Source organism: Schistocerca serialis, chromosome 1, assembly GCF_023864345.2.
Source record: "Schistocerca serialis cubense isolate TAMUIC-IGC-003099 chromosome 1, iqSchSeri2.2, whole genome shotgun sequence".
NCBI lineage: Eukaryota > Metazoa > Arthropoda > Insecta > Orthoptera > Acrididae > Schistocerca > Schistocerca serialis.
The window spans coordinates 917,932,343-918,176,135 of record NC_064638.1 but is presented as its reverse complement, the minus strand read 5'-3'; the positions used below and the strand labels follow the sequence as shown (position 1 = coordinate 918,176,135).

Below are 243,793 nucleotides of genomic sequence, written 5' to 3'. Positions count from 1 at the left end.
AAACTGTGAAAATTTCGAAATATCAATTGTATCATTTGCAATAACTGATACAAGATTAGCAGCATCAATTTCCTTTCTTACTCAATCATGATAAACCTCCAGCATACAGGAAACCTCCAGCATACAGGAAAGTAAACAATTTTGTGTACCCCAACTGGCTGTGTTTTGTGTTATCCCATCTGAAAGTATGAGAACATGTTTGAAATGTCTGTGAATTAAGTAACTGAAGCAGGAAATGGGTATGAGTCTGGCGTTCACCTAGCAGGATGCGAGAAACTGAAGGCATTCATAAACAATACCTTCAGTTTCCATCTTGCTAGGTGAATGCTGGACTCGTACCCATAGGTGAATGCTGGACTCGTACCCACTTCCTGCCTCATTTATCAATTCACATACACTTCAAACATATTCTCATACTTTCAGATGGGATAACATAAAACACAGCCAGATGGGATACACAAGTTCCACCCCAGGAAGCAAGAGGTGGTGACAGGAAGGACACTAGGCCACCCTCTAGCACTAATGTGGCCAAATCCAGATTAACTTGTCAATTCCATGAAGATTAAGGCCTGTAAAAAAAGAAAGACACATACAAGCACCTTTAAGAACAGTAACATTCAAAAAGTGATACTATGGGAACCTTAAGTTAAGCAGTGAAATTTGAAGAGTCATTACATTTGTCATGTCTATGAAGTGGAATCCACAATTTTAGGAAGAACACAACAATTTTAGCAAATTTGATCATTGTGTCTTTAATTAATTGTCTAAAAGTGCTATCTAGTTGTTGAATAGCATGCTTTCTTGAAAGACTATGCTCTAGCTCTGCAGTAATATGTGATTTGGACCACTCTTTATCTTCTGTGATAAATGTCTGAAATCATCAATGCATCTTAGCATCCAAATTATTTCACACCCAGCATTTTCTTTTGCTATCAACAAACATGGAAAATGGAAACACTTGTTAATGCTATCAAACTACAAATCCAGTCTATTTTCCCACAAATGCCAATTCTTAAAATTCTCTATCTGAAATTTCTCTATTTTTATTTTTAGTTTTCTTAAGTACTTGATTTCCTATATCTGTTTCCCTAGATTCTTGATACTGGGAAGAAAGAGTAGTTTCTCTACGTCTCTGGGCTAAAATAGCACACTGTCTTCAAACTCACACCCAAATATTAAATCCTCTGGCATAATATATAGAGTAAAATCTGGTCACAGTATTTGTAACTAAACTGTATCACATTTGGAATGTAACTTAACTGTAACACTAAAAATTCTTGGCCATCACCGCTTACTAGGCTCTTGTGGTTATTTCAGTTTCAAAAATGTAGCTGCTCACAGGGATCAGTAACCCAATAGATATTATAAGTTCAGGAATATTATAGATATGAACTGGATTCAAAATCCAGTATTTATGTATAATGTCGAGGAGGAAGGGGACTACTCTTTGGAGGGAATCAACAGCTGGAGCAAAAATGGAGGCTACAGTGGATACACACAAAAAGCTGGAGCAATGGTGCAATCACAATTGCCCATACTTGGCCACACTCCAATGCTCAGAATATGAGAAAGCTCCTGCTCCCACTCCCTTCTCCACCCCTGTCTATGAAATGATCACCAACAATATGGTTTCTGGCACTGCAGAACTAAACTGTGCGCACAGGATGGGCCAAGAACAGAAGAACTGGCAGCCAGGTTTAAACACAAGTGCAGGTGTCAGTGGGATGATTTGTATTGATTACAAAATAATTAACTGTTACAGAAGCATGAGATTGGATGAGTTTTAGTTTAAAATCTTTATGCATTGTAAAATTCTCTCAGACACAAATATTTCTATGGGAGTTCATTGCTGCCACTGCCTTTATTATGCCTCAGCCTGTTGGCCCATTTCAAAAATTGTTCAAACCTGCTGTTCTCACTTTCTGAACATCATGTTATTGCTATGTTTCAATTTCTGAAGTGTGTTTATATTTGGAGAGTCAGACAAGGATCGAGGAATGTGTTTTGGGGGAGGGATTTTGGGGGAGGGGGGTAACAGCTCCTTACTTCCTCCTTCCCTCCCCCAAATATAACTTGATGTAAGTTTCACTTTTAACATACCACAGACCACAGGTGCATAGTATTTAATAAGAACCATAAAATACAGTATAAAACTTGGAATGTAACAACTTGCTTACTTGGTGCTGTCACTGGTGAGTTGTGAATATAAGGAAGTCATCATCATCATTAGCTTTCTGCTATATTAGCAGGTCCTTTGCCTCTCCATTTTCTGTAATCCAATACTTCCTTCTTAAGACTGCTGTATGTTGTACCATCCATCACGTCATCCAGTATCTGAAATCTCTTCCCTTCTAAAAACTGTTTTTATCAGTCCGCCATTCTTTCTTAATATATGCCCAATTCAATTTCTTTTTCTTCTTTTTATTACATCTCGTAACTGTCTTTTCTCTATCACTCTTCTCAGTACCTCTTCATTTTTTACTCTGTCCACCCAACTTATTCTTTCCATTCTCTGCCATGTCCACATCTCAAAAGCCTCCAGCTTTTCTCTGTCTTTCTTCCTCAGAGTCCATGTTTTAGTGCCATACAGAAAAACACTCCATACAAAATATTTTAGGAGCCTTTTCCTCAGTTCTCTGTCCAGACTGCTACAGAAAATTCTTCTTTTCTTATAAAATGCCTTTTTTGCTATTGCTATCCTTGTTTTAATTTCTGTGCTGCACTTCCAGTCGGTGTCTATCCTTCTTCCAAGATACTTAAAATTTTACACCTGTTCTAATATTTCTCCATCCAGCATAATTCTTATTTCATTATTTCCTCTTAGTGTCAATACTTTTGTTTTCTTTGTGTTAATTTTCATTCCACAAGGAAGTACAAGACTGATAATTTGCAAAAGTGTTTATTGGCTTAGTAATATGACAGCAATATTACATAAGTGCACAGACACAAGTATTTAGTACAATGATGTACAGAATTACTGATCTTCCACATCCTCTCCACTCTGGTTGACTTTCAGTGGGATGATCAGCCAGACTGGCCTGGTAACATCCCTTCTATATGGGATAAGGGAGATGACAGTTCGAGGTAGTCATCTCAACCTGTTCATAGTTCTTTTACTCTTACCCTCTTCCAAAGTGTGGCAGAGAGGGACATCTTCATGTAGAAGAACAGTATCTCCTATCTGGACCTTCAGTGATTGCCCATGTTCTTGACTTGATGGATAGTCCACAGGAGCAATAAGTACTCTTTGTTCCACTGCCTCCAAAACTACTCGGATATCTTCTACTGAAGCTTAAATGGCCTTACCAAGTCTCTCATTTTTGGTGACTCAGGGTGGTAAGACTACCTACAATGAGAAAGTGAACTGGGGTAAGCACTTTGTCCTCAGTTTGTGAGATAGGTCTTAAATTATGGGTGGCATCTATGTTTGTGGGTGTTGTTTGTAGGCCTTCCTCATCCATGCTGCAGCACCCCAGCACTTTATGGAGGCATCATTTAGTCAAGTCAACCATCTGTTTCCACCATCCTCCCACACCAAGCTCCTTGTGGTGCTATAAATTTCTGTGTGATACCCTGTTGTGTGACAAACTGATGTGGTTCACATTTTGTTGTCTTTCGCTTAGCTGCATGAATACTTGAGCATTATCACTGTAAATAGTGTGTGGAATACCATGTGAACCTATAAACCTTTGAAGGCCTAATAAGAATCAGTCCATTGTTGAGTAGATGGTTACTCCAAAGCGGACACCTCTAGATACAGCACAGTTGATTACTAGATTGTCACACTTATTTACAGCAATGCCCGTTTTTCATTATAGGGCCCCAGTGAAATCAATTCCAGAAACTTTAAACAGCTTGTGAGGTTTCACTCTATCAGTTGGTAATGGTTTGTTGGCCAGCAATGGTGTGTGCAATTTTACAGGGTAGACATCTACTTAGCACTGTTTTTATCACACAGCGGGTGTGCAGCATCCAAAAGGACTCTTTTAGTTGTAAAAGAACCACTTGTACGTCAAGATAGTGTAGACTGATACATGTGTACATGATCAGAAGTTTGGTGATGTGATGGTTTCCTTCTGGAATAAGGGTATGCAGTTCTTCGTTAGATGTCTCAGCGCATTGCAAGTAACCTACTAAACATAATAGACCACCATCTAAATATGGACTGAAGCATTTTACCTCCAATGCATTAAGAAGTGGTAAACCTCTGTTTAAGGCAATGCTGCTATCTCTTCTGCAGTTATTTATCACATTTGCTTGCTTTATGAAGGAGTTCCATTTTGAAGCAGAGAAAATAAGTGGCAGTTTGCAACAGTTTCCAGTAAGAGTTGAATCTATCTGTGTCTATTAATGGTTGTAGAACCTGAATGAGAGAAGTCTGAGGAGATCCACCTAACTTCCTAGCTTCCAATAAAGTTTTACATGCAATACATGTGTGATGATTGCTCAGCCATAAATTAGAATGTAGTAGTAGCCATGCTGGTTCATTCCACCAGGTGTCCAGTATTCACAATGTCTAAGGTGTAGATACTCCTCTTGATACTAAATCCACTGGATTGTCTTTGCCTGGATGGTTTCTGCACTGAGATTGTGTGTTGGTTGTTTGTATTTCTGTAGCCTTGTCGCACACAAGCATTTTACAAGTGGTGGGATCACCCTTTATCACTCCAAGGGTTACGACAGAATCAGTCCAGAGTGTTGCTCTACCAGGATCAGAGGATGTGACCTTGCAATCGTACAGTAATGGTACGGATCCTATTAAAGTTACTAACAGTTCAATCTGAGTAACTTTTATTCTCTTCATGGGCACTAATTTGACCTTACTACACATTAATTTGGGAATGTCATTGGTAGAAGTGATATATAAGACAGCACCATATGCTCTCTCAGATGCATCACAGAAAACATGAATATAGATGCTCTCATTCTCTGAAATGGAACCCACCTTGCAACAGTAATACTAGATAGATCAGGAAGGTCTGACATCCAGGTGCACCAGCTAACAGACTATGTGGCAGAGACTCAAACAGTATTTTTCCTATAACGGATACTTGTTTTACTAATCCCAGAGGATCATAAAGATCTGCTGCTGGTCACAGTAAATTTCACTTCGGTGTAATGTCTGTCGAAATTTTTCGGTGACTGTTGCTGACTCACTGAGAATGTATCTTCTTTGGAATTCCATATCATAATTGGAATAGTGATTTTCTTTTGAATATCTCTTTTCCTCCACCTGCCAAATTATGAATAATTGTTGCATCTACAGGGTGGCGCACAAAATGTGTTACCAATTGTTTCTTTCACAATTTACGACGCACATTAGATATCCCGCTGGGATCTCTACAGCAGTACCAGCAGAGCTTGTAAAAACAAATGAGTTACGAAATGACGTGTAATTCACGATACTGCCGCTAGGAGACTAGTAAGCAGCAATGGCTGACAATGGAAGACTGACGACACAGCAACGATTGGCAACTGTGTTACTTTTTCATGAATGAAATGAAAATCCTTGTTGTGACTCAGAGGCGTTTTCGACAACAGTTTAACACACACCATCCACAGGTTGTACAATAAATTTGTACAGGAAGGAACGGTATTGGAAGCAAAGCAACCTCGGCCTAAGCCTGTTTGCTCACAGGAGAATATTGAAACAGTACGAGTTGATGTATAGAGAAGTCCCGGGAAATCGTGTAGAAAGGCAGCAGTGCAACTGTGAATATCCAGACGCTCCGTTCAACGCATTCTTAAAAGTGACCTCCATATGTATCCATATAAGATGACCTGTGCACAGAAGCTCACTGAAGAACACAAGCAGCAGACACTACTCCTTGCTCAGTGCGCGGAGGAAAGGGAAGAAACTCTCAACAACGTTTGGTTTTCAGATGAGGCACATTTTCATTTAGAGGGTGTGGCTAACAAACAAAATGTATGCTTTTGGGCCACTGAAAACCCACAAGCACTTCATGAACGACAACATTATGCTCTGAGGATTACAGCGTGGGCAGCAATTTCCAGTCACAGACTTATTGGACCCTTTTTCTTTGAAGAAACTGTGAATAGCGAGCGTTATTTGAGCATGCTTCGCAATAGCTTCATTCCATAGCTTCTTGCTACTGCCTTGCCCTTCAACATGTAGTGGTTCATGCAAGATGGAGCAAGGCCACATACTGCAAACCCTGTGTTGGAGTTTTTAGACAAGCATTTCGACATGCTGATCATTTCACTCAGGTTTCCAGGTCGCTTCAATGATGGACAAAATTGGCTCCCCAATAGTCCAGACCTCAATCTATGTGACTTTTTTCTTTGGAGGTACCTAAAGGAAAAAAATTTTCTGAAACATCCACGTGATTTAATGGAGCTCAGAAGACTTGTTCTTCAAGCTTACAGTGAAATTACAGAAGACATGTGCCATAGGGTAATAACTAACTTCAGTGTTTATTTGAAGGAAGTTAGGAAACAAAATGGTGGACATACTGAGCATGTGCTGAGCTAGAACAAATCTCCATGGACGGCTCTTCATTGTAGTATATTTTCCTTTCAAATTGTATTGACAATAAAGTTTATATTCAAAAACAAAATGGTAACACATTTCGTGTGCCACCCTGTACTTCAACAATGGCAATTTTATTTGCTTCATTAGCAAAGCCAACTCATAATATAGTGAGACTAGGCTGTCTTCTGATTCAGTTCCTGAAGCAAAGTCACCCATGTACATGTTCTGATGCTGTGAGGCAGCAACTGTAGGAAACTGGAACTGACGTGTCTGCTAGTTCACAGATGGTCACTGAAAGCAGGAATGGGCTGCATCACAGGCCGAAAGGAAGATGTGTGAATCAATAAATTGTTCTTTGTCTTGCATTAATGTGTTCTTCAACATTATTAGTGTTGATCTTGTACCACAACAATCTAGTAATATCTCAATCACCAGGGTGTTGAGAGAGCTGCAGAAAGTCTCCAATAATGTCACCAATGACTTGCAAAGCATTGCAGAAGGAAACTCAAAATGATCTTGATCACTTCATGCAACAAGTTAGGCCCAGTTTCCAAAGTGATCATATGCCCCTCCAAATCTGCATCCAGTGATGCCTAATGGCTGAGGATGACACAGCAGTTGGTCGGTACCGTTGGGCCTTCTGAGGCCTGTTCGGAGTTTAGTTTAGTTTTAATTGTGTGGGGATTGATCAAAGACTATTCGCCATTTTGTGCTCTCCTGATTCTCTTGTGCAACCAAGTGATGAGGCAAATAAAATGAATTTGCAGATTGTTCTGCAGGAGCCAAATCTACATTGTCGTCCTTAACATATTCCAAAATTAACTTATCAAAACTTGTCCTAGGTCATCATTTCTGCCTAGACTTTTTGTAAGGCAGCAAAATGCCTCTTGGCATTATGAAAGTTGTTGGGTAGCATGACAGTGGACTTTCGAGGTAGGCAAACTTCTCACCACTGGTCTGCTAGCATATATGTTGCACAAAACTCTTTCAAATATTACTGACTGTTTGCCACTCATTAATCATTGTTGATCGGTGCTGATTCCAGCTGACTCTAAGTTCCAAAAGCTACTTATAGTGTCATCATTTGGTTCTCCAACACCGAGATTAATGAGATTAACAGTTGAGTATTTAGTAAAAACATCTGAGCTGCATCCACCTACAGTCCCTGAATTTAGAGGGCAACAATGCTAGAAATGGAGAAATGTGTACTGGCACTGCATCGTCTACTATTTTCCAACAGTGATACACTCCAGAAACTAGTTCTATAGTAATATCACCTTCCACTCCCATGGGGTCCACCAACCACAAGTGTTTGACATTTTGATTTATCTTGACATTCTTGGGTGCAATCAGATGTTATGTGAAGCTATGTATGAAGGCTTTGAGCCTAAAATGAAAGTTCTTGCATGCACTACTTAACTTGAAATGCACAAATCTGTGAGGGATGGATGTCAAAGAAGATTCAAATGCATCAGCTGACAAAGGTCAAGAATCAATAACCTGTAGGTTGCAGAGGTTTAAAGAAGGCCATTTCTCTCTATTGGACAATCACAGTGAGTGATGTGTGAATAAGGAGATCACTGACTTTTTGGACCTGGCTCCACAATTAATTGGGACCATTACTGTTTGTCATTGGACGAGTTGCAATGTGCCATCAAGACTCACACCAGCTTAAGGTTCAGCTCATCAGAGTACACCATGACAATGCCAAACCCCATACAGCCCTAATGATGCAGGAGAAAATCAGAAAAATGGGTAAGAAAATAGTTCCTCATCCTCCCTATAGTCTGGACTCGGCTCCGTCTGATTTTTCCTCTTTGGTCGTCTGAAGGCCCACCTGCACAGTAAAACATTTGATAGTGAGAAAGACCTTACTTCTTGTGTCAAGCGATGGTGTGAAAGTCAATCCCCAGAATTTTACCACAGTGCATTTACATCATGGAAAGAACGATGGGCCAGACGCATCACAGCTGATGGAGGCTACACTGAATGGGCTCAGGGTAGAGCTAAATATTCCAAATATGTTCACAAAACATTTCATTCTCCTCCCGCAAAAAATAAAAAAATTAGAGACAACTGTGCAAAACTTTTTGAACGCCCTTTATATTAATGGGGATGCTGAGAGAATTAGATGATTAGTGGAATGGCTTAGATTGATTCACATTATCACAAATTGATCAATACTTACTGCATTTGCTGTAAGAGCAGGTGGCTCTTTCTTTCTTCGAACAGTCTCTGACAGTGCACCCTTGACTGAGACAAATAAAATATTGATTTCTTAATGGCACTCTCGAATATCCTTTACTATCCTGTAGTATTGTGCCCAGTGCTCACCATGTTCACAAGATAGTTTCCCACTCTTGACACAGATTACCCAGCACTGACAAATGTCTGCAGGGAAAGCACACAAAATTTTCGATGTCAGAATCTTGTCATAGGCTTTTACATCCTCACCCATGGATTTCAGAGGTTGACGTGTCTATCACATTCTACACTACTGGCCATTAAAATTGCTACACCACAAAGATGACGTGCTACAGATGCGAAATTTAACCGACAGGAAGATGGCGCTGTGATATGCAAATGATTAGCTTTTCAGAGCATTCACGCAAGGTTGGCACCGGTGGCGACACCTACAAGGTGCTGACATGAGGAAAGTTTCCAATCGATTTCTCATACACAAACAGCAGTTGACTGGCATTGCCTGGTGAAATGTTGTGATGCCTCGTGTAAGGAGGAGAAATGCGTACCATCATGTTTCCAACTTTGATAAAGGCCGGATTATAGCCTATTGCGATTGCGGTTTATGGCATCATGACATTGCTGCTCGTGTTGGTCGAGATCCAATGACTGTTAGCAGAATATGGAACCAGTGGGTTCAGGAGGGTAACACGAAATGCCATGCTGGATCCTAACGGCCTTGTATCACTAGCAGTCGAGATGACAGGCATCTTATCCGCATGACTGTAATGGATCGTGCAGCCACGTCTCGATCCCTGAGTCAACAGCTGGGGACGTTTGCAAGACAACAACCATCTGCACAAATAGTTCGAGGACGTTTGCAGCATCATGGACTATCAGTCGGAGACCATGGCTGTGGTTACCCTTGACACTGCATCACAGACAGGAGCGCCTGTGATGGTGTACTCAACGATGAACCTGGGTGCACGGATGGCAAACTGTCACTTTTTCAGATGAATCCAGGTTCTGTTTACAGCATCATGATGGTCACATCCGTGTTTGGCAACATGGCAGTGAATGCACATTGGAAGCGTATATTTGTCATCGCCACACTGTCGTATCACACGGCGTGATGGTATGTGGTGCCATTGGTTACACGTCTCGGTCACCTGTTGTTCGCATTGACGGCACTTTGAATGGTGGATGTTACATTTCAGATGTGTTACGACCCGTGGCTCTACCCTTCATTTGATCCCTGTGAAACCCTACATTTCAGCAGGATAATGCACGACCGCATGTTTCAGGTCCTGTATGGGCCTTTCTGGGTACAGAAAATGTTCGGCTGCTGTCCTAGCCAGCACATTCTCCAAATCTCTCACCAACTGAAAACGTCTGGTCAATGGCGGCCAAGCAACTGGCTCGTCACAATACGCCAGTCACTACTCTTGATGAACTGTGGTATCGTGTTGAAGCTGCACGGGCAGCTGTACCTGTACACGCCATCCAAGCTCTGTTTGACTCAATGCCCAGGCGTATCAAGGCCGTTATTACGGCCAAAGGTGGTTGTTCTGGGTACTGATTTCTCAGGATCTATGCACCCAAATTGTGTGAAAATGTAATCACATGTCAGTTCTAGTGTAATATATTTGTCCAATGAATACCCATTTATCATCTGCATTTCTTCTTGGTGTAGCAGTTTTAATGGCCAGTAGTGTAAAATTAATGTATTAATAATTTCAAGACATTCAACTTGAACGGATCACAGTTCTTCTAAGTTGTCTACGTAAGCCTTTATTACATGGTTGGAATCTTTCCTGGAGAATTCGTTTAGTGTCTTCATAAGCTGAAGCAATCACTGCAATGCCACCAACCAGCTGTTTGGACTTGCCTTAGAGATACCCTCTTAAGAGCACTTTTTTATTAATAGTAGACACAGAAGCATGGAACCATTACTATTGGTACAGCTTTCAAATGGTTTCCAAAATCTGGGCCAGCTCTCAGTGTCTCCAGAGAAGGGTTTGAGCTTAACACACAGCAGCTTGATTGTCATAGGAATCTGAACCACAGACAAGACTCGATCACTAAAACAAAAGAAAATGATGTATGGTGTCGCTGATCTTCCACAAATGCTTAGTACATCACTTTAGCATAACTTACAATAATAATTTATGTGATATAAATCAAAGTGTCTAAAATTGTGAACAGAGGTCAGCAGACTATGGTTATGTGATGAATGCTGCTCCCCCCTCCAATCACTACTGCATCCGGTCACGAAAATCAGTATTTCTGTTACACTTTCTCTTGTTAGAGGACCTTTCCCTTTGTCTTGCTATTCTCAACTTCTTGTAGTCTGACAGTTCCATCTATAGACTCACAAACCATGTCATGTTTGTTGTTGGCAGCAGCCACAGTCATCCTGTCAGTGGGTGGCTTTATCTGACTGCAATGTTCATTCTCTTCAGTCAGGTCATAAGCCCATCCATGTGAACTAGTTCTCTAATGAATTTCTAAAAAGTGTCCTGAGTTAAAATAGCTTGTAATTTTATAAAATTTCATGCCATTTTAGACTATTTTCATCCTATTTTATTTTCTGAAGATTATCAAAGAAACTTGGAAATTGATGAACGTTAAAATATAAACACTTCTAGCCAAATGCTCATTGACAGTGAGACTGGCGAGGTCCTGAATCTCATGGCAACCTGCCAACTTCTGGATCTGCACCTGTGGAGAGTATGCCATTTTATACTTATTCTCCTCCACCTTTGCAACATGAAACCATCAATTATAAATACTGTGTATCTACAATGAACAATTGATATCCATAGCCAAAGTGCAGTACCAGGTCAGTAATCAAAGTAATGTTGCTACCAAGCATGTTTCATACTAAGGATAGATTGCTACTCATCATATAGAGTTGAGTTGCAGACAGGCACAACAAAAATGCATGTTTAGCAGTCGTTTTGTTGTGCCTGTTTGTGACTCAACATCTCTTCTATATGGTGGGTAGCAACTTAGCCTTTCCATAATACTGCCATTATTCCATCCTAAATTTTCCAATGTTTGATGTTTCACACTAATTTAGATCAAAATTGAACCCCATTCATTCAATCTACATTTAGCATTACACAACACAGAGAATTTATGAACTAGGTTCAGTTTCTTAACTAAGGTGAAAATCGATCTACACTCAACAAAGTTCACACGGTACAATCGGTCCCAAAAGTATAAAAAATTTAGTGCCAGTCACTTGATCTTTATTGCCTATTGGTCTGCAAGATTCCATGAGGGAAGCACAAAAGAGACAGAGCTGAAGATGTATTTTTCAAAAGGCCCTCAGTGGCAAAACTGTGTCATTGACAACAGAAATCATGGAAAAGTAAAGAACAAACTCTAACAATTTCTTACATCACATGACAAATTGAAAGAGATGTATTAAAAGATGTGGAATGACATGGCATAATATGCTGATGATCTGGAATATTTTATCCAAAATGAAGAATTTGTATTCCCTATATTCACTATAAAAATCTACTTAGTTTCATCCATATTGCATATGTTAGTTCCAGAAAGCATACACATATTCAACATATGAAAAAATTTGTTCATTGCATATATGTGAGTAGCCCATTCACTTAAGTAAGTGAGTTGTGTCAGAGAACAAAAATTTTAATTATTCGACATAATACAATAATCTCTGTAAGTTTACTGAATCTCAAGGAATTGAGCATGTTACTGAAATAAGATTCTAATGACCCCTGCTTCAAGAAAAAGTCTGCCTTTAAGAAAAAAAATTTTAAACAATTCAGAAACTGAAACCCAACTACGATGAAATTTGTAATAGGTTTGAGAGTTTGCGTATGTTTGATTCATTTTCAACCGAGTCACATTAAACTGCTGACACAGAAGAGCCAATAACCCACAATCAATTCTTGTCACCGATAGGTAGGTCATAGTTTTGGTCAATAATTTCAGTCTCTCTCCCAGCAAGATAGCTGATAAACTGATGGTCTTCAGTCAACCAATGTCATCGATTACAGTTACATTTCTATAATCATTAGTATAAGAAGTCTTTCTACTTTTAGCTTATTTTTGCACTTAAACTATGCGTCTGTCTTCATATGACTAATGTCTCATGTTGAGAAGAAAATTTGCATTGAAGATAGTGAGCCAATAAGAATGCAGGCAATGAAGTACCAATTTCTGCACATAGCTCAGATGATCTGGCATAAGAGGCAACATTGCCATCAGATTTAAGTGCACAATTTCATCATATTTTATTGTGTACCAAAATGCTAGATTCTACAGTTTCATAGTTTTGTGAATTTTATGAATAGCAAAAGAAGGTTGTTTCAGTTCCAGCAGAAGTTTTGACTAGGGAGAATACTCATGCTTCATTAATTAAATGGGCCCACACACTTTCAGTCTAAAAGAGCAGCTGTGTGTTCAAATCAAAATCTGTGCAGTTATCTGTTGTGAAGGTGTGAAGGCCACATTCAGTTTTCTCATCAACAGGTTGTGGTTCAGATGACTGGTGATGACAAAACTGTGCAAACTGTATGTTTACCAGATAGAACTATATAGTTTATTGTCTTAAAAGTTGTGAGATTTAAGACTTTCCTGGTGTACATATTGTTCCACAAAATTTTGGGCATCTTAAAAGTTGATTCTCTCACAGAGGTCTGCTCCAACTGTGCAGTTACCTCTGATAATCATACAGAAATGAAGTTCAGTGTGATAAATTACACAGTTAAACTGAAGGTGTCTAAGCCCCTTAAGAACTTAGAAACCATCACCATAAAATGGTTTCATGAAATGAAAAATGGAAACATTTCTATAAGTGGAAATGTATTGCAAGAGAAGATCCAAGAAAGTGTTCCGAAGCTCAGGAGTGAAGATTTCAGTGCACTGAATGGCTGGATGGATTGCCTAAAACAGAAAACAAGACACACTCTCTCTTATCAATGCTTAAATGTAGAAAACAAGACAGTGGATATGGAAAGGGTTGAGCATTGAAAGAAGAATGTTTTGCCATGCTTGACAACAAATACAAGCCCAGAAACACATTCAGTGCTTGCGAGACAGGGGTCTTACAATTTACTTTCCTCAAAAATGTATTCTGGTCAGAAGAAAAATGTCACCCAAGCATATAAAGCAAAGAGAGAACAACAGCCCTACTGTGTGTTAATAGTGAGGGAAATGAAAAGCCTGCACAGTTATTAACTGAATAATATAGAACTCACAGGTGCTTTAAACAAATTAAACCCAATCAAACAACGGAAAATCCAGGTTGGTATGTAACAATATTGTGAAAAGGAAAGTTGCCACTATCCATATAGCAGAGATTCTAAGTCGCAGATAGACACAGTCTTATTGTTAAGCCCAACCATGAACATATGATTTAAAAAGCAATGAAAATGATTGCAGAAATTTGTACAAAGATTCTTAAGAGTTTATAAGTCCAGATGAGTGCAGCAAGATAAAAATCATTCTTATTATTGACAGATGCACTCCACACAATAACATAATAACAGTATCAGGAATACTGATGTTTCACTTTTTACTGCTAACCGCACAGATCACATGCTGCCGCTAGACATGGGCATAATTCATTATGTGAAAGTAAATACAAAATGGGTATTGTACAGAAGTTGATTTCATTCCTCAAAAGAAATTATGCAATCAAATAAACATTTTGGAGGCTATGTTCATGTTTGTTGCTGCCTGGAATGTTGTAACCCAATAAACTCTGTTGACCAATGTAACAAATGCTGGCCATTGATCAGTACGGTATCAGTTGCTATAGAAGAAGAAGATGATTTCTTTGAATGTTGTCAGAAATACTCCAGCAAGTGGAAAATGTCACGACTTTATTGTCGTGATGACAATATGATTTCTGCAAACCTGGTACATGTAAGTGAACTATGATACTTTTGTAAAGAACCAAGCAGAGTTGGATGATGATGATGATGATGATGAAGGATGATTCCCCTGCATCATGCTTTGCTGCAATTGTTGAAGGACTTAACACAGTTAGAAGCAATTTTTTCTCCTCCATTGTATATGAGTCAGTTCTTGCCAATATCAAGCAGCTAAAGTGACATGGTTAAAAGTTTCAAAACTAACAGCAGTAGAAGACAACCACAGAAAGCTTCTTTATGGGGATATGAGCTATCTGTAATACAAAGCTGCAAAACAAATTTATGTAAGTAAGAATCTGCACAAGTGTGAAAACTACTACATTGTATGCCTAATTCATTTGAAGGTAATATGCTGAAAGATATGATTACGCTGATCCAGTCTACGGTTTATAGAGAACATCTCCTATCTGCAAAAGATCTCAAATCTCATCTGGTTCAGGTTCAGCATCAGTACCCCAGAGCAACACATACTACCCTTTTTCCTCCATAGCTTCAACCCCTTCTCTGACATACACTTAACCTGGACCTCCTCTGCTCAGTATGCCACTTTCTTGGAAAATTACTTCCACTTCTTAGATGGCTTCATCAAGCCCATTAACTGTCAACAGTACTGGAAAGTCGTAGTGGAATATAAGTAATTTAAAAAATAAAAGCAACATTTCCCAAACAGTAGAGGTGCCGAGTTGTTGAACGACACATTAACTAGACTGAGAAGAATGCTAGCTTTCACATGAATCCTATTTCAGAGTTATAGAATGTTTGTGTGTGTACACCTCTGTTTTTGATACCTGTCACCTCTTACATGCTGAAAAGTCTTTCCAACGCTGCCTGACCACATGTGGATCGTGCAACTGCAGTGACGAGCAGTCCTCTGCCCAATATTTTGAAAATACACACAGGCATTGCACTCCAAACCCAGTTTGCAAACAGATCTCCTGTGGGATATTCATACATGCCATGGGATTAGCCAAGCGGTCTAAGGCGCTGCAGTCACGGCCTGTGCGGCTGGTCCCAGCGGAGGTTTGAGTCCTTCCTCGGGCTTGGGTGTGTGTGTTTGTCCTTAGGATAATTTAGATTAAGTAGTATGTAAGCTTAGGGACTGATGACCTTGGCAGTTAAGTCTCATAAAGATTTCACACACATAAAAAAAAAATTTCAAGGAACCTCCCTCCTCCCATTTCCCTTATTATCTAATACCATCCCAGACTTGAACAACTTGCCAGGACTTTGGCTACTTATCATTGTGCCACCCTTCCCTCAAGAGGTGTTCCACACGAAGTGACATACTGCACATGAGCCAGCGCACTGCTGCCACTTTCTAGTCCTGTGCACTTGCTGCCTCTCCGTCCCAGCTATCAGCCACCCTATCCCTCCACCTCCCAGCTCCATTCTTCTCTACATATCACACAACTTCCCATCCCAGTTGAGCTACAGTGATGATACAAAGTAGTCAGGAAAATGTAGCCAGATGGATGTGTATGCATATATTAATATATGTGTATTACCTACTAGTTACCTCTGAAAATCATCTGAAAGCTGCCTTTTTTGCAGACTTGTCACAAGCCTTTCATGAACTCAGGGCTTCAACAACATGATAAATTCTTATCTATATTTGTTATGTAGGTGTAAGCATTTTTTTGTGGGAAAGGAAGAGAGGAAATAAGCTATGAGATGGTAACATAAACACTGGAGTAAACAGGAAGGTGCTAAACAATTGTATAAATAATTTTTATTCAAACAAATAATGTACAACTATATATAATTGTAAAATTGCACAGGTTACATGCAAATTTCTAGCGGAAAAGTGCTTAGTAAAATTATACAGCTCAGCTGATAAGTTCTGTCAATCGAGACTAATAAAACTTCCTTATACAATATGTGTGCCCATTTTATTTCAATTAAACATTTCAAGTACACAAACAAATGAAAATGTCAGACAGACATTCGAAAAAGTGGGTTGTTTAATCACGAGGATAACTCAACAAGCAATTAAGTATCACTTTAGTATAAGCTATTTCAACAAACAAACAACCAAACTGAAACACTTTCCTCAACAATAAAAATTATAAAGCAATAATTATCATTCTGTTTCCCACTAACAAACACATTACAATTATATTTAGCAGTCCCTTTTCATAGAATTACTGCCTATGGGAAACAAATGAATTCCAGTAATAAATGCAAAGAAAAGATAACAACACAATAACAACAAGAACAATAACAACATCTGCTTCTCTTCATACATATGTCTGGTATAATGTCTTATAAATTACCTGGATTCTTGACTGTCTATTGTATATTAAAACTGAGTGTCAAACTGGAACACTATTCTAGAATTTGCCTTCCATAGACAGCATTCTAGCAGCTGAACTCTCCAAGCATACATAATGAACTGGTGCAAAGCTTCTATCTGTCTGTACCTCTCTCCAATAATTTCTGACTCCATGTTGGTTTTCATCTGATGGTGCAGCAGGGCATATGCTCCAGGCAATATTGATGGCTTCTAGAACTATCTAGCATAGGCTTAAAATTGGGGCCCTGATGAAATTTCCCAATTAGTGCTGTGTACCAAAAGTAACAGTTTTTCCTGACAGATTTAAAGTGTATGGTGCACTTGGGATTGCAATTGGATCTTTGAATGTTTGGTAACTTTCAGCAAAATGAGCTCATCTCAAAAACTGCAGTGATGCTTCAGTGTAACGCATTCACATCTCTGTGTTCCAAATTATGCTAAAAACTTTTTTTCATTTCTTTTCACCTGTTTCCTCCATTGCTTCACATTCACTGTACTTATCTGGCAGCACTAAGTATTCTCATTCTCTCTTTGTTCCCTAACTTATAAAATATATGTATATTTATAACAGGAGCCTTTCACATTTATATTAAAAAGTTTAGGTTTCCATTTTTTGTTGCAGTAACCTGGCTTTAGCAATAAAGAGAAAAAAAGAAGAAGTGGAATTTTTCTTCTCTCTCTCTCTCTCTCTCTCTCTCTCTCTCTCTCTCTCTCTCCCTCCCCCCCCCCCCCCCCTCTCTCTCCCCCCTCTATCCCCCTCCCTTTATTAAATGAAAATGTTATATTTGACCATTACTGTTGTTTCTGTTGTAGTAAAGGGTATGAAATACAGAAAAATTATTAACATATTGGTTATCTTATCCTCGATACCAGAGACAGTTCTGAATGAAAGTTTCACTCTGCAGTCATGTGTGTACCTGTAACTAAAGAAATAAGTACAGATAGCTGCTGACTCTGTTATGGAGGCTTACACAGAGTGGTGGATATACTTATAAACAAAATCTTGTATGTATTAGCTCAGCTGAGAAACTTGTATTCACTCTCAGACTACATGCATACATGTATGGGAAAACCTAACTACATTGCCCCAATCTTGCTGCCTAACAGGTGTAAGGTATTGCCTTTAGTGGTGTGGGAGAAGCGAACATGAGTCAAGAGGAAATGGAGGGCAATGTCTAGGAGAAGGAGAAGGAATATTTCACCAGAGAAAGCTTGTCTCAATACATTCTGGTAATGACATGCGGTACACAGGAACAGATAGCTTGAGAAATCTTGAGGGAAGATAGAACACAGGGAAACTGCTGACATGACATGTTGACAAGTTTTCTACACTCATTACACTGCTCATATTCCACCCTATATTTCCAATGTTGTTATTTATATTCCTCACAGATTACAACTGCTATCAAGTCAGGACTTGAACACTAAACTTTTCCTTTCACTGGCAATGTTCTACCAAAAGAGTTCCCTTAACATGCCCCATGGCATTACCTAAAGCCTCAATATGGTAGCACTCCTTTCCTACCAAACTGTGCAGAGGTTCTTTCGCAAAGCTTACTGACATAGAGTTTGTGGGAGACAGGATGTAGAGAAGTACAATAAAGCCACGGCCTACATAATTGTTTCAAACATTACACATTCACTCTCCAATAAGTAAGTATGGGTCTGCATTCAAGTATTGTTTAGTCAAAAACTTTTAATCTGTTGTGAAGTTCCATTACATACAGTGTTTCCAACATTCATGTTAGGTCCACTAAACATAAGTTACACTTCTGACTTTGATACTTCGTATGCATTTACAAAATATGTCTTTAGAATAATGCAGTACAGTTTGAGTGTGATATTGCTGCTACAGATGATTCATTGCTTTCCAGTAGCAAACATGAAAGATACATTTCTGATAAGGGTGTATCAAAGCACTGGATAAAATAGCAGTGTCGTTTGACTACATTTTTAACATTTCTTTTAGAGTGTTAAAAAGGAAACCTTTCAACTATTTTATTATCTTTAGCACATTATTACAAAAAGTAAATGGCTTAATGCTTTTTATATTTTTCTCTAACTTTGCATCATAATGAAGGTCAATGTACAGAATTGAAAGAATGCAACACAAAGAAAACAATCAAGGGAAAAGTGATCTTCCGCTACAAAAAGACAGAGTGTTGTGTTTATGTATTACTGTAGCAACTGTAAATATTACATTAATCTAATAAAAAAAAGATTGCTCAATTATTAAAAGAGACAGTGGCTTTCTGACATAAAATACTGAACAAAGCCTTGCCATTCTCCCTTCCTCAAAACTTTTCCACTCTTCTAGCAGAAGAAGCCCCTCGGTCTAAAAGGTTGCAAATTATGTTTTTCTACATTTTTCCAACCGTCATTTGGAAGTAGATTCCCTCCACCCATATTATAAACATCACTATTTTGTCTGTCACATGAGGATCCATTTGCAACCTTCTCAGCATGTTCCTACTAAAATAACTTCTGTATTTGCCAGCTGTGTGCAACAGTGCACAACTTTCTCAAAAAAGTACAATGTCATCCTGAGAGCAGACTCCCTGTCTCATATAGATCCCCATAATCTCACAAATGGTTGACTTCACAAGGTTTATCAGGGAACATCAGTTACAAATATCAGGTACAGTAAATTATCACATAGCACCAAACTTAACACAATAAAAAAAAAGAGATAAGCTATTTTAGTATTTTACATTCCTGTCAATATGACAGACTAGAGAGAAACTTTTATGTAAAAGACGCTCAAAAACATTAGCTACATAATAGTTTTAACACGTTAGTTCACTTCTAAGAAGCCTTGAAATATCAGACAAAAAAATATCTCGCTTCTGTGACTGCAGCAACAATCTGAAAGAATGCTGCCGTTCTGTAGGAAGCATTTTAGCTATCAGTAAATATCTCAGTGCACCTAGTCGAATGCACGTCATCAATTCTGGTTGTCCGCATTGTGCAGCTTGCAAATACACTGATGCAACAGAGCTGGGCGACAAGAATCTCTGCAGTACCATTGTACACAGCTTGTCTGCACCATCGAAAAGAAATCTGCAATGTGTAAAAGTAGTTCAAAACTAAGGTACTTAAAAAAAACTTCTAATAATAATAATTATACTATACATCAAATCACTCAAAGCCCAATTTCAAACTAAACTGCAAGTTCATCTTTAGAAAGTGCCTGGTGAAATTGCGAAGAACATATTATAAATTGAAAAAGGAGCAAGTATAAAAAGATGCATTACCAGTACCTCAAAGACTTTCCACTCTACAAGTGAGGAAGTCAAAACCAGAGTGTGTAAAAATAAATTAACTGCTCAAGGTTCCAATTTCAGTTGAAAAGAAAATTTCTGAGATAGGTTCAGGTGCCAGTTATGGCCAGCCCACTATACCTTAGAACAGTAAAGAAATGTTCATCGAGCTGCAGAAGCAATGGAAGAATATCTACAAATATCTACTAAAGTTTACAAGAAAGATTAGCACCCTTAAATGTATGAATGTTAATTTAGTCCAGAAATTTACATTATTTGCTTCAAGCCATGAAGTCTAATCAGTTTCTCAGCCACAGAAATGAATGAGACAAGCTGGTGTACCAAAAAAATTGATAAATTTAATAAAATTCAACACTTGAAACTCAGAATATAAATGGGAGTCAGACATCCCTCTGAAGATTATGGAATCAAAACCAGAATCAAACAAGAGGATTCAGTCTTTCCATTTCTGTTTATTACTATAACCAAGTAAAATTATCACAAAATGAAGTGCAAACAAAGATCAAAATTAATATAGTCTCATACACTGATGACACTGCTCTATTATCTGGCTATGAAACTTAATTAATAGTTCTTACATCACAATTAATAAATGCTATAAATGGGTCAAGTTGACTATAGATAAAATAATGAGGTTCATCTTCTCTCACCATATATTAAATGACAATGGAATGTATATTATTAACACAGCTTTTACAAAGGCTAATAAATTTAATTATCTCAGCACTCTGCTAACCTCTGGCAAAACAGTAAAAGTTAAACAGATGTTACTAAGGTCTTTTAACAGATTTTGAAAGCAATTTACTTTCCAAAATGTCATAACTGCACACTCAAATATTATTAATTGAACCAGTTTCAACTTATGCATATGAAAACTGAAATGCCACAAAAATGGAAACAAATTTAAGGTATTTGGACATTATGTCTTCAGAAAAACATTTATTTCTATATGAGACGGCAATAATAATAATGATTGTAGGATATTAAATGACCCCTGTCAGATTCTATAGAGAACTTGGATTTGAATTAGCCTCTCTATTAACATCTACATCTATATCAACATCTATATCTACACTCCTCAACCCACTGTCCAGTGCATGGTGGAGGGTATGTTCCACTGTTAGCACTTATTAGTGTTATCTCCCATTCCATTCACACATGAAGCATGGGAAGAATAATTGTGAAAATGCTTCCTTGCATGCTATGATTTATCCATTTTTGTCCTCACCATCCCTAAGGGAACATACATATGGCTTTCTTGAGATGGTTTACTTCTATCTTCAAGATTCTACCAGTTCAGTTTCTTCAGCATCTCTGTGACACTCTCTCTCAGATCAAAGGTACCTGTGACCATTTATGCTGCTCTTCTCTTTACATGTTCAATACCCCCTGTCAGTCATACTTGGTATGGGTCCAATGCCCTTGAGCAATATTCAAGGATGGATCACACAAGTGATTTGGAAGCAATCTTCTTTGTAGAATGATTGTACTTACACAGAATTCTACCAATAACGCAAAGTTTACCACTTGCTTTATCCACAGTTGAGATCTATATGCTCATCCTATTGCATATCCCAACAAAATGTTACATCCACCTATTTTTACACTGAAGTGCCAAAGAAACTGGTATAGGCATGCATATTCAAATACAGAGATATGTAATCAGGCAGAAAAATGGCACTGCAGTCAGCAATGCCTATATAAGACAACAAGTGTATGGCGCAGCTGTTAGATCAGTTACTGCTGCTACAATGACAGGTCATCAAGATTTAAGTGAGTTTGAATGAGGTGTTACAGTTGGTGCATAAGCAATGGGACACAGCATCTCTGAAGTGGTGATGAAGTGGGGATTTTCCTGTATGACCATTTCGTGAATGTACTGTGACTATCAGGAATCTGGTAAAACATCAAATCTCCGACATTGCTGCGGCCAGAAAAGATCCTCAAGAACAGAACCAATGACAACTGAAGGGATTTGTGCAACCCTTCTGCAAATTGCTGCAGATTTCAATGTTGAGTCATCAAAAAGTGTCAGCTTGCAAACCATTCAATGAAACTCCATCGATACAGGCTTTTGGAGCCGAAGGTCCATTCATGTACACTTGATGACTGCATGACACAAAACTTTATGCCTAACCTGGGCCTGTCAATGCCGATATTGGACTGTTGCCTGGTCAGATGAGTCTCATTTCAAATTGTATTGAGCGGATGCACATGTACGGATATGGTGACAACATCATGAATCCATGGATGCTGCATATCAGCAGAGAACTTTTGAAGCTGGTGGAGGCTCTGTATTGGAGTGGGGCATGTGCAGTTGAAGAGATATGGGACTCCTGATACATCTAGATACAACTCTGACAGGTGACATGAACATAAGAATCCTGTCTGATCACCTGCATCCGTTCAGGTCCACTGTGCATTCCAATGGACTTGGGCAATTCCAGCAGGGCAATGCGACACCCCACGCTTCCAGAATTGCTAGAGAGTGGCTCCAGAAACACTCTTTTGAGTTTAAGCACTTCTGCTGGCCACCAAACTCCCCTGACATAAACATTATATATCTGGGATACCTTACAACGTGCTGTTCAGAAGAGATCTCCACCCCCTAGTACTCTAACGGATTCATGGTGTCAGTTCCCTCCAGCACTACTTCAGACATTAGTTGAGTCCATGTCACATCGTGCTGTGGCACTTCTGCATGCTTGTGAGGGTCCTACACAATATTAGGCAGATGTACCAGTTTCTCTAGCTCTTCAATGTATGAGTTGACTGATTATTAGTGTGGTTCATAGATATTACAGTTACAGGATATTATTATTATTTCTTTCTTTTCTCAGACGTTATGTCTGGCCAAAAATGGAAAGTGACGCGGACCTTGATCAAGCGTGACTTCCTTTTAACTGTACGGTATATGTTATATTGCATTTCGGAACTTTCGGGTAATTGAACATGTATCAATAATTATGGATTTCTATAGTTGTATATATAAGTTTGGATGTAGCTGTATTGCATTGATGTACTGGTGGATATTGTGTGGTATGACTCCTGTAGTTGATAGTATAATTGGTATAATGTTAACTTTATCCTGATGCCACATGTCCTTGACTTCCTCAGCCAATTGGATGTATTTTTCAATTTTTTCTCCTGTTTTCTTTTGTATATTTGTTGTATTGGGTATGGATATTTCGATTAATTGTGTTAATTTCTTCTTTTTATTGGTGAGTATGATGTCAGGTTTGTTATGTGGTGTTGTTTTATGTGTTATAATGGTTCTGTTCCAGTATAATTTGTATTCATCATTCTCCAGTACATTTTGTGGTGCTTACTTGTATGTGGGAACATGTTGTTTTATAAGTTTATGTTGTAAGGCAAGCTGTTGATGTGTTATTTTTGCTACAGTGTCATGTCTTCTGAGGTATTCTGTATTTGCTAGTATTGTACATCCGCTTGTGATGTGATCTACTGTTTCTATTTGTTGTTTTCAAAGTCTGCACTTATCTGTTGTGGTATTGGGATCTTTAATAATATGCTTGCTGTAATATCTGGTGTTTATTGTTTGATCCTGTATTGCAATCATAAATCCTTCCGTCTCACTGTATACATTGCCTTTTCTTAGCCATGTGTTGGATGCGTCTTGATCGATGTGTGGCTGTGTTAGATGATACGGGTGCTTGCCATGTAGTGTTTTCTTTTTCCAATTTACTTTCTTCGTATCTGTTGATGTTCTGTGATCTAAAGGGTTGTAGAAGTGGTTATGAAATTGCAGTGGTGTAGCCGATGTATTTATATGAGTGATTGCTTTGTGTATTTTGCTAGTTTCTGCTCATTCTACAAAGAATTTTCTTAAATTGTCTACCTGTCCATAATGTAGGTGTTTTATATCGATAAATCCCCTTCCTCCTTCCTTACTGCTTAATGTGAATCTTTCTGTTGCTGAATGTATGTGATGTATTCTATATTTGTGGCATTGTGATCGTGTAAGTGTACTGAGTGCTTGTAGGTCTGTGTTACTCCATTTCACTACTCCAAATGAATAGGTCAATATTGGTATAGCATAAGAATTTATAGCTTTTGTCTTGTTTCTTGCTGTCAATTCTGTTTTCAGTATTTTTGTTAGTCTTTGTCTATATTTTTCTTTTAGTTCTTCTTTAATATTCCTTCTTTAATATTCTTCTTTAATATTCCTATTTTTTGTCTGTATCCTAGATATTTATAGGCATCTGTTTTTTCCATCGCTTCTATGCAGTCGCTGTGGTTATCCAATATGTAATCTTCTTGTTTAGTGTGTTTTCCCTTGACTATGCTATTTTTCTTACATTTATGTGTTCCAAAAGCCATATTTATATCATTGCTGAATACTTCTGTTATCTTTAGTAATTGGTTGAGTTGTTGATTTGTTGCTGCCAGTAGTTTTAGATCATCCATGTATAGCAAATGTGTGATTTTGTGTGGGTATGTTCCAGTAATATTGTATCCATAATTTGTATTATTTAGCATGTTGGATAGTGGGTTCAGAGCAAGGCAGAACCAGAAAGGACTTAATGAGTCTCCTTGGTATATTCCACGCTTAATCTGTATTGGCTGTGATGTGATATTATTTGAATTTGTTTGGATATTAAGTGTGGTTTTCCAATTTTTTATTACTATGTTTAGGAACTGTATCAATTTAGGATCTACTTTGTATATTTCCAATATTTGTAGTAACCATGAGTAGGGTACACTATCAAAAGCTTTTTGGTAATCAATGTATGCGTTGTGTAGCGACCTTTGTTTAGTTTTAGCTTGATATGTCACCTCTGCATCTATTATCAGTTGCTCTTTACATCCTCGTGCTCCTTTGCAACAGCCTTTTTGTTCTTCATTTATAATTTTGTTCTGTGTTGTATGTGTCATTAATTTCTGTGTAATGACTGAAGTTTATATTCTGTATATTGTTGGTAGGCATGTTATGGGGCGATATTTAGCTGGGTTTTTCTGTGTCTGCTTGATCTTTAGGTTTCAGATAAGTTATTCCATGTGTAAGTGTATCAGGGAATGTGTATGGGTCTGCAATGTAACTGTTAAATAATTTATATCTAAAAACAAAGATGATGAGACTTACCAAACAAAAGTGCTGGCAGGTCGATAGACACACAAACAAACACAAACATACACACAAAATTCAAGCTTTCGCAACCAACGGTTGCTTCGTCAGGAAAGAGGGAAGGAGAGGGAAAGACGAAAGGATGTGGGTTTTAAGGGAGAGGGTAAGGAGTCATTCCAATCCCGGGAGCGGAAAGACTTACCTTAGGGGGGGAAAAGGACGGGTATACACTCGCACACACACACATATCCATCCACACATATACAGACACAAGCAGACATATTCAAAGGCAAAGAGTTTGGGCAGAGATGTATCATCTTGTATGTGTCTGTTTTTGCTTGTATCCATCGTGCACGCCTGTTATGTTGTACCGGGTTTGACCACATGTTGCTCCAGAAGTGTCATCTCTGCCCAAACTCTTTGCCTTTGAATATGTCTGCTTGTGTCTGTATATGTGTGGATGGATATGTGTGTGTGCGCGAGTGTATACCCGTCCTTTTTTCCCCTAAGGTAAGTCTTTCCGCTCCCAGGATTGGAATGACTCTTTACCCTCTCCCTTAAAACCTACATCCTTTCGTCTTTCCCTCTCCTTCCCTCTTTCCTGACGAAGCAACCGTTGGTTGCGAAAGCTTGAATTTTGTGCGTATGTTTGTGTGTCTATCGACCTGCCAGCGCTTTCGTTTGGTAAGTCACATCATCTTTGTTTTTAGATATATTTTTCCCATGCGGAATGTTTCCCTGTATTATATTCATGTTAAATAATTTATATATAAAAACAAAGATGAGGTGACTTACCGAACAAAAGCGCTGGCAGGTCGATAGACACACAAACAAACACAAACATACACACAAAATTCAAGCTTTCGCAACAAACTGTTGCCTCATCAGGAAAGAGGGAAGGAGAGGGGAAGACGAAAGGAAGTGGGTTTTAAGGGAGAGGGTAAGGAGTCATTCCAATCCCGGGAGCGGAAAGACTTACCTTAGGGGGTACTGGCAAAAACAGAAAGAGGAAAATAAGACGACAGAAAAGATTTCTAAATGCAACAGTGACAATAACAAACGTAATGTTTTTATATATAATGTTTTTATATATAATTTTTCCCACGTGGAATGTTTCCTTCCATTATATTGTTAAATAATTTAGTTAGATGTGAATGTGTTGAGGTGAACTTCTTTAGCCAGAAATTTGCTATTTTATCTTTTCCAGGGGCTTTCCAATTGTGAGTAGAATTAATTGCTTGGGTGACTTCATTTTGCAAAATTATCACTTCAAGCATTTGTGGTATCATCTTGTATGTGTCTGTTTCTGTTTGTTTCCACCGTGCATGCCTGTTATGTTGCGCCGGGTTTGATCATATGTTGCTCCAGAAGTGTTCCATGTCTGTTATGTTTGGTGGATTGTCTATTTTAATGTGTGTGTTATCTATTGTCTGGTAAAATTTCTTTTGGTTTGTGTTGAATGTTTGGTTTTGTTTCCTTCTATTTTCACTTTTTTTGTATCTTCTAAGTCATTTGACCAATGCTTGTAATTTCTGCTTCTTTTCATCTAATTGCTCTATCGCTTCTTGTTGTGAGATTTTACCTAACCTTTTTCGTTTTTTTTTTTTTTTTCTGACATTTCATTTCTTATAAATTGTGTTAGCTGTCCGATGTCTTTTCTCAGTTTTTCTATTCTGATCTGTAGCCTGTGTTGCCATGCTGGTTTTGTGGGTTTCTTCTGTGTGTTGGTTGGTTCTGATCTCTGCCCAGTGTGTATATTTAGTGTAGTGAGTGCTCCAATATAAACCAATAGTTGTAACTCTTCCATAGTTGTGTTTTCATTTATTTTGTTGTGTATGATTGTGTTGATAGTTTTTATTGTTGTTTCGACTTGTGGGTTATTTGGCGGTCTATGCAAGAATGGTCTAATGTCTGTATTTGTGTCTCTTCTTCTATATCTAACATGTGTGTCACTTCGTGTTTTATTTGTGCTTGTTCTGTTGGCTGTCTTAAGATTTCGTTTTCCTCTGATTGTTTAATTGATGTGTGTTGTTCTTTGTTTGTTGCCCTGGGATGTTTGAGTCCATTACTGTATTTTCTTCTTCTTCTGATTGCACATTATTTTGTTCCAGTATTTGTTGTACTTGTTGTTTGATGTTTTCTAATTCTGACTGGGGTATCCTGTTATTTTTGATTATTACACGGATCTGATCAGCTAGTCGCTGTTCTGTTAAAAATTTTAATTCTGGGTATCTGGTAATAAATGTTGTGTATACTTGTGATCTGTATCCAGTTGTGTTGGTTCCTAGGTTTGTTGCTTGGTAATAACAGAACACGAGGTGTCGATTAACTTCATCTGACCATCTCATCCTCTGTCTTTGTTTTCCTTCTAGGGTGGTTGCAGGAAGCATATGCTGCAAAACACCTCTATTTGGATTTAAATCATTTTCCAGTTGGCTAGCAGTGTCGTTACCATTGTGGGCGGGCATAGGGTTCAATCGTCATCCCCGACCATGACGGCGCTTGTCCGAGGCTTCTTTAGTTCTGTCCTGAACCAACTAATCACACTAAAAGGGGGGGGGGGGGGGGGTTAGCCCTATTAGTGGTTTGTTCTTTTCGTCACCTTTTACGACTGGCAGAACATACCGGAGGCCTATTCTTTTCCCGGGCCTCCACGGGGTTTATTATTATCTGACATTACTATCTGTCCCTAAGGTCATTAATATGCAACATGAACAGCAAGGGTCCCAACACACTTCTGTGTGGGACACCCTAAAATCCTTCTACATTTGTCAATGATTTTCCCTCTGAGATAACTTGCTGTGTCCTCCCTACCAAAAAATCCTCAATCCAGTCACCAACTTTGCTTGTTATCCCATATGGTTGTACTTTTGACAATAAGTGCAGATGTGATACTGAGTCAAATGCTTTTTGGAAAACAATAAATAGTGCGCCTACCTGACAGCCTTGAGTATGCCACATAAGAAAAGGGTGATTTCAGTTTCACACAATCAGTGTTTTTGGAATCCATATTAGCTGGCATGGAGGAGGACATTGTGTTCATTATGTTTGAGCCCAGAATGTGTTTCAAGAATCTACAACAAATGGATGTCAAGGATATTAAATGGTAGTTTTGTGGATCACTTCTACCACTCTTCCTGTAACTGGGTGTGACCTGTGCAGTCTTCTACTGGACATGGCTTTTTGTTCATAGGATTTACAATAGATTATAGATAAAAGAGGGTCTAACTCAGCAACAAATTCAGTACAGAATACAGGTGCAAATTCAGTATAGAATACAGGTGGGATTCCACTGGGACCTGGAGCTTTGTTCAATTTTAACAATTTCACCTGTTTTTCAACACCACCGACACTAACACTTGCTTCACTCATCTTTTCAGTGGTACGGGGATTAATATGGGGCAATTCTTCTGGGTTTTCCTTTGCAAAGGAACATTTGAAAACAGAATGTCAAATCAAATACCTTTCAGCATTTCTGCTTTTACTTTGCTAACCTCAATTTCAGTTCCTGTCTCACCCACAAGTGATAGGACACTAACTTTTGTGCCACTAAAAGCCTTTTCAAATGACCAGAACTTCTTGACAAAATTCTGAAGTCATTGAAAGCTTCACGCATTGCTCTCTTGAGAGCCAAATGCCTTAAGTTCTGCATATCTCTGTTTACAGCTTAATGCTTTGTTTTACACCTACTACACAATAGTCTGTTTCTTTAGAAGTCTCTTTACAGTGGCTGTATAACACAGAGTTACTGGATACATACCTATCCAGTGCATGGTCAACTATTCTTTAAACTTGAGCCATAGCACCTCTAAACGTTCCTGACCTGTGCTATAAGTTTGAAGTTTCTGACTGAAATGTGACATTACTACTTTTTAATCTAGTTTACTAAACTTACATATCTTTCTGCTTGTTTTAGTTGTTCTTTGTACTTCGGTAATCATGCTGCCACAAATTTGTCATAGTCAATGACACCAGTTTTGATGTTGACATCCTCAAAGAGGTCAGGTCTATTTGTTGCCAATAGGTCTAATTTATTTCCATCATGAATGGGTGAGTGTCATGGCTAATTGAAGGATCCTACTACAATTTTATGCCCACCCCTGATACTGAGTCTTGCCCAAACAATCTCACATGCAGCTTTAATTTCCATCTTGATAGACTCTCTTGTCTACTGTGACAAATTCCCCACCATTATTTCCCATTAGCCTGTCCTTTTGATATGCACTTAAATTTTCCCCAAAAATCTAACTGTCCATCAATTCCAGGTTTTAACCAGTTTTTTGTACCTAGTATTCTGTGAGCTTCACTGCTTTTTGGGAGTGCTTCAAATTTTGGCATTCTGTTGCAAATACTTCAGCAGTTAACTACTAGGATTTTAATACTCTTGCTTGTGTCGTGCAGGTCATTACTTTGGAACTTACATTAATATTTTTTGGTCTCCTACAGCTGTTGTCATCTGGACTGGATGGAGAATAGCCTAATCTAAAAAACACATGTGTGCTCCCCAGACATAGTCAGCTATCTGAGTAGCAGTCTCTTATGTATAGTGTACACCTAACCCTTTTAGGGGGACCTTACAGTTTGCCATGTTGATCACAGCAATAACAGCAAAGACACAGAGGTACTGTGCCATTTTTTTTTAATGTAAAAAGAAAAAATATGAAAAACTTTTGAAATGTACAGCCTTCATGATGAACCAATTAGAGAAAGAATTTCAGTTTGGATAGACGGTGTAATTGCGATTACAACAAACTTCTGATTATTGCAACATTTGATTACTAGGATTACTGTGAAAAGTGTAAATAAATATTTTGTTGGCGCAGTATTACAATTAAATTACACTGTCAGAAAACGTTTGTTTCATAAACCGGTACCCGGTCTTACTGGAAGTTTGAGGAATGTTTAATGAGAAGAAATATTTTGTATAATTTAAAAAAGTGAAGCATGTAACAAACAATAAAATCTCTGGCTGATACTACAGCAAACACAGATTAACAATATTCTAAGGCTGTTATCTTATGTTGACAAAATGAAAATACTATCTGGATACTACATGTAAAATATTCCCAAAAAGAACTAGTGGAGAACGTGCTATAATACTGATATACAACATTTCTATAATCACATATATAGAAGGATTCTTATGTTCTTGGTGTGCCAGCACAAGTCATATAAATGAAAGAGTACTATGGCAATAGGTTGAAGGAGAGGAATGGTGCCAGCAAAATTTGGAGCTATGGGGGTTACAGGAAGAAACAATATGTCACAGGGAGAGGTCCCACTTGCACAACTCAGAAAAGCTGGTGTTGCTGGGAAAAATTCACATGGCACTGACTGTGAAGCAATCATTAAAGCGAAGTACATCATGTTGGGCAGCTTGTTCAGCAACTGGGTTCTCCTGCTGTCTCTCAGCAACAATATGGCAGTGGCCATTCGTGCCAACAGCTATTTACTTGTTATGCAACACAGAATGAGCCACAATGGTTGGAGTGTGGTTGGCAGATTACATAGCTGCTTTCCCTGGTGGCCTTGCCTTTGATGGGGAAGGAGATGCCTGAGACAGAACTGGAACAGAAAGCTCTGAGACATTTAGTCATGGAATGTATATCGTAAATAGAGATAAGGTGCCATAGGAGGGGAGTATTCATTGCAAGTGAGAAAGAATTGTCTCTACTGAGAACAAATTTGAGTGTGACAGCGATGTCATCTGGTCACTTATAAAAGGTGAAATCAAGTAATTCCTGCATGTATTCACCAGCAACCCAATTCTGCTCTGGCAGTTTTAGAGTCATTCAATGTAAGTCTATGGTTAGTAGGATGGAAACATCCACACCATGCAACATTAGTTGGAGCCAATTTTAACATACCAAGTGAATATTGGGACATCTGTGGATTCATTGCAGGGGGAGCAGACTGAAGGTCTTGCAAAGTACTTTTGAACAAGTTTTCTGAAAACTTGTATTGACCACCTAGTTCAACAGCCCACATGCAATGGAAATATTTTAGAGCAATGGAAATATTTTAAGACATTGTAACTACAAACAGGCCTGACCTTATTGACAGTGTCAGTATAGAGACACGGATTAGCGACCGTGATGTCATCACAGTGGCTAGGTCACTAAAGTTAATAAATAAATCAATTAATCAATCATGAAGGCAATGACAGTATTTCTGCCAGAAAGAGCAGATAAGATGTTGCAAGCATCCCACTTCCACAAAGAATAAACATTATTTATTCCAGTACGATGGATGTAGAGGAATTATGGATGAAGGTTGCGTGGATCGTAAATCGTGCTTGGAGAAGTATGGGCTGAGTAAGTGGATTAAGGACAGAAAATACCCATCTTGGTTTAACAACTAAATTCAAAAATTTCTGAAGACACAAAGGCAGTTACACTTCGGTTCAAAAGATAACACGCAATTTAGGACAGGTAAAAGTTAGTACAGATTCATGCGTCTGTAGAAAGATCAATCGGCAAAACACTGTCATACCTTAGCAAAAGATCTTGTTGAGAACCCGAGAAAATTCTGATCCTGCATAAAATTGTTAAGCAGGTCTAAGGTTTCTATCCAGTCACTCAGCTGGTCTTGCGTGGCAGCAGAAGACAGTACAAGGAAAGCCAAAGTTTTAAATTTCACGTTTAAGAAATTGTCTATACAGGAGAATTGTACAAACATACTGTTTTTTGGCCATCACACAGACTCCCGTTTGGAGGACATAGCAACAGGCATCCTTGGCATACAGAAACGAGAGAAAGAGTTGAAGACAAAATAGGTCACCAGGTCCGGATAGAATCCCAATTCGGTTCTACAAAGAGTGCTCTATGGCACTGATCCCTTACTTCGCTTGAATTTATCATGAATCTCTTGCCTTGTGTACAGTCCCAAGCAACTGGAAAAAAGTGCAGGTGACTCATGTATTTAAGAAGGGTAAAAGAACAGAACTGCAAAATCAAAATTGGTTTGCTGCAGAATTCTTGAATATATTTTCAGTTCAAATGTAATAAGTTTCCTTGATACAGAAATGCTTCTGTCCACAAATCAGCATTGTTTTAGAAAGCATCACTCATGTGAGCTTACCCTTTGTTCACATGATATGCTATAGATGAAAGCCAACGGCAGATTCACTATTCCTAGATTTCTGAAAAGCATCTGACACAGTGCCCCACTGCAGACTGTTAATGCAGGTAGAGGCATATGGAATAGGTTTTCAGATAAGTGAGTGGCTCAAAGACTTCTTAAGTAACAGAATGCTGTATTTCACTCTCAACAGCGATTGTTCATCACAGACAAGAATATCATCAGGAGTGCTCCTGTAAGTGTGACATGACAACTGTTATTTCTTACATACATAAATGATCTGGCAGACAGGGTGGACAGCAATCTGTGGCTGTTTGCTGATGATACTGTGGTATACAAGAAAGTGTTGTTATTGAGTGACCTTCACCAGATCAGACTGAAGGAAGAAATCAAATACTGATGCAGGCTGTCAGATTTCTTTCCCACAGGCTTGAACTACAAACAAATACTATGAAAATGCTTCGGGAACTCAAATAGGAATCCCTGGAGGGAAGGCAAAATTCTTTTCAAGGAACACTGTTGATAAAATTTAGGGAATTGTCATTTTAAACTGACTGCAGAACAATTCTTCTGCCGCCAAATACATTTCACGTGAAGAAGATGAAGATAAGAGAAATTAGGGCTCATACAGAGGCATATAGCCAGTCGTTTTTCCCTTGCTCTATTTACTAGTGTATAGGAAAGATTGTGACTGGCAGTGGTACAGGGTACCCTCCGCCGCACACCATACAGTGGCTTGTGAGGTACAGATGTACATGCAGATCTAGAGTAGTCGTAGTGGAAGGATGTATGGTCTTGGTTACTGCAGGCATATGAACCATGAAGCAAGGAACTGAGCAGGAGCAGACAAGCTTGGGTGGGTGGCAAAATACTATTATGGGAGGGATGGGGAGGGTCATGAGTATGAGGGGATCGATATGTCATAGGTAGTAGGTGACTGGAGGGATGAGGCACGGGAAATCTGTTTCTGTACATGGTCAGGAGGGTAATTTCAGTCTATAAAGGTCTCAGTGAGGCCCTTGTTGTATTTGAAGAGGGACTGCTTGTCACTACAGATGTAATGATATGGATGGCTAGACAGTATAGAAGGGACTTCTTGGTATGGAATTGGTGGCAGCTATCAAAGTGGAAGTATTGCTGGTGGTTGGTAGGTTTGATATGGATGGAAGTACTGAAGCAGCATCCTTGAGGTGGAGGTCAACATCAAAGAAGGTGGCTTGTTGGCTTGAGAAGCAAAAGATGCAGCAAATGGGGGAGACAGCGTCGAGGTACTGGAGAATTGTGAATAGTCCATCCTCACCCTCTGTCCATATCACAAAAATGTTATCGATGAATCTGAATCAAGTGAGAGATTTGGGATTCTGATTGGTTAAGAAGGATTCCTCCAGACAACTCACAACTAGGTTAGCACAGGATAGTGCCTTGCCACTGTTCATTGCTGTACCATGGATTTATTTACGGATGATACTTTCAATGAATAAGTAACTGTAAGTAAGGATACAGTTGGTCATGGTGATCAGGAAGGAGACTGAAGATATGGAGTCAGTCGGGGGTATGAAAAGGTAGTGTTCAACAGTGGCAAGGCCATGGACATTGAGGATATTCGTGTCAAGGGAGATGTAAACAACTGTGACAAGCAAGGCAGTAGGTGTAAAGTAACAGGAACTGTAGGAAGTCAGTGGAAGAAATACATAGTGTCTTTTATATAGGAGGGTAGGATTCAGGTAATAGGCTGAAGGTGGTGGTCCCCAAGAACGGTGATTCTACATGTAGTGGTACAGTAACCAGACATAGTGTGACATTCTGGGTGGTTGGGTTTATGCATTTCAGGAAGCACACAGAAAGTGGAAGTGCAGGAAGTGGTAGGGATGAGGAGATAGACAGACTGAGAGGAGGGGTTCAGGGATTGACCTAAGGATTTCAGTAGGGATTGGAGATCTTGCTAGATTTCTGGAATGGAGTCACTGCAGTATCTCTTATAGATGGATGTATCTGGCAGCTGGCGGAGTCCCTCCATCGCGAAATCTATGCAGTTCATACCCAGAGGGTGGAGCCTTTGTTGGGAGGTATGATTATAACATCAGGATCAATTACAAGGAGGTGGATTACAGTTCTTTCTGTAGATGTGAGGTTGCTTTCCATGTTGAGGTAGTTGGGTATGATGGTGAGACAAAGTTTGAGGTTAGGAAACTCTGAGAAGGTAACAGTGGATGATCAGTGGGCAGTGGGGATGAATTATGGTTATATGGAGGTGTCAACTGAGTAAGGATGGATTCAGTATTGAGTTTGGATTGAGTCTGATTGGTAGGATTAGTGGCAAAAAAGAGTTTCCATCTTGATTATTCCATCAAATCCAGCTTTTCTGAAGAACTTATGTTGGAACTTTCCTTGTATCACAACCTTCATGCCCATGGCAGCCTAGCATCTTCCTCCACCTCCACTCTTCTATCACCACCGCTCCCTGCTCCATGTATCTTCCCACCCACATTACCCACACCAGCTTGATTGCTGCTCTCCTGAGACGATGCATTCACAGTTGGGCTTTCCTGGATACAATAGTGCAATAGTGGTTTTTTTTTGTGTGTGTGTGTGTGTGTGTGTGTGTGTGTGTGTGTGTGTGTGTGTGTGTGTGTGTGTGTCTGTGTGTGTTAGCATTCTTTCTCAATGTGCATGTGTGCAACTCTGTACCACAGTTTCTTTATTGCAGCCCGTATCTAACAACTTGCTCCCCCCTCCCTCCCCCCAATCTTCCCTTTATTCAAGCACAAGCATACGTCATACTGATCTCACCTAATCCAATCAGACCTGCTCCATATCCACCATCCACCTGCACCCCACACTCTTATCACCTTTTTATTTCTTTTATTTTTTTTTTTTTTTTTTTCACTTTGATCTCACCTTGTTTTCATGTCTTTGTTTCTCACTATTAGTCTTAATTACTCAGGTTTCATCTTTCTTCAATATACTATACCCACAGGGAGAATCTCTGCTCTTGTGGATCAAAACCCTCAACCTATTACCCATGATCTACCCTCCCATATAAAAGACACCAACCATTTCCTCCACCAATTCTCCACAGTTCCTGTTCTTTTACATTCGGCATCCAGCTCGTAACTGTTGTTATCACCTCCCTTGACCCTATCATCCACAATGCCCATGGCCTCGTTGCTATTGAACATCATTTTCTTGATTGCCTGATTGACTCCAAACCTACAACCTTCTTCCTGGTTACAATGACCAGCTATATTCTCACCCACAATTACTTTTCCTTTGAAGACGTCTACAAAAAAATTTCTGGTACAGCAATGAGCATCTGAATGCCACCATCCTATGCCAACCTATTCATGGGCCATCTAGAGGAATCCTTCCTAACCACTTAAAGTCTCAAACCCTCAACTGGTTCAGATCATTGATGACTTCTTCGTGATCCGGACCAAAGGTGAGGCCACTCTACACACATTCCTACAAACTCTCAACACATTCACCCCCATTTTCTTGACCTGGTTGTTCTCAACTCAACATGCCACCTTCCTCAATTCTGACCTCCACTTAAGGATGGTTATATCAGTATCTGCATGAACATCAAACCTACCAACCAACAGCAATATCTCCGCTTCAACAACTGCCACTAATTTCACAACAAGAAGTCCCATCCATTCTGCTTAGCCACACCAGATTGTCACATGTGTAATGATTAGAGTCATCCTCTAAATATGCCAGGACCTCATTGCAGCCTTCATACACTGAAATTACCCTCCAAACCTTGTCCAGAAACAGATCTCCCTTGCTTTGTCTCCCCAGTCACCTTCCACCCACCCACATAACCACTATCTGATGACAAAGGAGCACTCCTTTTGTGACAGTGTTCCAACCAGGACTGGAGTAGCTGAATCACATTCTCTACCAGGGTTTTGACTATCTCTCACCATACCCTGAAATGAGAAATATCCTCCCCACCCCTCCAACAGTGGTAGTCCGACACTCACCCAACTTACAAAATATTGGAACATCTGAGAACTGTATTTCGAAAAAATGGGTACTAAGAGTGGCAGATTCAACGTGCTCTCCGCCCAACCACTGCAGCACAACCTGTTGAGATGGATGAAGTCATGAGGGAGGAGGTAGGCACTGCATTTATTCCATACACAGGCACACTCTCAGGGAAAATCGCCCGCATTCTGAAGAAACACCGGGTCGGAACAGTGTTTTGTCCTCCAAATAAAACTCGTGCACTGGTGGGGAGCGCCAAAGATGACCTCGGTTTGAGGAAGGCCGGCATGTACCAGATTCCGTGTCAATGTGGCAAGTCGTATATTGGTCAGACGATGCGTACCGTCGAAGATTGATGCTGTGAACACCAGGGGCACACTCGACTGATGTATCCAAGCAAGTCGGCGGTCGCTGAACATTGTTTGTCGGAAAATCACGCCATGGAGTATGAACGCACGAGGATTCTGGTACAGACGTCGAGATACTGGGACAGCGTTGTTAGAGAGGCCATCGAAATTCGCACCAATGACGACCTCATAAACCGTGACTGTGGCTATAATCTTAGCAAGGCTTGGGAACCAGCGATTGGGTTAATCAAGAGTAAATCGAGCAAACGTATAGTTGTGACGACCACGGCGGACAGAGCCGTCACAACGACGTCATCTCAGACGCCGTCGCAATCTGTTCCACCGCGCGACCGTGGCGCGGGGCGCGGACGGCGAAGGGAGCGCGCCGCGGGCGGAGGGTATTTAAATCGGCCGCCACCGCGACCGAATCCAGTTCCCTCTGAGCAGCCATAGCGTATGGATCTCCGTGCCGGCACGTTCACAGGAGCTCAGTCCGTCAGTTCACCTGATGATGGCGACATGTATGATCGCTACCTGCTTCAGTGATATCACAGATGCCACTTAATACATAACAGACAGGGCCATCTGGGAAAGTAGCCATGTGATCTATCAATTTCCCTGCAACCACTGAGGTTCATTCTACGTAGGCATGATAAACTGTCTTTCTGCATGAGACAGCTGGACCATCCAGCTGCTAAGCATGCTTCCGAACACAATGTCCTTCAATTTAATGTCTGCTTCACTGCCTGTGCCATCTGGACTCTTCTCATCAACACCAGACTTTGTGAATAGTACAGGTGAGAATTCACCCTGCAATATATTCTTTGTTCCTGTCATCCTCCTGGCCTCAATCTTTGCTAGTTCCTGTACTCTACTTGTCTATCCCCTTCCCTGCTTCTGCTCCACACTCCAGTACCACACATACCTCCCATCCGATAAGCACACCTACATAGTCTGTAACATTAAGTGATTGCCTTATCATTTTAAATCATTCACTAATTGAGCAGTCGCTCGACAACAGCTACAGTTAGCAAATAATGTTGCGAGAATGTAAAAGGTTAACGACCTGAGACGTAACTTGTTTATTGTCGAAGCGCCGTCAGAGATGCAGTGAGTTATTGACTTTGAAAACCGCGGCGCGAAAAACGGACAGAAGAAGAACACTTTTACACATTTTTTTGATGTACGAGATATTCTTGATGAACAGTTACTCATTCTTCTCTTGTCTCTTGTAACTTGTGTCGGACGTGCATGTCTTGCCACCGTATTATTATCGTTAAAAATAATATTATTTTAGTGTAAAATAAAAGTGCAATACTAAAAGTGCAATACTGCATAGCAGTAGATTTATTGTGCGACGTGTATGTGAAAACGTCAAAGGAATTATTTTTATTACGAGAAGAGAAGTGCCAGTCAAAACGGCATCCATGTTAAATCTTTCATTGCAGTGTAAGTTCATCTATTAATTGCCATAAATTCAGATTTAAATGGAATTGGTGTATGGACTATTTATTTAATATAGAATCTATGTCTCAGTCCTTCATGAAGTTATTTAATTTTCTTTATGTTTCTGCCAAATAGAGAGTTCACAGTCACGAATTCATTCGTCGAAATCGGACGGAAGTTGTATGCGGCGAAATATTTTCTCCGCACCATATTCTACTGGTAAATGCATGATAAACTACGGTCCCTTAGCAAATTCACGTTGAGCTATCCAAAAATAATTATATTTTGAATAGGCATTTACTCTCCTCTGCAATGCAGCTTCCGACTGATCAGACAATCCAACAAGAAACAGCCACACACAGTCGGCATTCGCAAATATATTTCCACCGCTGATTATAGCTATATGTCACAGCACAAAAGTAAACATATTGTTATAATCAGCAACTACGAACAGGGACATTTATAACTGTATGTTTATGTATACACATTACGTAAGCATATCGTTATAAGTCCTCTCCCTGTCTCCACCATGTCCAAGCTCAAACACACAGGCAGCTCTAGCAATTTCCCACTCCTCTACCCTACTTTACCTCTCTCTTCATGTCCCATGCCTCTTCATTACCACCACAGCCCACCCCAACTGGACTGCTGTTCACCTCAGATACATTCACTGATGGGGCTTAGTGCACAGAGATTACTGTGGCCACATGTGTCTGAGCTGTGTTTGTGAGAACATGTGTGAACTTTCTACTTCTGATGAAGGACTTAGTCCAAAAGCTGAATACTTCTAGCATTCGTCTTCATTGCACCTCTATGTGGTAAACAGCAGTCTACCTTTCCAAATTGTTGTCGAGAGATTTTTCTGTCACTAGAAATCTGAAAGTATGCTCCATATTATAACATTTGTTTTGATGAAAAACTGAGTTGCAAAGTTTTCGGAAAAAAGGAGACAATGGATGTCAGTCGAAGCCAATATCACGCACAATCAATTCATTCAAAATCTCTGAAAATGATTTCCAGTTGATGCCTGGGACTAATTAGTGATGGCACACGGGTTTATGGTGAAATGTTTTGACATTGGAATTCCAAGAGCCCTTCGGCATATTCAGTCCAAACAACAGCAATATCTCTTGAGTTAAAAATAGTTTCCAAACACTGAAAACTGTAAAAATTGTGGAGCATAATTATGAAAATGTAACAACCATAGACTCATAAGCTGATATGGACACAAAGTATTAGTAAATGTAACATGAAGCATTACAATGTAATGTCCAATAAAGGTAGATATTATAACAGATGCTAATAACAGGTACTTTAGTCATCAATAATATACTCTCCTTTACTATTTACAACAGTCTACCAATGCTGGTACAACTTTCTGATTCTGTGAATGAAGAAATCACATGGTTTTCCAGCGATTAACTTGTCAAGCCATGTTCGGAGCACATTTTCATCATGAAACGAAGTTCCTTGAACAGTTTTCAATAGAGAGAGGAAAGATGAAAATCTCAGGGTGCAAGACCAGATGAATAAGGTGGTGCAGAATGAGTTCCCAAACCAACTTCTGTATAGTGTTTGTTGTCAGTCTAGGAGAATGCGGGCAGACATCATCGTGTAGTAGTATCACTTCACGCAGTCTTCCCGATCATCGTTCTTGGATTGTGTCTGCAAGATGTTTCAGTTGTTGACACAGCAGTGATGGTCATACATCAAGGAAGCAATTCACAGTATGCCACAGTTTTGCAGTTCCACCAGATGCATAATGTTATCTTTTGTGGATGCGTTCAGGCCTTTGTACAGGGAGTTGCTCTGTTTGGACTCAGCTTTTCCTTTCTTTTCTTTGTTGTTGTTGTTGTTGTGGTCTTCAGTCCTGAGACTGGTTTGATGCAGCTCTCCATGCTCCTCTATCCTGTGCAAGCTTTTTCATCTCCCAGTACCTACTGCAACCTACATCCTTCTGAATCTGCTTAGTGTATTCATCTCTTGGTCTCCCTCTACGATTTTTACCCTCCACGCTGCCCTCCAATACTAAATTGGTGATCCCTTGATGCCTCAGAACATGTCCTACCAACCGATCCCTTCTTCTGGTCAAGTTGTGCCACAAACTTCTCTTCTCCCCAATCCTATTCAATACTTCCTCATTAGTTATGTGATCTACCCATCTAATCTTCAGCATTCTTCTGTAGCACCACATTTCGAAAGCTTCTATTCTCTTCTTGTCCAAACTATTTATCGTCCATGTTTCACTTCCATACATGGCTACACTCCATACGAATACTTTCAGAAATGACTTCCTGACACTTAAATCAATACTGGATGTTAACAAATTTCTCTTCTTCAGAAACGCTTTCCTTGCCATTGCCAGCCTATATTTTATATCCTCTCTACTTCGACCATCATCAGTTATTTTGCTCCCCAAATAGCAAAACTCCTTTACTACTTTAAGTGCCTCATTTCCGAATCTAATTCCCTCAGCATCACCTGACTTAATTAGACTACATTCCATTATCCTTGTTTTGCTTTTGTTGATGTTCATCTTATATCCTCCTTTCAAGACACTGTCCATTCCATTCAACTGCTCTTCCAAGTCCTTTGCTGTCTCTGACAGAATTACAATGTCATCGCCGAACCTCAAAGTTTTTATTTCTTCTCCATGAATTTTAATACCTACTCCAAATTTTTCTTTTGTTTCCTTTACTGCTTGCTCAATATACAGATTGAACAACATCGGGGAGAGGCTACAACCCTGTCTTACTCCCTTCCCAACCACTGCTTCCCTTCCATGTCCCTCGACTCTTATAACTGCCATCTGGTTTCTGTACAAATTGTAAATAGCCTTTCGCTCCCTGTATTTTACCCCTGCCACCTTTAGAATTTGAAAGCGAGTATTCCAGTCAACATTGTCAAAAGCTTTCTCTAAGTCTACAAATGCTAGAAACGTAGGTTTGCCTTTCCTTAATCTTTCTTCTAAGATAAGTCGTAAGGTCAGTACTGCCTCACGTGTTCCAGTGTTTCTACGGAATCCAAACTGATCTTCCCCGAGGTTGGCTTCTACTAGTTTTTCCATTCGTCTGTAAAGAATTCGTGTTAGTATTTTGCAGCTGTGACTTATTAAGCTGATAGTTCGGTAATTTTCACATCTGTCAACACCTGCTTTCTTTGGGATTGAAATTATTATATTCTTCTTGAAGTCTGAGGGTATTTCGCCTGTTTCATACATCTTGCTCACCAGATGGTAGAGTTTTGTCAGGACTGGCTCTCCCACGGCCGTCAGTAGTTCCAATGGAATATTGTCTACTCCGGGGGCCTTGTTTCGACTCAGGTCATTCAGTGCTCTGTCAAACTCTTCACGCAGTATCATATCTCCCATTTCATCTTCATCTACATCCCCTTCCATTTCCATAATATTGTCCTCAAGTACATCGCCCTTGTATAGACCCTCTATATACTCCTTCCACCTTTCTGCTTTCCCTTCTTTGCTTAGAACTGGATTTCCATCTGAGCTCTTGATATTCATATAAGTCGTTCTCTTATCTCCAAAGGTCTCTTTAATTTTCCTGTAGGCGGTATCTATCTTACCCCTAGTGAGATAGGCCTCTACATCCTTACATTTGTCCTCTAGCCATACCTGCTTAGCCATTTTGCACTTCCTGTCGATCTCATTTTTGAGACGTTTGTATTCCTTTTTGCCTGTTTCACTTACTGCATTTTTATATTTTCTCCTTTCATCAATTAAATTCAATATTTCTTCTGTTACCCAAGGATTTCTACTAGCCCTCGTCTTTTTACCTACTTGATCCTCTGCTGCCTTCACTACTTCATCCCTCAAAGCTACCCATTCTTCTTCTACTGTATTTATTTTCCCCATTCCTGTCAATTGCTCCCTTATGCTCTCCCTGAATCTCTGTACAACCTCTGGTTCTTTTAGTTTATCCAGGTCCCATCTCCTTAAATTCCCACCTTTTTGCAGTTTCTTCAGTTTTAATCTACAGGTCATAACCAATAGATTGTGGTCAGAGTCCACATCTGCCCCTGGAAATGTCTTACAATTTAAAACCTGGTTCCTAAATCTCTGTCTTACCATTATATAATCTATCTGATACCTTTTAGTATCTCCAGGGTTCTTCCACGTATACAACCTTCTTTCATGATTCTTAAACCAAGTGTTAGTTATGATTATGTTGTGCTCTGTGCAAAATTCGACCAGGCGGCTTCCTCTTTCATTTCTGTCCCCCAATCCATATTCACCTACTATGTTTCCTTCTCTCCCTTTTCCTACACTCGAATTCCAGTCACCCATGACTATTAAATTTTCGTCTCCCTTCACAATCTGAATAATTTCTTTTATTTCATCATACATTTCTTCAATTTCTTCGTCATCTGCAGAGCTAGTTGGCATATAAACTTGTACTACTGTAGTAGGCGTGGGCTTCGTATCTATCTTGGCCACAATAATGCGTTCACTATGCTGTTTGTAGTAGCTTACCCGCGTTCCTATTTTCCTATTCATTATTAAACCTACTCCTGCATTACCCCTATTTGATTTTGTGTTTATAACCCTGTAGTCACCTGACCAGAAGTCTTGTTCCTCCTGCCACCGAACTTCACTAATTCCCACTATATCTAACTTCAACCTATCCATTTCCCTTTTTAAATTTTCTAACCTACCTGGCCGATTAAGGGATCTGACATTCCACGCTCCGATCCGTAGAACGGATTTTATGTTAACATAAAGACACCATTTCAAATCACCATTAATCATACTGGATAGGAATGGTCGATGTTGTTTACAAGCCAACTGATGACGATTAAGCAGAGATGCACATATGACCGGCGACTGCTTTTTGGCTTAAGAGCATGCATTACCCATGTACACAATTTTTTTAAACTTCTCCATTACATGCAAATGTCGCACAATGGTGGAATAATCACAGCTCATCACATTGCCACTTCTCAAGAACTCAGACATGGATCACTGTGGTTAATGCTTTTAAATGATCTCCATCAAACAAAGAACGTCAAAATGATCCTCCTCAATACAAGAAAACCATATGCAACATTCAAATGTTGGTGACAGAAAGCCCTAAGGCATCCCTGCCAAACAACACACAAAATAAATTAATTAATTACATTTTCAGCTATCAGTTAAGATAATCTACCTTTCCCTCTCTTTTTAAGGTTTAGATTGTGTCGTGCGTTTCACCATGACCCACTAGCAGTAACTAGCACAGCTCTGATGAGAGACCGACCCAAAGCCAACAACAAACAGGAAAATTCCCGGTTAACTCACCTTGTCACTCTGTTCATCCAACTTTGATTATGTGGCTGCAGAATCTCGACAAAGCTCATATTTGTGTAAGAGCCAGCTACACCAATTTTATCCAGATAACTCTTGATATTCTATATTCATAGCCAGACACTTGCTGCTTTCCCAATATCATTGCCAGATCCATTTTATTCAAATCTCTAACTAGTATCTCCGTTCTCACTGACTTGCTAAGAAGAAGAACCTCAATGTCCTCTATTGTCTAACTAAAATAAATACTAGGGATTACAATGCTTGTGACCTCGTACCTCTGTTTAGCTTTTTCCTGCAACTGTTCTCGTACACCTCTCCCATGACTGCTACCTACCAGCAAGATCTTTCTACACTCCTGGAAATGGAAAAAAGAACACATTGACACCGGTGTGTCAGACCCACCATACTTGCTCCGGACACTGCGAGAGGGCTGTACAAGCAATGATCACACGCACGGCACAGCGGACACACCAGGAACCGCGGTGTTGGCCGTCGAATGGCGCTAGCTGCGCAGCATTTGTGCACCGCCGCCGTCAGTGTCAGCCAGTTTGCCGTGGCATACGGAGCTCCATCGCAGTCTTTAACACTGGTAGCATGCCGCGACAGTGTGGACGTGAACCGTATGTGCAGTTGACGGACTTTAAGCGAGGGCGTATAGTGGGCATGCGGGAGGCCGGGTGGACGTACCGCCGAATTGCTCAACACGTGGGGCGTGAGGTCTCCACAGTACATCGATGTTGTCGCCAGTGGTTGGCGGAAGGTGCACGTGCCCGTCGACCTGGGACCGGACCGCAGCGACGCACGCATGCACGCCAAGACCGTAGGATCCTACGCAGTGCCGTAGGGGACCGCACCGCCACTTCCCAGCAAATTAGGGACACTGTTGCTCCTGGGGTATCGGCGAGGACCATTCGCAACCGTCTCCATGAAGCTGGGCTACGGTCCCGCACACTATTAGGCTGTCTTCCGCTCACGCCCCAACATCGTGCAGCCCGCCTCCAGTGGTGTCGCGACAGGCGTGAATGGAGGGACGAATGGAGACGTGTCGTCTTCAGCGATGAGAGTCGCTTCTGCCTTGGTGCCAATGATGGTCGTATGCGTGTTTGGCGCCGTGCAGGTGAGCGCCACAATCAGGACTGCATACAACCGAGGCACACAGGGCCAACACCCGGCATCATGGTGTGGGGAGCGATCTCCTACACTGGCCGTACTCCACTGGTGATCGTCGAGGGGACACTGAATAGTGCACGGTACATCCAAACCGTCATCGAACCCATCGTTCTACCATTCCTAGACCGGCAAGGGAACTTGCTGTTCCAACAGGACAATGCACGTCTGCATGTATCCCGTGCCACCCAACGTGCTCTAGAAGGTGTAAGTCAACTACCCTGGCCAGCAAGATCTCCGGATCTGTCCCCCATTGAGCATGTTTGGGACTGGATGAAGCGTCGTCTCACGCGGTCTGCACGTCCAGCACGAACGCTGGTCCAACTGAGGCGCCAGGTGGAAATGGCATGGCAAGCCGTTCCACAGGACTACATCCAGCATCTCTACGATCGTCTCCATGGGAGAATAGCAGCCTGCATTGCTGCGAAAGGTGGATATACACTGTACTAGTGCCGACATTGTGCATGCTCTGTTGCCTGTGTCTATGTGCCTGTGGTTCTGTCAGTGTGATCATGTGATGTATCTGACCCCAGGAATGTGTCAATAAAGTTTCCCCTTCCTGGGACAATGAATTCACGGTGTTCTTATTTCAATTTCCAGGAGTGTATTTCTATCGTATTCAGGTGCCACACAATTTCTTAGATTCTTATTAATGATGTGCTGCACCCTACTTTATTCTGAAGGTGAATGAAGCCCCTCCCCTTCATTAGTTAACAGACTACATCTATTACTGAACTCAACGGCAACAGAGAAAAGCCAGCAGCTGAATAGTATACATGGAGGAATAGCTTTTTCTAAGTAATTACGATAGTTCTCAGTTTGCATATAATAGTGCTAGTTATAATTTATTGTTAGTATACTTACCAAAGTAGCCAGTAGTGGTTGCTTCTGCCTGTTATGTATAACTTGATTCATTCCACACTCCTAAAAGCACTCTTTCATATTGGTCTTTACACTGATAGCTTGCACTATGCTGGTGACACTTTTCAGAGGCATCTGAAAATCTGTGGAGGAATGGCAGCCCATTCTGCCTCACAAACCGAAACCACAGAAGATAGTAATGTTGGACGCTGGGGTCTGGAATGAAGTTGATGTTCTAGCTCATTCCAAAGGTGTTCCATTGAGTTCATGAGGGACTCTGAGCAGGCCAATCCATACTGTCCACAAACCACTGCCTCACAGATGCTGCTTTATGACAGGTTACACAACCAATTCCCATCTCCAAACTGTTCCTCTACTGTACACAGGACATAATGCAGTAAAATGTGTACATGTAATTCTGTATTTCTTAAGCACAATAAGGGGACACACCCTAACCTTGAGAAGCAACAACAATCCACAATACCACACTCTCTGTACTTCACTGTTGAAAGTACACATGACGACAGGTAATGTTCTCCAGGACTTCATCAAACCCCAACTCTTCCATTGGGGTGTGTATCCCCTCGTTACATATCTGGTCTTTTTTTAAATTAAAATTTATTTGAACTGGCCATGAAAAATTCCTATATTTCATATAAAATCATGAATTCCCATTTTAAGATAGAGAAAATTAAATAATAAAGAGCTAATGGAATAGAGTATTATATGCAAAGTAGCAAGGGGCTTTATTCAGAGAGTTTCTAAGGAATGTCCCTTTTGTTTCACAACTACTATGTAAACTCAGTGCATGTATTGTTTATGTGTTTAGCATCTGGCAGTTAGCAACTGGGAGTCTTTGTGTTCAAGGTTTTACTGTCTGAGCTTCTAGCGTTTGAGTCCTGAGTATTCACGTAGTCTTTGGATTCGAGATTTTAGTGTCTGAGCTTTTAGTGTTTGAGTCCTGAGTATTTGTATCTCTTAAGCTCTTGTGCCACAGCATGAACTAGTTAATTTTGTTGGAAGCTGGGCTAATTAAAAGTAAATTTCTGTTCGTTTAATTTATTGTCAAAGGTACAAAAACTGACAGGACTGAGATAACACAGCGAACACCTCAATCTACAAAAGATCGGTATCATTAATTTCATTTTAAGAACTTCAGTTGTTGCCAAAGCTACTACTCAAACATTGTGTTGCAACTTGGCTTTCGATTTTGTATCTTGTTTGGACATTTATTATCGGGATAAAGTGTGACCATTCACAGTAGAGAATCGTATCAAAGAACCAGTGTTAATAAAAACTGAGTTAAGGAAAAATTATAGTGTCCTATTATTTCAAACAGATTATCATGAGAAGTGAACCATGTAGTGGATTATCTCTGAACAACAACAATAATAATAATTTTTTTTATTATTATCATTATAGTTCATTACATATTAATATTAAAGGGAAGAGTTTTCAACAAACAAACATCATGCTGTGTCAAATGAACCAGGTGTCTTTTGAAGGAACTAACTCCGTGTACACGCGCTACACAAATCAAAGATATCAATTTATTTTGTAACACACCTAGTAACTGCTAATGAGCACTTATTAACAAGAGAGTCTGACTCATATTAGTGCAAAGAGTGCAACAAGTATTGACTGCAATAACAGGTAGTGTTGTGTCACCTCGCTTTCATGTATCTTGGTTAGGTGAAGCGTTCCGGCTGGGTGTAGAAAAAGGACATTACACTTTTGCTGATCGTGGAAGTGCCAGTAGACATCAATCATCCCAAATCCTCAAGTGTCGTTTAGCAGTGACTACAAAAATGTGAGTGCTAGTTGCTGGTAACACCTTGGAATACACAAGTGATTCTTTCCACTAATTTCATGCAGTTTTTAGAAATCACTATCCTCAATGCTCAATGGCCCTGTCTGTCATATATGAGGTCTGCCAGGTCTTGATTTAGCTGTATTTGTTCTTTCATATTTACACTTCACAATTACATCAGCAATAGCCATCTTAGTGAGCTTTAGAAGAGTTGAAATTACCCTAATGGATCTGTTAGTCAGATGACATCCAGTTAGTAGTCCACGTTCAAAGACAATGAGCTCTCCTGACTGACCCATTTTGCTGTTACTGCTTCTTTTTTGACAACACAATACTCCCTGCCTGTTTGTCACTGGTGAGCCCACCTCTCACATCATCTAGCTGTTGATTCTACATTACACAGGGGTGTTTGGATACATTTGATCCGACTGTATATAGAACTTGATGTGTGAACGAATGAATGAAATTCAACCTACTCCCCTTTCTTGTTACTTTTTCCCACAATTCAAACTGCACTAATTTAATTTTTGCAGTCTTAGCCTCTGCCTGAAGGGCACCACTCTTCACCTCTTTTTCTGCTACTTTTCTATTTTTTAAACATAACCTACATACAGAAGTGAGAGCCTCCTTGGAAATCCTACTTCTGACCCATTGCAGTTGCCTAAGTGAAATCACAGTTCACAAACCCAAACAGTTAACTAATCTGTGGCAGCCACAATGAGTGTCATTCAAAGTGTAAAGAATGTACATACTTCACAGTAAACTAAAATTTAAGATTTGAAAAGATAGAAGCCACAACATAAAAAGGTACATTTTAAAAAAATGAAAGTAGTTTAGACAGAGAAGAGACTGAGCACACCGCAAAATTTTTTAAAAAGTCACTGAACTAACCTGTCAAGCAAAGCAATGGTATTAAGAACATCTGTAAGACCAGCTTTCTTGTAGAGGCTTTCTGTTGGATGGCCATGGACAGCTATTGAGAGTAGAAGCCTTAATGGTGTGGCAGCTACATCATGCAATGTTATCTCCTTTTTTCCTGTTTCACTCCAACTGCTTGTTTCTGACATCATTGCAGAGAAAAATGGAGAGCTCCTACACAATATATCTCGGTCTGCAGTTATCCTTGTTCCACAGTCTAATAGGATGGTCACATATTTGTCGCCTGTTGTCTCCTGTGTGCACAAATGGACCATTAATAAATATTTGCTGTAAATTTATTACCTTAATATTGCTGAAACTGGCAAACAAAATAAGATTTTGGATTCTTTAGCCTACTATGGAACATATCTCAATACAAACTGGTGTGCATATAGTGCACCCGAATTATTTCAATCACAAATAGGAAATGGGAAGAAAATGTGTCAGTCCTACTGATTGTAAAATTCCTCTAATTTTACCACTGTGGTCATTATATGAGAGAAAGTAATGTTTCTTAACTCATGCTGGAATATGACATTCTGAATTTTGAGATTAAGGCTCCCTGCAGTGCTGATTATTATTCTTGTAATGTATCCCAATGGGATCTGCTGAGCATTTTTTTAATGCACTTGCACTGACTAACAAATCAATTACAAATCATGCTGCTCCGCTGTGAATTTTCTCCCTCTCATCCATTAATCCAAGTTGGTAAGGGGTCCCATGAATCACTCAAACAAGATTTTTTAAGCAACCATTATCTTACATGAATATAAAGGACAAATGTGAGGGTTTGGAAGCATAATTCATCATGGGAAAGATAGCTACTGCCTACAAGAAAATTAAAGAAGTCTTTGGAGAAGCTGCATGAATATCAAGAGCTCAGATGAAAATCGGTCCTAACCAAAGAAGGAGAAGCTGAAAGGTGGAAGGAGTATATAGCGGGTACATACAAGGAAGACAAACTTGAAAGCAATATTATAGAAAGGGGAAAGGATGTAGATGAGGATGAGATAGGAGATACGATACTGCAAGAAGAATGTGACAGAGCACTGAAAAACTTAAGTCAAAGCAAGGCCCTGGGAACAGACAACATACCCTCAGAACTACTGATATCCTCGGGAAAGGAGCCACCACAAAATTATTCAATCTACTGTGCAAGATGTATGAGAATAGCAAAATACTCTCGGACTTCATGAAGAACGTAATAATTACAATTCCAATGAAAGCAGGCACTGAAAGGAGTGAAAATTACCAAAGTAACAATTTAATAAATCATGGTTGCAAAATACTAATACCAATTCTTTATAGAAGAATGGAAAAACTGGTAGAAGCCAGCCTTGCGGAACATCAGTTTGGATTTCCGAGAAATATACACTCCTGGAAATTGAAATAAGAACACCGTGAATTCATTGTCCCAGGAAGGGGAAGCTTTATTGACACATTCCTGGGGTCAGATACATCACATGATCACACTGACAGAACCACAGGCACATAGACACAGGCAACAGAGCATGCACAATGTCGGCACTAGTACAGTGTATATCCACCTTTCGCAGCAATGCAGGCTGCTATTCTCCCATGGAGACGATCGTAGAGATGCTGGATGTAGTCCTGTGGAACGGCTTGCCATGCCATTTCCACCTGGCGTCTCAGTTGGACCAGCGTTCGTGCTGGACGTGCAGACCGCGTGAGACGACGCTTCATCCAGTCCCAAACATGCTCAATGGGGGACAGATCCGAAGATCTTGCTGGCCAGGGTAGTTGACGTACACCTTCTAGAGCACGTTGGGTGGCACGGGAAACATGCGGACGTGCATTGTCCTGTTGGAACAGCAAGTTCCCTTGCCGGTCTAGGAATGGTAGAACGATGGGTTCGATGACGGTTTGGATGTACCGTGCACTATTCAGTGTCCCCTCGACGATCACCAGTGGTGTACGGCCAGTGTAGGAGATCGCTCCCCACACCATGATGCCGGGTGTTGGCCCTGTGTGTCTCGGTTGTATGCAGTCCTGATTGTGGCGCTCACCTGCACGGCGCCAAACACGCATATGACCATCATTGGCACCAAGGCAGAAGCGACTCTCATCGCTGAAGACGACACGCCTCCATTCGTCCCTCCAATCACGCCTGTCGCGACACCACTGGAGGCGGGCTGCACGATGTTGGGGCGTGAGCGGAAGACGGCCTAACGGTGTGCGAGACCGTAGCCCAGCTTCATGGAGACGGTTGCGAATGGTCCTCGCCGATACCCCAGGAGCAACAGTGTCCCTAATTTGCTGGGAAGTGGCGGTGCGGTCCCCTACGGCACTGCGTAGGATCCTATGGTCTTGGCGTGCATCCGTGCGTCACTGCGGTCCGGTCCCAGGTCGACGGGCACGTGCACCTTCCGCCGACCACTGGCGACAACATCGATGTACTGTGGAGACCTCACGCCCCACGTGTTGAGCAATTCGGCGGTACGTCCACCCGGCCTCCCGCATGCCCACTATACGCCCTCGCTTAAAGTACGTCAACTGCACATACGGTTCACGTCCACGCTGTTGCGGCATGCTACCAGTGTTAAAGACTGCGATGGAGCTCCATATGCCACGGCAAACTGGCTGACACTGACGGCGGCGGTGCACAAATGCTGCGCAGTTAGCGCCATTCGACGGCCAACACCGCGGTTCCTGGTGTGTCCGCTGTGCCGTGCGTGTGATCATTGCTTGTACAGCCCTCTCGCAGTGTCCGGAGCAAGTATGGTGGGTCTGACACACCGGTGTCAATGTGTTCTTTTTTCCATTTCCAGGAGTGTAGTAACACAGAGAGCAATACTTGCCCTACAACTGCAATCACAAGATAGGTTAATAAGGAAAGGCAAATGTACGTTTATAGCATTCGTAGACTTAGAGAAAGCTTTTGACAATGTCTGGATCACTCTCTTTGAAATTCTGAAGGTAGAAAGGATAAAATACAGGAAGCAAAAGGCTACTTACAACTTGTACAGAAACCAGATGGCAATCATAAGAGTCAGATGGCAATCATAAGAGTTGAGGGGCATGAAAGGGAAACAGTGGTTCAGTAGGGTATGAGATAGGGTTGTAGCCTATCCCTGATGTTATTCAATCTGTAGACGGAGACAGCAATAAAGGAAACCAAAGAAAAATTTAGAGTAGGAATTGAAGTTCAGGAAGGAGAAATAAAAAAATTGAGGTTTGCCAATGACTATGCAACTATATCAGAGACAGCAAAGGACTTGCAAGAGCAGTTAAATGGAATGGACAGTGTCTTGAAAGAAGGATAAAAGGTGAACATCAACAAAAGCAAGACAAGGATAATGGAATGTAGCCAAATTAAATCAGGTGATGCTGAGGCAATCAGATTAGGAAATGAGAGATTTAAAATAGTAGATAAATTTTTCTATTTGGGCAGCAAAATAACTAATGCTGGCTGAAGTACACAGGATATAAAATGTAGACTGGCAATGGCAAGAAAAACATTTCTGAAGAAGAGAAGTCTGTTAACACTGAATATAGACTTAAGTGTTAGCAGGTCTTTTCTGAATGTATTTGTCTGGAGTGCAGCCATGTACGGAAGTGAAATGTGCACCATAAACTGTTTAAACAAGAAGAGAATAGAAGCTTTTGAAATGCAGCACTACAGAAGAATGCTTAAGATTAAATGAGTAGATCACATAACCAATGAGGAGGTACTGAATAGAATTGATGACAAAAGAAATTCGTGACACAATCTGACTAGGAGGAGGGATTGGTTGATAGGACATATTCTGAGACATCAAGGGATCACGAATTTAACATTGGATGGATGTATGGTAGGTACAAATCATTGAGGGAGATCAAGAGATGAATACAGTAAGCAGATTCAGAAGGATGTCAGTTGCAGAAGTTACCTGCAGATGAGGAGGATTGCACAGGATACAGTAGCATCAAGAGCTGCATCAAGCTAGTCTTCAGACAGAAGACCACAACAACATAAATCTTACTCTAGCATATGCCTTCCCCATGGCTAGAATTATATTGTCATTTGACATTAAACCAGTCCAGAGAGATAATCCTAATTACTCAATGCATGTCACTGATTGTACACCCAAATTATATTGGTGCTCTCTTCTGTGTCTATTTACACACACTGCATCACATTTATTAATGTTATGACAATACAGCACTCTGAACACTGAGCAAAACCACGTACACAGGTGCAGCTGCCACTATGAGATTTGACTATACCCATCAAGGAGGATGATTTGAAACTCCACTCATAATGACACGTACAAGATGGACTATAGTTAGATAAGAGATATGCATATCAAATTGAAGCTTTCTTCAAAAGAAAACAAATGAGCCAATCAGCCAACACTATTGTTGTAGCAGATATAGAGCGATAAAAATTAATCTCTTACCACAAATTTATTGTATTAACCTCACAACAAAGCTGAGTGATGTGGAGTTAAGAAACTGTTTCCCAGAAAAATCAGAGAAAGTCATAGAGGGGAACAACAAAATGATCCATGAAATGAAAGATAATTCAGAAGCAGGTTAAGGGAAAGTTGATGTCGGTATAGACATTATATCAGCTTCAGAGGGAGGTTGACTTATGTAAACTGCACAATAGTGCTCAAGAAACCTCAACTGATGAGACTCTGGAAACAAAACACACTTTACATAGTGTAATAGATAGCAAGGCTGATGGATTACATAAACAAAGAGACTTTGAAAATAAAAGCTCCAATGGCAAGCTAAGTTAAGTGCCCTTCATGCTAATGCTTATATTTCATGTATGCCTAATATAAATGAGGCAATACCAGCCAAATCACCAAATTTACCAAAATGAGTTCAAGCTATCAATTTAGAGAAGCAGTATATACTTAACAGGTGAAACAAGAATATAAGTCAAAATTGGTTATGTCGCTGAGTTACAGAGCACTGAATTCTTGGTCATGCAAGAGAAAGGACTATGTCTTGCAGGTAACGTGTCAAGGAGGAAACAACAATCTTCATGTCAAAGCATTTTTGTTTGGAATCTTGTGTTGTTAGATTATGCAACATTGTGACCATACCTGCAGGTTCCTTATACTGTATATTGTTTGAAGTCACAACGGCAACAACAATCTTTTGTACTAATTTCCATATTTGCGGGCTTCTTACCGTAACTGGCACAAAAGTAATCCTATTTCCTGTGAACTTGTATTCTGTTATTATTGTTTAGTGCAATATGTATATTGCAGCAATGGTTCACATAAAATGCCTGATCCCATAATCTAAATGAGAGCAAACTGGAGACTTAAAACAACATTATTTAGCATGCGTGCACAGTGTCTACCACAATGATTCTATTAATATGCTTGATTATTTACTGATCATTTTCTTTTTATTATGTTCAAGATTGAAGCAAACCACAAACTTTTAGTGAAAGAAATCCTACATTGTATTCTCCTCAGTTTTCTGATGTTCTTCTTGCTATATTATTATCCAGTTAATACTGAAATAATGTTTCACTGCTGTCAATAAAAGTAATTACAATGTAACTTTATTTTCATTTAATTGCTATTTTCACAAGATTCTGGAATTTAAAAAGAGTCCAATTTTATAATAAAAAAGAGTTAAATCATATAAAATTGCGTTAAAAATGCCAAGTACAACTTGGGGATGTAATTATGAAAGAAAAATGTTTGTGACCATCATTTCTTTGTCTCTGGAGGTTTTCATCCATACTGAAAAATATGCCATCAGTGAGTTGGCCGATTCTGATACGAGACACTTCAAATGTCAAGAGTTTTTTCTGGTGATAAAAAGATATCATGCTGTGGATTTGTTGGGATCTTTTTGTGATAATTTTGTGGTTGGAATGAGCAATGAGTGGTGTTTCTTTTATTTTAAGTTTGTAAAATGGGAGAATCAGCATCAAACTGATTTCACAAATTATGAAATATATGAACAGCTGTTTTTGCAGAATTATTAGAGCAAGGCAAAGCAAGTCCAGCTATTACAGAATGAGATTTTAAATGGTCTAGTATACAGGACAGGCAGGCAAACTACGAGGGAGTTTTGTGATGAGGAACTGAGAAACTTGAATCATTTTAAACAGGCCAACAAGGACACTGTCAGCGATTTGTACTCTTAAAGAGACAACTGCGAGAATAACTCCATTGGGAACTGGTTAACAGTCCAACTTATTCTGTGTAAAGTTTTTTGGATTATGAAGAGAGGCTGGAGCAGACATTGATACAAAGACCCACACGGGTAAAAGATCAATCGAAACAGAAGTCAGGCTCAGGGTAAATGTAACTGCGTGCATAATAATTGGTGGGGAAGACAAGCTAGAGGGGTAGCAATAATCATGATCAGAAAAATGACTACCGCAGAAGTGATAAAAATGAAATTGGAATGATTCAAACGAATGATAAAGCTGACAGAAGGAAGAAATGCAGACATACTCAAGAAAACTGGGGTTTGCCTCAGCTGTAGCTTGAGATGGGACAAGAAACAAGGCAAAGGACAGGACAAAGAGTAGGAATTACATAAGGGACAGTGGTAGCAGAAGTGATGTAGTGTATGTCATATTGATGCAGTGTTAAGTAGTAAAAACAGTATGGAAACAACAGATTGCTACCAGTCACGTAGAGGAGGCATAGAGTTATGGAAAGACACAATGAAAAAGAATGCTCAAAATAAAGCTGAAATTGGTTATAATGAAGTTGAAGGGCTGATGGTTTACAGTCATTACAGCCGACAGTTGCACAAACTGGGTTTCTGCTTTGTTTTTCTGTTGTTGTTGTTGTGGTCTTCAGTCCTGAGACTGGTTTGATGCAGCTCTCCATGCTACTCTATCCTGTGCAAGCTTTTTCATCTCCCAGTACCTACTGCAACCTACATCCTTCTGAATCTGCTTAGTGTATTCATCTCTTGGTCTCCCTCTACGATTTTTACCCTCCACGCTGCCCTCCAATACTAAATTGGTGATCCCTTGATGCCTCAGAACATGTCCTACCAACCGATCCCTTCTTCTGGACAAGTTGTGCCACAAACTTCTCTTCTCCCCAATCCTATTCAATACTTCCTCATTAGTTATGTGATCTACCCATCTAATCTTCAGCATTCTTCTGTAGCACCACATTTCGAAAGCTTCTATTCTCTTCTTGTCCAAACTATTTATCGTCCATGTTTCACTTCCATACATGGCTACACTCCATACGAATACTTTCAGAAATGACTTCCTGACACTTAAATCAATACTGGATGTTAACAAATTTCTCTTCTTCAGAAACGCTTTCCTTGCCATTGCCAGCCTACATTTTATAGCCTCTCTACTTCGACCATCATCAGTTATTTTGCTCCCCAAATAGCAAAACTCCTTTACTACTTTAAGTGCCTCATTTCCTAATCTAATTCCCTCAGCATCACCCGACTTAATTAGACTACATTCCATTATCCTTGTTTTGCTTTTGTTGATGTTCATCTTATATCCTCCTTTCAAGACACTGTCCATTCCATTCAACTGCTCTTCCAAGTCCTTTGCTGTCTCTGACAGAATTACAATGTCATCGCCGAACCTCAAAGTTTTTATTTCTTCTCCATGAATTTTAATACCTACTCCAAATTTTTCTTTTGTTTCCTTTACTGCTTGCTCAATATACAGATTGAACAACATCGGGGAGAGGCTACAACCCTGTCTTACTCCCTTCCCAACCACTGCTTCCCTTTCATGTCCCTCGACTCTTATAACTGCCATCTGGTTTCTGTACAAATTGTAAATAGCCTTTCGCTCCCTGTATTTTACCCCTGCCACCTTTAGAATTTGAAAGAGAGTATTCCAGTCAACATTGTCAAAAGCTTTCTCTAAGTCTACAAATGCTAGAAACGTAGGTTTGCCTTTCCTTAATCTTTCTTCTAAGATAAGTCGTAAGGTCAGTATTGCCTCACGTGTTCCAGTGTTTCTACGGAATCCAAACTGATCTTCCCCGAGGTTGGCTTCTACTAGTTTTTCCATTCGTCTGTAAAGAATTCGTGTTAGTATTTTGCAGCTGTGACTTATTAAGCTGATAGTTCGGTAATTTTCACATCTGTCAACACCTGCTTTCTTTGGGATTGGAATTATTATATTCTTCTTGAAGTCTGAGGGTATTTCGCCTGTTTCATACATCTTGCTCACCAGATGGTAGAGTTTTGTCAGGACTGGCTCTCCCACGGCCGTCAGTAGTTCCAATGGAATATTGTCTACTCCGGGGGCCTTGTTTCGACTCAGGTCTTTCAGTGCTCTGTCAAACTCTTCACGCAGTATCATATCTCCCATTTCATCTTCATCTACATCCTCTTCCATTTCCATAATATTGTCCTCAAGTACATCGCCCTTGTATAGACCCTCTATATACTCCTTCCACCTTTCTGCTTTTCCTTCTTTGCTTAGAACTGGGTTTCCATCTGAGCTCTTGATATTCATACAAGTCGTTCTCTTATCTCCAAAGGTCTCTTTAATTTTCCTGTAGGCGGTATCTATCTTACCCCTAGTGAGATAGGCCTCTACATCCTTACATTTGTCCTCTAGCCATCCCTGCTTAGCCATTTTGCACTTCCTGTCGATCTCATTTTTGAGCCGTTTGTATTCCTTTTTGCCTGTTTCACTTACTGCATTTTTATATTTTCTCCTTTCATCAATTAAATTCAATATTTCTTCTGTTACCCAAGGATTTCTACTAGCCCTCGTCTTTTTACCTACTTGATCCTCTGCTGCCTTCACTACTTCATCCCTCAAAGCTACCCATTCTTCTTCTACTGTATTTATTTCCCCCATTCCTGTCAATTGCTCCCTTATGCTCTCCCTGAATCTCTGTACAACCTCTGGTTCTTTTAGTTTATCCAGGTCCCATCTCCTTAAATTCCCACCTTTTTGCAGTTTCTTCAGTTTTAATCTACAGGTCATAACCAATAGATTGTGGTCAGAGTCCACATCTGCCCCTGGAAATGTCTTACAATTTAAAACCTGGTTCCTAAATCTCTGTCTTACCATTATATAATCTATCTGATACCTTTTAGTATCTCCAGGGTTCTTCCATGTATACAACCTTCTTTCATGATTCTTAAAGCAAGTGTTAGCTATGATTATGTTGTGCTCTGTGCAAAATTCTACCAGGCGGCTTCCTCTTTCATTTCTGTCCCCCAATCCCAATTCTATAAAAATTTGTACCTTGTAAATTTTAAGTTGCCACAGAGTTAAAACTTCAAAATGAAGCAGAAATACAGTACACCTACACTATTTACAATGCAGTATTTGTAGAGAGGGGCTGAAAAGGAATTTTTCTCATATTTATGCATACATACCACAATAACATGCCAGCAAAATGTGAAAATCTTTAATAAGTGAAGAACACAGTAGCAACAATATAAACTGTTCAATAATGTCAAACACAGTTTTAAATAATGAATGAGATGAAATGTTGACCATGTTTAAAACTGACAGTAAGTGCTGTTTAGCATAACAGTCATGAATGACAAAACTTTGTTCCAGTTACTGTCTTAAAAAAATTAATCAATAGTAACAAAATGAAAAGACAGTATTGTGTACATAAATTACATGAAGGCATACACTTTTTCCTATGTTTCACTTTAAAATGTACAAACATTACATGCTGTACTTAATACATTGAAAATATCCAACAACCATAACCACAAAAAGCAATAATGAACACACTATTATTCTACTTCTTTACTTAAAAAACTCATATCGGAAATTAATTTCCTAGTTTTCTACAATCACAGCAAAGAGATGGTTGTTTGAGTTTTTAATTTTTATTTGCTTTTTGGAGTTTGGATTTTGCATTTGACAAAACATTCATATTAATGCCTCTTAATAGTCAATTTCGAGACTGTATTTTCTCTCTGTCCTCCCAAGTTGTAGAAATCATAGAAATCATTGAGTGTGAGACACTCAGTTTCCTACTTCTCATATAATGTGTGACATTTCTTCAACATTAAATACTTTTTTTGTTGCTGTTAGTAATCCCCAATTATATAACAATCAAAAATGAACATTGGATGTTACAGCCAAAATATTTATCTGAAAATGAAATAAAAAATATATTGTTATATACGATAACACATAAGTGATTTTTTAAATGTACCGTTTACATAGGATTTAGATGGGACCATCAGATTTCGCCCTTACAGCCAATATGTTGTTAAAAGTGGTGTCACTATAAACGGTATGTACTGTATTCAGCTCTCAGACTAAGTCCTTCACGAGTAGTTGGGTAGAAGTTTTGTACTTCTGATGAAGAACTTAATCCAAAAACTGAATATTTCTACCATTCTTTTTCATTATACCTGTCTGTGGTTCAACACTACCTCTATGTGGTGGGCACCAATCTATCTTTCCCATATTTTTTTTTTATTCTGCCCAGACATTCAAGTGTTAAATAATAATAACTGACATGGACAGATCAGGTTTCATTCTACTACATCTACATCTACATCTACATCGATACTCCGCAAGCCACCCAACGGTGTGTGGCGGAGGGCACTTTACGTGCCACTGTCATTACCTCCCTTTCCTGTTCCAGTCGCGTATGGTTCGCGGGAAGAACGACTGTCTGAAAGCCTCCGTGCACGCTCTAATCTCTCTAATTTTACATTCGTGATCTCCTCGGGAGGTATAAGTAGGGGGAAGCAATATATTCGATACCTCATCCAGAAACGCACCCTCTCGAAACCTGGCGAGCAAGCTACACCGCGATGCAGAGCGCCTCTCTTGCAGAGTCTGCCACTTGAGTTTATTAAACATCTCCGTAACGCTATCACGGTTACGAAATAACCCTGTGACGAAACGCGCCGCTCTTCTTTGGATCTTCTCTATCTCCTCCGTCAGACCGATCTGGTACGGATCCCACACTGATGAGCAATACTCAAGTATATGTCGAACAAGTGTTTTTTAAGCCACCTCCTTTGTTGATGGACTACATTTTCTAAGGACTCTCCCAATGAATCTCAACCTGGTACCCGCTTTACCAACAATTAATTTTATATGATCATTCCACTTCAAATCGTTCCGCACGCATACTCCCAGATATTTTACAGAAGTAACTGCTACCAGTGTTTGTTCCGCTATCATATAATCATACAATAAAGGATCCTTCTTTCTATGTATTCGCAATACATTACATTTGTCTATGTTAAGGGTCAGTTGCCACTCCATGCACCAAGTGTCTATCCGCTGCCCATCTTCCTGCATTTCGCTACAATTTTCTAATGCTGCAACTTCTCTGTATACTACAGTATCATCCGCGAAAAGCCGCATGGAACTTCCGACACTATCTACTAGGTCATTTATATATATTGTGAAAAGCAATGGTCCCATAACACTCCCCTGTGGCACGCCAGAGGTTACTTTAACGTCTGTAGACGTCTCTCCATTGATAACAACATGCTGTGTTCTGTTTGCTAAAAACTCTTCAATCCAGCCACACAGCTAGTCTGATATTCCATAGGCTCTTACTTAGTTTATCAGGCGACAGTGCGGAACTGTATCGAACGCCTTCCGGAAGTCAAGAAAAATAGCATCTACCTGGGAGCCTGTATCTAATATTTTCTGGGTCTCATGAACAAATAAAGCGAGTTGGGTCTCACACGATCGCTGTTTCCGGAATCCATGTTGATTCCTACATAGTAGATTCTGGGTTTCCAGAAATGACATGATACGCGAGCAAAAAACATGTTCTAAAATTCTACAAGAGATCGACATCAGAGATATAGGTCTATAGTTTTGCGCATCTGCTCGACGACCCTTCTTGAAGACTGGGACTATCTGTGCTCTTTTCCAATCATTTGGAACCCTCCGTTCCTCTAGAGACTTGCGGTACACGGCTGTTAGAAGGGGGGCAAGTTCTTTCGCGTACTCTGTGTAGAATCGAATTGGTATCCCGTCAGGTCCAGTGGACTTTCCTCTATTGAGTGATTCCAGTTGCTTTTCTATTCCTTGGACACTTATTTCGATGTCAGCCATTTTTTCGTTTGTGCGAGGATTTAGAGAAGGAACTGCAGTGCGGTCTTCCTCTGTGAAACAGCTTTGGAAAAAGGTGTTTAGTATTTCAGCTTTACGTGTGTCATCCTCTGTTTCAATGCCATCATCATCCCGTAGTGTCTGGATATGCTGTTTCGAGCCACTTACTGATTTAACGTAAGACCAGAACTTCCTAGGATTTTCTGTCAAGTCGGTACATAGAATTTTACTTTCGAATTCAATGAACGCTTCACGCATAGCCCTCCTTACGCTAACTTTGACATCGTTTAGCTTCTGTTTGTCTGAGAGGTTTTGGCTGCGTTTAAACTTGGAGTGAAGCTCTCTTTGATTTCGCAGTAGTTTCCTAACTTTGTTGTTGTACCACGGTGGGTTTTTCCCGTCCCTCACAGTTTTACTCGGCACGTACCTGTCTAAAACGCATTTTACGATTGCCTTGAACTTTTTCCATAAACACTCAACATTGTCAGTGTCGGAACAGAAATTTTCGTTTTGATCTGTTAGGTAGTCTGAAATCTGCCTTCTGTTACTCTTGCTAAACAGATAAACCTTCCTCCCTTTTTTTATATTCCTACTAACTTCCATATTCAGGGACGCTGCAACGGCCTTATGATCACTGATTCCCTGTTCTGTACATACAGAGTCGAAAAGATCGGGTCTGTTTGTTATCAGTAGGTCCAAGATGTTATCTCCACGAGTCGGTTCTCTGTTTAATTGCTCGAGGTAATTTTCGGATAGTGCACTCAGTGTAATGTCACTCGATGCTCTGTCCCTACCACCCGTCCTAAACATCTGAGTGTCCCAGTCTATATCTGGTAAATTGAAATTTCCACCTAAGACTATAACATGCTGAGAAAATTTATGTGAAATGTATTCCAAATTTTCTCTCAGTTGTTCTGCCACTAATGCTGCTGAGTCGGGAGGTCGGTAAAAGGAGCCAATTATTAACCTAGTTCGGTTGTTTAGTGTAACCTCCACCCATAATAATTCACAGGAACTATCCACTTCTACTTCACTACAGGATAAACTACTACTAACAGCGACGAACACTCCACCACCGGTTGCATGCAATCTATCCTTTCTAAACACCGTCTGTACCTTTGTAAAAATTTCGGCAGAATTTATCTCTGGCTTAAGCCAGCTTTCTGTACCTATAACGATTTCAGCTTCGGTGCTTTCTATCAGCGCTTGAAGTTCCGGTACTTTACCAACGCAGCTTCGACAGTTGACAATTACAATACCGATTGCTGCTTGGTATCCGCATGTCCTGACTTTGCCCCGCACCCGTTGAGGCTGTTGCCCTTTCTGTACTTGCCCAACGCCATCTAACCTAAACAACCGCCCAGCCCACACCACACAACCCCTGCTACCCGTGTAGCCGCTTGTTGCGTGTAGTGGACTCCTGACCTATTCAGCGGAACCCGACACCCCACCACCCTATGGCGCAAGTCGAGGAATCTGCAGCCCACACGGTCGCAGAACCGTCTCAGCCTCTGATTCAGACCCTCCACTCGGCTCTGTACCAAAGGTCCGCAGTCAGTCCTGTCGACGATGCTGCAGATGGTGAGCTCTGCTTTCATCCCGCTAGCGAGACTGGCAGTCTTCACCAAATCAGATAGCCGCCGGAAGCCAGAGAGGATTTCCTCCGATCCATAGCGACACACATCATTGGTGCCGACATGAGCGACCACCTGCAGATGGGTGCACCTTGTACCCTTCATGGCATCCGGAAGGACCCTTTCCACATCTGGAATGACTCCCCCCGGTATGCACACGGAGTGCACATTGGTTTTATTCCCCTCTCTTGCTGCCATTTCCCTAAGGGGCCCCATTACACGCCTGACGTTGGAGCTCCCAACTACCAGTAAGCCCACCCTCTGCAACTGCCCGGATCTTGCAGACTGAGGGGCAACCTCTGGAACAGGACAAGCAGCCATGTCAGGCCAAAGATCAGTATCAGCCTGAGACAGAGCCTGAAACCGGTTCGTCAGACAAACTGGAGAGGCCTTCCGTTCAGCCCTCCGGAATGTCTTTCGCCCCCTGCCACACCTTGAGACGACCTCCCACTCTACCACAGGTGAGGGATCAGCCTCAATGCGGGCAGTATCCCGGGCAACCACAGTCGTAGTCCGATCAGGGGATGCGTGGGACGAGCTGGCCGTCCCCGACAAACCCCCATCCGGACCCCCACAGTGATGCCCATTGGCAACAGCCTCAAGCTGTGTGACCGAAGCCAACACTGCCTGAAGCTGGGAGCGAAGGGATGCCAACTCAGCCTGCATCCGAACACAGCAGTTGCAGTCCCTATCCATGCTAAAAACTGTTTTGCAAAGAACGTCTGAACTAATCTACAGAGAGCGCAAACAAATCGACAAAATTTAAACGGTTATTAAAATACAAGATTGCCTAGTAAATGCAGTAATGCTGCTACTTGCGCACTGCTGACACTGCTCGGCGGCGGAAGGAGACTAAGCGAAATTACACTATTCAGATACTAAAACGCGATGCTACACTCTCAAATACTATAATACGCCCGAAATTTATGAATTAAACAATGCAAGTACCAAAAACACGCAAAGAAATTAAGAATTAAACTATGTAACAAATGAGTGAGCTAGGAGTATACGACTTGGTGCTGCAGCTGCTTATCCAACGGCTGCAGGGAGCACACTGACTGACCAACTGACACTGGCCGTTCAAAACAAAAACAGAAGACAAACGACTACGCGAATTTACACTATTCAGGTACTAAAACGCGATGCTACAACTCTCAAATACTATAATACGCCCGAAATTTATGAATTCGGGCGTATTATAGTTTTCGGATGGGGGTAGTATTTGAGATAACTATGCTAAAAAAGGAGGTACAGCTATGAGTATTCTAGTAAGACTATTAAGAAATTTGGAAGTTAAGGTTAATAAAAATGTGAATACCAATTGAGGGTTGTAGGAGTTAACAGTGTTGTTGATAATGAAGTAATTGCTACAGTGAGAGGGTTATTTAACAAAAATAATGCGGGACTTGACAATGTCGATTTGAGCAATAGACAGACGTGAATGAGGCAGAATTTGAAAATAATGTAGTGGTTGGGTTACTGACTGAAGTTAATAATGAAGAAGGTGCCAATAGTAATGTTAATGTGGATGAGAGTGATGAGGCAAAGGTACATTTGTTTGTGGATGGAGAGATACTCTAATCAAACCTGTCATGAAGGAGGTAGCATGAGATGTAAGCAAGGGGTGGAGAAACTGTTATCCAACCCTTTTTAGTGACTGACCAACACAACTGTGGGAACAGATTTTCTGTACAAGTACACAGGACATGGAAGAAAAACAATACAATTTAAAAATATGATAGATGGTGAAAACAAGATAGCGTATCTACAACAGAAAATATAGGAAGAGGATCAACAAGTTAATAAAAGGCAACAGGAAAAAAGCAATGTTTAGATTTATGCTTAGATTAATAATGTTTTGTTTGGTGCTTCATGTCTATCTAGCTATACTATTATTTTTATGTGGCTTCAATGCATTATCTGTTTACCTACAACGTAGTATGATGTGTGGAAGTGGAAAACAACCAACCAATGGAACAGCCACATTAATGTTTCGTTTCCTTGATTGTTATTATTTAACAGTGCAGTTCACATGTGTAAAATAGTAAATGCAGATAAATAAGTACATCTTCCTTTGAATGTATATAACTGCTATAACCCTGTACATAATATCCGGACCCATCTCATGGCAGCAGGCTGCCGGTGCACTACACTTTTAATATTCTTCCAACGGTATCTGCGCACCTGGTAACCAGAGGCAGTCTGTGGTAAGCTAAATGACTTGTGCACACAGCACAGCATCTGCTGCACTGTCTACTGGAGTCATCCTCTTTATAGGATCAGTGCAGCAAGCACTCACACTCATATTGTGTTCACACTTGTCATCAGCTACTGCTTGTACCAGTACCTGGATGGTTTCTATGTTTGCGTCTATGTTCTCAACTGTTATTTAACTGTGTGTGTGGAAGAAGAAAAAATTTCAGTTCACTGTGGGATATGCTGTTGCTTGTGTCTTACAGTACGATAAAACTGGTGATGAGTGTGATGTTCCCTTCTGTGAGCTCAGACTCTTTGGTTGGTCCTTTGGTTATTCTGTCCATGGAGGCAGTGCTCAAATCTCTCCTTGAGCAGCAGCCGGCTCTTACGGGTGCTATCAGGAACTTGCAGGCCACACTGTCTATGCAGCCCTTCACCGTAAATGCAAGCATGTCATTGCAGTACATGTAGAGTTCCATCATTATCATAAACAATTCCTCCAGTATTAACAGGCTTGGACGGCCAAACTCCACGACCTCAGTCGCAAATGTCACTTTGTTACAAATGTTCATCATGATTTCTGTGCTGATTCTATAGTCTGTGGCGCCAGCATTAGGTTGGCTCCTGTAGGTGCCTCAACTCATACTACAGTGCAAGAATTCATGCACTACAGAGGAAGAATCCATCTTTGACTGGAGTGTTACATACTGCTCAATCTTTTGAGGTATCTTGTGCTGCTGGTGATCAGATTGAGGCTTGGTGTGACATCACCTGGTGGTTCCTGATCCTGGTTGTTGGGCTGTCAGTCAGTTCTCGGGGTAAGGACAACATGGCAGCCATACCAACACAACCCACATGTTGCATTAGACAGCACTATGTCAAATAACAAAACAACCACAGCAATGGCTGCACTCTGCACTCCCATCTTATGCATAATGTTTTGTGCAACATGAGAGGGATGTGTACCCTAAGTGCTAGGTGACTTGTAACATCAGTAGGAAAAAAGAACATATAATGGCTGTGCGTCATTCCCAGACCTTTCCTGCAGATATGGACATGGATATTAATTGTGTGTCTAAGCACACGGAAGTGAACATCACACTCATCGCCAGTTTTATCGTACTGTAAGACACAAGCAACAGCATAACCACAGTGAACTGAAATTTATTCTTCTTCCACACACACATTGAAATAACAGTTGAGAACCTAGACACAAACATAAAAACTATCCATGTACTGGTACAAGCAGTAGCTGATGAGAAGTGTGAACACAATATGAGGGTGAGTGCATGCTGCACTAATCCTATAAAGAGGATAGCTCCACTAGACAGTGTTTATGTTGATCTGAGATCTCTGGCATTGTCTCCAGTTACTCGACATTTCGTGATTTACAAGAAGCAGTATATTCCATTCTTGGGCAATTTATGGCTCCCACTATGTATAAATCTATGGTTCATTTGTTGGTGGATGAATCTGGAACCACAAATTTGTTCAGTCTGTATGCTTTCAATGCTCTTGGTTTTTCCATCTCAAATACAGTGCACACTGTTTCTGACCAGGTTCCTTACCAGCAGTTAGATTCTCTGTATTCTGAGTTCTGGTCTCTTTTCTCAGATGGGTTACATTGTGCCACTAATTTTGCAGCCCACATTATTCTGAAACATACAGTGCAGCCCCGTTTTTCCCATGCGTTCCCTATTCCTGAGGATTTGAGTTCTTAAGTGAAATCACAATTGGAGAGGCTGCATTGTTGGGGGGTCATACAGCCTACCCCTCTCATCACTGTTAAAAAACCAACTGAGTAGCTTCACGTTTGTGGTGACGTTAATCTATCATTGACACCTACCCTTTGCCCCATTCCAATAGTTATTGGCTAAACTTGCCAGGGGCCAGTTTTTCTTCAAAATTGATTTACCTGGCGCCTATTTATAGGTTCCATTGGATCAGGATTCTAAATAAGTCCTTGTGGTTAACATGCCCTTTGGGTTGTACCAATATCAAAGCCTCGAATTCGGTATGGCTAGCACTCCATTCTGGGGCATATCAACTATCTCAATGACATGATCATGATGGGTTCATCTGCAGAAGAGCATTTACATAACTTACACACCTTTTTCACAGTCTCACATACTGAAGAGTTGAAATATAACATACCTAAGTCACACTTTTTTCAGTCATCCATTATGTATTTGCCATTTGAGATTTCAAGGGATGGTGTTAACCCTTTATATCGTCATGTTGCCTTGGTCACAGCTCTACCTTCTCATACAAATCTCAATCAATGTATGTCGTGTGACTAGGGCCTCCCATCGGGTAGACCGTTCGCCGGGTGCAAGTCTTTCGATTTGATGCCACTTCAGCGACTTGCGCATCGATGGGGATGAAATGATGGTGATTAGGACAACACAACACCCAGTCCCTGAGCGGAGAAAATCTCCGACACAGCCGGGAATTGTACCCAGACCCTTAGGATTGACATTCTGTCACGCTGACCACTCAGCTACCGGGGGCAGACTTTTTAGGTAAAATTGCTTGCTATTACAGATTTATTCCATGTGTGGTCATGTTGACCCATCCCCTCCATGACATGCTCCACAAGAAGGACACCAGCAGCCATTTTCACCCATCAGTGTGAGGATTGTTCCACAAGTCCGATAGCTTATGTATCAAAAACTCTCAACTCCACTCAGCAACATCACTCCTAAGTTGAAAAGGAAGCACTTGCTATTATCTACAACCCCAAAAAAGTTACATGTGCTCTTATACAGGTCTAAGTTCCAACTCATTATTGACCACAAGCCCTTGGTTTCGTTGCTTAATCCTTCTGCTTGTTTGCTCAACAAAGCAGCATATCACCTGCAGCATTGGGCCTTGCTTCTGTCTTGCTACAACTATGAAATATATTTTCGGCCTACCACACAGTGTGTCAATGCTGATGCGCTGTCTTGGCTTCTGATGGGGCCACATCCTACTTTTGATCAGGATGAATTCCTTTGTTTTCACTTAGATGTTGAAGAACAACATACAGTGGAAGGTTTTCCTATTACAGGCTTACAGATTGCAACTGCTGTTATTTTCAATCTGGTTTTGCATCATTTTGTTCACCTCATTCAGCATGCTTGGCTGGATAGGCCTCCGGGCAGTGCTTTCGATCCTTTGTGTAACTATTTTGCCCTCTATCACCACCTTTCGGTTTTTGATGGTGTTGTTCTCTTAACTGTGAATGGGCTGTCACCTATGATTGTGATCCAGGTCGCCAAACAATGGGATGTGCTTTGGCTCTTACATCTGAGACACTGGAGGTCCTCGTGTACCATGTTATTGGGCTGTTGGCATGTGTTTTGGCCTGGCACTGACAGTGATGTTGTACATCTTGTCGTAGCCTGCTCTCAGTGTGCTACCCAACAAATCGTGCCCGCAGCGTTTGTAAGAATGTGTCCATGTTGAGTTTGTCGGACCCTTTCTAGATTGTTATCCACTGTACTTTGACATCAGCTGTGTCTATGATTCAGGCCCTCTCCAAATTTTTTTCTACTGAAGGACTGCTTTATACACATTCATGGATAATGGTCCACAGTTGGTGTCTCGGGCCTTCCATGATTTCTCCAACCATCAGTGCATTCACATATTACTGCTCCTCCTATTCACCCTACCACAAAATCTAATGGTGAAGTGGAACATCTCATCAACACATTCAAGGTTCAAATGAAGAAGTATGTTGCAGACTCTTCCACAGGCAATGCCTTGACACACTTTTTAAGTTCTTAAGTTCCAACAGGTTTACACCAGTGGGGGTCAGAGTGATGCTCAATGGCCACCAGCCATGCACCCTCCTACATTTGCTCATGCTACCCCACCAAGGTTGTTGGTACAGCCTTTGTCACATTTCAGTCATGGCTCTGCTGTTTGGGATCGGCGGTTTGGCAGCCAATCAAAGTGGATTCCAGTCACGGTCCACAATTCCAAGGCAGCTGCCTCCGTATAAGTGCACACCAATGATGGACTGACAGTGCACTACCATGACCAGCTGCAATCTTGTGCCACCACAAGAGCCACTGGTCTACCACTGCTTCCTCCTCCCTTAGCACCTGTCCCGGCCTTGCAAGGAGTCCCTGCTGTGGGGATGACCCCCCTTGTGGATATAGCCGACTCCTTCGTCTCCTCTGCAGTCCAGTGACCTCGCACAAGCTGCTGGGTCTTCTTGTGATGCTTCGTTGCCACTGGCAATTCTTCCACTGGCTGGGCTGGTGCCGTCAGGTCCTTCAACACCTGCATTCCCAGTGTCCCCTAATGAGCAGCAGGTGCAGTCCCATCACATAAAGGGACTGTATGTCAAGATGTTATCGGTGCCCTTGTTACCAGTCCTGTCTTTTGGTACTCTGTGGGGGAGTGGCTGTCATGCTTGTCCATGGCCACATCACTTCTGCCCCTACATACTAGTTTCAGCCAGAATCTCCTTCCAATGCTGCCATCATCACTCGCAATGTTCGCTGCTGAGGTCATGGATGTTTGAACAGTTGCCCCAGAGCCTGCATCAGTGGAGCATCCTTTCCCCAATGAGGCAGGGACACTATAGCCTTGTAAATAACACTTGGATATGTGCTATGGCACCAGGCCACTGACGTGCTATGCCTTAAATATTCTGCCAACAGCACAGCATCTCTCCTCTTTATATATGCAGTGCAGCAGGCACTCATCCCCAAATAGTGTTCGCACTTATTGTCAGCAGCTGCTTGCATCAGTACCTGGATTGTTTCTATGACAAGTCTTATGTTCTCAACTGTTGTTGGAAGAAGAATAAACTTTTGTTCCTTGTGTCTGTGTTGTTGTGACTTACAGTACACTACAAAAAATATTAGGTATTAGGAATAGTACAGTGTCTTATACATATTTCTGAGTGATAGAAGGCATTTTTCATGTGGGTTTTTATGAGTTGGCAGTGATTTTCTTGTGTATTTTGAGGGTGATTTAGTGAACCATGGTAACTTCAGAAGTGTTTTGATGAACTGAGGATTAATTATTGTTTTGCAATATCTTATACGTTTAGTGCAGCTTCATAGGGCACTGTTTGTTGTGCAGGCACTTGTTACCATTTGTTGTTGTGCCTGTCATGTGCCTGCCTAGTAGACAAGAGAACGTGCAAACCTGATTATCTCTTGGACTAGCAGGTGACGCACAGGTTTGGTGACTAAAATGGCTGTTGTTTTTTATCTTTCGCTAGAATCCATAGAAGTGGCTGTTAAGGGAGCTGCAGGAGCACCAATAAGAGACTTAGATTGTTAAGCTATAGGGCCAGACACCAAAGAAGATAACAATGATGAATATGCTAGCAACAACAGTGACAACCTCAACGTAGTGCTATGATAATGTGCACTGAAAATAAGAAGTCCTTGAAGTGTAGAAATCACACCAAAATCAATAGTGCATCATAGTATAAACAAAGAAATAGAGCATCAAAATCTGAGAAAAAAATTGCATGTGCCACCAAAATTATGTGACTATTGCTTTTGTTCAATCTTTTTACTGTACTTTGCCTCAATTACATGTGCTGATGAACACACAGTAACTCATGCAATTGGTACTGAAATAATGCCTTGTTTTTTCTTTAACAATTCTGTTTTCTGTGTCATTTGCATATATGTATTGATCTTGTTGCCATAGATACACAGATGATTACTGTTTATTTAAGATAAAATATTGTGCTGCAGAGGGATCTCTAAGTTAGGAATACATTATATTTTGGTTATATGTTATCATTGTTTATCTTTTCTTTTTTTTCATTTCAGTTGCAAGCTGACTGCTTACCAGTAAATGGTTAGCTGTACTTCTTTTACTTTGTTTTGTTGTGGGGTGAGTTGGTCTGAGTATCACTGTGTTTCATGGAGTTGCTGGTGGGGCAACTATCACTACACAGGCCTCTGAGCACCAAGTGAAATTGCATACACTAGTGTACCTGTCACTTTGATAGTAGGGGGAATGTCCATTCATAACAAGTTTGACACTTCCTAGATAGTGAAAGCAGGGATATGGCTTTCTGTTAAAACTGCGGACAACAGTGTCCGTCCAGTGTTTTGCCAAAATGCATGCCTGTCAAAGTACCAGATCAGGAGGAGGCCATGTGGAAACACATGGTCTGGGTCTTCTGTGCACAAAGAGAATAAATGTGCCCACCCAATGGACAATTTCATACTTCAGTCATATCAACAAGTACATGATGCAATGAGAGATACGAATATCAAATTAAAGCTGTCTTCAAGACAAAACAAATCATTCCATACTGAACCTTGTAGCATATAATTAGTTGAGACAGCATGATGAAAAGGAACCTCTTATTGCAAATGTACAAAACATAACATTTAGTGTATCAACTTCACAGAGCTGAATTATGTCTCAAAAGAAAAATAATTCAGTCTAGAACAATAGTTTAATAGAAAAAACTGATGATTTTTATTTAGATGTTATTAATATGGTTTTTATATGTTGTACACAATTTTCATAAAAGTATCATCAATGCAAATTACAAGTCAGAAAACCATTACAGCATGAGAAACTAGATATCAAGATGAGTCAATGGAGGTGCTTCAAAGGTTCTGGCACCTCAAACAGTTGGCATCAAGCCATATCAAAACTGTGACTGTCTAAAATAGCACCAAAAAAAGTACCAAAAAATTGCACTTGCTCCCAATAATACCCACCTCATACAAGTTGTTGATCTACTCTTTCTTAGCATTTGAGAATGTAATAACTTTGAACTAATTTTCAGCAAGCTGTGTGTGTGTGTGTGTGTGTGTGTGTGTGTGTGTGTGTGTGTGTGTGTGTGTAACATAGCAAGATGAGCACTGAGAAGACACATAATATCCTAAATGCAAAATACAAGTAGGAAACCCACTACAGCATGAGAAAGTAGATCTCAAGATGAGTCAATGGAGGTGCCACAATCTATGGAGTACCTCAATCTAACTTGAAAAATTGGCATTGAACTATATCAAGACTGTGACTATCTAAAATAGCATCACAAAATTAGTTGTTGCAGATTAGTTAGTATAGAGCACTCAGGGTTACCATTTGCTGGACACAGTTGTAGTCAGTAATCTGCTAGTGAGTGTTGTGGTTAATTTTTTCTAGCCAGCATGTTTGGAGATGAGAGGTTGTAGCGATGCAAGGGGCACCAAATTAGTCGTAGTGAGTGTTGTGGTTAATCTTTTTCTAGCCAGCATGTTCGGAGATGAGAGGTTGTAGCGATGCAAGGGGCACCAAATTAGTCGTAAAAGTCAGTAAATCACTCAACGGACAGTATTTTTCAGTATAGGTATTTCGTTCATTCCAAGTGTCGATTCATGACATCATCGTCCAGACACGAGTTCACTGTAATCTGAATCGGTTTTAGCAAACTAATAGTTTCTCTCAGGCGATAAATTTTATTGATTATGAAACACAAGTTCTTGAAGTTTATTCACGATCGGAAATGTTTGATTAGTAATTGCATGCCATAATTTATCTGTTTAATATAAAGGTGTTTTGATTTTTGTATGCATGAAGAAAGTGTGAATTTATGTGTGGCTTTTACTCTGAGACAAGTTATCATTTGGAGCGCGAAAGTGCATGTATACAGTTGTTGACCTGTGTGGTGAATTTTATTTTTATGATTTTAACTCGGATGGAGACAAATCCAGTTCCAGTTAGACTTTACATAAGATCACATTATTACAAAAGAGTCGTCTAGCCCATTAGGGAAAACAAACTTGCAAGCTCGATTTGATATACGTTACACACCAGTGCGTGATCGAGCTGTCCTGTAAATCGCATACAATAGACTTAATGCACTAAGTTGGAAGTTAATTTTGAGACAAGTACTGATTTTGACAAAAATGAACCGAAAGTTTATTTAAAATATCGAGGTTCAGTTTTAATTGAGACGTGTATCACCATGTTGATTACATTGCCTAGCAACACTTTAATGGAGCTTAATTAATTTATCAGAACAATTTGTGATGCAGTAAGTCCCATTACACACACAAAATGTTACAGTTGAGAGTATGAGAGTGTTTTTCTTTCATAAATGCCAATAAACCAGCAGTTTCAAAAGTTAAATCACCAACTGTTGCGTAACTTCATTCTATCACTACGGAACTTGTTATATCATGTCTCTTCATAAAGAGATCTCAAGAAGCCAGGACAAACAAGAAGAAGACTAAATGAAGAGGCATCGGTAAATATTTGGGCTGCAACGTGGGGCCTGAAAAGGATATACTAACAACTTCAGATCCAAGGCATGAGCTTTGATCCGCTAGAAAAGGTAAGTATTCACAGCTAACGTGAGGTACTCACAGGTATGAGTAGGATAGATGTGTTGTGTTGATATCGATATTTTAAATGTGTATAAACATATTAGGAAAAATGTATACCCAAACAAGGAGAGCACGAGATAATGCAACCCAGAGTTTGGAAGTGATGGGTGAAGGGAGTGAAAGTGGATATAATCCTCATGAGGAGGTAACTCAGGAACCAATTATGGACCAGCAATCGCATAATTTGAGTGAGGAAAATTTTGGTGAAGGAGTTTCAAATGTAGTAAATGTAGGACAGCAATCACATAATTTAAGCAATAGTAATTCATTGATGTGGAGGTGACAGTAGAAGCAGACCCGAGTACAAGTAGAAATAGTAATATACAGGAGTCTATAAATACCAAAGTTACATAGTAAAGTGTGAATCTTAACATCAAATGTTACAGAGCTTAAAGATAATGATATTATTAAATTCATGGCGACTATGCAATGTCAGTTAACTGAGAATATGTGACATTTAAATGATAAGTTTGATACTAAATTTGATTCCCAAACTGAAAAAGTCAACACCCAAATGGGTTTACTCAATAAAAAATTTGACCACAAGCTCGAGTCATTTGAAAATCATATCGTTTCACTTAAAAAGGATAACAGACAATTAAATGAGAAATTCGATAACCTAAAAGTAGAGTGGGAAGAATGATTAAATATTAAATGTAGTGAATTAGAAATAAAAGTTTCCATGGATATGACTAACCTACACACCGAATTTATGGGTACAGTTAATGAGATGGAGAATAAACGTGAAACTATTTCAAAGGGGCATAGTGATTTGTGAGATAAAATCTGTAACTGTGAAAGTAGTTACTTGAAGACCAATGTGCAAATTGAGGATCTGTCTAAAAATATGTCAGAATTCGAAATAAGCACTTGCAAGGGTATAGATAAATATTTAAAGGACCAAACTAAAAAAAATAGATATTGATCTTTCTGAGTGGATAGAAGTTAAAAATAAGGAAATTGCAGAGAAAGTCAATACCACTCTCAAGTTGTAACAAGCTGAGGTAGTTAAGGAAAACCAAATTGAAAATGAGGAACTTTTAAAGTTATTTACTAATGAGTTTCAGGCTATTAAAGATAAAGTAATTGAAGAATTACCTAAGTGGCAAAGTGAAACAAATTGTAAATTGTCAGAATTAGAACAAAAATCTTCACAAAATGTATTGACTAAAGACAACTATTCCAAAGACACGCTAAGGAATAATAAATCCTGTAGTGAAGTAAAATGTAACTGTTGTGGGAATACACCCAATAAATTTTGTGACTGTTATGGAAATGAAAATGACACTTTTGTCCAAAGAGGGTACTTCTCATCTTTAAAGGTTGAGACAAGCATATTCAAAAGCAGACAGTTTCCTACCTTTTCAACTGAAAAAGATGACATCCATTCAAGAGTTTTCACCAACAATTTTAAGCCTATTTTTACTTGCAGTTGGTCTGAACATGACGGACTTCAATTTATTGTGTCCAAGATCACAGGTGAAGTAGCACTGTGGGCTGCAGAAGCGAGTGAGAATTGTAATACATGCGCGGAGTTCGAACAACTTTTCTTAGAGAAATACTGGTTGAGTAGCAAACAAGAGAGGCTATGAGAGGAGGTGTATCAACCGGAATTTTATAATAGTAAACGAGGTTCATTAAGACAGTATTTCAAAAAATACATTAATAAAATGAGGTACTGGAGTGATCCTATTTCCCATAGGGAAGTGATACGTATTTTGAAAGGAAGAATACCTATTCATGTACGTGAGAAACTTATAAATGTCCCTGACTATGACGTGGAACATTTCCTGTCTGTAGTCGATTCGATCAATATGATGCTAGAAGTGTCTACCTCACAACATCATAATAATAATAATAATAATAATAATAATAATAATAATGATGATAATAATAATAATAATAATAATAATAATAATAATAATAATAACAATAATGTCAACTGAGATAGAAATCCTAAACATATACTACATGAAGGAGGACAAGCGACATCTTATGGCTATAGTAAAGCCAATAATAACAATCAATATAAACATAACATCTATTACGCTAAAGAAACCTATGGAAATAATAATAATCAGGTGAATCAGATTGGTGCACGAAAACCAATTCGTAAGCACAGACAGAATGATTCAGAGAATCAGTATGGTAACTCACGCAGATGTGATATATATGCCCAGAAGACAATTCTGATAGTATACAACCTTCGAAAGACACTTCGACTCCCGAAGTTCGATGAGTGGATGCAAATGTAACTCAACAACCACAACAACTGCAAGGACCAATACCACTTGGTAACAGAGCAATATAGTTGCAAAGGGAACAACCACCAAATTCCAACTATACTGCACATATTGTTGAAGTACATGAATCACCGAATATGACACCTACTGAAAGATTAAACTATAACCATCACCAAAAGCCTTCCTAGGTTGACTGGAGAGGTTGAGGAGGGGCAGGCATCATTTTAAAGTGAATGTACTGAGGTATAATGATAATACCGACCTAAGGGAGCAACTGATTGAAAAACACCTTATATTTCGAATAAGTGTGGATGAATTTTGCAGGCAGTAGTTCAAGCAGTAATAAATGGTATTGATGTTAAAATTTTGATTGATACTGGCGCAACCATTAGCGTAATGATGCAAGATTGTTTTAAACAAATTAGTCAAGGAGCTAAAGTGCCTACATTTCCCGTTACTTGATGTACTGTATCTGGAGCATTTAGTGTGAAAGCGCAAAAGGTCTCAAAGCAAGCATGAGTCAACTTTATGATGCAGGGGGGTTCAACAGAAAGTACCTTCTTAATTGTTTCAAGAATGACAATACCGTTTGGGGTCTAGATTTTTTGTGTGATTCTGGAGCAGTCATCAATTTAAAAGAAGGAACATGTACCTTGGACTCTGAAGGCGACGTTTTGACAGTCTCTATGATAAAGGGCAATGTAGTCCCAGATCATTATTGCATGAAGTTAGTGGTTACCTATATTTAGCATTGACTGTAATTTAGTTGATGATATTTTCTATATTGAATATACTGGAGAAGAAATAAGTCAAGTTACCTTCAAGAGAAAATCTCCGAATCCGAATACCTATCTGCAAGTCAACAAAAAGATTTGTGTTGCCAACTATAGCTGCGTATATGGCTCGGTGGAGGTTGCAGTTCTATCCATTTTCAATCAGAACTGGCTGCAATCCCTGCCTTGTGCAGCCAGTTGAAAGGGCTTCTCACCAAATAGTGAAGTGTTGTGCGTGTGTTGTATAGTGAATGTGAAGTGCATCATGTCAGAAAGTGAAATCCAAACAAATTCATTGACTTTTGGAGATTCATTCCAATGGGAAATTTCTGTTAGGCCCCCACTTACAATTACTCATGTAAAATTTGATGTAAATTGTATGTTACAACTTGTGGTATGAATTTTGGAATGCCTGAACTAAGGTATAACAGCACAGTACACCACCCTAGCAAGCTCCAATGAATCCCGAATCTTTCCGCAACATTACAGATTGGGAGAGCAGTTTAGCGATGCAAGGGGCACCAAATTTGTCGTAAAAGTCAGTAAATCACTCAACAGCCAGAAGTTTTCAGTACAGGTATTTCGTTCATTCCAAGCAAGTGTCGATTCATGACATCATCATCCAGACACGAGTTCACTGTAATCTGAATCGGTTTTAGCAAACTAATAGTTTCTCTCAGGCGATAAATTTTATTGATTATGAAACACAAGTTTTTGAAGTTTATTCAGAATTGGAAATGCTTGATTAGTAATTGCATGCCATAATTTATCTGTTTAATATAAAAGTGTTTTGATTTTTGTATGCATGAAGAAAGTGTGAATTTATGTGTGGCTTTTATTCTGAGACAAGTTATCATTTGGAGGGCAAAAGTGCATGTATACAGTTGCTGACCTGTGCAGTGAATTTTATTTTTATGATTTTAACTCGGATGGGGACAAATCCAGTTCCAGTTAGACTTTACGTAAGATCATGTTATCACAAAAGAGTCGTCTAGCCCATTAGGGAAAACTGAAACTTGCAAGCTCGATTTGATATACATTACACGCCGGTGCGTGATCGAGCTGTCCTGTAAATCGCATACAATAGACATACAATAGACTTAATGCACTAAGTTGGAAGTTAATTTTGAGACAAGTACTGATTTTGACAAAAATGAACCGAAAGTTTATTTAAAATATCAAGGTTCAGTTTTAATTGAGATGCGTATCACCGTGTTGATTACGTTGCCTAGCAACACTTTAATGCAGCTTAATTAATTTATCAGTGACATTACACACACAAAATGTTACATTTGAGAGCATGAGAGTGTTTTTCTTTCCATAAATTCCAATAAACCAGCAGTTTCAAATGTTAAATCATCAACTGTTGCGTAACTTCACTGTATCACTATGGAACTTGTTATATCGTGTCTCTTCTTTAAGAGATCTCAAGGAGCCGGGACAAACAAGATGAAGACTAAAAGATGAGGCATCGGTAAAAGCTGTAACATCCACACAGGTGGGTGTGGAGCAATTCTGCTAGGCTGTGGGTCTTACAAATATTCTAGCTGAGGATGGATTTAGAAAAATCCTGACAGTCAATGGACTTGGTTAAATTCTAGATTGTGGGTACTTTAATATTTTGCAGATAGTGGTGGTCCATTAAATAATTTTAATTGCAGACTCTGATTATCTGATGAGAAGTAGGAGTGTGACAGTGTACTGAACATTCCAGTATCAATTAATTACTTGTATGGTCATGTGACTAGGGCCTCCCGTCGGGTAGACCATTCGTCGGGTGCAAGTCTTTCAATTTGACGCCACTTCAGCGACTTGTGCGTCAATGGGGATGAAATGATGATAATTAGGACAACACAATCCCCACTGCCTGAGTGGAGAAAATCTCAGACCCAGCTGGGAACCAAACCCAGACCATTAGCATTGATGTCGCACTGACCACTCACCTACCGGGCGCAGACAATTAATTACTTGTGCAACTCATACTGTTAGTTAGTTAGTTAGTTAGTTAGTTTCATCAGTGAGTTAGCAATTTCTACCCCATCACATTTCACACATTACAAAAATAGAAATTCATCTGTGGAATAGAAGAACTTTTCAAAAAGAATTTTTTTCATTTTGTTATTAAATTTAACTTTGCTGTCTATCAAACATGTTATATCAGTGGTTAAGTGATAAAAAGTTTTGATGGCACACTGTACACCCCATTTTTGTGCTAATGACAACCTTAATGTGGAGTGTTGAATATCATTTTTTTTCTGGTATTGTAGTTATGTACATAGCTGTTCCTTCTGAACTACAGGGGATTACTTAGAACAAACTTCATGAGGGAATAAATATACTTTTCTCAAATGGATGTCTATAAAAGGGTCGTGAGGGTGAACCACATGTTATTCTTATAATACATATTTGAACAATGAATACTTTCTTTTCTTAAAGATCTTAAAAATTCTATTTCATAAGACATTTGTGAATAAAAATACACAAAGTATCAACTGATTTTTCTCGCCCCAAGATTTTCAATGATTTGCAGTTCAAATGTGGCTGAATTAAGCTGTTTTAAAGTTCCAAAATGCGTTTTTTGCAGTTTAAATTTTCATCAATACAGGTGCACAAAAATTTTGAAGTTTCCACCCTAGTTACTATTTCGTCATCATGTATGTGTTACATTTATTATTTGTGTAGTATCTCTAGACGTGCAGAACTGAATAAAGGGTGGAGAAAAATTGTGTCTTGAAATTTTAACCCTGGATAGCTAATGCCAGTAGGAATCAAAACTGATAATGTTGTGTAGGTCGACAACGTACCATTTTTAAACTAGAGAAACTTGGCACCACGCACTCCGATTGGCCGTGGGATTGCCCCGTTGCTGTTCATTAGTTGACGGACAGCACTATGGTTGTTGGTTCACACATACAAACATCCCTTGCCTCATCACTGCCCCAACGTCCAGAGCATCCGGAAACAGGGCAATCCCACGGCCAATTGGAGCATTTGACACCAAGTTTCCGTAGTTTAAAAATTGTACGTTGTCGACCTACACAACATTAATAATTTTGGTTCCTACTGGCATCAGCTATCCAGGGTTAAAATTTCATCACACAATTTTTCTCCACCATGTATATCATCTTCTTCTTCTTTAAAAAAAAAAAAAAAAAAAAAAAAAGAAAGAGTGAAACCGTTCACAATAAAAGACAATCAATCTTACTTTTAAGAACATTATTCATCATTTCTTCTGTGGGTGTATGTACATTTGTATTAGCTACAATCCTAGTGTCATCTCTAAAAGTAACTAATTCTGCTTGTTGTATACTAAATGGAGGCCATTTATGTACAGGGTGATTCACGAAGATAGGCAAATATTTTAATATGTTATTCAACAAGTATAACTAAAGAAACAAATTCATATAAACATAGGTCTGCAAATGTTTGGTTACAGAGGTATGGCTAATAAAAGATTTTGCCAGAAATTTAGAAACTTTGCTAATATCAAGCCATCGCAAAACTGTATGAGCTTAAAGTAAAGCACAATTTCCATGGCAAATCTAATAAAACATGTCCCAGACATGTATCAGCAGTAGTTTTGCAGAACATCCAGAGAAGCAATAGACAAAATTAGGAACAATACTGAAACAAGAAACAAAATCTGTTCATACAAGTGCAGCTAAATGCATTGAACTCGGTGGAGACATTTTTGAACATTTATTGTGAATGGATTGTGAAATTGTATGTACACTGTACAATTTCCTTAACAATGAGCTTTGTTTTCTCCAGTTTAACAAGAATTCACGTGTGCTATGGTATTAATAAAAGCAGGTTATCTGACACATTCGTTCAGTTTCAGTTAACATTATTACCATCACTGTTTCAAAATTAAATTCTCTACAACTTCCATTGAAAACTTTGTAAATTGTCTTGATTTTTTTTTAAAAAAAAAAAAAAAAAGAATTGGGCCAAGTAGTTAATAAATTAAAACTTTTACGAAATTACGTCTTTGCTTCTTTGGATGTTCTGGAAAACTACCACAGATACACGTCTGGGACGTGTTTTATTACAGTCACCAGATCAATAACAACAAAATAAATGGAAATTGTGCTTTACTTTAACCTCTTGCAGTTTTGTGATGGCTTCATATTAACGAAGTTGCTAAATTTCAGTCAAAATCTTTTATTTGCCATAGCTCCATAACTAAACATTGGTGGACCTATATCTTCGTGAATCATCCTGTATATGAGGAACAACAGTGGATCTAAGATTGAGTATTGGGGAACCCCATAAATGATTTTTTCCCAGTCAAAGGCATCTCTCCTGATTAAGACGGTTGAATTACAAAGTAAAACTTTCTTCATTCCATTAGTTAGACATGTCATAATCCGTTTGTTGGCCATACCATCTATTTCATAAAATCTCAGTTTATCTGTGAGAATATTGTGATTCACACAGTCAAATACCTTAGATAGGTCACAGAAAATACAAACTGGTGCTATTTTGTTATTTGACACTTGTAAATTCTGATGAGTGAATGTGTAAATGGCCTTATCAGTTGAGCAATTCTTCTTAAATCCAAACTCCAAACTGTGATTTACTGAGGATATTGTTGTTACTCAGGTGGACTACTATTTTAGAACACATCACAAAAATTTTGGAAAATGGTCTCAGTAGTTAAATATGCTGTTAATTATTGACATTTCCCCTACCACCTTTCTTATAGAGAGGTTTAATAATGGCATTTCAATCTCTCTGGAAAAATGTCCTGTGTTGTTTATACATTACATATTACAGAAAAGACAGAGATTATGATATGGGAGCAAATTTTTAATATACTGTTGGAAACATCAAATAAACAAAAGCTTTTATTTCAAATAATATATAATTTTCTTAATTTCAGAAAGAGAACTGAGTGAGATATCCATTTGATTCAGTTTTATGAGATTTGTTTTTTCAATATACTGCTTTGAATTTTTCTCTTAACTGCTTCTCTCCATATTTTCTAAACATTTAAGAAATTATTATTAAATATGCCTGCTACCTGTTACTGATCATTTATAACCCTTCCATTTCAATCAGTAGTGATGTTATCCTCCACCTACTGTCTTGTCTCTCATTTCACTTCCTTCCGCAAAGGCTTACGTCTGTTGTCAGAATTACATAATGTACACATTCCATGATTTTTTAATAATTTTCTTAATAAGTCTGAGTAGTTTGTGCTGGATCTTTACTTCTCGCTGCCAACTGAAATATTTCGCTTTTCTACTCACAAGAGGCTTTCAGGCCTCTAGTGATTCTTCTTCTTCCTCTTCTTCTTCTTCTTTACATTGATGTTTAATGTCCTTTCTGATTAGTTTATGAGGAAGACATTTTTCAAATAATTATATGAATTTGTCATGGAATAGATTAAATTTTATGTCAGCATTTAGTTCATCATAAATTTCATCCCAGATCATCTCTTGGCCTGGTGTCATTAATTATTCCGATTTCCACAGAGGAGTATCTGTGCTTTTAGCAACAATCTTCTTTACCCTAACTAACTGTGCATTATGATCAGAGAGGACTTGTTACTGAGTATGCAGTTATTTTTCTGCTTTGAGCTTCATCTAAGAAAACATTATCAATTAGTGCCCTACTCTCTTTATCCACCCATGTTGGAAATTTAATTACTGATATCAATATGCTGTCGTATTTTGGAAATACAATACATTCAATGAACTTTGATACATTAATTCAGAAACAATTCCTGTCACTTTGTCTTTCTGATATGCATCACTGCTCAAAGATTTTATGAATTTGCTAATTTTCCAGTGGGTATAAAGTATAAACAAATACCTTCTCTGTGGGCATCCCAGACACCCAAAAACTTTAGAGCCAAATTCAAAAGAACTTAGAAGCGTCCAGCATGTACCATATTTACAAAATAATCAGTACGCATGGGACAGCATGCGAAATCTAATATGTTCCACACTGTCAAGCATAAAAATGGGATTTTCCAGTGCCTCAGATTCTATTGACCATAAAAAGGTAAGGTCAAATGTTTAGGATAGCCCTTTGGCTAGGGATTATTTGAATATCCAACAGAAGGATTGTCTTAGAGTCACTATCCATCAGTAAAGGGTCAAAGTATGAATATTACAAACTTCCTCCTGCATCAGAAAATCGAGAATATAAGTTAGTCCTTTCTGAATTTGTTGTGGTTTACAGCAGACTTGATGGGACTTATGGAAGCAACATTAGTGCATGGGCAGTTAATCAGAAAACACCACAAGAATGCTTTTTTTACTATCTTTCCGTCGTCACCATTACACTAAAACCCAGCCGAGGATTCCAAGATGGTTATGCACAGCAAACAGCTGAAATTTTTATGATATATATTCCTAAGATTCTGATCTCAAGCAACCTTTATGATATACTTCTAAGATTCTGATCTGAAGCAACCTTGAAAATTTTCTTGATATCTTAATCCATCTCCAAGTTACAAATGTTCAAAGTTACCCTACTTCTGCACATGAAATCCAGTAGTATGAGATGAAATATAAATAATTAACAATCACAACTTCTGCACGTGAAATCCAGTAGTATGAGGTGAAATCTAAGTAATTAATAACCACAGCAAATTGCTCAAATTTTAACAGTATATTCTCCAGGCATTTATCTAGAATACGAATGTGTGGTGCCTGTTCTTTTGGGTATGTCTGAAAGAAGAGACGCCAAGCGAAATCTGCAGCTATTAAATATAATATGCAAATTGAAGGTGGATGAGAACAAAGGAAAAGGAAGCGAAGGGACTACTGATGTTAGCTGCTTTGGGCTTTACACGGATTCAGCAGCAACGAGTGAAAAACGTATGCCCAACTGGGATTCAGTCCCAGGATCTCCTGGTTACAGGGCAGTTGCATTAACCACTGCAACACCCAGACACTTTGTTTATCACAAATGCATGGACTACATCAGCAAACCTCTCAGCAGGAATCTCAAAGTAGCGAGCATGGAGGACATGGATGAGGACTGCAGATAGGTGGCACTAGGTGGGAATGTAGGTCAGCCGAGAGGCATGCCAAGATAGTCCACTCAATGTCAGTAAACATTGTGTCCAGTTGACACAGTGGTTAGCGCAAATGCCTAGTAAGCAGTAGTCCATTGTTCGAATTCCAATCTGACAGACATTTTCACTCATCACTACTGATTTCACATAAAGTCCCAATGCAGATGACATCAACAGTCTCATCTCTTGCCTTTCTTTTCCCCCACTCAACCATCAATTTACAAAATTTATGAAGAATAGCCATCTCTCCATTTTCAAAAACCTTTATCCGCTATTGAGAAACACCCCAAAAATTTGTTTTTTGGTTACCAAAACTCAGCCAGGGATTCTGAGACAGCTATTTATAGCAAATGGCTGTAGTTCTTATGATGTATTTCTAAAACATCGATCTCAAACCATCTTGAAAATTTTCTTCCTATCTTCATCTGGGTCCAAGATACGGATATTTAAAGTTATCCTACTTGTACGTACAAAATACTGGTGTGAGATGAAAACACAGTTTATAAAGTGACACAGCATGGAGAAATATGCTGTAAAGTGTCTCCGAAATCATCTGGGAACCCCACATTGTACTGAAGCACATGCAAAAATATTTGCATATAAAATGCAGTCTGAGGTGTAAAATTAGTTTTGCATTATTTCAATTTATCTAAATTTTACTGACCAATACATTTCTTTTTATATGAGTTGCATGCCCTGCTGCAGGGGGGAAAGAAGGGGACCATCAGAAAAATGCTCCTATACGAGCACAAAAAATTAAAATATGTTCCTGTTTATTTAAAAGACTGTGACTGAGAAGTGGGGTACCAGCTGCCCCATTCTACCTTCCTCAGCATCTTCACAAATTTTCCCAAAAATTTTCTAATGTACATACATTCACACTTTTTTATGGTGAGAAAGGCCAGTGGCAGTGGGAAAGAGACAGAAAAGTAATAAGTATTGGAAGATAGTAGACAGCGGTTGTGACATAGAAAGAGCGAAGGAGACAACGGCAGTGTGAGAGAAAGAAATGGACACAGTGGCAGTGGAACATACTTGATAGTGACAGAACAGTGTTGGGAATAGAGTGAAAGAGACAGTGCCGTATAGGGGTTGGGGGGGGGGGGGGGGGCGGAATGAAGAGAAAGTGGAACTGGGTGATAGCAAGTGACAATGAGAGATAGTGTATATGGCAATAACAATGAGGAAGAGAGAAATTGTGACATTGAGAAGACACAACAGCAGGAGGAAGGAAGGATGAGATATTAGCAGTGAGAGAAAGCAAGAAGGAGACAGTGACAGTGAGAGGATATTGTGGTAGTAGGACAGAGTGCAGAGTGACGGGGATTGTGGCTATGACAAAAGTGAAAGTGACATAGAGACGCAAAGAGATAATGACAATGAGTTGAGCTGAATGAGTGAGTGAAGAAGGGCAACTGGGAGCGGATGGGTATGAGTGACTTACAATGATAGACTGCTGGGTGTGAGCAAGTTACAGCTATGTTGGAGTCTGAGATGTGTTATGTTAAAAAAAGTATGAATATGTTCACAGGCAAAAAGTTTTGGGAAAATTTTTAAAGGTGCGGAGGAAGGTAGAATGAGGCAGTTGGTACCCCACTTGTCAGTCAAAATCTTTTAAATACACAGGAACATATTCGCAATTCTTATGCTGTGTTGATCTGACAATAATGTAAAATGACTCGTTCCGCATCACTATGATTTATTGTGCAAAATGATCCATGGAACATGAAACTAACGAAGCAGCTGACAATGTTATCCTCCTGTATATAACTTTGTTGTGGCCTGAATGAAGTCTCCCTCCCTTTTTAAACTTCCCCAACCTGTCCCTCTCTTCTCCCTGAGACAAGAATTATTAGTTCTCAATGCTATGATAGTGTTGTGATTTCTAAATGAATCTACTAGTAGTACTAAAAATTTCTCCTACTGGGCAAAGTACTAGCTATCAAATCTGTCTTATAATTTTATTGTTTTCTCTGGTTAATTTTTCTTTTGATATGATTAAATAATAAATCTGGTATTCAGATCTAGCGATCTGATGTAAGAAGACCTGTGAAAGGTGATGCATGGAATAAGACTGAACATAGTAGCTCATATTTCCACAGAGAAATTACTAATTAGTAGAGGCACTGTTTATTTTCTGAAAAGTCACAGACCATATCACCAATGTTTGCAGGTAATATGAATGGGGCCATTAGTTTGGTGTGGAAGTGAGTACACGGTTTCAGATGCGCTCTTGAAGTTGGACGGCATTAACTCATTCAGGATGAAATTTCATTGTTGATTAGGAATATTGTGATCTTTATATTACTGGACCTTGAATCAAACGACATATTCAAGAATGAACTAAAGAAGGTTAGTGCTGTTATTAACAATGCTGACAAATACACAGGAGTGAGAGAGGCTTATAAAGGAGAGGCAATGAGTGACAGTGTAAATGCCAATGATGAGAAATGTGTGCATGTGCAATAAGTAGAGTGGAGGAGGAGCATGAATGGAAATTAACAATACAGATGTCATTAATAGTGAAGGTGAGAGTGTGTGTGCTGTGGAGAAATGTACAGGTGAAAGTGACAATGAATGATGGATAGTTAACCCATCAATAAATGATATTTATAAAACAGTTATGGGCTCACTAAACAGAAGGTGAGAGTACAAACAAAAGTTTAACAAATACACATTAACGTTATATGATTAGTGAAGTTCTATGCCCACTGCATGAACTAAATGACAGCAGTAGGACACAGAACCAAAATTTAGTTCAGCATAAATACACAACTAATTAATCTGGGTAGTGCATCTGTGGTGGCAAAAATTTCCTTTCCTAGTATGCTGAAGATCTGACTGAGACCTTCACAGATGGGCACTATCCTCCAAACCTAGGTATCAAACAGACTTTCTGCACCTAATCCACCCACTAACTCTGGGGTTGGGTTATTTGGGGGAGGAAACCAGACAGTGAGGTCATCAGTCTCATCGGATTAGGGAAGGACGGGGATGGAAGTCGGCCGTGCCCTTTCAAAGGAACCATCCCGGCATTTGCCTGGAGCGATTTAGGGAAATCATGAAAAACCTAAATCAGGATGGCCGGACGTGGGATTGAACTGTTGCCCTCTCGAGTGCGAGTCCCACTAACTCTGAGAACCAGCTGCAAAGTAGCACCGTATCACCCAATATCATCCCAGACTGAAACAACTTAATCATATCCTTTGCCAGGGCTTCAACAATCTATCATCCCACGTGGAAATGAGGAACATATGGTTCTGGTGCCCACCCAACCTCCAATCTACACTAGATTCTGATCTAACCCTACGCCACACCCACTCCCAAGTACAAGACCTGTCTGATTCACTCATGCAACATACCCTACTACACTTGGACCACACTCTTATCCAATATCTTCAGAGGTTGAGCCACCTGTGAAAGCAGCTATGTCACATGTCAGTTCTGTTGAAATTTCTGCACAGCATTTTATGTGAGCATGACTACCAACCAACTGTCCACTGAAATCAACAGCCATCGCCAAAATATGGCAAAGACCAGAGTTGAACACTCACAAGGGAACCTCCCCATTGCACCCCCCTCAGATTTAGTTATAAGTTGGCACAGTGGGCAGGCCTTGAAAAACTGAACACAGATCAATCGAGAAAATGGGAAGAAGTTGTGTGGAACTATGGAAAAAATAAGAAAAATATACAAACTGAGTAGTCCATGTGCAAGATAAGCAATATCAAGCAGAGTGTCAGCGCAGGAGCGCGGTGGTCCCGTGGTTAGCGTGAACAACTGCGGAACGAGATGTCCTTGGTTCAAGTCTTCCCTCGGTTGAAAATTTTACTTTATTTATTTTCGCAAAGTTATGATCTGTCAGTTCGTTCATTGATGTCTCTGTTCACTGTAATAAGTTCAGTGTCTGTGTTTTGCGACCGCACCGCAAAACCGTGCGATTAGTAGACGAAAGTACGTTCCTCTCCAATGGGAACCGAAAACATTTGATCGCAAGGTCGTAGGTCAACCGATTCCTCCACAGGAAAACACGTCTGATATATTCTATACGACACTGGTGACGGCATGTGCATCACATGACAAAAATATGTTGTCGACCCACCTAACTTGTACACTTGGCGAATGGGTAAAAAGATCTTCTACCTTGCCCAATTTAGGTTTTCTTGTGGATGTGAGAATAACTCCCAAAAAAGTGATGAAAACATAAGAGTTTGTCACATAAACTGCAACAAACGAATGCAACAGTTTCACAGTACACAGTTTTTCCTGTGCTCTGTCAAAACATATGATTTTAACGTTTCCCATTTTTTCCGTGTGTAGACCGTCAAATCCTGCATATGTCCAAGCAAATCTGAACATGTCCTGGAATTTTCGAGAGCGAAGTTGATTGTGTGAGTGCCTGAACTTTGATAAATGACACACGTCAATTGCTAGAAAATAAAAAAGGTAAAGTTTTTACTCGAGGGAAGACTTGAACCGAGGTCCTCTCGTACCGCAGTTGTTTACGCTAACCACGAGACCACGGCGCTCCTCAGAACATATTGTCCTTCATGCGTCTTATGTTACACATCGACTACTCAATTTCCATATTTTGCTTATTTTTTTCATAGTTCGACAAAACTTCTTCCTGTTTTATCGATTGATCTGTGTTCAGTTTTTCAAGGCCTATCCACTGTGCCAACTTATAACTAAATCTGAGGGGGGTGCGATGGGGAGGTTCCCTTGTCAGTGCCAGAGCATGCTGCTAAGCACAATGTGCTCACCACCCCTTGCCATCTGAGTCCTTCCCCAGAGCACCAGTTCTCTGTGCTATGTGGATGGCAGTTATCCTAGCAACAAACTCTTAATTCCTGAAAACCTGATCTCAGCCTCAATCTCAACTTACCCCCTGCACCCATAGCCTCTCTTTCCTCTGTTCTGCCATGGCCTACCAATCCACCCTCCTCCCCTGTGTGTCACATTCCTATCTGAAGCATCTGCTTCCCCCCCCCCCCCTCCTCTCTCTCTCTCTCTCTCTCTCTCTCTCTCTCTCTCTCTCTCTCTCTCTCTCTAAGCAGTCAGCCACCTTTCCACAGCCCTCCCTCCCATTCCATGACTCCTTTCTCCCCTCACTCACTTGACTTGACAATCATTCACCCCAGTTTACATGTCAAACAGCAATCCAGCTGGCACAATGTAGCTCTAAGGTGTGTGTGTGGGTGAGAGAGAGAGAGAGAGAGAGAGAGGGAGAGAGAGAGAGTGTGTGCATGCGCACGCATAGCACAGAAGACACACAGAGAAGGGCATCTATAGAAATTTGTACAAGTGTATATATTAAAACAAATTTTCAATTTTTTAAATATCATTTTGTTTTCAATTGACTGTGGGTTATGCTATGTTACCTTTTATTTTATACTGAAGTTTATTTTTAAGTTGTGTAGTATAAAAGTGCTGTCTTTAGTATAAATTACTGACATTATGATGACAAAATATAACACTACACAGTGATACACGGAGGGTTTCTTTTTGTACTTACCGAACAATCATTAACTGAGCGACTAAATTCAGTTAATGCTTCCTTGAAATGTCTCTTTTCAGCAGGATTGCTGATACTGAGTGAAAGGCAGAGAGCATGGAGGCTGTGGGGAGCATATTTCAAACATTTTTCCATATCTTGACTGTCCAAAATTGATAGAATAATATCCAGTGCATGGCATCCAAGTAACAACTTACGCAGCTTTGATGTATTCCTATTACAGAAGGAAAGAACATCAGTAACGAGTCTACATAAAAACTATGCTTAAGATAATTCTCATTTATTGTTTCATATCAGTTGTACATCTAGTACTACGATATGTGGTTCTGAATGGACAAGATGGGTAGTTGATGCAGCTACTTAGTTATACTTTATTTTAGTTCTGAGGGTAATCCACAGTGATCAAAATATGCAATATGATTAAAAATGTGCAACTGAGATGGAATGTTAAATGAGTATTATCTAAAATATCGATACAGTTCCTGAATCTCTCAAGACAATTGTGTCAGCTATAATGAAAAACTATGCCCATACACACAACAATACTGTGAACACTGTGCAGATTTCATATACTATCTTAAACACTGACAGCAACATCTAAAAACTTATAATCTAACTTAATAAATTGTAGTGGCTTATCCACAGTAATCCAGTGACAATGTTCCTTCTCTTTCATTAAATTCTAATTTCCTTCTGAGCCAACGATATCTCTCCAGCTTTCTCAGTACAGCCTATTAGAGGTGTACTTTTTGGTGTACAGATAAACTGTTTATTATATTTTTCTGCATGACACTTTGCTGACTATCTGATCCAATACTCTGCACCACATAAGACATGCCACATTTGCATGGAATAAGGTACACAAGCAACTTTCAATGATCTCAATCATTTTTAACATTACAAAAAAGATATTTTATTCTTCAGTGGGAAAGTTGTGGTAGAATTTAAATATGTTCAGAGTAAAGGAGACCACTCACTGATACGCAAAGCACTGAGTCATCAACAGGAACTCACAAAATAGAAAAGAAAACCTTTGACGATGGGTGGCTGGTGGCTTAGACAGAGACAAATAGTTTTCCAGCTAGGAATGCAGGAGGGAGGGGTGATAGGTGCATGAACTGGGCATATGATGCACGAGTGTCACAGCCAGGGGATGACAGAACGAAAGAGGTGAAAACTGTTGGGTTGAAGGTGTGGGGCAGAGGGTTGTCAGAGATCGATCCCAGGTTAATTACGGGAGCAATTTATGTGTTGCAAGGATCTACATAGCTCAGAGAAGCTTCTGGTGGAGGGAAAGATCCAGATGGCCCAAACTGTGAAGCAGCCATGGAAACCGAGCATGTTACGGTCAGCCACATGTTCTGCCATGAGGTGGTCAACTTTGTCCTTGGCACCAGTTTCATGGTGGCCATTCATCCTGGTGGACAGCTGGTTGGTAGTCATACTGACATAAAAAGCTGCGCAGTGTTTGCAGCAGAGTTGGTATGTGACATGGCTGCTTTCACAGGTGGCCCAGCCTCTAATGGGGCAAGATAAGCCTGTGACAGGACTGGAGCACGATGTGCTGGGTGGGAGGGTTGCACAGGTCTTGTACTAGGGTCTTCCACGGCGATATAATCCCTGTGGCAAGGGGACGGGAGTGGGAATGGCATAGGTATGGACAAGGATGGATCTTGAGTAGGATGGCTCTCATTTTATGGCATGGCAAAAGATGCAGTTGAGTTATCCAAGTCAAGGGTGACTTAGATGTTGAGTGGGCCACTCCTTTGTAGCTAATTCTTGGGTATCATGGGAGGATTGGTGGTGTATGTGAGGATCAATTCTATTTTAGGAATAGGTTTCGCTGGGTAGCACCTATCTGTGAAAGCCTTAGTGATACCTTCAGCATACTGCGCAAGATAATTCTCCTTGCTGCAGATACATCATCCACAGATGGCCAGGCTGTATGGGAGGGATTTTTAATGTAGTAAGGATGGCAGCTGTCAAAGCACATGTAACTATTGGTAATTAGTGGGTTTAATGTGGACAGAGTTGTGGATAAAGCCATCATATGCGTGGAGGTCAATGTTCGAGGAGGTGGTAGACTGGGTTGATGAGGACAAGGTGAAGTGGATAGGAGAGAAGGTGTTGAGGTTGTGAAGGAATGAGAATAGGGTGTCTTGGCTCTGAGTCAGATCATAAAGTTATCATAGGTGAATGAGATCCAGACTAGGTGCTCGGAGTTTTGGGAGAACAAGAAAGTTTCCTCTAGATGATCCATAAACAAGGCTGGCACGTGGGTGCCCATGGCTGTGCCACATATTTGTTGGTATACCTTCCGTTCAAAGGATAAGAACTTGTGTGTCAGGATATATTTGGTAAGGTGCATGAGGAATAACACTGTGGGTTAGGTATCCAAAGGACATTGGCAGAAGTAGTGTTTGATCACAGCAAGGCCATGGGCACGAAGGATGTTGGTGTACAAGGAGGTGGCATCAACATTGATGAGTAGGGGTCCAAGAGGTAAAGGGGAGGGGTTGGCAGAGAGTCTGTATAGGAAGTGGAAGTATTTGTCATGTGGAAGGCCAGGTGTCAAGCAACTGGTTGGAAGTGTTGGTCAACCAGAGCAAACATTCTTTCAGTGGGAGCAGAATAGCCAGCTACAATGGAGTGGCCAGGATTTTTGGGTTTTTTGGAAACATGTATAAGTGTGTGTGTGTGTGTGTGTGTGTGTGTGTGTGTGTGTGTGTGTGCGTGCGTGCGTGCGCGTCCTCCAGCTCAAGAAAGGATATAATCTGAAAGCTAACAAATTCTCTTTCTCTTTTGTGTGTGCATATCGATGACTCAACATTTCTGCTTTTTGGTGAATGATCTCCTATACCCATACAGTATTTATATTTTATCCTTGTAATATTAAAGACAATCTAGGGCTCCTAGACAGTGGCGACATGTCTTACATAGGAAGGATACACAGTTAGAACTTCAAGGAGACATGAAGGAATATCAACAAGTTCATAACTAAAACAATCAGCAAATCAGCTATTGACAACCACTGTCTCAAGTATAACAGAAAATGAAACACAATGAGCCCACTATTGTGGAGCAAATGCTAAGTTTCTGGACAATATAATTCAGCAGTCTAACAAAATAAAGATGCCAGAAAACCTATTAAACCAGGAGGAGGTTTCATATTAAATATGGCAATCTCATCCCTCAGACTCGGAAAACATTCAGAGACTGTGCACTTCACAGAATAACAGAGAGGCCTCCAAAAAGTTAATAAGCAACAAATAGCATCAAAGCAGTTAGTAAGCAACAGGAGTTGAATTCTGATATAATTCCAAATGTTTTTCACTCCCCCCCCCCCCCCCCCCCCAGTTTTCTTTCTTTCTCCTCCCCCTCCCCCACTCCCCCAATGTGACTTCACTTTATCGTTTATTCAACTAATCAGATTTCAAATGTTATACTACACTACATAAGTGATAGAAGTAAGCCTGCAAATCATAATCATGAAATTTTCCACCGTGTCATGCAGAAACCATTAAAAAAAGAAAAGGTGCACCCTGTTACCACTGTACCATGCATCTGCAGCTGTTACAGTACAAATTCTGAAATTTAATTTCATTCACAAGCTAAACATTCTGGTTCAGTATGAAAACCGTGACATAAATAACTTTTTCTCACAAAAATAGATGCCTCCTGTAGCACTGTGGAAGATCAAACTCAGTGAAATATGATATGTGTCAACTAATATTTGTGTATTTGTGCAGGCAATATTTCTTCCATCACTTATATCACAACGTATTGACTGAAGCAGGTTTATAAACTGTTACAACAGATAAAGATAACAAGCCATTATTGCCGATATTACTTGTGGCAATCCATTATTGTAATTATTTAAACACCTGATCAGCTTTTTTTTTCCTTGCTTGCAGACAGCAAAAGTAATGTGGAACTGGCAACATGGTGCAGCAAAATGGGAAATAGGTGGGCCAGAATGGAGAAGCAGAAGTTAGAGAGATCAGTGGAGTCAGGCAGTAACAGCACAATATGTACGTTAAGAATGAGGAGGTATTGGAATTTTGGCACAGATCAGATACGTTTTCACATCTCGACAGTCATGAATGCAAGTACTAAATGATAAGCATCTTTGTCTTAATTGTAATGTGGCCCCTTAAAGGGTTAGTGTGATACTTTCATACTTTTTGTTTTCCTGCTGAAGCTAAATTTATTTTATTTTCATTTAGTTATGTGCCATCATACAAAATGCTGACTTCATGCCACTGAGCGTCATCTTAAAAATCCTGCATTAACAAATTAGCTACAAAAATGTCACCTAAAATTCTGCAGCTTTCACTCATTCAGGGTGACTGTGGTGGTCTAGCATGTAGAATGCTAGACTCTGGCAGTCCTGGGTTCAAGCCTGGTAGGAATGGGGAATTTGCTTCATTTCAATCCCTCCAAGATAGCCCCATGTCAGTCTGCTATCACATAGCGTACCAGAGACCTTTCCTGGGGATAAAAGAGGGTCAGGGTGATGATTCATCATCTTCCTCCTCCTAGTGTCACAATGAACCAAAGGCTGCACTCTACCTGCAGTCAGGCTTGAAGCCTGTTTGCAAATTGAGCACCACAGAGTTTGCCTCTTACCTTCACCTTATTGATGCTGGACATACTTTTCTGTTTACCACTAATTACAGGAAAATATGCTGTGCTAACCCAAAGCCACTTAAAAATCTGCAACTAGTAGTGCCATTATTCATATCACACATTACCCTATTCGTCCCTTACTGACTTTCCAGTCAGCAGCTGCATGAAGTTTTGTCTTATGATCAAATGCTGTAGTGATCTCCACCTTCTTCATCAAGATTAGAGGAGCTATTTGTGGTTATGTCACTGGTCACAACATTCTTCTAAGATCTAAATCCAGGCTAGAGCCCTTTCCTCACATAACATCATTATGGTTTTGCTATCCAAACTGTCAAATTTGGGTCACATACTGAAATATTCTGTTCATCCATGACTCATGGCTTCTGTGACATTGAATAAATTCACTCTTGTGGCCACTGCCAGTTTTCATGCCCTCTTACCAATGAGCTGTGCATGTGAGAAATTGCACAACATTGTTCTGCAGATTTAATCACAAACTTTTATTGGAGGACCTTGATTATTTATCTACACTACTTCATCAATTAAATCAGTCTAAATAAGGTTTGTCACCCTTGCTTTGACCCATGAGGCATGATTCAAACTTTTCACTACTCCAAAGTCAATACTAAAACCACTTAGCAATCTGACTATTCTCTGGAAGATTTTGACACTCCATCACTGGAATGGAATATGTACACTGCTAACAATTCATACATTTCTGACAGTAGCATGAATACAGGTCAAATCACTAAAGAAAAAGTCAGATAAGACTGCTGAACTCAAAGTTAACTGAAATAGAGATAAGTTATTGCCTTCAATTTAACCTCACTAAATTCCATCTCATTCACTAAACATCTTCATCCAGCTATTTGGCTCCACAATTTAATGTGAGGTATCTGCACACAGAGCATATGCACAATCACCAAAAGTCAACAGTCACCCAGAAAACCAGTAATGACTTGGCCAGAAATACATGCCGACACACAGGAATGTACATGCAGTTCCTCAGTTTTTTGTATTGCAAGAAATAACTTCAGTTATCACAAAGGATCACCTACTCCTGACTTCAGAAATACACTAAGAAAACATTATATCTTCCCCAGTGGGCACACGAGTTCATCCTAGAAGGGCTGCTAGCTGACACTCCGATTACGCTAACTCTAAACTACTTCACAAAATGATTTTAACATTTTTCCTTTCAGCTAATCAGCCAAAGTAACAGAATTAGGCATTTCTTGCACCTGCTATTAGAATTTGTCTATAAGGTTGTACTTTCTGCCAGGACCTTCAGGTGTTTATTTCCCCCAGGTGCTGCAAAACACTGTAATGAGAAAATTACTCATCCTCAAAAACAGCCTAGTTGGTCCAGGCCACAACCAATTTAGGAAACAACTGCTCATCATCACCAGGATGAACAAAAATGTCCACCACACTGATACTGGAAACCAGTTCAAGTATACACAATTGCAAAAAGAATAAACACACAGGCATGGACAGGAAATGATATGTTAAAATACACTCCAATGGAAATAAATTATATGCTGAAGCAGCTAACAGACAACCTCCTGAAACTTGACATATTTGTTTCAACTGCTATTCATCTCACAGTATTTTTCTGTTATAGTTTATGGTTAATTGTGGGGTAGACTTGCCCACACACTACTGAATAACATACAAACATGTTTACCTTATATTGACATGAAAATTATAGAATCTCTGAATTGTGGAGTTCAGTAGGTAAAGAGAGATGAAAATCTAATAATCATGGGCGACTGTGATGCAGTAGGAGGGGAAAGAATAGAAGACAGAACTACAGAAGAATATAGGCTTGGTAGTAGGAATAAGACAGGAGAAAGACTAATTGAGTTCTACAATAAATTGCAGTTAGTAATAATAAACACACATTCATAAATCATTTATGATTTATTAACGTGTGTTTGTACACATGGAAAAGGCCTGGAGACACATGAATCTCTGCTACATAACTATCAAATAATTAACTGGTATGTAACTATCATGTAATTTACTTAAAACTAATAGAATACTGCAAAACGTTCAAGTAGAATTTGATATCTCACTTGATAATGTGAGGTATGCTCAGTGCAAGAACTGCACGAACTTCCTTTTCTCCACAATGTAGAACATGTTCCATTTCACCAGTCCCAAATGATGATTCAGCCTGTACAGATATTTGTTGCAATATTGTGGCACCAAATGCTTCAACTCCTGAACATTTCTCACAGTCTTTATGTCGGGGCAACATGCATCGGCAGTGAACAGAAAGCACAAATCCTTGCTGGACTAATGGCAAGAAGCATTTCCTGTTTCTGTTAAAAAAAGAAAAAAGCAAGTACTTTCTATTTCATAAGAATAACAGACATACAACAGAGAAATGTTTCAGATCACAATAAGTAGTAACAAACATCAGTATCGCTTGCCAGAAACCCTGAGCATATGAGCCAGCACTAAGAATGACAAAGCATGTGTTGAACCAGAGCTTTTGATGGCATCCCCAAAAGTTTGCAACCCAGGAGCATACCCAGTGGCTGCCAGATAATCAATGCCCTATCAATATAAAGACATGATACCTTCACCTCACTACTGATAGTATTTAACAGCTGCAAACATTGTTCAACTCAGAAAATATTATATAGATTGTTCAAAACAGGATTGCTTTCCTTTCTATAATACATGACCACATCAAGACAAAAGTAAAGAATGCATTTTAATATTTACATTGGAAATTAATAAATTTCATTAAAAAAAGTCATAGCTATATTCAAGACTTCATTCAATGATGTGCTTCACAAGGCAGTGAATGATATGTGAAAAGTTTGATCATATACAACATTCAAAATACTTGTTTGCCATTATATTTTAGAAACTGATTTTAGAGTAAACTAACAATAAATCACAAGAGGAAGTTATAGATTACCATAGAATACAGTAATGCTAATTACTGTGTATCTATCAAGAAACTGATTTATGCCCATTTCTTAGAAGTACAATGATTGATTTTAAGATGTAGATATAGTTAATTTAAATAATCAGTAAGAACTATTATAGTTTGAGACAAATGGCCAACCTTCTGGATTGAGCAGGAAAAACCTTTGGAAACAAATAGGCTCCTACTTAGTTTTACTAATTTCTTTAAAATTAAATGAAGTATTGTAACTTATGAAGAAAATAAATTTTATAAATGACTTCTGATACAGAACAATAAATGCAAACACCTTTGTGTATGGTGTTTGGAGACAGAGTCGGGGTATGACTATATCGAGGACTGGGCGAGACAACATGAGGGACATTGTGTGGACTGGGTGTTACCAGAATAGGATTTGCAAGTTAAGTATGTCAAAAAGTTTAGTAGAAGTTATGGAGACAGATTCTGACTGTCTGCACAGTGGCAGCGTTAAACTTTGTACAATTCAGAAGAAAACACAAGTTTCAGATTCACAGAATTTTTGTCTCATTGCTTGGTGATTGTCTCTAGCTTTACAGTGTGAAAATCTGCAGATTTATTTGGCAAAAAACTGCAGTTTAACACACTGACAGCTCTGTGGATGCCTTCTCTGGAGGAGTCACACTCTGTTTCACTCAAATTCAAAGCTTTTGCTTGTTAATACTTTTTGCTTTGCTAAAATTACAGCTAGTTCTTTAAACGGTACATTAGCTACTTTCAACAGAAGCATACAGTAAAAATACCTTATGAGGTTTATAACCTAACATATTCCAAAGGGTTCTTCAGGGACCACTGGGTTCTTACACTTACATGACAAAACTTATATTGAGCAAACACTTTAATATAACACTTTTAAGTGGGGAGTATTTTGGACTATGGTTGTGTAAGATACCAGCAGAGGTCAGATCAATATCACATCCTTCATGACACTGTCAACCTCAACTATCAATTGTGGTAGCCATTACTGAATACTTTGTTACTTCATTAGTTTTTTATGTTCTGTGGATCATTTGTATGATTAACTGTAATGATGTAGAAAAAGTCATTTTACATTCCGATAACACTTTCATATGAAATTAGACCTACATGCTGATCATCTATTTTTTAAGTGATGTTTTGAGTTTATAATTCCTACCAATCATCTTTTACATATTGCAAAACTACAAATTCTTCTATGGAACAGGAGTTGTCAGGGAGAAACTTTTACAGTCTGTTTTCACATTTAACTTTCCTGCCTGTTAGACAACTATCATTGAGTGAGTAATAAAAAAATTTGGTGACAGCATTGTGCACCCCCCCCCCCCTTTTTGTGCTAAAGACAACCTTAATGTGGAGTAATGGATGTAATTTTCTTCTTCTGGTATTGCACTTACGTGCATCATTGTTACTTTTGAAATGCAGTGGATTATTTACAACAACCTTTATGAGGAAATAAATATACTGTGAAGCATTACTCAAGATGCCTAACACCTTAAACAGATGTCTACAAGATGATCATGAGTGAGCACCACACATTATTCTTACAGCACTTTTTTGAGCGATGAACACTTTCTTTCTTAAAGTTGAGTTACCCAAGAACATTATCCCAAATGACGTTATTGAATAAAAATATGCAAAATATGTCAACTTGCTGATTTCTCTCTCCCCGAGCTTTGCAATGATTCTAAGTGCAAATGTGGCTGAAATAAGTTGTTTTAGGAGTTAAAAATTGTGTTTCTTTCCAAGTTAAATTCTCTAAATATAGATATCTAAAAATTTTGAAGTTTCCATACAAGTTATTATTTCCTCTTCATGAGTAATATCTGTCATCGTGTAGTAACTCTAGATGTGTCACTCTAAATACTTTGTTTCTTTTTGAAATTGGGTGTGTGACCATTTGCAGAAAACAATTCACTAATGCTTTTAAAAACATTATATATCACTTCTTCTGTTGCTGTATGTATGTTTGAATTAATCCCGATACTAGTGTCATCTCCAAAAAGAAGTAATTCTGCTTGTTGTATGATAGATGGAAGATCATTTACATATACAAGAAACAACAGGGGATGTACGATTGAGCCTTCTCCCCAGTAAGAAAAATCTGCCCTGCTTACCTACATTGACTTCTTAAGTAAACTTTTTGCATTTTTAGTGAGATATGACATTATCCACTGGTCTGCTACACCATCAATTCCATAAAATCTCAGTTTATCAACGAGAATACTGTGGTTCACACAGTTAAATACCTTATATGGGTTACAGAAAATACCAACTGGTTTTATTTTGTTATTTAGTGCTTGTACAATCTGGTGAGTGAATGTCTGAATGGCATTTCAAGTTATGCAACTCTTCAAAATCCAAACTGTGATTTACTGAGAACATTATTGTTCCTCATATGGTACATTTTTCAAGAAAACTTGACCTCAAAAATTCTGGAAAATGATATGAATCAAGAAATGGGTCCATAATTATTGACATCTCTCCTATAACATTTCTTGTAAATAGGTTTAACAATGGCTTATTTCAATCTCTCTGGAGAAATACCCTAAGTTAGTGATACATTGCATATTACAGAAAAGACAGTGCTTATTATATGGGAATAAATCTTTATTACTCTGTAGAAAACCCTATTAGATCTAGTTGAGCTTTTATTTTTCAGAGAATATATAATTTTCTTAATTGCAGAAGAAATAGTGGATGAGAGATGCATATGATTGAATTTTATATAAGCCGCTTGTTCAACAAACTGCTTTTCTCTGAAAATGTTTGTGCATACATTTTCTACTATGTTTAAGAAATGATTATTAGACAAACCTGCTACCTGTGACTGATCATGTATAGACCTCCCACTTAAATTAATAGTGATGTTACCCCATCCTGTGGGTTGTTGTCCTGTCTCTCATTTTATTACATTCCATATGCCTTTAGTCAGATGTTGGAATTACTGGCATGTTCCTTGATTTTTTAATAAATCATCTTAGTAATTTTGAGTGGTTTTTATAATGTGCAACTACTGCAGGATCTTGCCAATAGATACCACTCCTCCCTTTCTCAAGATACTTTAATGCCTCCAGTGATCTGTGGTTTTTACATGGTTGGTTAATCGTCTTTCTAAATAGTTTATGACGAAAGCAATTTTTCAAATAATGATTTGAATTTTTCATGGAATACATTAAATTTTATGTCAGCATTTGGTTCATTATAATTTTCCCTCTTGTAAACTATTCTTAGAAATATCTGTACTGGAACCATTAATTATTCTAATTGATTTCCACTACAAGTACCTATATTGTAAGGCATTATCTCATAAGTAAGTGTGCACTGTGACCAGACAGAGCATTTGCAACATTATGCCTAGATATTTTACAGGTGTAACTGTGGCAAGAAGCACACTTCTAATGCTGTATTCAAATGCACAGAATTGTCCTTCCTATTCATCTGCTTTAACTTACTTTTTTCTCTTTCTTTTTTTTTTACGTTTTGAGTGGGCATTCATCACACCAATTAGAAATTCCACATGTCATCCTACATTCTCCTAATGTTACTCAATTATGACACCTTTCCACACACCACAGTGTCAGTAGTAGACAGCCATAAATTGCTGTTCTCTGTTCAGCAGGTCTTTAAGTAAATAGAGAATAAGAGTGGTCCTGTTACCCTTCCATAGGCAGTCCTGATGATACCCATGTTTCTGATGAATGCACGTCATCGAGGAAAACATACTGGTCCTCGATCACTCACGTGTAGGAACCTAATCCATACGCTCAGATCTTCATCAGCAGTCTGCAGTAGGTAACTGTGTCAACCACTTTTTGGAAATCTAGAAATATGGAATCTGCCTGTTGGCCTTCTTCCATGTGGTTCACAGAATGTGATGTGAGTAAATGACAAGCTGAGTTCCACACAAGTGATGCTTTCTAAATCCATGATGATTTGTGGATACAGTCTTTTCTGTATCGCGGAAATTTATTACACTTGAACTCAGAATTTTCTGCAAAAAGCTTAGCCAAACTATATTTCCCCCTCTCCTTCATGTGCCATGTGTAGTACAACTCCATCTCCCAACTGTACTGAACTCATATGAGATTTCTTTTCAATCAGCAGCAGCCTAATCAGCTGTCTTCACTTGGCTTGAAGCAGTGTTAACACAGGGCTGGTGATGATGCTGTAGGGCTTTCACAAAACTCACACCTGAGTGTAAAGTTTCTGTTCCTATTCCACCCAAGTCAACCCTAAAGTTCTAATTTCTGTCTTTAGCCAAGCTGATTTTTGCTCCACTTGCTATGATCATCTGATTCTCTTTCCTTACACAAATTATCAAAATCCTTACACAAATTCTCTATATTCCCTGTCACCTAGCTAAAGCTAACTCTTGGCTTCACAATACTTGTGACCAAGTACCCTGTTCCTACGATCTGGCCTTCATCTCTTCCATGGCTATTAATGTGACCCTTTTCTTATAACCTCTTTTGTTATCAACTTACACATAATTTCTTTGCAAGAAGTCAGCTGCGCCTTACTGTGCCATAAGCTGCATGAGACTTACTATGCATGAGACTCCAGTTCCCACAGTCTTTTTCCTCCTCAAACCTATCTAGTTCAAATTTAGCCTGAAAGACATAAATCTTTGGTTCCTGTTCTGGGATTCTCGTGTTTTTGTTGCAGAGGGAGAGACTTGTTGAGTTCCTCATTCAATACTCCACTACAGTGGAACTCTAACCTGCAATCTATATGTACCACTCTTTGTCTGACTACCCTACGGCAACATCCACACTTGTAATGCCCCTCAACCCTCCCCCATCCCACTTAAATGCTGAACACTTTACACTATATTAATTTTCATTATTTTCAAGCCGTAAAAATTAGGCCTACAGGTTACTGCTTCAGGTGTACTCCACTTTGCTTTTTGCTGTGTGCCGATCATTTTTTTATCCTGAAATAAGTGAGGAGACTACTCTAGGTCCATCAAAGTGTTCAAGTACGGCTCTCATTAATCCTACTGGGATTGGTGATCCCTATTGCAATATGTCAGTTCGGCTTTTACAGTTCTTGTTTGCTTATGCCTGCATCCTACTGTCCAGTTAAACTGTCCACACTCTAATCCTTAATCTTATATGTGGTAAATAATAAGAGTGAATTTGGGATCAACAGTTTAATTCACAGCCACAATACTAGAAATAAAAATAATTTCCATACAGACTGTATGGAGTTTTGCAAGGAAATTTAAAATCCCTGGATATTCAAAAACAAAGTGAGAGAATGCCTCATTAACACTTAGTGTGCAGCTGACATAATTATGGCACTTGCAGGAAACGAGAATGTGCCCCAAATATAATATTACCTCATGCCAGTACACTGATTTTCCACAGTGTCTAGGGTATATTTAAGTCTCCTGCAAACATCTATCACATCTGCAAGCTTTGTAGTTTCTGCTGTCAGTCATTTTTTATGCCTTTTTTGTGTGTCTTATTTTGTAGGCAACTAGCTGATGTTTAAGTTTTCTCTGTTTCATGCATTTTGCATGCTTTTCTGTTGATTTTGTGTTGAAAACATGGAGTAAAAGGGAGAAACATATAGGGAAAATAATTTTAAAAGTCACTGATGAGCATACAATTGTGAAGAACCAAATATTGGATGACTATTCAGACTACACATCATCTGAAAGTAGGAGTAATTCTAGGCTTTATTATTATTATTATTATTATTATTATTTGCTGCATATTTTTATCATATTATTTTCACAAATTGTGTTGTTATGACAGATTCTCCTACAGGTAAATCCGGACATGAATCTGAGCATATAACTCCAGTAAGTGTAATATTAGACTATGTATCTCTCCACATTTCCCTTTGTATCACGTTGCATCCATTATGAACAGTAAAGTTTGCTTTGATGTTGTGTCTTATGAATCTTTGGATTTAAATTGGCTGTGAAAGAAATTTAAACAGAAAGTTCATGTTTCCTTATGTATTAAATACTCAACTCCTTTTCAATTTTTTTTTTTCTGTGGTAATTACTGTTAAATTGAGATTTCATCTGTGTATTCAGATTTAACACTAATAATACCAAAATGTGTATATAAAGTAGAAAGTCCAATTTATCTAAAAATGTTTTGCAATTCCAACTACATATTTGTACAAATGGGTTAAAACTTTCAAAAAAAAACACCTATTTTAGTCCACAGGTAATTGCAGCTACCCATGAGACTAGTTCAGTAAGTGTTAAGCAGTCTTCCTGCAATTTATCAGAATATTTGGATCCAGGGATGTAAATTTCATGTAATTCTAATGTTCACATTAAACAGGTCTTGTCTTTGCTAGTATTTAGACAGTTGATAAAATTCCATGTAAAGTTATGTAAATACTTTGGAGCATTACTTAAAAATAGTAGCTTAGCAAATTAACAAGAGAAGCACTGCCTTGCTGCTTCATCTCCTTCTTTTTCAATCCAATGTAGTTGTTTTTATCCTAAAAAATATATACATACATTTAGCAAACTTGAAGGAGTTCTCATAATAACCAGTCTGAGTAGACTGACAACAGTCATAATTTCCTGTTAGTAAACTTTCCAGAAGTAGCCTGCAGTGGTTGCTCCTGTCTGTTAATGTACAATTTGACTAGTTCCTCTCCTTCATGGAATTTATGAAACATGACGTGTGAATGAATGAACAATATAATATTTGTGCACTAAATCATAATTTCATCTGTTAGTGAAAAGTTGTTCACAAAAGCATATATTCCTGGTAATGTTATGGACACTGTATGAAGTAACACCTTGATATACCCAACACAACATTTCAACAAATTCTGTCATAGCTTGTGACATACTGCTGGAATCCCTTTAGTGGTGAGTGGTTTTTTTGTGTGTGTGTGTGTGTGTGTGTGTGTGTGTGTGTGTGTGTGAGCAAGAGCGAGATTCTCTGTTCTAATAAGCTCATAAGAAATATGTCATATACAGTCTGATTAACATAAGTGCATAACTTTTACAACCAGTGTAAATTTAAATAAAATCTTTTTGAGTGTTAGGCTTCATTTTTACCAAACTATAAAACAACTATAATGCCACTCGTATTTGCAAAAGCCCACTAAAGGGCAAATAAACTGCTGTACAAACGAACCAAAGAGCACTGCTGCAAAGGCAGTCAAAATGTCAGCTTGATTTTGTCTTAGCAGTCAGATTGGTTTGAAGAGTTTGTCAAGAGACATAATCACTTCTTTCTGCACATTACTGGGGAAAATCTTGCTACAATTTTCAGAAGTAACATATTCAAAGTGAACATGCATGCAGCCCCCCCACTCGAGGAATGAGGAATGCTCTACTTCCCCCAGTTACGGCCGAAATTAAATCATAACTTTTAAACTGAAATTTTGTTGTCTTTTTTCTTATTTGAAGGTAGGGAATTCTCATTATTAAAATGCAATGTTCATTTTGTTTTCAACTTTGTCTTTTGATACATTAAAATGATTGCAGTTCATAAATTGACTGAATATTTTGTTTTGTAGGGAGCACATTGTGCTCATGTGGGAGCAATCTAGATGCTTGTAAAACAATAAACTGGTAGCCAAGATTGCAGGAATTCTTTTTATTCCAATATTACTGGTTTCAGTGAAACTAAAGCCTATAATATGCAAGCCTTACAAAATTGTTGTGAGTAGCACATAGGCGTCCAAGAGAACTGACATTATAAATGTTAAGCATCTCCATCACATACAAGCGCAAGCTAGGTACTACAACAACTCTGGTTCTGTTCTTACATTGCAGGCCGCGTCGTGAGATGGCTCTAGCAGAAGAGGCACCAATGAATGTCATAACAGACTACAGTTAATGAAAGAGTGTTAAAGAAAGAGTGTAATGAAAAAATGAAATTTTTCACAAAGAAAGTTTTTATTGCATGACTTTAGTAAAGATCTAACCCTCCAATTATGCCTCAAATTGCTTAATTCAAACTTTGGTGCTCAATCACCTTCAGAAAACATCATTTATAATCGATTTGCAGAATTCTGTTGTGGATGTGCTTCAATCAGTGGCAAATTCTGTAAAGTGAGTTAAATAATGACCGTTGTTCCAAAAAAACATTGATGCTGTGCATAACATGACTGAAGAAGATTGATATGTGACTTACCATGCGTTAGGAGCATTCTTAGGCATATCAAAGACGCAGTATACTTGATTTTTCCACATTATTTAGATCTGAAGAAGATCTGTACCCAGTGGGTTCTACAGTATCTGACTGAAGCATAAAAAGAGGACAGTGTCAATTGGTGTAAGAAAAAATTCAACCATGGAAATGTAACATCTATATACAACATCCAGCCTGAGCCAAAGCTTGGATATATTTGTATGTGCAAAATCTAAGAAGCAGTCAATCGTATGGGTGTTTCAGAATGAACTGAAGCCTAAAAAAGTACTTCATTTATAAAGAGCTTCCAAGAAAATGATCACTTCTTAATTTGGTGATCGCTGGTTTCTTTAGTTACATCAGGTACATCACAAGCAATGCTTTAGAGAATCAAAAAATACTGAATACATCATCATTTAAAACAATTTTCTTGTGATAATTTGTTGATCAAATCAGAAAAAATAACTGAAAACATCCAAACGTTCTTCACTGTGACAATAATAGCTGTTACACAGCATGACAAGCAATTGATTCTTTGATGTAGCAAAATGTCAAATTAATATCTAACATCCCCTTACACCTAATTTATTGCCTAATGACTTCATTTTGCACCCTATGTAAAAAATTTGTGAATCAGAATTTTCATAAACTCACTAAGTTGTTAATTACTTCAAAAGCCATGTTCTTGCAGTACCAACATCGGAGTGAATAAAATGTTTCCACACCAGGTAAAAAAAAAAAAAAAAAATTACCGTTGGTCTTCCTCCGGAACCGAGGTTTGATGGGGAATATTCATAGCTGAATTGCAATTTAATGACTGAGTGTATAAGGGTCTGAAATCACTTATTCAACTTAAATACTGATGTACCTTCACTCATGACATTCACAATTTCAGAGACTGCAGGTCTATAAAGTTCACAGGCCCACTTATAGAAGCCACCTGGGTCGGCCCCCTGGCGCACCCTAGTGAGCCGCCAAAGAAACAGTATTATTAAAGTGACTGCAAATGATTGCTAGGCCTATTCTGTACTCTGTATTACTGTTGTCTAGACAATGTATTCACTACTGTGCACAGCCTGTATCTTACGTGTTGTTCTGTAAAGTATTGTGTTCTATAAATCATCTTTGTTCTTGCTATAGCAAATACACATTCTAAAAGATCATGGTTATAAAGTTAAACATACAAAATACACCAAAAGCAAGGAAATGCTCTTTTGGAAATGAATGTTCACCAACAAAAGAAACTCAGATTTCATAGATAAATATTACGTATAATCCTTCACACATTGTTTCCCAGGGACTCTGCATTAGTTATATTTACTTTGGTCATAGTTCAAACATCTCTGACATCTCCTTTCCTCTTCTCTTTTCATCTTAAAGAAGGTAGGGCTGTTTCTGGAAATATGCACAAGTGTTTCATCTAAAAAGGATACAAGCACAGTTGTATCACTCCATACTCATTATTTACTTCTGGTAATGCAGACTTGTATGGTGAAAAAAGTGTTCAGCACGGAATTACATTCGCATGCCAACCACTCAGCCCTTACTTTTGTAGTACAGAAGTCACAGAAAGCTAGCATGAAAAGTACAACTTTTATGAGGTGGAAAATCACAGAAATTTTCTTAGCTTCATGAATTACAGGAAAACTAATTGTATTATTCAGCTTGCCTTCTTGTTATCTTTAGTTGCTTCTTTCAAATTTTGCATGCAGTAATGAACTGTTTACTTCTAATTGTTTACAAAAGCCCTACTGCATTTAATTTCAGTTATACAGAAAGCAAATTTGTGATAAGCACTGTGAACTGCACAAATTCAAGCTGTTGTATTTTGTTTTGCAGTATATTTCTGTGATTAGTAATAATTCTCACTTATCTCAATATAAAACTGAACAAAATCTGTCTGACTCATAAAGTAATATCTAAGCATGTACATGTCACTGTAAACAGTATGTCTCTTGCAGCACAACATGCCAAGCACAAACCAGAAACAGGTTGGCTGAATCAGGACATTAAATATCTGAATTCCAAGAAAGACATGCTCAACCTTGAACTGTTCAAAACTCATCTTGAACTAGAAAAACATATAAAAATCTCAGAAATATTTACTGGCATCATGAATAGAGTCAAACACCAGACAGACATTCTAATTGAAAGAAAGTGGGAAAACAACAAAAACTACACACACTTACGGAAAGTAACACTCCAGCTAATGTCAGAAACAATAGGCAAACAAACCACACAATCTACTTACAACTGATAAACCATAGCGACACACAATTCACAAAACAAGCACTTAACCTACTAGAAAGGCCACCTAAATACAATGTCAACACACAGGTTATACACAAGACAACAGAGAGCCTAATAACAGAAAGTGAATACATAATAAAACAGCAAGAGGAGAACAACAGCTCTAATTTCAATGCAGGGCTGACGAGAGAGTTAACAGCAGAGGAAATCAGATGCATAATAAAGGAAAACAAAAATAACATACTGACAGTAACAAAAACTGTTGAAAATAAAATCCAGAAAAATAATAGATAAACTTAGAAGCAACGGGGCTCTTATCACAAAATCTGCCAACAACAACACCATGTTAGTAATAAAACAGAAGTAGTACAAAAATAAAATCCCAAAATTTATGCTAAAGAACGAAATTGTAAAAATAAGCAGTGACCCACCACAAACATATCAGAATATCTCACATATGCTCACAAAACAGAAAGTAAAATGGCTAAAACAAAATATCCCCAAGGTTCCCACACTAAACAGCCTACCAAAGACTCACAAACAGGATACACTAATACGCGCACTCATATGTTATAGAAGTACACCCACATCTCACCTAGCCATAGAAAAGCACACAACTTACAGAAACATTTATATATAAACAAACAACAGAAGCATACACACTGAATAGCTTACAGAAAAGATCAAACACATCAACATAGCAACAATAGCCAAACTCATGTCATTTGACATCACATCCATGTACATCAATATACCCACCACAGAAACCAACAACACCATTTGTAACAACACAGACATTCACAATCCCTACATAGAAAAAATACTGAACATTCTAAAATTAATCATAGAACAAAACCATTGCACAGCTGACAACCTCTTCTACTCACAACAGGATGGACTCCCCATGGGGTCACCACTCTGTGGAATCCTAGCCAACATCAGCCTAAATCACATTGAAAACAAAATATTTAAAACCACAGTGAAACCCAAACAGTACATAATAAAGTACTGATATTATTTTTCAAATGACATCACATGCCTTCTAAACAAAACACCCAACCACATACAACAACTCCAACAATATAAACACAGTTCACCCACAGATAAAATTCATCTGCAAATCAAAAAAGGACAAAATGCTATATTTCTTAGACATCACACAGACACATTCCATTTCACACAGAAAAGCTGGGTTCCGACGTATGTTACACAGACTGCATGAAATTCACCTCAATGAGGACAACAACAAAAATGAGATACAAATACTCGAACAAATAGAAGTCGAAAATGATAGACAAACTAAACCAAAAAATTGAAACAAAAATGAAAACTGCACCCACCACACAATAGCAAACAGATGAACACCAATACAAAATGACAGGCGCACAGAGCATAAACACACAGAAACACAAATACACAACACACCCAAAAAAGAAGCATCCACAATAACAGCAAATCGTATGCATTCACCCACAACAAAAACACCAACAACAACAAAGCAGCTCACAGAACAGGTAAGAAGTTATATGAAAAAAATAAAAATTAAAAAAGACTGAAAATTGACTAGAGAACAGACAACTCTATAAAAAAACAAATTTACAGCAATTAATACAGACAAACCCAACACATCTTGGATCTACCAACTCATGTGTCAAGACTTCAACTCAATTTATATTGGACAAACAAGTTACTTAAGAGTAACAGCAGTCATTCTACATATACAGATCATCTCATGGTCAAGAAACGCAGACCAAGAGACATAAAAACAGACTTCAACATTCTCAAATATAGCAACAGCTCTCCACAGAAAATTAGAACAAAATTACCGTATATAAAAAGCCATAGTGGAAGGAAAAGAAGCGATGAATGAATACACAACACTATGCACTGGAACCCTGTTCTCAGGTCTACAGAAATTATCAGAAAACTAAGACACATACACACACACGCACACAAACACACACACACAACAAAAAACACCCCCACGGCCCAATGTCACCACAAAATACAAAATTCCCACACAGAAAAAAAAAATGGCAGAATATGTGAACATCACACAAATAGTGAAATTGTGTACATTTGGAAGCTCCATTCAAACACCCTGTAGAAACATGAAAATACGAGATCTACAAAAAGTAGGTACACACGTTTACATACAGAGTCTGTCCCCCTCCCCAATAATCATTTTACAAAGCACAATTGCAATTAATGTACATTTCAACTCGTTTTTCAAACAAGAGAACTGTAACCTACAAAATGCTAGTCAAACAGAAAAACAGCAAATCTTCGTTCACAAAACAAAAAATATAATGACAGTAGTGCTACAGCATAAGAAAAAAATCAATAATATCACATCTTAAAAGTTTAGAAATTACATAACAAACATTACTAAATCCTTATTAATTATAGATGACATACTGGAAGGCAGTAATTATAGCTGTATGTAATAATAAGGTATATATTTATTCTTCACAGTGATATTTCTGTCCATATTTATAATAATGTAAATATTTAATATCAAAACCTGGTAGATATCATAACACATACATTCTTTGTATATTTTTCTACAGATAATAAATAAAACTCCTGAAGATAGAGAAACGTCTCCGAAATGTGAATGGGTAGTAAAATAAGAAAAATTGTTTCCAGAATGAGATTTTCACTCTGCAGCGGAGTGTGTGCTGATATGAAACTACCTGGCAGATTAAAATTGTGTGCTGGACCGAGATTCGAACTCGGAACCTTTGCTTTTCGCGGGCAAGTGCTCTACCAACTGAGCTACCCAAGCATGACTCACGCCCCGTCCTCACAGCTTTACTTCTGCCAGTATCTCATCTCCTACCTTCCAAACTTTACAGAAGCTCTACTGTGAACCATGCAGAACTAGCATTCCTGAAAGAAAGGATATTGTGGAGACCTGGCTTAGCCACAGCCTGGGGGATGTTTCCAGAATGAGATTTTCACTCTGCAGTGGAGTGTGCGCTGATATGAAACTTCCTGGCAGATTAAAACTGTGTGCCGGACCAAGACTCGAACTCGGGACCTTTGCCTTTTGCCGGCAAGTGCTCTACCAACTGAGCTACACAAGCACGGCTCATGCCCCGTCCTCACAGCTTTACTTCTGACAGTATCTCGGCAAAGGTCCCGAGTTCGAATCTCGGTCTGGCACACAGTTTTAATCTGCCAGGAAGTTTCATATCAATGCACACTCTGCTGCAGAGTGAAAATCTCATTCTGGAAACATCCCCCAGGCTGTGGCTAAGCCATGTCTCCGCAATATCCTTTCTTTCAGGAGTGCTAGTTCTGCAGGGTTCGCAGAAGAGCTTCTGTAAAGTTTGGAAGGTAGGAGACGAGATACTGGCAGAAGTAAAGCTGTGAGGACGGGGCGTGAGTCATGCTTGGGTAGCACAGTTGGTAGAGCACTTGTCCACGAAAGGCAAAGATCCCGAGTTTGAGTCTCGGTCCGGCACACGGTTTTAATCTGCCAGGAAGTTTCAAGAAAATTGTGTTTGCTCAAGGCAGAACTACATTTTCTTGTTAAAGAATTCTCACTCTTTCCTCCACCTGTTCTCCAGTCAAGAACCTCAATCGTTATAGGTTTTTTACAAATAGATTAGTAACCTGAATCTGAAGATGATTTAGCGACTACAGCTGATTCTGTTAAGAAACCACCAGTCAACCAATATTTTCTACATCCACTGTTGTAAACTTTCATTTTTATTAATTAGTATGCCATTCTCTATAAATGTTGTTTCTGGTTTATTCTCTATAAACAAACAAAATGTATACCAATTGCACATTAGACAGTGAGTTATCAGTGGCAAGGCTGGGCATTCTACATCTACATCTACATCCATACTCCGCAAGCCACCTGACAGTGTGTGGCGGAGGGTACCCTGAGTACCTCTATCGGTTCTCCCTTCTGTACCAGTCTCGTATAGTTCGTGGAAAGAAGGATTGTCGGTATGCTTCTGTGTGGGCTCTAATCCCTCTGATTTTATCCTCATGGTCTCTTCGCGAGATATACGTAGGAGGGAGCAATATACTGCTTGACTCTTCGGTGAAGGTATGTTCTCGAAACTTTAACAAAAGCCCGTACAGAGCTACTGAGCGTCTCTCCTGCAGAGTCTTCCACTGGAGTTTATCTATCATCTCCGTAACGCTTTCGCGATTACTAAATGATCCTGTAATGAAGCGCGCTGCTCTCCGTTGGATCTTCTCTACCTCTTCTATCAACCCTATCTGATACGGATCCCACACTGCTGAGCAGTGGGCGAACAAGCGTACTGTAACCTACTTCCTTTGTTTTCGGATTGGATTTCCTTAGGATTCTTCCAATGAATCTCAGTCTGGCATCTGATTTACTGACGATCAACTTTATGTGATCATTCCATTTTAAATCACTCCTAATGCGTACTCCCAGATAATTTATGGAATTAATTGCTTCCAGTTGCTGACCTGCTATTTTGTAGCTAAATGATAAGGGATCTATCTTTCTATGTATTCGCAGCACATTACACTTGTCTAAATTGAGATTCAATTGCCATTCCCTGCACCATGCGTCAATTCGCTGCAGATCCTCCTTCATTTCAGTACAATTTTCCATTGTTACAACCTCTCGATACACCACAGCATCATCCGCAAAAAGCCTCAGTGAACTTCCGATGTCATCCACCAGGTCATTTGTGTATATTGTGAATAGCAACGGTTCTATGACACTCCCCTGCGGCACACCTGAAATCACCCTTACTTCGGAAGACTTCTCTCCATTGAGAATGACATGCTGCGTTCTGTTATCTTGGAACTCCTCAATCCAATCACACAATTGGTCTGATAGTCCATATGCTCTTACTTTGTTCATTAAATGACTGTGGGGAACTGTATCGAACGCCTTGCGGAAGTCAAGAAACACGGCATCTACCTGTGAACCTGTCTCTATGGCCCTCTGAGTCTCGTGGACGAATAGCGCAAGCTGGGTTTCACACGACCGTCTTTTTCGAAACCCATTATGATTCCTACAGAGTAGATATCTAGTCTCCAGAAAATTCATTATACTCGAACATAATACGTGTTCCAAAACTCTACAACTGATCGACGTAAGAGATATAGGTCTATAGTTCTGCCCATCTGTTCGACGTCCCTTCTTGAAAACGGGGATGACCTGTGCCCTTTTCCAATCCTTTGGAATGCTACGCTCTTCTAGAGACCTACGGTACACCGCTGCAAGAAGGGGGGCAAGTTCCTTCACGTACTCCGTGTAAAATCGAACTGGTATCCCATTAGGTCCAGCAGCCTTTCCTCTTTTGAGCGATTTTAGTTGTTTCTCTATCCCTCTGTCGTCTATTTCGATATCTACCATTTTGTCATCTGTGCAACAATCTAGAGAAGGAACTACAGTGTAGTCTTCCTCTGTGAAACAGCTTTGGAAAAAGACATTTAGTATTTCGGCCTTTAGTCTGTCATCCTCTGTTTCAGTAGCATTTTGGTCACAGAGTGTCTGGACATTATGTTTTGATCCACCTACCGCTTTGACATAAGACCAAAATTTCTTAGGATTTTCTGCCAAGTCAGTACATAGAACTTTACTTTCGAATTCATTGAATGCCTCTCGCATAGCCCTCCTCACACTACATTTCGCTTCACGTAATTTTTGTTTGTCTGCAAGGCTTTGGCTATGTTTATGTTTGCTGTCTAGTTCCCTTAGCTTCCGCAGCAGTTTTCTAACTCGGTTGTTGTACCACGGTGGCTCTTTTCCATCTCTTACGATCTTGCTTGGCACATACTCATCTAACGCATATTGTACGATGGTTTTGAACTTTGTCCACTGATCCTCAACACTATCTGTACTTGAGACAAAACTTTTGTGTTGAGCCGTCAGGTACTCTGTAATCTGCTTTTTGCCACTTTTGCCAAACAGAAAAATCTTCCTACCTTTTTTAATATTTCTATTTACGGCTGAAATCATCGATGCCGTAACCGCTTTATGATCGCTGATTCCCTGTTCTGCGTTAACTGTTTCAAATAGTTCGGGTCTGTTTGTCACCAGAAGGTCTAATATGTTATCACCACGAGTCGGTTCTCTGCTTAACTGCTCAAGGTAGTTTTCAGATAAAGCACTTAAAAAAATTTCCCTGCTACCCGTTATGAACGTTTGAGTCTCCCAGTCTATATCTGGCAAATTAAAATCTCCACCCAGAACTATAACATGGTGGGGAAATCTACTCGAAATATTTTCCAAATTATCCTTCAGGTGCTCAGCCACAACAGCTGCTGAGCCCGGGGGCCTACAGAGACATCCAATTACCATGCCTGAGCCTGCTTTAACCGTGACCTTCACCCAAATCATTTCACATTTCGGATCTCCGACAATTTCCTTCGATACTATTGCACTTCTTATCGCTATAAACATGCCTCCCCCTTCACTGTCCAGCCTGTCTCTGCGGTATACATTCCAATCTGAGTTTAGGATTTCATTACTGTTTACGTCCGGTTTCAGCCAACTTTCTGTACCTAGTACTATATGGTCATCGTGACCGTTTATTAATGAGAGCAGTTCTGGGACCTTTCTATAGACGCTCCTGCAGTTTACTATTAGCACATTAATATTGTTATTCCCTGTTGCATTTTGCCTACTCGTACCTTGCCGCGTCCCAGGAGGCGTCTTTTCGGGCCTAGGGAGGGAATTCTCCAACCTAAAAAAACCCCATGTGCACTCCACACATACTCCGCTACCCTTGTAGCCGCTTCCGGCATGTAGTGCACGCCTGACCTATTCAGGGGGACCCCACATTTCTCCACCCGATAGCGGAATTCTGAATGAAAGAAGCATGATCTGGAGAGTGCTTAGCATACTACACCTAAACCTTTGTGAAACATATGATAAAAGTTAAAGAAAATGTGCCAGTGCAAAACACTTCACTGTAGCAAGGACCATAGCACCCAATATCATATAAAACAGGCACTGAAGAGGAGAGACCTACAAATGAATGGCATGTCACGGCGCCACATAGGCCAACTGTAGCAAAGGATGTGAAGGATTGTATTGTGTTGAACAGTATATTCCTGGGTTACATGTGGTGGAACCCACTGAAAAGGGTTGTCCAACTCGAAATAAGTAATGTTTGTTGCGAAAGCAATGTTTCTTCCATAACCTTCCCAGCCGAATAGAATGAAATATTACTGGTTTTAGATTTCATTTCATAGTTACCAGTTTCGTGTGTGCGTGTGTGTGTGAGTGTGTGTGTGTGTGTGTGTGTGTGTGTGTGTGTGTGTGTGTGTACAGTCAATATAACAAAACTGTCTGCAGGGAAAATGGCTAAGTCCCACTTCAGGAGTTCTTGGCATGTACAGGAATATCCCAGTTTGTAGTAACACTTTCTCCCCATTAATACCCACATTGCATTATAGTGACAACATATTTTCATGCCAGAAAGACGTACTACACACAATATTAAAAATTAATACCAATTGAAGCTAATACATGGAAATATAGGATACGGACACTGATTGCAAAATGTGTAGCAATTTGGCCAGCAACAGTCCAAAGGAGGTGTTAGCATCACTGTGCAAATAGCTCAGTCAAAGTGCCTAGTTCTCAGCCACTGAACCAAAGACTGTCCATCATTTTGCACAATTTTTTTTTTATTTCCCCATCATGGTAGGTGCCATAGCCTTTCTATGTTAGCTTCTCTTGTCTTGATGAGTACAACAATGGTGCAAATTATTTGTAGTCTTTAAGAGAACTATTGCAATGCAAGTTACATAAACTGCATCAAAAAAATTCCCACAATTTTAAACAAAATTCATGCAAGTTATTTTAAGGGAATTCATTTAATAGGAGCAAGAGAATATTATTATACGTGATTTCAGATTGATCAGACTTTTAGCAAAACTTAATCTTTTATGAAGTTTATATTTCAAATGTAGGAAAGACTAACTAACTGAATAACACAGGTCTAAAAAAAATTTTTTTTTTAAAGTTGTTTGAAATTTGATAACTGACTTTTATGTACTTTTCAGCGCTGATTTCAAAAATGCGATCCATTTTTTTCTATCGCGTCAGATTTCCTAACAAAAAAAGGGAATATTTTTGGGTATAATAACAAAATTTAAGCAATTTATCACATTTTTCCAATGTTGTAAAATTTTATTTTATTTATAAATCATGTTCTAAATTACATTTCCAGTAAACTCCCATTTCTCTTTAAGCTCATAAGTCCTTATAACAACACTTTCGCTTCCTGTCGAAGCTGCTTTTATTGCTTTTCCGGCTGTGGACTCGTTGAGGATCATCTCTCTTTATCACGGTGAAACCAGTCATGTGTTCTACAAGCTAAGCTGCAACCACTGTGCTGCATTCAATGTAGGCATCACAACCAACAAGCTGTCTGTCCACATGAATGGCAACGGACAAACTGTGGCCAAGAAACATGTGGTCCACCCTGTTGCTGAACACACTGCCAAATAAGATATCCTTCATTTCAATGACTGCTTTACAGCCTGTGCCATATGGATCCTTCCCACCACCACCAGCTTTTCTGAACTGTGCAGGTGGGAACTTCCCCTGCAATACATCCTATGTTCCAGTAACCCTCCTGACCTCAACCTTCATTAGTCACTGTCCTCACCCATCCAGCCACTTCCCTGTTCCCAATCCAGAATCTACGCAACTGTCATTCCACCACCACACCCAGTCTTTTTATTTCTCTCCTTTTTCCGCTACTTCCACCCCCCTCTTCCCCAACTCTCCCTTGCCCACCGTCTAACCTGCAGCAATTCACTGCTCACCGCCACCGCCATACTAACCCTCTCCCTCCCCACCCGGGCCTCCTCCTTACCCCCACCCAGTTGCCACTCCCATCATGCACTGGTGCTGCTACGTACAGCGTGGTTAACGTTGCCCGAGACTGCATTCGTGTGTGTGAGTTTCATTTGCACGAGTGTATGCGTGTGCAAAAGTATGTCTATTGCTGATGAAAGTCAATGGCCTAAAGCTTGAACTGTGAGAGTGTTTTTATTGTGTCTATCTGCGACTCAATCCTCAGCCCTCCAATCACAAACTTCAACTCTCACCAAACACACACAAACATCCCCCCCCCCCCACACACACACACACACACACATACACACAGTTCATATACAATATTTAGATGGGTTGTAAACATATTGCTTACATTACCATGTGCTCCCATCCCTGTCATGAGGTGACACTGCAAACACCACTTCAATATGGAACACACAACATTCATGTCTCCAGACAACTTTCATGCTGAGTGCTACTTATATTGTGTAAGTCATATGAAAGTGATGATACTGAGTAACTCCACACTGTTCTCTGAAATTTATTCATAACTCTATGCTGTGTCCTGCAAGCAAAATATGCTGCACCAAATAAGTTGGCTAACTGTAGTGCTACCTGTACAAAGCTGGGCTGAGTCGCTAATACACTCCTGGAAATGGAAAAAAGAACACATTGACACCGGTGTGTCAGACCCACCATACTTGCTCCGGACACTGCGAGAGGGCTGTACAAGCAATGATCACACGCACGGCACAGCGGACACACCAGGAACCACGATGTTGGCCGTCGAATGGCGCTAGCTGCGCAGCATCTGTGCACCGCCGCCGTCAGTGTCAGCCAGTTTGCCGTGGCATACGCAGTCTTTAACACTGGTAGCATGCCGCGACAGCGTGGACGTGAACCGTATGTGCAGTTGACGGACTTTGAGCGAGGGCGTATAGTGGGCATGCGGGAGGCCGGGTGGACGTATCGCCGAATTGCTCAACACGTGGGGCATGAGGTCTCCACATTACATCGATGTTGTCGCCAGTGGTCGGCGGAAGGTGCACGTGCCCATCGACCTGGGACCGGACCGCAGCGACGCACGCATGCACGCCAAGACCGTAGGATCCTACGCAGTGCCGTAGGGGACCGCACCGCCACTTCCCAGCAAATTAGGGACACTGTTGCTCCTGGGGTATCGGCGAGGACCATTCGCAACCGTCTCCATGAAGCTGGGCTACGGTCCCGCACACCGTTAGGCCGTCTTCCGCTCGCGCCCCAACATCGTGCAGCCCGCCTCCAGTGGTGTCGCGACAGGCGTGAATGGAGGGACGAATGGAGATGTGTCGTCTTCAGCAATGAGAGTCGCTTCTGCCTTGGTGCCAATGATGGTCGTATGCGTGTTTGGCGCCGTGCAGGTGAGCGCCACAATCAGGACTGCATACGACCGAGGCACACAGGGCCAACACCCGGCATCATGGTGTGGGGAGCGATCTCCTACACTGGCCGTACACCACTGGTGATCGTCGAGGGGACACTGAATAGTGCACGGTACATCCAAACCGTCATCGAACCCATCGTTCTACCATTCCTAGACCGGCAAGGGAACTTGCTGTTCCAACAGGACAATGCACGTCCGCATGTATCCCGCGCCACCCAACGTGCTCTAGAAGGTGTAAGTCAACTACCCTGGCCAGCAAGATCTCCGGATCTGTCCCCCATTGAGCATGTTTGGGACTGGATGAAGCGTCGTCTCACGCGGTCTGCACGTCCTGCACGAACACTGGTCCAACTGAGGCGCCAAGTGGAAATGGCATGGCAAGCCGTTCCACAGGACTACATCCAGCATCTCTACGATCGTCTCCATGGGAGAATAGCAGGCTGCATTGCTGCGAAAGGTGGATATACACTGTACTAGTGCCGACATTGTGCATGCTCTGTTGCCTGTGTCTATGTGCCTGTGGTTCTGTCAGTGTGATCATGTGATGTATCTGACCCCAGGAATGTGTCAATAAAGTTTCCCCTTCCTGGGACAATGAATTCACGGTGTTCTTATTTCAATTTCCAGGAGTGTATTTATTAAAATCCTATATTAAAATCTAGCTGGACACGTATAATGATACAAAAAGAGATAAATGGGTACAAAACTGTATAATCTTCCAGTTGACAGGACATGCGTAGAATATGGATTTTCAGTGTGAGATATGGTTCACCTCTCTGTAATATGCAAGGACAATAGAACTCAATAATGTTGGTGGTTTGTGGATATGAAACTACAGATACTGGATGACTGAATGGTCTACTCTTTGTCTTCTTGCAATTAGGATATAATGTGAGAAAATGACTATTTATATTCTGATTTAACATTTTTTAATCTACTATCATTACTCAAAATGATTTTGAATACAAAGGAAAGGTGCCAATTACGAGAGAGTTCACTAAAGAGAGAAAGCTAGATTCTGGCTAAAGTAACTGCTCAGCTCTGCAGGGAGGGATCAGAACTTACTTCTCATAGAGCCTGAGGTGTAGAGCAATGACAACAAGACCATTACAGAGCTGGATACTGTTGGAATCCTTGATCTTAAAAGTGTTGTATTTCAGTTTTTTGAGTGTACAATCATGGTTTGACAAGTCTGATAAATTTCCATGAAAGAATGAAACATTTTTGCTGCACCTTTATGGTCCATAAGCTTTATTATTTCAAGGATCATATAAGGAATTAGTACACTGTACAGCATACAGTTCACTGTTGACAGCTATCTCAACTGGTCAGTGTGTCGACTGCGATTGAAAATGTAGAAAACTGAGTTTTGTGCTGGTATTAAACATTTTCGTTTGAAAGGTTGGATTGCCACACAAATAAAAACGGAACTGGATGAAGTTCATGTGGCCTCTGCACCATCACTAAAGACCATTTACTTGTAGATTAATGAATTTAAACATGGTCAGACAAGCACAGAAGACAAAGTGTGTTACAGCCATCCAACGGAGGTCACCAAAAAGGAAACCATTGACAAAATCCCTGAATGGTATCACAAGTCCGCCGAATAAAAATTTGTAAGATTTCTGGGACTGTTGGCATCTCATCTGAGCGAATGTGTAACATCCTGAATGGAAAATTAACTATGAAGAAGCTGAGTGCGAAGAGGTGCCATGATTGTTCACAGTCGACCAAAAGTGCATGTGGCTGAAGTTTAATTGCAATCCACAAGACTTTTTGCACTGATTTGTGACTGTTGATGAAACCTAGCTTCATCATACACACCAGAGTTTAAACAGCAATCAAAACAATGGACAAAGGCTGGTGAAAATGCACCAAAGAAGGCAAAGAACATTTTGTCAGCTGGTAAGGTGATGGACATTGTTTTTTGAGATTCCCAAGGTACAATCCTCATAGATTACGTGGAAAAAGGCAGAACCCTAACTGTACCCTATTGTGCTTCATTGCTGGAATGTCAGAAACTTGTGTTGGCTGAAAAAATAACAAGGTTGGCGTACAAAAAAGTGCTCTTTCATTAGGATAATGCACCATCCCGTATATCAGCGATAACAATGGATGAACTAGACTCTGAACTGGTTCCTCATCCAGCCTGTTCAGGAGACTTTGCCCCAAGTGAGTTTTTCCTGTTTCCTAACTTGAAACTTGCTGAAATAGAAACCTGGTGGGCAAATAACCAAGGTAAAGTAGAAACCTCATTTTTAACTACAAGGCTGTTTGGAGCAGCCTACTTGTGGGCAGTAACATTGGAAAATGCTATAAGCAGTCTCTGGAAACTGGGATATCATATTACTTAGAGACAATGGCTTTGCAAAATAACAAGAGTTTGACACACAAGGTTCGAACAATGGAGTAAATGTAAGTCCAAATGGTATCCGGCCACCTCCCAAAATCAGCAAGCCATATCAAGTTACATCTCATATAATAAAATAAGCTTGTTCTGAATCTGTTAAGTGGCTAACACTGTCTCCATATGGAGAATGTTTGAAACAATTCAAAGAGATGAAAGCTGTAGTGGAATCAAAGGAGACAAAAACAAAAGTTTTGTTCTCAAAAAAGAAAAACAGAAAAACACTTGACAAAACTTCCAATCAGTCATAGTCTGATAGAAATTTAATCATGGGCAATGCTTCAGCTGTGCAATCTGATAAAGAAAACACTGAACGTATTTTCTGCAGTGGTCATTTCTGTGAAGACTTACATACAAAAATCGGCACAGTGTGTGGAATGCTATCCTTGGACTCAAATGTTAACTTGAAAAAGAACTTTTTTATGCCCTGACTTAACTTCTTTTGCAGAATGCAGAAAATGTTGGAGAGGCAGTAAGGAAGATAATATTATTACTTTAGCTTTTACCTGTTCTGATATTGGTCAATATTAAGTCTGACTGTCTCATTTTAGGACACCAATTCTATATCTCTTCAAACGTAACAATGGAAAATCCATGCTGGAATATAACAATATGAGAGAAGGAAAGTTGCTACTCACCATACAGCGGAGATGTTGAGTCGCGATAGGCACAATAAAAAGATTCACACAATCATAGCTTTTGGCCATTAAGGCCTTTGTCACCAGTAGACACACATACGCACACGCACACACACACTCACACAAGCGCAACTTGCACACACGTCTGCAGTCTCAGAGAGTGTAGTTTCAACTCTCTGAGACTGCAGACGTGTGGGCAAGTTGCACTAGTGTGAGTGTGTGTGTGTGTGTGTGTGTGTGTGCGTGTGTGCGTGTGTGTGTGTGTGTGTGTGTGTGTGTGTGTGTCTCTACTACTGCCAAAGGCCCTAACGGCCGAAAGCTATGATTGTGTGACTCTCTTCAAATTGACTTGTTTGGGCTTTTCCTTTTTTTTTAAATTTACATTTATTACGTGTCAGGTAGCATGAATATAATAAATAAAATGTAAAGTATAATGATTTCATGTAGATTTCCAATTAACAAACGTACAGTTATACCAAATGTTGTAATATAAAGTGGAGTAAAGCGAAATGATGCTATGAGGTCCACCCACCACTGGTATCAGCTACTTGCCTCATCCATGAAGCATGGGGGCAGTCAGCCTCTCCCATGTATCCAACACCATGTCTGAAGGCTGATGTTGGCCACTGTAAACTCATATGTCGCTTCATTTTGGCACACAATTTTCCAATGAGATTCAAGTTTGGCACTCGAACAGACCAGTTGATCAGGTCGACATCAGCCTGTTGTGAAAACCATTGCTGAATGATTCTAATCATGAGCCGGTGAGTTATCCTGTTAGAAGTCGATCACTTCAATGGGACAGCACAGTGAAGCCATCATATTGCAAGAGTGCCAGGGTGCTATCGCTCACAGCCTGCATATGTCATATACTCGTCTTTCTCGCAATGTATTATCATGTTCGTCATACCTCAGCTATATTTGTCATACACTTGCAACACATCAACAAAATGTGGAAAAAGAATGTTATTGAGGGGACATGAATCTTAATAACTACTATGGAAATTCAGATACTCAAATGCTGCCATGTAGCTACCACATAACTATATAGTTCTGATCTTATTCAAAGCAGAAATATTCTGACATTTCAAACAGATAAAACTGTTATAGTGTATATATAAAACAATATGTGGTGATTACACTGACATGACAAAAGTCATGGGATAGCGATACGCTTATACAGATGAAGGTAGTATAGCATACATATGGTATAAAAGGGCAGCATCATGTGTGTTCAGGTGATTCATGTGGAAAGGTTTCTGATATGATTATGGTTGCACAACAGGAATTAACAGATTTCGAATGCAGTAGTTGGAGCTAGCCACAAGGGAAATTCCATTTTGGAAATTATCAGGAAATTCAATATTCTGAAATCCACAGTATCTAGAGTGTGCCGAGAATACCAAATTTCAGGCATAACCTCTCACCAAGGACAACTCAGTGGCCAATGGCTTTCACTTAATGATTGAAAGCAAAAGCATTTGCATAGAGTTGTCAGTGCTTACAGTCAAGCTAAACTGTGTGAAGTAACTGGGGAAATCAATGTGGAATATACTACAAACATATCAGTTTCCACAGTAGTGTGAAATTTGGTGCTAATAGCCTTTGGCAGCAGATGACCAACATGAGTGCCTTTGCAAGCAGCGCAAAATCGCCTGTAGTATCCCTCCTGGGCTCATGACCATGTGGGCTGGACCCTAGATGATTGGAAAACTGTAGCCTGATCAGATGAGTCCTGATTTCAGTTGGGAAGAGCTGAAGGTAGGGTTCAAGTGTGGAACAGACCCCATGAAGCCATGAACCCTAGTTCTCAAAAAGGCACTGTGCAAGCTGGTGGCGGCTCTGTAATGGTGTGGACTGTGTTTACATGGAATGGACTGGGCCCTCTGCTTCAAGTGAACTGATCACTGACTGCCTATGGTTATATTCAGCTTCTTGGAGATTATTTAAAGCCATTCATGGACTTCAAGTTCCCAAGCAACGATGTAACCGAAAGATGGGTAAATTCATAAATTGAAACAACCCAGATTTTTCAGACAGTTTACATGGTTACAGAAAGGGGAGGTTACAGAGATCCAGAGTTGATTTTTTTTTTTTTTTTTTTTTTTTACAGAAAATGAATGTGTCCCTGAGATATGTCATAAGATGGAGAGGAATTTTTGGCCAGTTTGCAATAGACTAGAAAAGTTAAAATTTCATAGTTGGTCAGAGAGATAAAACTCCCCCCCCCCCCCCCCTCCCTCCAAAAAAAAGAAGAAAGACACCATTTCAAAAACTTTTTGAGAAAAACACCTACAACAGACAGTTAAGAATGGATATTGATTCTCAGTTGAAGTGGTGTGAACACACAAAGGTACTTGCAAACAGAATGTCATCAGCATGTTACGCCCTCAGAATCCTATCATCAGTGTGTAACATGCACTGTCTTTTAGTTACATATTATTCATATGTACACTCAATTCTTAGCTATGGCATTCTTTTTTGGGGAACAAACACACAAAATATGAACACAAAATTTCAAACTCCAGAAAAGATCCATAAGGATAACAACCAAAAATTCTAGTCAAGCTCATTGTAAAGATCTGTTCAAAACACTGTGGATTTTAACCGCTCCATGTGAATGCATTTACCAGTCAGTTGTATACATCAAAAATAACATTGGTAATTACTGCACAAACAGCTCTGTCCAGGAACATGCAACAAGAGATAGACTCAACTTACCTTTACCAAGAAAAAATAGACATAATACTCAAAACAGAATTTTCTACCAAGGAATAAAACTGTACAATAAATTACCAAAATAGATTAAAGAAATTTCAAAAATACAATTATTTAAAAAAGCAGCTAAAATGTACCTGTTGTGCAATACATTTTATACACTGAAGGATTACTTCGATAAAACAGAGTAGGGGTTTGATAAAAAAAAAATGTTTCGCAAATAAATAAATAATAATAATGATGATGGTTATAAAACATCCAACATTCCATGTATCACCTTCACTTAAGCTTTTTTTCCTTCTTTTTCCTTTCTAGAAATATTTACCCCCAAGCTATGCATAGCTCAATTCTAACACCTCTTCCTCTTTCTGAGCTCAACATCTCACTCATTATGGAGGGATGCTGACTCAGTTTTTCAGAATAGCAAATGGGAAGTTGCGGTACACAAAATGGTCCAGAGATCACCAATGTGTGTGTGTGTGTGTGTGTGTGTGTGTGTGTGTGTGTGTGTGTGTGTGTGTGTGTGTGTGTGAGAGAGAGAGAGAGAGAGAGAGAGAGAGAGAGAGAGAGAGAGAGAGTAGTGAGTGAAGTGTTATGAAACAATGTGTGTATAGTGTGTGCAGTGACTGATAGTGAGATATGAGTAAACAGTGTGGCATTACATTATTTAATAATTTATTTGTAAAAAAAGTACTGTATACCAGGAGTAAATCTAATGATTGTCTCTAACTATAAGTCTGTAAATATATGTGCACATGAATTAGCTTATTTTAAATTGATCTAAACTTGTAAATACTTTGACATGTCCTATATCCTTGTAAAAAGATATCTATGGATGAATAAAACTACTACTACTACTACTACTACTACTACTACTACTAAACCATCCCTGTTGAAAATATATTAGGCTACTATAAATATGATTCAGTCATTTTCAAAGCTCCATATTTTCCAAACTATTACACACACAAATATGGTTGATGAATGAATGAAACTGTAAACTCACCAAGTTTGCATTTTACACTCTACAAATTTTCTATGAGTGACTACCTGGTCACATGAGACACACCGAAGCAACTTTTAAGTTGATTCCATACCTATCCTGTCAGTGTTCATCACAGCAGCACTAATGCATTCTCTGAATTTTTCCAGTGTCTGGTCAGCAGGGGTATGGAAACTTGGTCTTTATTGTACCTCTTAAAGAAAAAGATACAAGATGTTAGGTCAGGTGACCTGGGGGGCAAGGGAACAGAACCACACCATCTTCACCACTATGTCCAATGCAGTGATGCTGCATTTTGTCATTTAGGTAGTGGTGAACAGTGATGCTCCAATGCAGGGGTGCCCTATCTTGATGGAAGATGAAATTCTGAGAATCAGTAGTTAGTTGTGGACACAACCAGAACTGCAACATGTCAAGGTAAGAGGTAACTGTCGAAGTCTTCTCAAAGAAGAAAAATGGCCCATACAGCAATGTCTGTGATGCTGCACAGAAAACATTAACCTTTCATGGAAGTCGTTTATTTGGCATTTCATACGGATCTTCAGTGCCCCACAATCTCACATTGTGGCAATTAACCTTTCCAGCTAAATATTTTGTAACAGATAAACTTCTCGCATATTCCAACACACGCAAAATCTTTTCTTGCTTTGTCACCATTCTGTCAAGGCACTGCACTTGTAACACTAACTGATGGACACAACGCAAACTCTTGTGTGTTTATGGTTCTGTTCACGCAGTGATCATATCTGTACATCTAATACTTGGACAATATAGAAATCTGAAAATGAATTAATCATTTATAGTAGCCCTTTATTAATAAGTAGTGATGGCAAGAACACCTCGTTCCTTTGATAATATTCTCAAAACAAATAGACTCAGTTATCATGATACTATTACAATAAAATGATCATCAAGTTAAACAGAGATAGACACAAAAGTTGACAGTCAGTTTAGTGGATAAGCAACTGGTAATATCATTCATCACAAACAGAAGCTATAGTTATTTAGCTAAAAAAAAAAAAATGCATAGGAACAATGGCTCAAGATCAAGTCACGTAATGGCTGAGTGCTCTACAAAAGTATATACTTTTCAGCATGATCTTAGGTAGCTGTCATCATCCATGAAAAAAATATTAGAAAGGATCTTCAGAAATCTTATCTACTTGGTAATGCTTTGTAGCATTCATTACATTCAACTTACGATTATAATACAGCAAAATAAAGAACAACTCATACAGTTTTATTCATATACCTGTGCGCACAGGTGCGCCATTGTTTTCTGTGTCTTCAGTCAGAAAGTGCTAGTAAGAAAGATGGTGAATAGTGAACAGAAAGCTTTTTGTGTCTTATACTTTGCAAGGACTGAATGTATTGTTACAATGAAACATGAGTTCCATATTATGTTCCATTGTAATCCTCCCACTGATGATAACATCTGTAGATGGTATCACCAGTTTGAAGACATCAACTGTCTATGCAAAGGGAAGAGTATGGGACAACCAAGAGTAAAGAACAAGTTGAATGAGTATGAGAGACTTTGACATCTTTGTGGTGTCCAGTATTCTGCCGCATATCAGCGTCATTCTTGCCCAGTATTTTGATGACTTCACTCAGTATCTTCATTAGTGCTATCTGAGCCTACCCCTTGAGTGGAAAGGGTGCAGTATTTACACCAGTGGACTTCCCCCTCCATTGTCACTCCCAGGCATTCTCTCTGAGGTCCACGCCCACTGGATGCAGTCTTGGGCATTCCACCTTCAGTTCAGTGCACCTGCTGGCAAGAAGACATTCTGTTTTTAGTCCAGTGTGACTCTAGGTGTTCCATCTGCAGTCCACACCCACTGGACATGTTCTTAGGCTTTTCATTTTCATTTCAGTGCACCTGTCACATGCTGGCATTCCATTTTCAGTTAGGGGCAGTTCTAGGTGTTCCCTCCATGATCTGCACCAGCCGAATGCAATTTTTGGCATTACATCTGCAGTCCAAAGTTCCTGGAGCTCCATCTGGGGGTTTGTTTCCCATATCCACACTTTTCATTTCTGTGGAATGCTTCTGTTAGCCCCATTGCATTTTCAGCAATCCCAGTGCAGGATCCCCGGCTCTACTGAGTTGATGCCAAGTGTCACAGTTTGTGAGATTTTCATCACCTGTATCTCTACTGATTCTCACAACATTGTCGAAGTGTCTGGGGGGCTGTGCCAGAAGCCTCGTTTCATCATAATTCATGAAATGATTGAGTTCCAGAAACTGCTCAGGAATGGCTGATTTAGTTGCCTGTCTTAGTTGGGTGTGTCTTTTATGTTCTTTGCATCTGATGTTCACTGTCCTGGTTATTTGCCCAAAGTATGACATGCCACGTAGGCAAGCTATATGATAAATTCTTGATTTTCCTAGTCCCAGGTCATCATTTACATTCCCCAATCTTGCTAAGTGGTCAGAATACACACCTGAAATTGTGATTCCAGAGAAGCCCATTGATTTTGGTGGAAGTAGATCCCACATAGGGAAGATATGCTACAATCTTTGCTTTTAATCTCCTTTTGGGTCATGTTTCAGAGTGTCTTCTGGATCTCTTTGGTGGTGTATCCATTACAGCAGAATACTGACCGCAGGTACTCTGTTTATGCTGCTAAGACCCTCTGGGTCTGACAAGTTGCGTGCCCTGTGGATCAACGTCTTCTTCTGTGCTAACTTGTGGGTATAAATCAATGTGTGTGGGTTTGCGATACACACTGTGGCCAAATGACCCAATTTCCCTCCTTTTGATAAGCATATACAAAAATGGCAGCTGGCCATCCTTTCCAGTTTCATGGTGAACTTAATACTTGGGTGGCATGAGTTCAAATGTTCAAGAAACACATCAGGCCTCTCACTACCATATGGCCCGATCACAAATGTGTCGTCCTCACACGTGAAGAAGCATGTGGGTTTATAGTTAACTGTCTCTAATGCTTCCTCTTCAAATCTCTCCATAAATGTATTGGCAAACATTGAAGACAGAGGGCTGCCCATGGCTACAGCTTCTGTTTGCTTGTAATATTGACTCCCGCACAGAAAATAAGTGGAAGTCAGTATATGCCTAAACAGGTCCAACAGCGTGTCATCTAATTTCTCAGCAATCAGTCCCAGTGAGTCTTTCAGTGGCACCTTAGTGAACAGGGATACCACATCAAAACTGATCGTAGTAATAGATTCTATGATATGTTGTTGATTAGGGGACTATTGGGGAATGTGAAAAGTGACTTGGGACTAAGACAAGCGGGAATTTTCATATACCTTTCAAATGTGAAATGTCATACATTGGTCAAACAACCAGAACAGTTGACATCAGATGTAAAGAACACTGGAGGCACATCCAACTAAGACAGCAACTAAATCACCATTGCTGAACACTGTCTGGAATGCAAACATTCCATGACTTATGATGAAATGAGGCTTCCAGCACAGGCCCTCAGAGATGCTGACGGAGTTGTAAGAGAATCAAGAGATAAAGGCAATGGGAAACATCATTAACTATGACACTGGGTATCAACTCAGTGCAGTCTGGGATCTTGCACTGAAATTGCTCAAAACAATACGGGGACAGCAGAAGCACTCCACAGAACAAAGAACTGAAGGAGTGGACACGGTAGTAACCCTAGACAGAGCACCAGGCACAACAGACTGAAGATGGAGCACCTAAGATTAGATCAATTGGGTGCAGACTGCACAAGGAACACCTAGAACTGCATCTAACCAAAAACAGAATGACAGCACATCGACAAGCAGACCGGGCCAAAAACAGAATGCCTAGAAACACATCCAGTGGGTGCAGTCCACAGATGGAACACCCAGAACTGCACTGAACCAAAAACAGTATGCCAGCGCACCGGCAGGCACACCAGACCGAAAGTGGAATGCCTAAGAGTGCATCCTGTGGACACAAGCTGCAGAGGGAATGCCCGGAACTGACTATGGAGGGGGAAGGCTGCATGTATAAATACTGGTCCCATTCCACTCAAGAGGTAGCCTCAAGTAGCACCTGAGGAAGATGAACATTCATTCTATCATACAAAATTTTGATCATTTATTCATGATGGCAGTGCCCAAAAATCATCAGGCAGACATTAGTTGATGACATGGCAATTAAAACCAATAGAAACAATACATTGGGCAGGCAGGCTGAACATTTGAAAGTCATTTTAATTAAATATGCAAAATCAAATTGCAGTTGGAGCACATTTGTCAGCACATAAGCATAGAATCACAAACACTGAACAGTAATATGGAGATCTTGCATAAAACCAACATGGCAATATCGCAACGTGCTGGAGGAATTAGAAATTTATATGGCCAAAACAGAAGAATCTGACAAGATTATGAACACCAAAAATGAATTGCATCACGACAATTACTTCAACATTTACGATGGTTATCTCTGAGGCCCGATAGCTTCATTATTCCACAATCATCAGGGTAATTTGTTCATTATGTAAGTTTGGTTTGTACAGACAGCTGTATGCAGCAGCACACATAAACGCACTTGTGCGGCTGTCAGCAGTCCCTACTGCATGTGGCATACTTTTGCAGCTACTTTCTCCGTTTCCAAAACAGTGTCATTGTTTTGAAGCTTCACTGTTAATATCTAACATTAATTCCTAAAAGCTAACATTTTTTCATTAGTCTATCTTCAAAGCATGCTAAATTGTCAAAATAAACAACTGTTGTAAGTGAAGTTTCAACATAGGGAGTTGTGTAATGCAGATTGACTGACTTCATTAATTTAGCGCATTCTGTTTCATGTAACACAAGAAAAAATTTTGTACAACAGTCTTCTCACGCTGCTACTTTACATGTGTATATTTTTACTTACAACATGTCAAAATTCATATTTATATTTGTTAACCCAATAGACTCTTAGATGCATCAAAAGGAGACTTTGCTTGAGGAACTATAAAATTACAAAAGTGACAGAAAAATTTAATTTTTTTGTTTGTTTTCTTATTTTATTCTTAATGTTTGAAAAACTTTTTCATAGTCACAAGTCATGTGACTGATAACTTCCCTTACAGCATCATTTGTACATTTTCTGTAGTTTATCACTGCATCTTCATGTTTTTGGACAAACTGTGCCTTGCAGCAATATGCATGGCTGCTATAATTTTTTGTATTATAATTCCCTTTTCTGCTTTTCTCAGTATGCACCTAAAGGAGATTTGCTAAACTTATGAAAACCATTATCAACACCAACAATGCAGTGTTTATTTGATTATAATAACAATGATCACATCATGTCCTCAATCACGAAAAACTGTGTGTGTGTGTGTGTGTGTGTGTGTGTGTGTGTGTGTGTGTGTGGGTGGGTGGGTGGGTGGGTGTTTGTAAGTTCAGAGAGAGAACATTGTACAAAAGTTTAGCAACAATATCTGTCTTGTGTGTATAGTGTCAAACATTCTATGTCTCAGCTGCAAGGCATGTGATTACCTTTACTTCTTCCATTGTTTGTATTCTATGCAGAAATACGTAGATATGTTCTTCCACAATATTCTTCCAGAAGCAATTTCAGTTTTAAAAAAACTTTTACAAAATGCAAGAATGCTTAATACCTTGCCATACACCTACCGAAGCCATACCAGCCCTACAAAAGCCCCAGTTATTAAACTGATTAAATGGATATGGTACCTGTGTGAATTTACTTCAGAAATTCATTATTATTTTGTGACAACTACTAACAAGGAAGCTAAATAGAAAGTTTTATATTTGATAATGGATTTTATATTTGATAACAGATAAAAACTCAATCCAAAGGTGTGATATATATTTGAGTATTAAATCCTGTGACATATTTTTAATGAATGTATTATAACTGTGATCTCACCTTATTATACGAGCAAGAATCTTGGAAGCACAATGCTGTGCTGTCTCCATCTGCACAATGTAATCTATCAGTGTTTCAAGAGTAGGTGCTAATGCCTGTCCTTCAGACAGTGAGTCCATATGTGAAACTCTTGAAAGCAACACAAGGATATAGCCCAAATCATTACCACTGCATGGGAGAGGTACCTCTGGAGGTCCCATGTCAGTATCACTATCAGCTTCACTGTCTTCAATCTGAAACATTTTGGAAAATGTCTAATTTTTATTTATTCGTAACATGTCAAAAAAAAAAAAAAAAAAAAAAAAACAACAATAAAATGTCAAGGCATAAATCATCAGAGCTGTTTGTAAAAAAATCAAGAGCTCACTATAATTATTTTCAGAAAAACTAAAAATAGTGGCCAAGAATATAAGAATTATTTATCAGCAAGAGTTCTGCACATTTAGATTAAAGGAATTATACTCCTATGTTTTGTAATGTCATCAAGATCTTCTAATTACTTAAACTATGTCATCAGGAATTACCAACATGTGTGACTTATCCTTATATCACATTTAATAGGCCAGCTCTTCTTCTTTTTATATATACAGTTGAACACCAAATTGACAACAAATAAAATACAGAGAGCAAACACAGGAATCATCTGAATAATAATGATCAACAAAAAACACTGACTAAATGGACAGAAGAGCTTGATGCCAGATGGAGAGGTGTAGCAGAAAATTGAGTCAGTAAAAGATACAATGAAAAAACGGACTGCATTTTTCTGCCATAAATCAAGATCACCAGCGACTAGAATAATTAACAACAATTCAGAATAATTAACAACAATTCAACTACTTCGGGGAAAATAAAATTAAAAATAATTAGCCCAATTCTACATAGAGTATGCAAAATTACTTGCCCTTCTTCTAGCAGCAGTGTAACACATATTTCTGATGGAGCAAAGCATTCCTACTGACTGCAAAAAATCACAGCCATTCCTGCCTTCAAGGAGGGTCATCAAACAAAACTATAGGCTGATCTGACATCAGCCAGTTGCAAAATTTTGGAACATGCTCACATTTTATGACATTTCTGGAGATCGAAAATCTCCTTGTAGGAATCAATATGGGTTCCGAGAGCAACCGCATGAAACCCAGCTAACTCTGTTCATCCATGATACCCAGAAAACAGTAGATACAGGTGCCTGGATAGATGTCGTGTGCTTGATTTCTGGAAGGCAATCATACAGTTTTGTACTGCCACCTAACGAACAAATTACAAGCTTACGGGGTATGATATTGTGTGAATGAACTGAAGAGTTGCTCAGAAACAGACCGCAGCAAGTGAGTCTCGGAGAAAAGTCTTCAGATGTAAAAGTAACTTCTGGCATACGCCAAGTGAGTGTTACAGGACCAGTACTTTACACAATGTATATAAATGGCCTAGTGTATATGGCAGCAGGAAAAAATGGTAAAAAATTTTATTGTATTCTACTTCCAACATTTTAACTACTCCACAGTACTTGTGGCTGGCTCCCACACTATTATGCTGAGCTAGGGACAACACCATGGTATTGCTGAGTGAGAGACGCCAACTTTTTGCCACAAACCAACCAATGAGAGCACCGCATGCCATCACATGAGGTATCATTTTACATGTGGGAAAAACATCCTGGATGCCCACCTACTACCATCCTATCATGTACAAAATTAATATTTTCCTGCCAATCCTATGGGCTGGCAACCATATCGATGCCTAGTGGTTTTCTGCCATGGGCCACTTTGCTGTTTGCTCTAGATGTTCCTTCGTGTTAGGCCGTGAAGGTTCAATTAAGCATCCGAGCACTTTATATGGCCACAGGCCGCTACATCGCACCGCCGCCGCCGCCTTCACCACCCACGATGCAGATGCCGACACTGCCACCACCTCCATGCGCAACCACATCCGCCGCTAAGTGATATAAGTGTCGCTGCAATGCATTCTGTTAGTTAATGACTCCAGTAAACTTCTGCCAAGGGATCTTTCCACTGCTTAGAATTGAGCGAGATCTTTTTTTTTTTTTTGGACATCTGTTCAGTCTCAGTTCCAGTTTTGTAACCAAGCCTCTATTAAGTCCTCACTAACCAGTGGAGACAACCAAATTGGCTACCGATGATGCAACTGCGGCCCTGAATCAGACTGATCACATTACATTACTGCAATAGCAGATAAAACACCCTGTCACTTGAAAAAATAGAGCTACAGGGATGGCTTAATGCGATAACTCGCAAATGTGAAGCCAGAGCTGCTGGAAATGCACCAACTGTGGGCAATTCAAGAGCCCCTAAACTTGAAACAGAAAAATTAGTACCAGATATTGTCAGTACGATTCCAGTTCTAGGTTTTGTACCTTCTTTTGCTTGAAAGCCAGGCAAAAATGTAACAACATTTTTGCAAAATGTCAGGGACATGGGACATGCACATGGCCAGACCATTTTTGTTAAATGACACAAAGCTGAAGCTTTAAGGCAATGCGCGAACTTATGTTGAATCATTAGATGCATTGCAGAAAGCACCCACTTTTGAATTCTTGGCAAAGGGACTAGCAGAGCACTACTCTGACATGCGTAGGTGTTAGATATTATTGTGATCGGTTATGAAGATAGAAGTTTTGAACCAGGAACAGCATCACGAGAAAAGACATAAGTACACTCCTGGAAATGGAAAGAAGAACACATTGACACCGGTGTGTCAGACCCACCATACTTGCTCCGGACACTGCGAGAGGGCTGTACAAGCAATGATCACACGCACGGCACAGCGGACACACCAGGAACCGAGGTGTTGGCCGTCGAATGGGGCTAGCTGCGCAGCATTTGTGCACCGCCGCCGTCAGTGTCAGCCAGTTTGCCATGGCATACGGAGCTCCATCGCAGTCTTTAACACTGGTAGCATGCAGCGACAGCGTGGACGTGAACCGTATGTGCAGTTGACGGACTTTGAGCGAGGGCGTATAGTGGGCATGCGGGAGGCCGGGTGGACGTACCGCCGAATTGCTCAACACGTGGGGCGTGAGGTCTCCACAGTACATCGATGTTGTCGCCAGTGGTCGGCGGAAGGTGCACGTGCCCGTCGACCTGGGACCGGACCGCAGCGACGCACGGATGCACGCCACGACCGTAGGATCCTACGCAGTGCCGTAGGGGACCGCACCGCCACTTCCCAGCAAATTAGGGACACTGTTGCTCCTGGGGTATTGGCGAGGACCATTCGCAACCGTCTCCATGAATCTGGGCTACGGTCCCGCACACCGTTAGGCCGTCTTCCGCTCACGCCCCAACATCGTGCAGCCCGCCTCCAGTGGTGTCGCGACAGGCGTGAATGGAGGGACGAATGGAGACGTGTCGTCTTCAGCGATGAGAGTCGCTTCTGCCTTGGTGCCAATGATGGTCGTATGCGTGTTTGGCGCCGTGCAGGTGAGCGCCACAATCAGGACTGCATACGACCGAGGCACACAGGGCCAACACCCGGCATCATGGTGTGGGGAGCGATCTCCTACACTGGCCGTACACCACTGGTGATCGTCGAGGGGACACTGAATAGTGCACGGTACATCCAAACCGTCATCGAACCCATCGTTCTACCATTCCTAGACCAGCAAGGGAACTTGCTGTTCCAACAGGACAATGCACGTCCGCATGTATCCCGTGCCACCCAACGTGCTCTAGAAGGTGTAAGTCAACTACCCTGGCCAGCAAGATCTCCGGATCTGTCCCCCATTGAGCATGTTTGGGACTGGATGAAGCGTCGTCTCACGCGGTCTGCACGTCCAGCACGAACGCTGGTCCAACTGAGGCGCCAGGTGGAAATGGCATGGCAAGCCGTTCCACAGGACTACATCCAGCATCTCTACGATCGTCTCCATGGGAGAATAGCAGCCTGCATTGCTGCGAAAGGTGGATATACACTGTACTAGTGCCGACATTGTGCATGCTCTGTTGCCTGTGTCTATGTGCCTGTGGTTCTGTCAGTGTGATCATGTGATGTATCTGACCCCAGGAATGTGTCAATAAAGTTTCCCCTTCCTGGGACAATGAATTCACGGTGTTATTATTTCAATTTCCAGGAGTGTAGTTACCTGAGAGGAAAGTTTGTGCATTAGCACCTTTGATAAAGAATCAGTTGAAAGAAAAGTTGACACATTTGCCTGAGTCAGAGCAAAATCTTTAGTATCCAATTTTCAAGGAATATGCATGGTTATACGAGGAAAGGCAATACTTGTCAGCAACTGTTCTCATACGACCCAAAATTCCCACAGGAGACACTAGACCAACAGCGCAGAAGCCATACAGTTTACCCCATCAATTACAATATATTGTTGAAGATATTATTCAGTAGCAATTGGCTGCAGTGATAATTCAACCCTCTGCAAGTCCTTGGGATAGTCATGCCAAAAAAATCAATCAATAGGGAGAAAACCTACCGTCTATGTGTCAATATGAGAGCAGTAAACAAGGATACCACACCCGACACACTGCCACGTATCGACAAGACTTTAGACAAGTTAGGAAATTGCAAGTACTTTACCACATGCGTTCTGGATATGATCAGATTCCAACCGCACTACAAAATAGGCCTAAAACTGCTTCTGTGGTCCCATCGGATTGTATGAATTCTTACGGATGCCTTTTGGTCTAAGAAATGCGCCTGCCACTTTTCAAAGAATTGCAGACTTGTTACTGAAAGGTTTAAAGCCTACTACGTGTCTTGTGTATCCTGACAACATTATAATTTTTGCAAAAACAATGGGAGGATATGCTGAAAGATTAAGAAATGCACTATCTAGGTTGCAAAGTGCACACTTGAGATTAAAACTCGAAAAATGATCCTTTGCACTGTCACAAGTTCAGTACCTGGGCACATCCTTAGTTCTGATGGAGTTAAGTCAGATCCTAAGCTAACTGAAGCAGTAGACAATTTTCCGGACCCAAGAAAGGTAAAGAATTACAATCTTTCCTAGGTTTAGCCAATTATTATAGGTGTTTTGTGCATGATTATGCTACAATAGCAAAGCCTTTAACAAAATTACTAAAGAAAGATGCAGTATTTGAATGGACAGATGAGTGTAAAGCATCAATGAGGAAAATTACAAGAATTTTGACTAGTCGACCTTTACTAATACATCCAGATTTTGAAAACTCTTTTATTCATCCAACTGACATATCAGATTACACTGTCAGAGCTGTTTTAAGTTAGCAGTATAATGGTTACACCTCCAGTGAAATGAATTCAGGAGATTAATTACAGTACTATCGAGAAGGAGTTGCTAGCTCTCATGTTAGGATCAAATTACTTTAAGAGTTACTTGCATGGACATCAGTTTACTGTGGTTACAGACCATGCTGCTTTGGTATGGACATTCAGTTTAAAAGACCCTTGTAGTTGCTTCACTAGATGGGCATAAAAATTGTCAGGATATGATTACACAGTTCGGCGTAAGTCTGGCTGCCTGCACAGCAATGCCAACAGCTTACGCAGAAAGGTGAAGAGTTGCACAAACAGATTATGTTTCCATAGAAGAACTGATGGTGGTTGTTGGGATGTTTAAAGGGGACTAAACAGCGAAGGTCATCAGTCCCCCATTCCAAAAATAGGCGAGACATAAATTTGCGGAGCAGGTAAAACCCCAAGAGGAAGGAGACTCCCCCCCCCCAGGCACTGAAAGAACACAAATGCGGCAACGAACACTACAGACAAGAAGAGTACAGATAAACACCAGACAGAAAGAAACAGAAGAAAATAAGATGGTCGGAGACTGGCTGACTGACCAGGAGAACAAAGAAAAGGGAAAGAGTCAACCATCCGACTACACACTAAAATCTGCAACCAAATATGAGAGACTCGAGGACAAGAGACACAGAAAGGGAAAGGTGCAGGACCTCCCTAAATGGAACCATAAAAAGGACTACCACGGATAAAATTTAAAACATCGTCAGCCATGGATGCATCGTCGCATAAAACCAAAGGCAAAGTGCCCGGGAGATTGAAAGACTGCCGGAGGGTGCACAGTCGGGGACACTCCAAAAAAATGTGGGTGACCGTCAGCCGGGACCCACACCGACACAGGGGGGCATCCTCCTGACGCAAAAGATGGCCGTGCATCAGGTAGGTATGGCCGATGCGGAGCCGACACAGGATGACAGAGTCCCTGCGAGAAGCCCGCAGGGAGGACCGCCACACATCGGTCGTCTCCTTAACAGCCCGCAGTTTATTCGGGGATGTCAGGCCACGCCACTCATCAGCCCACATCCCAAGCACCTTACAGCGCAACACCAACTGCTGATCACGAGCCGGGAGGCCGATCCCCAAAGCTGGGGCGTCGATCGCCCCTTTGGCCAGCCTGTCGACACGTTCGTTCTCCGGGATGCCAACATGACCTGGCGTCCAAACAAAGACCACCGAACGACCAGAGCGGGTCATGGTGGAAACAGACTCCCGAATAGAAGATACCAGAGGAGAAGAGGTATAGCAGCGGTCGATGGCCTGGAGGCTGCTCAGGGAGTCACTGAAGATGACGATGGACGTACCTGAGCAGGAACGCATATGCTCAAGAGCGCGCAATATGGCCACCAGCTCTGCAGTAAAAATACTGCAGCCAGCCGGCAAGGAGTGCTGTTCAACATGGTCAGCATGAGCAAAAGCGTAGGCAGTGCGATCATCAACCAGGGAACCATCAGTGCAGACAGTCTCACAGCCCGAAAATGAGGCGAGGAGCGCAAGAGAACGGCGACGGAGGGCCACATGCGGAACTGAGTCCTTGGGTCCCCGTGCCAAGTCCAGACGGACAGACGGCCGGGGCAAACACCAGGGAGGCATTGGTGCACGGACCCGGAAGGGAGGCAGAAGAGGGAATGACCCCACTTCTGACAGCAGGGACTGGACGCGGACAGCTATGGAAAGCCCAGACCAAGGTCGCCGTTTGGGCAGATGGAGGACCATGGCAGGGAAAGCGATGATTGGGATGGCCCGGCGAGCAATGCACGTGGACAGCATAGTCAGCGAGCAGTCGATGGTGGCGAATCCGCAGCGGGGGAACCCCGGCCTCCACCAGAAGACTATCCACGGAGCTCGTACGGAAAGCGCCAGTTGCAAGCCGAACCCCACAGTGGTGTACGGGGTCCAACAATGTCAACACTGAGGGTGATGCAGATCCATAGGCCAGGCTCCCATAATCAAGCCTGGACTGCACAAGGGCTCTGTACAATCGCAACAGCATGCAGCGATCTGCACCCCAAGACGTGTGGCTCAGGGAGTGGAGGGCGTTGAGATGCCACCAGCACTTTTGCTTCAGCTGAGTAATATGAGGAACCCATGTGAGCCGGGCATCAAAGACGAGTCCTAAGAAGCGGCTAGTGAACACCACTTCAAGGAGGTGGCCGTCGATGTAATGTTCAGGATGAGGGTGGACCGTCCGACGCCTGCAGAAGTGCATATCTCGAGTCTTGGCTGCAGAGAACTGAAAACCATGAGTCAGAGCCCATGATGCTGCCTTGCAAACGGCGACTTGCAGCCTGCGTTCGGCGACGCCCGTAGTCGTTGAGGTGCAGAAGACGTCAGCATACAAAGAAGGAGACACCGACGACCCCACGGCTGCAGCCAGACCATTAATGGCCACTAGAAATAAGGAGACGCTCAACACCGAGCCCTGCGGGACCCCATTTTCCTGTATATAAGATGAACTAGAGGCGGCACCGACTTGCACCCGGAAAGAGCGGCGCAATAAAAAGGTTTGAAGAAAAGCCGGGAGCTGACCACGAAGACCCCACTCATGCAACATAGCAAGGATGTGATGCCTCCATGTGGTGTCATACGCCTTCCGCAGATCAAAAAATACAGTAACGAGATGCTGACGTCGGGCAAAGGCCGTACGGATAGCAGATTCCAGCCGCACCAAATTGGGAAGAACTGAAAGAATCACAATAGATAGATGTAGAATGCCACCGGTATGCATCACTATCTGATTTTGTTACAGAATATGGTATACTATATTGTTACCTTGATGGGTAACAGAGTAGCAATACCTAATGAATTGCAACAATGAACAATAGCAATGGAACAGGCAAAGGGGGGAAGTGTCAGTGGTACATATGGTACCCTCCACTGTACACTGTAATGAGCCATTTGCAGAGTACAGATCTAAATGTAAATGTAGGTTCTATAGGATCTATACAAGGTCCACACGTCATTTCTGATGAGCTAAAAAATGTTTATAAAACACGGGAATACGACACTTTAGGATTTGGGCATACTTTCATCAATGAGATATAAGCGAAATGATTATGCAGGGACAGGATAGATTTTGTTGGATTTTCTGTGCAAGAAAACAGTCCACATGGACTGGTTGTATAGAGTACTTTGAGGAAATTATAAACAATCTTAAGCATGATGCAACAGGATTTCCACCATGTGAACTAACGTGTAACCAGGAACCACATAAAATAATTACTAAGTTGACTGACTATCCTCTTTTATACAGTATCTCATTAGTCAAGAACAAATTGCAATCAGGTGCAAATACAAAAAAGAGAGCATTAGATAGGACATGATGACATGCTGTAAAAGCTCCCCCTATTATTTTCAAAATAGGAGTATGAAAAGAATGGGATAACTTGCACCTATGAACATTACATAAAAGAAAAAACTATTATTCTGAAAGTCTTGCTTAAAAGGAATCTACAAAATGCCTAATCAAGTAGTAAGTAATGAGGTCTCTATTATTCATAAGAACTTTTGTGAATATTGTCTGAATATGCAATATAAGATGCCACTGAACATGTTTATTACATATTATTTACAAGAACTGAGGAAGTGGTGGTGTGTAATACAGCCAGTATGTGTTGAAATACAATCAGTATAATGATGAAATATGGCACAATACTAAATATTAAGAACATAAAATGTTGTAAAATGAGCTGAAATGCAGATGTATAATGAGGAGAAAGAGATTTATGGTAAAAGAGGGAAGTATTGTGTATAATTCACTCACTTCTTGGCTATGTGTCTGGAAAATGCACACCACTGCAGTAGTGCAAAAGGTTGAGTAGGTTCATAAATGACTGGCACAGAGATAGATGTGGTCAGAATGATGTGAATTGTGATTTATTAGTCGCATAACATACACTTACAAATCATGTGTTTATGGTATAGGAGACACGTCAAAAATTACAAACTAGTGTTTCAGCATATGCAGACCATACATGGAGAACTTATTATGCCTGCTTTTTGAAAGCAGTAATGCAAGCAAGCTAGGAGATAGTACTTGTGAATAACTAATCTGTGTACTGAACAACAGCAGAGGAAATAAAAGAAATACATAAAGCCACTCCTAAGTGTAATGTCAAGAACACACCTTATTTAAATAATATGTAAATAATGAAATGCAAACTAACCAGTGTGTTGATAAAAATTACCTGTATTGATGCAACGAGAGAGGAGAAAAAACCAGTGGTAAGAAAATATCTCATAATAAATACATCTTAAGAGTGGAACACCACTAATACTTCTGAATCATGTACTTCTGTGTGAAAATAATGTAGTCATTGACTTATTATAAGGGGCAAAGTTCCTGACAGCTAGCTATTTAGTTTTGTAAAGCAATGAATACAAGCAAAATGAATTAATAATGAAAAGAATGACTAATATCTGATCTCATACAGGATTTTTGACTAAACTGAGAAAATTTTGAAAGCTGAATAATTCTTTCAAGAAAAATTCATTCTGTTAGCTTCTTTCATGTTAGTTATGTTCTTCATGTTCAGTTAAGTGTAAATAGCGTAATAATAGGGAGGATGTTCGTTTATTTCTCTCACTACAAATAACATGTGTAAATACTTAGATAGTATTATTTCTTGGTACAAACTTGGGAGTCCATATGTACAAGTGGCCTGAGCACTGTTCACTAAAGAAATGTCTGAAGCCATGTCAATCCATTAGCCCTCCCAGACCAGCTGATGTTGAGGAGCACACCAACCCCAGCAACTCCTCCCTTTTGCTCGTATAACTACAAGTGTGTCTGTAAGGACACTCCCCTCAGTGGCTACAACAATGCTACACAAAGCAAGTACACACTGTTACGATAAGTGAGTGGACTGACTGACTGACTGAGTGCAAACAAGAATGCCTAAAATATGAGAAATAAGTACAAAACTGTGTCATCTCCTGTGAAAAATTATTTAAAAAATTTCTTCTGTTAAAGTATATTGCGTAAATATCTTCTGGTAAACCTGCCGTGATGTAAGGTCGTTGTCCATGAAACTCTTCAGCTCCTAACGTTTCGTCCAGAGCTGCGCTGGACATCTTCAGAGGGGTGTTTCTCCTCCGGTGAGTCTTGCTGACTGACCGTGTCAATCCATTAGCCCTCCCAGACCAGCTGATGTTGAGGAGCACACCAACCCCAGCAACTCCTCCCTTTTGCTCGTGTAACTACAAGTGTGTCTGTCGGCAAGACTCACCGGAGGAGAAACACCCCCCTCAAGATGTCCAACGCAGCTCTGGATGAAACATTAGGAGCTGAAGAGTTTCATGTACCACGACATTACATCCCGGAAGGTTTACCAGAAGATATGTCATCCGGTCGTGAAAGCTTTCATACTATGATATTGCGTAAATGTTTTGTGCGTATCAAGTTTCTAAAATTTTGAAATTTCATAATTCTTCTGAATTTTTTTTTTTTTTATTTGAAATTTTAATTTCAATACTACATGTTTGAAAGATTACAACAATAAGGCAAATCTTTAGTTAAATGTTCCCTAAAAGTTTTTGATTAGAAGAAAAGAAGACCATTTCAAAATCATAATTTCAATGAATTTAAATTCCTTTGGTATATTTGCTTTCAAAAGCAAATATTTAATTTGTTCCAAATTTTTGTCACAAAAGCAAATAGGGTGAGATGTGAAGAAGCAAGAGCACTTGGTAGCTTGCAGCAGGTGAGAGTGGGACTTTCCCCCGACCCCCTTCCTCCCCCTCCCCCCCCCCCCCCCCTCCCACACCCTTCTCCCTCCTCTCATTCTAGACTTTTAAGACAAGATCGCAAACTGTCATCCCAGGCATGCCTCCATAATATTGTGCAAAAGCATACAAAAAATTTTTGTACTTTGATACCATGAAATTTGCTACAAAATTGGTTTAGAAAAATGTATACATAGTTTATCTTGGAGTTTGAACAACATTTGGTCAACAGTTTACACAGAAACAGATGTCTTGCAAAATTTTTTAATCCACTGAAATTTGAAGATACATGTTTGAACTTTTACTAGCATAAATGTTTTGAAATAAGTACACATTGTGTGGATGTCTCTGTGGAGTTACCTTAAACATTTTACAAGTGATTGGTGTTTTACAGAATTCTTACATCCACTGAAATTTGAGGCAAAAATGCTGAAATTTTAATAGTAGATGTATTTCAGCAGAAAAACATGGTATGGAAATTATTGTAACATTACGTTCAATATTTTAAAAGTTTTTCAAAGAAATGTAGATTTCAGCCATCACCGGCTGTTCCCAACCTTTCTTAGACCATTACCCATGAGTACAACTAGACATTAGCTAGTAAAACAACCCCCCCCCCCGCCCAATCCACACACACACACACACACACACACACACACACACACACCATCACCAACTTTAGTACCTAACTAAACAGACTTTTCTTGGAAAGCTAATGAAAAATGAATTATATTTAGTGTGTCTGTGTTTTTGTGTGTGTGTGTGTGTGTGTGTGTGTGTGTGTGTGTGTGTGTGTGTGTGTGTTTGTTTTAGAATGAATGACGAAGGAATTAGTGGTGTACTGCAAGTGCTACTCACAACTCCTCCTCAGATAAGAAAGTTAACTATCTAACTATCCACAGTGAGGGTAGATACTTGTTACAAAACATACTTTCCCTGTGTTACTCCTCCCATTGCGGCACTTGCTTCACCTGCACTCTGCAACCCCATTTAAAATCAACCAAGTTAAAATGTGTGCACTATACTTACTGTTCATAAATCACTAGTTTGCTGCTCTCCTTAATTCTGAAATGGCAGAAACTGCCACTAATAGTAATACTAACAATAATAATAATACTAATAATACTGTGTACAGTACAATAGTAGTCCTTGTAGTTACTGCTGTGTCATGTTGTCAATTAATTCATTTATCTGTTTCGAAACAAGTGATGAACTAATTTCTGGACTATTGCAAGTGCTATCTACAACTTGAAGAAGAAGTTTTCTTGAGACATTTAGTATTTATTATGCATATGTCTCACTTTTGTCATCAGCAATATATGGGACAAAGCACAAGATATGTGTGAAGGAAATAGTGTGCATATAATATTAGGAACGGAAAGTTGGTTAAAACCGGAAGTGAACAGTAACGAAATCCTAGACACAGAATGGAATATATACCGCAAGGATAGGATAAACGCCAATGGTGGAGGAGTATTTATAGCAGTAAAGAATTCAATAATATCCAGTGAAGTTATTAGCGAATGCGAATGTGAAATAATCTGGGTTAAGTTAAGTATCAAAGGTGGGTCAGATATGATAGTCGGATGCTTCTATAGACCACCTGCATCAGCAACCGTAGTAGTTGAGCGCCTCAGAGAGAACCTGCAGAACGTCATGAAGAAGTTTCGTGATCATACTATTGTAATAGGGGGAGACTTCAATCTACCAGGTATAGAATGGGATAGTCACACAATCAGAACTGGAGCCAGGGACAGAGACTCTTGTGACATTATCCTGACTGCCTTGTCCGAGAATTACTTCGAGCAGATAGTTAGAGAACCAACTCGTGAAGCTAACGTTTTAGACCTCATAGCAACAAATAGACCGGAACTTTTCGACTCCGTGAATGTAGAAGAGGGTATCAGTGATCATAAGTCAGTGGTTGCATCAATGACTACAAGTGTAATAAGAAATGCCAAGAAAGGAAGGAAAATATATTTGCTTAACAAGAGTGATAGGGCACAAATCGCAGAATATCTGAGTGACCACCATCAAACGTTCATTTCTGAGGAAGAGGATGTGGAACAAAAATGGAAAAAATTCAGAAACATCGTCCAGTACGCCTTAGATAAGTTCGTACCGACTAAGGTCCAAAGCGAGGGGAAAGATCCACCATGGTATAACAATCATGTACGAAAGGTACTACGGAAACAAAGAAAGCTTCATCATAGGTTTAAGAGTAGTCGAATCATAGCTGATAAGGAAAAGCTGAACAAAGCGAAAAAGAGCGTAAAGAGAGCAATGAGAGAAGCATTCAACGAATTCGAACATAAAACATTGGCAAACAATCTAAACAAGAACCCTAAAAAGTTTTGGTCATATGTAAAATCGGTAAGCGGATCTAAATCCCCTATTCAGTCACTCGTTGACCACGATGGCACCGAAACAGAGGACGACCGAAGAAAGGCAGAAATACTGAATTCAGTGTTCCGAAACTGTTTCACTGCGGAAAATCGTAACACGGTCCCTGACTTCAGCCGTCGCACGGACGCCAAAATGGAAAATATTGAAATAAACGATATCGGAATTGAAAAACAACTGCTATCACTTAGTAGCGGAAAAGCATCCGGACCAGACGAGATACCCTTAAGATTCTACAGTGATTATGCTAAAGAACTTGCCCCCTTTCTATCAGCAATTTATCGTAGATCGCTGGAAGAACGTAAAGTACCTAGCGACTGGAAGAAAGCGCAGGTCGTTCCCATTTTCAAGAAGGGTCATAAATCAGATGCGAATAATTATAGGCCTATTTCGCTTACGTCAATCTGTTGTAGAATAATGGAACATGTTTTGTGTTCTCGTATTATGACGTTCTTAGATAATACAAATCTCCTTCATCATAACCAACATGGATTCCGCAAACAGAGATCATGTGAAACTCAGCTCGCCCTATTTGCCCAAGAAATTCACAGTGCCGTAGACACTGGCGAGCAGATTGATGCCGTATTCCTGGACTTCAGGAAGGCATTTGATACTGTTCCGCACTTACGTTTAGTGAAAAAAATACGAGCTTACGGAATATCGGACCAGGTTTGTGATTGGATTCAGGATTTCCTAGAAGAAAGAACACAACATGTCATTCTTAACTGTTCAAAATCTGCAGATGTAGAGGTAATTTCAGGAGTACCGCAGGGAAGCATGATAGGACCTTTATTGTTTACAATATACATAAATGACTTAGTTGACAACATCGGTAGCTCCGTGAGGCTATTTGCAGATGACACGGTTGTCTACAAGAAAGTAGCAACATCAGAAGACTCGTACATACTCCAGGAGGACCTGCAGAGGATTAATGCATGGTGCGACAGCTGGCAGCTTTCCCTTGTTGTTGTTGTGGTCTTCAGTCTTGAGACTGGTTTGATGCAGCTCTCCATGCTACTCTATCCTGTGCAAGCTTTTTCATCTCCCAGTACCTACTGCAACCTACATCCTTCTGAATCTGCTTAGTGTATTCATCTCTTGGTCTCCCTCTACGATTTTTACCCTCCACGCTGCCCTCCAATACTAAATTGGTGATCCCTTGATGCCTCAGAACATGTCCTACCAACCGATCCCTTCTTCTGGTCAAGTTGTGCCACAAACTTCTCTTCTCCCCAATCCTATTCAATACTTCCTCATTATTTATGTGATCTACCCATCTAATCTTCAGCATTCTTCTGTAGCACCACATTTCGAAAGCTTCTATTCTCTTCTTGTCCAAACTGTTTATCGTCCACGTTTCACTTCCATACATGGCTACACTCCATACGAATACTTTCAGAAATGACTTCCTGACACTTAAATCTATACTGGATGTTAACAAATTTCTCTTCTTCAGAAACGCTTTCCTTGCCATTGCCAGCCTACATTTTATATCCTCTCTACTTCGACCATCATCAGTTATTTTGCTCCCCAAATAGCAAAACTCCTTTACTACTTTAAGTGCCTCATTTCCTAATCTAATTCCCTCAGCATCACCCGACTTAATTAGACTACATTCCATTATCCTTGTTTTGCTTTTGTTGATGTTCATCTTATATCCTCCTTTCAAGACACTGTCCATTCCATTCAACTGCTCTTCCAAGTCCTTTGCTGTCTTTGACAGAATTACAATGTCATCGGCGAACCTCAAAGTTTTTATTTCTTCTCCATGAATTTTAATACCTACTCCGAATTTTTCTTTTGTTTCCTTTACTGCTTGCTCAATATACAGATTGAACAACATCGGGGAGAGGCTACAACCCTGTCTTACTCCCTTCCCAACCACTGCTTCCCTTTCATGTCCCTCGACTCTTATAATTGCCATCTGGTTTCTGTACAAATTGTAAATAGCCTTTCGCTCCCTGTATTTTACCCCTGCCACCTTTAGAATTTGAAAGAGAGTATTCCAGTCAACATTGTCAAAAGCTTTCTCTAAGTCTACAAATGCTAGAAACGTAGGTTTGCCTTTCCTTAATCTTTCTTCTAAGATAAGTCGTAAGGTCAGTATTGCCTCACGTGTTCCAGTGTTTCTACGGAATCCAAACTGATCTTCCCCGAGGTTGGCTTCTACTAGTTTTTCCATTCGTCTGTAAAGAATTCGTGTTAGTATTTTGCAGCTGTGACTTATTAAACTGATAGTTCGGTAATTTTCACATCTGTCAACACCTGCTTTCTTTGGGATTGGAATTATTATATTCTTCTTGAAGTCTGAGGGTATTTCGCCTGTTTCATACATCTTGCTCACCAGATGGTAGAGTTTTGTCAGGACTGGCTCTCCCACGGCCGTCAGTAGTTCCAATGGAATATTGTCTGCTCCGGGGGCCTTGTTTCGACTCAGGTCTTTCAGTGCTCTGTCAAACTCTTCACGCAGTATCATATCTCCCATTTCATCTTCATCTACATTCTCTTCCATTTCCATAATATTGTCCTCAAGTACATCGCCCTTGTATAGACCCTCTATATACTCCTTCCACCTTTCTGCTTTCCCTTCTTTGCTTAGAACTGGGTTTCCATCTGAGCTCTTGATATTCATACAAGTCGTTCTCTTTTCTCCAAAGGTCTCTTTAATTTTCCTGTAGGCGGTATCTATCTTGCCCCTAGTGAGATAGGCCTCTACATCCTTACATTTGTCCTCTAGCCATCCCTGCTTAGCCATTTTGCACTTCCTGTCGATCTCATTTTTGAGACGTTTGTATTCCTTTTTGCCTGTTTCACTTACTGCATTTTTATATTTTCTCCTTTCATCAATTAAATTCAATATTTCTTCTGTTACCCAAGGATTTCTACTAGCCCTCGTCTTTTTACCTACTTGGTCCTCTGCTGCCTTCACTACTTCATCCCTCAAAGCTACCCATTCTTCTTCTACTGTATTTATTTCCCCCATTCCTGTCAATTGCTCCCTTATGCTCTCCCTGAATCTCTGTACAACCTCTGGTTCTTTTAGTTTATCCAGGTCCCATCTCCTTAAATTCCCACCTTTTTGCAGTTTCTTCAGTTTTAATCTACAGGTCATAACCAATAGATTGTGGTCAGAGTCCACATCTGCCCCTGGAAATGTCTTACAATTTAAAACCTGGTTCCTAAATCTCTGTCTTACCATTATATAATCTATCTGATACCTTTTAGTATCTCCAGGGTTCTTCCATGTATACAACCTTCTTTCATGATTTTTAAACCAAGTGTTAGTTATGATTATGTTGTGCTCTGTGCAAAATTCGACCAGGCGGCTTCCTCTTTCATTTCTGTCCCCCAATCCATATTCACCTACTATGTTTCCTTCTCTCCCTTTTCCTACACTCGAATTCCAGTCACCCATGACTATTAAATTTTCGTCTCCCTTCACAATCTGAATAATTTCTTTTATTTCATCATATATTTCTTCAATTTCTTCGTCATCTGCAGAGCTAGTTGGCATATAAACTTGTACTACTGTAGTAGGCGTGGGCTTCGTATCTATCTTGGCCACAATAATGCGTTCACTATGCTGTTTGTAGTAGCTTACCCGCATTCCTATTTTCCTATTCATTATTAAACCTACTCCTGCATTACCCCTATTTGATTTTGTGTTTATAACCCTGTAGTCACCTGTAGTCTTTCCCTTTCCCTAAACGTAGATAAATGTAATATAATGCGCATACATAGGGGCAGAAATCCATTCCAGTACGATTATGCCATAGGTGGTAAATCATTGGAAGCGGTAACGACCGTAAAATACTTAGGAGTTACTATCCGGAGCGATCTGAAGTGGAATGATCACATAAAACAAATAGTGGGAAAAGCAGGCGCCAGGTTGAGATTCATAGGAAGAATTCTAAGAAAATGTGACTCATCGATGAAAGAAGTAGCTTACAAAACGCTTGTTCGTCCAGTTCTTGAGTATTGCTCATCAGTATGGGACCCTTACCAGGTTGGATTAATAGAAGAGATAGACATGATCCAGCGAAAAGCAGCGCGATTCATCATGGGGACATTTAGTCAGCGCGAGAGCGTTACGGAGATGCTGAACAAGCTCCAGTGGCGGACACTTCAAGAAAGGCGTTACGCAATACGGAGAGGTTTATTATCGAAATTACGAGAGAGCACATTCCGGGAAGAGATGGGCAACATATTACTACCGCCCACATATATCTCGCGTAATGATCACAACGAAAAGATCCGAGAAATTAGAGCAAATACGGAGACTTACAAGCAGTCGTTCTTCCCACGCACAATTCGTGAATGGAACAGGGAAGAGGGGATCAGATAGTGGTACAATAAGTACCCTCCGCCACACACCGTAAGGTGGCTCGCGGAGTATAGATGTAGATGTAGATGTAGATGGGCTATGTGAGGAACCTGTAACCTCCATTGCATTTATGCTCCTAATTGAGGAAAAGTAATTATTGATAACTCCCTCAGGGGAGCCTGAAACCCCTAGAGAGCACGTTCCGAGGTGGTGGATTGGGGAACACCTCCCAGACATGGTTGGTAAGAGGGAAATCAAATACCTCCTGGGGAACAACAGGCAGCTGCAGTGAGCAACTGCAAACAGCATCTGACCCAGAGTGGGTGGATGGTATCATATGTGGAAAGCAACGGGAAGCTCTCACATTACTGTTCTCAAGGCGCACTTGACATAGCCCTCTATGTGCAAAATAATGATTCCCCTCAATCAGATCCCCGGGAAGGGAGTACATCAAGGCTAACTGAAAGTGTAAACATAAAGAAAAAGAAAAGGAAAGAGGAAAAGCTAAGGACTGGTACATGGAATATTCGCACCCTTGTACAATGTGGCAAATTGGAAAATGCGAAAAAAGAGATGGAGCACAACAATATAGATATTCTGGGAATGTGTGAGGTGAGATGGGGAGGAAATGCTGTGCTACAGAGTGATGGCTACAAACTATTTTATTTAGGCTAGGAAAAAACGGAATGAATGGAGTAGCTATAATGGTAAAGAAGAAGATAAAAACCATAATACCGAAGGTGGAATACATAAATAGCAGATTGATGATGCTGAGGTTGAAAGGTCACAAGAAAGATGTAGTTCTGATACAGGTCTATACACCAACCAGCCAACACAGTGATGATGAGATTGAATAGAGCTACAACAGAACTGTATCACTGGTGGAGAGAGAGGAGAAAACAGGCATGCATCATGTAATGGGAGATTGGAATGCAGTGGTTGGCAAAGGGAAAGATGAAGATGTGGTTGGTAAGTTTGGATTGGGTAAGAGAAACGAAGGAGGTGCGAGAATGGTCAGATTTTGTAAGGAAAGCTCACTGGTAGTTGAAAACATGCTTTTTAAACATCACAAAAAAAGTAGGTACACATGGGCATCGAATATACACAATAGCAGATACCAGATCAATTACATACTAATACAGAGTAGATTCCTAACATGCATGATAAATGCCAAGGCTTATCCAGGAGCAGATATTAACTCTGATCACAACTTGGTTGTAGCAGATGTGCAGGTTAGATAGAAAAGAATGTTGGTAGGTAAAGTGAGAGAGAAATTTAGCTTGGATGTTCTAAAGGAAGAAGGAATGACCAAAAAGCTTGGAGAGTTTCGAGAGAAGTGGAAAGTTAGAGAAAAGACAGAAGGCATAAAAGAACAGTAGAACCAGTTCAGAGGCACCCTGAAAGCAACCAGTAAAGATGTTGTTGGTCTGGTGAAGTGCAAGTGGAAAAGGAATCTGTGGGTTACCAATGAGATGATATCGTAGACGGCAGAAAGGAGGAAATGGAAGAATGCACAAACTGATGAAGGAAAAGGGCAATACAGAAGACTGAACAATGATCTGAGAAAAGTAACTGATCAGGCCAGGGAAAAATGGACGAGAGAAATCTGGCCAGAAATTGAGGCACTGGAGAAAGAGGGCAAGTATGAAAAGATGTATCAAGTAGCCAAGGAAATACTATTTCAGTGAAGGAAGAACATAACAAATATGGAGATAGAAGAGAAAGATGGAACTCTTTTAAGTGACCCACACATTGTTCAGAATAGATGGAAAGAATATACTGAAACTCTCTATGAAGCGGATCAAAGACCTTCTGATCTGCAGATTGAGAAGGACGAATCAGTAAATGAAGATTTTATCCTAGGTTCAGGGGTAAATAAGGCATTGGGAGAACTTAAAAACAACGAAGTGTGTGGTACAGATGACTTTCTGGAAGAAATCTTAGAGTTTAAAAGAAACAGGCGAAAATGAGTTGACCTCTCTTTGCAACTAAATCTATGACAAAGGGGAATGACCACAAGACTTTCTCATAAGTATAATAGTCCCAACCCCAAAGACTACTAATCCCAAAAAAGTGAAGACCACAGGACAATCAGTCTAATATCGCAGGCAGCAAAAGTAGTTCTTCAAATTCTGAATAGGAGGCTATATGGAATGCTGGAAGAAACTTGAAGAAGAACAGTATGGTTTCATAAGAAGAAAGGAAACACAAGATGCCATTGGACTTCTAAGAACCATAGGCAAAAGACGCATAGAGAAGGGCAAAGAAGTCTATGCTGTCTTCATAGACCTCGAAAAGGCCATTACCACGGGGCAGTGGGATATCTTGAAAAATAATGGAGTAAAGTGGAAGGAGAGAAGATTCATCACAAATCTGTACCTGAATCAGAAAGCTCGGATACAAATAGGTAACGGCATCTCTGAAGACAGCAAGATTGGGAGAGATGTTAGACAGGGCTGTTGTCTCTCACCGGTCCTATTTAACATCTATCTGGAGGAAGTACTGGAAAGCTGTTTGGATGGGACAAGAGGTGTCAGGATAAGTGGGCAGAAAATTGAATGTATAAGATTTGCAGATGACATGGCGATCCTCGCAGAAAATCAAGAGACACTGACTCAAATGCTAAATGATCTGAATGAAGCCTGTGCAGCATATGATATGAAAATTAATAAAAATAAAACCAAAAGCATGGTCATAGAGCTAAAGAAAAGAAAAGTGAAAATTAAGTTGGAGTCAGAAATCACAGAACAGATACGAGCATTCAAGTATTTGGGAAGTTGGATTAAAGAAGACATGGATTGCCAACAAGATATCAAAGAGAGAATGGTTCTGGTAAAAGAGGCATTTCAAAAGCAGAGAAGACTCCTAATTAGTTGTTTGAACAAGGCATTAAAGAAGTGACTGGTTAAGTGCTTAATATGGAGCGTGGCCTTATATGGAGCAGAAATGAGGACTTTGAGAAAGCAGGATGAGAAGAGAATTGAAGCTTGTGAAATGTGGATATGGCATAGAATGGGGAAGATCAGCTGGACTAATAAAGTCAGGAATGAAGAAGTACTGAGGAGAGAACAGAGGATGCTGATGATGGTGAAGAACAGCAAACTAACCTGGATAGGCTAATATCTACAAAGAGACTGTCTTCTAGTAGAGGCAACTGACTGTCTCTTTCTGGAAAAGAGAGGTAAGAGCAGAAGGAGGCTCCAGATGCTGGATGATGTCAGCAGGCCACAAGCAGGATACCAAAGAATGCAGAGGAATGCAAAAGACAGAGAAGCATGGAGGGCTATGCAGTCAAAACCTGCCCCAAGGCAGACAACCCAATGATGATGATATATAATCAATATTAATCTTACAAAATTTTGATAATAGTAATGATATTTTGGAAACAGTTTAGTTTTATTTTACCTCTCAGGAGGTAATAACCCCCAGGCTGGAAACCAATGGCCTAGACTATAGTAAAATGTAATAGATTATTTACCCTTTAGATATAAGTGACTTTCTAGAGGTTACAGCACCATATTCTGGCTATAAAATGGTGTAAGATGACCAAATTTCAAGGGAATTAATGTGCCATTTGATGGTAAAGCGACAACAGAAAGCACAGTTCGGAGGACCAAGACTGAAACATTATACAAACTATACTTACTGAAATAGAGAAACAGAACTTAAATAGCTGTTCTTTGAGCATTTCCCTATTTTAGAAGAAAATTAGGACCTAATGTAAGGGTACAGATATCAATCATATACTTGAACGGTAGAGTCTGGCCCATAGATCTAAAAAGAACATATTGATGCCTGAATATTATTTGGTGCATAGGAATGAGTCAGTCGAGCCTGAGCAAGCCCGCAGGGCAGGTCTGGGAGCTCATTCTCTGTGCATCAGGGGAAAAAGTGAAGTATTTTGTGAAAAGATCATATTTAAAGTCACTTCACAGTTAAAACGCAAGTAGAAGGTGTGTGGGTGTGTGTGTGTGTGTGTGTGTGTGTGTGTGTGTGTGTGAGTGATGTGAGATTTTGAAGTTCAGATTTTAATTTCATACTGAGGGAGTCATTATGTAATGAAAGGCTTTCATACAGAAATGAAATGGCAATGGTAAACTTGTTCAAGGTTGTAATAAACGAGTGGCTGCAATTGTAGAGTAAGTGCAATCAGAACAAGTAGGGGCTTGTTATAAGAATTTGAAGTGGGAAGAAATTAACTGTGTCATGCGAAAGTGTTCATATATAACAACCTCTTGAAGATTAATAGAATATTTTGGAAGGGACAGACTCACACAACAGCGTGGAAGAATAGATAGAACATACATTGCAGGGTCATGGTCAGAACTTTAGTTATCAGCATATGTACAGGGTTATTACAAATGATTGAAGCGATTTCACAGCTCTACAATAACTTTATAATTTGAGATATTTTCACAATGCTTTGCACACACACACAAAAACTCAAAAAGTTTTTTTAGGCATTCACAAATGTTCGATATGTGCCCCTTTAGTGATTCGGCAGACATCAAGCCGATAATCAAGTTCCTCCCACACTCGGCGCAGCATGTCCCCATCAATGAGTTCGAAAGCATCGTTGATGCGAGCTCGAATGTGTGAGGATTCTCTACCGCCCAAATTCGCACATTGTGTCTGTTCACTTCACCATTAAGAAAAAATGTTGCTTCATCGCTGAAAACAAGTTTCGCACTGAACGCATCCTCTTCCATGAGCAGTTGCAACCACGCCGAAATTTCAAAGCGTTTGACTTTGTCATCGGGTGTCAGGGCTTGTAGCAATTGTAAATGGTAAGGCTTCTGCTTTAGCCTTTTCCGTAAGATTTTCCAAACCGTCGGGTGTGGTACGTTTAGCTCCCTGCTTGCTTTATTCGTCGACTTCTGCGGGCTACGCGTGAAACTTGCCCGCACGCGTTCAACCGTTTCTTCGCTCACTGCAGGCCGACCCATTGATTTCCCCTTACAGAGGCATCCAGAAGCTTTAAACTGCGCATACCATCATCGAATGGAGTTAGCAGTTGGTGGATCTTTGTTGAACTTCGTCCTGAAGTGTCGTTGCACTGTTATGACTGACTGATGTGAGTGCATTTCAAGCACGACATACGCTTTCTCGGCTCCTGTCGCCATTTTGTCTCACTGCACTCTCGAACGTTCTGGTGGCAGAAACCTGAAGTGCGGCTCCAGCCGAACAAAACTTTATGAGTTTTTCTACGTATCTGTAGTGTGTCGTGACCATATGTCAATGAATGGAGCTACAGTGAATTTATGAAATCGCTTCAATCATTTGTAATAGCCCTGTACCTTGGGAGTAAGTTTGCCAGTTACAACTTGTTACTTCGTAATGTCTGATGTCTAACTGTCCTAACTAGCCTGACTACAGCAACTGCATTCACTAATAAAAGCAATAAAACATGAGACAGCTTGTAGATATTGTCGCAGAAGAAGCTGAGTAGCACTGTGGTGTAGTGGTTATGATATTTAACTGCTGCATGGAGGGTTGTGAGTTCAAAACTCACCTGGAATGTACAGTTTTAATTTCTATATTCGGTTCAAGTACATTCTAGAAGGATCCACAAATGTCAAGAATCATGCTACTGGCTTGTTCTGTAGCTGTATATATACTGTATGTATTCTGGCCAGAGGCAGTTTGCTCCATGCTCTTGTATGTGCAAGTGCTGAATAAACCTTCATTAAGTGAAGATAAATTAAAGTGCAGGGCACAGTGCCCAGAAGAAACTACGGCATCCTACATGCAAGAAGTCTTGGGAGCTGTGTAAAATAGTGGATCCTAGAATGAAGGGGGAAGATAAGGTTGCACATCTCATTAAGGGTGTTGCTGAGAATATGTATCAAGACCTACTCCTGAAGGAGGTTCCAACAGCAGACGACTTCATAAAATGGCGCCAGTATATCAAGACAATGCATCAAAAAAGAATTACATGCAACAAGTTTGAATGGCTTCCAAACATCGAATCGATGTCTGTAATGGAGGAAGCAACTGATTTCACAAGTGTTCTTTGTCAGATAGTGAGAAAGTAAGTTCAGAAGGTTCTTGGACTGCACGGCGAGGAAAAACCCGAGACACTTCAAGAGGTCATAAGGAAGGAAGTGGAACAGACATTGAACCCAATCTCTCGTCCTTCATTTCCCTTTAAAATGGTGAAAAAGTTGAGACCCAGGCAAAGTTACATTCCTACAATGCCGCATGAGGAACCTTCTTGGGCACCAAGGAAGACCGATGTCTGGAGGACCAAGGATAACCAACCAGTACGTTTCCACTGTGGACGACCGGGACATGCGGTTCGCTATTGTTGAGAAAGACAGCGGATATTTGATGATGCCCGCACCAGAAGATAGCAGACCAATCTTAGCCGACACCAACTCCGGGGCGACAAAGATAAACAAAAAGATGTGGGTGCAGGATGACGTAGGTCACCATTGCCACAAGCTAGCTGCTGGAGAGGACGCTCCCCAACATGCCGATCAAGGTCTCCATCACTGTTTAAAAGCTCCAGCCGATCACCTAGCTGCTGCAACCTGGAAAACCAAAGGGTGTGACCTTCCCTGTAAGTGAGGCCACCAAAGAGAAAAATCCTCTGCCATCGATCACTATGAAAATGATAGGAAACTACGTCAATATCATGGATGGCTGACCAGCCCAAGCTCTTGTGGACTCTGGAGCATCCTATTCAGTCATTTCAGAGAAGTACTGTCGCCAGTTCAAGAAAACGGTATTCAGCAACACAACATCTCTGCCGAAGGTGGCTAATGGGAAATATGTAAAACCTACAGGAAGATGTACCATTCGTGTGGGTATAAGTGGCCATCACAGCCCTTAGAATTCATCATCTTACAAGAGTGTAGTCATGACGTCATTCTCAGATGGGACTTACTGAAAGCTTCTCTGGCAATTATAGATTGTGGTCGCTTGAAGATTATGCTAGACGAGATGAGATACTGTGGACAGGAAGATGCGCATCCGAGTGTGTGGAGACTATGTGTGCTGGATGAAATGATCATTCCTGCAGTCAGTGCTAGGAAGGTAACTATCACGTGCCGTGCCATGCCATGCATCAACCCATGGATACATAATTGTGATCATATGATACATAATTTTATACATAATGGAGAATGTCTTTTTACCCTTTTATGAGATGTGATGTATAGGGGAGGGTTTATATTAGCTTTGGAAGGGGTGGGTAATGCAAGTACAAGCATGACTAACAGTAAACACACACCACACCTTTCAGACAACCCTCACAGACAAGTGTGACTGGTTCTTCACCATTTGTCATTCCTTAGGGGTTGCTAAGATTTTTCTTTGGGAACTTCAAAGGTGAAGGTGAGAATGTCCATTCTGCAGGATATATTTAACATCACACCTCCTCTGGCTTCTCACTCAAGTACCGCCGGATTAGGGATCCTGGGGAAGGAGGTGGGAAGGGTTTCCTGTCTTTGGGGATATCTTCTTTCTCTTCTTCAATCTTAGCAACCATTTTTACTTTTTCCTTTCTTACTTCTCATCTGAGTACCAGTCTATCTTTCCCTCTTTCCATATGCTTATACTTCTATCACTGAAGTCCTTCTTATTTTCCGTGGTTCCAATAACCTTCAACTTATTTCATATAAGTAGGCCGAAGAATCGGGCTACACAAACACACTTCCGCATACACACACCATAACATGAGGCGCAAACAATAAGAGTCCAGATTAAAACGATGTGAGAACCGTCAGGTGTTGTAGGGGGAAACAATGAGCACATAGAGAAATATGAACTTATGGTTGTTCATTGAGATGGTTCTACATTGCCTAAGTACTGGAAAAAAACGATCATGTTGATAAGGAGCATACCTAATGAGAATACGTCAGGAAGAAACCAATTGTGATAATTATCCAGGAATGTCAGTCTAGCAAATATTCTGACGACTTGTAGGATAGTGGGACTCTTATAACCTAAGTAAGCATATTATATATTGAACAATGTATGTAGGCATGAATTAGATGCTGGAAACACAGAAGTTGATAAGTAAAGGAGCACTCTAGGGTATAAAAGAGAAGTATGAAAAAGTGAGTGTGAAGAGTGAAGTAGGTTATAGTTTTACCACATAATATTTAGTTATAGTGTACATAAAGATGTATACTAGGGCAACGAACCATTAGGCCTACTCAAGAAGGATCAGGGGGGGACGCACCCAGCATGTATTGGATAGACAGACCTAAGAAAGGCTAACCTATATAGTGTGGACAGGGGCACCAAGAAGGGGATTGACCTGTACCATAGGAAAATAGGATCAACCCGTATGTGAGGTATAGGTACTCTTTGTAGTGTAGTAAGGACAGTATCGTGACAAAAGTCACAAAATTTTGTAGAAATTATTCTGGTAGCATTATTATGTTTTACGAGTGTCAATAGGACCACTTTTATTTTGCCCAGAGTTCCTCCAGACTACAAAAAGTTTACAAATAATAAGACGATTGCGTACTAAAGAAGTAGTACAAAGAATTAGAATAACGAATAAAGTACTCAAGTGTCGTGAAAATGTGGAGTTTGTGATTGGAAATTGAGACAGTGTCCTAGCGAATCCTAACTACTAGGAAAATTTCCCAGATCACGATGGAATATTCGGGGTTGATGTCATTCTATTGAGTGAGAGCAGAATAAATGAAAGATTAGCTAAAATTTATTCTAAATAAGTACAAAGATCTATGTTGGAAAGTATATTGTTAGACCTGTATTTGATATAAATTTACATAATGATTGTGTAAAATATCGCTTGTTCGATTTAAGGGGAAGAATATGTAGTGCTTCAAGAATTTCGGAGTAAATTCTAGAACCACTCGGCCTTCCACCGTTTCGAACACCCGATATTTTAGAGAGGAATCGGAGAAACGAATACACCCTACTGCACATTGCCTATTTGTATGTGCAGGTCAAAAAACAGTTACGAGAAAAAGATGGACCTGGCGGCTAATGGCGACAGACAGGTACCTGCTATATGGTCCACAGAGTTTGTGTGTATGGGTAGAGAAGAACAAGAAAAGTTTATGCAGTGTTCTATGCTCTTTCGTATCTGTGTTGATTGTAAAAACATTAATGAACAACTGAATATAGATTTCTATGTACATTCACATATTGGACTTGCTTGAGACTAGAGACTTTTAACTCACTTCGTGTCTTGGCTGTGAACGAAGCAAGACACATGTATGATGTTCATAAATTATTTGGCTATTAAACCAATGATATTTGAATATGTGTAAATGAGTCTAATGTTTAAGGACTAAGTTAGCTTGCAGAAGTTGTTGTCTATGGAAGTTGAAAATATGAACTGATTGAACTGAAAAGTATTCTACAAGTATCCAAGTTATTTCAAGGATAGATAAGTAGTTTAATAAATTCCTTTAACCTGCTACAGTCTTCAGAGAAGAAGCTTTTGGGAGATCGACATAGCTTATTACCCAGAGAAGAGGATCAGTTATACACAAGGTGCAAGTTAACTGACTTGAGAGACATGTGAGCCTTACAACCCAATACCACACTGTCTCTTGCCATCTGAAAAACATTAGAACACCTGAGGCCAAACATTTAGGATTTATTAAGACATATGACAGAATCCGCAAGAAATTTTTCTGGCCAGGTTTATTTAGGAGTGTCCGTCATTATGTATTGGACTGTCGAGAGTGCCAGAGGAGAAAGGCAGTTCCTCAGAAGCCACCTGGCCGACTCATACCAATTCCACCAGCCAAAGTGTGTTGGGACTGATCTCCACAGATGATTTCCAATGTCTGGATTATTGTTTGCACTGATTATCTGACATGCTATGCCATTACAAAAGCTGTGAAAACAGCCAAAGCATCAAGGTAGCCAAATTTATCGTGGAAGACATTGTATTAAAACACGGTGCCCCAAGGTTGTTAATTACAGATCGAGGGAAAACTTTTCAATCGAATCTTGTGACAGAGATAAACCGTCAGTGCAACATTACTCATCACATGACGACTGCCTACCATCCGCAAACTAACAGGCTTACTGAACTCCTTAGTAAGACCTTGGCCGACATGCTATCAATGTTCGTCAATGTTGAGCAGAGCACCTGGGATGAGGTGTTACCTTTTGTAATGTTTGCCTACAACACCGCCAAACAAGACATAACAGGATTTACACCACTTTTCCTGGTCATGGGCGTGAGGCGACTACGACGACGGGACACTGTGATTCCGTTACATCCTGATGACGTGGATGACGACTACATCGGCCAGGTGTTAACCAGAGCTGAGGAAGCTCAGCAGTTAGCTCGACTGAGCACGCTGCAGACCCAAGAAAATGATCACCGGAGGTATGACACGAGCCACCACCCTGTCGTCTACCAGCCTGGTGACCTGATCTGGATCTTCACTCCTGTTCGGAAGGTTGGTCTCTCTGAGAAGCTTCTCAGGCACTACTTTGGACCTTATGAGGTTGTAAGACAGTTGTCTGATGTTACTTATGAAGTTGAAGATTTCAACTCCGACACAAGACGACGAAAGATCAGAGACACAGTCCATGTCTTTTGAATGAAGCCCTATAAGGATCCTGCAACCCAGGGTAAATTCGAAGCTCCAGCGACAAGCAACAAGCGTAAAAGTTATGAAAAGCATAGCGGCAAAAGAAGTTCTAAGAAGATCACCGCCAGGGCGAGAATCACTCATCAGGAGTCAGAGTATGCAGCACCGATGACTCGTTCCCGGACTAGGAGGACGTAACACCGAGACACTGTTCTCTTAAGGAGGGAGCAATGTCGCAGAAGAAACTGAGTAGCACTGCGGTGTAGTGGTTATGATACTAAACTGTTGCATGGAGGGCTGTGAGTTCAAAATCTACCTGGATTGTACAATTTTAATTTCAATAGTTGGTTCGAGTACAATCTAGAAGTATCCACAAATGTCAAGAATCATTGTACTGGAATGTTCTGTAGCCATATATATACTGTATGTGTTCTGGTCGGAGGCAGTTCGCTCTGCGCTCTTGTATGTGCAAGTGCTGAATAAACCTTTGTTAAGTGAAGTTAGTGTTCATCAATCATCTAATTACACCTTCTTCTATGTGAGAGAGTTATTACAAATTTAATGCATCAAGGAAGGTGCTTTCCAATCTTATGGTTGTGCTGACAGGCTGAAAGCGTTTTGTTTGCCACCTGCACTGGGGAACAGAAGCAAACCCCTCACAGAATTCAGGAATAGTTTGTCACAGGGTCAAATGTATTCATCTGCCATGGTAGTTGCAACCATGAGCATAAGCTCTGAATGGCTATATGTGAAGTAACTTTAAGTTCTCACATGAGAGACTATGGCTGTACTGGATTTTAATTGAATAAAACTGAACTCTAGTGTTAACTTCAGGCATCCCAGGTTTTGCATGTGGTCCATATTCAAAATCTACATAGTGTGTGGAACATTAAACTTTCCACTTTTAGGTGGGCTAATCAATCTTTGATTAGTTCAGATGACATTTCATAGAGATAGAATTTCTATAATCATGGATACGATTTTGATTCTGAACTGGGCTATGTGCTGGAGAAAGAAAACAATTTAGCTTTAGCGCTAGTTTTTTGCACATCTGATACACAGAAAATCTGAATACATGGAGTTTTTCTTGAAACATTGCTTAAATAATTTCTGTGGCTACTTCTTCACTACATCACAGTACTGAGTAAGAGTTTTACTTCACCTATGGAGAGCTGGAAACATGGTCAAGTGGAAGCAGACTACAGGTACTTCATTTACATTTACATCTGTTTTCAGGTTAACCTTACCTCAGTAATTTACAGGCCCTGGTTGCATGCGTGGATAATGCTGTAGGAAAATATTAGGGCAACTAATATAAACGTTAATAAAAATCCTGCCAACCCCCCCCCCCCCCCCTCCCCAACAATGGTTTTCAGACATACTAACCAGGACCTCATGAGATGGCTGAAAGGATTCAACCAAGTCATTAATACAACAGGTGGGATGACATGAAGTGTTTGCCAAATGTACTTTTCCCTGGGTGCACAGCCTAGCGGCGGTTCAAGAACAACAAAGATAAGCTCAATAGCTGGGGCAAAAAAAAATTGTGACAATCAGCAACAAGTACACTTCGTGAAGATTTTGAAACAAGACCTAACATCATGAGAAAATGACACAGTCACATACATAATATAATATTTTAGTCCTATGCCACACTGTGAATTCGAATACGGTAGAAGTCGACAAAATCTCACATTTGATGAATGAAGTCAAAGAAGACGAGTACCAAGCTCTTCTGGCAAAGGATGTCACAACAACAGAGAAATTCATCAAGGGGTGCCAGTGCATAGAGCAAATTCAAAAGAAGAAAGTCGAAAAGATGTATGACTGACTCATGAATTTGGTCCCTACGGCAGTTGTGGAAGACCACCACGACCTTGCCTCTCCCATATATCAGGTAGGAAGAGAAGGGATACAGCAGTTTATGACAGCCAGAAATTTTGGACCAAGTATTCAAGAGACAACAGCCACGAATGTCGACTCGCATATGTCAGGAGGTAACAGAAAACATTTAAGGGTATTGATGTTTAGCACAATCTCCTCCACCAGTCAAATGCACTATAAAGAATGTACTGGGCCAACTCAGATTTATGTTGCAGCCTCAAATGACAATCCAGTCTGTCCTCGGCAGCCAGACAGTAGTCAGGTGTGAGTGTTGCATTTGCACGAATGTTTGTGCATGTGTTGTCTGATTCAGAAGAATGCTTTTGGGCCAAAAGTTGACTTGTTTAGCAGTCTTCTTGTTGTGCCTGTCTGCAACTCAACATTTCCACTGTATAGTGAGTAGCAATCTACCTTTTTCATAATATTATCAACGTGCTTTCTAATATGCGAATATTACCTAACAGTTTTAACAGAGATAACTGTGTAGTGTCTATATCTTGCAGATAATAGAGCAAAGTGCAAACAGGGACTTGAAAAACAAAGGGTGTTCTAATGTGTGTGGGATAATATAATCATGGTTCTTATTGCTAAACATTACAGGTACAGGGTTTTCTCAGTGTGACTAACAGATGGCCAGCCTCCCCTCCCCCTCCCCGTCCCCCTCTCCCCCCCCCCCCCCCCCCCAAAAAAAAAGAAAATGGAGTTGGCAACCAAGCTAAATATTAAAAAACATACTGTGCAGCAACATAAAGATAAAAAAAATTAACAGGATAAAATATATAAAAATTTAAGCAAAGTTTGAGGATGTGAACATCTTCAAAATGAGCGCACATAACAAAAAGAAAATACCTTATATTACAACTTGTCGAACGAATAAGATAAATTAAAAATATTTTAATTTTCAAAGAAAAACACATGAGATGCCTATGGAACATGCACACTATGAAAAGGGTACATTTTAGTTACTCAAAAATATAATTAATTTGATAAGAGGAATGTAGTATATACCATGTCTTTCCATGATTCCTGAAGTCCCATCTCCTCTTCATCATTGCTTTCATTATATTCAGCTGTTACAGGAGAGTATAAATCAGGCCAGTCATATTCTGTTGGTGTTGGTGGTGGAGAAGACGAAGCTGAACTTGGAGATGGTGAAGATGGTCCGTCCGGTGAGAAACAAAAGCTATGAGAACTAGTTGGGCTCCAGTCTCCTATCATCTGAATGTCATTGCCATCCATACAATCTGATGACCACGACCTAGTAAAGCAAAAAGTAATTTCAGTATACAGAAATTGTAGTACATGAAGCAAGAACCTTGGGAATAGTTTTAATGAGTTACTTATACTTATTTGTTTCTAATTTATTTACCTGTAATCCTTCACAAGACAGTACCTATCACCTACTTTACAATGTTCTGCTTTACTACATGATTTGTATTTGTTCCTATGCTGACACATGCTATCTCTTTCATCCATGTACATCTATTTTCTTGATTTTAAAAAGCATGAAGTTTCAAAACCAATATTTGATGGAAAGAGCTTAGGTTTCCAAGTTTTCTCTTGCATTATTTTACGCTGCTCTTTGGATCCAACTGTTTTTGCATGCAATAGTTTTTCACTCTTTACTAGTACAGACTATTTAGTTTCATTGCTTTAGACAGTTACATGAAGTGTTACTGTCAAAGTATTATCAATGGGTGTCACCATAGCATCAATTTCATAATCCTCTACAGGTGCTGATACTATTAAAAGGTTAAGGTTATGTTTAGTTACTTATTCACTGTTGCAATGTTCTGCCATTCAAAGTGCATGTATAATAAAATCAGCAGATATAATTTCCCAATGGGTTCCTTTATGGAGAAAACCTTTTTCATTGAAACATTACAGTAATATGTGTGTGTGTGTGTGTGTGTGTGTGTGTGTGTGTGTGTGTGTGTATTGCTTTGCTATTGCAATACTTGATCTTATTTCTTATTTCTTCTTCTTCTTCTGGTTAAGGGAAAGAGATATGAGACCAAGAACTGCAATTGCAAAGCAAGCTTTCCAAAAAACAAATGCTTATTGTGGAGTAAGCTGAAGCTGGAATGGGAAGGTTGGTTAAATGCTTTATTTGAAACATTTTTCCATACAGCTGAGAAAGCTGGTTACTGAAGAAGAGAGAAAGAGATATAAATGAAGAATTTGAGATGTGGTACCGGAGGAGAATCAAGACAACAAAATGGATGGATCAAGTGAAGCAATGGAGAGGGTAAAGTTCAAGAAACTCTTCTATCATAATGTTGCACAAACACAATATTACAATTCCCACCAACCAACTTTTAATTCACCTCCACATAAAGAAAAATACGGGCACACTGAATGGTGTCGTAATAAATATTAATGCACAGTCTAACAGTGAAATGTTACATAGTCACAAAAACATTACAGCAGTTGAGTGCACAGTATGCTGCCCTATATACAGCTGTTTGCACACGGTACAGTGTGTGGTGCACCATCTGTGCCAACATGAGGCAGCCTCTTTCGGCCGGCCATCAAGGCTTACACTGTTTAAGTATGAGCACGCACTATATAGGGTTACAACATCTTCCAACCTGGTTACAAAAACCAAGTAAACTGAGTGGGACATACATTTCAAGGAAAATAAATTCTGACAACAGCTGTTGAAGGTACAGTGGAAGGACAGAAAAAAATAGGAAGAATAAAAATGCTGAATGAAGTAAAAAGAGAAAGGTACTGAACTATGAGACTACGAAGCAGCTAGCCTGTTTGGTTGGCTGGTTGATTTGGGGGAGAGGACCAGTGAGGTCATCAGTCCCATTGGATTAGGGAAGGATGGAGAAGGAAATCAGCTGTGAACTTTCAAAGGAACCATCTCAGCATTTGCTAGAAGTGATTTAGGGAAATCACAAAAAATCTAAATCAGAGTGGCCAGACGTGGGTTTGAACCATCATCCTCCCAAATACAAGTCCAGTGTGCTAACCACTGCGCCACTTCGCTTGGTAGCTTGCCTGAAACATGCTCAAATAGCAGCAGTGGTATCAGAAACCCACCGACAGGCAGAGTACATGATGATGATGATGATGATGATGATGAAATAAATAAAAGCAAAAATTTGCTGTTAAACATTACAAAGTCAACAAACTGTGTATGTAACACATTCCCGAGATTGTCTTTCATTCAGTGTTTGACATTCACTCTTCCCTGTATCATAATTAATTGATTTAGCATCAAAAATTTTGTTTCTGAATTATTCTCTCCCATTGAATACAGACAAATAGCTATCTCTATGTATACAGAACTCCTCTTTAAGAACATTGCCTCCTCTTGTGATTTCATAAATGTGTGAGCTTGTTGTCAAGTGTGAAACATTTTACAAACAAAAAACCAGCTTATCACAACTGTACCTGTAATCACATCATTACCTGAAGCTAACATTCTGCTGTCTTGCAGAAATATCATGTCATTACTATAATGTCCAATAATATTCCATAGAAATATTTAAGCAAAGTTAGTATTTTAGGATTAAAGAAGACTTTCAGCATATTGGGAAATGGAGTTCTCGTCACTGCAGATATGTCATCCATGGGTGGCTAGGCTGTGTGTGATGGATTTTTTGGTGTAGAAGGGATGGCAGCTGCCAAAATGCAGGTACTGTTCGTGGTTAGTGGGTTTAATGTAAAAAGAGGTGTGGATGAAGCTATCAGAAGGGTGGATGTCAGTATCCAGGAAGGTGACGTGTTGGATAGAGGAGACCAGGCAAAGCAGATGAGAGAAAAGGTGTTGAGATTGTCAAGGAATGTGAAAAGACTGTCTTGGCTCTGAGTTCAGACTATAAAGAGATCATGAATGAACCTGGAGCAGACATGAGGTTGAGAGTGTTGGAAGGCCAGGAAGATTTCCTCTAGATGGCCCATAAACAGGCTGGTATAGTAGGTACCATGTGGTAGTGGCTGTGCCACAGGTTTGTTTGTCAACCTTCCCTTCAAAGGAAAAGCTGTTGTGGATCAGAATATAGTTGATTAAGCTCACAACAATAATGCTAACCCATATACCTGCCAACTCTCCCCATGCATTCCTGCCCACCCTCCTTGACATTGTGTCCACAAACTGCCCACCTCCCCCTGAGCCACAAGCCATCAACACCCACCCCCTCTCCTTGCCTCCTGCCTCCCTCTCCCTCTACCCACCCCAAATGACACTACCTCTCCACCACAAACAGTCCACAAGGCAAAAAACTGCATCAGCACGATTAGTCTAGCTATGACCACATAGGAGCATAGGTGTGTGTGTGTCTGTGTGTGTGCGTGTGTGTGTGTGTGTGTGTGTGTGTGTGTGTGTGTGTGTGTGTTAGTGAGAGAGAGAGAGAGAGAGAGAGAGAGAGAGAGAGAGAGAGTGACTTCCACTTTTCTGAGAGTGGTCTCCTTTGCTCCTGAAGTATTTACATACTACAAGACCATTCCTATGACGTTTAAGCGAAGTTAATGTTTCACATGTACTACCCTACTAATTCCTTTTTTCCATGTCTGAATACATACTTGCAAAAAAACAAATGGAGTCATGAACAAATTAATCATTCACAATTTTGTGCCTGTTTTCCTATAATTTACAGAAATTTCTGGCTGGAAATGGTAAAGCTATTAAGAATTTTAAGATTCTAATATTTCACAATACTTAAGAAACAGGAAAATGAATCAAAATATATCCAGCTTGCATCAGAGTTTAGCATAGTGGGAAATTCAGAAATAATTAGAAGTCAGTTAAGAAATTCCTCACCATCCCAAACTATTCTTAGCAGCTGTAAAACAAGTTTTCAGATCCTTAAATTAGGAAAACAAAGAAGGAATATGTATTAACAAAACACATCTGAACCACCTTAATCTTGCTAATGACATTGTACTGTTTCCTATAGTGCAGATAAACTCCAACAAGACATTTATACATAGAAAAGTCAAGCAGAACCTTTTATCTAGCCACTGATGTCCAAAGGTCGATGATGATTAGGATGATGATGATGATGATATAAATTTCTCATGCCTCCATTATACCAACTGGAAGGTTTTTATTAAAGTTTGGCACATCTTAATATGGAGTCCACCTCTATAGCTGAGTAATCATTAAGGCTGACTGCCAATGCGGAGGTTCTGGGTTCAATTTCTGGTACTGTAGGGGTTTTTTCTTGGGGGGAGGACTGGAACTGGAAAGACGACAGCCTCATGATCCCAACTGAGGTCTACTTAAATAAGAAGTAGTGGCTCCATTGTGTGGAAAACTGACAATGGCTGAGAGAGTGATGTACTAACCCCCTACCACTACATATGGCATATTAAAATGATGTTATATGACAGAAGTAGTTACGGTGGCAGGTCAGCATTTGGCAATCCCTTGAGGCTGGTTATGGAGTATATTTTTTATATCTTAATGTCTATCTTCAAGCTTCTAAATGGGTGTTAAAAGTTTCAAGTGCTCAGTCTCCAGTTCTCATTTCTTACACCTTCTCTACCAACACTTTTTCACAAACAGAAATATTCCCACCACTCTTTCCAGGGAACTACTTTAGAAGGATGGTTTGAAAAATGACACAAACTTTATTCATTTTCAATGCAGAAGAACCTTTAGATTCTCTACTGAAAAATGTTTAATTATTTTTGCTGTCATACACTGCAGAAAGAGGACAACATAAACTCCATGTTCTCTACCATGTCTACGGTTGAAATCAATTGTCTTTAAAATCATAAATGATTGGCGCTGACTGCTGAATAATAAGTTTTCTTCATTTACTTGCTATAATTACACAAAACTTTCATCAGTATATGATTCAATTTTAAAAAACAACATGATATCGAATCCTTTTATATATATATATAAAAACAAAGATGAGGTGACTTACCGAACAAAAGCGCTGGCAGGTCGATAGACACACAAACAAACACAAACATACACACAAAATTCAAGCTTTCGCAACAAACTGTTGCCTCATCAGGAAAGAGGGAAGGAGAGGGGAAGACGAAAGGAAGTGGGTTTTAAGGGAGAGGGTAAGGAGTCATTCCAATCCCGGGAGCGGAAAGACTTACCTTAGGGGGAAAAAAGGACAGGTATACACTCGCACACACGCACATATCCATCCACACATACAGACACAAGCAGACATATTTAAAGATAAATATGTCTGCTTGTGTCTGTATGTGTGGATGGATATGTGCGAGTGTATACCTGTCCTTTTTTCCCCCTAAGGTAAGTCTTTCCGCTCCCGGGATTGGAATGACTCCTTACCCTCTCCCTTAAAACCCACTTCCTTTCGTCTTCCCCTCTCCTTCCCTCTTTCCTGATGAGGCAACAGTTTGTTGCGAAAGCTTGAATTTTGTGTGTATGTTTGTGTTTGTTTGTGTGTCTATCGACCTGCCAGCGCTTTTGTTCGGTAAGTCACCTCATCTTTGTTTTTATATATAATTTTTCCCACGTGGAATGTTTCCTTCCATTTTATTTATATATATATATATATATATATATATATATATATATATATATATATATATATATATATATATATATATATATATATATATATGAGTTATGGACATCACCAAAGGTAAATTAATGAGTTGTTTTGTGGCAAGGACAATGTTTTGATACATCGTTAAATATCTGTATGAAACAAAGCAAGAAATACACTCTCCAGTAAGAAATACGCTCTCCAATTTATTAATTCATGTATTTCCACAGTTTTGTTTCAAGAAGTGGTAGCGTATGGATGTAAGCTTGGATCCATCGTACCCGCATTGTTAAAAATGTGTATTTCAACCATACATTAAAAGTCTTACAAAAAGTTATTAGAAAAGCAAAATTTATTCACACAGTTAAGAGGTCAGTTCCTGTCTGTTCATCATTTCATTCATCGCCGAAATCCTGCATCAAGAGGTTCAAAGCAGACAAGAAGAATTTACGCGGTATCCGGAGGAGCAGTCCCACATCAACATTGTCACAATCAAGACTAAACACAAGGGAATTAACGAGAAGCCGTATGTAATGGAAATTAAGTTTATTGACCTTGAATGTATAGATATAAAAGGTCTTTTGACATTGGTAACAGTTAAATTTCACTCAGTATTGCGCACATATTCATAAACTACCTTCAAATTTCTTTCAACTATTATTTCCAATCAATTTTTCCAATTATTCAAGCAATTATTAATCAATTTCCATTCCCACATACCTATTCAATGGTGACCATTTAAAGGACGGCGCCGAGCAAAATATGAACAGACTTTTCAATTGCTGAGATAAAAATTTTTGAGATAAATGATTCATATTATTGTTACAAGAAACTAATAAAACTTTCACTGTATTTGTTACATGTCCACAGGATTCAAAATGATAAAAGCATTGAAGGAGCAAATTAAAATTAAATTCTGGCTACAAATGAGATGAGCTAGGAATGCTGATTTCAGCAATAAAGATAGAAAGCTGCTACACTATATGCTTATATGGCCACACTTGGCATTGTCTCTCTGGCAGTAGATAATCTCTTCTCCTTCCAATTAATATCCTCTACAGAACAGATGAAATTTGTACAAAGTCATCATTAAAGTGTAAGATACGTTATTTGAATTCTATAAGGCTGTGTCAGATAATAATCAGATTCAGTAGTGAATACGCAGCTAAATCTACTTTATTTGAGAAGTACCGATACAGACAAAATTTCATTTTTGAAAAACTTTATTCATAATTTTTTAAAAACTATTCACAATGGAGTCAAAGGAAATGGCCATTGTTGAACATTCATTAGAAAATGCAATATGCCAAGATGTCGGAAATCCGAGCTTGGCAAAAGTTGAAGGTAACGCGCCGACCTGTGAACTGGCCAATGGCAATGTATAAAATGAGGTTGGCTTCCCACTATCAATACATGATGACCCTGGTAATACAACTAATCATGATGTCACTTTTATGATGCTCAATGAGACAATTTCTCAGTTCTCACCGGGAAACATTTTTATCAAACAGTGAATCTGAAAGGCACGACAGCGAAAATTCTTTTGATTAGTTGCTCATGACATCGCAAATACAAGAACAGGAAACAGTTTGTAAAAAAAAAAAAATGTAAATACTAGTGAGACACACAATTTGATACAACTAATGCAACAACAGTTTACAAAACAACAGGAATTTCAGGAAAGTGTAATAACAACTTAAAGGTATGACACAGCAGTTCACAAAACATCAGGAAAATATAGGACAACAGTTTACACAGCAAAATCAAGCATTTAACAATTTCAAGAATAGTTCAGTGAGATGAGCAAAACTATATGCATTGAATTATCTGACGAACTAATCCAGGAAGTTGAGAGCTAGGTAAACAACTAAAACAAGAAATAATTACCAACGTATCCCGCAATATAAATATGTTAACAGAAAGAGTATTACCGTAGACGATAAACACAAACAACTTGTAGGTGAGTTACAAAACTTTAGTGATGTGCCAGTAAAAAATGTGACAGACACAGTCAGCGAGCTGCAAGACGTGTGCAAAAACTCACCTACAGAGGTACAAAGGTTAAGTCTAAGAGTGGACCAGTTAAGTTCAGAGTCAAAATTTGTCAAAAAACAGAGATAAGTTATGTGTAGATGTAAAGGAAATAACTGAAAAAGCTGAAGCTGGGATGCTGGATAAGGGCAGCACCCTTGCTGAAAAGGTAGTATCCAAGCACAAGATTTATGTAGATGCAGTAGAAAAAGCTATAAAAGAGGAAGAAAGTCAATTTCTAGCTAAAACAGATTCAGGTTTAAAGGAAGCAGAGGAAAGATTACAAGGCAGTACTGCTAAAACTACTGACATTCCAAAATAACATTTGACAGAAAAAAAACATGCTTTTAGAGAAGTTAGAGCCTTTCACCGGATACCCACAATATGTGGCTAGCCCGTCAAAGTAAAATAGCGAAGGTTGCAGACTGCAGCAACACCTGCCAGCAGCTGTACCTGTAGAGCAAGTGCAATTGCCATGCGCCATGCCACAAGCGACTGTCACTACAGTGCGGTGTGTTTGTCAACATTACTTGGAGATGAGGGATTACTTAGGCATCGACAATTTCCTTATTTACCTCTGAAGGGAAAAGAACAAACCCCATGGTCTTTATTAGAGCATTTTGAAACGTTTTACCTCATACCTGGATCGAAGCCCAGAAAATTATATTTGTTGTTGCATACACACATGGTGACGTTCTACTATGGGCTATGGATATGGCGGAACATTGCCACTACTATAAATTAGATTTAGAGAGCCTTTCTGGATAAATATTGGTCTGATGCCATACAAGAGAGGCTCAGACATGAAGTATTCAACCCAGCTCCATTCAACTGGTCATAATAGAAAGGAGTCAAAATACAAGCTTTAATTCCCATCCAATTAGGACAATTTTCTGTAGGATGCAATTTTGTGATAGAGAAACTAATGGTTGTTTTTTTAATCAGTATAGATAAATTTAGGACATACCAAGTACAAACTGATTCAGGCAAGGGCAAATGTCATTTCACTGTACATAACCAATTATTTGCAATAGACTTAATCACGGGGAGTACTGATAGACGTAAAACTGTTACTCACAACTTTGAGGTTCAGTTGGTAAATCACATAGCCATGTTTGTCAATACATACGATAATGAACAGTCAGCAGCACAAAGGTAAGTGAATCACAGTGCTCGTCTCAAAAACAGCAAGCAGAACTTAGGGAATTGATACTTACATATATACATGTGTTTGAAAAAAGACCAGGTATCATTACGGCTTTTGTGTAAAAAATGGAAGTAATCCTCATGAAACTTGTTGTTCTACTTCATACCCTACACCATGGACAAAGAGGGAAGCAGTAAGAAAAGAGATTAACAGGACACTTGAATCGGGCATAATACAACCCATCAATTTCCCCTTATTGTAGTCCTATTTTGGCCGTGAGTACGCCAGATGGCCAGGTGTGCTTGTTCCTCGACGCAGGTAACATAAATACGATTATTGTACCAGTTCGAACATGTCCTTACAATTTAGAGGAAAAGCTTATGAAATTCCATGATGCTAAATTTCTTACTATAATTGATATCCAGTCCTCATATTGGCAAATAAACTACATGAAGAAAGTCGGAAGTATACCACCTTCATATGTGGGGCAGGAGCTTTGAATTTCAAGTGTTACCATTTGGATTGAATATAAGTGCACGTGTATTTATCTCTGCTCTGGACAAAGTGCTAGGGCCCAAACGTTTGAGTAAGGTGGACGACCTTTTAGTCGCCACCCCCACTTGGGTAGAACACTTAAGATTAATTGAAAAAGTATTAAGCCACTTTTCCAAACATGCAGTAACAGCAAATCTCAAGACGTCTAATTTCAAAGAAGGAAAGATAAAATTTTTAGGACACATAATCTCTTTGGAATGCATACTGCCAGATCCTAAAAAACTTTCAGGAAATTCATCCTAACCAAGTTACGAACAGTGATGCTTTACTCAATCTTGTCTGGAAAAACAGACCTTGGTTATGGGACAAGCAATGTCAAACCGATTTCAAGAACATCAAGCAAGCCTTATTAAATGCTAATATTTTATCTCAACCAGACACGAAGGAGAATTTTTGTTTATGCACTAATGCATCTTCTCAAGGTCTGGCCTTTTTCAAATGGCAGAAGAAGAGGGAAAACTCGTCTGTAAAGCAATTAGCTTCACCAACCGCACCTTATCCGAAGCTGAACATTCGTATTTAGTTACGGAGTTGGAGGGTTTGGCTGTAACTTGGTCCTTTAAAAAGTTTGAACATTTCCTTTGGAGAAAATACACAAAAGTATACTGTGGCCATCACTCCCAACGGTTTTCATTAACTTTTAAATTGCTACACCAACGATTAGCCAGGTGACATAAGTATACTTAAGAATTCGATTTTAAAATAGTGTACATAAAAGGAAATCAAAACGTAATAAGAACAATGGAGTGCAGCTTTACTGTATGCTTAAATGATGATGGCATCCTCATGGGTAAAATATTCCGGAGGTAAAATAGTCCTCCATTCAGATCTCCGGGCGGGGACAACTCAGGAGGACGTCGTTATCAGGAGAAAGAAAACTGGCATTCTACGGATCAGAGTGTGGAATGTCAGATCCCTTAATCGAGCAGGTAGGTTAGAAAATTTAAAAAGGGAAATGGATAGGTCAAAGTTAGACATAATGGGAATTAGTGAAGTTCAGTGGCAGGAGGAACAAGACTTTTGGTCAGGTGAATACAGGGTTATAAATACAAAATCAAATAAGGGGAATGCAGGAGTAGGTTTAATAATGAATTAAAAAAATAGGAGTGCGGGTAAGCTACTACAAACAGCATAGTGAACGCATTATTGTGGCCAAGATAGACACGAAGCCCACCTCTACTACAGTAGCACAAGTTTATATGCCAATTAGTTCTGCAGATGATGAAGAAATTGATGAAATGTATGATGAGATAAAAGAAATTATACAGGTAGTGAAGGGAGACGAAAATTTAATAGTCATGGGTGGCTGGAATTCGAGAGTAGGAAAAGGGTGAGAAGGAAATATAGTAGGTGAATATGGATTGGGGTTAAGAAATGAAAGAGCAAGCCGTCTGGTAGAATTTTGTGCAGAGCATAAATTAATCATAGCTAACACTTGGTTCAAGAATCATGAAAGAAGGTTGTATACACGGAAAAACCCTGGAGATACTAAAAGGTATCAGATAGATTATTTAATGGTAACACAGAGATTTAGGAACAAGGTTTTAAAATGTAAGGCATTGCCAGGGGCAGATGTGGACTCTGACCACAATCTATTGGTTATGAACTGTGGATTAAAACTGAAGAAACTGCAAAAAGGTGGGAATTAAGGGAGATGGGACCTGGATAAACTGACTAAACCAGAGGTTGTACAGAGTTTCAGGGAGAGCATAAGGGAACAATTGACAGGAATGGGGGAAAGAAATACAATAGAAGAAGAATGGGTAGCTCTGAGGGATGAAGTAGTGAAGGCAGCAGAGCATCAAGTAGTAAAAAGACGAGGGCTAGTAGAAATCCTTGGGTAACTGAAGAAATATTGAATTTAATTGATGAAAGGAGAAAATATAAAAATGCAGTACATGAAGCAGGCAAAAAGGAATACAAACGTCTCAAAAATGAGATCGACAGGAAGTGCAAAATGGCTAAGCAGGGATGGCTAGAGGACAAATGTAAGGATGTAGAGGCTTATCTCACTAGGGGTAAGATAGATACTGCCTACAGGAAAATTAAAGAGACCTTTGGAGAAAAGAGAACCACTCGTATCAATATCAAGGGCTCAGATGGAAACCCAGTTATAAGCAAAGAAGGGAAAGCAGAAAGGTGGAAGGAGTATATAGAGGGTCTATACAAGGGCGATGTACTTTGAGGACAATATTATGGAAATGGAAGAGGATGTAGATGAAGATGAAATGGCAGATACAATACTGCGTGAAGAGTTTGACAGAGCACTGAAAGACCTGAGTCGAAACAAGACCCCGGGAGTAGACAACGTTCCATTAGAACTACTGACGGCCTTGGGAGAGCCAGTCCTGACAAAACTCTACCATCTGGTGAGCAAGATGTATGAGACAGGCGAAATACCCTCAGACTTCAAGAAGAATATAATAATTCCAATCCCAAAGAAAGCAGGTGTTAACAGAGGTGAAAATTACCAAACTGTCAGTTTAATAAGTCACAACTGTAAAATACTTACACGAATTCTTTACAGACAAATGGAAAAACTGGTAGAAGCCGACCTCGGGGAAGATCAGTTTGGATTCCGTAGAAATATTGGAACACGTGAGGCAATACTGACCTTACAACTTATCTTAGAAGAAAGATTAAGGAAAGACAAACCCAAGTTTCTAGCATTTGTAGACTTAGAGAAAGTTTTTGACAATGTTGACTGGAATACTCTCTTTCAAATTCTAAAGGTGGCAGGGGTAAAATACAGGGAGTGAAAGGCTATTTACAATTTGTACAGAAACCAGATGGCAGTTATAAGAGTCGAGGGGCATGAAAGGGAAGCAGTGGTTGGGAAGGAAGTGAGACAGGGTTGTAGCCTCTCCCCGATGTTATTCAATCTGTATATTGAGCAAGCAGTAAAGGAAAAAAAGAAAAATTCGGAGTAGGTATTAAAATTCATGGAGAAGAAATAAAAACTTTGAGGTTCGCCTATGTCATTGTAATTCTATCAGAGACAGCAAAGGACTTGGAAGAGCAGTTGAACGGAATGGACAGTGTCTTGAAAGGAGGATATAAGATGAACATCAACAAAAGCAAAATGAGGATAATGTAATGTAGTCGAATTAAGTCAGGTGATGCTGAGGGAATTAGATTAGGAAATGAGACATTTAAAGTAGTAAAGGAGTTTTGCTATTTGGGGAGCAAAATAACTGATGATGGTCGAAGTAGAGAGGATATAAAATGTAGACTGGCAATGGCAAGGAAAGCATTTCTGAAGAAGAGGAATTTGTTAACATCGAGTATAGATTTAAGTGTCAGGAAGTCGTTTCTGAAAGTATTTGTATGGAGTGTAGCCATGTATGGAAGTGAAACATGGACGATAGTTTGGACAAGAAGAGAATAGAAGCTTTCGAAATGTGGTGCTACAGAAGAATGCTGAAGATTAGATGGGTAGATCACATAACTAATGAGGAGGTATTGAATGGAATTGGGGAAAAGAGGAGTTTGTGGCACAACTTGACTAGAAGAAGGGATCAGTTGGTAGGACATGTTCTGAGGCATCAAGGGATCACCAATTTAGCATTGGAGGGCAGCGTGGAGGGTAAAACTCGTGGAGGGAGACCAAGAGATGAATACACTAAGCAGATTCAAAAGGATGTAGGTTGCAGTAAGTACTGGGAAATGAAGAAGCTTGCACAGGATAGGGTAGCATGGAGAGCTGCATCAAACCAGTCTCAGGACTGAACACCACAATAATAACAACAACTGTTATGTCCCCAACCTTAGATGAAGAGTACTACAGGTGGTAAGAAAGTGTATTGTCTGCCAGAAAACAAAACATACCAACATCTCCAAACAGAGTGAAATACATACCATTGAGGCTAAAAGCCTCCAGAAAAGGTACCTTTGGATGTGGCTGGACCCTATCCCAGAGGTAAGGGTGGCATAAAGTATATAGTAGGTCTGTATGATATTTTCAACAAATAAATAAAATTGTACGCTATGCAGAACACTACAGCCACTTCAATTATAAGATGAATCAAAGAGGATTACTTTGCAAGAGTAAGAAAAACAGAAGTCATGTAACAGATAATGCCTCATATTTTGTTGGATGTAGCTAGAAAGAGTTTGTAGAATCCAACCAAATGAAACACATTTTACTATCCAAATTTCATCCCGAAGCATCCCCCATAGAAACGTTTTTTTAAGGAATGCAATAGGTTTGTACCTACATACCTCGTAAACATACAGGACTGAATATGTCACTCCCTTCTTACAAGTTGTTAACAACCTTCCTCATACATCAACTAGATTTACACCAAATGAGCTGATGTTCAATTCCAAACAAGTAGACGAGTAGGAGAAACCTTTGCCCAAGATACTTATACAGGAATTATCACTGGAGGATAAAATACGACAAGCAGTAATCAACCTGGAAGCCTGGGCTAAATATAGGAAAGGAATTTATGACAGAAAGCTGAAACGTACAACACTATTTTATATAGAAGAAAAGGTGTTACTGAGAACGCATCCCAAATCCACAAAAATTGGAAAACTGAACCATAAGTGACAACCACTATAGACCAGACCATATATAATTACTAAAATTCCCTATCCAGAAGCAGACAGATTGGTACACATGAACACGGGTAAAGACAAGGGCATTTACCCACACAAAGACTTGAGAATGTTTATATATTGAAGAAGGGCTTTATACCCTCTAAGTTGTATATATGTATAATAATATTAGATGTAGGTTGCTGGAAAGTCACATTCCAGAATTTATGTTGTTGGTTGTTAACGAAAATTTCTGCCTGTGTTTTTTCTTAAATTCAAATGTGTAAACGATAAAATGAGTGGTTGTAACAAGGAAGAATTTTACTTTTATGTGCTTAGAGATGATGATAGTCTAAATACAATTCTTCGCCTTGCACATAGCCCAGTTGTAAACAAATAAATGAACTTGTGAAATGCACGGTAATGTGCAATGCAAAACACAACTCGCCGCGAAGCGAGTGGTATCAGAGTGGCGCAGCGCATACGCATTTGGGAGCAGGCTAGTCAGCAAACTGCAGGCGCGTGTATGCTAGACAGCCAAACCTGGAAGTGTTGGAGTGCCCAAAACAAACAAACCTTATGAGCTACAGTCCGCACTAGCATTTGTAAAGCCTATTGAGAAAACAGGGACATAGAAAATTAAGAGAGAGTCTGTACTACAACTACGACTATCTACACCATACACATACACACACACACACACACACACACACACACACACACACACACACACACACACACACACACACACACAAGATAAGCTACAGGATTATATGCACAGGAAAGGATGCTAAACTACAAGATATTTACTTAAGCCTATGCTACTATACACATTATATCTATGTATGTACAATTTTTAAAAATTTAAGTACTGAAAGTGCATACACTAATTATACTTGATGGATGAGAAAAGTCTTGCTGCAGGTAAACAAGTGAGTACAGTGGCAAACTGAATAAGAGGTCAATGCCTCTAACACACTTTATCTTTCAGATTTATAAGGTAAGCAGAGATACACACGACATGAAATAAGTTTTGTGATAACACAACTGCACACTGAAGTGAATGAATACATGGATGAATATATGAAAAAGGTATTAGTAGCCAACAAGCCACTATACACTTATCTACGAAGATACAGTTTTAAGTTGGAATTAAGTTTTTTCTTCCAGGGAACAATGCATCGACACATTCTAAAGTGAAGAAAGATAAATGTTTGTAGAGTGTTAGGTACCATATAAACATAAGAAAGAATCGCACCACAAGTAAATATAGTTAGAAGTTTATGATAGGTATGAATGTTATAGTGTAAAAGTATGTAAAGAAGAAAACAATTGCGGTACGTCACACATCATGATGCTGAACTAAGGCTGAGTACTACCAAATACTCAAGGGGTCAAAACCTAACTACTGTGAGCATCGACTACCCACGAAAGTATCAAACACCTGAATTACTTTGAAATTTTTATTCATATTTGTTACTTATGTAATTTGATAACTTCACCCAACATGCACACCTTTACCTGCAGTTCGCCACACAAAGTACAATTTAGATAGGACAAGATAATTGCAAAACATGCTGATGCATCTCATTAGAACTACAATACAGTTAACAAAAAGCAATTGACATTTCAACTAAACAATGGCAAAGCAGGTCTTTATGGTCAATAGTTATTTGTGTACTACACACTACTGAATTTATGCTATACAAAAATTTACAAATAAACTGTATTAATCTATAAACACCCATAGAATTTCTAACTGAAGATATAATGAATGCCTTACAGGTGACAATGCAATTGATGAAAAAGGCTACCTGGACAGACTCCATGTCTTCCTCAGATTTCATCTTAGCCCATGGTGATTAACTATTTCACAAACATTAGGAAAGCAATGATAAGAGGCATGCAGACTCATTCTGCTGACACCTTCCAATGTATTTTAATTCTTGAATGAATAATTTTGCCTACAGTGGAGATGAGCTGTTACACAACTTCTTGGCTGGTTAAAACTGTGTACTGTACAAGGTGGGCTTTCACAGGCACTGCTCTTAATAACTAGGACATCTGTGACCCACTTCACAGACTGATTTCTATCAGTAATCCCCTCCTTTCCTTCTTTCTTTCTCACTCCTTCTCTTTCTTCTTTCTCTCTACTCCCAAACTCTCGCCCCTCTGTCTCCTGGTTGGAGTTAAAAATCTCAAGATTCTATTGTTACTACTGAGCACATTCTCCACTATTTTTTTTTTCTTGGGTGTCACTTTTGTTACCTGCTTACAGTAATGTTAGATTCTTTTGTGTGGAAATTTTAAAACTATAATAAACATAATACCTGCTCAGCTCTCGCTCTTTCTTGACAGCAACATAGCTTGGGCTGCTAACACGAACTCTCTTTCTATTGCTCTGATGGCTGGATGACCTATCCTTGTTTTTTTCATGAATTTTGTGTCCATGATTAGGACCACAACGTTCTACAGATGCTGCTAGGTGTGTTGATAGTGCTCCAAAAAGTCCAGCCTGCAGCAACTCTGTCATGCCCAGATCATCATATGCAAATTGCACTAGTGCATGGAGTGCATGTGTCCTAAAACAAAGAAAAGTTATTTATGTGACAGAACTCATTAATTACATTGATGTTCAATTTTTTTTCTTCTGGCAAAGTCTTTATTGGGATTTCTGCACAGTACAGTACAAATTTTATCCTAAGATTCATGAGCATTAAATGAAACATCAATTGCATGCAAATATAAATCGCATACCAATCCATATCCATGTCAGACACTATCAGCAGTAGCGAACATATCACTTAAAGAAAATTACAGAATCAGATAATGGAAGGCATAAACGTAGCCACTCCATATGCATTTTAGGCACTGCGTGATATACTGGTATATAGACAAGACTGAACAACGTCCTTCCACAGAGCTGATAAAAAACTTCTACACCCATACATACAGTTACATATGCCCTACCAACCAACCCCCCCCCCCCCCCCCCCCCCCCCGCAGGGTAAGTCTTTCTGCTCCCGGGATTGGAATGACTCCTTACCCTCTCCCTTAAAACCCACATCCTTTCGTCTTTCCCTCTTCTTCCCTCTTTCCTGACGAAGCAACCGTTGGTTGCGAAAGCTAGAATTTTGTGTGTATGTTTGTGTGTCTATCGACCTGCCAGCCCTTTCGATTGGTAAGTCACATCATCTTTGTTTTTAGATATATTTTTCCCACGTGGAATGTTTCCCTCTATTTTTTTATATCTATCTATATATATATATATATATATATATATATATATATATATATATATATATAGAGGGAAACATTCCACGTGGGAAAAATATATATATATATATATATATATATATATATATATATATATATATATATATATATAATAAAACAAAGATGATGTGACTTACCATACGAAAGCGCTGGCAGGTCGATAGAAACACAAACAGACACATACATACACACAAAATTCAAGCTTTCGCAACAAACTGTTGCCTCATCAGGAAAGAGGGAAGGAGAGAGAAAGACGAAAGGAAGTGGGTTTTAAGGGAGAGGGTAAGGAGTCATTCCAATCCCAATAGAGGGAAACATTCCACGTGGGAAAAATATATCTAAAAATAAAGATGATGAGACTTACCAAACAAAAGTGCTGGCAGGTCGATAGACACACAAACAAACACAAACATACACACAAAATTCTAGCTTTCGCAACCAACGGTTGCTTCGTCAGGAAAGAGGGAAGGAGAGGGAAAGATGAAAGGATGTGGGTTTTAAGGGAGAGGGTAAGGAGTCATTCCAATCCCGCGAGCGGAAAGACTTACCTTAGGGGGAAAAAAGGACGGGTATACACTCGCACACACACACACACACACACACACACACACACACACACACACACACATATCCATCCGCACATACACAGACACAAGCAGACATTTGTAAAGGCCTTTATATATATATATATATATATATATATATATATATATAAACAAAGAAGATGTGACTTACCAATATATATATATATATATATATATATATATATATATATATATATATATATATATATATAAAAAGCGCTGGCAGGTCGATAGAAACACAAACAGACAGACACATACATACACACAAAATTCAAGCTATCGCAACAAACTGTTGCCTCATCAGGAAAGAGGGAAGGAGAGGGAAAGACGAAAGGAAGTGGGTTTTAAGGGAGAGGGTAAGGAGTCATTCCAATCCCGGGAGTGGAAAGACTTACCTTAGGGGGAAAAAAGGACGGGTATACACTCGCACACACACACATATCCATCCACACATATACAGACACAAGCAGACACTCTTTGTCTTTAAATATGTCTGCTTGTGTCTGTATATGTGTGGATGGATATGTGTGTGTGTGCGAGTGTATACCCGTCCTTTTTTCCCCCTAAGGTAAGTCTTTCCACTCCCGGGATTGGAATGACTCCTTACCCTCTCCCTTAAAACCCACTTCCTTTCGTCTTTCCCTCTCCTTCCCTCTTTCCTGATGAGGCAACAGTTTGTTGCGAAAGCTTGAATTTTGTGTGTATGTATGTGTCTGTTTGTGTTTCTATCGACCTGCCAGCACTTTCGTATGGTAAGTCACATCACCTTTGTTTTTAAATATATTTTTCCCGCGTGGAATGTTTCCCTCTATATATATATATATATATATATATATATATATATATATATATATATATATATATATATATATATATATATATATAAAAAAACAAAGATGAGGTGACTTACCGAACAAAAGCGCTGGCAGGTCGATAGACACACAAACAAACACAAACATACACACAAAATTCAAGCTTTCGCAACAAACTGTTGCCTCATCAGGAAAGAGGGAAGGAGAGGGGAAGACGAAAGGAAGTGGGTTTTAAGGGAGAGGGTAAGGAGTCATTCCAATCCCGGGAGCGGAAAGACTTACCTTAGGGGGAAAAAAGGACAGGTATACACTCGCACACACGCACATATCCATCCACACATACAGACACAAGCAGACATATTTAAAGACAAAGAGTTTGGGCAGAGATGTCAGTCGAGGCCGAAGTGTAGAGGCAAAGAAGTTGTTGAAAGACAGGTGAGGTATGAGTGGCGGCAACTTGAAATTAGCGGAGATTGAGGCCTGGCGGATGACGAGAAGAGAGGATATACTGAAGGGCAAGTTCCCATCTCCGGAGTTCGGATAGGTTGGTGTTGGTGGGAAGTATCCAGATAACCCGGATGGTGTAACACTGTGCCAAGATGTGCTGGCTGTGCACCAAGGCATGTTTAGCCACAGGGTGATCCTCATTACCAACAAACACTGTCTGCCTGTGTCCATTCATGCGAATGGACAGTTTGTTGCTGGTCATTCCCACATAGAATGCATCACAGTGTAGGCAGGTCAGTTGGTAAATCACATGGGTGCTTTCACACGTGGCTCTGCCTTTGATCGTGTACACCTTCCGGGTTACAGGACTGGAGTAGGTGGTGGTGGGAGGGTGCATGGGACAGGTTTTGCATCGGGGGCGGTTACAAGGATAGGAGCCAGAGGGTAGGGAAGGAGGTTTGGGGATTTCATAGGGATGAACTAACAGGTTACGAAGGTTAGGTGGACGGCGGAAAGACACTCTTGGCGGAGTGGGGAGGATTTCATGAAGGATGGATCTCATTTCAGGGCAGGATTTGAGGAAGTCGTATCCCTGCTGGAGAGCCACATTCAGAGTCTGGTCCAGTCCCAGAAAGTATCCTGTCACAAGTGGGGCACTTTTGTGGTTCTTCTGTGGGGGATTCTGGGTTTGAGGGGACGAGGAAGTGGCTCTGGTTATTTGCTTCTGTACCAGGTTGGGAGGGTAGTTGCGGGATGCGAAAGCTGTTTTCAGGTTGTTGGTGTAATGATTCAGGGATACTGGACTGGAGCAGATTCGTTTGCCACGAAGACCTAGGCTGTAGGGAAGGGACCGTTTGATGTGGAATGTGTGGCAGCTGTCATAATGGAGGTACTGTTGCTTGTTGGTGGATTTGATGTGGACGGACGTGTGAAGTTGGCCATTGGACAGGTGGAGGTCAACGTCAAGGAAAGTGGCGTGGGATTTGGAGTAGGACCAGGTGAAACTGATGGAACCAAAGGAGTTGAGGTTGGAGAGGAAATTCTGGAGTTCTTCTTCACTGTGAGTCCAGATCATGAAGATGTCATCAATAAATCTGTACCAAACTTTGGGTTGGCAGACTTGGGTAACCAAGAAGGCTTCCTCTAAGTGACCCATGAATAGGTTGGCGTACGAGGGGGCCATCCTGGTACCCATGGCTGTTCCCTTTAATTGTTGGTATGTCTGGCCTTCAAAAGTGAAGAAGTTGTGGGTCAGGATGAAGCTGGCTAAGGTGATGAGGAAAGAGGTTTTAGGTAGGGTGGAAGGTGATCGGCGTGAAAGGAAATGCTCCATCACAGCGAGGCCCTGGACGTGCGGAATATTTGTGTATAAGGACGTGGCATCAATGGTTACAAGGATGGTTTCCGGGGGTAACAGATTGGGTAAGGATTCCAGGCGTTCAAGGAAGTGGTTGGTGTCCTTGATGAAGGATGGGAGACTGCATGTAATGGGTTGAAGGTGTTGATCTACGTAGGCAGAGATACGTTCTGTGGGGGCTTGGTAACCAGCTACAATGGGGCGGCCGGGATGATTGGGTTTGTGGATTTTAGGAAGAAGGTAGAAGGTAGGGGTGCGGGGTGTCGGTGGGGTCAGGAGGTTGATGGAGTCAGGTGAAAGGTTTTGCAGGGGGCCTAAGGTTCTGAGGATTCCTTGAAGCTCCGCCTGGACATCGGGAATGGGGTTACCTTGGCAAACTTTGTATGTGGTGTTGTCTGAAAGCTGACGCAGTCCCTCAGCCACATACTCCCGACGATCAAGTACCACGGTCGTGGAACCCTTGTCCGCCGGAAGAATGACGATGGATCGGTCAGCCTTCAGATCACGGATAGCCTGGGCTTCAGCAGTGGTGATGTTGGGTGTAGGATTAAGGTTTTTTAAGAAGGATTGAGATGCAAGGTTGGAAGTCAGAAATTCCTGGAAGGTTTGGAGAGGGTGATTTCGAGGAAGAGGAGGTGGGTCCCGCTGTGACGGAGGACGGAACTGTTCCAGGCAGGGTTCAAGACACCATCCAAATTGAACCCTGCCTGGAACAGTTCCGTCCTCCGTCACAGCGGGACCCACCTCCTCTTCCTCAAAATCACCCTCTCCAAACCTTCCAGGAATTTCTGACTTCCAGCCTTGCATCTCAATCCTTCTTAAAAAACCTTAATCCTACACCCAACATCACCACTGCTGAAGCCCAGGCTATCCGTGATCTGAAGGCTGACCGATCCATCGTCATTCTTCTGGCGGACAAGGGTTCCACGACCGTGGTACTTGATCGTCGGGAGTATGTGGCTGAGGGACTGCGTCAGCTTTCAGACAACACCACATACAAAGTTTGCCAAGGTAACCCCATTCCCGATGTCCAGGCGGAGCTTCAAGGAATCCTCAGAACCTTAGGCCCCCTGCAAAACCTTTCACCTGACTCCATCAACCTCCTGACCCCACCGACACCCCGCACCCCTACCTTCTACCTTCTTCCTAAAATCCACAAACCCAATCATCCCGGCCGCCCCATTGTAGCTGGTTACCAAGCCCCCACAGAACGTATCTCTGCCTACGTAGATCAACACCTTCAACCCATTACATGCAGTCTCCCATCCTTCATCAAGAACACCAACCACTTCCTTGAACGCCTGGAATCCTTACCCAATCTGTTACCCCCGGAAACCATCCTTGTAACCATTGATGCCACGTCCTTATACACAAATATTCCGCACGTCCAGGGCCTCGCTGCGATGGAGCATTTCCTTTCACGCCGATCACCTGCCACCCTACCTAAAACCTCTTTCCTCATCACCTTAGCCAACTTCATCCTGACCCACAACTTCTTCACTTTTGAAGGCCAGACATACCAACAATTAAAGGGAACAGCCATGGGTACCAGGATGGCCCCCTCGTACGCCAACCTATTCATGGGTCACTTAGAGGAAGCCTTCTTGGTTACCCAAGTCTGCCAACCCAAAGTTTGGTACAGATTTATTGATGACATCTTCATGATCTGGACTCACAGTGAAGAAGAACTCCAGAATTTCCTCTCCAACCTCAACTCCTTTGGTTCCATCAGTTTCACCTGGTCCTACTCCAAATCCCATGCCACTTTCCTTGACATTGACCTCCACCTGTCCAATGGCCAACTTCACACGTCCGTCCACATCAAACCCACCAACAAGCAACAGTACCTCCATTATGACAGCTGCCACCCATTCCACATCAAACGGTCCCTTCCCTACAGCCTAGGTCTTCGTGGCAAACGAATCTGCTCCAGTCCAGAATCCCTGAATCATTACACCAACAACCTGAAAACAGCTTTCGCATCCCGCAACTACCCTCCCAACCTGGTACAGAAGCAAATAACCAGAGCCACTTCCTCGTCCCCTCAAACCCAGAATCCCCCACAGAAGAACCACAAAAGTGCCCCACTTCTGACAGGATACTTTCCGGGACTGGACCAGACTCTGAATGTGGCTCTCCAGCAGGGTTACGACTTCCTCAAATCCTGCCCTGAAATGAGATCCATCCTTCATGAAATCCTCCCCACTCCGCCAAGAGTGTCTTTCCGCCGTCCACCTAACCTTCGTAACCTGTTAGTTCATCCCTATGAAATCCCCAAACCACCTTCCCTACCCTCTGGCTCCTATCCTTGTAACCGCCCCCGATGCAAAACCTGTCCCATGCACCCTCCCACCACCACCTACTCCAGTCCTGTAACCCGGAAGGTGTACACGATCAAAGGCAGAGCCACGTGTGAAAACACCCACGTGATTTACCAACTGACCTGCCTACACTGTGATGCATTCTATGTGGGAATGACCAGCAACAAACTGTCCATTCGCATGAATGGACACAGGCAGACAGTGTTTGTTGGTAATGAGGATCACCCTGTGGCTAAACATGCCTTGGTGCACAGCCAGCACATCTTGGCACAGTGTTACACCATCCGGGTTATCTGGATACTTCCCACCAACACCAACCTATCCGAACTCCGGAGATGGGAACTTGCCCTTCAGTATATCCTCTCTTCTCGTCATCCGCCAGGCCTCAATCTCCGCTAATTTCAAGTTGCCGCCACTCATACCTCACCTGTCTTTCAACAACTTCTTTGCCTCTACACTTCGGCCTCGACTGACATCTCTGCCCAAACTCTTTGTCTTTAAATATGTCTGCTTGTGTCTGTATGTGTGGATGGATATGTGCGTGTGTGCGAGTGTATACCTGTCCTTTTTTCCCCCTAAGGTAAGTCTTTCCGCTCCCGGGATTGGAATGACTCCTTACCCTCTCCCTTAAAACCCACTTCCTTTCGTCTTCCCCTCTCCTTCCCTCTTTCCTGATGAGGCAACAGTTTGTTGCGAAAGCTTGAATTTTGTGTGTATGTTTGTGTTTGTTTGTTTGTTTGTGTGTCTATCGACCTGCCAGCGCTTTTGTCTGGTAAGTCACCTCATCTTTGTTTAACAAAGAAGATGTGACTTACCAAACGAAAGCGCTGGCAGGTCGATAGACACACAAACAAACACAAACATACACACAAAATTCTAGCTTTCGCAACCAACGGTTGCTTCGTCAGGAAAGAGGGAAGGAGAGGGAGAGAAGAAAGGATGTGGGTTTTAAGGGAGAGGGTAAGGAGTCATTCCAATCCCGGGAGCGGAAAGACTTACCTTAGGGGGGAAAAAGGACAGGTAAACACTCGCACACACACCCATATCTAACCGCACATACACAGACACAAGCAGACATTTGTAAAGGTAAATACTTACCAATGAAACAAATTCCAGCTAGTCTAATTTGGGAGTGCTGTATCAAATGGGCACATAAAATTCTGATTTAAAAATGATTTTATTTGGAATGGGAAAGGTACCGTGACTTTCTGTTGAAACTTGGCAGTGCACGAAAGATGTGACAAACAGTAACTGTATGGGCTGCTCCAGCTACACAATGCAATAACAAAACTACAAATACCACTATCTCTTGGCACAGTGACTTTTTTTTCCAGGAAGAACATTGTCTGAAAGCTTAGCTACAATCTCTGTCTTGTAACACAGTTGAGAACTTAAAGTAGGTTACCATCTAATAATGAATAAAATATGAGGACAAGTAAATAGAAGAGGTTAACAATGTTAACACAGTCAATACATACAGTCAGAACATTGACTGCTGTGAAAGTTGACACTGTTTGACGGTTGGAGCACTATAAGTGATTAGAAAGCTTGTTGTCTCTTAATGTTACACACCCTGTATAAACAGTGTCTGTTTTTCATCCTATTTCCTTGTAATTTACAAAATAGTTACTATAATTTTGCCTTCTAAGCCTTAGCCTAATGTCCTTGTTCCAGATCATAGACTGAGTACTTGGACTTAAGCTCACTGTTGGGAAGTCAGCCACAAAGCATCAACCTTATACTACACAATTCTCCAGCTTTATTTCAGATGATCAAACAATACTGCAAACAGCACTCTACTATAGAAGATGTTAAAGGACAACTGCAGAGAAAGGAAACACTTAGACCGGTACTGAAAGACAATGAAGTTCGCTGCATTGCGTGGTACAATGGGAAGCTGAAAGTGGTCGTACCAGACCAGTTGGTGGCATACATATTCAAATATTTCCATGCTTCACATGGTGATGGGCCTTTGGGAATTTTCAAGACCAGGGAGAAGATTAGGGATAAATTTATTTGGAAGAACATGGATGCTGAGATCAAGGAGAGGAATCAGTTGTGCAAAATCTGTGCTGTGAGTAAGGCTCCCCAAAACATCAAGGTTGACCTTCTAGCTTCTAAATCCATGGAGAGACTGTTTGAGAAGGCATATGTCAATTTTGTCAGACTTCTGCTGCATACTAAGACACGGTTTAAGTATTTATTAGTTTGGGTCAATGTGTTCAGCCACTGTACATGCTTTTTTTTCCAACGAGTGTGGCTATCACCAGCCAGCTATAGAGGACATCGAAATGTTTTTACTGAGTTTGGGCTATGTTGGGTGATCATTCCTGATAATGTCACAACTTTCATCTCAAAGGCCTGTAACAGATATTGCATATGAATTGGAATCCAGCATTGTAAAACTAGTCCTTACTATCTGAATCTTCCTTACACAGAGACGGTAATCAGGAATCTAAGGGCTACCTTCACTGCATATTAAAGTGGCCATCAGACAAGCTGGGATAAATCCCTGCATTGGTTAATGATGGCCTTCAACACGGCCAAGCACGAGGTGCACAAAGCCACTCTGGCTGAATTACTCCTTGCATTTAGGGTCAATTCTCCTTTGAGCAATTTATTGTCAATCAATGAACTGTTACTGGAGAATGTATTACCTGATGAGGTAACTGAGAATTGGAAACAGGCTAAAAATAACATCCACTGGACTTGTTCCTAGGAGGCTAGTAAGTACAACAGATGTTGACAGCCAGACAATTTTAAGCTGGGTGATCTGGTCATTATAATAAATTTTGGCACTGCAAGATGCAAGTAAGGCAGCTGGTAAGGTCAGCAGTAAGTTGATGCCTAGGTTTGTGGGGCCTTTTGAAGTCATGAGATTCCTGTTACCTTACTGGTACGAGTAAGGTGAATAAGGCTCCATCTGGCTCAAACTAAGCTGGCCAGTACCAGCATTTCATTCTTGTGTCAAGCAGTGTGTCCTATGTAGTTTTAGTTTTTAGGTGCCTGACAGAATTTAAGTAGCATTTGTATCTTGGGGCATTTTCTTGCATCAAAATTGGTGCAGTGATGAGGGGGAGGTGAGAATCCATCAAGGCCATTTGTTTCGCTCTTATAATACCCCAGTATTATAGGATTAACAAGGGGGACTATTTTGCGGTTCCCTGCACATTTCGAGACCACCATGTAGTTGATCATTCATTGGAAGCCCACTTCCATGCCATCTGCCAGGGATGATCGACTTCTTGAGGGCCAGGAGACCAGATCTGTGTGGGCAGAGAAACAGAGCAGTGGGCTGTCAACCGAGTCCAGGAGAGCATGGTTACAAAAACAAGCATTCTCGATGCAATGTGGAGAGGAAGAACAGCACTGAAAACTACAAGCCGATCCTGTGGGATGGCTGGTTGAGTTTTGTTCCTGCAATGGATATATGCTGGAGTGAACCAGAGTGCCCAGCGTGGATGATTGCTGTTATCGAAAGAAATGTAGGTGGTATGGAGTACCTGGTGCAGTGAGAAATAAGACACTGTACCGTGTCATTGAACTTGATTTGGGGAGGACTGTGAACTCATCTATATCCTGAATATGGATGCCAGCTTCAGTTGTATGTATTTTGCAAGAGTTGAATGTTGGAATCAGTTATCATGCTCCCTAAGTCTGAAAGTATTTTATTAGTGAGTTATGCTTTAACTTCATCTTGTTCCTTTTAAAATAACTGAGAAATTTTAAGGAAAAATTCTATTTCCTTATCTTAAGTAAATTCTGGGTGTTGTTCCCACTGACGTCTGCATAGTAAAATTGAGTCTTTCTTTTTAAATAGCAAATCACTAACAAGGGAACCTCCCCATCGCACCCCCCTCAGATTTAGTTAGAAGTTGGTACAGTGGATAGGCCTTGAAAAACTGAACACAGATCAATCGAGAAAACAGGAAGAAGTTATGTGCAACTATAAAAAAAAGCAAAATATAGAAACTGAGTAGTCCATGAGCAAGATAAGCAACATTAAGGAACCGTGAGCTCAGGAGCACCGTGGTCCCGTGGTTAGCGTGAACAGCTACGGAACGAGAGGTCCTTGGTTAAAGACTTTCTTCGTGTGAAAATTTTAATTTTTTATTTTCAGACAATTACTATCTGTCCCTCTGATGCGAAGTAACTGCGCCGTAGATGGGGACGCTACACCTAAACAAGAAAACCTAAATCAGGCAAGGTAGAAGAATCTTTTTACCCATTCGCCAAGTTAGGTGGGTCGACAACATATTCCTGTCATGTGACGCACATGCCGTCACCAGTGTCGTATATAATATATCAGACGTGTTTTCCTTTGGAGGAATCGGTTGACCTATGACCTTGCGATCAAATGTTTTCGGTTGCCATTGGAGAGGCACGTCCTTTCGTCTACTAATCGCACGGTTTTGCGGTGCGGTCGCAAAACACAGACACTAAACTTATTACAGTGAACAGAGACGTCAATGAACGAACGGACAGATCATAACTTTGAGAAAATAAAGAAAGTAAAATTCTCATGCGAGGGGAGACTTGAACCAAGGACCTCTCGTTCCGCAGCTGCTCACGCTAACCACGGGACCACGGTGCTCCTGAGCTCACGGTTCCTTAATGTTGCCTATCTTGCGCATGGACTACTCAGTTTGTATATTTTGCCTTTTTTTCATTGTTGCACATAACTTCTTCCTGTTTTCTCGATTGATCTGTGTTGAGTTTTTCAAGGCCTATCCACTGTGCCAACTTATAAGTAAATCTGAGGGGGGTGCGATGGGGAGGTTCCCTTGTAAGTGCTTCTCATTGTTTTCAGGGTGGAACTGTTTTGAGCAGCTAGTTCTACAACCTGCAAGCAATGGAAATATTTTATACCTTGTAATTACAAACAGACCTGATCTTTTCAAAGTGTCAGTATAGAAAAAGGGATAGGTGATCATGGCATCATACTGACAACGATGTTCACTGAAGTTCATAAATCCATTATAAATGCTACAAGAGTTTTTATGAATTCAGTTCAAATATGATGGCTTCAGAGGAATTATGGACAAAGTTTAAACTGATTGTAAATTTCACTCTAGAGAAATATGTGTTGGGAAAGGATATTAAGAACAAAAAGAATCCACCGTGGCTTAATAACAAAATTCAGAAAATGCTGATGAAGTAAAGATTGCTGCAATCTCAGTTCAGAAGAGGATGAAGAGTATGCAGAAATGTTGACAGGCAAATAACAGATAGCAGAAACTGGTGTGTGTATAAAAGACCAGTGCATGGATCATACACTCTCCACCGTCATATGTTGGGAAAGATCTTGCCAAGAACATGAGAAAATTCTGGTAATAGGAAAAACCACTAACCAGGCTTCTCTCCAGTCATTCTGTGACCAGTCTGGTCTGTCAATAGAAGGTGTCAAAAGGAAACTAAAGTTTTAAATTTCCATTTAAAATGATCATGGCTGCAGGAGGACCATAAGACAGGCATAGTGTTTGACCATCACCCAGCCTCCCATATGGACTTAGAAATAAGTGCCCTGGTGTTGAGAAATAACAGAAAGAGTTGAAAACAAATAAGTCACCACGTCCAGATGGAATCCCAGTTCAGTTTTACAGAGAGTACTCTTCAGCATTGGCCCTTGCTATCTTGCATTTATTACAAATCTCCTACCCAGGACAAAGTCCCAAGTGGCTGAATAACAGCACAGGTGGCTCCTGCATACAACAAGGGTAAAACAACAAACCCGCCAAATAACAGACCAATATCCTTAACATCAGTTTACAGCATAATTCTTGGGCATATTCCAAGTTCAAACATAATAAATTTCTTTGAGACAGAAAAGCTTTTGTCTGCAAATCAGCACAGATTTAGAAAGCATTAGCTATGCAAAACTGAGCTTTCCATTTTCTCACATTACATCCTACGAACTGTGGATAAAAGGCAACAGGCAGATTCCATTTTTCTAAATTTCCAGAAAGCACTTGACTCGGTGCCCCACTGCGGACTCTTAATGAAGATCCAAGCATACAAAATAGGCTCCCGGATATGCGAGTGGCACAAAGACTTTTTATGTAATAGAACGCAGTACACTGCCCTCGACAGCAGGTATTCATCAGAGACAAGGACTTATCAGAAGTGCTCCAACCAAGTGTGATAGGACCACTCTTGTTCTCTAATAGCGGTAATAGGGAATGTGACCCATTCTTGAGTACTGCTCAAGTGTATGAGATCCCCACCAGTTCAGATTACCGTATTTACTCGAATCTAAGCCGCACTCGAATCTAAGCCGCACCTGAAAAATGAGACTCGAAATAAAGGAAAAAAATTTCCCGAATCTAAGCCGCACCTGTAATTTTAGACTCAAAATTCAAGGGGAGAGAATAGTTTTAGGCCGCACCTCCAAATCGAAACAAAGTTGGTCCATTGTAATATGAGACACAATTTAGGTCGAATGAATGACGATACAGCTACAGTAGTTTGGTTCGAGTCGTAAGCATAGCAGTTTACCAGGTAGCCATTGCTATGCATCAGGCGTTCCTCCGTATTTATTCGGGTACCCTTCCTTTTTCACGTGCTTCGTCTGGTTTGAATCGATTGCTTAGTTTGCTTCGATCTGATAATTGCCGTTTTCTTTGTTATAGGTGTTTACGTCACTCTTAAGCTGAAAATGCATTACTGTACTGTGTCATGCATTGTTAGTCGCATTCTGATAGTGCGTGTTTACGACCTGTCGCGGCTCGCGGCATGGCTTGCTTTTGTGCGCGCTACCACCACCGCTTTAAAAAAAAAACGGAATCATCTCATTAGCAAAACAATGGCAAGAGACTGCTATTTGTTGTTACTTACACTGCTGCTTTCTTTCATAATGATCAACAAGAACCAAATAATAGACTGCGTATGATAGAACATGTTCTGAACGAGAATTAGGTGAAAATTTTTCTCCGTTTGAAAATCTTTGCGGCCGCTTCTTTAGTACATCAAATTCTGCACAGAAATTAGTCATCTTAGGTTTAAAAATCTAGTCAGTTGCCGTGCTTCATTTCTGACTGTATCACTATTAGGCATAAGAATAATACGAATATGAACATGACACGATACGTATATCCTGCCGCGTTTGCTGTTGTCTCACTCTAGTTTCGTAGTTTATTAGTCAGACAGGATTTAAATGAGATAGCAGCAAACATGAAATATACGTGGCACAATGTTTATATTCGTATTATTCTTATGGTGAAGAATATCACTGCATGTGATTTACATTTCATCAGGTTCCTATTAGCAACCATCTCTTCTCACAGGTAGGAAAAAATTGAGTACGTAGAGTTGGCCATATTGACAAACATCCCAAACAGTCTTACCAGTCGGATTTTCATAGTACATTGAAATTCTGCTACATTTGAAGATGAGCAATAAGGAATTTGTATTTACTTCGTTGGACAATGTATGAAAATGCAGTGGTCGAAACTCGGGGCGGAGAAAAAAAGCTCGTCTTGCACCCTTCTTTTTTTTACTGGCGCAGAGGTTTTGGCACTGCTACATATATTCGACGGCAGAAGTTAGTTGTGGCGGCACCTACCAACATTTTTCAGAACCTCCGCTTGCTTTGCACTCGATTCTAAGCCGCGGCCGGTTTTTTGGATTACAAAAAGCGAAAAAAAAAGTGCGGCTTAGATTCGAGTAAATACGGTAAAGGGAGACATTGAAGCAATTCATAGGTGTGGTGCTAGATTTGTTTCGGGCAGGTTCAATCAAGATAGGAGGATTAGGGACACGCTTCATGGATTCAAGTAGGAATCCCTGGAGGGAAAATAACATTCTTTTCATGAAACACTGTTGTGAAAATTTAGAGAACAGCCATTTGCAGCTGACTGCAGAATGATTTTACTGTCACCAGTGTATATTTTGCATAGGGACCACAAAGAAAAGATAAGAGAAATTAGGGCTGTTACAGAAGCATACGGACTGTTGTTTCCCCATAGCTCCATTTGCGAGCAAACCAGGAAAAGAAATGGCTAGCAGTGGTACAAGGAACCCTCTGCCACACACAATATGGTGCCTTGCAGAGAATGTATGTAGACGAAGGTGTAGGAGTAAAAGACTGCTATGACATTCAACAATGCAAGCTGACAGACTGCAACTGCCATGATAGCATTTAACCAGTCTGTAGCTCTCAGTGAAGCACTGGTGGAAATGGAACTCATCTGAAATCACTACATTTTGCTGCTAATCAAGTCAGGAATGGCATTCACTTTTCTAAAGCAGACTGAGTCACTTGTCATATGGGCAATGAAAGCCAATGGAATGCTACATTTGAATGCAGTCCGCCCCACAGCATATGGCATCAAACCATAAACACAAATATGTTTTCACCTGTCTTATTTACAAGGGACATGAAAAATTTGCATAATATGATACATGCAAATATAGATGCGAAATCTCCCTCAAAATGCAAAAATGCAAAATTACCTAATAGAGATTATGTCATGGCTACTTATATCCAAATGAACTATTTTCTCAGCGACAGTTTGAAATAACCTTATTTTCTGTGTATAAGCATCAGAAACGTAACCAATTTTTGGTTACTGATACTGCACAGCATCTGGAAAAACAATCTGTACAACAAAGTGTTTGCAAAATAAAAATTGCACAAATGCAGTGATGTATCAGTGTGCTCAAGTCACTGGTACAAGTCAATTTTTGGCTGTACAATGTTCTATAAAAGATACCTGCCGCATAAAGCAAAGTTGGACACGGATGTTGAACCTAGTCCATTAGGAAAAAAGTACATCTGTCTGTTAGCGAAATTTCAAAGGTTACTATAAGCCCTTGTGTGGGCACTTCTGTCTTTTAACGTGGCACTTTTAGGTGGCTGTGGCTGCATCAAATACCAGTAAAAGTTGTGTCTGAACCACCTCGTTTACGACACTGCCAACAATCAAGCAAATGCGTAGCATCTATTACCCAATGCTTTGTGTAGTGTGTTGCTCATTTTCTTTTCGTATTTTGAAGTGAGTGAAATGAGTAGTTCTGATACATCGCAAAGTTGATTTACAATTTTCAAAACACTGGGAGGGACTGGCAATCCCTCTGACCATGCATCAATCCTGCTTTCACAGATACACAGAAAACAGGTGCAGGCTGCTGCCTTACAAGACAGAGGTGGTACTTGTTGCCCAACATCTCTCCTCCCCCTCTGGTGGTCTTACTTTCAGTTTATAGTGTCCATGCTATGCACTACATTGACAAGAAAAACAAACGCCTCAACGTATTTTAACCACACCAAAATGTTTTCCATAATAGGCAAATAGGGTTATTTTTGTTTCGACTTTTACCCTAAGTGCCTAATTGGTTTAACCTGTAGTGACAAGTAAGAGTCGCATGACTAGGAATGCCCACAAAATGTCAAAATTAATATTTAGTAGATGTCGTAATTATCGAATTGGGTGGGTAAAGAAAAATAATGTTAGAGAGAAGTACTCAGCTCACTGGCAGGAAAATGCTTCTCGACAGGAACATCCGTTTGTTGAAAGCTTAAAAGCAGCCAAAATAAGAAAGTAAAGATCATTTTGGAAAAAATCTGTTGAAAATTTTGCAAACATGAACATTCCAGTTAAAAAGCTCCACAATCACCAATTTTTTTAAATGTCAATTTCAAAGCAGTAAAACTTTGTCTTCAGGCACATAGTGTAGTAACCTTTTAAATTTGAATTTCGCCAAAATTGGATACTTTAGTGCCAATTCAAATTCAGTCACAAGCTGGTACTGTGGCTACGAGAAATACTGGAATGTATTTGTCTTTATGTACTACTTTGTTTGAGTGCTGTTTCCTGACTAAGTTCAACATAACACTGCTTTCTCTAGTCCCACATGAGAAGGTACTGCTGGGTCTGTATGTAAAAAATCTGTCTGCAGCTCAACCACTTATTGTTGGTACAACACTCAGTAAATACTTTGATTTTGAACTGGGCTACTCTTTACATATGCTGTAGTTTTGTTTGTGTGTTTGTCGCTTATAGGTATATTTGTGCTTTGTACATATATAGACAACATTTTTACTCAGTATAAAGCTGACAAAACATGTATTGTTGTAAAATGACAAACAAAACAATGTACTACCCCTGTTACTGGTTGGCTGATTTGGGAGAGGGGACTAAACAGTGAGGTCATCGGTCCCACTGGATTAGGGAAGGATGGATAAGGAAATTGGCCATGCTCTTTCAAAGGAACCATCCCAGCATTTGCCTGAAATGATTTAGGTAAATCACGGAAAACCTAAATCAGGATGGACGGATGCAGGTATGAACCGTCATCCTCCCGAATATGAGTCCAGTATGCTAACCACTGCACCACCTCGTTCAGTCTCCAATTTCTACTGCCACTGCTACAAAGATATATTTTAGGGGAACAAATGTACTTTGCCAAGATGTTTCACTGCACTACAGCTTTAGCAATAATTAGACAGTCATTTAAGCATTCTACACTGGTACTTGTAGTTGCAATGGAAACACAATATTTTCTATCAAAGTCTGCACAAAATGTCTTAATTAAAAAGATACATGTATCACTAACCTCTGAGCATTTGCTATTGGTTCTGTCCCACGATGCAAGGCACTTAAAAGAACAGCAAGTCCTCCAGCATGTCGAATCTTAGCACGGTTTACAGATTCACGAGTCAGAAGGCACAAGGCATTAAAGGCAGTCTGGTAAAGCAGATCTGAAATTATCACAAGAAACTTAATATTTTTTGTGCTCACATTCAGAAGTCACAGAAAAATTCAACATACACACATCCTCACAGCAATAATGACAGAGCAGCATCCTGTCACCAATGAGGTTATTAGGGATGGATCAAAAGCTTGAATAGGGGAAGGATAAGGATGGAAATCAGCCTGTCCCTATTTGGCTTAGTCTGTGTTAACAACAGTTTATTTTATAAAACTGAAAGTCAGAATCACTGGCCTAACCAACTCAGCACAGCTACCTACCTTCAGCCAAGGTTGTGTCTTCTATCCCAGTGGCTAGTGACATCATTCCTTTGCCATCAGCCATGCCCTCTGTCTCAGGAATCAAATTAAGTTTTATATAATTTTAAGTTTTCTGATGGCCTATTATAATGAAAAATCAGTGCATCCAAATGACATTTGAAGTCCCTCACAAACTGCCAGTTCTGTTCTTGAGTAAATCATGTTTATAATGCACAGTTACTATAAATGATTCATTCATTTTCAGGGATCTATATTTTCCAACATATTACATGTACAATTATGACTGATGCATGAATAGAACTGTAAACTCACCAAGTTTGCAATTTGCATTCTACAAATGTTCTGTGAGTACCCCTGTGGTCACATGAAACGTGTTCAAGTGGTAGTCAAGTTCAGTCCATATCTTTGAAGCAAGATCGTGTCAACGATTATCACAACAGCATTGATGCATTCACTGGGCTGTTCCAGTGTTCTTGGCAGCAGGGGTACATAAACACAATCCTTAATGTACCTCCAATGAAGAAGGTTACAAAGTGTTAGATCAGGTGACCTGGTGGGTCAAGGGAACAGCACCATACCACCTTCAGCACTTTGCCATATCTATGGATGCACGAGTCCAACATTTTGGCAGTGAAAAACAATTATGTTCCAATGAAGGGTACCCCGTCATGTTGTACAGTGAAATTCTTGCAATCAGTAGTAAGTTGTGGAAACAACTAAACTACAACATACCAAACTATGAGACCTGTCACATAATTCTCACAGATGAATAATGGCCCATACAGCTTTGTCTGACACTGCACAGACACCATTAACCTTCAGTGAATCTTGTTCATGGGGCACAATTACATGAGGATTTCCAGTGGTTCACACTCTCTTGCTGGGGTGATTAACCTTTCCAGCAAGATCAAAGATTGCTTCATCACTGAATATCATCATGGAGGGGAAATGTTCATCCTCAAGTCCTGCATTGTGATTCAAAATTGAAGGCACCAGCCATAATCTTACAGTTTTAATTGTTGCATGAGCTGCAGACAGTATGATTTGAAATGTCACCATCGCAAAAGGTTCCACACAGTTTGCTATGGTATTTCAAGTTTTTGGCTTGCATGGATCATTGATTTTTTGGAGTTTGTATGAAGCTTCCCCTCACCTTCTCCACAGTTACATCTGGCACATTTGGTTGGCCAATACTTTTCCATTTACAGAGACAACCAGTGTCCCTAAACGGTCAATACCAACACACAATGTTCTGTTTACATGGCATTGTTTCCTTTGATTCTTTCTGACTGCAGATAAACATCTAACATATTCCAACACACATAAAACTCTCTTCTTGCTTTGTTATTCCACTGCAATCGTTAATGCCAATTGGTGAGTACAATGCAAACTTGGTGAGCTTCTGTTTCTATTCACGTATCAGTCAGATTTGTACACATAATACTTTGGCAAATTTAGGGCTTTGAAAACAAATGAATTATTTATAATATTTCTATATATTGACTGGGCTGGGTGGAAAAGGGTGGAAGTGCTAAAAACATCATCATCATCATCACCACCACCACCATCGCCATCGCCATTACCATTACCACATCTTCTACACTTTTTAGACCCTGGTTGGCTCTGGTCAGAACACAATCCTCTCATTTTTTCCTGTCCTTCTACCATGTTTCTCTTTCTGCCCTGTAGCAGTCTTTTCCTCACTTTACCACGCATTCCGTCACTCCAATGACCCATCGATCTCTTGATCTTTTTCTACGTCTCTTGCCTTCTATTGGCACTTCAGGAGCCTGTCTCAGTATGCTGCCATTGCTCAATCTTCTTAATTTAGTCTCTTTTGCAGTCTCTGGCATGGATTTTTCTTTCAAAATTTCTCTCGCCCTCTCTTCATTACTCTATAAATTCTACTTCTGCTAGTTTAACTTCACAAAAATCTAACATCTTTTTTTCCTTCCTTGTTTTCTTCTTTCTCACCCTCTGATTACCAATACTTCCTCAAACCCTTCTCTTTCCTCAACCAAGTGTGCATGTAAGTCCTCAGTATTACAATCTTCTGTCCAATAGCTGACTCTGCATTACCTCTTCAAAGTCTTCCTCCTCTTTAGCATACACTTAGAGTATGTCCCTATCCTTCCCTTTCACTCTCACTCTGACCTTCACCATCTTACTGCTTATTCCCTTCACCTTCTCGTTCAACCCTCCTCTCATAGCTATTGCCGCTACCCATCTTCTTTCTTCCTCATTCTCACTCCAGTACAGCGTATACCCACACCTCAATTCCCCACTTCCTTTATCCTCCCACCTGGTTTCTGATGATACTAGAATGCCCAATCTCTTCCTATTCATCGAGTCCATTGTTTCTTTCACCTACCTTCCATATCAGTGTATGTCTGTCCAATATGCCAAATCTTAGTCCTTGGGAATAGCTAGATGATCGTCAATTATTTGCGGTCTTAAAAAATTATTGTATTCTGCAGCACTACCCGCACCAGGTAATCCACCCTTCCATCACAGTAGCACGTCAGTGTGCCTACACCAATGGAAGATCAAGACTGATAAAGACTTCGGCAACTGTCACCACATACCACCAGCAACGACCATACTATTTCAGAACATCTCAACACGCACGCCAATTTTGCACAGTAATGACATCACACCATCTGCAGAGCAAAGGGCGGCGGATTCAGTATAGTAATCCGCACAGCTTTGTAACTTGCAAGTCAGCAACAGTGCATGAGTGGAGTTCATCATCAATGGAGCCAAGGGTCCGAAGTTCCTTGGCAACCAGCAGTTTATCATCAGTCAATTGGAGCCTGTCATCACCAGTTCTTGGTCAGAGGGCATCAGCTATCCAGGCAGTGACACTCTGTAGAGAGCTGCTACCAGTCTGAAGTCTGCTGCCCAATAATAAACAGCCCACATGGAAAGGTACCACCACAGTCTTAGCAGCGATGTGGTAAAAGACTGTCTCTAGAGAGGTGTTTACTGTAGGAAGTGATGGTTCATTTATGGCACTTAGTTCTCAGTCTGGGCAGATTCGTGTGTGTTTATTATGAACTAGAACTACATTTTGTGGGTGTTGCAATAAATAAATGTTCATGTGCTGGAACAAATTATTTGTGTGTTGCAGTGTTGCAGAACCCATACAACAGGGATGCAGTGATATGGCTTAACGAATCAACGCAGCACTCACAGTAAACCAGTTGCTGGTCTGGAAACGGAAAGTGCACTCACAGGCAGCCACTGAAGAGAGCATACATCAGCAGAAACTGAGTGGATCACACCAACATAGCATTTCCAGTTTTGATGATGCACAGACAGTAAATTTCCTTTGTTTTTCTGTTTTACAGTGTTCAAGACAGAGAGCTTGGTGGACTTTGAGATCGTTCTGTTCTGAACCATGGCATTTGCAAATTTTCTTGTTGGAAAATTCTTATGGGGCATTTTCTAGTTCAAATTTTCTTGTTAAAACATTGTTGTTGGACATTCTTATTGTTGGAACTTTTGGTAGTGCCTTATCTTATTATGCTCTCAAGTTGGGCAAGAACAATTAATAACCCGCTGATAATACATTCAAGATGGCACAGAAAGCTGATTTTGTGTTGTCAATAATAAACCTATTTCAGTCCATTAATGCTACTATGGTGTTGGGCGTTGCCTAGGAAAAGTTGCTACAATGGTTGGAGGAACGGGAAGTGGATACCACCTGCATTCCACCCATTTGACCAAGTAACGAACAGAGGACCAACTACATAGACAGGCTAGAGCAACAGTTTACAGCCTTATTATCAAATGCTCGGCTCTAGACTATAGTTCAGTGCAGCAAATCTTTCCTGTGAGTTGGAGTATACAGAAGTAAAGGACTAATTAGGATATTTTGAGAACAGGATTCTAGCAGGAGCAGTACATCATAAATTTTACAGTACATGTAAGAAACCAGCATAATCAATTAAGCAATGAGATGACTTGCTACAAAGTCTCACTCAGGATTGTAAATTCAAGACCAAAAACCAGGACTGTAATCTTTCTTATGTGAGTACAGTGGTTAGGAATATCCTTACTGTTCATACGCCAGATGCAGGACTGTGCACAATGATCTTATTCACTTGATTAATCCAACATTGGTGAAGTGTTTTTCAGTTATTCGAGTAACTGAACACACTAAGATAACAGAGCAAGCTCTCAAACATAGAGGAATTGAGGCTTTCCAGACATATTTCCATAGTTGTGGCACATTTTTCAGTCACAACGGTCAACATAATATTAAAACCTGTCATGGATCTAAGGACAGTTCCACACCTCCAAACAGGGTCAAATCAAGTTGTTCCATTAAGTGATGGTTTTAAAATAACAACCACCTGAAATGTTTATACTGTTGAACAGAAGATCATAAGGCAGAAGTTTGTTTACGGAAACGACACCATCAAGTACTCTGCTTTCACCAGTGATGCCCAGTGTATAGTGGATGAGTAAGAATCTGGTATTCACTATTTTCAAAATAAAATTTATAGTATTCTTTCTTAAGGTGACAAAGCAATGTTGGTAGACGTTGAGCTCAATGGTTGCAACATGAAATTTCAACTTGGCACCGGGTCCTAAAGAACTACCATAAATAGAGCTAAATACACAGGGTGAATATAAAGTCTGGGAACACTTTCAATTATTTATTGCACAAGAACTAAACATTGTACAGATGTCATACATATAGCTTTTTGAAGAGAAACTCTGTTTTTTTACAAACATTTGTTATGCGAACCATGAGTGACCCAGGAGACATCAATATGGTAATCGAATTCTTGCCATACCTGTCCCAGCATGGCATAGTCGACTGTGGCAGTTGCTTCCTGTATTCTCTCCTGGAGCTCTGCTACATCACATGGTAGAGACGGTACATACACCAGATCTTTAATGTGTCCCCCTCAGATAAAAGTCACACGGAGTGAGATCTGGTGATTGGGGAGGCCATTTCACGAAGCAGCTGTCCCCTTCTGCAGCACAGCCAATCCATTGATGTGGCAGCTCCATTTTCAGGTACCCACAAACTTCACGATGAAAATGGGGTGGAGCCCCATCCTCCTGAAAGATGAACGGAGAGTCCGATTGCATTTGAGGCATCAGCCATTGCTGCAACATGTCGAAGCATCCAGTGACAGTGCTCTCAGCGAGGAAGAATGGCCCGTACAGTTTTTGACATGACAAGGCACAAAAAACATTTACCTTTGGGGAATCACGCTCAAATTGAATGCATTCGTATGGATGCTTTGATCCCAGGTTCGACAATTGTGCCTGTTCACTTTCCCATTAGCGTGAAAAGTGGCTTCGTTGCCAAAAATTCAGCTATCATCAATGCCATCCCCACCCTCATTCAATTGTTGCAACTGCAAACAAAACTCAAAACGCTTATCTTTGTCATCATCATTATGCCTCTGCACCTAGCTCCAATTCGAATGGTTTCATTGACAGCTTCTGTCGCAGGACTTTCCACACTGTCACTGGAGCCATTTCTAGTTCACGGGATGCACGATGCACTGATTTCTTTGGACTCCTTACGAATGTCTCCTGTACGTGTTCCACATTCGCTTCACTCACAGTGCGATGTCTGCTTCTCTTTGCTGGGCACAAGCAACTGTCTTAATGAATTTGTTGTGCCAGTGGTAAATGGCCTTCCTTGTTGGTGGCTTCTTACCATACTTGGTACTAAACATCTGTTGAACAGCTGTACCACACTTGTTTTTGTCGAACTCCAACACACAGAAACCTCGCTCCGCACTTGCCATGTTTTTGATTAGCGCTGACTATCAGCTAATTATCAAACTATGTTGTGGCGGTATACATGAAAAAAACTTTCAGAATTTCTCTTCAAAATGGCATATGTATGATATCTGTACAATGTTTGGTTCTTGTGCAATAAATAATTGAAAGTGTTCCCAGACTTCATGTACACCCTGCACTTTTATTGCTGCCCCACAGTTATTCAATTTTCATGGCAAGTTAACAAGTTACAGCAACCAGACCATTCAAATTAAAGGTTGCCCAAACATGAAGAACAAAAAAGTGCAGGCTCTGCTTCTAGTATCGCAATCATGTACAGCAGCTAACCTCAAGGGATTGGATCTCTTCCATTAGCTGAGCTTCACAGTTCAAGATACAAGTCACAGTTGAGAGAATGTGGAGTGCACTGCCATGCTCTTCTTTGCCTGGGCCTGGAGTAATGAAGCTCTGGAGATGGCTATACCTTGACTACACCAGACCCTTTCTGGGGACAAACTGGCTACATTGTCAGGATGAACAATACAGGAACACCTCAAACAGTCCAGGCTCTGGAACTAATTTTCACTGTGGATAGTCTCCCTACAGCCATTGATGCAGATAATGGCATCCAGTTGACTAGTGAAGAGGTTGAGTCTTTTTGCATGACCCATGGGATATAGCACCCTCACAGCTCATCATCTCAACCAGAGCCAAACGGGGTCACTGAATGCTTTGTCCAGACTTTCAAGGAGAAAATGAAGAAGGCTGACTACTCACTAGAGGATGATTTACTAATGTTTCTTCCTTCTTTGAGTAGCTTGACCCACAAGGACGGATCTCCAGCAGCCATTTTGCGCTGCCAGAAGAGGATGACCCTTCTGTCCCTCACAGTGCCCTGCCAACAGGGCAATACCCCATCACCAGAGGATTCAAAAAAAGAAAACGGCATTTCGAGATTGATGTCACGGTCTGATATTAAGAGGTACACTGTGGAAATAAGGAATTTTATCTGGGGGCAGTGTTTTGTCATTTGGGAAGCACACAAAGGAAACTTGCTCATCAGCCCTGACTGCACTTCAATACATGTCTCCCTTCTAGAAACTTGTTCATCAGCCCTGACTGACAGAGAACTTATGTTTCTTTATACCGGGTGATCAAAAAGTCAGTATAAATTTGAAAACTGAATAAATCACGGAATAATGTAGATAGAGAGGTACAAATTGACACACATGCGTGGAATGACATGGGGTTTTATTAGAACCAAAAAAATACAAAAGTTCAAAAAGTGTCCAACAGATGGTGCTTCATCTGATCAGAATAGCAATAATTAGCATAACAAAGTAAGACAAAGCAAAGATGATGTTCTTTACAGGAAATGCTCAATATGTCCACCATCATTACTCAACAATAGCTGTAGTCAAGGAATAATGTTGTGAACAGCACTGTAAAGCATGTCTGGAATTGTGGTGAGGCATTGGCATTGGATGTTGTCTTTCAGCATCCCTAAAGATGTCAGTCAATCACGATACACTTGCGACTTCAGGTAACCCCAAAGCCAATAATCGCACGGACTGAGGTCTGGGGACCTGGGAGGCCAAGCATGACGAAAGTGGCAGCTGAGCACACGGTCATCACCAAACGATGAGCGCAAAAGTGAAAAATCTGCTGAAGAAGTCCAAGACTTCAAATCAAAAAGTCAAATCAAACCAATAAATACAAAATGAGGCTGAAATATTGTAAGATAGCAGCTCTATCAAAAGCATAATAAGTAGAAGAGGTTAGGCATCGCAGTATCTATCTAGTGTAGAATGTGTAACAAAATCTCAACTCCAGTTATAAATTCAGTGTCACTCACATACTGACTGCTGATGATGACATTCTGAAAAGTTGTAAAGTCACTGACAGTTTCTGTCATAAAAAATGTTCTACTCACCTGAAGGAACTGTGTCTAGTACAGAAAAACCTTCGACGATATTAAAACTCAAACTAACAAATTCTTCAGACGGCCTGACAAGCAATTTAACAATCTTATCTGACTCAATGGCTAGGTGGACAAATGCCAGGCTGCAAATGCAAAGGTTCAGCATTCAACCTACAATTGTTCCTACAATTTTTTTCTGTCACATTACGTTTCTTTCATTTATGGCAACAATTTGCTTATGACCAATGGCTCAGAATCTATATTAAATTTTAAATATTTCTATAACTGGCTTGATAAGTCAATACAAAGGTTGGAGGAAGGCATGATCATACCACATCCCTCACCTAGTAAGGCAATGAGGCGTTCAAACCAATCTTTGTATAGAGGACAGCTTTACCTTATGTTATTAACAGCCATGCGGTTCCCACAAATGTCGATAATAAACTCAGTAGAGCAATACCATCTCTGACATCGCTTTAAAAACTCAGTTTGTAAGTGAAGCATAATAGCATTACCTGATCTGTACCGAATGAAAATTTAAGAGACTTTATTTTTCCATCAATAATGTAAAGAGAACCCTGGCCACAATGCCATTGTTAAGACACTGTGGTCTAGGAGTTACCACCTTTGGCAATTAATCCACATGTCTTGCACACAATCCCATTGATTGCTCCCGCCTGACACTCAATTACTTGAAATCTCTCTTGCTATGTTGATCTGCACATGGGATAGCTGGTGTACCTAATAAAATACTTTTCCTCCCAAATGTTACTTATGATTGATAATAAGAGTGAATTCAGAATCAATTGTGATATTTGCAAGCATAATACTAGAGCTACAAAAGAAATCCTTATAAATGGTGTCTCTCTGTCTGGGGTTCATAACAGAGTACTGTATTTTGGTGCAGACATGTTTAAAAGTTTTATGGAAGAAATCAGTCAGGAAATTAGAAATAATGAGATATTCAAAAATCACTTCTTCCACAATTTATTACAATATGTGGACTTGGGGATGAAATTGCAGTTAACACTAACATTCATATTAATCCTCCTATGACCAGAAGTTTTTGGGTTTACTGAGTACCACTGGGGTCAGAAATACCCCAAGTAATTTACATGGGATACATTGGTAACACTTCAATACCCCAAGTAATTTAATGGGATATATTGGCAGTACTTCAACCAATTAACATAAAAACAAACATAAGAGCCATCATTCTCTTTTCATAGTTGTTACATTCAAGAAACAAAAAGAATTTTTAATGTGTTGTGAATATAAAACTGAACAAAATATCATTGAATACAACTGATTCAGAGGGAGAAAGTCATTTATTTTGAAAATAATAGTTTCAAAAACAAAGGATTTCCAATGCACTTATCGGGTCATATTGATTACAGTGGTATCATGAGAGTTAAACAAGTTTCAACTTTTCCAGCATAAGGCATTTGATACTGCTCTGGGTACATGTATATAGCCAGTTTGTTTGAAGTTCTAGATAAAAACAGCAGTTGATCTGTGTAAAAAGGCGTATTTTTTTCTATGTAGCTGCTTTTTCCTGATGTACACAAATACATATAATATAATCTAAAAGCAGCCCACATACTTATCAAAGTTGAGTAAATTAGCACTATCCACAATTTGTTGTTAATATATTTAACAGAAGCAGCCCATTGGAGTGGCTGCTCCTGCCTGTTGAAGACCATGATGTGTAAGCAAATTAATGAAATTCATTTAAAATAACAATATGAGTGTCCTGATTACAATTGTTGTTATACGTCTCCAAGAGATCGCAGCTGTGTGTCTTAATGGTTAATGGTTCTTCCAACACACCCTCACCCTAGCATTGTTCACTAAGGTAATGTTTCTATCACATATTACAAAATAAAAAATTAGAAAAACACTCACCTGTGTATGATATACTGGGATCCATTAGGGCATCTAAGAGTATTTCAACAGTTCCAGCATTTCCCAATTCAGGCCGATGACTTTCTATGTGACACAAGTTCAAAACCGTACTAAGAACTGATTCTCGTAGAGTCGGATCTGCTGCCAGTGGTAACAGAGATGTGAATTTGGAGGATCCTGCATGTACCTACATAATAAAGAATTTGGAATACTTTAATATTTATAAAGTCAATAAATGTATTGAATACTTTATCTGTGTGTAACAACTAAAAGCATCTCCACCACTAAATATGAATGATACATACCAAATACCTACATGCTAACCAGTATTAAATTAAAAGCCCCTTATGAGGGGTAGGACGTCAAATGGGCCGACTTGAAGAAGGAGAGAAGAATCTCTGTTACTTATGAAGAAAACTGTACCTATAGCAACAAATGCAGCCAATAGTAAGTGAAAAAATGATGAATTTCACATGTAAAAAAAATTATTTTGTTATGTTTTTGAACTTCCACTGCAATGAGTGTGAATCCTGAATCCTTCCTGGTCATTCTGACAAAGTTTTATGAATTTACTTGTAAAAGTATAGACAGTGGAAATTAAAATGTCCTGTGATGCCTCTCCTGCTCCAAGTCGGCCCATTTGATTGATTTATTTATTTATTTATTTATTTATTGTTCCGTGGGACCAAATTAAGGAGAAGTCTCCATGGTCATGGAACAAGTCAATACAAGAAATTATAACACGATATTAGAAACAGATAAAATGAAATATAAAAAAACATATTCAGGTGACAAGTCGTAAGTTTAAATAAAGAAAATCAACAATGACACACTGGAATTTGCTTAATTTTTTTAGCTCTTCCAGGAGCTCCTCGACAGAATAGAGGGAGTGAGCCATGAGGAAACTCTTCAGTTTAGACTTAAAAGAGTTTGGGGTACTGCTAAGATTTTTGAGTTCTTGTGGTAGCTTATTGAAAATGGATGCAGAAGAATACTGCACTCCTTTCTGCACAAGAGTCAAGGAAGTGCATTCCACATGCAGATTGGATTTCTGCCTAGTATTAACTGAATGAAAGCTGCTAACTATTGGGAATAGGCTAATATTGCTAACAACAAACGACATTAAAGAAAATATATACTGTGAGGGCAATGTCAGAATTCCCAGACTATTGAATAGGGGTCAACAAGAGGTTCTCGAACTTACACCACATATAGGTCGAACAGCCTGTTTTTGAGCCAAAAATACCCTTTTTGAATCAGAAGAATTACCCCAAAAAATAATACCATACGACATAAGTGTATGAAAATATGTGAAGTAGACTACTTTTCGTGTTGAAGTGTCACTTATTTCAGATACTGTTCTAATGGTAAATAAAGCAGCATTTAGTTTCTGAACAAGATCCTGGACATGGGCTTTCCACAACAGCTTACTATCTATCCGAACACCAAGGAACTTTAACTGTTCCGTCTCACTTATAATATGCCCATTCTCTCTGATCAAAATATTGGTTCTTGTTGAATTGTAAGTTAGAAACTGTAAAAACTGAGTCTTACTGTGATTTAGCATCAAATTATTTTCCACAAGCCACGAACTTATTTCATGAACTACATTATTTGACTGTTTCAATATTACACACAAGATCCTTCACTACCAAGCTGGTGTCATCAGCAAACAGAAATATTTTTGAATCACCTGTAATACTAGAAGGCATATCATTTATATAAAAAAGAAACAGCAGCGGCCCCAGCACGCCCCACTTAACAGTGCCCCATTGGGACTGAACATCACTACCACTCTCAATATTGCGGAGAATTACCTTCTGCTTTCTGTTCTTAAAGTAAGAGGCGAACCAATTGTAAGCTATTCCCCTTACTCCATAATGGTCCAGCTTCTGCAGTAATATTTTGTGGTCAACACAGTCAAAAGCCTTCATTAAATCAAAGAAAACACCTAGCGTCCGCAACCTTTTATTTAATCTGTCCAAAACCTCACAGAGAAAATAGAATATAGCATTTTCAGTTGTTAAACCATTTCTAAAACCAAACTGAACATTTGACAGCAAGTTATGTGAATTTAAATGCTCCAGTAACCTTGTATATACAACCTTCTCTATAACTTTAGCAAACACCGATGGCATAGAAATAGGTCTAAAATTGTCAACATTATCAATGTCTCCCTTTTTATAAAGTGGCTTCACTACCGAGTACTTTAATCGGTAAGGAAACCGACTACTCCCAAATGAAAAGTTACAGATATGGCTAAGTACTGGGCTAACATATGTAGACCAATACTTCAGTATTCTGCTAGATACCCCGTCATATCCATGAGAGTTCTTGGTTTTTAGTGATTTAATTATTAACTCAATCTCCCTCTTGTCAGTATCATGGAGGAGCATTTCAGGTAACAGTTCGGAACACTTTTTTCTAAGAGCGCTATATGATTCCCTGATGGGACTAGGTTTCTATTTAGTTCACCTGCTATATTCAGAAAGTGATTATTAACTACTGTACATATATGCGACTTATCAGTAACACGGAAATTCCCACTACGCACTGATTCTATATCCTTGACCTGTCTCTGCAGACCAGCCACTTCCTTTACAACTGACCGTATGGTTTTAATTTTATCCTCAGACTTAGCTATTCTATCTGCATACTTTTTGCCTTCCTAATAATATTTTTAAGCACCTTACAATACTGTTTGTAATGGGCTGCTGCATTTAGATTTTGACTGTTTCTAACATTTTGATATAATTGCCACTTTGTTCTACAGGATATTCTTATCCCTCTAGTCAGCCACCCAGGCTGCCTGTTTGTGCTAGCACCCTGTTTTGAACGTTCTAATGGAAAGCAACTTTCAAAGAGCACGAGAAAAGTCTTGAGAAAAGCATTATATTTACCGTCTACTGTATCAGCGCTATAAATATCTTGCCGCTCTTGTTCCTTGATAAGGTTTACAAAGGTCTCTACAGCAACTGGATCAGCTTTCCTAAACAGCTGATGAGTATATTTAACACGTGTTGCAGCACAAAAATCTTTTAGAGTTAAAATTTGTGCACCATGATCTGAAAGGCCATTCACCTTTTTGCTAACAGAATGCCCTTCTAGTAATTAGGAATGAACAAAAATGTTGTCTATGGTTGTTCTACTGTTCCCTTGCACTCTCATTGGAAAGAATACGGTTTGCATAAGATTATATGAATTAAGGAGGCCTACCAGCATCCTCTTCCTTGCACAATCACTTATACAATTAATATTGAAGTCACCACATATAACTAACTTTTTATATTTCCTATAAAGTGAACGAAGAACCTCCTCTAGCTTTAGCAAAAATGTTGTGAAATCGGAGTCTGGGGACCTATAAATAACAACAGTTAGAAATTTAGCTCCATTAAATTTAACCACACCTGCACAACATTCAAACACCTTTTCAGTGCAGTACTTTGAAACATCAATTGACTCAAATGGGATGCCGTTTTTCACATACATGGCTAGTCCCCCACACCGCAAAGAGCTCCTCGAAAAGCTGCCAGCCAACCTGTATCCTGGTAAAGGAAGCCTCTGAATTATCTCCTTATTTAAGAAGTGTTCAGATATACCAATAATTTCAGAGTCAACATCTATAAGCAGTTCACTAACTTTATCTCTAATACCTTGTATATTTTGATGAAATATACTAATTCCCTCATTACTCGGATACCTAAGCTTTGTCAAAAGTGGTTCCTTTGTTAGAGAGACTTCCCTTAAGCAGGAATACCTATCAGCTGACTTCAATCTAAAAAAGGTGCAGCTCTAACACCCACTACTGCAGGAATTTTCCCATGAGTGATCCCACCAACCCCACCTATGCTGTCACCTATAAGCTTTGCCAACCTCCCCTTCCCATAACTGTTGAGATTCAGGCCATGTCTAGTGAAACCCGTCCTGCTGATAGACTCCACCAACACCACTGAAATGTGACCCATGCTTTCTGTCATCAGCGCACCCCCAAGTCTCATGTTATTACGCCTGACGGCTGTATTAAGATGAGGCCGATCGTGACGCTGAAACAGTTCCACCCATGCTTTCTGTCATCAGCGTACCCCCAAGTCTCATGTTATTACGCCTGACGGCTGTATTAAGATGAGGCCGATCATGGCGCTGAAACAGTTCCACGAAATGCACATTCGTGTTGCCAGTCTGAGTGGCTATCTTTTCCAGGTCACCATCTATGTCATACTCCCCATCCCTATCAATACTATTACCAGCCCCACCCACAATCACTACCTGATCCTCTTTAGTAAAATCCCTACATAACCCCCCTATGTTAACAGTCACCTGAGCCAATCCTGAATTAGGCTTCACAATGCTGGTGACCTGGTACTCACTCCCCAGCACTTCCTGCAACTGCTGGCCTACACCTCTGCCATGAGAACTACCTAACAGCAGAACCTTCTTCTTCCTCTTCAACTTTGCAACTGTTCTAGCCATCTACAGCTACTAGAGATTCCTCTCCACTAGACTCTGACAGTTGGTCATATCTATTGTAAACACCAATAGTAAAACTATCTGAAAATCTTCTTCTCCTAGCAGATCTCTTGCCAACAGCCAGCTCCCATTCCCCAACCCCCTTCTCCCTCCTCATCCTATCTAGCTCCTCCTGTGCGTTTTTCAACTGCACCTGAAGGGCACAGATCTTACGCTCCTGCTCCTCTATCAACTTACTCTTGCTACATAACCTGCAGTTCTACACCCCCCCACCCTGCAAAGACAGAGAGGGGCTGCCACATGATATTCAACTGACTTGGGAGAATTGTATTTCTTATTCTTTTTTTAAATATGGAGAAATAAAAGAGATAGTGAGAAGGTGACTACCACAAAAAATGTCTGATTGTCTGATTATATGACACTCATCTTCATCTCAGTTTCACACAACTTACTTATCTCATCACATTAACAATGATTTCACTGTCCATTTAATTGACACATGGCTGCTCCAGTCCTCAAAATTTATTACTTCTATCACAAAAAATGTATTCTTACAATTAATCAGTATTCTTCCTTTAAAAGTTTTTTATAATTTTAGCTGCGATTCAGACCTATAATTAATTTGAATGTCTACCATTTTCCTGTTGTGAATTCTTTCTTTGATCATGTTGATAGAAAATGATCCCACGGGGTATTTGAAGTTTGCATGACTTAAACTTACTGCTGAATATACAAAGTAAATGAAACACATGGATACCTATAGAGGATATTTTGTTCTAAATGTGATGTGTGGGATTAGTAAAAGTAGCAGATGGTGGATGAAAAAATATTCTATATAAATTTCACAATTATTTCCTAAATATGATGTCCAACACCAGAACATAAAAGGAATTCTCAACAGAGAAAAATTTTTAAGAATGCCAAATAAAGTGTTTTATGTTACATTTACGGCTAGCACAACAAGAAATTCTCAGCTAGTCATGCTTCAAAGAAAACTCATTCTCCAAAATCTGGTGGACAATAATTATTCATATATTGTATACGAGTATTTAACATTAATGCTGTACAATTACACAACTGTCTTTACTATACATCAACATAAAATCATTCTCGTATTTTCACAATTAAAATATTACAAAGATTATGTGGAGCTAATTTCAATATTTAAATTAATTTTAAGTGATTAGTTAAAACAGAATAGAGAAAAGAAACATTTTGACAGCCTCAATGGGAAAAATTTGCTGCACTGCATTCACGAGTACAATGTTCTAATTTAATAAATCATCATACCTTACTGCAAAATTTCAATTTTCCAGAGAAGAAACAATTTTCCGTATGTGTCATTATGCAGACTGTAGTAGTGATTCGAGAATTTCTGTGTAAATTCTAGAACCACTAGCCTTCAACCGACTCGAACACACGATATTCTAGATACAGGTGTGGGGTGGTAAAATCCTACCTACTGTGCATCACATGTTTGTGTGTGCAGGTTTAAAACCAGTCGCACGAAGAAAGTAGACGCAGCAGTCGAACGGCACCGACAGATACCTGTCGGACAATCCATAGATGTGTCAGTGAGTGTGTAAGAAAGAACCATGGGACCTATATGCAGCTCTGTACTCATTGTGTCACTGACTATTGTTGTGTGAAACAAGAACAGTTGAAAAAGTACTCTTGTAGACTCTTGACTCAGCCTTGTGAGAGGCAAGACGTCTTTTCAGTCTCTTTTTTCTGAAAGTCATGGTGTCCAAGCAGACTTTCTTTCGAAAGTAAATCAATTTGTTTCTAGCAGACGACTGTACGAGAGACTTACTGAAGTTACATATTATGTTGAAAGTGAGAATTTTTATTGTGCTTGAAAGTCAAATACATCATTGACTGATGAAATGTAAAGTTTGTATGGCTACTTATTTCACTAACAGAAAGAGGCTTGAAAGTTCCTGTACCTAGCGTTATTTGACAGAGAAGAAGTCAAGAGAGTTTCCAGCAGCCGGCTATCCAGTAGAGAAGAGTGGCTGCAAAGCCCAAGTAAGTCATCTCGTAAAGAAGTGGAATGTGGTTTGGGGAAATAAATCAGTATAACCCAGACCCACACTCACACTTTAAGTCATCAAAACGTTAGAAGACATATAAAAAATGAAAACTAAAGAGTAAATTATTTATTTTAAGCAATTCCAAGTTAGATGTTCATTTGTTTTACAAACGTGTGAAAAAATGTATAACACTCTGCCTGTCATTGCATCATTTTTTTTTTAGAGTAAAGACAGCAAAATAAATATGAATTAACTTGTGAAATAAAAACTGTTGCAACCTAAAAATGTGTCTGGTTTAATTATACTTCATGTTAAACATAAAGAATAAGCTCCCTCAATTGATTACCCCAATGTGATAGAGACATAAGAATGTTGCATCTTCAAAAGGCGAACTGAACAAGGTCAGTGCAAAATTGCTTCTACTTTGGGTTGAAAAACCAAATATGTGATTCTGCCAAGATGAAGCACATTTCATATCTTCAGCACAACTACTGAAACTATGGTGTTTAATTATTTACTAGCACACTGGAGCCATGATTTGTTGAAAATATCTGGGGTGTAGTTGCCAGTTCTGGGTCAAGTAAATATTGCTTAGCTAAGGAGAGCCTCCTAACAGTGTTCCTGGAAACGGCAGTTAGGCTATCTAAAGCCAACTCAACTGCTGTTAAAAATGAAAGGTTATGCAGGAAAAACATTAGTGAAAAATGTTCCCCTTCACTCTGCCCACCCCTCCTATATCCATCTCAACCTGTTCCCAGATATGCTCATTGGATGGCGTAGGCCTTGCAATGCAGTTCAGTGATAAAAATAAATTCATTGCATGCGAAACAGTTCAATGAAGTAAGCCAATACTACTCCCACAAAATACTTGTGATACAGGGCAGGCTGCACAGCAGGGGCTTGAAACTCATTTCTTTGTGCTGATGTACAGGCCACCTTGCAATAAAGCATGCCATTACTACTCCAACACAACATCATATCATACTGTGTAGGGTATATGTTGCGGCCCAGAAAACCATTTCTTGGCCCAGACATGTAGTAGATTGATTTGGCCGGTCAATACTGTTCTCACACTAACATGTCTGTCATGCAGGGCAGTCTATATGGCAGCCGCTGAAAACACTTTTACCCATAACTAAACTCCTATTGGAGCTAGGAGGTTATATAAACCCCATGGTGCTGATACTCAGCATCCCTTCAGTTTCTGTGCCAAATTTGGTTGAAGTCAATCAAGGAGTTTGGTAGCAGATCACAGACATGCAAACATACACACATACATTCTGCTTTATAGACATAACAGATTCATCCAGCGATCATCTGACAATGATATTGGATTTGTCGTCATATTACAATGAAAAAAAAAAATAGCTTAAAAAATACACACATATTCCAAATTAATAATTGCTTTAAGATGATAGGATAGATGGTTGTTTGGCTAGACAAATTTTATGGCCATATTCACAGTATTTTAACAATTTATGAAGAATTAAATAAATTATAACTTGTGGCAGATCATATGAAGGAAATGTTATCAATTAATGAAAACATCAACCCCATTACAAAACTTGTCATGAGCTGTAGAGTCTATGTTATAGTTACACAGAAGGTGCATGCAAACAGATGAACTAGGACATCAGCAGAGAAAAACAGGACTCTAAGATGACCATGTTCCTGTAAGAGGAGCAGAAGATGATCATGATATAATAACAAAGGCAAGTATTGCTACTACCACTTTCATTTTGATCCATATAGCACACCAGAAAAACATATTCAGCTTGGTGAATGGCAAAATTGGAGAAACTAGAATAGGCAGACACATAATATTATGCCCCAGATGTTGTTACAGGCTGTCAGTATCATTTGTTTGCTAAGGACTACAACTCAGAGTTAATAGTTTTTCGTGTACAATGGAGCAGAGGTCTCTATCTACCAGCAACAAAAACTGACAAAATAGAAGCAGCTGAATATTAACAGTTTGCAGTGAATGGTTCTCAAATTCTAATCTACGGCTCAAAATTGCCGAATGTTGACCTCACATTAGGACACAACTTTCAATGTTCATTTACTTCACAGGCGCTTCAAAAGACATATTGGGCACCAGCTTCGTTCATTGTTTTCACCTTCTGGTTGATGTCAAATCGAGAGATTGATAACAACATTCAGTTCAGACAAAAGGGAAATGTAACATGTACTGAAGCAAATGATAAAGCTAGTTACCTTCAAATCTCCTGTAAATTTTCAGAATATTTCTTCGGTTAACAAAACCATGCGTCATACTAAAAGGAGAAATAAAACCTCATGTTCAGTGTCCAGTTCAGAAGAACAGCACTTGGAAAGTATAACCACACTTTTTGAACATCTTGATAAGTATGGTCTGATGATTAATCTTTGAACGTCTATGTTTGGTACTCAGAAAAGAACTCTTTGGGCTGCATAATTATGCCAGAAGGCACCAAACCAGACTTGGAGACAGTAACAGCCATTCTACACGTACTTCATCCAGGAACTTTCAAACAATTGTGAGCACTGCTTGTCACACTCAACTTCTATTGCCATCACCTTGAAAATGCTGCATTAAACCAAGCTCCTCTAAATGATCATCTGAAGGGTAGTAAGAAAAATAACAAAAAGAATATCAACTGCACTCCAGGAGAAATAAAAAAAATTGAACAATGCATGGGAAGTCTCAACTGAGCTGCACTACTAATGTTTCCAAGTGTGGAGTATGAACCTGCATTGTTTGTGGATGCACCAAACTTCGCTGTAAGATGGAATTCGTAAGAAAATTGTCCCCCCCCCCCCCCCCCCCCAATGTCATTCCCTTGCCCAGAAGAATTACTCAGCTTATGACAGATAATGTCTCACTATTTATTTAGCAATAAAACAATTCACATATCTACTTGAAGGAAGGACATTTCTGTTTACACACATCATGCCCCATTAACTTATGCATTCAAACAAAAGAATGAGAAAGCTTCATCACTGTAACTCTGTTATCTCCCCTATATTTCTCAGTTCACAACTGATTTGCATTATGTTCTGGCACAGAAAAATGTAGTGGCCTGTCATCTGTCTAAGACGGAAGAATTAGAGATGACAGATTACAATTCAATAGCTGTTGCTCAAGAAAAAGACCAAAAACTTCAACACCTACAGTCAAGTTGTAGCACTTTACTGAAATTTAAACAGTTAACTCAACTTGGTGCATTACGGCTATAATGTGATATATCAACAGAAATGATCTGTCCATATGTTCCCAAACAATTTAGGATCAAAGTTTTTAAACATTGTTACAACTTGACTCATGCAAGTATGATATCTCTCATATTATCCAAGACTGTTTGCTCAAATTTTAAGAAGGATGTGAAACAATGGACTATACCACGTACATTCAGCCAGAAGAGCAAAATTACAAGGCATACTAAATCATCTTTTCAAAAATTCTCCAGCTTCAATGAACAGATTGAGGTGGTACATATTTGCCTTGTAAGTCCTCTAGCACCTTTTGATTGATTTGCTTACTGTTTAACTTGTATAGACAGACTCACCAATTGGACAGAAGTTGTGCCCCTCCAAAACACTGAAGCAGAGACAGTTGCAAGAGTGTTTTTTAATTTCTCAGTTATCTGATTTTGGTACACCACAAAAATTAATAACAGGTCAAGGAACATTAGTTTCAATCTAGTATACCCTGAGCCTTGGCACAGATTTGTGGCTATAAACTGACTACAACTACTGTGTACCACCCACTACTGGCTAATGGAAAAATTGACAGATTTCGCACTATGCTAAAGAGTGCCATATGAGTCTACACTAGAAACAAATGAAATAAGATGTTACATACAATATTACTTGGTTTCCATTTCTCCTCCTGGAATGAAAACCATTCTACAATAGCAGAAATGTTGTATGGTATTGCTATGAACTCAGGAGAAACTTCTTCCACGAACCTCATATCATAACCGACAGTGACCTTCCAACTTTTGTCACTGAACTGAAGAAAATGATGACTCTCATAAAATCTAATGAGTATTTCCCCAAGGCCAAGCAATCTCCATTCATCCAAAAGGATCTTAAAAGTGTAAGTCATGTCTTTGTTAGAACATATATGATAAAGAGGGGATACACACAAGAATACGAAGGTCCTTATTAAGTTATGCAATGTTTATTCAAGTTCTTCATCTTCAAGATTAAAGATAAACTAATCGACATTTCTGCTGATAACTGAAACCAGCCTATTTTCTCACTGGTAATAATGCACATGAGCATCCAAAACTAAGAAGTCAACTGCCAGCTGACAAGGATACAAAGCATTTCCAAGTGCCAAGAAATGTCGCACAATCAAGATGTGGTGAAATTCCCTGTCAAGTATACACACAGCACTGTGTGACATCCATGCTGAGGGAGAACAATGCGGGGACATACAAAAAGTGTAAACAGTGACTAAAAAGTAAATTAAGTAGCTCATATTATAGTTCCAATGTATAATTCCATTTTTTTTACAAATATAGATTCAAAGAAAGTATATGAAAATCACTGCCAGTCACCGCCTCAAAAAGAGAGAGAGAGAGAGAGAGAGAGAGAGAGAGTTTGCAAAAAAGTGAGTTGTCAAATGAAAAGTGTGGCAAATCGTGTCTGAATAAGTCAGATTTTGTACTAAACATACAGAATAAGCTCTCTCCCCCTATTCTAAAGTTTTTCTGCACAGGTTGCTATTATTCTATTAAATAATAATCATTTATTGTAAACATGTCACAAATTGTAGCAATGTGAAATTTTATGAAACAAAACAAAAAAGACTACAACCAATTTACAAGATTACAATGAGATCAAGTAATGTTACTAAAGAAAATTCAGACCTGTTCAGCACAAACATCAGTACAATGGTTTGTTATTACAGTGAGTGCCTTGAGCACCGCTTTCACAAGTTCTTTTCCCACAGCACTTTCCTGTGATGTCTTTAAATGAACTGCTACATTCTGGACCAAATTGAGTTCCAACATCTCTGTTCTATACTGAGAAACACTCCACAGCAATCTGCAAATATGACAAAATTATTAGAAAACGATTGAAGTTCTCAAACTTATGCACTGAGTACTTGCATTAGTAATTGTACAACAATATAGGAAATTCTTGGATTTACACTACACACAAAATCTGAAAAGGATATGGCAGATAACATGTGTAGCCACTTAGTAGGCATCTGGTGATAATATTTAAATGATCACTGGATAGGTACTTCATACATTAAACATGGCCAAATTTCTTTAATCAAAACCATTAAAAGTGTAGAACTATCTTCTATAGATAAGTCTAGAGGCTGAAGAAGTAATGGAAGAAATTTCTGCACGCAAACTCCAGTCAGTCTAATACCCAGACACACGCACGAATATATCATTTTTTGCTTTGTTCTTACATGTACTGTGTAAAAATATGTTGCAAGATGCCTATGATGAAATAGTAAACTTTAATGGTAGACAGTGAAGGGAAACAATAAGTGACTGCATCTCAGACACTACCCATGACACTGGAAGCTATGGCAATTTCTTTACATTTTTGAAAATTCTTAGCATATGGGAACAAATACTTTCTGGAAACCACAACACAGAGAGTTAACACTGATAAATTGATGGCACAGAATGTTGTAGGAAAGTTCTTGTATGATGTAAATACTTTAGGATTAAAGGAGACCATTCGCCGAAAAGCAGAAGTGTTGAGTTGTTGATAGGAAAAACTTGCTGTCTTTCAGAGTTATCTTTTGATGAGTGAGAGTATGGACACACACACACACACACACACACACACACACACACACACACACACACACACACACACACACATATGCCTATCCCCCTACATGGTGCCCACTAAACTTACAGTGCCAATGTTATTTTGCAGCAAGTGGTCTCATAATGGTGGGGGTAGTGTTGGATGGGGTGGGTATAAGGAAAGAGATGCATGAGATACAGAGAGAGATTGGGGGTTTGTGGCTAGAAGCTTGGAGGGAGGCAGATTTGCTGGCTAGGAATGTGGAATGGAAGGGTGGCAAGTACAGTTGTAGCAGCCAGTGGGAAGCAGCACATGCTGAAGGCTACATGGGGAATTGATTTGGGAGGGTCTGGCTGGACAGAGTAAGGGGAAACTGTTGGGTGAAGATTGAGGCCAATCGTTCATATAAAAATGAAAGTAATACAAAAGTGAAGGGTAATTGTCCTATATGGTTTTAGTAATTCAAAGGATGACACAAAATATACACAGGTACAACCTGCAAAGGGGATTCCACAACATATCCTCTGTAAAATGACCACCTAATTCATTTGAAACCAATGTCAGATTTTCATAAATTTTGCAAGTGTGTGTCTTAAAGAAGTGAAAAAGCAACAGGAGAGGAAACATTAAACAAGTACTTTACTGTTCTTTGATGGTATATAGCAGAAAATTACCATTTCAGAAGCGAATCTGCTGTGACATGTACATCACCTTTTTTGTGTGTTAAGAAAGTGCAATAATGGAGGATGTTGCTATCTTAAAGAAGCACTTGGTATATGTAATTTACCTAGTATTTTTTAATTTTTAAAAAACGAAGATCAATAATATAAAAATGAATGTTTTATAAATATATTTGTATTTGACTCATTCCATATCCCACGTGATGTGCTCATGATATGACATCAACAGATCTTGAAATAAATAAATAAATGACAATACCTGCTAAGAGCTTCTACTGTAGATCAATTAAATGTAAGATATTTCCATTTGGAACAATCTGGAAAGAAAGTTCTTGAAGGAAGGAAGAAAGCTTGGTGATTAATGTCCCCTCAACAACAAGGTCAATAGACACAAAATGCTAGCTCATGTGGGGATGGATGGAAAAGAAAATCGACTATATCTTTTTCAAATAACCATCGTGTATTTCCCTTTGAGTGATTTAAGAGAAACACGGAAAATCCAAATCTGGATGTCTTGACAGGAATTTATGTCATCATCCTCTTCAATGAGAGTCCCGTGTCATATAACAGGGCAACCTAACTTGAAGCAAGTTCTCAACTGTAGAGACAAAGTCAAACACTTTATTTACTTGTAATTAGGTAATTTTGCCCCCCTTGGGCATTGTATGATGTATGTATGTATATCCAGTTTACGATCTCCCATTTTTATCACTGCTGCGTCGCAGCTTAGGCTTCAGTACTGGCACACAATGTTATGGCGCATTATGCTTACTACCTGAGCCCCCATCTTACTCTGTTACTCGCTCCTGTGAACGGGAACTCTTTATGCAGATCTTGGTGCCTCTCACATCCATTTAGAAAAGGTAATGATTTTATTATTTTATATTACTAGTTTTTACTGAGTTTAACGAAGGCGGTGTTGGCCTGATATATTCAACGATGCCCTTTGGCTACACTGACACAAAGATTCTTCTAAGAAATACCAAATTAAGGTATTTGCTCTTTAAATAGTTGATATGTTTATACAAGCTTATAGGTTATCCAAGTCTGCACAACGCGATCATGATTCTTAAATAGATGTATTTGTTCTCTGTTTTCTATGCAGATAATCGGAAGATGCCTAAATAAGACGAAACGCGTCGTTGAAGAATAAAAAACTAAAATTGCAACCGAGACTGTTTTTAACCAATACATTTTATATCCTCTCTACTTCAACCATCATCAGTTATTTTGCTCCCCAAATAGCAAAACTTCTTTCCTACTTTAAGTGTCTCATTTCCTAATCTAATTCTCTCAGCATCACCCGACTTGATTCAACTACATTCCATTATCCTCATTTTGCTTTTGTTGATGTTCGTCTTATACCCTCCTTTCAAGACACTGTCCATTCCGTTCAACTGCTCTTCCAAGTCCTTTGCTGTCTCCGACAGAATTACAATGTCATCAGCGAACCTCAAAGTTTTTATTTCTTCTCCATGGATTTTAATACCTACTCCGAACTTTTCTTTTCTTTCCTTTACTACTTGCTCAATACACAGATTGAATAACATTGGAGATAGGCTACAACCCTGTCTCACTTCCTTCCCAACCACTGCTTTCCTTTCATGCCCCTCGATTCTTATAACTGCCATCTGGTTTCTGTACCAATTGTAACTAGCCCTTCGCTCCACGTATTTTACCCCTGCCACCTTCAAAATTCGAAAGAGGGTATTCCAGTCAACATTGTCAAAAGCTTTCTCTAAGTCTACAAATGCTAGAAACATAGGTTTGCCTTTCCTTAATCTAGCTTCTAAGATAAGTCGTGGGGTCAGTATTGCCTCACGTGTTCCAACATTTCTACGGAATACAAACTGATCTTCCCCGAGGTCGGCTACTACCAGTTTCTCCATTCGTCTGTAAAGAATTCGTGTAAGTATTTTGCAGTTGTGACTTATTAAACTGACAGTTCGGTAATTTTCACCTCTGTCAACACCTGCTTTCTTTGGGATTGGAATTATTATATTCTTCTTGAAGTCTGAGGTTATTTCACCTGTCTCATACATGCTGCTCACTAGATGGTAGAGTTTTGTTAGGCCTGGCTCTCCGAAGGCTTTCAGTAGTTCTAATGGAATGTTGTCTACTCCCAGGACCTTGTTTCGACTGGGGTCTTTCAGTGCTCTGTCAAACTCTTCCTGCAGTATCGTATCTCCCATTTCATCTTCATCTAAATTCTCTTCCATTTCCATAATATTGTCCTCAAGAACACCGCCCTTGTATAAACTCTCTATATACTCCTTCCAACTTCCTGCTTTGCCTCCTTTGCTAACAACTGGGTTTCCATCTGAGCTTTTGATATTTATGCAAGTGGTTCTCTTATCTCCAAAGAAGTCTTTAATTTTCCTGTAGGCAGTATCTATCTTACCATCTAGCCATCCCTGCTTAGCCATTTTGCGCTTCCTGTCGATCTCATTTTTGAGACGTTTGTATTCCTCTTTGTCTGCTTCATTTACTGCATTTTTGTATTTTCTCCTTTTATCAATTAAATTCAATATCTCTTCTGTTACCCAAGGATTTCTATTAGCCCTCATCTTTTTACCTACGTGATCCTCTGCTGCCTTCAATATTTCATCTCTCAAAGCTACCCTTTCTTCTTCTACTGTATTTCTTTCCCACATTTTGTCAATCGTTCCCTAATGCTCTCTCTGAAAGTCTCTACAATCTCTGGTTCTTTCAGTTTATCCAGGTCCCATCTCCTCAAATTCTCACATTTTTGCAGTTTCTTCAGTTTTAATCTACAGTCCATAACCAGTAGATTGTAGTCAGAGTCCACATCTGCCCCTGGAAATGCCTTACAATTTGAAACCTGTTTCCTGAATCTCTGTCTTACCATTATATAACCTATCTAAAACCTTCTAGTATCTCCAGGCTTCTTTCATTTTCCTTAGTAAGTTCATTCATTTCAGGTCTACTAATGATTTAAATTGCTTTTGCTTTGTTTTTGGAATTTTTGTTTATAGTACAAGGTTTTTGCCTTTTTAGTGATATGGTTCAGAATTTCCCAATATTGGTTGTAATGTCCGTTTTAATCTTGACTAGAGCTAGTCTTCTGCAATACACGAAACTCACTCTTCCTGGGACAAAATACTTTGATTCCAGATAAAAGCTAGCATTTCTCTCCCGTTCCCCTGCAGTTCTTCACAAACTGTTGTAAAGGAAGATGGATTTATAATTTTGTATGAATACTGTTAGGAAAGAATTAAATTTCACATGTCCTGTGAGTTCTTGGAGTTAGTTAGAGAGAGAGAGAGAGAGAGAGAGAGAGAGAGAGAGAGAGAGAGCGAGAGAGAGTACATAGTTAAACATGAATCGCTACACGTTTAAAAAAGTACTCTTCAGACACTCAAGTAAATGGTCAGCATGTTGCCAAATTCGTCACTGAGAAAGCATACTATAATTGTAAAACTGACTCTTCACTGCAACAACAGGTCACAAATTGGATCAGTGGAGCACACAAATAAATAATTATCCATATAAAAAAAAATCAATCAAGAACACCGCTCCAAAAGCAACGACAGTACAATGTACTTGTACCTATATATGTGTTTATCAGAAGTACTCATTATTTTGCCTACTGAAGGTAGCTATTGATCAACAATTCCGTCTCATAGTTTAGTAACTAATTATTTTACAGACATTCATTACAGACCAAATTACCAATTGTTTGTACATAACAATAATGGAATTGCCTGGATGGAAAATACATCAAATAAGTAAAATGTAACCACTTACCTATAGAGGACTGGTTAATGGAGCACAGAACTGTGTAACAGAAAACAGTTAACACTAGCTTCCGAGCTCTTGCTCTCTCTCTAGTAAGAGTACAACACCCACATACACAACTACACAGAAACCCAAGCATATGTGTAAGAGCTCAAAAGCTAGCTTAACCATTTTCTATTAGATATTTCTGTGCACAATGCACAAATCCTCTACAGACAAGTAGTTGTGTTTACTTTATTTTACATATAATAGTTGGTACAGTTTCGATATCACCATCAAAAGAAACAGCCATCTACCATCCACTGTTGGATACATGCCTTCTCTAGCCTTTTCCATAAAGTGTGGTCTTCAGTGACATGCATCCATGCAGCTCCCACATCTTTTCACATGTCTGTCCTTATCTATTGGAATCAAGCAGAGAACATCCTGGGTCTATTGTACTGTCCATTTGCTTGGCTGCATGTCCCGCTAATACCCACTCAATTTTCACAACCATCATAACTGTCTTGATTCTCATCTGTTCCCTCAATCATTTTTTGTTTTCCTGGCTTACCTCACATAGCATAAGTGAGAACTCTAGAAATATATAGTTTGTATACTTTCTATTTCAGACACACCAAACCTTCACTAAAAAAGAAAAAGAAGGGGGGGGGGGGGGGGGGCACACTCCAGACCAACTTTTATACTTTTGTTTAGCTATGAATGAAAAATACAAAACTTTGGATGTTGTACGTATTTCTTTTATATCTGTCGGTTGCTGTCCTCACCTGCGCCAGATATAAAAACTGTATCTGGTTCTAAGACTTCATGGTTAATTATGCAATTGTCTTTTTGATGTATTTACTGCACATTTTAAGATGTATTATCATTGATTTTCAGTCCTACTGTTATGCTTCCCTGTTATATTCTTCCATCAGTTGAAGTCTATCTCCACTAGGGGCAAACAGTGTAATGTCATCAGCAAAAATAGTGGTTTACGAGTGTTCTATTAATCCATATTCCTCCTTTGTTTTCCCAACTTATGGTTCTTTTGGGTATGCTGAGAAAACTTTTAGTGTTATGAAATTTCCCCGTGTAACTCCTCTTTCAATTCTGAATTTCTTGTTGTACCGCCAAAATCTAAAGGAAATAGTTGTATCAATGTATTTACTCTTTGGGTCACTGTTATGTTTTTTTTTTTTTTTTTTTTTTTTTTTTTTTTTAAAGGATTTGTAGTGATACAAATACAGCTGCCAATAAATAGAAAACAGTCTATTTATGCAAAATGAATTCAATTATTGCGATCTGAGAAAATTTTATTTGCAAACCTAAGCCGAAAATAATTTGTAATCAGTCTAAATAAAGCAAAAAATAATCATATTAAATGAACAATTTTATTTTATTTATCACCAGAAGAACTAACAGTGTCCAAAGAAATAAATTTGAAATTGTTCATTAAAATAAAATTATTCTCTTCATAGATCTTCTGTCTGCACAAAAGAACAGAAGGATGGAAGAGATATATATATAGTGTAAAATAAAAAATAAACTGGACAAATTATATTAGAGATTATTGTTTTATGTTGTTCTGCTTTCTCTGTTTCTTACCTGAAAAGCCCAATCTGAATCTTCAGATGCTGAGCAAACACAAATTAAAGTGAATAAACATTTTTTAAATTCAGTTTAAGGGAACACAACAGCCTGTCAGTACTCTTCTGAATTATAGACTCATATCACTGTATCAATATGCAGAGGATTTGGGAACATGTACTATGTTCGAAAGTTATAAAATATCTTGAAGAAAATTATATATTCACATACAGCCAGCACAGATTCAGAAAATACAGTTCTTGTAAAATACAACTGACTCTTAATTCTAATGAAATAATGAGAGCTATTGACAAGGAAGCCCCAGCTGATTCTTCAGTTCCACAAGAAGGCTGAGCAGTCAATATCTCACTTCTGTGGCTGAGCTCTGTTGGTGTAGGCACCAAGGTAACTTTTTTCCACAAATGGCAAATGCAAATAAATGTGCACTAATTATCTCTCAACAAAGAATCAGAAAACTCTGTCCACCCAGGAAGTAGATCATGTCTCTAGTTTCCACCATTGCTCAGCCTCTGTCTCATTTTCATAATTAAACTTTTCCTGCAAGCCTTCACCTCCTCAAAAACAATAGTATCCTATGGGTGTAAAAAAATTAAATAGTCAAAAACAACATGTAAGTCGAAATTAAAGACTCAGCAGATAAATGATGTAGCTGCAGACAATGTCGTCTGGAACCTTATTTCTTAGCACACATGTACAACCTCATCATGTAGGATTTCCCAAAACAATTTCAAATTAAGACTTACATGTTGGCTACTTTGATCAATTTGGAAACATATTGTCTCTCAGGTCAACAATCTCGTATCCTCAAACCAACATTTAGTGTGATATGAGGTGAAACCAGAAAGTAAGTTCTGATCACATCCAGAGATGACATGAGTAGTCAGGAGTACACATACACTGGAGTAGAGAGGAGGTATGTGGGAATAAAACAATGCAGTTTCAGTCTTGTGGTGGCAGTGGTTACCGCAAATGCTACAATAAAATGGCTGCTCTGATATTGTCTCCCGCCAACTCTAAGATGAATGCAGTTATCCATTATTTGCACACTCAGAAGCAATCTCCAGCAGCAGCCGAGATCCATAACCAATTGTACCACTATGCCATGGGCACGGATACAATATTATTAGCAACAGCGCAATCAAATGATGGTGTGGGCAATTCACTGAAGGATGAACCAATACTCACAACAAAGATCATAGTGGCTGACCACTCCTCGTGACACCAGAACTAATATAAAGGGTTTGGTAAGTGATTCTGCAGAACTCTCTCGTCAATTCCCCCAGAAGTTTCACTCTCTGGTGCACAAAATTGTCTCCTAGTGGCTTGGTTTTCACAGTGTGCATGATGGGTTCCTAAGGAACTGGCAGGTGAACATGAAACAAAACGTCTGGCTGCAGTATTACATACCTACAGCAGCACACAGAGAAAAGTGACCAGTTTCTCGACCACACTGTCAGTGGGGATGAAACATGGGTGTCGAATGCCACACCAGAAATAAAACAACAATCCATTCATTGGAGACATAGTTGTTCACCTGGAAAGATCAAGTTAAGCAGAGGGTCTCTGCCAAAAAATATTATGTGCACCATCTTCTGGGATCAACATGGTGTTCTTCTGTCCAAGTTTTTAATGCCAGAGGAGACTATAAATGCTGATGGATATTGTGAGACACTGAAAAATCCAAGGAGGGCAGTCCAGAACAGGATATGTAGGATGTTGACAAGAGGCATTACACTTATGCATGAAAATGCAAGAGCCCATGCAGACAATGCCACATGAAACGTGTTGAATCAGTTTGGACGAGAGTTTTTGTACCATCCACCCTACAACACTAACCTCGACCTAAGTGATTTTCAACTCATTCCTCTCATGAAGGGTCCTCTGGCAGGAAAATATTTCCACAACAAAGGTGAGGTGCAGAATGAAATGAATTCGTGAATAAAGATGTTGGTGGCAGACTCCTATGACATGGGCATACAACTGACGGTGCACCATGTTAAGAAGTAACCAGTGGCAATGTAAAGATTCCAATAAATATTTCTTACACAGTAATGTTTTTGTTTTCTTTATTGCATTGGAAATTACTTTCTGGATGCACCTCATACATCAATCTACTAATTTCAATTTTTGACACCTTTATCATGAAATATTATCTTGCGAAGTCAACATGTGCTTCACATACAGAGTATGACCAATATATTGGTTCTCTGTGTCTTCACAATCAAGTATGCTGTCCATATACTGCCAGATGTGAAATCTTTCAGGTTCTTCATGAGGACAAACATTCTTTCTGAGGCACAAAAGAACAACTACAAGATTGAAAAGAGGCATTAGTCTAACATATGTTGAGAAGAAGTTTCTTTTTGCCTGTGTTATTACTAGTACTACTTTTTTATGAAATACAAGCTAGTTTTGGACTACACTGAGATGTTCTCAACATAACAACATGGCAAGTGCCTTGTTGGACATATTTCATATGGATGTGCAAGTGCAACATTCATTACATCATCAGCTACTATGCAAATCCATCTCTCACATCTCTAGTAGAACTCAAATTTTGACAAGCAATATGCCTTTTTCGAATTCATGCTGTCCTTACTGCTGTGAGCAGTTTTCTGATTGTGGTATCAAATGTGGTGTATGCTACCTGACTCGATTCCATCTCAGAAACAGCACAATATTTTCTGTAAGAAGGTTGCCTGGTAGTGCTCAGCTTCAGATAAACACACAGTTTAGGCATTCTTTATGCTGCACCTCTGACTCATTAAATCAAAGCAGCCACACTGTTGAGTACTAAACAAGACAATTACAAAGTGATCACTTCAGTCCACTGCAGCCTGACATCTTATGCTCATTACGGTTCAGCCAACAAGAGAATGACAAATACTATGTATGTGACTCGTCATCATACAATTGGGCATACAAGTCAAAAATTGTATAGGTATGTAACACTGATTGTAACATCATGCTGCATCTCTGCAATCCTTCGCACTCAGCCACAGCATGAAAGACCCTAAGATCTTGATTTTCAGGGCCATTTCTGTGAAGACACAGTTTTTTGTGTTATGGAACAAACCATAGACCATAAACATCTTCCACCCAATATCATCCTGGATAATGCACAGTGATTATAATGGGGAAATACTGTCAAATGTGAAAGAAGGTTCAAGTGTACCCCAAGGGAATGTTATCTGGCTGTTAATATTGAAAATTTTATATACATCACCTGGTGAAAATGTCTGGAGCTCCACGAGACTGCCCATGGAAGATACTGTTGTATATGAAAGGGTTACAGTTCTTGGAAATTGTTAAGCAATACAGGAAGATTTGTGAAGGATCAATGCTTCTGCTGGAATGGGCAGTTGACTGTAATAACGAACTATTTCAGACTCCTGTTTTCTGGGTTAAAACTGGATTCTTCTTATTATTTACCTCGCAAAGGACAAAACAATAACTGGTGAACACTTCACTAGTGTCTCGGAACAATCAGACGAAAAAATGCATGAGAAGGGGCCCGGTTGGCAAAGAATTATAACAGCTTTCATTAGGACTCCTGCTCAAAAAGACTTTTGGCAATGGGAAAACCACAAAAATCTGAAGTAAAAACTATTATGTGACAGTCATACTATTCAGCAGATTTGGCACCTTCTGACTTATGTCTGTTCCCACACTAAATGCAGTTTGTAGTCGGAAAATATTTTAAATCTAATGAATGGATTATTGCACATGTAGATAGGTATTTTACCTAACATCCAGAATCTACTCAACTGAAAAATTTTGCACAAGATGTGCAATGGCTTAAAAGGAGATTACGTTAAAAAATAAGTGAAAACACACTTTCAATGCCATGGCATGGAAATTTTCTTCTTGCTCTCAAAGATATATCATCAGCCTGATGGATTATGTTAGTGTTATGTTTCAGCATACCAATTTAATGCTCAAGTACACTGTGACTGCTGATCAGTATGGCAGATGGACCTGAATGAGAAAGTAGCCACTGTAGAGTAATTTCTCACGAATCAGTATTGCTTCCTTGGGCGCATCAGGCAAATGTCATTTGATACAAGTAACCTCTACTTGATTCCTTGGGCATGAAATCTGAATTGCCTACTGTATTTTATGTGCAGCTCCGAGAGGGAATAAGAGCTGTGTACAAGAGCGTGCAGAGATATCTCATAAAGTGGCATATCTGACCAGCCAATGCCTGAAAATGAATGGTGAAGGGAACAGCAGCAGAACTTTATGTATTATGGCCACACATTGGTCCTCCACCCTTAGGTCTTGTATTACCTGTCATCCTTTCTAAGGATAACTTAACTTTTGAACATACACTTCTCAGAAGGTTGAAAGCATCTCTTGAATATGTAGGCACACTGGACTTCTCTGTTTGAGAAACTTCAAATCTTCTTTGTAAGTTTTGAATCTTTTCACATTTCACTGCTATGTAGCAGCATTCAGTTATTACATTTATCTGTCTTCCTTCCTTCCTGATGTAGTGTTAAAATCAATTTATATCATGGAAATTCATTTTCCTGATATAAATTGCCTGCCTGAGATGTATTTGGTTCCTTCAGCTTCTTGCTCTGGCATCTTCTATTCTGGACTTGTTCTCCCATTCGCAATTTTATGTCAACAAAGGTTTGGGGAGAAAGGAAGAAGAAGAAACTCGAGTGGCTTCCTGGACTGGTGCTATGCTGATCACTTTGAATGCTGGTAAGCACAGAACATATTTGCTGCTGAATTCACTCTTACATATGCAATTGTATATACAGATGTTCATTTTGTCATTTCAGGCTTCTGTCTGCGACACATGCTAAGGCAGCTAAGACAGGCCACCCAAAATAAAGTCACAGTGATCAAATATATCAAGGTATGGTTTTTGCTAGGTTACAACAGGAAATGGGTCAATTTTTTTTTCAATAAGCAAGTAATTTTAATGTTTATAACTATCAAATTATTACACACTTTTAAAAAAATAGAACTATAATACACTTTTTACTGCAGCATCGGAAGAAGTATCTTCACAGAAGTGTGAAAAAAAATCACACAACAAAAAATGCTTTCATCAACTCTAAATCCTCACTATATTATCCATAAGAAATTTAATTGGCTCTGGCAGGTTGTCGATTACATCTAAATGTATGTATCTGGTTCGGTAAACACTACATTAGATCCTTGGAGTACTTTCTCAAGAATTTTTTGAGCCTTGAATTATAATCATACTTATTTATTTATTTACTTCACTTTATTCTGTTTTATAAGAAATGAGGTATACTGATTCTCTTTTGAAAGAAGAAATGAAGGTCTCTACATAATTTCTCCATTGGTTTTTTCCTTAGGGAATGCTCAAAAACAAGGAGCTCATACCATAAATGAAGTCAAAAGTCCAATTTGTGCAGTATGTGTGACATGGCAATGACCTACTGTTTTGTCACAAACACTTACACAAATGAGAAAATGCACTATTATATCTACAACAGAGCAGGAATATATGCTGACATGAAAGTTTATTAGTAAAGAAGCTTCTAAAACAGGTACCTAACCAGCAATGTTAAATTATTTAACTATAGTTCAGTGCTATTAGTTATAAAAAGAGATAATTTCTTGTAGACACATGTGAAGTCATAGACTGGTTTAGCTAAAGAAATTAGCCTATAACCAAAAGCAAAATTGTTAGAATATTTTCAACAGGGTTGCAAAATTCTGGTGAATACTGTTTTAAATATCTTGTTCCGAGAAAAGGTGGGCGACATGACTTGGTAATAAGTAGCCAGACAGGGATGGTGTAGAAAATTTGTGAAAGCAATAGCTTTTATTGAGAACAGAGTTGCTATAACACGTAAGTTTTTGCAGGTTCCTTACTGGAATTAAAAATTCTAAAATGGAAAGTGAGTTATTCATTAATTTTATTACGTTATTCATTAATTTTATTAAATTAAGTAATGGCAGTAAAATGATTGCAATATGTATGTACCTGATGGCTCTCACTAGCATCTGAATGGTAGCTAAAGAGTTAGTACCGTCTGAACCGCTCATAGGAGCTAGAACAGATGAAATACCAGCACGGTGCAGTCTGTCTGCCAACGTGCGGTCCTGTGCAAGGTTTCCCACAAGACGGCAAGCTCTTCCTCGAATACTATCCCTCTGTTCCTCTTGGCGCAGTAACTGAACAAGAGCTTCTGACACTCCAGCGTCTAATGCCTGAGAACATTGAAAATATTGTATTACACATTTCGTTGCGTTTAATGTTAACAGTTGAATCTAAATATACTAGAACTTGCAGACAAAAGAAAACGAAAAAGACATTTTAAAACCTAAGTAACGACGCACCTGGTTCCGTGCAGGCCTCTGTAAGCACGCATTCCCCAAAATACTTAAACATACGTCTACGATGTTCTCGTTTGGTTTACGCAAATAATGAACTAAAATCTGAATAACTTTATTGTCTAGAAGAAGCTCGACACCTTCTTTCGTGTTGGACACATTCTTCCGAATTTCTAATAAAGTCTTGTACACCTCAGAATCGGACGTCGACTTCAATTTTGAGAAATATTTAGCTGCTGCTGTACTCATTTCTCGTTACTATAAATTCCAGAATAATTCCAACATAATCGTCATAAAGTCTGGAAGACGATGGCTTCAAGATAGTTGGAAATAACACTTTCTGGTATGGAAAATCAAGTACGCTCGAAATATGTTAATTAATAATATCGTGTGATATTATATTATGAATTTAAGGTACATGTGTTTTTCAAAAAAATAACGAAAACAACTTTTTTTCGAGAATTAACCTCAAAATTAATAAAGTTTTACGATAGAGTACGTATGCCAACCTCTACATGGAAAAACCCCTTAGATGACGCATCGATGCGGTACATGTTATATGACTTTCTAGATACTTTCTACAATCTTCTTTGTTATGTATATCTGTCTTCACTCCGTATGATAAAACAGGTATACAATTAAAAAGGACAATAGATACAAATAATGCAATTCGTACTATTTACATGAGATACGTTATTTGTAATGTTGGCAAGCAGTACACATCAACACTTCGTTAAGATACAAACATCACAAGGGCTACGGAAATCAGTATGCTAAAACAAATTGTGCTAACGAAAATGCAAGGTCTCAATTGTTTTCGCAGCGACAAAAGCAGTTTTAATTGCAATGGGTAACTTACACAAACCTGTAAATTATTTTCACGGTAACACATTTTACAACTAATAAGAACGGACGAAGAACAATTTTCTTAGTTTTTGGATTTTGACGTCACGTTTATTTTACATTCGCTTCATATCCCTATGTTAAGGCTGAATTATTGTTTCAGTAGGTATGTGAAACATTTCCGTGCCACACTGCCTGTGATTCATTCGAGAGGCAAGTGGTTGTTGTAAAGAGGGGAATAGAATAGTTTTTCAAAAGTGATTCAAACAATCCGACTGACAAATCTGAGAAGACTAGCAGTCACTACAATGACAGAAATATTTCATTGAAGATTGAACCATATGCCTCTCAAAATCCAATTTTTCAAATGCCGCTTCCGATCGAATTTTCTCTTCCACTTTCGATAATAGAATAACATAGTCGTTTCTGATAAGCTCTCGTCTTTTTTTCCCTGCTATCATACTGTTCGCAAGGCTTAGCGCTAGTGATGGGCTAAACTGCGATTTTCCGATATCAGTGATTTCTGTGGATGCTACTTTTCAGTATCTGTTATTCTTAACTGTGATTTGTCGCAGTTAACAGTCGCAGTTAAGGAACCTAAGTCGCGTATCCCTCCGCCACTGCTATTTCTGCGATTTCTGCTACCTCCGCGATTTCTGCGACTTCTGTGACTTCTCCTACTTCTGTGTCTTCCGCGATTTCTGTGGCTTCTGCTACTTCTGCGATTTCTGCTACTTCTGCGATTTCTGTGACTCCTGCGATTTCTGCGACTTACCACCGTATGAAAAAGCTACATCTGTCCACACAGAAAATTGCATCTCAACAAACCTGTCATTGGTAAGTATGTTTTACGTTTATTCTTCCGTTGGCTTTAATCTTGTATTAAAGAAACAACTGTGAAAATATTAATAGTGTAATTAATATGTAAGTAGCCATACAGTACCGTAATAGTTCGTGTTTAGAAAATGAATTCTAACATATTGTTATGTTCTCAGGTACCCGAACTACATTTCAGTCACTCAGTAAAGTGATAACTCAAAATATCATTGTCAGTAGATCTGGAGAAATTGCCACTGCATCTTTAGACCGTTTTCGTCAGACGAGAGGTTCGTTTCTAACTGTTTCGATGGACTTAATTACTTAAGTGAGATCGTTCTTGCAAATGTCAAATATACCCCATTGAGTGGCTTTCATTACAGCAAATATTAGCAATTTACTCTGTCAATTATATTGCTTGTAATTAGTGACAGCAAAAATTGTTTAATAATCCTTGTGATTTTGCAGACACAGTTTTGGTTGCTGTACGTATCTATCCACACATCAAGGCTGTTGGGAGAGACTCGTGAAGATTCAAGAGAGCTCTTAGAGGATTTGCAGTTTAAAAGCGACATTATTGCGAAATAAGTGTGCAGATGAGTGATTAAACTGTGTTTTATTGAAGTTGTTGTGCGATCTTAAAGGAATAATGAATGTTAAATACAGTGAGCGAATAATGAAAATCTCATTTTCCACATGTTAAGGCGTCCTATACCCGTAATTTTCCGCCACATATTTATTGGTAAACACTTGTTGGAGAGTGACATGCCCCCCCCCCCCCCCCCTATTTCTCCACAATCTTGGTGTGACACTGACCTGTAACATATCCCGAAGTCTACAACATGCATTTTGAGGCTGTTGATACGAAAGTAGGAAGTACAGATCTTACAGTTAAATCAGGAATGGCTTAAGTGAATTACTTGAAAGTAACACAGGAAAAGCTTACTTTATGTAGGTGGTAGTAGTGTTGGCAAAAAGTTCTTGTGTATGAAGTTGCCATGTAGAACACCAGGTGTAAAACTTTTCTCCTGAGTCTTGAACTGTGTCGGAACAAAAGTGAGGCATTCATATGACACAATAATACTGTTTTTATTTCACTACACTTATACAGGTATCTGAGTTCTGCTATGTTAACATTGCAAAGTCCTGTAGGCATGTGGAGTATTAACCAAAACTGTCATATTGGAAGCAAAATCAAACACATTTGTTACGTTACTAGATATTTTCAGGAGAAAAAGGCAATGTTGCTTCTTATTAATATAATACATTCAGAGTCACAGCTGTGTTTGACCAATTGCTGATGCTGAATGTGCATGTCGTCATATAATATGAAGGGCTTATTTCAATAGTGGTACAAGTCCATTACCTCCACTTTCCTGTCTATAATGCTTCTGAAATTAATGATCAAACAAACATAAATAAAGGTTCATCTCTAGCAAGAAGCCATATGCTTGAATATTTCTGGTATTTCAACTGCAGATTTTTCAGCACTCAATTAACTTTACGACTCTGTATCTCAAAATGAATAAAAGTAGACTTGTACCACTATTGAAATAAGCCCTTCATGTTCAGTATTATGCACAGTCATACACAGCACGTCGATCTCGTGAGGGACAAGGCTCTCGTAACGAAGTACGTACGTCGGTCAACAGATGGCACTAGGAAAAGAATGTTAACTGCGCTTTTTAGTTGCTACTTGCGACTCTTAGTTGCGATTTGTCACAGAAATCGCAGTTTGACTCGGTAGCGAATAGCATAGTATGAACTTTGCTCAACAGATGGCACTGCTAACTGCGCTTTTTAGTTGCTACTTGCGACTCTTAGTTGCGACTTGTCACGGAAATCTCAGTTGGACTAGATAGCGTGTCGCAGAGATGAGCGTAGTACGAACTTTGGCCAACAGATGGCACTGTTAACTGCGCTTTTTAGTTGCTACTTGCGACTCTTATGCTCGGTTTACACTAGCAAGTTATTGCAGCAATTTACTTGCGCGGAGGAACTCGCCGCGCGATTTGCGAGTGTAAACATATCGCCAAGTCGACTTGCGACCGTAGCAATTTATTGCAGAAGTGACTTGCTGTACGTTTTCCACTTCCAGTGTGAACGCCACGCAAGAAGTATCTGCAAGTAACTTGCAGCTTTTAGGATTTATTTCTATTTCCTGCAAGCAGGAAGCGCAAGTTAGAGTATGTATGTCGTCTGCATAACACTCATATTTAACTTTTTACTTACTGTGGTGACTTAATTTTATGCAACCATCTTACGTATTATATGCAAACAAATTTCAGAAATGGAGGAGAAACGGGAATGGATGAAGCAGGATGCAGAACATTTTACTGACGCCGTGGAGAGCTACCCCGAAATACAGAACGTGCATAACCGAAACTTTAAGGATAGAGTGAAGAAGATGAGCGCATTAAATGAAATCTCGTCGATATTCGAAAGTAGCATAACTTGAAGACACAACCCCGTTGCCACCTGCATCCACTCGCTTGTTGTTTTAGGAGTCTAGAAGAAGATGATGTGTAATCATTATATGTTCTATTTACTTAGCTTGTCACTTTCCATTTTATGAGCATTAGAAAAAAAAAAACAATTTTATAAGCATATCATTCTGTAAAATTCAGTTTATTTCAATAAAAATTTAATTTCATTGTTGTGTTTTCACATACCTTCAAATAATTTTCCCTTTTCAAAACGTTAAAAATGGCTCTACATACATTGGGTACGATCAGAAAAATCGTGCTGACGGGAGTATGAAACAAGTACATTAGGGACTTGTATGAGTCTCTTACAAAGAAAAGATTTCAAAATTCAAACTTTTTTTGGTTGTGTGTTTCACATAAATAAATGAAATGCCTATTTTATTCGTAGCTCACCGGTGGCTATAAATCATAGAGTGAGTAGCAAACGTTCCTTTGCTGAAATAGCATTACCGAAGTTTGATATGACGGGCACTATTAACACCAACAAATACTCCAGATCATTTGAGGACATTCTGCAAAAGTTTTCAAAAGTATCCATGTTCTCGATACTCAGTTCTGGCAAAAGGTTATTACAGGCACCATTTTGCGATCTTCTCATTATCTACTCTCTAACCCAAATACTTCTCTTTTTCTTTTTCACGTTTTGCATTACAATTACAAGAGCTGCAGCATATCTCACCCGCCTACTTGTCATTTTACACTTTGGCTGGCACTCGTAGTGGTACTGAAAGCATATGTAAACAGTATCAGCAAGTTATTGACGCAAGTTTCTTGCCAAAGAACTTGCGGAAGAATCTTGCTTAATTCTTGAGCTGCTGTGTAAACAAAGCTGCAAGCGGCTAGCAATAACTTGCAGCAATAACTTCTGCAAGCGACTTGCTAGTCTAAACCCACCTTTAGTTGCGACTTGTCACGGAAATCGCAGTTAGACTCAATAGCGTGTCGCAGAGATGAGCGTAGTACGAACTTTGGCCAACAGATGGCACTGTTAACTGCGCTTTTTAGTTGTTACTTGCGACTTCTAGCCGCGATTTGTCACTGAAATCGCAGAAAGCAGTACGGAATTCGGCCAACAGATGGCTCACGGCGTTGAATGTGAAATGCTACTTGCGACTGCTAACTGTGACTGAAATCGCAGTTAGATTTTGTAAAGTTGTTATTGTGATATCTGTGACTTCTCAATCACTGTGATTTCTAACAGATACGCGATTTCCTGCCCACCACTACTTAGCGCAAACGTGACGTCATTATGACCTAGAGCTGTCTATCGACTTTCATGATTGTTCGGTTCACAGCACGTGAGACGAACATGAGCGTCAAAAAAATATCTTTCATCTCACGTAGAGAGAGCCACCACACAACATGATGGTGAGCATACTGTCAGCTGATGACATGCGACAGGAATGCAGTAACTAACCAGGTGTGCCTTGTGAGGGGAAAAGTTCATGTCGTTCGAAAAACGTGGCCATGAAAGTATCCATGCCACTGTCAATGATAGATTTCAGCAAATTAAATATATCATATCACCAGACTCATTCGGTATACTCCTGCTTTGGGAATAATACCGGCCGCATTCTTCATTTGTGTAGCCTGTTGCGTAATTAGTTTATCGATGCTTATACGGTGTATGCAACCACTGAAACGCTTTTTATCGTCACTTAGCAACAATTAAAACATCGTCATTCATGGGAGTTTCTTGATTGTTTCTAGCTTATAGTGAAAATGTTATGTCTGCATAAATGTAGTATAATACATCCGTATCCAAGTAATCACAATGAAACTCGTATGCTTCCTATTTTGGACACTTTTTAGCAGGAAAACAAAGGAGATACATCTCTGGTAATTCCCACCTTTCGGATTTTTGTAACACACCATACAGATACGCCGGCATAGTAGACAATTTGTAACAATCTTGTTTCACTGTACAATACTTAAAATTTCCTGTTTTGCTTCTTGATCGCATGATTTTACAATATTACTTCCTATTTCACTTCCCTCAAGATGGAGTGTCTATCCTTCTTGCGATCTGAAGACATTGTGGAGGCAGAAGATATAGTCCCACTGGATAATGCCTCACGAATCACTGAACTGTGCCATGTTCTTGATAAAAGGAAAAGAGTAACGCAACAATTATGCGAAACAATGTAGATATAAGTAACTGAAAAATATAATGTATTAAACAGCGAAAAACGAAACAGTATTAATGACAAGAAAAGTCAGTAGTAAAGCAATATTTTTTCAGACAGCCAATACTACCACTGCGCATGTGGGTAGTGACGAAGGGAGCATTGGGAGGACTGTTTTCCTGTTCCTCACCTCATCTCTCCTTTAGTACTTGTGCGTACATCACATCGTGTTGCATCCCAATTTGCTTGATTGCACTTGAACTTGTTAAGTTACAATAATGCACGCAGCCCAGTGCTGTGCCACACGCACTATGCACTTCTGAATTGCTGAATTGGTTATACAACCACTCGCTCTTAGAAAGAGCTGTACCCAAAGACTGCAAAATTGCACAAGTCACACCAATACCTAAGAAAGGAAACAGGAGTAATCTGCTGAATCACTAACTAACTTCGAATTGCAGTAGGATTTAGGAACATCTACCATACTCAAACATTGCAAATTATCTCAAAGAAAGCGATTTACTGACGGATTACCAACACAGGTTCGGAAAATACCGTTCTTGCGAAACACAACTAACTCTTTATTTTCATGAAGTAATGAGTGGTATCAACAGAGGACGTCAAATTGATTCCATATTTTTAGGTTTGCAGGATTTTGACACCTTTCCTCGCAAGCGACTCCTAATCAAATTATATGCTGCAAGAGACGACTGTGCGAAGGGCAGAAGTAGAAATTGTTCTGTATAAGGATGCACTCTCCCCGTTTGCTCCTTGCCAGTTTTCCTCAGAAGTGTGGCACAGCACTGGGCTGCGTGCGTTATTGTAACTTAACAAGTTCAAGTGCAATCAAGCAAATTGGGATGCAACACGATGTGATGTACGCACAAGTACTAAAGGAGAGATGAGGTGAGGAACAGGAAAACAGTCCTCCCAATGCTCCCTTCGTCACTGTTGTTGTTGGTAGAAGCAGTGAAAGAAGATAGATGATTAGTTATTTATTTCCATAAGTTACAAGCAGTGCCTTCACATGCTATAGAATTGCGTTGTAAGCAGCCTTCAGTCTGCTCAAGGTAGCTGACACTGCACATCCGCTCCTCACCAGCTGCTGCTATGCCATTACGGCCATGGTGGCTTTGACACTCGCCGCACTGCAATGCCGTGGCACTGGGTGAAGGCGACGTGTGTGTTGGACATATTGGCGCCCATTTGTGAGGTGTTCTGTCCCCTCCCGCCCATCGCCGTTCTTCTTTATCTTTAGAACCACAATGATGGTTGTCATGTAGCTACATAGTACGACAATCGAGGCCCGCCAATTAGGAAGGCCCTGCCCCATCGGCCAAAGTATCAGGAATGCTGGTGTCCTGAACCAAGACGATAAGGAAGGCAGCAACATCTACCCATCTGCGACGGTAGCAGACTGTGGTGTTTAACTCTGAGATTGTGTTTATAGCGAAGTAGCCAATTTCTCCCCATAGTAGCTGCTATTGCCCAGTAATCTGCAGGAAATCTACAATAGACCTTTGCCAGATGTAACCTTACTATAATCTGGGAATTGAGTGCGAACATTATGTGTGCCATTGATCAATCAATCTGACTGACTGCCTTACAACCTAAAATGTTGGGATATTCATGGAGTAAAGTAATAGCTAATGTTCACCTGACACCATTTGTCAAGACCGCGTAAGTCCAGGTATTACGAAGGTATCAGCAGTATCAGTCTGCTTTACTCGCTCAATGAGTTTGTAATAGTACAGGACAGGTTCGCAAAAGCTCTTGGCACATGTTGTTGCATTAGCAGTAGCATTTCTCTCGTCGCTTAACGAAGGTGATGTGATCCTGTCTAGTTGTCCTGCATATTCCATTTCAGCTGAGGTCTACCATCTGGCTTGCAAAAAGTGCTGATATTGTATTTTCCTCTGACCCAGTTCTCAGTCGTGAAACTCTGTTCTTTGCACCCACCATGTGTCGACTTCGAAAATATTACCTATTTGCTGCCTTGTAAAATGTTGGCATGTGACATACCCCTCTCCTGTAAAAAAATGGTCCTGAATTTTTAGGAAAAACAATGAAAATCTGAACTTTTAATATACAAATCTTACTTTATTTGCAAAATACTTTACCGGATTAACCTATGCTACAATTTCTATGTTTCTTTCTGGTACAAACTATTGCAGATTGATCTCGTGTTTGAGTTTTAACTCTGCTTGCCTTATTTTACCTTCTAGAAAAAGGTAAACTGCACAAATGACGGCTACTACTGCGATTATACTGAGGGCTGTTGCACTAATTGTAATCATGTTCTGCTTTCATTCATGGTGATGTTCCTGAACAAGTCTTAACATTTGATCAATGCAATTTACCCATTTCCTACATCAATTAATTTATCTATGCTCTATAGAACCATAGCATGTAGTGTATAACTTAGAAAGGAAATATTTTGAAAAGGAAAAGTACTGAAAGGATTTTCTGGACAATACAATGTTGATTGTATGTTAGTAATTACGCATGATGGTTGCTGATAAATGAAAGTCTATTCCTGGAAAATCACATTCTGTTCCATCGATTAAGATACCACTCAGCTGCAATTCTACCATTACTAAATACCATGAGCAGTGATGGATCATTGTAAATACATATTTGTTACCTGACTTACTTCTGTGAAATGGTCCCATAATATCACCTCCTACCATCTGAAATGGGTATTCGAATGCTGATAGACTATGTAACTGCTTCTTTTGATGGCATAAACCAGCACATTGTGCACATGGAATACAGTTATTGACATTGGCACGTCTTGGTTTCCATGAGACCCTTCTTCATGTGCTTTCCATGATACTTCTGTCCACAAAGTTCCTGGAACTACAACATTTGGTCCACACTTTGTTGATATACACAATATCCTATCATGTATGATAAAATGTAGCTGTTTGCAAAACACCTGATACTCTTTATCACTTGCTTGCGCCCTCTTCAGATCTTTCAGATAAAATGCAGAGATTTGCAATGCCCAAATCTTCCTGCCAAGTGTGTCAGTATTTGTGTGTTTCACACCCAATTTGTGGATTACATCATATTGAAAGTCAAGTCCAACTCATTAGATCACTTGAAGGGTCTACCATTTTAAAGCTGCACGATCAGTAATCACTTACGAATTCATGTCCATCTAGACAACATCGAATATAAGAAATACCTTTTCAGTGATATAATAACTTTACTTGGCATTATAAAGCTGATGAGGTGCATATGCGAGTGGGTGTTCTTTCACATCAATAATTTGCCACAAAATTGCTCCTAAAGCTGTCCCACTTGTGTCACACAACAATATGAATTCCTTTGTAAAATCTGGGACAATCGAAATTGGATGCAAAGTTAACACATATTTTAAATTTTGAAATGCTAGCTGACACCCAGGTGTCCAGCTACATGTAACAGCTGTATGTAATAATTTTGTTAGTGGCTGTGACACTTCAGCAAATCCCTTCACTAATTTTCTGTAGAAATTTGCCAATTCTAGGGAAAACTGTAATTGTTTAACTGTCTGAGGGACCAGAAAGTCATATACTGCTGATGTAAGGCGCATATCTGTCCTTCCTCCATCTTGGCTAATTATATGTCCCATATAGTTAACCTGTTACTGTGCAGAGTAACACTTATCAATACTAAATGTAAGTGAAGCCTTCTCAAACTTATCAAATACCATCTCTAAATGCTGAAAATGTTCTTCTAGACATTTTGAGAATACAGTTATATGATCTAGATTGACCATGCGTTTTTTTTAGGTTTACACCTTGAGAACTCTATCTAATAAACAAATCTTTAACATAATGCAGCGCTTCAGCTTCCATAAATTGTTCAGAAAAAAAATGCAGCCTTCAGTGGCAAGGTGAATTGTTTAGATTACCTAGGTTTCGATACCAATAATGGTATCTTCTTCAAATCCTATAAATAAACCTATAGAGACATATGTTAAACGTTGAAATACAACATCAATCTAAAAATTTCATAATAAGGAAAATCATGATACTTACAAAAATTAAATTATTTTGAAGGCCAAACTCTGGCCACGTCAGAATAAAATTAATACAGTATAAACACACATAATCATAAGATTATGTCTGTCAATACTAAAAAAAATAAGGCAAATGTAGACGGAGCTATGGCGAGCCAGGAATAAGGTCACATGTAAGCAACAAGGAAACTAGGCATCGTCAGCATATGTGTGGCGAGACTCGGCCAGCGCTCGCTATAGGGACAAACTGTCTCAAAATTACTTAGAGCAAAGTAAATTGTAAACAAAATGTGATGGGAAATAGTCCTGCAAATGAACGAATGCTTACCTATTGGTACAGTACATTAAACAACTTTACTGAGAACTAGCTACTATGTCAGAGCATGCAAATTTATATTCAAATTTTTAATAAGAGGGCAAAACCCCACTACAGTAACTAATAAATTAGTATGAGAAACACAGTATTGTGAAGCATAAAGTATCTTGAACATTAAACAGGCAAATAAAGAAACACCTTTGCAACTGGCGCCATTACCAGTATAATACAAAATACGCTACTGGCCATTAAAATTTGCTACACCAAGAAGAAATGCAGATGATAAACGGGTATTCATTGGACAAATATATTGTACTAGAACTGATATGTGACTACATGTTCACTCAATATGGTGCATAGATCCTGAGAAATTAGTACCCAGAACAACCACATCTGGCCATAATAACAGTCTTGATACGCCTGGACATTGAGTCAAACAGAGCTTGGATGATGTGTACAGGTACAGCTGCCCATGCAGCTTCAACACGATACCACAGTTTGTCAAGAGTAGTGACTGGCGTATTGTGACGAGCCAGCTGCTCAGCGACCTTTGACCAGACGTTTTCAGTTGGTGAGATATCTGGAGAATGTATTGGCCAGGGCAGCAGTCGAACATTTTCTGTATCCAGAAAGGCCCATACAGGACCTGCAACATGCGGTCGTGCATTATCCTACTGAAATGTAGGGTTTCACAGGGACCGAATGAAGGAAAGAGCCACGGTCGTAACATATCTGAAATGTAACGTCTACTGTTCAAAGTGTCGTCAGTGTGACCAAGAGGTGACTGAGACGTGTAACCAATGGCACCCCATACCATCACGCCAGGTGACACGCCAGTATGGCAATGACGAATACATGCTTCCAATGTGCGTTAACCACAATGTCGCCAAACACGGATGCAACCATCATGATGCTGTAAACAGAACCTGGATTCATCTGAAAAAATGACGTTTTGCCATTCATGCACCCAGGTTCGTCATTGAGTACACCATCGCAGCGCTCCTGTCTGTGATGCAGCGTCAAGGGTAACCACAGCAGTGGTCTCTGAGATGACAGTCCACGCTGCTGCAAACGTCGTTGAACTATTCGTGCAGATGGTTATTGTCTTGCAAACGTCCCCATCTGTTGACTCAGGGATCGAGACGTGGGTGCACGATCCGTTACAGCCATGAAGATAAGATACCTGTCATCTCGACTGCTAGTGATACAAGGGCATTGGCATCCAGCACGGCGTTTCGTATTACCCTCCCGAATCCACTGATTCCATATTCTGCTAACAGTCATTGGATCTCGAACAATGCGGGCAGCAATGTCACGATACGATAAACTGCAGTCGAGATAGGCTACAATCCGACCTTTATCAAAGTCGGAAACATGATGGTACGCATTTCTCCTCCTTACACGAGGCATCACAACAATGTTTCACCATGCAACGCCAGTCAACTGCTGTTTCTGTATAAGAAATCGGTTGGAAACTTTCCTCATGTCAGCTTGTTGTAGGTGACACCACCGGCGCCAAGCTTGTATGAATGCTCTGAAAAGCTAATCATTTGCATATCACAGCATCTTCTTCCTGACACTTAAATTTCACATCTGTAGCACATCATCTTCATGGCATTTTAATGGCCAGTAGTGTACATAGAAACACAGTGTACAGACGCGCTATAATAAAGGGAGAAAGCAGACAGGAAACAGCATTGGCCATGCGATATGGACATTAATGACATTAATGTTCTCTCACTAAATCATCACTCACCTGTGTCATTTCAGTTGTAGATGAAGTATTCAAATAACAAAATCAGATAAATATTTTACTACATAATTTTTATCATCACCAATTACTATTTTCACAAACAACAATAGTAGAACTAACTTCATTTCTATATACTTAAAACATTATAAGAATAATTTGAACCAAATATCAATGTATTTATTAAAGAACCAGCATCTGTGTGTGGTGTACATATAATTTTCATTAATAAAATTAAGAAATCTAAACAAAATTTCTCTCCAAAATTCACTCGATTATAGACATCATCAACAATAAGTTTACATATAACAATAAACAGTTCTCTATGATTATTGATGAAAAGAATAATCTGTGGTTTTATGTAAAATAACTTCCTAATATTTTAGAATAAAATCGTCATCAAGATGCTATCAAACTGCATGTTAAAGAAATGTGTTGTAAAAAATATGAAAATGTCAGTAATGGCGAAAAAATTCAATCTAAATATTTAACAAATTCAACAGGATTTATCAATGAACCAGGTCTATATTCTATAGTTATGAGATAAAAAGGTGCCTTTTGCTCAAAATTTTGCTGTTGCGGTCTTCAGTCCTGAGACTGGTTTGATGCAGCTCTCCATGCTACTCTATCCTGTGCAAGCTTCTTCATCTCCCAGTACCTACTGCAGCCTACATCCTTCTGAATCTGCGTAGTGTACTCATCTCTTGGTCTCCCTCTACGATTTTTACACTCCACACTTCCCTCCTGTACTGATCCCTTGATGCCTCAGAACATGTCCTACCAACCGCTCCATTCTTCTAGTCAAGTTGTGCCACAAACTCCTCTTCTCCCCATTTCTATTCAATACCTCCTCATTAGTTATGTGATCTACCCATCTAATGTTCAGCATTCATCTGTAGCACCACATTTCGAAAGAGTCTATTCTCTTCTTGTCCAGACTATTTATCGCCCATGTTTCACTTCCATACATGGCTACACTCCATACAAATACTTTCAGAAACGACTTCCCGACATGCAAATCAATCCTCGATGTTAACAAATTTCACTTCTTCAGAAACACATTCCTTGCCATTGCCAGTCTACATTTTATATCCTCTCTACTTCAACCATCATCAGTTATTTTGCTCCCCAAATAGCAAAACTCCTTTACTACTTTAAATGTCTCATTTCCTAATCTAATTCCATCAGCACCACCCGACTTAACTCGACTACATTCCATTGTCCTCGTTTTGCTTTTGTTGATGTTCATCTTATACCTTCCTTTCAAGACACTGTCCATTCCGTTCAACTGCTCCTCCAAGTCCTTTGCTGTCTCTGACAGAATTGCAATGTCATCAGCTTTTATTTCTTCTCCGTGGATTTTAATACCTACTCCGAATTTTTCTTTGATTGAATAACATCGGGGAGAGGCTACAGCCCTGTCTCACACCCTTCCCAACCACTGCTTACCCTTCATGTCCCTCAACTCTAAAAACTGCCATCTGGTTTCTGTACAAATTGTTAATAGCCTTTTGCTCCATGTAATTTACCCCTACCACCTTCGAAATTTGAAAGAGAATATTCCAGTCAACATTGTCAAAAGCTTTCTCTAATTCTACAAATGCTAGAAACATAGGTTTGCCTATCCTTAATCTTTCTTCTAAGATAAGTCGTAGGGTCAGTATTGCCTCACGTGTTCCAACATTTCTACGGAATCCAAACTGATCTTCCCCGAGGTTGGTTTCTAGCAGTTTTCCATTAGTCTGTAAGGAATTCGTGTTAGTATTTTGCAGCTGTGACTTATTAAACTGATAGTTCGTTAATTTTTACATCCGTCAACACCTGCTCTCTTTGGGATTTGCATTATTATATTCTTCTTGAAGTATGAGAGAATTTCGCCTGTCTCAAACACCTTGCTCACCAGTTGGTAGAGTTTTGTCAGCACAGGCTCTCCCAAGGTTGTCAGTAGTTCTAATGGAATGTTTCTACTCCCGGGGCCTTGTTTCAACTTTCAGTTCTCTGTCAAACTCTTCATGCAGTATCGTATCTCCCATTTCATCTTCATCTACTTCCTCTTCCATTCCATAATATTGTCCACATGAACATCGCCCCTGTATAGACCCTCTATATACTCCTTCCACTTCTCTGCTTTCCCTTCTTCGCTTTGAACTGGGTTTCCATGTGAGCTCTTGATATTCATGGTTCTCTTGTCTCCAAAGGTCTCTTTAATTTTCCTGTAGGCAGTATCTATCTTACCCCTAGTGAGATAAGCCTCTACATCCTTACATTTGTCCCTGCTTAGCCATTTTGCACTTCCTGTCGATTTCATTTTGAGACGTTTGTATTCCTTTTTGCCTGCTTCACTTACTGCATTTTTGTATTTTCTCCTTTCATCAATTAAATTCAGTATTTCTTCTGTTACCCAAGGATTTCTACTAGCCCTCGTCTTTTTACCTACTTGATCCTCTGCTGCCTTCACTATTTCATTCCTCAAAGCTACCCATTTTTCTTCTACTGTATTTCTTTCCCCCATTCCTGTCAATTGTTCCCTTATGCTCTCCCTGAAACTCTGTACAACCTCTGGTTCTTTCAGTTTATCCAGGTCCCATCTCCTTAAATTCCCACCTTTTTGCAGTTTCTTCAGTTTTAACCTACAGCTCATAACCAATAGATTGTGGTCAGAGTCCACATCTGCCCCTGGAAATGTCTTACAATTTAAAAACTTGTTCCTAAATCTCTGTCTTACCATTATATAATCTATCTGAAACCTTCTAGTATCTCCAGGGTTTTTACATGTATACAACCTTCTTTCATGATTCTTGAACCAAGTGTTAGCTATGATTAAGTATGCTCTGAGCAAAATTCTACCAGGCGGCTTCCTCTTTCATTTCTTAGCCCCAATCCATATTCACCTACTATGTTCCCTTCTCTTCCTTTAGCTAGTGTCGAATTCCAGTCACCCATGACTATTAAATTTTCGTCTCCCTTCACTACCTGAATAATTTCCTTTATCTCATCATACAATTCATCAATTTCTTCATCATCTGCAGAGTTAGTTGGCATATAAACTTGTACTACTGTAGTAGGTGTGTGCTTCGTGTCTATCTTGGCCACAATAAGGCGTTCACTATGCTGTTTGTAGTAGCTTACCTGTCCTCCTATTTTTTTTATTCATTATTAACCCTACTCCTGCATTACCCCTATCTGATTTTGTATTTATAACCGTGTATTCACCTGACCAAAAGTCTTGTTCCTCCTGCCACCGATCTACACTAATTCACACAATATCTAACTTTAACCTATCCATTTCTCTTTTTAAATTTTCTAACCTACCTGCCCGATTAAGGGATCTGACATTCCACGCTCTGATCCATAGAACGCCACTTTCCTATCTCCTGATAACAATGTCCTCCTGAGTAGTCCCCGCCCAGAGAATATTTTACCTCCGGAATATTTTACCCAAGAGGACGCCATCAACATTTAATGAAGAATATAAAATTAAAAAAGAAATAAAAGAGATGTATAAACATCAAATAACTCACTTAGAAAATTTAAATAAAATTCAATAAGATAACATTCAAAATTTAAATGGAGTAGTTGATAGAGCTAGAGAACGTTTACATGAAAGAAAAGAAGAAATGAATACATTATTAACTCATGTTGTTCCTCAAGCACTCAATGAAAATTTAAGACCAACTTTCGTTTACTTAAAATTATTTTATTATGACTGTGACCAAAAAAATTATATAGAACTGAAAATAGGCATTGTAATTGTGAAGAAACGTTAAGAATTAAAGACAATCCTACTTCAGTAAATTTATATCAACGAATGAAACAAACCTTAAGAATCATTTGTTGTCAGAATTATTTTAATATTTTAAACATATACACTCAAGAACAATTGATTAATGATACAATAAATCTAAAG

At 39.6% G+C, this 243,793-nt stretch overlaps 1 protein-coding gene across 2 annotated transcripts; it reads right to left on the bottom strand.

The window, feature by feature from the left end:
- Positions 1 to 443: 443 nt before the first annotated feature.
- LOC126412290 (armadillo repeat-containing protein 5-like) lies at positions 444 to 228,139 on the bottom strand. Of its 2 annotated transcripts, XM_050081806.1 has the most exons (13): positions 228,050 to 228,139; positions 227,547 to 227,839; positions 227,191 to 227,417; positions 214,278 to 214,455; positions 202,919 to 203,105; positions 192,926 to 193,070; positions 175,905 to 176,156; positions 159,817 to 160,066; positions 128,689 to 128,921; positions 94,609 to 94,857; positions 87,902 to 88,115; positions 48,144 to 48,424; positions 17,644 to 19,945 (listed from the first exon to the last, which is right to left on the bottom strand). In XM_050081806.1, the coding sequence occupies exons 2-13, from the start codon at positions 227,787 to 227,789 to the stop codon at positions 19,672 to 19,674; spliced, it is 2,733 nt and encodes a 910-aa protein (XP_049937763.1). In that variant the 5' UTR covers positions 227,790 to 227,839; positions 228,050 to 228,139; the 3' UTR covers positions 17,644 to 19,671. The 2 variants fall into 2 exon arrangements, with proteins under 2 accessions (XP_049937773.1, XP_049937763.1); XM_050081816.1 differs by lacking the exons at positions 17,644 to 19,945; positions 228,050 to 228,139 and adding an exon at positions 444 to 569 and having other exon boundaries at positions 227,547 to 227,954.
- Between the last annotated feature and the right edge of the window lie 15,654 nt (positions 228,140 to 243,793).

Excerpts from the sequence above, each read along its gene's own strand:
- LOC126412290 (XM_050081806.1), bottom strand. The coding sequence starts at position 227,789 with ATGAGTACAGCAGCAGCTAAATATTTCTCAAAATTGAAGTCGACGTCC. Across the intron at positions 160,067-175,904 it reads AAAGAGCGAGAGCTGAGCAG|GTCGTGGTCATCAGATTGTA; the intron begins GTATTATGTTTA and ends TTGCTTTACTAG. Across the intron at positions 88,116-94,608 it reads AGCATACCTCACATTATCAA|GAATACATCAAAGCTGCGTA; the intron begins GTGAGATATCAA and ends CTTCTGTAATAG.